The 280473-nt window shown below is 51.0% G+C and overlaps 9 protein-coding genes across 9 annotated transcripts in view; 4 read left to right on the top strand and 5 right to left on the bottom strand.

Annotated features, from left to right (window-relative positions):
- YBX2 (Y-box binding protein 2) overlaps positions 1 to 185 on the top strand; it is a 12010-nt gene extending 11825 nt beyond the window's left edge. The window contains exon 10 of the mRNA XM_060256828.1: positions 71 to 185. The gene's annotated coding sequence lies outside the window, so the exon portion shown is untranslated. The remainder of the gene's footprint in view (positions 1 to 70) is intronic.
- A 6908-nt stretch (positions 186 to 7093) lies between these two features.
- Positions 7094 to 52953, bottom strand: SLC2A4 (solute carrier family 2 member 4). Its single transcript, XM_060256826.1, has 11 exons — positions 52891 to 52953; positions 31049 to 31168; positions 27729 to 27901; positions 23158 to 23282; positions 21817 to 21932; positions 20196 to 20358; positions 15092 to 15279; positions 14885 to 14989; positions 12845 to 12946; positions 9556 to 9759; positions 7094 to 7337 (listed from the first exon to the last, which is right to left on the bottom strand). The coding sequence occupies exons 1-11, from the start codon at positions 52924 to 52926 to the stop codon at positions 7134 to 7136; spliced, it is 1536 nt and encodes a 511-aa protein (XP_060112809.1). The 5' UTR covers positions 52927 to 52953; the 3' UTR covers positions 7094 to 7133.
- A 22995-nt stretch (positions 52954 to 75948) lies between these two features.
- Positions 75949 to 104023, top strand: CLDN7 (claudin 7). Its single transcript, XM_060256647.1, has 4 exons — positions 75949 to 76299; positions 92428 to 92592; positions 96841 to 96925; positions 102536 to 104023. Exons 1-4 carry the CDS (start codon positions 75957 to 75959, stop codon positions 102705 to 102707), a joined length of 765 nt encoding a protein of 254 aa, XP_060112630.1. The 5' UTR covers positions 75949 to 75956; the 3' UTR covers positions 102708 to 104023.
- Positions 104024 to 106258: 2235 nt separating this feature from the next.
- On the top strand, positions 106259 to 148584 carry ACAP1 (ArfGAP with coiled-coil, ankyrin repeat and PH domains 1). The gene is made up of 23 exons (XM_060255936.1): positions 106259 to 106311; positions 112918 to 112975; positions 114817 to 114936; positions 116601 to 116654; positions 119307 to 119365; positions 122018 to 122201; positions 122389 to 122433; positions 123248 to 123343; positions 126296 to 126370; positions 126828 to 126937; positions 127446 to 127497; positions 129370 to 129470; positions 130686 to 130797; positions 133462 to 133673; positions 133801 to 133870; positions 136878 to 136972; positions 137805 to 137974; positions 139256 to 139288; positions 140452 to 140639; positions 140764 to 140873; positions 142995 to 143105; positions 146868 to 146917; positions 147705 to 148584. Exons 1-23 carry the CDS (start codon positions 106259 to 106261, stop codon positions 147809 to 147811), a joined length of 2265 nt encoding a protein of 754 aa, XP_060111919.1. The 3' UTR covers positions 147812 to 148584.
- A 4857-nt stretch (positions 148585 to 153441) lies between these two features.
- Positions 153442 to 162966, top strand: SLC16A11 (solute carrier family 16 member 11). The gene is made up of 4 exons (XM_060256487.1): positions 153442 to 153644; positions 156159 to 156302; positions 160645 to 161379; positions 162743 to 162966. Exons 1-4 carry the CDS (start codon positions 153443 to 153445, stop codon positions 162964 to 162966), a joined length of 1305 nt encoding a protein of 434 aa, XP_060112470.1. The 5' UTR covers position 153442.
- Positions 162967 to 165838: 2872 nt separating this feature from the next.
- LOC132584585 (monocarboxylate transporter 13-like) lies at positions 165839 to 180239 on the bottom strand. The gene is made up of 4 exons (XM_060256488.1): positions 180032 to 180239; positions 174751 to 174894; positions 169119 to 169886; positions 165839 to 166044 (listed from the first exon to the last, which is right to left on the bottom strand). Exons 1-4 carry the CDS (start codon positions 180237 to 180239, stop codon positions 165839 to 165841), a joined length of 1326 nt encoding a protein of 441 aa, XP_060112471.1.
- On the bottom strand, positions 180236 to 201340 carry LOC132584587 (monocarboxylate transporter 13-like). The gene is made up of 6 exons (XM_060256489.1): positions 201312 to 201340; positions 190761 to 190981; positions 189807 to 189950; positions 186528 to 187304; positions 184094 to 184323; positions 180236 to 180433 (listed from the first exon to the last, which is right to left on the bottom strand). The coding sequence occupies exons 1-6, from the start codon at positions 201338 to 201340 to the stop codon at positions 180236 to 180238; spliced, it is 1599 nt and encodes a 532-aa protein (XP_060112472.1).
- Positions 201341 to 202956: 1616 nt separating this feature from the next.
- On the bottom strand, positions 202957 to 218023 carry LOC132584872 (monocarboxylate transporter 13-like). Its single transcript, XM_060256827.1, has 4 exons — positions 217789 to 218023; positions 212836 to 212979; positions 208328 to 209101; positions 202957 to 204977 (listed from the first exon to the last, which is right to left on the bottom strand). The coding sequence occupies exons 1-4, from the start codon at positions 217997 to 217999 to the stop codon at positions 204709 to 204711; spliced, it is 1398 nt and encodes a 465-aa protein (XP_060112810.1). The 5' UTR covers positions 218000 to 218023; the 3' UTR covers positions 202957 to 204708.
- Positions 218024 to 244622: 26599 nt separating this feature from the next.
- BCL6B (BCL6B transcription repressor) lies at positions 244623 to 263518 on the bottom strand. The gene is made up of 8 exons (XM_060256490.1): positions 263361 to 263518; positions 260329 to 260550; positions 256086 to 256421; positions 253513 to 253625; positions 251834 to 252016; positions 250560 to 250690; positions 249611 to 249748; positions 244623 to 244793 (listed from the first exon to the last, which is right to left on the bottom strand). Exons 1-8 carry the CDS (start codon positions 263516 to 263518, stop codon positions 244662 to 244664), a joined length of 1413 nt encoding a protein of 470 aa, XP_060112473.1. The 3' UTR covers positions 244623 to 244661.
- Positions 263519 to 280473: the final 16955 nt, after the last annotated feature.

The following is a 280473-nucleotide window of genomic DNA, read 5'->3' on the forward strand; positions in this document are numbered from 1 at the left end:
CACTTTGTACCCCACAGGTGACTGTGGCTTCCACTGTTGGCATCTGACCACCTTTCTCCCCCCCCCCCAGGTGTCCACAATGTGCCTGCAACCCAAGTTACCTCATCCTGCACTTGAAGAGACCCCAAACTTCACCAGTCCCCCTTTGCTGCTGTTAAAGCCCTGAATGTAAAAAAAAAATTAAACCTAAGGAATGTGAGGGGGAAATTTGACCATAAAGAAAACTTGCTTTCATTTAAAAACCTTCCGAGGGGCTTGTCTTTCCCCTCCCACGGCTTTGCCAGTTTGAGAAGAAACTGGCTGTTGAATCTTCAGTTAACTTTTTCTCCCCCCATTTTTGAAGACCACCCTCTGTGTGAACCATTGTGTGCAGTTTGGGCGTCAGTAAAAAAAATTTGCACAGATTTGAGTCTTGCGTTTTTTTGTAAGGGGTGAAGTGGGATTTCAGTAAGTCATACCTTGGTTTGGGTGCATGTTGAAGAGCTGAAGCAAGTCTTAAAATGTGAGGTTTGTTATGTGCCTTGACATTTTCAGTGAGTTCATCTACCATGACCCCAAGATCTCTCTCTTGGTCAGTCTCTGCCAGTTCACACCCCATCAACTTGTATTTGTAGCTGGGATTCTTGGCCCCAATGTGCATTACTTTGCACTTGGCCACATTGAACCTCATCTGCCACGTTGACGCCCACTCACCCAGCCTCAACAGATCCCTTTGGAGTTCCTCACATTCCTCTCTGGTTCTCACCACCCTGAACAATTTAGTGTCATCTGCAAACTTGGCCACTTCACTGCTTAAGTGACCCCAGTCAGGAAAACAAAGGCAGCCCAATGTCCTGCTCAGTCACACTCTCGAGCCACCATCAAGCAGAGAAGACCAAAGTGATGGAGTAAAACTTTTCCTGTGGGAAGGGACAAATAAGGCCATTCCAAGGGGCCAAGGAGAAAGACAGCTGGTTGAAACCCAAGAGAGGAGGGAGAATGACATCTTCTCGAAACTGAGCGCCATCCTTCTGAACCAACAACAGGCAGCTCCAAATAAGGACTCTTAAGTTAATGGACAATTTCCAAATGATGTAATTTCCAGAGCCTACCCTGAAGTGAACCCATCTGATTAGCGTATGTCCAGGCCCAGGAAAGGAAATGTGTTGACTTTTCTTCACGCCTTACTTGGTATTGGTGCCTGTATAGACGGTGTGTGTGTTTGTCTCTCTTTTTTTGAATCTGGGAAATCTGATCTTCCATACTTGCACCGCACTTAAATTCATTCACATTTGTCAAAGAGGAAGTAAGGGAAGAGGAGGTAGTAGCAGACACCTCATCCCTGAAGGGCAGAAAGTCATGTTTTATGCCTGCCGTGCCTCGCAGGAGATGCTGTGAAGTCTTAAAGCAGCAGTGCGGTGAAAGTGCACTAATGTGTTAATCTGTCAGCAGGTGGAGCTGTAGAGGTTAACTGCTGGTGGCTGTTAACTGAAGGATTAAGTGCTCTGTTTGGAAGTAAGGGAAGCTTCAGGCTGAGATCTGGGACCAGCATGGAACTCTCCATCCTGGTGACTTCAGGGAATGGGGGCTTATAGTTGGAAGAGACCTCCAGGGTCATCTAGTCCAACCCCCTGCACAGTGAGTCCATTCCTGCATGAACAGAAGCTGTGGCGCTGAAGTTTTTTTTTCTGAAAGCTCCTCTGCTGTAGTATTTGGCAACTGTCCTGTACTCTAAGGATTTGAGGGAAGGAGCCTGTCCCTTAGCAAGTGTCAGCAGCACCTTAAGAGACCAGCCAGAGTTTCAGGGTATAAACCAGGGGTGGTCAAACTGTCTTAAAGTAAGAGCCACGTAGAATAAACGTCAGATGTTTGAGAGCCATAAGACATGAATGTCGGTTGTTTGAGAGCTGCAAGACAGGGCAGAGGGAGGCAAATAGATGGGGAAGGCAATAGATGGGGAAGGAGGGAGAGATGGAAAGAAAGCAGCTTTAAATGCACCAGCGGGCTTGGAGAAATTATTTAAAGAGACAAATGCCTTCTCCAAGCCAGCTGACGGGTGAGGTAGTGGGGGCTTCAGGAGCCACATAATATGTGTGAAAGCACCACAGTTTGGCCATCCCTGGTATAAACTATCGAGGGTCAAGGCTTGCTTCCTCTGATAATAACTGGAAAAGCGATCCTCGGTCCTTCTCTCTGTCACAAGATGGGAAGGATGTTGCACAGAAGGAACTCAGGATGCAGGTATGAGGCACATTCTCATCAACTAGATTAGAGCTAGAGGAGAAATGTTTAGGTCTCCTTCCTCTCAGGTGCTCCTGGATTCAATTTTAGCCGTTCCGTTGCAGACTGACATGCTTCCCTCTAAAAACCGGGCCACCCAGCAGTTTGCTTCGAATCTCTCCCGCCGCTGTTGAAACGTTTAGTGGTGTCCTTTTTCTCTGATCTCTTGGGCTTATTTTTTTGTGTCTCCCTCTTTAAGGGCTGATACAGCATGTTTTGGAAACAGTCATAAGTACCCTGTTACTTACATAAGGAACAAGTCTTCCTGCTAGAAATACAAACATAAACATGCCCTGAATCTTAAAACTAGTATCTTCCTCCAATTACAAATGAGGCCGTGTTTCTGCTCAAAGTGGTTCCCAGAATCACAAGACAACAGAGATGAGTTCCCCTGAAGGAAATGGCTCCTTTGGATGATGGACTGTATGGTACTCTACCCTGGTGAGGTCTCCCCACCCCAAATCTTTGGGAATTGCCCAATTAGGAGTTGGCAACTGGGCTGCAGGGAGATTTGGAAAAAACCACTTTGAAAAGCAGCTTCTGCAGGTGTTTCCTGCTGCAGTTCTTCAAAGTTTTGTTGGGGGGGGGAGACATAAGCGCACTCTTGTTCCGTGTTTTTACAGTTCTGCCTAGGGTTGCCAAGTCCAATTCAAGAAATACCTGGGGACTTTGGGGGTGGAGCCAGGAGCAAGGATGTGACAAGCATCATTGAACTCTAAAGGGGAATTCTGGCCGTCACATTTAAAGGGACTGCAGACCTTTTCAATGCCTTCCCTCCATTGGAAATAATGAAGGACAGGGGCACCTTCTTCGGGGGCTCATTGAAATGGACCCCCTGGTCTAATCTTTTTGAAACTTGGCAGGTATTTTGGGGAGAGGCACTGGATGCTATGCTGCAAATGTGGTGCCTCTAAAAACAGCCCCCCACCCAGAATCCTAGATACCTGCAGAACAATTCTCCAGTATACCCTATGGGAATCAGTCTCCATAGGGAATAATGGAGTGCCCAGCAATCATTTCCCTCCCCCCCACACACACTTTCTGATGACCCTGAAGTAGGGGGAGGGCCTCCAAACTGGGGGATCCCCTGCCCCCACCTGGGGATTGGCAACCCTAGTTCTGCCTTTTAAAAAAAATTATTGGAAAGAAATCAATGCCTGAAGCTATCTTGGCAAAAACTACTAAAACTCAGGTAAGTGGTCTAATTGTGAAGTACTAAGGGTGTGTTGCATTAGAATCCAGTGGGGCCAGAACACTAGAAGCCCTCCCACTGTTGCCCTCCCCCCCTCAAGCACCAAGACTACAGAGCATCACTTGCCCTAGAACATAAGAGAAGCCATGATGAACATATGAACACATGAAGCTGCCTTATACTGAATCAGACCCTTGGTCCATCAAAGCCAGTATTGTCTGCTCAGACTGGCAGCGGCTCTCCAGGGTCTCCAGCTGAGGTTTTTCACACCTATTTGCCTGGACCCTTTTTTGGAGATGCCAGGGATTGAACCTCGGACCTTCTGCTTCCCAAGCAGATGCTCTACCACTGAGCCACCGTCCCTTCCCTGGATCAGGCCAGTGGCCCATCCAGTCCAACACTCTGTGTCACACAGTGGCCAAAAAACCCAGGTGCCATCAGGAGGTCCCCCAGTGGGGCCAGGACACTAGAAGCCCTCCCACTGTACCCCCCCCCCCCCAGCACCAAGAATACAGAGCAACACTGCCCCAGACAGAAGAACATAAGAGAAGCCCTGTTGGGTCAGGCCAATGGTCAATCCAGTCCAACACTCTATCACACTGGCCAAAAAAAACAGGTGCCATCAGGAGGTCCCCCAGTGGGGCCAGGACACTAGAAGCCCTCCCACTGTTGCCCTCCCTACCTCAAGCACCAAGACTACAGAACATCACTTGCCCTAGAACATAAGAGAAGCCATGATGGATCAGGCCAGTGGCCCATCCAGTCCAATACTCTGTGTCACACAGTGGCCAAAAAAAACCAGGTGCTATCAGGAGGTCCATCAGTAGGGCCAGGACACTAGAAGCCCTCCCACTGTGCCCCCCCCCCAAGCACCAAGAAGACAGAGCATCACCACCCCAGACAGCCAGTGATAAACCTCTGCTCCAGATGTTCATCCAATCCCCTCTTGAAGCTGGCTATGCTGGCAACTGTAACCACCTCCTGTGGCAGTGAATTCCACGTGTTAATCACCCATTGGGTGAAGAAGTCCTTCCTTTTACCCATTCTAACCCGACTGCTCAGCAATTTCATTGAATGTCCACAAGTTCTCGTATTTAGCCAAGCTGCATGGAAATTGTCCAGCGTCAAACCCTTCTTGCCTGTAACCTTTGAGCCTTGTGACTGACAAGGGTTGCCTGATCCGAGTGGGAGAGAGGCCCTGCTTCTTGCATGGTGCCGTCAAAAGGCCCAGCAAGCGTCTTCCTTGAGCTGAGATGTGGTGGTTCGAACTGATGCTCTGCTAGGGTGAAAACACAAGCCCTGCGGCCTTCCTATGATGTGGACAAGGAGCGCGTTTTCCCTGGACAAAACTCTGTAGCTTCTAGAAGACCAAAGGAATGCCAAGAATAAAATGACTTAAAGCAGGGCTGTCAAACATGCAGTTGGGGGGCTGAATCAGGCCCCCAGAGGGCTACTATCAGGCCCCCAAGCAACTGAATGTCATCTGCTTCCTTCTCCCTCTCTCTTGCTTCCTTCTGCATCACAGCTGGCTTTGCCAGGCTTGCTCAATCGCACAGGAGCAACAGAGCAAAACCTATTTTCTCCTGGAGGGCTCCTATCAGGCCCCCGAGCAACTGGCTGTCATCTGCTTCCTTCTCCCTCTCTCTTGCTTCCTTCTGCATCCCAGCTTGCTTTGCAAGGCTAGCTCAATTACTCAGGAGCTACAGAGCAAAACCTCTATTTTCTCCATTGGCTGAGGCTCCCCCCACCCAGTCCCCTGGGGAAGGAAGGAAAGAGCCAGAGCTTCCTTTGCCCAGTTCCCTGGATCTCGTGGGAGAAATACAAAGAAAGCATCCTTAAGACCAATGAGTGCTAACATTTTAAGCAAGTTTTAAGTTTTTTAAAAATATATATATTTGTGTTTGTTGGTGTTCTTTATAAAATTTATCTCTCTGCTACCTGATCTTGAATAGGTACACACACGGCCCAGCCCCCTCAAGGTCTCATTTACGTCAGGTCCAGCCCTCATAACAAATGAATTCGATACCCCTGATTTAAAGCAACAGTAGGTCCCGAAGAGTTATGAGAATCAGCCAAGGCTGAGGGGTTAGTTTGGGCCCCCTGGAGCTTCTGAAATGCACAAAATGGCAGCCAGATAGGGCTGCTAAGTCCGGGCTGGGAAATTCCTGGACGTTTAGGGGATGGAGTCTGGAGAGGGTAGGGTTTCGGAAAAAGAGCTCTGTCTGGTCTTTGCATCTGTTAAAACATCTTCATTATGTTAAATGGTTACCATATAAACCAAGCTTGTTCCTGAATCCAATAAATACCTTCATTATGTTCAATGATAGTTTACTGCTCAACCTCTGCCTACATGCCAAAAAAAGGTAAAAGTAAAGGTAGTCCCCTGTGCAAGCACTGGTCATTTCCGACTCTGGGGTGACGTCCCATCACGACGTTTTCACGGCAGACTTTTGACGGAGTGGTTAGCCGCTGCCTTCCCCAGTCATCGACACTTTCCCCCCCAGCAAGCTGGGTGCTCGTATTACTGACTTCGGAAGGATGGAAGGCTGAGTCAACCTCGAGCCGGCTACCTGAACCCGACTTCCGCCAGGATCGAACTCAGGTCATGAGCAGAGGGCTCCGACTGCAGTACTGCAGCTTTATCACTCTGCACCACAGGACTGGTAAATTCCATTCTCCGCTCCTCTGTTTTATGCTTCTAAGGAACTTGGGAGGTTGGTCAGGTGACTTGTTGCTAGGTAACCACAGTGTGATTACTACCCTGATGGGGAGGGAGCCACTAGGCCAGGAGTGACCCACAACTAGTAGCAACACCACAATGTTCCGGAAAGTGACCGTTTATTCCTTGTGCGGGAACCACGCCAGGTGTAGCAGAGACCACACGTTCGAAAAACAGCTCGTGATTCTTCAGGCTTCAGAGCTTTGGTGTCATATAACGTTCTCACTGCTCATCCGAATTATTCTTTCCGTGTTTCATTTCTAGAGCAAGAGAGACCAAGCCTCAAACCTGGGAGCTTTGGCACCAAAGACCCATCCTGGGTGCTTTCTCAGCGCTCAGCACATGCTCCAGAGCTCTCTTCTCGATGACTTCCTGCATTCTGAGGCCCACCACTGATTACGAGGCAGAAACGATCGACCCCGGTTGCATAAAAATTAACGTTCACATATAAATAACAAAAGGTCTCCTCATTTTGGCCCTTTCCGCATCCCGTCTTTCTTTGCATCCTTGATCTTTTGCTCCCAAGGCAAACGTCTGTCCCGTTCCCTGATGGGAAAGATGGCGGCCGAAGGCACGCGCGCTCTGTTGAGTCCCCCACAATACTTCCTTTGCAGGAATAAAGTTTGTGTCTCCTTGGAACGCCTCAAAGCCAAAACACTTCTCCACTGCTGAATGGTGGGGAGGGACTGCTATTCCTATGCAAACCCCACCCCCAAAATAATAAACTTGACAGCCCTGTTTTATTAAATTAATTTCTTTAAAAAAAAAAAAAGCAAGAAATTAAAATACATCAAGTCTAAAAAAAATGACCTAAGGAGGAAGAGAGGTTCAACTCTGCCTGTGTGTTAGACTCTTAAGTCTTGGGAGAGCATAAAGTGCTAGACGGCTTCACTCCCACCCACCCCCCCAGGCCCCACTTTCCTCCTGCGTCTTTCGGCAGGCGGCTTCCCCCACTCCGGTGACTCATTCGTGGATCTCGGGGCTTAGTTCATCCAACTCTGTGTACGGCTTGATCTCACGGTCCAGCAAGGACGGGGTGCGTCGGAATGTGGCGGCGATCTGATCGAAGGTTCGCCCACGCGTCTCAGGCACCTTGAGGTAGGTGAAGCCCAAGAATATCAGGAGGAGGACTGCAAAGATGAGGAAGACGTAGGGGCCGCACTTGTCCTGCCGGAAGGAAAGCAAGAGAAGGTGAATCGGGGCCAAGGTGCCAAATCCCCTAGAAGCAGCTCCCTCCGATAGCAGAATTGTTAGCTTTCATTTTTGCCTCACTTTTCTCCCCAGTGGGGAACCAAAACGACTTACATAGTCTTCCTCGCCTCTGTTTTATCTTCATAGCAACCCTGTGAGGTAGGCTACTCTGAGAATCTGTGACTGGCCCAAGGTTACCCGGTGAACTTCCCTGGCACAAATGGGGATTTAAACCTGGGCGTCCCCAGTTTTGTGTGCCACTGAGCCGTGGCCCCTTCTCCAGCAAGGTAGGAAGGAGACACCTGAATCAAGACCAGTGTCAGGGTAAATTTGGAAACATGTTGTTGTTACTGCTGTGTGATGTTGTGCATAAAATAGCCAGGAGATCTGAAGATTGCCTGGCAGCCACAAGTTCTAGCTCTTATGCCAGGGATGAGCTAGACTTTTTTTTAAGGGGCTGAGAGAGCTCTGAGAGAACTGGCTGACCCAGCTAGCTTCATGTGGAGAACTGGGAATTGAACCCAGTTCTCCAGATTAGAGTCTGCCATTCTTAGCCGCTGCACCAAGCTGGCTCTCTTGGAAAGGCATTAATTATGAGCAAAGATTTCTATTTGAACATCTGTTTGCAGACGTTTAGGGAAGTTAAGAATAAACTCGACAATTAAAACTTTCTGGCAGGGTTACCAACCTGCAGGTGAGGTCTGCAGATCAGAGACGGGTTTCCCTGGAGAAAGTGGCTGCTTTGGAGAAAGGACGCCATGGTAGTATACCCTGCTGACAACCTCCCCCTCCCAAGGATCCAAGCTCCCAAATTTCCAGGAATTTCCCAAACTGGAATGGCAACCCTTTTTACTGCTCCTAATGCTATCGATGCAGATAAAGTTCAGACACCCCACTCCCAAACCATGTAGAAGACATTGAAGAAGAAGACATTGGATTTATATCCCGCTCCCCACTCTGAAGAGTCTCAGAGCGGCTCACAATCTCCTTTCCCTTCCTCCCCCACAACAGACACCCTGTGAGGTAGATGAAGATATTGGATTTATATCCCGCCCTCAACTCCAAAGAGTCTCAGAGTGGCCTGCAATCTCCTTTGCCTTTCTCTCCCACAACAAACACCCTGTGAGGTGGGTGGGGCTGAGAGAGCTCTCACAGCAGCTGCCCTTTCAAGGACAACCTCTGCCAGAGCTATGGCTGCCCCAAGGCCATTCCAGCAGGTGCAAGTGGAGGAGTGGGGAATCAAACCCGGTTCTCCCAGATAAGAGTCCGCACACTTAACCACTACACTAAACAGGCACTCTTACAATCACCTTCCCTTCCTCCCCCACAACAGACACCCTGTGAGGTGGGTGGGGCTGAGAGGGCTCTCACAGCAGCTGCCCTTTCAAGGACAACCTCTGTCAGAGCTATGGCTGACCAAAGGCCATGCCAGCAGGTGCAAGTGGAGGAGCAGGGAATCAAACCTGATTCTCCCAGTTAAGAGTCCGTGGACACTTAATCACTACACCAAACTGGCTCTCTAAGAAGAAGACATTGGATTTATATTCCGCCCTCCACTCAAGAGTCTCAGAGTGGCTCACAATCTCCTTTATCTTCCTCCCCCACAACGGACACCCTGTGAGGTGGGTGGGGCTGAGAGGGCTCTCACAGCAGCTGCCCTTTCAAGGACAACCTCTGCCAGAGCTCTGGCTGACCCAAGGCCATGCTAGCAGCTGCAAGTGGAGGAGTGGGGAATCAAACCTGGTTCTCCCAGATAAGAGTCTGTGCATTTAACCACTTAACAAGAGCTATGGCTGACCCAAGGCCATTCCAGCAAGTGCCAGTGGAGGAGTGGGGAATGAAACCCGGTTCTCCCAGATAAAAGTCTGTGCACTTAACCACTTAGCAAGAGCTCTGGCTGACCCAAGGTCATTCCAGCAGCTGCAAGTGGAGGAGTGGGGAATCAAACCCGGTTCTCCCAGATAAGAGTCTGCGCACTTAACCACTACACCAAACTGGCTCTCTAAAGGACAAAAACAACTTGCTTTTTTTTTTTTTAAAGCCCCTTTGAGTGAGTTTCTCCCTCTTCCATGTTGGGTGTTTGTGCACTCCGTTCCAGGAGGCACGCAGGCAGCTCCACTCCAGGGCAGCAATTCACATTCCTGCACGCACATCCCCCGGCCTGCCTGCTCCCGCACCAGCAAGGGATACGTACCGCAATGGAGGGGAAGCTCATGCCGATGATGAAGTTGCAAGTCCAATTGGCGAATCCGGCCACGGCCATGGCGGCCGGGCGGGGCCCCTGGCTGAAGAGCTCGGCCACGATGAACCACGGGATGGGCCCTGGCCCGATCTCAAAGAAGGCCACAAAGCCAAAGACGGACACCATGCTGAGATAGCTGATGGACTCCACTTTCTCCTGTTGGGAGGGAGAGAGGAATGCTGGAGTGAACGATGCAGTAGGAAAAATACAGGCTGGAAGGCCCTGTGGACTCAAACTACACCCTGTAGAGGGCTGCCAGCCTCCAGAGATCAAGATCCCGGGCAAAGGATGCCCAAGGGAATTTGGGCTAAGTTGAACAGCTTTTGCGCTTTTTTTTTTTTTAATTTACATTTTATCTTTTGAGTTTATTGGTTAGAAATTCTTCATGCATTACATCTTGTGCATTACATCCTGATAATTATGTCCTATTTCATAATCCAATTAAAAAGAATCGAACCCCCCCAAACAAAATTATTAAAAACAGAACAATGGTAGTTCTTTCATAAATTCCTACATTACTTAGTATCCTTATACCATCCGTCCATTCATTTGAATTTATTTATCCTCTATAGATCATTTCTTTCAGATGATAACCCATTACTTGCATTGTGTTCCTCATCTTTAACTCTATTTTGTATCCAATCATATAATTTCCACCATCTTTGAGTGGCCAGTTTTTTTGGTTTCTCATTGACTATTGCCGTTAGTATATCTGCTTCTGCAGCTTGAAAAATCTTTTCTATTCATTCTCCCATGTTTGGCATTTTCTCCAGTCTCCAGTATTTTGCATATAACATTCTTGTGGCAGTGAGGACATGTATTACCAAGTGAACATTTTCTTTTGCCACGTCTTTCTTAATCAGACTTAATAAGACAATTTCGGGCTTAAACTGAATTACCGTTTTCAGCATTCCTTGAAGGAGTTCATGGACTTTAACCCAATATTTTTTCGCCCTTCTGCATGTCCACCACATATGGTAGAACGTGAAAGCTTTTGTGCTTGTTTAATGCCACAGTGCAAATGAGCCCAGGGCACCGTGTCTGGGGCAAACGCAGATATTCTATCTGAGGCAGACAGGAGAGGTTGAACAAAGAGAATGGAAAGTGGTAGCTGGGAGAACATTTTGCCCCAGGGGTAGACTTCAGGCCATCAAATTGGGCTGATTTCAAAGTGAACAAGGAGAAACCATCAGTTCCCACACTGGAACTCACTGCCACAGGACAGCGACAGTAATATAGAATTATATTGTAAGTTCCCATTTAGGTTATCGATTTAGCTTGTGTTTCAACCATATAAATTGAAGAATATTAACCACAGTCCACACCAAAGCAATTTAAGTGTCTAGCCATACACGTAACTTCTCCCAATACTTTCTTGCTTCTTCCTTGGATTTTCCCAGCAGGCAATCGTGATAAATCGTCCATCTCTGCTGCTTCCAGTATTTTCCTGATCAGTTCCCGTTTCGTGGGAACCCTGGACTTCCTCGGTGGTCTCCCATCCAAATACTAGCCAGGGCTGACCTTGGTTGGCTTCTGAGGTCAGATGATACTGGGTTAGCCTGGGCCATTTAGGGAGAAATCTAGGGCCTGGGACTCTGTCATTTGGATGAGGTGGGCAGCGTGCATAACACCTTCCCGCTCCTGGCTGACAGAAGCCATTGTGATGTGCATACGGTTGCCAATCCCCAGGTGGGGGCAGGGGAGCTCCCGGTTTGGAGGCCCTCCCCCCGCTTCAGGGTCATCAGAAAGCAGGGGGAGGGGAGGGAAATGTCTGCTGGGTACTCATGATTCCCTAGGGAGACTTATTAATGGAGAATTGATCCATGGGTATCTGGGGCCCTGGGGGCCCTGTATTTTGAGGTAGAGGCACCAAATTTTCAGTATAGTATCCAGTGGCTCTCCCCAAAATACTCCCTAAGTTTCAAAAAGATTGGACCACGGGGTCCAATTCTATGAGCCCCCAAAGAAAGTGCTTCTATCCTTCATGATTTCCTATGGAAGGAAGGCACTGAAAAGGTGCGCGGTCCCTTGAAATGTGATGGCCAAAACTCTCTTTGGAGTTCAATGATGCTTGTCACACCCTTGCTCCTGGCTCCACCCCAATGTCTCCTGGCTCCACCCCCAAAGTCTCCTGGCTCCACCTCCAAAGTCCCCAGATATTTCTTGAATTGGACTTGGCAACCCTAGATGTGCAGAGGTGTGGGGGAAGAGAAGGGGGTGCCTGAAGTCCAAATCATCCCCCGTTTGTCTGACAAAGATCTGACTGCACCATTTCAGATTTGTGGTTTGCTCCCAGAGGGGGGTTTGTGTGTGTGTGTTGCGGTGTGACTCTAGTTCAGGAGTGGCCAAACTTGCTTAATTTAAGAACCACGTAGAACAAATGTCAGAAGTTTGAGACGTGAACGTCACATTTTGAGAGCTGCAAGACAGGAAGGCAGGCCAGCCGGCAAATAGATGGAGGGAGAACTGGAAGGGAGGGGCTGGCCGGCACACAGATGGAGAGAGAAGTGGAAAGAAAGCAACTTTAAATGCATTCTTCAAGCTGCTGACTTAGGGTTGCCAATCCCCAGGTGGGGGCAGGGGATACCCCTGTTTGGAGGCCCTCCCCCTGCTTCAGGGTCGTCGGAAAGCGGGGGGAGGGAAGGGAAATGTCTGCTGGGAACTCTATGATTCCCTATGGAGATTTATTCCCATAGAAAATCATGGAGAATTGATCCGTGGGTATCTGGGGCTCTGGGGGGGCTGTTTTTTGGGGTAGAGGCACCATATTTTCAGTACAGCATCTAGTGCCTCTCCCCAAAATACCCCCCAAGTTTCAAAAAGATTGGACCAGGGGGTCCAATTCTCTGAGCCCCAAAAGAAGGTGCCCCTATCCTTCTTTATTTCCTGTGGAAGGAAGGCATTGCAAAGGTGTGCCGTCCCTTTCAATGTGATGGCCAGAACTCCCTTTGGAGTTCAATTATGCTCGTCACAGCCTTGATCTTGGCTCCACCCCCAAAGTCTCCTGGCTCCACCCCCAAAGTCCCCAGATAGTTCTTGAATTGGACGTGGCAACCCTACACTGACTGGCTCGGCTTGGAGAAGTGATTTAAAGAGAGAAATGCCTTCTCCAAACTGGCCGAGGGGGGTAGTGGAGGCCTCAAGAGCCACACGATATGTGCGAAAGAGCCACAGTTTGGCCACCCCTGCTCTGGTTAATAAACCCTCGTTCTTTGCTTGGGGGGGGGGGGGTGTTACTCACCTGCAAGGCCAAGGCCGCCGTCATCAGGAAAGCGCAGACACACATCCCACCCAAGCCCAGCATGTGAAGGGTGCGTCTCCCAGCCCGCTCCACCAAGAACAGCTGGAGAGGAAGAAAGCGGGAGGAGGAGGAAGGCAATGTTAGAGGAAGGAGAAAACGCAAACGATTGATCTGCCTGGCTCCGTGACGTCTTCTCTTGCTGGAGGCGGCTCTCCAGGGACTGCAGCAGAGAGAACTTTCCCAGCACTCGCTCCTGGAGAGCTGTCAACGAGAGGTGCTCTCTCCCCCACCTGCACTTCCACTTGGTAGGGTTGCCAGCCTCCAGGTGGGACCTGGAGAGCTCCCAGAATTACAACTGATCTCCAGATGAGAGAGATCCGTTCCCCTGAGGGTGGAAGCAGGGGTGCCAACCTTCGGGTGAGGAATTACGCCTCATTTCCAGAATTCCCAGATAAATCCTCTTGGAGAAAACGGCTGCTTTGGAAGGCGGTCTCTGTGGCATTACCTCTCATGTCCTTCCCAGGCTCCACCCCCAAATCTCCAGCTATGTCCCAACTTTGATCTGGCAGTCCTAACTCTAAGGCAAGGGTGGCGAACTTTTTTTCTGCCAAGGGTCATATGGATATTTATAACATCATTTGCGGGCCATAAAAAAATTATCAACTTAAAAAACAGTGCTCGGCCGAGGGAGGATGATTCAGGCCAGCAAAATTAATGCAAATAATTGTTTTTCTATTTGAAGTCATGTGGGGAGAGCCTAATCTGGCGCGCACACACACACACCCGGCTCGCTGCCCTAGGCAAACGCATAGGGATTTTTTGTAGAAAAAGCCCAGCAGGAACTCAGTAGCATATTAGACCACATCCCCTAATATTAGCATATTAAGTCGCACACTTATTAGCATATTAGGCCACACCCTCTGGGGTAATCAAGTGCAAACTAGGGTTCCCAAGTCCAACCCCCAAAATATCTGGGGACTTTGGGGGTGGAGCCAGGAGACTTTGGGGGTGGAGCCAGGAGACAATGGGGTGGAGCTAGGGGGAGGGGGGAAACGGCGAGCCGCCCCTGCGCAGCTGACGCCTCTTCTCTGCTCGCCGTGGTTGCTCCTCCGAGATGGGCTCAGGCTGAGCCCATCTCGGAGGAGCAGCCACGGCGAGCGGAGAAGAGGCCACCGCGCCGCTGCTGCCTCGCCCGCTCCGCCTCTGGGGTGGAAGTAAAGGGGGGGTGGAGGCGGGCCGGGGGCGTGGCGAGCCCCCGAGTCCGGGTCCTAGAAGGGCCCGGATTCGCGGCTCGCCATGCTCCTGGCCTGCCTTGCCCTCCCCTGCGCTGTGTGCCTTTAAGGCTGAGCAGAAAACAGGAAACAGGAAGGGCTTCATGGGAAAGGGTCAGTAACAGTTTCCTCAGAGAACGGCCCCTCCCTTTGTTTCTCTTTCGTTTTCAGAGCAAGTAAAGTTCTGCAGGAACAAGACCCAGTAAGTATTTGTGTGTGAGAGGGGGAGGGGGCAGGGGATTCCCTGCTTTGGAGGCCCTCCCCCCACTTTAGAAATGTCTACTGGGCACTCTGTTATTCCCTATGGAGAACAATTCCCATAGGGAATAATGGGGAATTAATCCGCAGGTATTGGGAGCTCTGGGGCTATTTTTTGAGGTAGAGGCACCAGATTTTTAGTATATTACCTAGTGCCTCTCCCCAAAATACCCTCCAAGTTTCAAAATGATTGGAACAGGGGGTCCAATTCTATGAGCCCCAAAAGATGGTGCCCCTATCCTTCATTATTTTCTAGGGAAGAAAGGCATTTAAAAAGGTGTGCTGTCCCTTTAAACGTGATGGCCAGAACTCCCTTTGGAGTTCAATTATGCTTGTCACACCCTTGTTACTGGCTCCACCCCAAAGTCTCCTGGCTCCGCCCCCAAAGTCTCCTGGTTCCACCCCTGAAGTCTCCTGGCTCCGCCCCCAAAGTCCCCAGATATTTCTTGAATTGGACTTGGCAACCCTAGTTCCCCCGCCCCAGCCATGTGATGGGGCCACTGGCTCTTACCGAAATGACAGTGAAAGCGGTGTTGATCACCCCGGCTCCGATGGTGGCGTAGGCCGCGTTGGTCACCTTCGCCTTTGAGAAGATGTCGGTTGAGTAATAGAATATCTAAACAACGAGAGCAGGACAGAGGCCGTCAGGGCGGGGTCCCCCAGTTGTCACTCCCCCTCCCCATGCCCCGCTCCTTGGCTACCGGCGGCTCCAACTCACAGCGTTGATGCCGGACAGCTGCTGCGAGAGCTGCAGGATAATGGCAATCAGCAGGGGCTGGCGGTACATGCGGGAGCGGAAGAGCTCCAAGATGGAGACCTTGCGCTCCATGTCCATGCGCCGCTTCTCCTCCTTCATCTCGTTCAGCTCGGCGCTCACCTCTTTGCAGCCCGTCAACCGCTTGAGACCTGGGACGGAAGTTTGTTTTTATAATATACGATTGCAGCAGCGAGAGGAATGGGGGTTGAAGATGTCGGAATGAGCAAGGAATGGCGGAACGCACCGCTTTAATGAAAGGAAAGATCGTCATCTATGTTTATTGCTAGTCGGAAGTCCCTAACTGACTTTCTGTATGATAAAGAAAGAAAAAAAAAAAGGGTTTGTAGAATCTTTCGGGCTCAAGTGCCGTGTTCTACTGGAGAAAGTTTTTCTTCCAGACGTTTCGTTCTCAGCTGCGGAGAACATCCTCAGTGGCATTGCAGCCGGAGCAGGCGCTCTGACCTTCTTGGCTGCTGTGCATTGAGTGCACAGCAGCCAAGAAGGTCAGAACGCCTTCAATGCTGCTGACACTTGCTAAGGGACAGGCTCCTTCCCTCAAGTACTCAATGCACAGCAGCCAAGGAGGTCTGAGCGCCTGCTCCGGCTGCAACGCCACTGAGGATGTTCTCCGCAGCTGAGAACGAAACGTCTGGAAGAAAAACTTTCTCCAGTAGAACACGGCACTTGAGCCCGAAAGATTCTACAAACCCTAATGATGATGCCAGCCGTGAAAACCTGAAATCTTTGGGGGGAAAAATGACTTGATGATATGTGGATTTGTAGAGTAAGGATTTGAAACTAAGTTTATACAGTGGCGTAGAGGGTTCAAGCTGCAGTCCTGCAGTCGGAACTCTCTGCTCACGACCTGAGTTCGATCCCCGGTGGAAGCTGGGTTTTCAGGTAGATGGCTCGAGGTTGACTCAGCCTTCCATCCTTCTGAGGTTGGTCAAATGAGGACCCAGCTTGCTGGGGGGAAAGCGTAGATGACTGGGGAAGGCCATGGCAAACTACCCCGTAAAAAGTCTGCCGTGAAAACGTTGTGAAAGCAACGTCACCCCAGAGTCGGAAACGACTGGTGATTGCACAGGGGAACTTTCCTTTCCTTTCCTTTCCTTTCCTTTCCTTTCCTTTCCTTTCCTTTCCTTTCCTTTCCTTTCCTTTCCTTTCCTTTCCTTTCCTTTCCTTTCCTTTATACAGTATAGAACAGGGGTGTCAAACTCATTTGTTATGACGGCCGGATCTGACATAAATGAGATCTTGTTGGGCCGGACCATGTGTGTCATGAAATGTGATGTTAGGTAGCAGAGATATAAACTTTATAAAGGACACAAACACAGTTAAAAGTTTTTTAAAAACTTAAAACATGCTTTAAAACATTAGCACTCTTGTAATATTTTGTTTATTTAACAGTCTCTGATAACTGACACCTCTTGTTCTGAATTATTGCATCAAAAACTGGAGACAGTGTCTGTGCTGTAGCAATCTTGAATATGCTGTTCAGGTGTGTATCTGGAAGTTGCAAACCTACTCTTAATTTGCTTGCAGGTCTGATAGGATCCCTCTGGGGGCATGATCCAGTCCCTGGGTCACATGTTTGACACCCCTGGTATAGAGGATAAAGGTTGGGTGAAAGATTATGGTTAAGTGGAATAAGTTGGACTGTGGTAATAAGTGATTGCATTTTGCTTTGCTGTGAAGATATTTGTTTAGATTTGGTTAAATGGTAAATATATGTTTCTCTACATATTCCTTCCTTTTTAAAAGTTTTTTTAAAAATTCTTTTTAAATGTATATACCTGAAAATTTCAATAAAAATATTAAAACATGAGACCTGGGATGTGGGGCAGGACAGAGAGGAGTTCTTCAGCGTGTGCTGGGGTTGGGGGCTCAGGAAAGGGGGAAATCCTTGGGGTACAAGGAGAGCTGACCCCAAATAAGAGGGCCTGTTTTGCAAACAGATAAATGCTTTGTCCGAGTTGCGGGGTGGTGGGGTGGGGTGGAAATCTCCTGGAATTATATCTGAACTCCAGACTGCAAAGATCAGTTTCCGCTGGCAAAAAAAGAAAAAGTTTGGAGGGTGGACTCTGCCCCGCTGAGGTCCCTCCTCAAACCCCACTCCCCCCAGACTTCAGATCTCTGGGAATTTCCCAAACCCAGAGCCAGCAATCCTAGAGACCACATTCCCTTGTTTCATTAGTCTTTGGGGAGCCTGTTGAACTGGGCAAGCTTGTTCTCCTTTTCAGAAGGAGGGCAGGAAACATCATCGCTGATTGCTTCACGGAGGTGTGTGTTGTCAGAGCTGATTGCTTAATTGGTACCATGCTGGCTAAATGGCCCCTGGTTAGCTGGAGCCCAAAGCTGGCCAGAAGGACAGACTTCTGCTAAAGAATAAAACAAAACAACCCCCGCCCCTCCCCAAAAAATGGGCACCAAAGCAGGGATAGCAGAACTGCAAGGAAAGGACAGGGCTTGGGGTGGTCTTTTGAAAAACATTTTGAAATTCCTCTTTAACACGGAAAAGATTTTCTTGTGACCAGTGTCCCCTCTAAGCTGAGTGTGAGCTGGCTCACAGTTTTTTAGCCTCCTGTTCACACATTTTTGTCTTAGCTCAGGAAGGATGGCCCCAGAGCAAACTAATTTAATCAGTCGCCAAATGGCTCACTCAGGGCTTTTATTGTAGAAAAAGCCCAGCCAGGGACTCATTGACATATTAAGCCACACCCCCTGATGTCACCTATTGTATAGTGGGTTCTACGCATTGAGGAGTCTCAGGATCAGTGATAATACGCTCATCAGGGCTCTTTTACTAGCAGGAGCTCCTCTGCATATTAGGCCACGGCCCCTGATGTAGCCAATCCCCCTGGAACTTACAGTAGGCCCTGGACTAAGAGCCCTCTAAGCTCTTGGAGGATTGGCTACATCAGGGGGGCGTGGCCTAATATGCAGAGGAGCTCCTGCTAGAAAAAGAGCCCTGATTAGGAGAAGCATAGTAGAAAGCTACACTACAAGACTGAGTGCTGGGGCCACAGGGCCAAACTTATATACCAGGGGTGGCCAACAGTAGCTCTCCAGATGTTTTTTGCCTACAACTCCCATCAGCCCCAGCCGGCATGGCCAATGGCTGGGGCTGATGGAAGTTGTAGGCAAAAATCGTCTGGAGAGCTACCGTTGGCCACCCCTGTTATATACACCTCTGGGTTATTGGGTCATTCAAACCGGTGGGAGCTTGTGATTGGTCCAGGGCGGCAGAGGTTTGCATCCTGCAGCCCTTTGTTCCCAAGTGCCCAAGCTCAGTCTGGATGGCTCCAATGAGCCAGGCAGGAACACCCAAAGCCATCCCTTGAGTCCACATACATAACATCACCATTGTTTTGCACAGGGCTTTTTTTGTAGGAAAAAGCCCAGCGGGAGCTTATTTGCATCTTAGGCCACACCCTCTGACACCAGGCCAGCCGGAAGTGCGTTCCTGATTGGAAAAAAAAACCCGCCCTGGGCGCACTCACAACTTTAATGCCAGTAGCTCATGAAGTAGAAGGACAAAGCAGGAGTCACCTTTAAGACCAACCAAGTTTTATTTAGAACGTAAGCTTTCGTGTGCGTCTGATGAAGTGTGCTTAAGAGCACACGAAAGCTTACGTTCTAAATAAAACTTGGTTGGTCTTAAAGGTGCCACTTGACTCCTGCTTTGTTCAGCTAAGAGCCCCGTGGCGCAGAGTGGTAAAGCTGCAGTCCTGCAGTCCTAAGCTCTGCTCACGACCTGAGTTCGATCCCCGGCGGAAGCTGGTTCAGGTAGCCGGCTCGAGGTTGACTCAGCCTTCCATCCTTCCGAGGTCGGTCAAAGGAGTCCCCAGCTTGCTGGGGGAAAGTGTAGAGGACTGGGGAAGGCAGTGGCAAACCACCCCGTAAGAAGTCTGCTGTGAAAACGTTGTGAAAGCAACGTCACCCCAGAGTCGCAAACGACTGGTGCTTGCACAGGGGACCTTTCCTTTCCTTGTCCGACTGCTTCAGACCAACACGGCTGCCCGCTTGGATCTATCTTCATAAAGTAGAATTTTTGCTCGTAACACTCCATAGCTTAGAGGGAGTATTGCTGGTGGTGACCTTTTTGGGCTGAGCTTTAGGAATCAGGGCGAGAGTACTAAAAGAAAAAGAAAGGAACTGGAAAGCAGGTGGAGGACAGAAGGAATCAACTCCGGAGGAAGCAAGCAGGTGTGTGTGTGGAATGGAGACGAGGGGGGCGAAAGGCAGCTGGAACGAAATCCAGGCGTATGGAAGGAATGTGAGGATTGTGGGGAGGGAGGCTATGGGGGGGGAGGTGATAGGTAGGGTTACCAGCTCTAGGTTGGGAAGCTCCTGGAGATATGGAGGCAGAGCCTGGGGAAGGCAACGGTGGAATGGCCCAACGCCACACAGTGCACCCTCCAAAGCAGCCCCCAAGGGAACTGCTTGTGTCGTCTGCAGATCTGTTGTAACTCTAGGACAGGGGTGGCCAACGGTAGCTCTCCAGATGTTTTTCGCCTACAACTCCCATCAGCTGCAGCCATTGGTCACGCTGGCTGGAGCTGATGGGAGTTGTAGGCAAAAAAAACATCTGGAGAGCTACCATTGGCCACCCCTATTCTAGGAGACCTTTAGGCTCCACCTGGAGATTGGCAACCCAAAGTAGTTGACGGATGGGGGAGTAGAGAGAGGGTATTAAGGAGGTGGAGTTGATTTGGGAAGGAAGGCCCTGGGTGGCAGGCAGTGTTGCCTCTAAGCTGAGTTAGTGTGAGGTAGCTCACATATTTTTAGCCTCCCACTCACACGTTTTTGTCTTAGCTCAGGAAAAATGGCCCCAGAGCACACTCATCGGTGCAGCAGCTCACCACTTCGATGGCGGCAGCTCACAAAGTAGAATTTTCACTCACAGGACTCCGCAGCTTAGAGGAACACCATGAGACTTGCTTCCAAGAAGATGGAGGAAGGGACAGAGCCAGGTGAGGGAAATCAAGGCAGGGGCCCTGAGGGTGTGAGGAAGGGACGGCAGGGACACCGGATTGGGGCGGGGCAGTGAGGGCGCACTCACTTTCTTTGGCCTTGGACTCCTTGTTGCGGATGATGTAGAGGTACCGGGGGCTCTCGGGGCAGAAGGGGAAGAGGAGCAGCTGCAGCACGGAGGGGACCACCGTCAGCCCCATCAGGAGGGGCCACAAAGTCTTCGTGCCCAAGATGGTATCCAGGCCAAACACCTGTGGAGAGAGGGAGATGATGGCATGTGATCGAGCCCTAAACGGAGGGTTCCGGGGGCAGAGACCTACCCCCAGTGAAGCCATCCGAATGAAACCACTGCCCACCCTGGAGGTTGTGCAATCCACAAAGAGGATCACGGCAATTGTAGGCAAGAGAAATCCGAAGCACAAGGCTTGTCCGTGAAAGCCAGCCTCCGTACAAACCAACACACTCCCCAAAACTATTCAACAATTACAAAAGCATATATTAGTTCCTGATAGACCATACAATGAGTCCTTCGCAGAACAGGGAACGTGTTCACCAAGAATCAATCCAGTCTTTATAGCAATCAGTGCTCCGTTCATTCCAAGGAATCCTGGTGAAATAGTTGTGGAATTGGTCAATGCCTCCCAATATATGCAGCCAGCAATCCGAAAGGTTGAAAAGAAACAAGGTCGTACTGGAACCCTTGTTTCGCACAGGCTTCTTCGAGCTGCAAAAATCCTAAATGCATGAGAAGATCGTATAAAATGTTAAGCCGTGTACATATAAGCCACAAATCTTAATATGAAACGAAAAAGTTAAAGCATACTTTTTTACAACATTTTCATACCCTGGGCAAAAAACGCCGTTCCATTACCATATTGAAATGCACTTGAATAGTGCTGGAGAAAAACAATTACAAGTAGCATATATATACCAGGTGTACAAACTTAGGAGTTCCTTAAAGATACAATGTAACCAGCTACAGCAGTGTCCCAAATAAAAACTTACAAATCAGCAGAAACAATATAAATACACAGGTCCAGTTGATTACAGGTTAAATAATGATTGGGACTTAACGTGCTTTCTGTAATCAACTGGACCTGTGCATTTATATTGTTTCTGTTACATAACTGTTTTTCTCCAGCACTATTCAAGTGCCTTTCAATATTGTAACGAAACTGCGTTTTTTGCCCAGGGTATGAAAATGTTGTAAAAGGTATGTTTTAACGTTTTCATTTCATATTAAGATTTGTGGCTTATATGTATACTGGTTAATGTTTTATATGATCTTGTCATGCATTTAGGATTTCTGCAGCTCGAAATCGCCTGTGCGAAACAAGGGTTCCAGTACGGCCTTGTTTCTTTTCAACCTTTCGGATGGCTGGCTGCATCTATTGAGAGACATTGACCAATTCCACAACTTTTTCACCAGGATTCCTTGGAATGAACTGAGCAATGATTGCTATAAAGCCTGGATTTGATTCTCGGTGGACACGTTCCCTATTTTGCTAAGGACTAATTGTTTGGTCTGTCACGAACTAATATATGCTTTTGTAATTGTTGAATTGTCCGGGGAGTGTGTTGGTTTGTACAGAGGCTGGTTTTCACAGACAAGCCTTGTGCTTTGGATTTCTTTGCCCTCCTGGAGGTTGGCAACCCCAAGCCCCCCCGCTGGAAGCATGGAATTGTGGGGAGGAGGCCCTGTTCTTTACCTGGGCAATGAGGATTCCTGTGACGATGGCCAATTGATGCAACGTTCCCAGCGCCCCCCGCAGGTTGGTGGGGGAGATTTCTCCCACATACATGGGGACAAGGCCTGAGGCGAAACCTGAGAGGGAAGGAAAGGCGCGGGGGGAGAGAGACGATGAGCAGTCAGTCCAGTCAGTTCTGGCCTTCTCTCGGAGAACTGACCGGCATTTCAGGCCAAGGGCCAACACACTGCCTTGCCTTGGCCTTGGCTTCAACATGGCCAAGGGAGAAGTCCTTCTGGGATGGACAAGAGGTCTTTCAGGGGCTACTAGCTAAGAGAACCTCCACACCCAGGGGCAGCCTACCTCTGAATACCAGGGCCAGAAGGCAACATCAGGGCAGGCCTCAACCTCTCAGCCCTGTCGGCCCTCCAGAGGAACTGGTTGGCTGCTGGGTGAGACAGGAGGCTAGACTAGATAGACCCTCCCTGATGTGACCCAGCAGGGCTCTTCTGAGGTTCTTCTCAGGGGAAAGCCTCAGCCTCTCTGCCCTATTGTTGGCCCTCTAGAGGAACTGGTTGGCCACTGTGTGAGACAGGAGGCTGGACTAGATGGACACTCCCTGGTCTGACCCAGCAGGGCACTTCTGATGTTCTTCTCAGGGGAAGGCCTCGGCCTCTCTGCCCTGTTGTTGGCCCTCCAGAGGAGCTGGTTGGCCACTGTGTGAGACAGGAGGCTGGGCTAGATGGACCCTCCCTGGTCTGACCAGCAGGGCTCTTCTGATGTCCTTCTCAGGGGAAGGCCTCGGCCTCTCTGCCCTGTTGTTGGCCCTCCAGAGGAACTGACTGGCCACTGTGTGAGACAGGAGGCTGGGCTAGATGGACCCTCCCTGGTCTGATCCAGCAGGGCTCTTCTGATGCTCTTCTCAGGGGAAGGCCTTGGCCTCTCTGCCCTGCCTGTTTGGCCCTCCAGAGGTACTGGTTGTCCCCTGTGTGAGACGGGATGTGGCCTAGCAACCACAAAATGGCTGCTGCAGGAGGCACAGCCAGCCCCAAAAAGTCAGGTTATATTTAATTCTAATAGCAACTCTTCAATATTTCAGGCAGGGAGAATCTAACCAGCCAATCAGGAGCCCTGCCAAGCAAAAGCCCCCCTTGGCCACGTTTTCTAAAAGCTCTTGGCAGGCTCCGGAAGATGTCTGGCCAATGCTGGGCCACCCATGGGCACCTTGCTGGGAATCTCCAGTTTAAGCCCTCCATTCCATTGTCCCCCTCCTCTCCCTTCTGCCGTGATGCCTGCAGGCGGGGAAGGCGCCTCCCCCTCCCTCCTTCTCCCCACCCTCAGCATCAGCTGCCCTCCTTTTACCTGAGAAGACCCCGATGAAGAAGCGCCCCAGAATCATCATCTCGTAGGACTTCCCCACCTGCGCCAGGCCCATCAGGGCACCCCCAACAAAGGCCAGGGCGTTATTCACAATCATGGCCCTCTTCCTGAAAGAGGGGAGAAACCACAGGAAGGGCAGTTGAGCTCAGCCAGGAGAGCTTTCTGTTATGTCTTTGAAGTTGGCCTAGCCAAGGTCCAGGTGCCCGGGGGGGTGGGGTGCCTTCAGCAGCCAGCCGTTACTTTGTGCTACAGCAGAACAGAAGCATTCTGGACATCGTCTTTCTTGAATCAACCTCCACCCTGTGCTGAGGCTGCTTCAAACCCAAACAGGGGGAAAGAGAGAGATCCTCATAGTGTGCCTGTCCCCTTAAAGCAGATCTGACATAAGTGAGACCATGCGAGTCATAAAACGTAATGCCACAAGCACAATTGAAGATTTAAAACAAAACAAAACGTAAAATAGGTTTAAAAGATTAGCACTCTTGCAATATTTCGTTACTTTAACAGCCTCTGATAATGCACGCTTCTTGCTCTGAAGCAAAATCTGGTGGCAATGTCTGTGCTGTAGCAATCTTGAGTATGCTGTTCAGGTGTGTGTCATAAGAACATAAGAGAAGCCATGCTGGATCTGGCCAATGGCCCATCCAGTCCAACACTCTGTGTCACATAAGAGAAGCCATGTTGGATCAGGCCAGTGGCCCCTCCAGTCCAACACTCTGTGTCACATAAGAACATAAGAGAAGCCATGTTGGATCAGGCCAGTGGCCCATCCAGTCCAACACTCTGTGTCACATAAGAACAGAAGAGAAGCCATGTTGGATCAGGCCAGTGGCCCATCCAGTCCAACACTCTGTGTCACATAAGAACAGAAGAGAAGCCATGTTGGATCAGGCCAAAGGCCCCTCCAGTCCAACACTCTGTGTCACATAAGAACAGAAGAGAAGCCATGTTGGATCAGGCCAAAGGCCCCTCCAGTCCAACACTCTGTGTCACATAAGAACATAAGAGAAGCCATGTTGGATCAGGCCAGTGGCCCATCCAGTCCAACACTCTGTGTCACATAAGAACATAAGAGAAGCCATGTTGGATCAGGCCAATGGCCCCTCCAGTCCAACACTCTGTGTCACATAAGAACAGAAGAGAAGCCATGTTGGATCAGGCCAGTGGCCCATCCAGTCCAACACTCTGTGTCACACAGTGGCCAATATATGTGTGTGTGTATATATATATATATATATATATATATATACACACACACACACACATATACATATACACTGTGGGTAATAGCCACTGATGGACCTCTGCTCCATATTTTTATCCAATCCCGTGTTAAAGCTGGCTATGCTTGCAGCTGCCACCACCTCCTGTGGCAGTGTCTTGTAAGTTGCAAACCTACTTTTTATTGCAGAAATCTTGTGGTCAATGCTTTGAGCCTGACCCAAGGGAAAACATGGAAGTGTCTGGGCATTGCGAGCTTTTGTACATAAGTTGCTTCGTGTGCTGGTCAGCCAATGGAGAAAACAGAGGCTTTGCTCTGTAGCTCTTGCATTGTTGAGCAAGCCCGGCAAAGCAAGCTGTGAGACAGAAGGAAGCGAGAGAGAGAGAGAGAGAGAAGGAAGCAGATGACAGTGAGTTACTTGCAAGTCTGATAGGAGCCCTCTGGGGCTTGATCTGGCCCTCGGGCTGCATGTTTGACACCCCTGCAGCATTCCAGGAGAAACCATCTTTGATTGGGGATGCACAGCAAGAAGGGAAGAACAAGATTCAAATTCAGGAGCATCGTAGCGACCAAGATTTTTGGGGTATAACCTTTTGAGACTCAAAGGCTGATTACAGACCGGCACTTTGGGTCGACTCAGACGCCTCTGAAGTCGACCCCAAAAAAACCCCCAGATGGCAACATCTGCCGCCCACCCCTGTCCCGTACTCACACCGTCCTCTAGGCCGACCCACCCGTCTGGAAGGTCGGGAAGCACCTGGAGAGTGTCCGGGGAGCTGCGGACGGGATGTGCAAGCTTTCCTGATACTCTCCGGGCACCCACGGCCTGCTCCTTTCCCCGAGCACTGTCCGGAAGTTCCGGGGCACTCTATTTCTGGCTGGCTTTATTTGAAGCCGTCCCAAACCAGCCGTCTGATATCACCCAAAGTGTCCTTCATTAGATAGCTTCCTGGCTCTTGAAAGCTCAGGCATGGAAACATCTGTTGGTCTTGAAGGTGCCCCAGGACTCGAATCCAGCTCTTCCACAGCAGACCGACATGGCTGTCCTCTGAAGCAGGAAGAGTTAAGCACCCCACTCTACCAGCTCTGCCACCCGAGTAGGCCAATGCAAAGGGGGCAGAAGAGTTTTTTAAGTCCCTTCCCAGTCCCTGCAGGGCAACCGAGGAGGTGGGAACTCAACCGGAGCCAGGGCGGTTTTTGAGCAGAAACGCAGTTCCGGCTGACTTGGCACCAGGGGTGTGGCCTAATATGCAAATGCAAATGAATTCCTGCTTGGCTTTTTCTACCTGACAGGAGCTTTTTGTCCCAGCACACGGCTGCCTTCGGGAATGAAGAGAGAGCCACCAGCTGAATTCCTGCCTGCAACTTTTGAAAGGTCCAGGAAAAATATTAACCACTCATTCTGGGTCGATCTGCAGCAGGTGGCTTGAAGCCAGGCCTCAGATTCAGCCGGAGCTCACAGGAGCACAGCTCCTGAAGCTTTCTGAGGGTCCCCCCCTCCTCCTCCCCATCTACTTTCTCTGTTGAATATAGGGTTGCCAAGTCCAATTTAAGAAATATCTGGGGACTTAGGAGGTGGAGCCAGGAGACTTTGGGGGTGGAGCCAGGAGACATCAGGGGTGGAGCCAAGATCAAGGCTGTGACGAGCATAATTGAACTCCAAAGAGAGTTCTGGCCATCACATTTAAAGGGCCATCACCTTTTCAATGCCTTCCTTCCATAGGAAATAATGAAGGATAGGGGCACCTTCTTTTGGGGCTCATAGAATTGGACTCCCTGATCCAATCATTTTGAAACTTGGGGGATATTTTGGGGAGAGGCACTAGATGCTGTACTGAAAATTTGGTGCCTCTACCTCAACAAACAGCCCCCCCAGAGCCCCAGATACCCGCGGATTAATTCTCCATTATTTTCTATGGGAATAAATCTCCATAGGGAATAACAGAGTTCCCAGCAGACATTTCCCTCCCCTCCTCCACTTTCTGATGACCCTGAGGCGGGGGGAGGGCCTCCAAACCGGGGGATAACCTGCCCCCACCTGGGGATTGGCAACCCTAATTGAATAGAAGGTGCAGCTGCATAACATTCCCTGGATTAAGAGAGCGGGCAGGCAAGCAGCCACCAGGGCCTTTGTCACACCTCCAGCAGCTCTCATGAATCCCTGGAGAAGCCCACGCCACCCCTTCACTTCTTATGTGATTTTGGGTGGCGGGCGGTTTGCTGGCCTTTTGACTGGGGGATGCTAAGGAGAGCCCCAGGTGAGCGAGGCCTGCTTGGGCTGGCTGGATCTCTAGGCTTGCCAATCCGCAGGTCCCAGCGGGGGTTCTCCCGCTTTCTCAGGCTCCTTCCCGCCCCCACAGCCATCATGTGACTTTCCACCTCCTGAGTCTTCAGTCTCTATTGGAAAGCTTTCCTCTTTGGATGGCGCGTCTGCGTCTTTAAGGCTGAAGGGGAGCGGCGGGGGGAGGAGGTAGAACAACATGGCTGTGAAAGGAGCTCAGCCCCTGCGTTGGTTGCACAATCCTTGCAGAGGTCGTTTGCATAGCGTGAAGGTCGACTTGAACCTTGGGTTGCCCTGTGTTACTGTGAAAAACTTGGAAGTTCAGCAACTCTTGAGTAGAGGTGCCAATCCCCGGGGGGGGGGCAGGGGAGCCCTGGTGTGGAGGCCCTCGGAGCTTCAAGGTCATCAGAAACGGGGGGGGGGGGCAGGGAGGGAGGGAAATGTCTGCTGGGTCATAGGGTATAATGGAGAATTAATCCCGGGGTATCTGGGGCTGTGGAGGGGCGGTTTTTTGAGGTAGAGGTACCAAATTTTCAGCGTAGCATCTGATGGGTCTCCTCAAAATGCTCTCCAAGTTTCAAAAAGGTGGGACCAGGGGGTTCAATTCTAGGAGCCCCCAAAGAAGGTACCCCTATCCTTCATTATTTCTAATGTAGGGAAGGCATTAAAAAGGTATGTGAGCCCCTTAAATGCGATGGCCAGAACTCCCTTTGGAGTTCAATTGTTCTTGTCACAACTTTGCTTATGGCTCCACCCCCAGTGTCTCCTGGCTCCACCCCAGTGTCTCCTGGCTCCACCCCCAAAGTCCCCAGATATTTCTTGAATTGGACTTGACAACCCTAAGCAGGCCTCACTTGCCTGAGGCTCTCCTTTCTTGCATCAGGTTGCTTTTGGCTCATGGGTGGCCGGCATATGCTAATGAGCTATGCTAATGAGCTCCACCACCTATTTTTCTGCAAAACGACCCATACTTAAGCGATCCATGCCAAAGCACTCTGCACATGTTCAAAGGCACTCTTACGTTTACAAGGCATCACAAGGGGGACTCACCTGCCCAGCCATTCTGAGACGATGCCCACCATGAAAGAGGAGATCATGCCCCCAATGGAGAAGATGGCGACGGACAAGGACCAGAGCGTGGTGAGGGTATTGGAGTCAATGGGCACCGGCTCCTCTTTGCCCTGGCGCTCCATCCAGGTGGCATTGTAGCTTTCTTCAATGATCTGAGAGGAAAAGACAGCAAGAGAACAGACTCAGGGGAAATCAAGCTGAGAAGAACATCAGAAGAGCCCTGCTGGATCAGACCAGGGAGGGTCCACCTAGTCCGGCATCTTCTTTGCCTCTAGAGCGCCGACTGGCGACCGTGACTCCTCCCAGCCAGCCCGGCAAAATATATCTGCACATGCTCAGAGGCACCCTTCTTTCTGCAGTGTCAGCCTGCATCTGCCGAGAACCCCCAAAGTTATGAACAGAAGAGCCCTGCTGGATCAGACCAGGGAGGGTCCATCTAGTCCAGCCTCCTGTCTCACACAGAGGCCAATCAGTTCCTCTGGAGGGCCAGCAACAGGGCAGAGAGGCTGAGGCCTTCCCCTGAGAAGAACCTCAGAGGAGCCCTGCTGGATCAGACCAATGAGGGTCCATCTAGTCCAGCCTCCTGTCTCACACAGTGGCCAGCCAGTTCCTCTGGAGGGCCAACAACAGGGCAGAGAGGCCGAGTCCTTCCCCTGAGAAGAACAACAGAAGAGCCCTGCTGGATCAGACCACCAAGGGTTCATCTAGTCCAGCCTCCTGTCTCACACAATGGCCAACGAGTTCCTCTGGAGGGCCAACAACATGGCAGAGAGGCTGAGACCTTCCCCTGAGAAGAACATCAGAAGAGCCCTGCTGGATCAGACCAGTGAGGGTCCATCTAGTCCAGCCTCCTGTCTCACACAATGGCCAACCAGTTCCTCTGGAGGGCCAACAACATGGCAGAGAGGCTGAGGCCTTCATAAGAATCTCAGAAGAGCCCTGTTGGATCAGACCAGGGAGGGTCCATCTAATCCAGCATCCTGTCTCACACAGGGGCCAACCAGTTCCTCTGGGGGGCCAACAACAGGGCAGAGAGGCCGAAACTTTCCCCTGAGAAGAGCATCAGAAGAGCCCTGCTGGATCAGACCAGTGAGGGTCCATCTAGTCCGGCATCTTCTTTGGTCATCCAGATCCATTTTGTTGTCATAATTAACTATCTACTGAGGGGGCCTCTCTTCCAGGAACTGTCTAATCCCTTTTGAAAGCCCCCTAAATTGGAAGGGATCATGACATCCTGGAACTACGAGTTCCGCAAGTTAGTGATAGTACATTGCGTGCAGTGTTCCCTCTACGCTGTGGAGTCTTGTGAGCAAAAATTTTTACTTTGTGAGCTACTGACATTAAAGTCATGAGCTCCTGGCATTAAAGTTGTGAGTTATTGAATAAATCAGTTCGCTCGAGGTGTAATGCCATTTTTCCTGAGCTGAGACAAAAATGTGTGAGCTGGAGGCTAAAATATTGTGAGCTGGCTCACATTAACTCAGCTGAGAGGGAACACTGATTGTGTTTGTTGTTGTTGTTCAGTCGCACAGTCAAGTCTGACTCTTTGCCGACCCCATGGCCAAAGTCACGCCAGGCCCTCCTGTCTTCCACCATCCTCCGAAGTCTGCTCAAATTCGTGTTTGTTACATCAGTAATGCTGTCCAGCCATCTCATCTTTTGCTGTTCCCTTCTTTTGCCTTCTGTCTTTCCCAGCATCAGGGTCTTCTCCAGGGAGTGCTCCCTTCTCATTGGGTGGCCAAAGTATTTGAGCTTCAGCTTCAGCATCTGACCTTCCAGGGAACAGTCTGGGTTGATTTCCCTTAGGACTGACTGGTTGGATCTCCTTGCAGTCCAAGGGACTCTCAAGAGTCTTCTCCAGGGAGTGCTCCCTTCTCATTGGGTGGCCAAAGTATTTGAGCTTCAGCTTCAGCATCTGACCTTCCAGGGAACAGTCTGGGTTGATTTCCCTTAGGACTGACTGGTTGGATCTCCTTGCAGTCCAAGGGACTCTCAAGAGTCTTCTCCAGGGAGTGCTCCCTTCTCATTGGGTGGCCAAAGTATTTGAGCTTCAGCTTCAGCATCTGACCTTCCAGGGAACAGTCTGGGTTGATTTCCCTTAGGACTGACTGACTGGATCTTCTTGCAGTCCAAGGGACTCTCAAGAGTCTTCTCCAGCACCACAGCTCAAAAGCGTCTATTCTTCTGCGCTCGGCCTTCCTTATGGTCCAGCTCTCACAGCCATACATTTCTACTGGGAATACCATCGCTTTGACTATACGGACTTTTGTTGGCAGGGTGATGTCTCTGCTTTTTATTATACTGCCCAGGTTCGCCATAGTGTGTGGTGCCCCCCAAAAGGTCTTTAAGCAGGGCATGGAGGACAGAGCCCTTCCTCTTTGTTACAGCCCCCACTGCTGGAACTGGCATTCAGAAGTAGTCTTCTTCTGAACGAGAAGGTTCCACTAAACCATCATGGCTGAGAGCCATCAACGGATCTCTCCTCCTATGTGGATTTTTAAGCCTCGAACCATCCAGTCCTAGGGTTGTCAGGTCTGGCTTGGAAAATACTTGGAGACTTTGGGGGTGGAGCAATGAGAGGGTGTGGTTTGGAGAGGGGAGGGGCCTCAGTATGGCACAATGCCAGAGAGTCCCCCCCCTTTAAAGCAGCCATTTTCTCCAGGGGAGCTGATCTCTGCCAGCTGGAGATTAGCGGTAAAAGTGGGAGATTTCCAGGCCTCACTTGGAAGCTAAGCAAGCAATGGAGAGGTGTTTTTTTTCCACTGAAAGGACTTTGCGCTTGTCGCTTTGTTGAGAACTAGAAATGGATGTTAACCGTGGACTGTCCATTAGCCCTTAGATGGCAGATGACTGAAATGTGCAGAATACGCTGGCCATCCCCTCGTCTGATGAAGTGTGCTTAGAGAGCCCACGAAAGCTGACGTTCTGAATAAAACTTGGTCTTAAAGGTGCCGCTTGACTCCTGCCTGGTTCAACTACTTCAGACCAACCCGGCTGCCCGCTTGCATCTATGGACTTAAAATTGTTTTGTGGACTTTAAGCCGCAAAAGTTAAGACTTTTGCAGAAGCAGTTTGGCATCGTCATAATTGTTCTGAGGTTCACACCTATTCCAAGACGTCAGCATGCTGCTTATAAGCCCACAATTTCTGTTTGTTTGCACTTTATAAATTCAGTTATAAATTGGTATAAATGGTACAGGAATTGTAGTGGTGGTTTGTTGCGGATCTCACAGCTGTTTGAACCCACTTGGAGGCTGACAACCCCATGCGTGCTCTCTCCTTGCAGGGCGTCCCCATACCTTTTGAGGTGCATTGATGACGCCGATGTTGTATCCAAACTGCAAGGATCCCAAGACTGCTGTGAACACCGACAAGGTCAAGGTAGGGGTGATCCTACTCCTGGTGTCTTCCAAGCCATCCTGCAAAAGTCCAAGCACACACGTGAGAAGGGGTGCTCTCCCTTACCTCTGGTATCACAAACAAACTCTTTGTGCGCCTGCGTCTCCTTTATTATGAGACAACGTGAAGAACCCAAGACGCTTTGGGGCTGACCGGGAAACATTTACAAAACCTTCTGAGAGATTCAGCACCAAACGGAGACGCGTATATAACAAAACACATTATCTCATTCATTTCCCACTTGCATTTGCAGCTTAGCTCCTCCTGTGTCCGATAGATGGAAACAGCAAGCGGCTACAGGTAGCAGCTAGCTTGCTAAATCGCAGTGTCGAAAGAGGTCATAGATGTGGGTGTTTTGCAACCAGGGACGGCCTTGTGTGGTTTTCCCACTGATGCTGCAGCTGCTGTCAGACCCAACAGCTATGGGGCTTCCATTTCCCTGCCCCAGCTGCCTGTGGTGGCCTTTCAGAATTTTGGGGAAGGGGTCTCTAAAAATCGGCAATGGACGTATCGCAAGGAGGTTGTAACCATCTGCCTCTCCAATGCTGTGAATTCTCCGCTATACTTGGCTTTGTCACTCTAATGCCCTTTTCATTGTGGAGATATAATCAGAGGGATTTGAGACTTCCTGTTTTAAAATGAAAACTGGGAATTTAGAAAACCTAGTAGATTGCTGCAACATTAAAATGCGTCAATCCAGCCATCCAGTGGGTTGGAGAAAGTGGCCCCTGCGGGGGAGTGAGGCAAGGAAAACGGCACTGATGTGGGCAGGACCAGGAAGATCTGGACTCCATCATCCACATGGGTGCCAGCCTGGTTTAGCTGTGATTTTTTTCTCAACATTGCAGCAAAGCGAGTTGGGAAAAAACCACAAGAAAGAGGAGGGAAACCCTGGAGACTCAGAGAAGCACCACAGATAGGGGTGGGAGGAGACCTGCATCTAAGCTGGAACAAACATCCCTGGGGTAAATGACCATGTAGTTAATGTATTTAATTCATTTTAAAACACTTGGGGCACTTTAGCTTGGAGAAACGTTGACTAAGGGGTGACATGATAGAGGGTTACATGCATGGGATAGAGAAGGTAGAGAAAGTCCTTATGAACATATGAAGCTGCCTTATACTGAATCAGACCCTTGGTCCATCAAAGTCAGTCTTGTCTTCTCAGACTGGCAGCGGCTCTCCAGGGTCTCAAGCTGAGGTTTTTCACCCTTTCTCCCTTTCTCACAATACGAGAACTTGTGGACACTCAATGAAATTGCTGAGCAACCGGGTTAGAACAGACAAAAGGAAATACTTCATTTATTTATGTGTGAATATATTTATTTTGTGAATTTATAGTCCGCCCTTTCCCAAGATGGGCTCACCAAAACGATGATTAACATGTGGAATTCAGTGCCACAGGAGGTGATGGGGGCTACATGCATAGACAGCTTCAAGAGGGGATTGGATACACATACGGAGCAGAGGTCCATCAGTGGCTCTTAACCACGGCATATTGTTGGAACTCTCTGTCTGGGGCAAGTGATGCTCTGTATTCTTGGTGCTTGGGAGGGGCAACAGTGGGAGGGCTTCTAGTGTCCTGGCCCCACTGGTAGACCTCCTGATGACACCTGGGGGTTTTTTGGCCACTGTGTGACACAGAGTGTTAGACTGGATGGGCCATTGGCCTGATCCAACATGGCTTCTCTCATGTTCTTATGTCTGGGGCACATGATGCTCTGTATTCTTGGTGCTTTGGGGGGGGGGGCAAAGTGGAAGGGCTTCTAGCCCCGCTTGTGAAACTCCTGATGGCACTTGGGTGGGTTTGTTTGTTTGTTTGTTTTTGGCCCCTGTGACCCAGAGTGTTGGACTGGATGGCCCATTGGCTTGATCCAACATGGCTTCTCTTATGTTCTTATGTCTGGGGCATGTGATGCTCTGTATTCTTGCTGCTTGGGGGGGCAACAGTGAGAGGGCTTCTAGTGTCTTGGCCCCACTGGTGGACCTTCTGATGGCACCTGGGGTTTTTGGCCACTGTGTGACCCAGAGTGTTGGACTAGATGGGCCATTGGCGTGATACAACATGGCTTCTCTTATGTTCTTATGTCTGGGGCACATGATGCTCTGTATTCTTGGTGCTTGGGGGGGGGCAACAGTGGGAGGGCTTCTAGTGTCCTGGCCCCACTGGTGGACCTCCTGATGGCACCTGGGTTTTTTGGCCACTGTGTGACCCAGAGTGTTGGACTGGATGGGCCATTGGCTTGACCCAACAGGGCTTCTCTTATATTCTTACCCTACCTTTCACCCCACTGGGGACCGAAAACAGCTTACATCATTCTCCTCTCTTAGATGTTAACCTCCGTACAACCCTGCAAGGTAGGCAAGGCTAGGAGGGAGAGCACTGACCCAAGGACTCCCACAGAGCTTCCATAGTATGAGTGGGGATTCAAACCTGGGCCTTCCTCCTACCAGCCCAGAACTCTTCACCACTACACCACACAGCAGCAGCTTCGAGCAGGGTGGGTAGGGTAGGTTTGCCAACCTCCAGGTGGTACCTGGAGACTGCTTGCTATTACAGTTGATCTCCAGACAAGCAAGACCTGTTCTCTGGAGAACATGGCTGCTTTTTTGGGAGGGACACATGGATTCCCTCCCGAAGTCCTGTCTTCTCCAGGCTCCACCCTCCAAAAAACCCCCTCCAGTTCTTTCCCAGCCTAGAACTACCCACCTGAGAGTAGGGTACTGCTGAGCCTGTTAGATAGGGTTGCCAAGTCCAATTCAAGAAATACCTGGGGACTTTGGGGGTGGAGCCAGGAGACTTTGGGGGTGGAGCCAAGATCAAGGCTGTGACAAGCGTAATTGAACTCCAAAGGGAGTTCTGGCCATCACATTTAAAGGGATGGCACACCTTTTCAATTCCTTCCTTCCATAGGAAATAATGGATAGGGGCACCTTCTTTTGGGGCTCACAGAATTGGACCCCCTGGTCCAATCTTTTTGAAACTTGGGGGGGTATTTTGGCGAGAGGCACTAGATGCTATACTAAAAATTTGGTGCCTCTACCCCAAAAAACAGCCTCCCCAGAGCCCCAGTTACCGCGGATCAATTCTCCATGATTTTCTATGGGAATAAATCTCCCTAGGGAATAACAGAGTTCCCAGCAGACATTTCCCTCCCCTCCCCCCCGCTTTCTGATGACCCTGAAGCGGGGGGGGGAGGGCCTCCAAACCGGGGGATCCCCTGCCCCCACCTGGGGATTGGCAACCCTACTGTTGGAGCAGGGGACAGGTCTGGTTTGTCCACCTGGGGCTTGTGTGGGAAAACTACCTTGCAGATTTCTTTGTTCCAGAAATTTGCCCCTCCCCCCCCCACACCTGATGTCAAGGTGGCTTTGAACTGCACCCATAAAACAAAACCAAGCCAGGCAATAAAAAGGGGCCAGTAAAAGAAATTGCAGTAAAAGCAGTCCTTGACTGACATTATTAGGAGGGCCGGAGAAAGGATATTTCTATCCCAGCGACCAACATGTCTGCCTTTAAAAATCCTCCCCCCTCCATTACTTGATAGTTCCAGAAGGGAGATCTTGCTGAGGCCAAGTGGGCTGGGGTGGGTGAGGTGGGAGAGGATTAGAACGCTCCTTTACGGGATGCTTTCCGGACCCATTTCTGTCTCAAAAGGCTGCCGACTTCCAGGGCCCTGGAGATCTCCCAGAATTACAACCGATTACAACTAGGGTTGCCAATTCCAATTCACGAAATATCTGGGGCCTTTGGGGGTGGAGCCAGGAGACACTGGGGGCGGGAGCCAGGAACAAGGGTGTGACAAACATAATTGAACTCCAAAGGGAGTTCTGGCCATCGCATTTAAAGGGACCGCACACCTTTTTAAACGCCTTCCTTCCATAGGAAATAATGAAGGATAGGGGCACCTTCTTTGGGGGCTCATAGAATTGGACCCCCTGGTCCAATCTTTTTGAAACTTGGGGGATATTTTGGGGAGAGGCACCGGATGTTATACCGAAAATTTGGTGCCTCTACCTCAAAAAACAGCCCTCTAGAGCCCCAGATCCCTGCGGATCAATTCTCCATTATTTCCTATTGGACTAAGTCTCCATAGGGAATTACAGAGTACCCAGAGACATTTCCCTCCCCACCCCACCCACTTTTTTATGACCCTGAAGCGGGGGGGGGGGGAGGGTCTCCAAAGTGGGGGATCCCCTGTCCCTACCTGGGGATTGGCAACCCTAATTACAACAGACATCAGTGCCCCTGGAGAAAATGATTGCTTTGGAGAATAAACTCTTTGGAGAATAACCCGCCCCCCCCAAAAAAAAAATCTCCAGGAATTTCCCAGCTTGAAGTTGGCAGCCCTTCTTGGCAGAACCATTTTGCCAGTTTTCTCGTCCCAGCTTCCTTTTTTCAGGCTGGCAAGACAAAGGGAAAGGAAAGGAGAAGGGCTGAGGCTAAGCTTAGTTCACAGCAGTGCGTGCGTGCGTGTGTGTGTGTGTGTGTGTGGGGTGAGTGCGTGCATACGGGATGCAAATCACTCACCTTCTGCTCCTTCCCGCCCCCCCCCCCCATGCTGCTTCTACGGTATGGAACATTAGCCAGGCTTCCTCGTGCCGGACTAGCAAGAGGAGTGTCAATATTTAATGGTGCCGTTATGAAAGCCATGGCTGCGTTTCATCCCCCCCTCCCCGCCACCACAACACACCAAACAAGCCGGCTGATTGTAAGCGGGGAGAGATGGCTCAGGAGGGGGTCTGTTTTTTTTCAATGTAGATAGAGCCAGGTGGGCAGCTGGGTTGGTCTGAAGCAGTAGAACGAAGTAGGAGTCAAGTGGCACCTTTAACACCAACAAAGTTTTATTCAGAATGGAAACTTTTGTGTGTGGAGAGCCAGTTTGGTGTAGTGGTGAAGTGTGCGGACTCTTATCTGGAGAACCAGGTTTGATTCCCCATTCGTCCACTTGCACCTGCTGGAATGGCCTTGGGTCAGCCAGAGCACTCTTATCTGGGAGAACCGGGTTTGATTCCCCACTCCTCCACTTGCACCTGTTGGCATGGCCTTGGGTCAGCCAGAGCTCTCTTATCTGGGAGAACTGGGGTGATTCCCCCCTCCTCCACTTGCACCTGCTGGAATGGCCTTGGGTCAGCCAGAGCTCTCTTATCTGGGAGAACCGGGCTTGATTCCCCACTCCTCCACTTGCACCTGCTGGCATGTCCTTGGGTTAGCCATGGCTCTCACAGAGGTCCTTGAAAGACCGGCTTCTGTGAGAGCTCTCTCAGCCCCATCAGAAGAGAGCCAGTTTGGTGTAGTGGTTAAGTGTGCAGACTCTATCTGGGAGATCCGGGTTTGATTCCCCACTCCTCCACTTGCAGCGGCTGGAATGGCCTTTGGTCAGCCATAGCTCTCTTATTTGGGAGAACCGAGTTTGATTCCCCACTTCTCCACTTGCACCTGCTGGAATGGCCTTTGGTCAGCCAGAGCTCTCTTATCTGGGAGAACCGGGTTTGATTCCCCACTTCTCCACTTGCACCTGCTGAATGGCCTTGGGTCAGCCAGAGCTCTCTTATCTGGGAGAACTGAGTTTGATTCGCCCCTCCTCCATTTGCACCGGCTAGAATGGCCTTGGGTCAGCCAGAGCTCTCTTATCTGGGAGAACCAGGTTTGATTCCCCACTCCTCCAATTGCACCTGCTAGGATGACCTTGGGTCAGCCATAGCTCTCTCACAGGTTGTCCTTGAAAGGGCAGCTGCTGGGAGAGCCCTCTCAGCCCCACCCACCTCACAGGGTGTGTGTTGTTGGGGAGGAAGGGAAAGGAAATTGTAGGCTGCTCTGAGACTCTGTCCTTGAAAGGGCAGCTGCTGTGAGAGCCCGCTCAGCCCCACCCACCTCACAGGGTGTCTGTTGTGGGGGAGAAAGGTAAAGGAGATTGTGAGCCGCTCTGAGACTCTTCGGAATGGAGGGCGGGATATAAATCCAATATCTTCATCTACCTCACAGGGTGTCTGTTGTGGGGGAGAAAGGTAAAGGAGATTGTGAGCCGCTCTGAGACTCTTTGGAGTGGAGGGTGGATATAAATCCAATATCATCATCTTCTTCTTCTAAGCACACTTCATCCAACGAGGAATGCGGTACAGTGAGCAGAGCCACATAGAGCTGGTAGGCAGTGGTTTCGAATGCAAAATGGTACAAATTTAAGATCCAGCAACAGAATAACGAAATAAACAAATTGAGCAAACCTTTGATCTGGGTAGCATGAGCGTGAGAAACCAATAAAACAGTAACCTGTCAAACCGTGAGGATGTCTTTCGATCACTCTATGTTATAAGCCTGGGCCAATAAACTTCTGAGAAGGAAATGCCCTTGTTTTGGCCCAGGCTTATAACAATAGAGTGATTAACAGACATCCTCACATTTTGACATGTTACTGTTTTATTGCTTTCTCACGCTCATGCTACCCAGATCAAACATTTGCTCAGTTTGTTCTTTTCGCTATTCTGTCACTGGATCTTAAATCTGTGCTCCGTTGCATTCTAAACCGCAGCCTGCCAGCTCTGTGTAGCTCTGCTCACTGTACCTGTTCCCTCGTCGGATGAAGCGCGCTTAGAGCACACGAAAGCTTCCGTTCTGAATAAGACTTTGTTGGTCTTAAAGGTGCCACTTGCCTCCTCCTTTGTTCTGTTGTATTTCCCCGTTACTTCAGTTCTAGGCCGCCTTTATCGTTTGGGGGCAGGAGGAAGAGACCACCCCTTGTTCTCTGAGTTGCACAAATGTGACACGCCTCTCAGGCTGATAAACCCCGAGGGCCAGGCGACAGTGGGCTGGCTCTGGAGGCCTCTCGGGTGAAGTTCAAGCTCCGTGAAGGCTCCAAAGGCAGCAAGAAGCACTATGACAGGGCGGCAGACTAATAATATAGCGGGTTCAATGCACGGCACAGGCGAGGTGGTAGCGAATCATCAGCTCTTTATCGATTACAGCATCTTGAGGCAGGCACATGAGACTGGCCAACTGGGCCCACAGAGCCAACTAGATACACTCTCGTGTTCCCACGCAAGCGTGTGATTGGACCATTCAAACCAGCAGGAGGCCCGTGATTGGAGCAGGGCAGCAGGGTTTAGGATTCTGCTGCCCATCGTCCCCAAGCGGTGGGAGCACGCTTTCAGTTCTCACTTGAGTCCTCATACATTACACAGACGCTTTCATGGGCTCACGTCTGACCCACTTCTCAGGCAGGCGTTGCCTCAGAAGGGGGGGGGGCCTGGAAGGTGACTTCAAGGTCAAATGTCATCTTAGGCCAGAGAAGAAGCCTGTGAAGCGGCCAGAGGCGGCCACGTGGTCAGCCTCCTGGCCACGCTTGCTGCGCCACGGGCCTCTCGTGAAATTCACTGCTTGCACGGAACGCCAAGATATCCGGCCTGCCGTGAGGCCTCAGCACGCGAGTCCGTGGCAAGCAGTGCAAAGTGGAAGGGAAGCGTGGGGGAGGTCTGGCTCCTCGGGACGTTGGTGCAAAGGGCATTTGGAGGTTGCGGCGGGGCCGCGCACCGATGCGCAAAACGTGCAACCCTTTGGCCTGAATTATTGTGGCACAGTCATGGCTGCGTGCAGGCTCCTTTCCGCACTTATATAACCGCTCAGCGCAGAGTTCAAGCAGTCCGGATTAGCCTGCCCCCCGCCCCAACAGATCTCCCCAAAGTGGCAGCTTCCTCCTGTCCCTGAAATGCTCTGGGCATTATCTTTGACCATCAGTTGCCACATTTCTGTTCGGGGCATCGTTTTTGCCGCTTTCCTGTAAGTCTGCCGGGACTTCCGGTGCAATTTTTGGCATGCCCGGACGGGCACAGTCTTGGCAAGGAATCGGCAGAAATGTGCCATCGCCTGGCTTCTCCTTTCTTGCCTTCCTTAATGGAGGGGGGGGCACCGCTGTCCCAACAGCCAATCCCAGTCCCCCCATGCCACCAGCAGCCTCAAAGGGCGGCCCAGCATCCCTGCACCCTCCTCTCTCTCTCTCCACCCCAGAGCCAGCTGCACCTGGGGGTTCTTCCCCTGAGATCCTTTCCCTCCCCAAAGAGCCTGCAAGGGTCTCTTGGGCCCGCTCCAGGATTAAAACTCAGAGCCAAGGCAGGAGAGGGGTCGGAAATAGCACCTACCTTCCTTCGGCCAGGTACCATCCTGAGCTGGCTAGCAAGGACCGTGGCTGGGAGGAGTGACGCAGGCGGACCGGTCCCTCCCTCTTCCTCTCAGGGCTGGTATTTTGGGCGAGGTCCCGTTTCCTAGGAAGGCCGGGCAGGGAGGGGCAGCCAAGAGGGTGTTCTGCCACAGGAAGGGAGAGCCGCAGCTGTGCTGTCTAGTGGGCCATGCTCAGGGCTGCACCCTCCGGCCATGCAGACATTCAACAGGTGGAGCTCTCTGCCAGCAGGGCCAACCCAGGGTGGGAAAAACCTTCATCTACTGAAGAGGCAGCCGAAGACGGCAGAGCCCTGCTGGAGATGTATTGCGGGGCGGGGGGAAGTGTCTGAGCAGGGGGACTGGGAGGCCTGGGGGTGGGGGTCTGTGGGACCAGGGTCCTTGGAGGATACCTGTGGCTTTTCAGGAAGAGGAGGGAGGGCCCGAAAGAGGGCTACACTAGGGAACAGTGTCAGACAGATTCTCTCTGCTTCAAACGGGCTTGGGAATTGGGGGTGGGGGTGGGAATCTGATATTCTTTGTTTCCAGCAGTGTGGCTGGGTCCCCCCCACCCCACCCCGCCCTGGGAGGGCTGGTTGGCGTGAAAGGCAGCCAGCACAAACGGACCATATTAGGGGATGATTCTGGAGCCAGGAAGTCTCAGGAATGTAAATAGGGAAAGGGTTTGACCTCGCAGGCAGTGTCCCCAGCCCCACACTGGGGGGCAGGAAGGTATGAGGAAGTAGCCCCAGAGAGGGCCCTTTGCCAAAAGGCTGAGGGGGGGGGAGCGGGAGGCAGGCGAAGGGTTGAGAGGGTGACTTTGCAACACAGCTCGCTTTGCAAACGTCATCCCCCACCCCCGCCCCAGGCAGAACACTGCAATGCGGTTGTGGTGTGCCTCTGAGGATGTGCAGATCGTTTTTGCCGTATTATTGGAGGGACCGGAGTGAGAGGCACGGAGCTGAGACCAGAGGATGTGACCTCACCTGAAGTCAGAGCTCCGGCACTGTTATTTCTAGCAGTTCACAAATTCAGGTTTTGGCACCTGCTCCTTCTCTAGAAATCAGATTTCTTTTTGCGGTTAGAGGGAGACACATCTGGGGTGTCTCAAGCGGCAACACATCCCCAGATCAAAAGTCCCCCCCCCCTCCCCATTACTGCCTCCCCAGTTAGCAAACGGTCCGGAAATGAGTTACAGCTACTCTATAAATACGGCCATGAGAGTAACCTAGAAAAGGAAAGGAAACGGTGACGGAGGGTTTCCTAAGAGCCGAGTGATCCAGTTGCTGGGAGGAGCCGAGGGCTGCATCCCTCTGGGGGCAGAAGCAGTGGCTGAAAAGCAGCCAGAGGTAGGAGTGGTATGGTTTACTTTGTTTATGTAAACCCCACTTGTCTCCCTAATGGGGACTCATAGTCTCTCAACGTTGTTTCCCTCTCCTCCATGTTATCATCACAACAACCCTGAATAAGACATAAGAGCATAAGAACATAAGAGAAGCCCTGTTGGATCAGGCCAAAGGCCCCTCCAGTCCAACACTCTGTGTCACATAAGAACATAAGAGAAGCCATGTTGGATCACGCCAGTGGCCCCTCCAGTCCAACACTCTGTGTCACATAAGAACATAAGAGAAGCCATGTTGGATCACGCCAGTGGCCCCTCCAGTCCAACACTCTGTGTCACATAAGAACATAAGAGAAGCCATGTTGGATCAGGCCAGTGGCCCCTCCAGTCCAACACTCTGTGTCACATAAGAACACAAGAGAAGCCATGTCGAATCAGGCCAGTGGCCCCTCCAGTCCAACACTCTGTGTCACATAAGAACATAAGAGAAGCCATGTTGGATCACGCCAGTGGCCCCTCCAGTCCAACACTCTGTGTCACATAAGAACATAAGAGAAGCCATGTTGGATCACGCCAGTGGCCCATCCAGTCCAACACTCTGTGTCACATAAGAACACAAGAGAAGCCATGTCGAATCAGGCCAGTGGCCCCTCCAGTCCAACACTCTGTGTCACATAAGAACATAACAGAAACCATGTCGAATCAGGCCAATGGCCCCTCCAGTCCAACACTCTGTGTCACATAAGAACATAACAGAAACCATGTTGAATCAGGCCAGTGGCCCCTCCAGTCCAACACTCTGTGTCACATAAGAACATAAGAGAAGCCATGTTGGATCACGCCAGTGGCCCCTCCAGTCCAACACTCTGTGTCACATAAGAACATAAGAGAAGCCATGTTGGATCACGCCAGTGGCCCATCCAGTCCAACACTCTGTGTCACATAAGAACACAAGAGAAGCCATGTCGAATCAGGCCAGTGGCCCTCCAGTCCAACACTCTGTGTCACATAAGAACATAACAGAAACCATGTCGAATCAGGCCAATGGCCCCTCCAGTCCAACACTCTGTGTCACATAAGAACATAACAGAAACCATGTTGAATCAGGCCAGTGGCCCCTCCAGTCCAACACTCTGTGTCACATAAGAACATAAGAGAAGCCATGTGGATCAGGCCAAAGGCCCATCCAGCCCAACACTCTGTGTCACATAAGAACATAAGAGAAGCCCTGTTGGATCAGGCCAGTGGCCCCTCCAGTCCAACACTCTGTGTCACATAAGAACATAAGAGAAGCCATGTTGGATCAGGCCAAAGGTCCATCCAGTTCAACACTCTGTGTCACATAAGAACATATGAGAAGCCATATTGGATCAGGTCAAAAGCCCATCCAATCCAGCATTCTGTGTCACATAAGAACATAAGAGAAGCCTTGTTGGATCAGGCCAATGGCCCATCCAGTCCAACACTCTGTGTCACATAAGAACATAAGAGAAGCCTTGTTGGATCAGGTCAAAAGCCCATCCAATCCAGCATTCTGTGTCACATAAGAACATAAGAGAAGCCTTGTTGGATCAGGCCAATGGCCCATCCAGTCCAACACTCTGTGTCACATAAGAACATAAGAGAAGCCATATTGGATCAGGTCAAAAGCCCATCCAATCCAGCATTCTGTGTCACATAAGAACATAAGAGAAGCCTTGTTGGATCAGGTCAAAAGCCCATCCAGTCTAACACTCTGCGTCACATAAGAACATAAGAGAAGCCTTGTTGGATCAGGCCAGTGCCCCTCCAGTCCAACACTCTGTGTCACATAAGAACATAAGAGAAGCCATGTTGGATCAGGCCAAAGGCCCATCCATCCAGCCAACACTCTGTGTCACATAAGAACATAAGAGAAGCCCTGTTGGATCAGGCAGTGGCCCATCCAGTCCAACACTCTGTGTCACATAAGAACATAAGAGAAGCCATGTTGGATCAGGCCAAAGTCCATCCAGTTCAACACTCTGTGTCACATAAGAACATATGAGAAGCCATATTGGATCAGGTCAAAAGCCCATCCAATCCAGCATTCTGTGTCACATAAGAACATAAGAGAAGCCATGTTGGATCAGGCCAATGGCCCATCCAGTCCAACACTCTGTGTCACATAAGAGAAGCCATGTTGGATCAGGCCAATGGCCCCTCCAGTCCAACACTCTGTGCCACACAGTGGCCACTATGTGACACTGTGTGACACACTGTGGCTAATAGCCACTGATGGACCTCTGCTCCATATTTTTATCTAACCCCCTCTTGAAGCTGGCTATGCTTGCAGCCGCCACCACCTCCTGTGGCAGTGAATTCCAGAAGTTAATCACCCTTTGGGTGAAGAAGTACTTCCTTTTATCCGTTTTAACCTGACTGTATTGTGAGAAAGGGAGAAAAGTACCTCTTCCTCTACTTTCTCCATCCCATGCATTATCTTGTAAACCTCTCTCATGTCACCCTGCAGTCGACGTTTCTCCAAGCTAAAGAGCCCCAAGCGTATTAAGACTTTGTTGGTCTTAAAGGTGAAACTGTTGATTCCTACTTTGTTCTACTGCTTCAGACCGACACGGCTGGCTACCTGGATCTACCTGTAAGTAGGTGAGGTAAGAGTGTGTGACTGGCCCAAGATCACCCAGTGAGATTCTGTGGTAGAGCAGGGATTCAAACCTGGAGCATGCTGGCTTCTGACTCTGAATGCATGAATACATGAAGCTGCTGCCTTCTACTGAACCAGACCCTGCAGAGGGTCCATAAGAACATAAGAGAAGCCCTGTTGGATCAGGCCAGTGGCCCATCCAGTCCAACACTCTGAGTCACACAGTGGCAAAAAAACAATAACAACCCAGGCGCCATCAGGAGGTCCATCAGTGGGCCCAGGACACTAGAAGCCCTCCCACTGTTGCCCCCCTCCAGCACCAAGAATACAGAGCATCACTTGCCCCAGACAGAGAGTTAACATAAGAACATGAGAGAAGCCAAGTTGGATTAGGCTAATGGCCCATCCAGTCCAACACTCTGAGTCACACAGTGGCCAAACAAAAAACCAGGAGCTATCAGGAGGTCCACCAGTGGGGCCAGGACACTAGAAGCCCTCCCACTGTTGCCCTCCCCCCCCCAGCACCAAGAATACAGAGCATCACTTGCCCCAGACAGAGAGTTAACATAAGAGCATGAGAGAAGCCATGTTGGATCAGGCTAATGGCCCATCCACTCCAACACTCTGTCACACAGTGGCCAAAAAAAACCCCAGGGGCCATCAGGAGGTCTATCAGTGGGGCCAGGACACTAGAAGCCCTCCCACTGTTGCCCCCCACACAGCACCAAGAATACAGAGCATCACTTGCCCCAGACAGAGAGTTCCATCTATACCATGTGGCTAATAGCCATTGATGGATGTCTGCTCCAGATCTTGATCCAATCCCCTCTTGAAGCTGTCTATGCTTGCAGCTGCCGCCACCTCCTGTGGCAGTGAGTCCCACGTGTTAATCACCCTTTGGGTGAAGAAAGACTTCCTTTTATCTGTTCTAACGCAACTGCTCAGCAGTGTCTGCTCAGACTGGCAGCCGCTCTCCAAGGTTTCTCAGGCAGAGAAACCTCTTTCCTGATTCTTTCAGCTGGAAATGGTGGGGGTTGAATCCGGGACCTTCTGCATGCAAAGCAGAGGCTCTGCCATGGAGCCATGGCCCCTCCCTTTGGGGCAGGCACTGGGGAACGCAGCCCTTCGGTCTCCCCCCCTCCAACCCCTGCTGTTCCCCAGACCAAACTGACTGACCCTCTGCTTCAGTGGGCAGGGGGGAAGAACAGTCTCCCTGCCCCAGCCCCCTATTACTCCCTCAAAAGGCAAAGGGCCTTTCTGTTTTTCCATAATTGCATTTCCTTGCACCGAAAACAGGTTCTGCGGCTCACTTCTGTCTCCACATAATCATTTCTTTATTTTATCAAAACACTTCTATGTTATTTATTTATTTAATTAAAATATTCATAACCTACCTCTGTTCATGGGTCAAGGCAATGAACAATAATAGCTAAAAACACACACACACACATCTGGGACATCTTTCCCCACAAACGGGACATCTTTCCCCTCTTAGCATTTCTACATATCTTTAAATGAACGAACCACCTGACATCCATTATCATCCGGTTATAATCCTTTGCAACAACCCTGTAAGGCATGCCTTGTCTTTCTGTGTTGCCTGAGGGGCTGTGGCTGAGATAAGGGCTTGCCAAAGGCCATGGTAGAGGGGAGTTCTGGACCGCAGACTTCCTAATGGAAAGCACATGTTCTGAGCCACCCTGCTTTATGAAGCTTATCTTTTGAACCCAGAGCTCTGAGTATCATGTCATTCTGCTGAGTTCTCACTAGGGTTGCCAATCCCCAGGTGGGGGCAGGGGATCCCCCGTTTTGGAGAGCCTCCCCCCGCTTTAAGGTCATCAGAAAGCGGGGGGGGGGGGAATGTCTGCTGGACACTCCATTATTCCCTATGGAGACCAATTCCCATACGGTATAATGGAAAATTTATCTGCGGATATCTGGGGCTCGGGGTGGGAGTGGGACTGGTTTTTGAGATAGATGGACCAGATTTGCAGCACAGCATCCAGTGCCTCTCTTCAAAAGGCTCGCCAAGCTTCAAAAAGATTGGGCTGCAGGATCCAATTCTATGAGCCTTCAAAGAAGGTGCCCCTATCCTTCATTATTTCCAGCGGAGGAAGGCATTTAAAAGGTGTGCCATCCCTTTAAATGTGATGGCCAGGACTCCCTTTGGGGTTCAATTATACCTGGCTCCTGGCTCCACCCCCATGTCTCCTGGCTCCACCCCCAAAGTCCCCAGATAGTTCTTGAATTGGACTTGGCAACCCTAGTTCTCACACTCCAGTGGCTCATCAAGGACCACATTTGGTAGGGAATTTGGGGGAGGGCAGTGGAGAATTCTATGTATGTGTGTGAAATGTTAACTCCGCCTCCTAAAAAAAATGTCCAGCTGCCCTTTCTATCCTAACTCTGGGTTTCCTGTTGCTATTGTGCCTCTCTGTGCTATCCCTTCCTCAAGTCTCTGGAGAAGCAAAGGGATTGGCAGAAGTGCCTGAGACAAGACAGGCAAGGTTCCAAGACAGCTGAGATCTCATTCTTGGCTGAGGGGGGGGGAGTGAAGAACTGGGGGGGGCACATTTGCCAGGAAATGGATTGTGGAAGGTCCTCTTACGGGAGGGGGCCAAGGAGAAGCAGAACCGCTTGCCCACGGCTCCAGCCTCGTGCCCTCTCCGATGCCCTTGGCTGCCACCCACCCCTCCCTCCCCACGATGCCAGCCTCTTTGAATGGTCTGAAGTTGTGTAACCAGATCCTGACGCTGCCCAGGGCTTGGAGTGGGAGGGGCTTCTGCTGTTGCCTTGCCAACGGCTCCCCTCTCCAACATCTGTCAGTCAGCGTGTGGTCTGTCACCCAGCACCTGTTCTTCGGGCACAGTGGCGGGTGGTGGGGGGTGGGGGGGCACGAGGAGAGCAAAGTTTTCCAAACCCTTTTTTCAAAGGGCCGGCTGCAACGCTGGGGGAAAGGAATCCTCCCCCACGAGAATGGGGCAATGAAAAAAGCAACCCGATAAGGACAGGCTGAAGGAGTGGAACCTTTGCCCAGAGATCAGCTCTGGCATCAGCAGAGATCCAGACAGGCAGAGGGCATCGGCTGTGAATCTGGAGCTCTGATCTCAGACCCGCTTCCTCATAGAACGATGCGCTGCATGGGAGACCCAAGAGCCCGAATGGGCATCTGACAGCAATGCGGATTCTGTGAATTTAGGGGGGAGGGGTTTGTGAGTTTTCCTGCATTGTGCAGGGGGTTGGACTAGATGACCCTGGAGCTCCCTTCCGACTCTAGGATTCTGTGATACAATGGGTTGAAATTAAATCAGAAGAGCTTCTGGCTCAACATTACAAAGAACTTCCTGACTGTTAGAGCGGTTCCTCAGTGGAACAGGCTTCCTCCTTGGGAGGTGGTTTCCCCTTCCTTGGAGGTTTTTCAACAGAGGCTAGTGGGCCATCTGACAGCAATGAAGCTCCTGTGAATTTAGGGGGAGGGGTTTGTGAGTTTCCTGCATTGTGCAGGGGGTTGGACTAGATGACCCTAGAGGTCCCTTCCAACTCTAGGATTCTATGATACAATGGGTTGAAATTAAATCAAAAGAGTTTCTGGCTCAACATTAGGAAGAACTTCTTGACCGTTAGAGCGGTTCCTCAGTGGAACAGGCTTCCTGCTCGGGAGGTGGTGGGCTCTCCTTCCTTGGAGGTTTTTAAACAGAGGCTAGATGGCCATCTGACAGCAATGAGAATCCTATGAATTTAGGGAGAGGGGTCTGTGAGTTTCCAGCCTTGTGCAGGGGGGTTGGACTAGATGACCCTAGAGATCCCTTCCAACTCTATGATTCTATGAATGCCTGGATTTGCCAGCCCTGTCGATGGGTTGGAGTATTGCAGACAGGTATCTCAAGCAGTGCTGAATTAAACCCTGTGGAGGCCTCTAGGCAGTCAAAATCTTGGGCCCCCCTCACAAATCATCTCCGAGTCAGAGCACGCGCCCTGCTTCCCAGGGCTCCCCCTTCTCAAAAGCCCCTTTGGCAAAGCTGCGGGGGAGAGGCAGAGAGAGGCAGACTTGGAGACGACGCCAGCAGCAGCTGCACCAGGCAAGTCGGGCAAAGAGCGGCTCAGTTGCTGGCTGTGCGTGCAGACTGGGACGGGTGCAAGCAGGGAGAAAACTGGCGGGGGGGGGGAGCTGGCCCGGGCCCCCAAAGGCGAGGGGACCGATAGGCTGGTGCCTTCTCTGCCTATTTGTTAATCCGGCCCTGATCTCATGGAATCCAAACCAGTTCACAGCCTTCTTGGGGACTGGGAAAATTGGAGACCCAGTTTGGTGTAATGGTGAAGTGTGCGGAGTCTGTGGAGCGCCGGCTGGGTACTCCTTTTGCTGACCTCGGAAGGATGGAAGGCTGAGTCAACTTCGGGCCGGCTACCTGAAAGCCCAGCTTCCACTGGGGATCGAACTCGGGTCGTGAGCAGAGTTTAGGACTGCAGCTTTAACCCTCTGCGCCACGGGGCTCTTGTCATCACTAGAACGTGTACTAAATTATATCAGCTCAGCATCTACCTTAAAATGCTTCTAGAATTGTCATACTAAAACCTTACTCCCATATTAGAAAGTTTGTCAGATTTCAGAGTTCAGCAAAATCCTAACAGGGGGGTTGAACAATGGAGCCCAGAAGCAAGTATTGGGGGGGGGGGGCGGTAAGAAAGAAAGAGCAAAATAAAATTTAGGGGTTCCGGAGCTCTGCTCCTGTGAGCTTCTGCCCTACATGAGGACTGCCCAACATACTTGTGGTGTGGACTAGGCAAACACATGGGTGTGCTTCCAGACTGGCACATCCGAAGAAGAAGAAGATGATGATATTGGATTTATATCCCGTCCTATACTCTGAATCTCAGAGTCTCAGAGCAGTCACAATCTCCTTTACCTTCCCCAGTTTGGAGAGCCAGTTTGGTGTAGTGGTTAAGTGTGCAGACTCTTATCTGGGAGAACCGGGTTTGATTCCCCAGTCCCCACTCCTCCACTTGCACCCGCTAGCATGGCCTTGGGTCAGCCATAGCTCTGGCAGAGGTTGTCTTTGAAAGGGCAGCTGCTGTGAGAGCCCTCTCCAGCCCCACCCAACTCACAGGGTGTCTGTTGTGGGAGAGGAAGGGAAAGGAGATTGTGAGCCACTCTGAGACTCTTCGGAGTGGAGGGCGGGATATAAATCCAATATCTTCATCTACCTCACAGGGTGTCTGTTGCGGGGGGAGGAAGGTAAAGGAGATTGTGAGGCACACTGAGACTCTTCGGAGTGGAGGGCGGGATATAAATCCAATATCTTCATCTGGAATTCACTGCCACAGGAGGTGGTGGTGGCTACAAGCATAGCCAGCTTTAAGGGGGGATTGGATAAAAATATGGAGCAGAGGTCCATCAGTGGCTATTAGCCTCTCTCTGTGTGTGTCTGTGTGTGTGTGTATGTATGTATGTATGTATATGCGTGTGTGTGTGCATACACACACACACACATATATATTGGCCACGGTGTGACACAGAGTGTTGGACTGGAGGGGCCATTGTCCTGATCCAACATGGCTTTTCTTATGTTCTAATGTGACACAGAGTGTTGGACTGGATGGGCCACTGGCCTGATCCAACATGGCTTCTCTTATGTTCTTATGTGACACAGAGTGTTGGACTGGATGGGCCACTGGCCTGATCCAACATGGCTTCTCTTATGTGACACAGAGTGTTGGACTGGATGGGCCACTGGCCTGATCCAACATGGCTTCTCTTATGTTCTTATGTGACACAGAGTGTTGGACTGGATGGGCCATTGGCCTGATCCAACATGGCTTCTCTTATGTTCTTATGTGACACAGAGTGTTGGACTGGAGGGGCCATTGGCCTGATCCAACAGGGCTTCTCTTATGTTCTTATGTTCTGAGTTATGGTGAGCTAGCTCAGAATTTTTAAGCTTCCGGCTCACACATTTTTATCTTAGCTCAGGAAGGCTGGCCCCAGAGCGCACTGATTCATGCAGTAGCTCACCACTTGAATGCCAGTCGCTCACAAAGTACAATTTCTGCTCACAAGACTCGGCAGCTGAGAGGGAACTTTGCTCCCAAGATCAATTGAAAGGATAAAAGCAGACTTGGGGGGCGGGGGGCACAATCCTGGAGGACATTGCCCGCCCTCTGCACTGCTTTCCTGATCTCACTCCATCTTTCCCCAGCTCCTCAGAGAGAAACGGGGTGGTAGAAACTGTCGTCAAGACTTACGGTGACCGCAGAGGGTTTTCAAGGCAAGAGACGTTCAGAGGCCGTTGGCCATCGCCTGCCTTGGCATGCGTAGTAACCTTTGACTTCCTTGGGGGTCTCCTACTCAAATACTAACTGCAGCCAACCCTCCTTAGTTTCCAAGGTCTAATGTGACAAGGCTAGCCTAGGACATCCAGTTCAAAGAAATGCACCACGTCAGAAAAACATACAAGCCCCGTAAGCTAACCACATTCCAAAATATTGCTTTGATTGGGTAGACCCCCCTGTCCCTGGCAATGCAATGTCCAGGCCACGAGTTGGGGAAGACCCCCTTTTCTAATTTCAGCTATCTCCTATATCTTCTCCCCCCCACAACAGACACCGTGCGAGGTGGGTGGGGCTGAGAGAGCTCTGACAGCAGCTGCCCTTTCAAGGACAGCTCTGCGAGAGCTCTGGCTGACTCAAGGCCATTCCAGCAGCTGCGAGTGGAGGAGGGGGGATCAAAACTCCCAGAAAAGAGTCCCACACACTTCACCACGACACCAAACTGGCTCTCAAGCGACAGTATTCATGAGATCCACCTTAATTCTGAGTCTTACATAAGAATGTAATTCCTTCGCTGATCACAAGCAGGGCCCTTCCCAAACCCTCAGCGTGAGGCCTTAATTCCCACCCACTTCAAACCTCCACATGATCTGGAAACATTATACGTTGAACACATGAAAGATAAGATTGCTAGCCTCCCTTTGGCTGCTGGTGCTCACACCACTTACGTGCCTCCAGGGAAGCACTCATGTTAACCCAACTTGTGTGCATCGCTCTGGCACACCATGGAAGCAGGGAAAGACCATTTGCACAGGCTCAGAGACCTGCTTGGCTCAGAGAGCCAGTTTGGTGAAGTGGTTAAGTGAGCAGACTCTTATCTGGGAGAACCGGGTTTGATTCCCCGCTCCTCCACTTGCTCCTGCTGGAATGGCCTTGGGTCAGCCATGGCTCTGGCAGAGGTTGTCCTTGAAAGGGCAGCTGCTGTGAGAGCCCTCTCAGCCCCACCCACCTCACAGGGTGTCTGTTGTGGGGGAGGAAGGGAAAGGAGATTGTGAGCCGCTCTGAGACTCCAGGGTGTCTGTTGTGGGGAAGGAAGGTAAAGGAGATTGTGAGCCACTCTGAGACTCTCCGAAGTCGAGGGTGGGATATAAATCCAATATCTTCATCTACCTCACAGGGTGTCTGTTGTGGGGGAGGAAGGGAAAGGAGATTGTGAGCCGCTCTGAGACTCTTCGGAGTGGAGGGTGGGATATAAATCCAATATCTTCATCTACCTCACAGGGTGTCTGTTGTGGGGGAGGAAGGGAAAGGAGACTGTGAGCCGCTCTGAGACTCTTCGGAGTGGAGGGTGGGATATAAATCCAATATCTTCATCTACCTCACAGGGTGTCTGTTGTGGGGGAGGAAGGGAAAGGAGATTGTGAGCCGCTCTGAGACTCTTCGGAGTGGAGGGCGGGATATAAATCCAATATCTTCATCTACCTCACAGGGTGTCTGTTGTGAGGGAGGAAGGGAAAGGAGATTGTGAGCCACTCTGAGACTCTTTGGAGTGGAGGGTGGGATATAAATCCAATATCATCTTCTTCTCTGAGTCTGCATGCACCAACCTGCCAGTATGGGGGGGCGGGGGGAGATCACAACCAACGCTGCTCATGGGGGGAAATAAGAGATCTCATGCACAAAAAAAGCAGGTGCCGAGTAAGGCCTGAAGGTTCAATGGAGCCTCTTTGCGAGAACAGATTGTCACAGCCAAGTGGTGCTCTGGGATGTGCAAATACCGGTTTGGCTAATTTAAAAAGTGCAGTAAAAAGTGTGTGTGTTGCGGGGGGGAGATGCTGAGATGGGTATGTGGGTGCAAAGGTCACTGGGGTCTGCAGCACCGGGGCTGCTGCGAAGGTGCTCAGATCTAAACGCACAGCTGTGAATCCCTCCCATGGCATCGATGTGATACCCCCTCAAATCCATGCATGTTGTTCCTCTTCCCTGTGTCTTCCCTGAGAGCCAGTTTGGTGTAGTGGTGAAGTGTGCGGACTCTTATCTGGGAGAACCGGGTTTGATTCCCCACTCCTCCACTTGCAGCTGCTGGAATGGCCTTGGGCCAGCCATAGCTCTCTCAAGAGTTGTCCTTGAAAGGGCAGGTGCTATAAGAGCCAGTTTGGTGTAGTGGTTAGGTGTGCGGACTCTTATCTGGGAGAACCGGGTTTGATTCCCCACTCCTCCGCTTGCACCTGCTGGCATGGCCTTGGGTTAGCCATAGCTCTGGCAGAGGTTGTCCTTGAAAGGGCAGCTTCTGGGAGAGCTCTCTCAGCCCCCCCCCCCACCTCACAGGGTGTCTGTTGTGGGAGAGGAAGGGAAAGTAGGTTGTGAGCCACTCTGAGACTCTGTCATTGAAAGGGCAGCTGCTGTGAGAGCCCTCTCCAGCCCCACCCAACTCACAGGGTGTCTGTTGTGGGGGAGGAAGGGAAAGGAGATTGTGAGCCGCTCTGAGACTCTTCGGAGTGGAGGGCGGGATATAAATCCAATATCTTCATCTACCTCACAGAGTGTCTGTTGTGGGGGAGGAAGGGAAAGGAGATTGTGAGCCGCTCTGAGACTCCTTGGAGTGGAGGGCGGGATATAAATCCAATATCTTCATCTACCTCACAGGGTGTCTGTTGGGGAGGAAGGGAAAGGAGATTGTGAGCCGCTCTGAGACTCTTCGGAGTGGAGGGCGGGATATAAATCCAATATCATCATCTTCTTCTGTGTCTGATGTGTGTAGAGCAGAGGGGCGGCTGCAGGGGCTGCCAGCAGGGGGAGTGTGTGCAGGTGGCCAGCCTTTGCGGGGGGAGGGGGGTCGTCTCTGTCAACATCTGTCTGCTGGATCATCTGGTGTCCCAGCCACATGACACAATAGCAGGGACACGGTGCACCAAGGGGGTATTAATAGGTGTTTGTGTGACCCGCCACGAAGGCCAAAATTCTCAGTAAGGCCGTCTACGCTGCAGAGCAAAACTTCTACTTTGTGAGCTACCGCTGCCATTCAAGTTGTGAGTTACTGGCATTCAAGTTGTGAGCTCCTGCATCAATGAGTGGGCTCCGGGGCCATCTTTCCTGAGCTAAGGCAAAACAAGGTGTGAGCTGGAGCCTCAAGGCTAAAAATCTGTGAGCTAGCTCATGCTCACTGAGCTTAGAGGGGACACAGGTAAGGACCCGGGGGGGGGGGCGTGTTGAAAGAGCAGGCCTGTTGGCAATGGGGTGTTGTGGGTGGGTGGGCTACCCACCACATCCCCCCCCCCCGTGTGCTGCTGACCCTGATGGCCTTTGGACCCCCAGACCACACCCCCCAAACACACCTTCCTCCCCACCTCTGACCCCAGGTTACCTCCTCTCCGCTGATCGGCTGGAACCCTGATGGCATCTCTGGTGGACGGGTGGCAAGTTCGAATCCTGCCTGTGATGGCAAAGTCCAGGTTGGAGGCACAGGTCCTCTGGCCTTCTTCTAGGGAGTGAGCAGAAATCCCAAACCGTTGCCCAGGAAAGGGGTGAGGAAGAAGAAGACGATGAAGTTGGGGCTCATAAGTTCCTGAGAAGGAGAGGAGTCTCCGGCTGGGAAGGGGGGGAAGTCAGGCTGAAAGGGGGGGAGGGAGGAGGGGGCAGCAGAAGGGCAGAAGGCGAAGAAAGGGGCTCAGAGAGGAGAGGAGGGAGCAAGGGAGGAGGGAAAGAGCAGGGCAGAGGAGAGCAGCAAAGAGGACTCTGGAAAGAAAGGTGGAAAAGGACAAGTAAGAGAAGACAAGGAAGGAAGGAGGAAGGAAGGAAAGACAAAGACAGAAAGACAGACAGAAAGAAAGACAGACAGAAAGAAAGAAAGAAAGAAAGAAAGAAAGAGAGAGAGAGAGACAGAGAAAGAGAGACAGAAAGAAAGAAAGAAAGAAAGAAAGAGAGAGAGACAGAAAGAAAGAAAGAAAGAAAGAGAGACAGAGAAAGAGAGACAGAAAGAAAGAGAAAGAAAGAAAGAAAGAAAGAAAGAAAGAAAGAAAGAAAGAAAGAAAGAAAGAAAGAAAGAAAGAAAGAAAGAAAGAAAGAAAGAAGAGGAAGCTCCAAAGGAGGGCTGGGGGGGAAGGAGTCGCTGGTCTCCAGCAGCCGGCGCCGGTGGGGCAGGCGGGGTGCAGCGAGGGGGCGTCTGGCCGGCGGCGGACGAGGCGAGCCGGTTCTCCCGCTGGACAGAGGCCGAGCCCCGCCCCGCCCGCCGCCCCCCATTGGCTGCCCTTCACCTGCCGACTCCTCCCCCCGAGGCGTGGGTCCTGTGCCCGGCCAGACTCGTCCAAGGGCCCCCCCCCCCGGGGCGGTACCTGCTTCTCCTTACCCTCCCGCCCTCCCCCGGAGCCTCAGCCGCGCTGAGCAGCAGGGGGGTCCCTCCGCTCCAGCCCCCTCTCCCGGCGGGTGTTGGCAACGGGAGCTGGCCTTCCGCGAATGCCTCTGGACGGGGAGGCTCCACTTTGCCCTCTGGGCCAGCCGCCCTCGCCGCACTTCTTCCCCAACGGGCCTCCTCCCGGCCGCGCGCCTTGTGGCAGGGAGTCCCGCGGACCAGTTCTGCATTTTCCTGACCGTTCAGCGATTCCTCAGTGGAACAGGCTTTCTCCTGGGGAGGTGGTGGGCTCTCCTGCCTTGGAGGTTTTTCAACAGAGGCTAGATGGCCATCTGACAGCAATGAAGATCCTGTGAATTTAAGGGGAGAGATTTGTGAGTTTCCTGCATGGTGCAGGGGGTTGGACTAGATGACCCTAGAGGTCCCTTCCAACTCTAGGATTCTATGAACAGGCTTCCTCCTTGGGAGGTGGTGGGCTCTCCTACCTTGGAGGTTTTTAAACAGAGGCTAGATGGCCCTCTGACAGCAATGAGGATCCTGTGAATTTAGGGGGAGGTGTTTGTGAGTTTCCTGCATTGTGCAGGGGGTTGGACTAGATGACCCTGGAGGTCCCTTCCAACTCTAGCATTCTATGAACATGCTTCCTCTTTGGAAGGTGGTGGGCTCTCCATCCTTGGATGTTTTTCAACAGAGGCTAGATGGCCATCTGACATCAATGAAGATCCTGTGAATTTAGGGGGAGGGATTTGTGAGTTTCCTGCATTGTGCAGAGGGTTGGACTAGATGACCCTGGAGGTCCCTTCCAACTCTAGGATTCTATGAACAGGCTTCCTCCTTGGAAGGTGGTGGGCTCTCCTTCCTTGGGTGTTTTTCAACAGAGGCTAGAACACCCTCTGACAGCAGTGAAGATCCTGTGAATTTAGGGGGAGGGGTTTGTGAGTTTCCTGCATTGTGCGGGGGGTTGGACTAGATGACCCTGGAGGTCCCTTCCAACTCTAGGATTCTCTGATTCTATCTCGTGAAGCCTGATCGCTCTTCTACTGGATCCACTGGGTCTGGCTTGAGCGCCCCTGGGGAGGGAGAACAAGCTGTGTCTTGCAACAGCCACGATTGAGGGGGGGGGGGGAATCTCACGCACTTCCTGGGCAGGTGCCTCGTCTTTTTTAGCCCCTCACCCCAAACGCCTGGTTCCTTGCTTTGGATGTCTTCCAAGACAGGTTGGTTGGCAACCAGCTGCTCCCACCGCGTTGGCTGGAGTTTGCACCTGGGCTTCTTCCCCTGTGGATTGCGGGGAACAAAACATAGGAGGGGCGGCGGGGAGGGGTGCAGCCGCCTGGGTCTGAAGAGCAGAGCAAAGTCCGGGTCCAGAGAGGGCTCCTTGAAGACCAGGAATGTTACATTCTGGGATATCGACTTTTGCTAGGATCATCTTGCACGCTTCCTTTAGCCCAGTTTAACCCAGACTTTAAGAAACCAATTAACAGACTGCTTTTATTGCCCTGTAACACCTTCAGTTCTGACACGCAGATGCCATCCAGGCCAAATGTCCTTGCCATTCGTTCATTTCGCTGTTTTGCTGTTGGATTATAACTTTATACCGCTTTGCAAACTGGAGAGCTAGTGTGGTGTAGTGCTGAAGTGTGTGGACTCTTATCTGGGAGCACCGGGTTTGATTCCTCACACCTTCACATACACCTGCTGGAATGGCCTTGGGTCAGCCAGAGCTCTCTAATCTGGGAGAACGGGTTTGATTCCCCCCTCCTCCACTTGCAGCTGCTGGAATGGCCTTGGGTCAGCCAGAGCTCTCTTATCTGGGAGAACCGGGTTTGATTCCCCACTCCTCCACTTGCAGCTGCTGGAATGGCCTTGGGTCAGCCAGAGCTCTCTTATCTGGGAGAACCGGGTTTGATTCCCCACTCCTTCACTTGCACCTGCTGGAATGGCCTTGGGTCAGCCAGAGCTCTCTTATCTGGGAGAACCGGGTTTGATTCCCCCCTCCTCCATTTGCACCTGCTGGAATGGCCTTGGGTCAGCCAGAGCTCTCTTATCTGGGAGAACCGGGTTTGATTCCCCCCTCCTCCACTTGCACCTGCTGGGATGGCCTGGGGTCAGCCAGAGCTCTCTTATCTGGGAGAACCGGGTTTGATTCCCCACTCCTCCACTTGCACCTGCTGGGATGGCCTTGGGTCAGCTAGCGCTCTCTTATTTGGGAGAACCGGGTTTGAGTCCCCACTCCTTCACATACACCTGCTGGAATGGCCTTGGGTCAGCCAGAGCTCTCTTATTTGGGAGAACCGGGTTTGATTCCCCACTCCTCCACTTGCACCTGCTGGAATGGCCTTGGGTCAGCTAGAAATCTCTTATTTGGGAGAACCGGGTTGGATTCCCCACTCCTTCACATACACCTGCTGGAATGGGTTTGGGTCAGCCGGAGCTCTCTCAGAGCTGTCCTTGAAAGGGCAGCTTCTGGGAGAGCTCTCTCAGCCCCACCCGCCTCACAGGGTGTCTGTTGCGGGTAGGGGAAGGGAAAGGAGATTGCAGGCTGCTCTGAGACTCTGTCCTTGAAAGGGCAGCTTCTAGGAGAGCCCTCTCAGCCCCACCCACGTCACAGGGTGTCTGTTGTGGGAGAGGAAGGGAAAGGAGATTGCGAGCCACTCTGATTCAGAGAGAAGGGCGGGGTATAAATCTGCAGTCTTCTTCTTCTTCTTGGGGAGAAAGGCAGGTTATCAATGAAACATATACAAGTGCTGTACTCTGTTGCTGGGATTTTCTTTCCCCTCAGTAACAACCCCCCCCCCCCGGCTCTGGAAGAGGCAGCTGTTCTGAGAGGAAGGAGGATGGGCCATTTAAGACACCCAAGAAAGCTTCTGGTGGGCTCTGGCCCCCGAGGACCATGGGGGGGGGCAGGAGGAAGCAGACCTGAGCCCCCAAAAGTGCCGCTACAACTGGGCGCTCAGCTAATTTCTCAGGCCGGAGGGGGGCCAGGAAGGGTGGGGGGCCTCCCGCCCCGTTGCTTGTTGGGACTCAGGAGTGGTCTGGGAGGGGCAACAGACAAGTAGATGTCATTTTTTTGGGGGGGGGGGTGCCAGGGGTCTGGTTTGAGTCGAAGCAAAGAGGGGGCTCTGGAGGGAGGGGGAGGGATCCTGGTGGCATGGGGGCTGCCTGGCTGCCGACACCATATTTTTAGAACATGATCCTTCACGCGAGCTGTCAAATGTCAGGACTCAGAGGGAGACATTTGGCCTCTCCTGCTCCTGGGGGAGGCATGGTGGGGGGAGGGTCTTGAAAGGGCATCTCCGTCTCTGGGAACAGACTGATCCTTTCTTTGGCACCAGCCCTCCTGAAAGGCCTGCGGTGGAACTGGCCAGTCTGGGCTTGGCAACTAGGACACCCGGGGTCCTCTCCCTGATATCTGGAGATGCAGAATGTTATTATTATTATTATTTTAAATTGAATTTGGTTTTTAAACTGCCCTTCCCTGTGGAACAGGGGTCAGGGGGGCGCACACCGATATAAAACATATACAACACAGATCTAATGAAATCATATATAAAATCCCGGCCATATTACAGCAATAAATAAGCTGTAACCAATAAAATGGTAATAAAGGTACCAAACATATACCACTGCCTGATGTGGGGAAGGGAAGGCAGGAGAAACAGGAGTGCCAGCCGGACGGAAGCCATCGCTGCCAGAAGAAGAAGATTGTGTTGGATTTATATCCCACCCTTCACTCAATCTCGGAGTCTCAGAGTGGCTCACAATCTCCTTTATCTTCCTCCCCCACAACAGACACTCTGTGAGGCGGGTGGGGGCTGAGAGAGCTCTCCCAGAAGCTGCCCTTTCACGGACAGTGTCTCAGAGCAGCCTACAATCTCCTTTATCTTCCTTCTCTGCAACAGACACCCTGTGAGGTGGGTGGGGGCTGAGAGAGCTCTCCCAGAAGCTGCCCTTTCACGGACAGCGTCTCAGAGCAGCCTACAATCTCCTTTATCTTCCTTCTCTGCAACAGACACCCTGTGAGGTGGGTGGGGGCTGAGAGAGCTATCCCAGAAGCTGCCCTTTCAAGGACAACTCCTACAAGAGCTATGGCTGACCCAAGATCATTCCAGCAGCTGCAAGTGAGGATCCAACATTGGCCTGATCCAACATGGCTTATCTTATGTTCTTATGTGACTCAGAGTGTTGGACTGGATGGGCCATTGGCCTGATCCAATATGGCTTCTCTTCTGTTCTTATGTGACACAGAGTGATGGACTGGATGGGCCATTGGCCTGATCCAACATGGCTTCTCTGATGTTCTTATGTAATACAGAGTGTTGGACTGGATGGGCCATTGGCCTGATCCAACATGGCTTCCCTTATGTGACACAGAGTGTTGGACTGGATGGGCCATTGGCCTGATCCAATATGGCTTCTCTTCTGTTCTTATGTGACACAGAGTGATGGACTAGATGGGCCCTTGGCCTGATTCAACATGGCTTCTCTGATGTTCTTATGTGACACAGAGTGATGGACTGGATGGGCCATTGGCCTGATCCAACATGGCTTCTCTTACGTTCTTATGTGACACAGAGTGATGGACTAGATGGGCCATTGGCCTGATCCAACATGGCTTCTCTTCTGTTCTTATGTGACACACAGTGTTGGACTGGATGGGCCATTGGCCTGATCCAACATGGCTTCTCTTATGTTCTTATGTGACTCAGAGTGTTGGACTGGATGGGCCACTGGCCTGATCCAACATGGCTTCTCTTCTGTTCTTATGTGACACACAGTGTTGGACTAGATGGGCCATTGGACTGATCCAACATGGCTTCTCTTATGTTCTTATGTGACTCAGAGTGTTGGACTGGAGGGGCCACTGGCCTGATCCAGCATGGCTTCTCTTCTGTTCTTATGTGACACAGTGTTGGACTGGATGGGCCACTGGCCTGATCCAACATGGCTCCTCTTATGTTCTTATGTGACACAGTGTTGGACTGGATGGGCCACTGGCCTGATCCAACATGGCTCCTCTTATGTTCTTATGTGACACAGAGTGCTGGACTGGATGGGCCATTGGCCTGATCCAACATGGCTTTTCTTATGTTCTTATGTGACACAGTGTTGGACTGGATGGGCCACTGGCCTGATCCAACATGGCTTTTCTTATGTTCTTATGTGACACAGTGTTGGACTGGATGGGCCACTGGCCTGATCCAACATGGCTGCTCTTATGTTCTTATGTGACACAGAGTGCTGGACTGGATGGGCCATTGGCCTGATCCAACATGGCTTTTCTTATGTTCTTATGTGACACAGAGTGCTGGACTGGAGGGGCCACTGGCCTGATCCAACATGGCTCCTCTTATGTTCTTATGTGACACAGAGTGTTGGACTGGATGGGCCTTTGGCCTGATCCAACATGGCTTTTCTTATGTTCTTATGTGACACAGAGTGCTGGACTGGAGGGGCCACTGGCTTGATCCAACATGGCTCCTCTTATGTTCTTATGTGACACAGAGTGTTGGACTGGATGGGCCTTTGGCCTGATCCAACATGGCTTTTCTTATGTTCTTATGTGACACAGAGTGCTGGACTGGAGGGGCCACTGGCTTGATCCAACATGGCTCCTCTTATGTTCTTATGTGACACAGAGTGTTGGACTGGATGGGCCTTTGGCCTGATCCAACATGGCTTCACTTCTGTTCTTATGTTGTTGTGACAGGTAGGGGCCAGTGACTGGGCCTGACACGGTAAAATGCCAGTCTGGCATATTTGTGACCTGGGCCTCTATTGATAAGGAGGCATCCAGAATCACACCCAGACTCTTGACAGGTCATGGTGGTGTCAAGGGTGCCCAGCCAAGACTCCACCCCCTCCCAGCTCTCCTTGCTGTCAGCCCTGGAAATATTAGATGAGAACAGTGCAACTCTGAGCATGTGCAGAATGCTTTCTGCATGGACCTCATCGCGGGTTAGAGGAAAGAGCTTTCTCGCCCTGCATAAAAGTATAGATATCAAGGCAGGGGGGAGCCCCAACACCCTCCCTGCGGGGAAGGCACATCGCAGTGGACTATAGTGGGTCAGGGCAATGGCAGGAGAGGGAGAGGAAGAGCTGGAGATCAGTGGCTGAGGGTCCAGCGTTCAGCACGTATTGTGGGCTGAGGGATACTGTGCCCCCCCCAGCCCACCAGTCAATGCCGAGCAGGCAATTCTGAGAAGAAGAAGAAGAAGAAGAAGAAGAAGAAGAAGAAGAATATGACAACTACAAATTTATACCCTGCCCTTCTCTCTGAATAAGTGTCTCAGAGTGGCTTACAACAGGGGTGGCCAATGGTAGCTCTCCAGATGTTTTTTGCCTACAGCTCCCATCAGTCCCAGCCAGCATGGCCAATGGCTGGGGCTGGTGGGAGTTCTAGGCAAAAAACATCTGGAGAGCTACCATTGGCCACCCCTGGCTTACAGTCTTTATCTTCTTCCCCCACAACAGACACCCTGTGAGGAAGATGAAGATATTGGATTTATATCCCCCCTCCACTCCGGAGAGTCTCAGAGCGGCTCACAATCTCCTTTCCCTTCCTCCCCCACAACAGACACCCTGTGAGGTAGATGAAGATATTGGATTTATATCCCGCCCTCCACTCCGAAGAGTCTCAGAGCGGCTCACAATCTCCTTTATCTTCCTCCCCCATAACAGACACCCTGTGAGGTGGGTGGGGCTGAGAGAGCTCTCCCAGCAGCTGCCCTTTCAAGGACAACTCCTGCGAGAGCGATGGCTAACCCAAGGCCATTCCAGCAGCTGCAAGCGGAGGAGTGGGGAATCAAACCCATTTCTCTCTGGTAAGAGTCCTCTTACTTTTTTTTTTTTTTAGCAGGCACACACAGGAAATCAGTTCCGGCTGGTTTGGTGTCAGGGGGTGTGGCCTAATGTGCAAATGTGTTCCTGTTGGGCCTTTTCTACAAAAAAAGTCCTGTATGAAACAATGGTGACATTAGGGGTGTGGTCTAATATGCAAATAAGTTCCTGCTGGCTCTCACAACCATCTGGGTTGGGGCCAAGGATCATCCCTGGGTTCAGAGGGGAGGGATTGTGGCCCAGGGGCATCAGAGGGCTGTCTTTTTTTTGCAGGAGACCCCTGGACATTCCTCCATGTCCAGATTCAGCCTCTGCATCAGGTGGAGCTGAGCCAGGCAGGCCGAAGGGGGGAAGAGGGCAGGAGCTCTCTCTGCTCATATGACTCTGGCCTTTTCTAAAAGGAGAGCCAGAATTGGCAGCTGGAAAGGAAGAGGCTCATGTTTCATGGTCAGCCCTGAAGACAGAGCAGCTAAGATCAGGAAGAGGGGGTGGGGAGGTGGGGGGCATTTCTAATGCCCTCCAGGAGGAGCACAGGAGTTTTGCAGAATGCGTCACCTTTGGGCAAACATTCAAGGTCATTGCAGTGCAGGTCGTTTCACTCCGTCTGGCCTTCCTCGCCTAGATGGCAGCCTGGCATCGTGGGCACAAGAAGAAAGGGAGCTGCCGGGCAGGGAGTCAGACCGGGTCTTGTGCCAGTGGAGGCTCTTCTCCGTTGGAACTAAGCTGGGTTGCCAACTGCCTGGAGAGGGGAGAAATGTCCTGCTCCTTTAAGAGAGGCTTAATGGGCCACCGTGAACCAGCTGCTATAATTTACCTCCAGGCCAGTCAAAACTTCATCTCCCACAGCTTCAGCCTCTGTTAAAGCAACAGGATGTTTTTCTTTGGGCCTGTTGGCAACCCTGCTTGGCTGGGAGTGCAGGCTTTGGCAGGCAAGCTTCTATGTCCCTTCGAACGGCACAGGAATCAAATGGAGGTGGTGGGTTTTGAAACCGCTGCCTTATGATGGGGGCGGGGGGCTTTGAGGAAGGCACGTGAAGGCAGAGCATGCGTGGGTTGTGGTATACCGTTCCCTCAGGAGGGCACCGTGCCCACATCCTTCTGGCATTGAGGTGGGGGGAGGGGGAAGCACCTGTTCCAAACCTATCAGCACCCAGGGAAAAGGCCTGGCCCACCGCCGCCCACCAAGAGCATGACTTGAGCACATCGAAAGGGTCATTCGGGGACACCAAAAGGCCCCTATTTCGAACGCCACTTCACAGCCACAGAAGGTGCAAAAGCACGATACACCTCCAAAGAAAGTTTCGAGGACTCGTATGAGGCCAAAAGTTAAAACCGGCACTAGTGAAAGACAAAAGTATACGCGTTTATTCCAAAAAAACATATCAAAACCTTCTTGGACTCAAAGCCTCTTCAAATCATCCAAGTGACTAATGCACAAAAAGGAACTATATACGACCTGACGTGTTTTAGCATGCAAAGGCCTTCCCAGAGGTCAAATGTTACAAATGACAATATGCAGCAAAGTCTTCCCAGGGCTTTTTTTGAGCAGGAACACACAGGAATGCAGTTCGGGCTGGCTTGGTGCCAGGGGGCGTGCCCCAAATCCAGTGACCCCTGCTAGTGCAGAACGCTGCAGCCGGGCAGTTAATGGGAGTTCCTCTACGGGAACACATTCAGCCTGTGCTGAAAGAGCTCCACTGGCTTCCAATAGTGTCCCAGATTTGCTTCAAGGTGCTGGTTATGACCTTTAAAGCCCTCTATGGCCAACGTCCTGCATACCTTAAGGACCGGCTTTCGCTGCATATGCCCCAGCGATAGGGTTGCCAAGTCCAATTCATGAAATATCTGTGGACTTTGGGGGTGGAGCCAGGAGACTTTGGGAGCGGAGCCAGGAGCAAGGGTGTGACAAGCATCATTGAACTCCAAAGGGAGCTCTGGCCCTCACATTTCAAGGGACCGCACACCTTTTCAATGCCTTCCCTCCGTTGGAAATAATGAAGGATAGGGGCACCTTCATGACGACAACACCTGCAACAACGGGATCGGCCCATAAAAGCATTACCAACGGTCTCCTTCAGCATGCTATGGTTGTCTTTAGGACCTCTTCGAACGGCTAACCACCATTAGAACTTGATCGCTACCTGAAACCATGCTACGAGCACGCATAGGTGTTTTTAGAAATTGTTTTTATGGTTTGTGTTTTTATTGTTGTTTTGTTTTATTTGGTCACACTAATGTGACTGTGGGACTTTTAATTTGTGAGCCGCCCTGCGCCTGCCTTTGGCGAAGAGGGTGGGATATACCGTAAATCAATCAAACAAACAAACATGCAGATAAATTCCTGCTGTGAAACCACGGTGACATCAGGAGGTATGGCCTAATATGCAAATGAGTTCCTGCTGGGCTTTTTCTACAAACAAAGCCCTGTGTAAGGCAATACATCCTTAATTTAGGGCCCCAAATGGAAAGTTCCAAACTAGAAATGAATGACCCAAATAATTTTGTTTTCTTTTGGAAGCCCACAAATGTCAGCAGCAATTACGTATACTGGGAATAGTAATACTGGCAATACGTACCTTTCAGTTTGGGTCCTAAAAGTACAAGTGAAATTCCCTTATCAGGGCCAGTGTAACATCAATATGTATCAGTCAGCTGATGACCACAGCAGGAGGTGGGGCAAAGCCTTCAGCTCCCAGGGGAGGGGCCGCAGTGGCTCAGTGGCAGAGCCTTTGCCTGGCATGCAGAAGGTCCCAGGTTCAATCCCTGGCATCTCCACCTAGAAGGACAAGGCAGGAGGTGATGGGAAAGACCTCTGCCTCAGACCCTGGAGACTAAAGGAGAAGGGCCGTGGCTCAGTGGCAGAGCTTCTGCCTGGCATTCAGAAGGTCCCAGTTTCAGTCCCTGGCATCTCCCCTTAGAAGGACCAGGTAGGAGGTGATGGGAAAGACCTCTGTCTCAGACCCTGGAGACTAAAGGAGAAGGGCTGTGGCTCAGTGGCAGAGCCTCTGCCTGGTATGCAGAAGGTCCCAGGTTCAATCCCCGGCATCTCCACCTAGAAGGACCAGGCAGGAGGTGATGTGAAAGACCTCTTTGCCTGAGACCCTGGAGAGCTGCTGTCAATCTGAATAGAGAGCCCTGACTTTGATGGACAAAGGGCCTGATTCAGTATGGCAGCTTCAGGTGATGTAAAAGGCCTCTCTCTGAGTCCCTGGAGAGCTGCTGCCAGCGTGACTAGGCAAGACTGCCCTTGACGGACCAAGGCGATTCTGATTCAGCGTGAAAGCAACGTCATGTGTTTAGTTTAGTTTATTCGCAGCCTAAGACAGCATTTAAAACAGTAAAATCGTACAAAATTAAAACTGAATGACCATAAAATCGTACATCAAAAGGCATAAAATAATGTTGTAAAGCTACAACTGTATCAAAACACGGCAGTGACAGCAAACAGCTTCGTGTGTGTTTCATTTCCAGGTGAACTGGGCCCCTTCCCCCATAGACAGAGGCGCCAGCATCCCTCGTTCTCGTGGCCTGTTTGATTGATTTCATTCAGCAATTTCTATCCCACTTTTTGCAGTCTTAGGGAGGCTCACCAGGCAGCCTGTGTTAAAGCATATATTCAAATCACACAAAGTTGAGTTGAAACATTAAAACAAATAAAACCCACACATAGTATCTAAGGCTAAAGCTCAGCGCAGAGTGGGATCAGAAACCAGCAGAGGAAATGCCACACAGGGAAACCAAGAGCAAGAACGGACGTCTGCCACACAGCAAAATCTAAGATAAAAACGATGCAGATGTCAGAAAAACCCAGAATCGAAAACGTAGCAATTAACCTCACAATTAATCTAAGGCAAAATCCCTCTGGAGAATTACTGGTTTAACCCATATTATTGATGCATTTATTTATATATTTCATTTATATCCCCCCCTCCCCCTTACAAGTGGCCCCGTGGCGCAGAGTGGTAAAGCAGCAGTACTGCAGTACTGTGGTCTGAACTCTCTGCTCACGACCTGAGTTCGATTCCGGCGGAAGCTGGATTCAGGTAGCCGGCCCAAGGTTGACTCAGCCTTCCATCCTTCCGAGGTCAGTAAAATGAGTACCCAGCTTGCTGGGGGGGGGGGGGAGTGTAGAGGACTGGGGAAGGCAATGGCAAACCACCCCGTAAAAAGTCTGCCGTGAAAACGTGAAAGCAACTTCACCCCCAGAGTCAGAAACGACTGCTGCTTGCGCAGGGGACCTTTCCTTTCCTTTCCCCTCCTTACAGGGGCCCAAAGTGACTCAGATGGTTCTCCTTTCCTTCCCTTGCAGTAGCAGCCCTGGGTTAGGCGAAGAGTATGTGATTAGACCAAGGTTACCCAGCGACTTTCTGTGTCATGGGTGGGTTTTCAAACCCAGGCCTCCTAGATGCTAGTCCGGAGCTGTCCAAACTTGCTTAATGCAAGAGCCACATCGAATAAACGTCAGATGTTTGAGAGCTGCGAAACAGGAAGGAAGGAAGCAGGGCTGGCCCTAAACCGTCTGGCACCCCAGGGGAGCCTAACTTCTGGTGCCCCCCCCCACACTGATAACATCACCGAGTCACAAGGGGGGCACCCAGTCTGGCGCCGCCAGAGGGCTGGCACTCCGGGCAATTGCTTAGTTTGCCTAGTGGCAGGTACAGTCCAGGAAGGAAGGAGAGAGAAAGGTGGAAAGAAAGCAACATTCCGAACCCGGAAGTTGCAGTTAGTGCAGAATGCCGCCGCCCGGCTGTTATTAGGGCTCCCAAGATGGGAGCACATTTGGCCAGGACTCCGGGATCTGCACTGGCTGCCAATAATATACCGACTCCGGTACAAGAAGAAGAAGAAGAAGATACTGGATTTATATCCCGCCCTCCACTCCGAAGAGTCTCAGAGCGGCTCACAATCTCCTTTCCCTTCCTCCCCCACAACAGACACCCTGTGAGGTGGCTGGGGCTGGAGAGGACTCTCACAGCAGCTGCCCTTTCAAGGACAACCTCTGCCAGAGCTCTGGCTGACCCAAGGCCATGCTAGCAGGTGCAAGTGGAGGAGTGTGGAATCAAACCTGGTTCTCCCAGATAAGAGTCCGCACACTTAACCACTACACCAAACTGGCTCTCCCAGTTTGCACAAGGTGCTGGTTATTACCTTTAAAGCCCTATATGGCCTAGGACCTGCCTAACTTAGGGACCATTTCTCCCCACATGTTCCCCAGAGAGTACTGAGATCAAGCTCTCAAAATCTGCTTGTAATCCCCGGGCCAAAGGAGGCCCGTCGGAAATCCACCAGGGACAGGGCCTTTTCGGTAACAGCTCCTTGCTGGTGGAACCAGCTGCCGGAAGAGGTGAGGGCCCTGCGGGACCTTGGGCAGTTCCGCAGGGCCTGTAAGACAGCCCTCTTCCAGCTGGCCTATAACTAACTGGCATTGGAAACTCTATAGAAGGTTGTAGTGTAGTATTCTGATAGATTGCTTGTTTTACATGTTTTACTATTTTATTGTTTTAAATTGTTGCAAACTGATGTATTTTAAAGCCAAACTTTATGTTAGATTTTATACGTTGTAAGCCGCCCTGAACCGTTTTGGTGGGAAGGGCGGGATATAAACTGAAATAAACTGAAACTGAATGCATTCTCCAAGCTGCTGGCCAATGGGGCTGTGGGGGCTTCGAGAGCCACACAATATGTGTGAAAGAGCCACGTGTGGTTCCTGAGCCACAGTTTGGCCACCCTTGTGTTTGTCCAACTCTTAACCACTGCCCAATGCTAGCTCTCATCCTTCTAAACTGAGATGTTGGGGGAGAGTTTCACAGATACCAAGGACTGCCCAAAAGACAAATCAGAGAGTCTTAAATCAAATCAAACCTGAACTTTCCCTAGAAGCTACAATGAAGAAGAAGAAGAAGAAGAAGAAGATATTGAATTTATATCCCGCCCTCCACTCCGAAGAGTCTCAGAGCGGCTCACAATCTCCTTTACCTTCCTCCCCCACAACAGACACCCTGTGAGGTGGGTGGGGCTGGAGAGGGCTCTCACAGCAGCTGCCCTTTCAAGGACAACGTCTGCCAGAGCTATGGTTGACCCAAGGCCATGCTAGCAGGTGCAAGTGGAGGAATGGGGAATCAAACCCGGTTCTCCCAGATAAGAGTCTGCACACTTAACCACTACACCAAACTGGCTCTCCGACTAACAATGACTAACATGAAGCTAATCTGAGTACTTTGAAGAGCCTCTAGAAAAGACAATCATGTTTGGAAAAAGCTTAAAAGGCAGCCAAAAAAGGGAAAGACCCAAGAGGAGACGGAGAGACTTAATGAAAGATGCCACGGTCGGTCCTCGGTTTGCAAGACCTGCTAAGGAGACACAGCAGCTAGGATCCTTTTGGCGCAGAGATGGAAATCTCAGGAAATTCCCACAAAAATGGATCTAGTGGGAAAAGTTCTGGAAACAGCAGACTGTTGGCTGGGAAATCTAAAGAAGAAGCAAGAAAACTTTGGATGAAATTCTGTGCCTGGTTGAATAACCAAGACTCTTAAGATTCTCTGATGTGAACTTATTTTTTCTTCTCCCCCCCCCCCCCCCGTATTTTATATTTTAAAATTTATCTTTACTAGAATTGTCAAAATTACTAGATAATTTTAACAAAAGGTGTATACTATAAAATCTGAAAATGGATGCTGTGCCGTTGAGACAAAATAATAGGGGACAATCTACGTAAAGAAATTATTGTAGAATTAAGCTTTTAAAAAGTATTCCTTTGCAAAATAATACCAGAATGTATTGTGGTTTTTATTTTCCCCACTCCCCATCACTGTCTTTTCTTGAAACTAATAAAACTTTTTGAAAACCCAAGACCTGTTAAGGAGGGCATTAAATTCAGAGCGTCCCCATAAGTTAGATGCAATTTGATAGCATTCAGTACATACAGGCAAACACACACACACACAGAATATGAATATATTTTTATTTCCCCCTGTTCAGTCCCTTAGGCAGATGAAAGCCATTCTAGCGGTACAGTGTGAAAAGATAATCTAATGCAAAACCCTAAATATTAAATCGGATGGGTAAAGAAAGAGCTCCGCCGGTTTCTCGGGGCTCCTGGCTTGACTGTGGCAACAGCGGCACCTACAGGCTCTTTGTGGAATGGCACACTTGCGACACAATCCGCGGCGAGAATCCAGGCCGGGTTTTTCGAGAGGCGCCTACACCTGTGCGTCAAGAAAGCCCTGAGCACAGGTGAATGGATCAGCAAGGAATCCCGGACTGGATTCCCTCTTTCCGCTTATATTTGGAATGGACCACTGAACTTAATTGCGGTGTTAGTAAGGGCGGGGGGGGATATTTATTCATAACCTAGATTTATTTTTATCATGCCCTTTCTCAAAGGACCTCAGAGCAACAGACAACCCTACCCCCAGTTTTATCTTCCTAACTCTGTGTAGGCAGGAGTCAAGGGCCACCTTTAAGACCGACCAATTTTTATTTAGAACGACAGCTTTCGTGTGCTCTTTTTTTTTTATTTTATTGTTGTTTTAAAAACCCCACATGTGAAACCCCAGTGCATAAAATTACAATAGTTACTCAAGTTAAACATTAATAGATATCAGAAAGAAGAACATCAACCTAACTTTCATATAGTGAATACAAGAAAAGTAAAGCGATACAGTTTACAACGATATCAAATCAAATCAGCTAAACATTCATCATTTGCATAAATGGACTCCAAATCTCATTAAAACGACACATTTGTCTACGACCAGAAAACGATATTTTTTCAAAAGCTGCAAGTTTCAATAAGTCATCTTCCCAAAGAAGAATTGGAATTACATCATTTTGTTTCCAATGTTTAAGAATTTGGCGTTTTGCTATCAACAGAGCCCTTCCTAACCATAATTTTTGCCCCTTCTTTAATTTCCATTCTTTCGGAAAAAAGTTTAGTATTAAGTGACTATCTTGCCATGGTAGTTGACGTTTAATTGTAAGCACACTTCCTCAGAGGCTTTGCTCACTGTGCTCACTGTGCTGGATTCCTCGTCTGATGAAGTGTGCTTAAGAGCACACGAAAGCTGACGTTCTCAATAAAAATGGGTTGCTCTTAAAGGTGCCACTTGACTCCTGCTTTGTTCAACTGCTTCAGACCAACACGGCTGCCCGCTTGGATCTATCTGTGTAGGCAGTTACTATTAGGCACAGTGGGCAGGGTTGCCAACTTCCTGGAGGAAAAAAATGTATACTGTCCCTTTAACAGAGGTTCATGTCAGAGTATTAAAGAGAACTGTTTTAAAATGATGTATAGATGGTATATGACTCCTAAAAAATTGGCAAAGATGAATAACAAGATGCCAGACAGATGTTGGAAATGTAAAAAACATGAAGGTTCTTTCTACCATATGTGGTGGACTTGTGAAAGAGCAAAAAAGTATTGGCAGATGATCCAACAAGAAATTTCTAGGATCTTGGGATATGAATTCAAGAAAGCTGCAGAGACTTTTCTGTTGGGATTACAAATGGAAAAATTTCCAAAAGAAGATAGAACTATAATTTGGTACTTGCTTTCAGCTGCTAGGACACTATATGCGCAGTTATGGAAGCAAGAAAAAATACCAGAAAAATGGGATGGGATTGTAAAAGTTATGACATGGAGTGAGATGGACAAATTAACAAGTACTTTAAGAGACTATGATTTAGAAGATTTTAAAAGGGAGTGGAAAAAATTTAGAAGTTATGTAGAAGACGAGTGGAATGTAAAAGGACATTGGACAATTTTTGATAATGATTAAACTTTAGAAGAAAGAAGAATATTAATTTTAGTTCTTAGGAATTAAGGGTACCTTTTAATGTTAGTATTTTGAGTAAATAACACTGGGGGGGGTCAAGTAAGGGGGGGGAGGGGTGATTAGAAAGAAGCATATGGGATAGATGAAAAGAAGTTAATTAAGAATAGAGGTTCATGGCACGTCATTTACCAGGTGATGCTATTCATCTCCAAGCCAGGTGAAAATCTAGCTCTCCTTTTGGGCACATTTAGCTCCTGTTAAAGGGGCAGGATATTTTTCCCTCCAGGCGTGTTGGCAACCTTAAAAGTGATGGGTGAAGGTCACAAAGTGAGGTCATGGCAGAGTAAAGATCTGAACCCAGGTCCAGCTGGTCCAGCTTAGTGCTTGAGGGGGGCACAGTGGGAAGGGCTTCTAGGCCCACTGGCGGACCTCCTGGCGGCACTTGGGGTTTTTGGCCACTGTGTGACAGAGTGTTGGACTGGATGAGGCATTGACCTGATTCAACATGGCTTCTTTTATGTTCTTATGTCTGGGGCAGCGATGCTGTGTCTTCTTGGTGCTTGGGAGAGGCAACAGTGTGAGGGCTTCTAGTGTCCTGGCCCCACTGGTGGACCTCTTGATGGTGCCTGGGTTTTTTGGCCACTGTGAGACACCGAGTGTTGGACTGGATGAGCCTTTGGCCTGATCCAACATGGCTTCTCTTATGTTCTTATGTGGCACAGAGTGTTGACTGGATGGGGCATTGGCCTGATCCAACATGGCTTCTCTTATGTGGCACAGAGTGTTGGACTGGATGGGGCACTGGCCTGATCCAACATGGCTTCTCTTATGTTCTTACGTGACACAGAGTTTTGGACTGGATGGGCCACTGGCCTGATCCAACATGGCTTCTCTTATGTTCTTATGTGGCACAGAGTGTTGGACTGGATGGGGCATTGGCCTGATCCAACATGGCTTCTCTTATGTGGCACAGAGTGTTGGACTGGATGGGGCATTGGCCTGATCCAACATGGCTTCTCTTATGTTCTTATGTGGCACAGAGTGTTGGACTGGATGGGCCACTGGCCTGATCCAACATGGCTTCTCTTATGTTCTTATGATTGTAGCCTGATGCTGCAACCACCACACTGGGTAACAATCTTAGCAAGGGATAGATTATCGACTGGAGGAACTGATATTTTTCAATATTGGACTCCGTTGTGGTAAAGAAGCCAGGATCAGGCTGGGTTCAACATCTCTTACTCAGTCTTGGAGCTCACAGATCACCACCCGCCCAGCCTCCATCTCTCAGCCTAGCCCCCCTTGCAGGGTTGTTGTGATGATGACATGGAAGAAGGGAAAGCAGCGTATGTTACGCGAAGCTCCCTGGGGAAAGGGTAAGAGGAACACATCATAGACGGAAATGTCTCTCTAAGGCAGTGGTCCCCAACCTTTTTGGCACCAGGGACCGGTTTCGTGCAAGACAATTTTTCCACGAACCGGGGTAAGGGGGTGGCGATGGTTTCAGGATGATACAATTGTGCACTTTATTTCTAATAGTTTGGTGTGGTGGTTAAGTGTGCGAACCCTTATCTGGGAGAACCAGGTTTGATTCCCCACTTGCAGCTGCTGGAATGGCCTTGGGTCAGCCATAGCTCTCACAGGGGTTGTCCTTGAAAGGACCTGCCTCACAGGGTGTCTGTTGTGGGGGAGGAAGGGAAATGAGATTGTAGGCCACTCTGAGACTCTGTCCTTGAAAGGGCAGCTTCTGAGACAGCTCTCTCAGCCCCACCCATCTCACAGGGTGTCTGTTGTGGGGAAGGAAGGCAAAGGAGATTGCAGGCCACTCTGAGTCTCTGTCCTTAAAAGGGCAGCTTCTGGGAGAGCTCTCTCAGCCCCACCCGCCTCACAGGGTGTCTGTTGTGGGGAGGGGGGAAGTAAAAGAGATTGCGAGCCATAGGTTGGAATATAAATCCAATATCATCTTCTTCTACTACTGATTCAGTAGAAGGCAGCTTCATAATGGGGAGGGACAGTGGCTCAGTGGCAGAGCATCTGCTTGGTAAGCAGAAGGTCCCAGGTTCAATCTGCAGCATCTCCAACTAAAAAGGGTCCAGGCAAGGAGGCGTGAAAAACCTCAGCTGGAGACCCTGGAGAAAGAGCAGCTGCCAGTCTGAGTAGACAAGACTGACTTGGATGGACCCAGAGTCTGATTCAGTAGAAGGCAGCTTCAGATGTTGTTGTTCTTCTTCTTCTTCCATTGAGATCCTTTAGCTACCGCCTTCCGCCATTAAAGCCAACCAAGGCAGTCCACTTCCTCCCTCCTCCCCTCCGTCAGTTTCACCGGCTGCACCTTGAGTTCTGATGGCCGGGAGGAAGAGACCGTGTCATGTGGGTGGCGCAGGACAGAAAGTGACGCTCCCAGCACCTCTCGTGATTGGAGGCCTGCCAGAGGGTGGGGCAGGAACGCTTGCCCATATACGGGCACTGCCAGGGCCCTTGTTATGCCTGGCCCAGAGGCAGAGATTTCCTGAAACCCAAATGATCCAGTTGTGGTCATGGCAGGTTTGTGTGTGTGGGTGGGTCAGGCCAAACACTTTCTCTTTGGGACACAAGGCATCCTGGTGTCTGGCAGGCTGCAGGTAATCTGAACTACTAGTTTGCTTTCTTTAGTCCCATTTCTTTCGTATTGGAAATAAGGGGCTGCGGCTCAGAGCTTAGAGCCTCTGCTTGGCATGCAGAAGGTCCCAGGTTTGATCCCCGACATCTCCAGTTAAAAAGGACCAGGCAGGAGGTGATGGGGAAGACCTCAGCCTGAGACCCTGGAGAGCCAGGAGGAGGAGCCATGGCTCAGTGGCAGAGCCTCTGCTTGGCATGCAGAAGGTCCCAGGTTCAATCCCCGACATCTCCAGTTAAAAAGGACCAGGCAGGAGGGGATGGGGAAGACCTCAGCCTGAGACCCTGGAGAGCAGCTGCTAGTCTGAGCGGGCAATATTGACCTTGATGGACCCAAGGGTCCGGGCTCAGTAGATGGCACCTTCCTGTGTATTCATATGAATAGTCAAGGAGAGCAACTCTGAGCATGTGCTGAGTGCCTCGCTCACCACTATTCAGCACTGAAACGCCTGGGTTGACAGAGCTTTCAGGTCAGATTCATCAGGTCTGGATTGAAAAAGTGAGAAATGGGTGTGGCTTGTGAAGAGCTGTGTTCGGATCTTGCCTGCCATGGGGACATGGTATTTTAGGATATATGACTCATGGTCTTGTGTGTAAACAGCACCTACTACCTCACAGGCTTCTCATGAGGGGGTGGGGGAAATGTCTGATACCGTTGAATTTGAAAGTTCCAAAGCAAAACTTCAAAGAAGGTGGCGGCATTGGATTTATCTCCCGCCCTCCTCTCCGAATCTCAGAGTGGCTCACAGTCTCCTTTATCTTCCTCCCTCCAGTCTGATACTGTTGAATTTGAAAGTTCAAAAACAAAACTTCAAAGAAGAAGGTGGTATTGGATTTATCTCCTGCCCTCCACTCCGAATCTCAGAGTGGCTCACAATCTCCTTTCCCTTCCTCCCCCACAACAGACACCCTGTGAGGCGAGTGGGGCTGAGAGAGCTCTCACAGCAGCTGCCCTTTCAAGGACAACCTCTGCCAGAGCTCTGGCTGACCCAAGGCCATTCCAGCAGCTGCAAGTGGAGGAGTGGGGAATCAAACCCGGTTCTCCCAGATAAGAGTCCGGACACTCAACCACTACACCAGACTGGATCACCAAAGGAAGCTGCTGTATGGAAAGGCTCTCTGCACATGCTCAGATACTCTTCCCTGTTACCATCGCTTTATGTATTCCAGTGTTGCAACGTGGTACCAAAGAACAATCCTGAACAGAGTTTAAGATCTAAAAAGCAAGAAGCCAACCAGGCTTCAGGACCACCTTCCTCAAGGAGAGAAGAGCACTCTGCCCATGTTCAGAGACCTCTTTCTCTCTTTTGCTCCGATGTTCCAAAGAGTCACCCACGAGGCGAAGCAAGGCTTCACAAACTTTGAATCTCTATTGCTTAGTTGTATTCCTTTGATCTCCAGTGTTGCAGTGTGAAGGCCCCCCTCCGTCCTCGTGCCACTGGCATGCCCCTTCATGCCCCTGGCTGTGGTCCTCCGGCAGCCATTTATTGGGTCTCGCACCACATAGAATGGCCTTTTGACATCAACCAGAACGCGGGGCCTTTTCCATCGTGGCTCCAGCTCTGTGGAATGGACTCCCTGAAGAGGTGAGAGGGGACCTTGCAAGGCCTGCCTGTTTTCCAGGAGTTTGCAAGGCAGTGATCCTTTGTGGGGAGGAGGGGGAGAGATTTAAGCTTTGCTATTTTATTTTTGGCTTTCTTTATTTGCTTTTTTTTAAAAAAAAATTCTATGACGATGTACAGTCCGCCTTTCTGACTCCAGCTCAAGGCGAATGACGCGAAGTCGATGCAATCGACCAGAAGGGACACTCCATGACCAATGCAACAGGAAACGGGTTTGGAAAACCAACCAGACGTCTAAAAATAGAACATGAATATCAACAGGACACATGAAGACAGCAATCCTACCCAGGTCTACTCAGAATCCTACCCAGGTCTGCCGAATGGGACTTACTCCCAGGAAAGTGTTTTTAGGATTGCACTGGAAGCAACCTAAACATCCCAAAGTGGAATCCTTGGGTGCATTCACGCACACGAAATAACACACTTTGCAACTGGATTTTCACTGGGTAAGAATAGCGAAATCCGCTTGCAACAGTCACCGTGTGAAAGCGCCCCTAGTTTCAGCAAGCGCCACGCAGTATCACAGGCCACAGTCACTAAAGATTTATCCACGTCATTTTGTGAATCACTTAGCCCCGTGCAAGTCTATTGGCTGCCTAGAAGAGGCAGGAGGTGGAGTGTGGGAGGGGCTTCCTGACCTCCTGGGACAGGCCATTTCACAAGGTGGGGGCCACAACAGAGAAGGCAGGCAGGTGGGCAGCTGTTGGTTTTACCCCTTGGCAGAGTGGCCCCTGAAGAAGGCCCCGCTCTGATGAACCAAGCTGTCCGGGGGGAGAGGGGCAGCCCCACGGGTATGAGGGTCCCAGACCACGGGGTGGGGGGCGGTTTGTCCGCCATTTGTATGCCAATGCAGATGTCTTAAATAAATCAGCAACCCAACCTGTGACATTATCTGTCTCGCTACTGCATATTTGTGCACATCTGACTTTTCAATTCACCTGTTGACCGGATGCTTCTTTCTGCTCTCACTGCATTGTTTTTACAGGGCTTTTTTTAAAAAGCGGGAACACACAGGAATGCAGTTCCAGCTGGCTTAGCATCAGGGGGTGTGGCCTAACATGCAAATGAGTTCCTGCTGGGCTTCTCCAGCACAAAGTCCTGTGTGAAACAATGGCACCATTAGGGGTGTGTGGCCTAATATGCAAATGAGTTCCTACTGGGCTTCTCCAACAAAAGGGCCTGTGTAAAGCAATGGTGCCATTAGGGGGTGTGGCCTAATATGAAAATGAGTTCCTGCTGGGCTTCTGATAAAAGGTCTGGTGTGAAACAATGGTGACATTAGGGGGTGTGGCCTAATATGAAAATGAGTTCCTGCTGGGCTCTTCCAAGAAAAAGTCCTGTGTAAAACAATGGTGACATTAGGGGTGTGTGGTCTAATATGCAAATGAGTTCCTGCTGGGCTTCTCCAACAAAAAGCCCAGCGTGAAAAAAATGGCACAATTGAGGGGGGGTCTAATATGCAAATGAGTTCCTGCTGGGCTTCTCCAAAAGGCCCCGCGTGAAACAATGGTGCCATTAGGGGATGTGGCCTAACATGCTGGGCTTCTCCAACAAAAAGTCCTGCGCAAAACAATGGTGATATTAGGGGGTGTGGCCGAATATGCAAATAAGTTTCTGCTGGACTTCTCCAACAAAAGGTCCCGCGTAAGAGAATGGTGGCGTTAGGGGGGGGTGGCCTAATATGCAAATGAGTTCCTGCTGGGCTTTTTCCTACCAAAAAAGCGCCCTTTTTTAATGGGGTGAAGCCGGCCTTTGAGAGCGAGGCCCTGGGGAGAGGAAGTCCGTGGATAAACAGAGGAGTCCATCACTGCCGCTTTTGGGGAGGAGGGAGGAGCAGCCCTGTTGGTCTGAAGCAAGGGAACAAAGGACGCCCCGAAGTCCGACAGAGTCGAATCCCGCGTGCCTACAAAAGCGGGTGCCCAGAATTAAATTTCGTTGGTTCTCGGGGCGCCCCCCGGACTCCCACTTGGGCCTGCTGCGGCCTCTTTTGGATCGCGCAGGGGTCTCTTCTGGGCCAGGCCCGCTTCTTTGCCGGGGCGCAAACCCACCGCGGGGAGAAAGGCCGAAGGGGGCCCGCCCGGGGCCACCCCGCCCAGGCGCTGCAGGAAGGAGCCGGCGCGCCGCAGGGCCCAGCAGGGCGGGAGTTTCTGTTCCGTCGGCCTCCCCTCCCCTCCCCCGGGGGAGGGGGCTGATGTCACGCGCCCGCCTCCCTGCGGCCCAGGCCATAAAGGCAGGTGCGCTCACCTGGCGCGCAGGTAAGAGCCGCTGGGAGGTGAAGGAGACGCCCCGCCCGCCCGCCCGCCCGCCCGCCATGGCCAACTCGGGTCTGCAACTGCTGGGCTTCGCGCTGGGCCTGGTGGGCTGGATCGCCACCCTGGCCGCCACCGTCATGCCCCAGTGGCAGATATCCGCCTACGCCGACGGGAACATCATCACGGCCGTGGCCGTCTACCAGGGCCTCTGGATGACCTGCGCGTGGCAGAGCACCGGGCAGATCCAGTGCAAGGTCTACGACTCCGTCCTCAGCCTCAAGGGTCAGTCGGCGGCGGGGGAGGGGGCGGGGCGGCCGGGCTTGCCAACTCCCGGGCGCTCGGAGGGGGAGGGGCGTGACCCCTCTCCAAAGCGGCCGTTTCCCCCCCGGGGCGAGTGGGAGGGCTGCAATTTGGGGAAGGGGGTGAATTCTCACCTGGAGCGCCCCCTCCGGAGAAGATGAAGGCGGGCGGAGGGTGGGCTGTCGGGGGGGAGCCAAAGGGGGGTCCCAAGTGGGCGGGAAGGGGGCAGCGGGGCTGGGCTGGGTGTGTAAAATTGTCCCCCCCCTCCCCCGAGGCACAAAGCTTGTTGGGGCGTCGAGGAGCTGGGAAGGAACAAGTGGAAACCAGGGCGTTGGAGATATTTGGGAGAGTCTTCCTCCCGCACTTTCTTGAGCAACGTTTAAACGACCCTTTTCGTCTTGGGCAACTCCAGAGGCCGAGGGGAGGGGGAGTCTTTCTGACCCACACCTTCCTTCCAATGGGGGCTTTCTAGCGATTCACGCGTCTTTCGCCAGACCGCCCTGCGATTCCGCATTTGAATGGCCGGGTTGTGGCTTCTGGAGGAGGAGGGGTGGGGGGGATAGAAACCCTCGATGGGTGGGGGGGAGATAGAAACCCTCGACATCGGCCCAGAAGGAGGGAACGCTTCGGTTTTCCCGAGTCTCTCGAACTGGCTTTTGGAGTCGCGCCTTAATCCCGATACAAACCCGGACGGCTGCTTTGCAGATAATCCGGCCGGTCGCCGCGCCTTGTTGGTGTGTAGCAAGAGAACAAAGTCTCGAGTCCAGGGGCGCCTCCAAGACCAACCGAGTTATATTCCGGGCATGCATTCCCGCTCCCGAAAGCTTGGCCCCAGAATGAAACGTGGTTTTTACGCACGGGAACGCGTAACCCCAGAATGAAACTTCGTCGCAGGCGCGCGTCAAGCGTTAACCCCAGATATTCCCGTCGCGTGCGCAGGAAAGGCAACACCCAGTGTGAAAGCTGGTGCGTCTCACAACGGCGTCGCTGGGCTCCGATTCGGCTTTAGACGTCCAGTTAGAAAACGAAAGCCGTTGGCGTCTCTTTCCTCGCGATCCGCGGCTCAGAGCTCAGGGCGTCCAGACGTGCGCCGGGACTTCCGTGTCGTCGAAGCCTCCCTTCTCCAGCGCGCAACGACGGACACGCCAAGTCCCCGCGCACGTCTGGATGAGCGGCCGCCACCTCTTGGGTTCCTTGGAGCGCGCAAAGCAGCCGCTTCCCCGCTCTCCTCGGCGGGGGCGGCTGGCGGCTCGGATACCTGTTGAATCCGCGGGCCTTTCGCTTCGGCTTCAGCGGGCGGGAAGGCCCCCCGGGCGGGCCTCGAACCCGGCTCTGTTTAGACAACGGCCCGTCCCTCCTTGTCCAAACAGACCAGGGAGCGCCGCTTCCCTCCTGGCGCTGCAAAGGCCCGGCTGCTGGATCCTGGCTCCGGCCGTCGATCAACCACTCCCCCCCCCCCTTCCGCCCGGGCCCCAGTGCAGCTCAAAAGCTGCCCGGGCTTGCAAGGGCCCCCTCCTCTTCCTCCTCCCGCAGCAGCCAGGCGCACCGCCCCTCGCCTCCGCCTCCTCCCCAGACCGTTCGCCCCTTCGAAGCTGCAACTGCCTGGGCCGGTTGGGCCACTTGCCGCGGGCTCTGCCGCGCTCCCCTCCCCTCCCACCGCCGAGCCGCACCTGCAGGCGCAGTCTTCCAAAGGCGCCCGGGGAGAGCCTGGCGGGAGGGCCCACGGCCACCATGCGTCCCCCTGCCTTCCCAGTTGGCTGGGGGGAGACCTGGAGATTGATTAGGGGCCTCCCGAAGGCAGAGTTTGGTGGAGTGGTGAAGTGCCTGGACTCTTATCTGGGAGATCCCGTGGATTCCCCCACTCCAACCCCTTGCAGCGGTTGGAATGGCCTTTTATAAAAGAAGCCATGTTGGATCAGGCCAATGGCCTCTCCAGTCCAACACTCTGAGTCACATAAGAACATAAGAGAAGCCCTGTTGGATCAGGCCAGTGGCCCTTCCAGTCCAACACTCTGTGTCACATAAAAACATAAGAGAAGCCCTGTTGGATCAGGCCAATGGCCTCTCCAGTCCAACACTCTGAGTCACATAAGAACATAAGAGAAGCCCTGTTGGATCAGGCCAAAGGCCCATCCAGTCCAACACTCTGAGTCACATAAGAACGTAAGAGAAGCCCTGTTGGATCAGGCCAGTGGCCCTTCCAGTCCAACACTCTGTGTCACATAAAAACATAAGAGAAGCCCTGTTGGATCAGGCCAATGGCCTCTCCAGTCCAACACTCTGAGTCACATAAGAACATAAGAGAAGCCCTGTTGGATCAGGCCAAAGGCCCATCCAGTCCAACACTCTGAGTCACATAAGAACGTAAGAGAAGCCCTGTTGGATCAGGCCAGTGGCCCTTCCAGTCCAACACTCTGTGTCACATAAAAACATAAGAGAAGCCCTGTTGGATCAGGCCAATGGCCTCTCCAGTCCAACACTCTGAGTCACATAAGAACATAAGAGAAGCCCTGTTGGATCAGGCCAAAGGCCCATCCAGTCCAACACTCTGAGTCACATAAGAACGTAAGAGAAGCCCTGTTGGATCAGGCCAGTGGCCCTTCCAGTCCAACACTCTGTGTCACATAAAAACATAAGAGAAGCCCTGTTGGATCAGGCCAATGGCCTCTCCAGTCCAACACTCTGAGTCACATAAGAACATAAGAGAAGCCCTGTTGGATCAGGCCAATGGCCCATCCAGTCCAACACAGTGGCATATATATATGTATATGTATATATATGTATGTATATGTACGTATGTATACACACACACACTGTGGCTAACAGCCACTGATGGACCTCTGCTCCATATTTTTATCCAATCCCTTCTTGAAGCTGGCTATGCTTGTAGCCGCCACCACCTCCTGTGGCAGTGAATTCCACATGTTAATCACCCTTTGGGTGAAGAAGGACTTCCTTTTATCCGTTTTAACCTGACTCCCCAGCAATTTCATTGAATGCCCACAGAGTTCTTGTATTGGGGGAAAGGGAGAAAAGGGCTTCTTTCTCTACTTCCTCCATCCCATGCATCATCTTGGGTCAGCCAGAGCTCTGGCAGAGCTGTTCTTGAAAGGGCAGCTGCTGGGAGAGCTCTCTCAGCCCCACCTGCCTCACAATGACTTGATTCTTCCTGCTTCGAATCCTCTTCTAGCCTCGGGGGCTCCAACCACATCTCTCAACCAAAGGCAAAAGCTCAGGAAAGATATCCATGTGTTTCTGACGCATCACAAAGTTGTGCAAAACCTGCAAGATGTATTTTTTTTCGTGCCTCCCAAGACTGCACACAGAGTTCCCAGTGGACAAATAGGACAGAAAGTCTCCAGTGAGATTTCAAGATGGCGCTAAACTCCAAAAGCCTCTAGGCGGGGCCTAGAGATCTTCTAGAATTATGGCTGATCCCCAGCCTACAAAGACCGGTTTCCCTGAAGGACATGGCCCCTTGGGAGGGAAGAGGAGGCCTTTCCCCTCTCCAAACCCCACCATCAAATCTCCAGGAATTTCTCAACCCAGAGTTGGAAACCCTTAAGTGGACCCTTAGTGGGACCCCGTTGCGGAGGGATTCCACACCACCTTCTCCCTCCCAGGTGGAATCACACCGATGTCTCTCAGCAGCTAATGCTAAACAAGTGTCTCTGAGTTTTCTGGTTTGGTGTTTATAAATATCTAGCATTGCTGAGTAACAGGCAGGAATTTTTGGCCCTTTCACACCCAGCGCAGAGGCACACCCACATGTGTGATCTGGCCTCCTCTCCCAGCTCACCCTAGAATCCTAGAGTTGGAAGGGACCTCCAGGGTCATCTAGTCCACCCATGGCACAGTGCAGGAAACTCACAAACACCTCCCCCTAAATTCAAAGGATCTTCATTGCTGTCAGATGGCCATCTAGCCTCTGTTTCAAAACCTCCAAGGAAGGAGAGCCTGCCACCTCCCAAGGAAACCTGTTCCAATGAGGAACTGCTCTAAAGATCAGGAAGTTCTTCCTAGTGTTTAACCCGAAACTCTTGTGATTTAATCTCAACACGGTGGTTCTGCTTCAACCTTCTGGGTCAACAGAAAACCACTCTGTACAATCCTCTATATGACAACCTTTTAAGGACTTGAAGATGATAATCCTATCATCTCTCAGCCGCCTCCTCTCCAGGCTAAACATGCCCAGCTCCTTCAACCTTTCCTCATAGGACTTGGTCTCCAGACCCCTCACCATCTTCGTCGCCCTCCTCTGGACCTGTTCCAGCTTGTCTAGATCCTTAAAATGTGGTGCCCAAAACTGAACACAAGACTCCTGGTGAGGCCTTACCAGAGCAGAGCAAAGCCCCTTCCCCCTGGCCATGGAGCCCACCCATGAGAATCCTTGCCCACTTTTGAATCCAGACTCAGTTGGAGAAGCCTGGGAAGGTATTCCTGCTCAGGCTGTGCACTGTGCAAACCATTAGCACACCACTGACAACCCTGAGTAGTGAGAGCCTGTGCCCCTTGCATTAGGGAGTAATTCTGGTCACTGCACCTCAAAAAGGATATTCTAGCAATGGGAAAAGTCCAGAAAAGGGCAACTAGAATGATTAAAGCTTTGGAACACTTTCCCTATGAAGAAAGGTTAAAACACTTGGGGCTCTTTAGCTTGGAGAAACATCGACTGCGGGGTGACATGAGAGAGGTTTACAAGATGATGCATGGGATGGAGAAAGCAGAGAAAGAAGTCCTTTTCTCCCTTTCTCACAATACGAGAACTCGTGGGCATTCGATGAAATTGCTGAGCAGTCAGGTTAAAAAGGATAAAAGGAAGTCCTTCTTCACCCAAAGGGTGATTAACATGTGGAATTCACTGTCACAGGAGGTGGCGGCGGCTACAAGCATAGCCAGCTTTAAGAGGGGATTAGATAAAAATATGGAGCAGAGGTCCATCAGTGGCTGTTAGCCACACACACATATATTGGCCACTGTGTGACAGAGTGTTGGACTGGATAGGCCATTGGCCTGATCCAACATGGCTTCTCTTCTGTTCTTATGTGACACAGAGTGTTGGACTGGATGGGCCACTGGCCTGATCCAACATGGCTTCGCTTATGTTCTTATGTGACACAGAGTGTTGGACTGGATGGGCCATTGGTTTGATCCAACATGGCTTCTCTTATGTTCTTATGTGACACAGAGTGTTGGAGTGGATGGGCCACTGGCCTGATCTGACATGGCTTCTCTTATGTTCTTATGTGACACAGTGTTGGACTGGATGGGCCACTGGCCTGATCCAACGTGGCTTCTCTTATGTGACACAGAGTGTTGGACTGGATGGGCCATTGGACTGATCCAACATGGCTTCTCTTATGTTCTTATGTGACACAGTGTTGGACTGGATGGGCCACTGGCCTGATCCAACATGGCTTCTCTTCTGTTCTTCTGTGACACAGAGTGTTGGACTGGATGGGCCATTGGACTGATCCAACATGGCTTCTCTCGTGTTCTTATGTGTAAAAGTGCTTCCTCTGGTGCTTAATGCCCCAGTTGAGATGTTCCAGCCTGGGCCTTGTGCCTCTCTGCTGCCTATACGCTGGAAGTTTGGTTGTGACCTCACCGAGTGAGCCAAGCAGTTCCGCTCGCTTCCGCCCTCTGAGTCAGGGGTGGGTGCTGCCTGCAAGCTTCCTGGAGCTTAGTTTCATCCCAAAGGAAACCTCCTCGGCTTCTGAAGAGCAGGGCCCAGTGAGTAAGCGAGCCTGAACTGCAACACCTCTTCATCTCTTCTCCAAGATGCCACTTCCCTTAACGTCCCTTCTTCGAGCCAAAGAACCCGGGAGTCTCGGGTTGCTAATCCCCAGGTGGGGGCAGGGGATCCCCCAGTTTGGAGGCCCTCCCTCCGCTTCAGAAAGAGGGGGTGGGGAGGGAAATGTCTGCTGGGCACTCCATTATTCCCTGTGGAGACTGATTCTCATAGGGAATAATGAAGAATTGAGCCACTGGTATCTGGGGCTCTGGGGAGGGGGCTCTTTTCTGAGGTAGAGGCACAAAATGTGCAGCATTGCATCCAACACCTCTGCTCAGAAGACCTCCAAGTTTTCAAAGGATTGGACTGAGGCGTCCAATTCTATGAGCTCCCTAAGAAAGTGCTCCTAGCCATTATTTCCAAGGGAGGGAAGGCAAATAAAAGGAACGCAGTCCCTTTAAATGGGGTGGCCAGAACTCCCTTTGGAGTTCAATTGTGCTTGTCACGTTCTTGCTCCTGCCTCCACCCCCAAAGTTTTCTGGCTCCACCCCCAAAGTCTCCAAAGGTGAATTGTGCGGAATCTTATCTGGGAGAACCGGGTTTGATTCCCCACTCCTCCACTTGCACCTGTTGGCATAGCCTTGGGTCAGCCATAGCTCTGGCAGAGGTTGTCCTTGAAAGGGCAGCTTCTGGGAGAGCTCTCTCAGCCACGCCCACCTCACAGGGTGTCTGTTGTGGGGGAGGAAGGGAAAGGAGATTGTGAGCCGTTCTGAGACTCTTTGAGGTGGAAGGCGGGATATAAATCCAATATCTTCATCTACCTCACAGGGTGTCTGTTGTTGGGGAGGAAGGGAAAGGAGATTGTGAGCCGCTCTGAGACTCTTCGGGGTGGAGGGCAGGATATAAATCCAATATCTTCATCTACCTCCCAGGGTGTCTGTTGTGGGGGAGGAAGGGAAAGGAGATTGTGAGCCGCTCTGAGACTCTTCAGAGTGGAGGGCAGGATATAAATCCAATATCTTCAACTACTTTACAGGGTGTCTGTTGTGGGGGAGGAAGGGAAAGGAGATTGTGAGCCGCTCTGAGACTCTCCGGAGTTGAGGGCGGGATATATATCCAATATCTTCAGCTACCTCACAGGGTGTCTGTTGTGGGGGAGGAAGGGAAAGGAGATTGTGAGCTGCTCTGAGACTCTTCGGAGTGGAGGGCGGGATATAAATCCAATATCTTCATCTACCTCACAGGGTGTCTGTTGTGGGGGAGGAAGGGAAAGGAGTTTGTGAGCCGCTCTGAGACTCTTCGGAGTGGAGGGCGGGATATAAATCCAGTATCATCTTCTTCTTCTTCCTGGCTCCATCCCCAGATGTTTATTGAATTGGACTTGGCAATAAAGAGCAGGATTTTGCCTGCCTTCCTAGCCCTGTTTCCCTTTCAATATGAGGCACAGCAGCATCCCACACCAGCCACTGAGAATGCCTCCCCCCCACCTCCCAGCACAGGCATCTGGGGCAAAGGGACGGGGTGTCTCCTCTGGCAGTAGCTTGAAACCCAGGTGTGAGTTGCCTTGTTTTATTTTTCTACGGCTCAAAGTTTGTCACTTGAAAGAGCTGGGTGGGGCCGCTCTCGGCTTTGAAAGAGAGGCCGGGCTGCAGCCAGAACAACCGAAAAAGAACGCAAAACGCCCACTCTGACTTCGGGGTTTACGTGTTTCCAAAAGGGAATGAAAATGTGCCCCCGCCAAATGGAGGGTTCAAGTCTCTCGGAATTGGAGAAGTGGCTGGGGGGGGGGGCGAGGAGGAGGGGGGCCCTCGGATCTCCCAGAGAAGGACGTGAACTAAGGCACGGTGGCAATCAAGGTTGGCTCTTGAGGAACAGAGAAATGTCAAGAGTTGGAGGAGAAACGGGCACACCACGATCCCTGGGTTCTTCAGTAGTGGGGTCCACTGGTTAGCACACAGTTGGTGTAGCGGTTAAGTGCTTGGTGTAGTGGTTCAGTGCACTGACTCTTATCTAGGAGAACCGGGAGTGATTCCCCACTCCTCCACGTGCACCTGCTGGAATGGCCTTGGGTCAGCCAGAGCTCTCACAGAGCTGTCCATGAAAGGGGAGCTGCTGTGAAAGCTCTCTCAGCCCCACCCACCTCACCTCACAGGGTGTCTGTTGTGGGGGGGGAGACGATATAGACGGGGTGGCCAACGGCAGCTCTCCAGATGTTTTTTGCCTGTAACTCCCATCAGCTCCAGCCATTGGCCATGCTGGCTGGGGCTGATGGGAGTTGTAAGCAAAAAAAAAACATCTGGAGAGCTGCCGTTGGCCACCCCTGAGAGATTGTGAGCTACTCTGATGCAGAGAGAAGGGCGGGGCATAAATCTGCGGTCTTCTTCAGAGGGTCTTCCAGGGGGACCACAGCTTGGGGCGGGGGTATTTGTGGAAGGGGGCCAGAGTGGGAGTTTGAGGCAGGGGAAAGCACCTTCCGGTTGGCTCTTGGACCAGAGCTAGCTATGAGCCTCTGCTGCCTCGCTGCCCCAGTTCTGTTTATATAGCTGAGGTGCGGCCCCTGATAATCCTATCGCATTTTTATTCTTTGAGAAAACAAACTTGGTTTGCAGATGGCAGGAGAGCAACCGCAGGGGTCACGGCGCCGGTGGACGGAGCGGGGCCTCTGGGAACAGGCAGAGGAGCCCGGGTGGGTTAGAGCTCTGTTGTCTCCTCTCTTGTGGTCTTCCCTCTAAGCTGAGTTAGCATCAGCCCTCTCACGTTTTTTTCGACTCCGGCTCACCCATTTCTGTCTTAGCTCAGGAAAAATGGCCCCAGAGCAAACTGATTTGGGCAGAGGCTCACAACTTTAGTGCCAGTAGCTCACAAAGCAAAATTTTTGTTCATGAGACTCCGCAGCTTAGAGGGAGTATTGGATGGGAGTGATATTTGTGGTGTTCCTTTCGCACACCGTCCTCTTGGGGTGGGCCAGGATTTTCTCTGAAAGGGGAGGGAGTTTGGGGGCCCTGGATTAGGGCTGCCTGGAGCTTCCCTCTCTGGACAGACAGTGACCCCTTCAAAGACCCCCCCCCAAGAGGAGTTGTTCCTTTGGGGGCGGGCTATCAAGTTGCACCTATAGGGTGGCCAATCTCCTGCTTTGGAGGCCCCCCCTGCTTCAGGATCATCAGAAAGCTGGTGGAGGTGGGAGGAAAAGAATATGGAGCAGAGGTCCATCAGTGGCTATTAGCCACAGTGTGTGTTTGTGTATTTCAGCCACTGTGTGACACAGAGTGTTGGACTGGATGGGCCACTGGCCTGATCCAACAGGACTTCTCTTATGTTCTTATGTGACACAGAGTGTTGGGCTGGAGGGGCCATTGGCCTGATCCAACAGGGCTCCTCTTATGTTCTTATGTGACACAGAGTGTTGGGCTGGAGGGGCCATTGGCCTGATCCAACAGGGCTCCTCTTATGTGACAAAGACTGTTGGGCTGGAGGGGCCATTGGCCTGATCCAACAGGGCTTCTCTTATGTGACACAGAGTGTTGGGCTGGAGGGGCCATTGGCCTGATCCAACAGGGCTTCTCTTATGTGACAAAGACTGTTGGGCTGGAGGGGCCATTGGCCTGATCCAACAGGGCTTCTCTTATGTGACACAGAGTGTTGGGCTGGAGGGGCCATTGGCCTGATCCAACAGGGCTCCTCTTATGTTCTTATGTGACACAGAGTGTTGGACTGGAGGGGCCATTGGCCTGATCCAACAGGGCTCCTCTTATGTCCTTATGTGACACAGAGTGTTGGACTGGAAAGGCCATTGGCCTGATCCAACAGGGCTTCTCTTCTGTTCTTATGTGACCCAGAGTGTTGGACTGGAGGGGCCATTGGCCTGATCCAACAGGGCTCCGCTTATGTTCTTATGTCTCCTGGGCACTCCATTCTTCCCTATGGTAACCGATTCCCATAGGGTATAATGGAGAATTGATCTGTGGGTATCTGGGCCTCTGGGGAGGGGGCTGTTTTCTGAGGTAGAGGCACCAAATTTTCAGCATAGCATCCATTGCCTCTCCCCGAATTTCCCTCCCATGTTTCAAAAGGATTGGACCAGGGAGCAATTCTGTGAGCCCCAAAAGCAGGTGTGCCTATCCTTCCTTATTTCCAATGGAGGGAAGGCATTTCAAAGGTGTGTGGGTCCCCTTAAATGTGATGGCCAGAACTCCCATTGGAGTTCAATCGTGCTTGTCACGCCTTTGCTCTTGGCCCCACCCCCAAAGTCCCCAGGTATTTCTCGAATTGGACTTGGCAACCCTACACGGCTGCCATGGAAATGCCCCAGGAGGTATCAGAAGTGGCTGGCCATGGGCTACCTGTGCACCAGGACAACCCTGGGATTCTTCCGAACGCTGATCAGGCCTGACCTTGCTTGGCTTCCAAAATCTGACAAGATCAGGCTGGCTTGGATCTACCCAGCTTCAGGCTATTGTTTCCGGCCCTCTGCATTTCTCCTCGCTAGCACCCCGCACCCAGCCTCCGCTTCCTGTTCTAGCCACTATGTTCTGCTCCCCCTCCCTCCCTCCTTCCTTGAACTCTGTCCACGCAGTGGTTTCAGCGAAACCGGCTCAACGGCTCTGGCTTTGTTCCGCCACTCTGCTTTCCTTTGGTGGAGGCTGCCTGTTGTGTTTTGGCACACACACACACACACACTTGGGACAGGCACCTGTCCGTGGGGAGGGGTGATGTCACCTGTTTCTGTGGGGAGGGAAGGGGAAGGGTGGGGCGAAGTAGGAATCAGCGCCCAGCAAGTCCCCGGATCTGCCAAGGCTGGCTTTCAAAACTGTGAGGTTCCCCAGGTTTCCACGGCTCTTTCCAGGAAATGCTGCAGTTCCCCACAACACATTTGGGTCAAATTAAAAGTTGCTGATGGAGGTGTGGTGGTGGTGGGGGGTCCCTCTCCTGGGTAGGGTTGCCAATCCCCAGGTGGGGGCAGGAGATCCCCCCCCCCGGTTTAGAGGCCCTCCCCCCACTTCAGGGTCATCAGAAAGTGGGGGCGGAGGGAGAGGGAAATGTCTGCTGGGAACTCTATTATTACCTATGGAGATTTATTTCCATAGAAAATCATAGAGAATTGATCTGCGGGTATCTGGGGCTCTGGGGGGGGCTGTTTTTTGGGGTAGAGGCACCAAATTTTTAGTATAGCATCTAGTGTGTCTCCCCAGAATACCCCCCAAGTTTCAAAAAGATTGGACCAGGGGGTCCAATTCTATGAGCCCAAAAAGAAGATGCCTCTATCCATTATTTCCTATGGAAGGAAAGCATTGAAAAGGTGTGCCGTCCCTTTCAATGTGATGGCCAGAACTCCCTTTGGAGTTCAATGATGCTTGCCACAGCCTTGATCTTGGCTCCACCCCCAAAGTCCCCAGATATTTCTTGAATTGGACTTGGCAACTCTATCCTCCCCCCAGCAGTGGCCGCTGGAGACTTCCCCCCACCTTTGTCTTGCTACGTAAGAGTTAACCTGAGGTGTGGCTTTATGGCTCACCTTGGCAAAGGGCTAACCTTTAGACTTTGCATCCTCTCCTACCTGGCCAGGTAATCCTTGGGCAGGGAGCCCAATGAGAATTATATGGTAGTTTGGGCCCAGTGAAGACTGCAGCTTTGCCTTGGAAACATGAAAAGCGTCACTCCACCCCACCCCAGCTGCTTCTTCACACATGTAAGGTTAGAGTTGCCAAGTTCAATTTAAAAAATATCTGGGGACTTTGGGGGTGGAGCCAGGAGACTTTGGGGGTGGGGCCAGAAGCAAGGTTGTGACAAGCATCGTTGAACTCCAAAGGGGGTTCTGGCCATCGCATTGAAAGGGCCCGCACACTTTTAAAAATGCCTTCCTTCCGTTGGAAATAATGAAGGCAAGGGACGCCTTCTTTTGGGGCTCATAGAATCGAACCCCCTGGTCCAATCCTTTTGAAACTTGGTGGGTATTTTGGGGAGGGACTCTGGATGCTATGCTGAAAATTTGGTGCCTCTACCTCAGAAAACAGCCTCCCCAGAGCCCCAGATACCCGCAGATCAATCCTTCATTATACCCTATGGAAATCGATCTTCATAGGGAATAACGGAGTGCCCGGCAGACATTTCCCACCCTGCTTTCCGAGGACTCTGAAGCGGGCCTCCAAACCGGGAAATCCCCTGTCCCCACATGGGAATTGGCAACCCCTATGTAAGTCTCCGTCTTTTTCCTAAAAGAACCCAGGAGTCCTGTTAACCCCCCCCCCCCCCCATAGTGATTAGTATCTTGCAGTATCTCGTTTTTGGGCAGGAGCTCACAGAAGTAGGGCTCCAGACCCTCGAAATTTTATTGTGCTTTCTTTATTACCCTCCCTCCCCCCAAAAAACCCCACTTGCTTCTGGGCTCCATTGTTTAAACCCTCTGTGAGAATTTTGCTGAACTTTAAGATGTGACAGGCTTTCTAGTACTTTTTCCCACAAAAAAAGGGGGAAAATAACCAAAACATAAAACCCAGACGGGCGGAAATCGTCATCATGACCAGGCCTTTGTTTGCAGAAAAAGCCCAGCAGGAACTCATTTAAATATCAGGCCACACCCCCTGATATTACCATTGTTTCACATAGAGCTCTTTTGTAGAAAAAGCCCAGCTTCTCTCAGAAGCTGCCCTTTTAAGGACAGAGTTTCAGAGCAGCTTACAATCTCCTTTCCCTTCCTCCCACACAACAAACACCCTGTGAGGCAGGTGGGGCTGAGAGAGCTCTCTCGGAAGCTGGCCTTTTAAGGACAGAGGCTCAGAGCGGCCTACAATCTCCTTCCCCTTCCTCCCCCACAACAGACACCCTGTGAGGCGGGTGGGGCTGGAGAGGGCTCTCACAGCAGCTGTCCTTTCAAGGACAGAGTCTCAGAGCGGCTCACAATCTCCTTTCCCTTCCTCCCCCACAACAGACACCCTGTGAGGTGGGTGGGGCTGAGAGAGCTCTCCCAGAAGCTGCCCTTTTATGGACAGAGACTCAGAGTGGCCTGCAATCTCCTTTCCCTTCCTCCCCCACAACACCCTGTGAGGTGGGTGGGGCTAAGAGAGCTCTCCCAGAAGCTGCCCTTTCAAGGACAGAGGCTCAGAGCGGCCTACAATCTCCTTTCCTTTCCTCCCCCACAACAGACACCCTGTGAGGTGGGGTGGGGCTTAGAGGGCTCTCTCAGAAGCTGCCCTTTCAAGGACAGAGGCTCAGAGCGGCCTACAATCTCCTTTCCCTTCCCTTCCCACAACAGACACCCTGTGAGGCAGGTGGGGCTAAGAGAGCTCTTCCAGAAGCTGCCCTTTCAAGGACAGAGGCTCAGAGCGGCCTACAATCTCCTTTCCTTTCCTCCCCCACAACAGACACCCTGTGAGGTGGGGTGGGGCTTAGAGGGCTCTCTCAGAAGCTGCCCTTTCAAGGACAGAGGCTCAGAGCGGCCTACAATCTCCTTTCCCTTCCCTTCCCACAACAGACACCCTGTGAGGCAGGTGGGGCTAAGAGAGCTCTTCCAGAAGCTGCCCTTTCAAGGACAGAGTCTCAGAGCAGCCTACAGAGCAGCAGAGGCTTATTTGCATATTAGGTCACACCCCCTGATGCCAAGCCAGCCGGAATTGGGTTCCTGGGCGTTCCCGCTTAAAAAAAAAAGCCCTGGTCATGACATTGCGGCCACACAGGAGAAAGTATTTTAAAAAGTATTATGGGAGTAAGGCTTTATGATGACAATTATTATTCCAGAAGCATTTTAAGGTAACTGCTGAGCTGATGTAATTTAGTTCACCTTCCGGTGATGTCAGCCGGGTGTGGCAGATGCAAATGAGTTGTGTTAATGAGCTCTGGCATTTTGGGGGGGGGCGTGGCCTGATAGCAGCAGAATGGGATGCTAAGAGTCGCCCCCCGCCCGGGTGCCACTTTATTTGTTTCATTTATACCTCTGTTGGGAACCCCGTGGCGCAGAGTGGTAAAGCTGCAGTACTGCAGTCAGAGCCCTCTGCTCATGACCTGAGTTCGATCCCGGCGGAAGCTGGATTCAGGTAGCCGCCTCCAGGTTGACTCCGCCTTCCATCCTTCAGAGGTCGGTAAAATGAGTCCCCAGCTTGCTGGGGGGAAAGCGTAGATGACTGGGAAAGGCAATGGCAAACCACCCCGTAAAAAGTCTGCTGTGAAAATGTGAAAGTAACATCACCCCACAGTTGGAAACGACTGGTACTTGCACAGGGGACCTTTCCTTTCCTGGGAAACCAAAGCAATTTACATTGTTTTCCTCTCCTCCCTTTTATCTTCACAACAACCCTGTGAGGTGGGTGAGGCTGTAAGGTCACCCCTGCAAGACTCCATGGCAGAGTGGGGATTCGAACCCAGGCCTCCCCAATCCTACTGCTACACCAAGCTGGCTCTTCTCCGGCGGGGACTGAATTCCACCCTATTGACTCTCACCCAGCTGTCTGTCATTCTGCCGTCACCTGTCATTTCCTGCCCTGTGAAAAAGCCCAAACAGACACACCCGACAGTGGTCAGTGACTGGAAGCAGATTGAACCTCCGAGGGAGGGTGTTGATTTGAATTTTTCCCTGGAAAGGGTTGCAGAAACTTTTCTTTGGAATATCTTGGAAAAACAACCCCTGGTTTTAAGATAAGAAGATAAGAAAAGTCATGTTGGATCAGGCCAATGGCCCCTCCAGTCCAACACTCTGTGTCACATAAGAACATAAGAGAAGCCCTGTTGGATCAGGCCAGTGGCCCATCCAGTCCAACACTCTGTGTCACATAAGAACATAACAGAAGCCCTGTTGGATCAGGCCAATGGCCCATCCAGTCCAACACTCTGTGTCACATAAGAACATAAGACAAGCCAGGTTGGATCAGGCCAATGGCCCCTCCAGTCCAACACTCTGTGTCACATAAGAACATAAGAGAAGCCCTGTTGGATCAGGCCAACGGCCCATCCAGTCCAACACTCTGTGTCACAGAAGAACATAAGAGAAGCCATGTTGGATCAGGCCAAAGGCCCATCCAGTCCAACACTCTGTGTCACATAAGAACATAAGAGAAGCCATGCTGGATCAGGCCAAAGGCCCATCCAGTCCAACACTCTGTGTCACATAAGAACATAAGAGAAGCCATGTTGGATCAGGCCAATGGCCCCTCCAGTCCAACACTCTGTGTCACAGAAGAACATAAGAGAAGCCATGTTAGATCAGGCCAGTGGCCCCTCCAGTCCAACACTCTGTGTCACATAAGAACAGAAGAGAAGCCATGTTGGATCAGGCCAATGGCCTGGGTTCGAATCCCCACTCTGCCATGGAGTCTTGCAGGGGTGACCTTGGGCCAGTCCCGTACTCTCAGCCTCACCCACTTCACAGGGTTGTTGTAAAGATAAAAAGGAGGAGAGGAGGACAATGTAAATTACTTTGGGTTCCCGAGAAAGGAAAGGAAAGGTCCCCTGTGCAAGCACCAGTCGTTTCCAACTCTGGAGTGACGTTGCTTTCACAACATTTTCACCACAGACTTTTGACGTGGTGGTGTGACCCAGGCAGCAAGAGAGAGGGAGAAGGAAGCAGTTGACAGACAGTTGCTCGGGGCCTGGATAGGAGTCCTCTGGGGGCCTGATTCGGCCCCCCAGCTGCATGTTTGACACCCCTGCCCTACAGGGTCTCTGTGAGTCTGCTGAGACCGGACAGCCCCTTTGTCCACACCCATCTGCAGTAAAATGGACTTGGAGGGGGCTTCTGAAGCCCAGAGGGGTGAAAGCCAGGACTCCTGGGTTCTTTGGAAGGGGGATGGGCTGGGTTGTGTGTAGGGTTGCCAAGTCCAATTCAAGAAATACCTGGGGACTTTGCGGGTGGAGCCAGGAGACAGGGGATGGAACCAGGAACAAGGGTGTGACAAGCATCACTGAACTCCAAAGGGAGTTCTGGCTATCACATTTAAAGGGACCGCACACCTTTCAAAATGCCTTCCTTCCATAGGAAATAATGAAGGATAGGGGCACCTTCTTTGGGGGCTTTTAGAATCGGACCCCCTGGTCCAATCGTTTTGAAACTTGGAGGGTATTTTGGAGAGAGGCACCAGATGCTACACTGTGAATTTGGAGCCTCTACCTCAAAAGACAGCTCCCCCAGAGCCCCAGATACCCGTGGACCCATTCTCTATTATTTCCTATGGGAATACATCTCCATAGGGAATAATGGAGTGCCCAGCAGACATTCCCCTCCCCTCCCCCCGCTTTCTGATGACCCTGAAGCGGGAGGAGGGCCTGCAAACCGGGGGATCCCCTGCCCCCACCTGGGGATTGGCAACCCTAGTTGTGTGATGTGGGGCATGCCGGGATCTGTGGTGTTCACCGCCTCTGCTTCGTCTGACCCTCCTCCTCTTCTCTTCCAGCTTCCCTGCAAGCCACCCGGGCTCTCATGGTGGTCTCCATCGTCCTCGGGGTGGTCGCCATGGGGGTGGCCACCATGGGCATGAAGTGTACCCGCTGTGGGGGCGAAAACAAAGTCACGAAGGCCCGGATTGCCATGACGGGGGGCATCGTCTTCATCATTGCAGGTGAGGAACGAGAGCTGGCCGGAAGAGGCTGTCTTTGGTTTGGCCTCTGCCTGCGGTCTGGGCAGCCTCTGGCCTCCGTTGGGACCTGGGCTCTCCTGGAGGAAAGGGCATCTTCAGAGGGCTGAGTTGATGGCATACCATAGAGTCTACCAAACAGCGCGTGATGGACAGCTTCTTACGTGTTGCATCCTCTTCCTTCTTTTGCAGTCCTCTTTCTGCATGACAGCGTGTCACGCCAGGCCTCAAAAGAGTTAGATAGATAATATCTATGTTTAAATCATTCACTGCCCTCATCTCTCTCTCTCTCTGGTATAGTGCAGGGGTGGCTAAACATGCTTAACATAAGAGCCACATAGAATAAACATCAGATGTTTGAGAGCTGAAAGACAGGAAAGTGGGCAGGCAGGCAAATAGATAAGAGGAGGGAAAGAAAGCAACTTTACTTTGCACTTGGCCACATTGAACCTCATCTGCCACGTTGACGCCCACTCACCCAGCCTCAACAGATCCCTTTGGAGTGCCTCACAATCCTCTCTGGTTCTCACCACCCTGAACAATTTAGTATCATCTGCAAACTTGGCCACTTCACTGCTTACTCTCAACTCCAAATCATTTATGAACAAGTTATAGAGCATGGGACTCAGGTCGACTCAGCCTTCCATCCTTTTGAGGTCCGGCCAATGAGTCCGCAGCTTGCTGGGGGGAAAGTGTAGATGACTGGGGAAGGCAATGGCAAACCACCCCGTAAAAAGTCTGCCGTGAAACCATTGTGAGAGCTACGTCACCCCAGAGACAAAAACGACTGGTGCTTACACAGGGGACCTTTCCTTTCCCTGGGCATGGAGCAGGGGGGGACTGTGTGGGGTGGGGGGAGAGGAGAAGCAGCTCTGAATTTCCTGGGTTGGACTAGAACCCAGGAGAAATGGAAGCCCTGGAGTAAAATCACAGTTCACTTCCTCGTCTGGCTGGTTTTCAAGCCACACCCTTCTCGGCAGGCCAGCTAGCTGCATAAATGAGTGAATGTTCTTTCACATCTCTGCCGACATCTTCATTGCTCCGAGACACAATTTGCTTCGTCGAGCATTGTTACCTGACGCTTTTAGGTCGGGGTGGAGTCGATTCACCTGGCAGGAAGGACACGGAAGGCCCATTTCTCACAGTTTCCGCAGGGCGGCTTTTGTTTTGTTTCTTGATGGACTCCCTTTATACTCTGCTCTCCTTCCCAGGGGGGACCCAAAGCGCTTTCCATCCTTCTCCTCTCTCGTGTTTTATCCTCACAACCACCCTGCGAGGTAGGGCGTGGATGGGACCAGCCCAAGGTCAACCCAGCAGGCTTTCAGGGCCGAGTAAGGAGGATTCCAGCCCGGCCTCCCACTTCTTAACCTGACACTCTTAACCGCAACACCACACTGGCTTTTGTGGAGGGCAAGCAGGGTGTCCTATTGTTCTGATGGGGTTTCTTAAATAGAAGCGATGGATAAAAATGCCCGGGACGGTTCTCCATCCAAGTCCCCCAAGGGACTGCTGAGGACAGCACAGTGAGGACTGTGGATGTGGAAAGTCGGCATCCCTTCCTGGAGCAGTAGATGAGATGTGGTAGGGTTGCCAACCTTCAGGTGGGGCCTGGAGATCTCCTGCTTTCATAAATGATCTTCAACTGGCAGAGATCAGCTCTCCTGGAGAAAATGGCTGCTCGGAAGGGGGGGACTCTAAGGCAGGGGTGGCCAACGGTAGCTCTCCAGATGTTTTTTGCCTACAACTCCCATCAGCCCCAGCCATTGGCCATGCTGGCTGGGGTTGATGGGAGTTGTAGGCAAAAAACATCTGGAGCGCTACCATTGGCCACCCCTGCTCTAGGGCATTGGACCATGCTGAAGCCCCTCCCATCTCCAAACCCCGCCCTCGCCAAAGTCTCCAGGGATTTCCCAACACAGTCATGGCAGCCTAAGCAGAGACACACCTTTGCTATTGTGTTTTGGCTTTATTGTGTATATGAGGGGGGTTTTTTGGGGGGGAGGTATTTTCCCCTTTCCCCTTCTTTTTCTGGGAAGTTAGTTCACCTTGGGCATCCTGTAAGCTGAGTTCTTTTGAACTCTGTGTGTCTTCTCTGTGTAGGGAGTTTATTATGCCACCTTTGATTTTCATCCTAATGTCTTCTTGTTGTATCTGCCTCTTGAACTTCGCCTGTCTCAGGGGTGGCCAACGGTAGCTCTCCAGATGTTTTTTGCCTACAACTCCCATCAGCCCCAGCCACTGGCCATTGGGCCCTATCTGAATCTGATCCTAGGAGAATGGCATAGATGTGTTGTTATAGGTTTTTGTCTGGGGGTGGGGGGGTGGGATTTAAAGGGTTAAGTATTTTGTGAACGTTTGACTGCACTTGTATATCGTTTTTAAAAGTTTTATTAAAAAAAGAGTATGGTTTTCAGCTCCAGGTTGGGAAATACTGGGAGATATGGGGGGTGGGCCCTGAGAACGGGGGGGATTTGAGGAGAGGAGATGCCAAGAGGCCCCACCTTCCAAACTGACCATTTTCTCCAGGGGGTCTTAGATCCAAGCGGGCAGCCGTGTTGGTCTGAAGCAGTTGAACAAAGCAGGAGTCAAGTTGGACCTTTAAGACCAGTCAAGTTTTATTCAGAACGTAAGCTTTCATGCGCTTTCTAAGCCAGCTTGGTGTAGAGAGACAGCTTGGTGTAGTGGTTAAGTGTGTGGATTCATATTTGGGAGAACCAGGTTTGATTCCCCACTCCTCCACTTGCACCTGCTGGAATGGCCTTGGGCCAACCATAGCTCTCGTAGGAGTTATCCTTGAAAGGGCAGCTGCTGTGAGAGCCCTCTCAGTCCCACCCACCTCACAGGTTGTCTGTTGGAGGGGAAGGTAAGGTAAAGGAGATGGTGACTCTTCTGAGATTCAGAGTACAGAGCGGGATATAAATCCAATATCTTCTTCAGTTTGGTGTAGTGGTTAAGTGTGCGGACTCTTATCTTGGAGAACTGGGCTTGATTCCCCACTCCTCCACTTGCAGCTGCTGGAATGGCCTTGGGTCAGCCATAGCTCTTGTAGGAGTTGTCCTTGAAAGAGCAGCTGCTGTGAGAGCCCTCTCAGCCCCACCCACCTCACAGGGTGTCTGTTGTGGGGGAGGAAGGGAAGGTGATTGTAAGAGAGCCAGTTTGGTGTAGTGGTTAAGTGTGCGGACTCTTATCTGGGAGAACCAGGTTTGATTCCTCACTCCTCCACTTGCAGCAGCTGGAATAGCCTTGGGTCAGCCATAGCTCTCGCAGGAGTTGTCCTTGAAAGGGAAGCTGCCGTGAGAGCCCTCTCAGCCCCGCCCACCTCACAGGGTGTCTGTTGTTGGGGGGAGAAGATATAGGAGATTGTAAGCCGCTCTGAGTCTTTGATTCAGAGAGAAGGGCGGGGTATAAATCTGCAATTCTTCTTCTTCTAAGCACACTTCATCAGATGAGGGGATCAGGTATAGTGGGCACTATATACCTGATCCCCTCATCTGACGAAATGTGCTTAGAGAGCACACGAAAGCTGACGTCCGGAATAAAGCTTGGTTCGTCTTAAAGGTGCAACTTGGCTCCTGCTTTGTCCAGGGGGTCTTCAGTTGTAATAGCAGGAGGTCTTCAGCCTGCCCCTGGTATGTGTCAGCCATCTGGGAGGGGGTGGGGAGATGGTCGTAATTTGGGAAGATTCCAAAGGGGACTCCACGTTCGTTTGTCGCAGCAGAAATATTGAGCTTTTGTAGCGCTTTAAGGACCCTCACGTTTTTGCTGAAAGCTTTTGTGGACCGGAGCTAACAACCTGCCCTGAGCCCACCTTGGCGGGGAGGACGGGATATAAATGGAATAAACTAAAACCAAACAAAAGAATTGTTTGTGGCAGCAACTGTTTGTTAAGGGGAAGGGTCATGAAATGAGAAGTATTCCAGCGCAAGGAGATATTCGGGGATTTTTCTGACGTGGGTTTGTCATCGGCAGGCTGTAGGACGGCCAGTGGAAGCTTGAATAATGTGCGTGCATTCGCCACACTCTTTACATTTGTGTATTGCAAAAGGAAAGCGCTCCCTTTTGCGGATCTGGCCTCTAAATGGAAGATTGATGGGGTTAAGTTCATGGCACCAGCAAAATCACTTCTGACGCTGAGCCCAGAGAGGAAAGGACCCAGAATCTCAGTGGGAAGAAGAAGAGGTGGCCGAAACAGGGGATGGAGCAGACGTTAAACCTCCGCTTCTCTTTTTGCAGGCCTCTGCTCCCTCATTGCGTGCTCATGGTACGGGAACCAGATTGTGACGGACTTCTACAACCCCTTGACGCCTGTCAATACCAAGTGAGTTTCCCAAGAGGTGGGGGAGGTGCCTGGGGAATTTCAGGAATGCCCTTTCTACCCTTGGGGGAGTGCCAAATCTCACTGGTTTGAACAGCCTAATGAATCCCTTTCCTGCAGAGAACCTGAGCACACGACCTCCCTTCTGTCCAAATTCTGACCCTGTTTTCCAGCCAGCCCACCCTCTGGTCCCTTTCTCTGTCTTTGGCGGCTGTCTTCCGCCAATGAACATCACTTGCTCTTCGTTTGCCAACCTCCAGGCGATATCGTAACAAAAGGGGGGGAAAAAACCGTATAGAAGTAAGCTTGCTATTCTATGTTTTGAAACAAACCATTTGGTATCCGTATTATTAACAAAAAAAAACCACTCGATGCCAGATTTTAACAAAAATTGGCAGAATTGCAATAGAACAAGGGTGGCCGACGGTGGCTCTCCAGATTTTTTTTTGCCTACAACTCCCATCAGCCCCAGTCATTGGCCGTGGTGGCTGGAGCTGATGGGAGTTGTAAGCAAAACACATCTGGAGAGCTACCGTTGGCTACCCCTGCAATAGAAGGTTGACATTACAGCCACAGCAGCGGCAACGGATTGCCTAGGTAACTCTCCATTGCATTCGCCTTCTTCAGGCTGAGTTCAACGATTGAATACCCAGTGCTTCCTTCAAATTTGTTCTTACGCACTCTCCAGCTTTTGCAATTGCTGTGCAGATAAGCTGCAGTTGTAGCCTCAGAGATCAACCGTCTTCCATTAGGGCTTAGAGCCTAGCGCAGAGACATTTTGAATCTGACACATGGCAAACCCTAATGGAAGATGGTTGATTTCTGAGGCTCCAACTGCAACTCGGTATTCAATTATTGAACTCCAGGCTTTACCTAGTGTACTGAAGTGTGTGTGTGTGTGGGGGGGGGGGGTCTTCCCACTGGGAAACCCCTTCCCCAGCCATCCCCGCATGGGCCTTTTTGGTGGCAGCCCCACAATTCTGGAACAACTTCCCTGGAGAGGTGTGCCTAGCCCCTTCATTTTCCATCTTCAGGAGGCAGCTGAAGACAGTTTTATTGAGAGCTGTGTTTGGCTAATGTTAGTACTGGCAGTTCTAATTGGAGATTTTAAGTTGCGGTTTTTGTGTGTGTCTGTGTGTCTCACTGTCTGGAGAGACGGTGGCTGAGTGGTAGAGCATCTGCTTGGTAAGCAGAAGGTCCCAGGTTCAATCACTGGCCTCTCCAACTAAAAAGGGTCCAGGCAAATAGGCACGAGAAACCTCAGCTGGAGACCCTGGAGAGCCGCTGCCAGTCTGAGTAGACAAGACTGACTTTGATGGACCAAAGAGGGTCTGATTCAGTATAAGGCAGCTTCATATGTTCATATGTTTTTTTTTTTTTACCATTGTTGTATTTCTGTTGTGAGCCGCCTTGAGTCCTGCAGACTAGAAAGGCAGCCAACAAATGTTTTAAATAGATAATAAGAGTTTTAAGCCTCTGCATTCACGGCCTAACCTACCTCATGGGGTTGTCGTAAGGATAAAATGGAGGTGAGAAGAAAGATCTGTTTTTATGTTAGGTATAGCCTGTCTTTCTCGGAGAGACTTAAGTCAGATTACAAGAGCGAGCCAATACAATCTGTAAAATGGGACACTCGAGAAACAGTGCAACAGAATTAGGACAGTAGAAGACCAACCAGAAATCTAAAAGGGAGCACAGCATGGCATGCAGAGCAGTGCAGAATGAATAGGACAGACCAAAAGTTCCCAATCATTTATCCCAAAAAATTTGTGCACCATTTTGCGCAGTGCAACCCTGTTGCCTAGGCAGAAAAGCCCTCTGGGATCTAAATAATTCGGGGAAGGGCCATGGCTAGGGTTGCCAAGTCCAATTTTAGAACTATCTGGGGACTTTGGGGGTGGAGCCAGGAGACATTGGGGGTGGAGCCAAGATCAAGGCTGTGACAAGCATCATTGAACTCCAAAGGGAGTTCTGGCCATCATATTTAAAGGGACAGCACACCTTTTCAATGCCTTCTTTCCAGGATAGGGGTACCTTCTTTTGGGGCTCATAGAATTGGACCCCCTGGTCCAATCGTTTTGAAACTTGGGGGATATTTTGGGGAGATGCACTAGGTGTCTCTACCTCAAAAAACAGCCCCCCCCCCGAGCCCCAGATACCCGTGGATCAATTCTCCATGATTTTCTATGGGAATAAATCTCCATAGGGAATAACAGAGTTCCCAGCAGACATTTCCCTCCCCTCCCCCCGCTTTCTGGCGACCCTGAAGCGGGGGGAGGGCCTCCAAACCGGGGGATCCCCTGCCCCCACCTGGGGATTGGTAACCCTAGCCGTGGCTCAGGGGCAGAGCATCTGCTCAGCATGCAGAAGGACCCAGGTTCAATCCCCACCATCTCCAGTTGAAAAGGACCAGGCAGTAAGGGATATGAAAGACCTCAGCCTGAGGCCCTGGAAAAAATCGCTGCTGCCAGTCTGAGTAGACAAGACTAACGTTGATGGATCACAAGTCAGATTCATTAAAAGGCAGCTTCACGCGTTTATGCGTCCATTGGATAGAAAGGCCAGGTGTGAAGCAAAGAAAGCAAAAATTGTCACCCTAGGCTTGCTTTTCCTGGATCAGTGGAAGAAGGAGCCCTGCTTGCATTCCCCATTTTGTATTGTATCCTCTTTGGAGACAGAGACCTGTGTAGCTTTTTAAGAAACCGTGGGTGCTAACGGCATAGTTGAAATAATACTTCTTGGGCCCACTAAGCTGCAAAGCAAAAACAATTTCCAAGTAGCTCAGCCCCCGGTAACTTCTTGGCAGTAACAATTTTGTTCCTCCTGTGCTCTTGATTGGCAGTGGGAATCCTTCGCACTTCACATCTCCCTTCCGAACTGAACTCTTCAGGGTTCACCGGCAGGGCAGTTAAAAAACATACTTCAGCTGGGCAGGTTTGGCGTGTTTTGCTTTATGTGACTGATCGAGGTGTTACGCCTGTGCCAATCATTTATCCCAAAAAAATGTGTGCACCATTTTGGGCAGTGCAGCCCTCTGCCTCTTCGATCTCGGCTACTCTTTCATTTTGTAATTTACTGGTATTTTTCTTTTTCTTTTTAAAAAACTGCTTTGATCTTTAGGGCTTTAAGGTTCGCTGCTTTGTACTGTGAATTGGACAAGATTGCTTCATTGTTTAATTTGTCGAGATGGAGGGTTGAGCGCTGGGAAGGAACCTGCCAATTAGGAACGGCACAAGACTTTAGCAACTGCTTTGGATACAGAATGCCAATCTGGGGCTTGACAGGGGAGCGTCCTTGGCGATGGCGCTCTGTTTTCTCAGCAGCCTCCTAGATCTTTTTGTTTCTTTGGAAAAGAGGGTGGATAGGAGAGAAGGACCACCCACGCCCACCCCCGTCACTCCCAAGATCTCAAAATAAAAGGCCGTGGCCAATGCTGCAAGTAAAGCAAAACAAAATAGGTTTTGGAGTGAGGAGGGACCTCTATGGCAGGGGTGGCCAACGGTAGCTCTCCAGATGTTTTTAGCTTACAACTCCCATTAGTCCCAGCCAGCATGGCCAACGGCTGGGGCTGATGGGAGTTGTAGGCAAAAAACACCTGGAGAGCTACCATTGGCCACCCTTGATCTATGGGGTAGAATTGCCATAGAGTCCACCTTCCAGAGTGGCTATTATCTCTGGGAGAATGGATCTCTGATACCTGGAGATCAGGTGTAATCCCAGAAGTAGGGTTGCCAAGTCCAATTCAAGAAATATCTGGAGACTTTAGGGTGGAGCCGGAAGGCATTGCAGGTGGATCCAGGAGCAAGGTTTCGTGAACTCCAAAGGGAGTTCTGGCCATTACATTTAAAGAGACCGCACACCTTTTAAATGCCTTCTCTTCCTTGGAAATAATGAAGGATAGGGGCACCTTCTTTTGGGGCTCATAGAATCGAACCCCCCGGTCCAATCTTTTTGAAACTTAAAGGGTATTTTGGGGAGAGGCGCTGGATGCTATGCTGAAAAATTGGTGCCACTGTCTCAAAAAACAGCCCCTGCAGACCCCCAGGTACCCATGGATCAATTCTCCATTATCCCCTATGGGAATCAATCTCCATAGGGAATAATGGAGTGTCCAGCAGTTACATTTCCTTCCCCCTCCCCGCTGTCTGATGACCTGGAAGCAGGGGGAGGGCCTCCAAACTACCCTGCCCCCACTTGGGTTTTGCCAACCCTACCCAGGAGATCTTAGCACAGAGACATTTTGAATCTGACCAAGGGTAACCCCTAATGGAAGACTGTGGATCTCTGAGGCTCTCCAGGGGTGGCCAACGGTAGCTCTCCAGATGTTTTTTGTCGACAACTCCCACCAGTCCCAGCCATTGACTATGCTGGCTGGGGCTGATGGGAGTAGTAGGCAAAAAAAACATCTGGAGAGCTACCGTTGGCCACCCCTGGGACTCTATACAACAATTGTAAAAGCTGAAGAGTGTCTAAATATAAATTTGAAGGAATTGCTGGGCATGCCATGACTGAATTCAAGGCTTCCCCTAGCGTACTGCAGCCTGCAGAAGGCGAACAGAAACAGATCGTGACCCAGGAGATCCACTGCTGCTGTTGTTCTTGTGACATCAGGCCCTCTATTGTAATTTTGCCCGTGTTGTTAAAATCTGGCACCTAGTGTGCAGTATTTTTTGTCAATAATATTGATAATAAATTGTTTCAAAATACAGACTAGCAAGCCAAGGTTTGTATCAACACAGTTGTTACTTTTATACAGTTTTATTTCCTTTTGCTGCAATGTCACTTTTCTGTATAGCTGTCTCTTTCTGTGTAACCGCTGGGAGCCTTCAGGTTCTCCCCTTCACGAGGGAACCCAGTTTCTTCCTTTGTTGCTGTGCGGAGCCCTTTTCCCACCATCCAAAGAGACTTTGCCAACTTGGAGGCTGCATTCTGTGCCAAATCCGCCTTGATTGAATTGGGTCGCCCCAAAGCAGGTTGCGCAGGAGATTTCTGTATCCATCCAGTTAAGTGTAGCGGTTAAGGGTGTGGAACGGGTTTGATTCCCCACTCCTCCTCTTGCACCTACTGAAGTGGCCTTGAGTCAGCCATAGCTCTGGCAGAGTTGTCCTTGAAAGGGCAGCTGCTGTGAGAGCCCTCTCAGCCCCACCCACCTCACAGGGCGTCTGTTGTGGGGGAGGAAGATAAAGGAGATGGTGAGAGCCAGTTTGGTGTAGTAGTGGTTAAGTGCGGGCTCTTATCTGGGAGAATCGGGTTTGATTCCCCACTCTTCCATTTGCATCTGCTGGAGTGGCCTTGGGTCAGCCATAGCTCTCTTATCTGGGAGAACCGGGTTTGATTCCCCACTCCTCCACTTGCACCTGCTGGAATGGCCTTGGGTCAGCCAGAGCTCTGGCAGAGCTGTCCTTGAAAGGGCAGCTGCTGTGAGAGCCCTCTCAGCCCCACCCACCTCACAGGGTGTCTGTTGTGGAGGAGGGAGATAAAGGAGACGGTGATTTGCAGTGAGACTCTGAGATTTGGAGCGGAGGGCGGGATATAAACCCAATATCACCATCGTCCACCGCACAGAAGCTGCCCTGGCATCTCAGTTTCTCTGTTGTTTTTTTTCTCTTTCAGGTATGAATTTGGCTCTGCCATTTTCATTGGCTGGGCCGGCGCAGCGTTGGTCATCCTTGGAGGCGCCCTCCTTTCTTGCTCCTGTCCCGGGAAAACCGGCTCTGCCTACGGCCGTCAATACCCCCAGGGCAAGGCCATCTCCAAGCCTCCCAGTAGCAAAGAATACGTCTAGTCCTGCTCTGAAGCAGCTGCGTGAGCCAGTCCTGCGGATCACCCCCTGGCCCGCCTAGACCTCCCCTGACCTTCTTCCATGTCCGGGGAGTTCTGGACTCCGCCAGGCCTTGGGCCCCTTCAGAGACGCTTTTAATAGCCTTCGTTTGGCACCCAGTTTTTATCTGACTTTTTTTTTTAAAATCCTTTTTTAAACCTCCTGTAATTTTTTAGAGGATACCAGTGTCATTTCTACCAAGGTGGGGGGGGGGGAGCATCTACAAAGCAAACCGCTGCTCAGCCACGTGTGGGGGTCTGGCTTGATACGGAGGGGCCTTAATTCTATCTTGAGGGGTTTTTTTTCCTGCGCTATAGCGTGTTCTCAGTTTAGGATGCATTCCTGCGCGGAATTGTGTAGCATCGATGTACGATTTGAATCATTTACTCAGGAGTGCGTGGAATCATGGCAGCACAGGATTACAGATCGATTGCTTTTTCCGAGGGTTTTAACGGATGCAAATCTTGAGGGGCGTTAGGTAGATTAGAGCATGTGGCGTCAGCAAGCGGTGGAGCGCCTCTTAACGCCAGCAAACTGAACCCCAAAGCATGGAGACGGATCAAACTTGGAGCGTTTGCAGAGCCTTCCATCACGGGGCATTTATTTGGGGGAAATGCATATTGCAGCCCTACCGTCAAATCCCCAAACCTCCAACTTTTGCAATAGGGCATTAGTTTGGGAGGGGTGGAGGCAGACAGGAATTGGATCTCAACGAAGGAAGGCTGACATTCATTCTGGGGAGAGGGAAATGTGTACCATTGAGGGGAGCAGGAAAGGAGCGTATAAGCGGTTAAATTTTCTGCGGCATGGGATCCCTAGTATGAGCCCCAGTGTTCAGGGATTCCCACTATCAAAAGGGAGAGCTGTGGAGAAGGGGGTGTGCCCCGAGAAGCAGTGACTTACGTAGTTTACAGAGATGCTAGTACGAAATCTTCCTCCAGTTGACCATCTAATTCAAAAAAAGGACTCTTCCTTTTAAGATCTTTGCTTCATCTCTAAATGCTGGCCCTAATATGCGCTGAGACCTTTCTCTATGTCCAGAAATATCAGCCTTCCCGATGTTTTATTTTCATTGCTTAGTGGAGGTAGAAGGGGAAACGTTTCACCCTCGCGAGGCAGGGCTGCCTAGGAGAGACGTGATCCTCAAGCAAAAACGTTTGCCTTATTTTAAAGCGCTGTGACTCATTAGGGCTGTGTGTGTGTGCCCGTGTGTGTTTTTGTGATGCTGGGAACTGATATTTTTTTGTACAGAATAAATAGACCTTTTTTTGGAGAAAGTCGTCCTTGACTGTCGGTGCTCTGCTTTGTGTGTAAATATTGCGTATTTCCTAGCAGTGTGAGGCCAGGAAGGGAAGCAAAAAGCAGTGGGACACAGGCTCAGAGATAGGGTTGCCACCTCCAGGTCGGGGAATTCCTGGAGATTTGAGGGTGGAGTCTGCTGAGGGGGGGGAAACCACAATGCAATACAATGCCTAAGAGTCCACCCTCTGAAGCAGCCATTCCCAGGGTACCTGACCTCATGTCATCTAGGGAGCAGTTGTAATTCTGGGACCGCCCCGACTCTGGCAACCGTAGCAAGCCCCAACTGGGTTTCTGGTAAGGTAGCCAATCCCCAGTTGGTGGTAGGGGATCTTCCAGCTTGGAGGTCCCCCCCCCCTTCAGGGTTATCAGGAAACATCATGCTGGGCACCCCATTATACCCTCTATGGTGACCGTTTCCCCTAGAGTATCATGGAAATTTGATCCATGGGTATCTGGGGCTCCGGGTGAGGGCTGTTTTTGAGGTAGAGGCACCAAATTTTCCGCACAGCATCCAGTGCCTCTCCTCAAATCAGCCTTTAAGTTTCAAAAAGATTGGACCGGGGGGTCCAATTCTATAAGCCCCAAAAGAAGGTGCCCCCATCTCTCATTATTTCCAAATGGAGGGAAGACATTTAAAAGGCATGCGATCCCTCTAAATGATGGCCAGAACTCCCTTCGCGATTCAATTGCGCTTGTCACTGTGTTACTTCTGACTCCAACCCCGAAGTCCCCAGATATTTCTTGAGTCAGACCTGGCAAAATGTATCCAGGCACACACGCACACCCTGAATAACGCGCTTTGCGACTGCGTGTTATTGTGCGAAACGGCAAAACCCAAATGCAATCGGCCACATGGAAGCGAAATGAAACTGCGTTATTTAGCAAGTGTGAAAGTGCCCCCCGGGGTGCAATCTGGAATACTTTGGAACAGATTGCAAAGCTCTGCTCTCGTCTCTCTGGCTATTTTTTACAAACACTTTTTTATTTCATAAGATTTCCCTCTGCGTTGCATTGCTTCATTTCTCCCGTCCTTCCTGCCTGCTGCTCTGTTCTCAGGGCGGAACAAAACTTGGCCATTCCGAAAGGCTACTTCTCCTGAGTGGTTCTCATTAAAATGGCGGCTAGAGACTCTCGCATCGCGCCGCCCTCCAGTGGCCGGTTTCGGCAACGCGGGTCTTTTCCCTGCGGGAACAACAGCGCCACCTGGTGCCCAGTCGACGAAGCGCGGGGTTGTTTCCACGTGTACAGCGTTCCAACGTACCTGGGTGGTGGTGGGGGGAACAATCGATTAACAAAACGTTTCACGTGGAAGGAAGCAAACATTTATTTTGGAGGCCTGCTTCATCTAGTTATAACAAATGTTTGATTTTAATTATATATTGTGAAATGTTAATTTAAAGTGTAATGCTAATTTAAAGTGTAATTTTATACTTTTATGTTAGTTTTATAAATGTTGTAAGCCGCCCTGAGCCACTCGGTGGGAAGGGTGGGATATAAATCCCAGACAAATAAATAAATAAATAAATAAATAAATAAATAAATCTAAATAAGCTCGGCTCCGGCTAGCCAAGTCTCTTCGCTAGAGAAGTCCGCCTGACTCCCGAAAACGCATCTTCGGGGTCGCGCGGCAGCCTCAAACCCACGTGTCAACCCGCAAACGGGGGGAGCGGGCGGCCCTTGCGCGCGCGGCGAGGTTGGCCAGGCCGCCGCAAAAATCCGATCCGCGGTGGCTCAGTCCCCCGCCCGCGAGCCCTTCCCGCGTCGCTGCACGCTGCACGTGTGAACGCGGCTTCCCTGCCCTTCCGAAGCCGCCTCGCCCCTGAACCGGTCTCCGGCCTCCTGCTTCCAACCTCCTCCACCTGCCGGCCGAAATCCCCGCGGGTTTCTCCACCCCCGGTCCGGGAGAGGCGCCCGCGACACTCCTCCTCCAGCCCAGCCCAGCCCAGCTTGGCGCGGGGAGTTCCGCCGGCGCCAGGGCCTCGGTCGGAAGAGGTTGCCGCTGCTGCCCCCTGCCGGACGCCCCGAGGATGGCGCCGCCGACGGCCCCCCTCCTTCGCCGCCGCCTCCTCCTCCCCGGGGCGGAGCGGGACCGGCGGGCGGCTCCAGCGGCGCCTCCTCCAGCTGCTGCTGCTGCCTGGCGCGGGCTCCTCTCCCTCCGCCGCCGCCGCCGCCGCCGGTCTCTGCCCCGCCGCCGCCGCTGCCCCGCCGTCGCCATGACCGTCGAGCTGGACTTCGAGGAGTGCCTCAAGGACTCGCCCCGCTTCAGGTGGGCGGGCAGGCGGCAGTGCCAGGCGGTGCCAAGCGGCTGCTCGCCCGGGCTGGCGCGGCGCTGCTTGGCCGCGTTCACACGTGTCGCTGGCGCGCCCGGAGCTCCCCCTGTTGCAATTCCCCGCGCGCCGGGCGCTTTGGGCTTGGGAAGGCGAGAGGGGGGAAGGGTTGCTGCCCAGGGCGGGGGGGGGGGGGGTTGCCGGCTTTGGACGGGGGGGGGCGGTCCCGGGTCCCAGGCAAAGCCTCGTGGGAGGGGCGTTAGAAATCGCAAAGGGGGGGGGGGAACGCAGGGTCCCACGCTTGGGCTGCTTGCATGGTCGCATGGAGGGGGGGGGGGGAAGGAGCAGGTTGCCTGGTGTGACCCCGCCCCTGCTTTGGGGCTGATAGTCTCTGCCCCGCCCGTTGCCCTCTTCAGCTAGGCTTCCCCTCCCCCCCCTTCAGCCAGGGGTACTTTCTGGTCACTTGGCCAGTCTCCAAGGGAGGGACCCCTGTAAGCTTCATAGCAGCAGCCCAGCACTGATTCCCCCCATTACAGCCAGGGGTGCTTTCTGGTCACTTGGCCAGTCTCCAAGGAAGGGCCCTGTAGAAGCTCCAAAGCAGCAGCCCAGCACTGACCCCCCCACACACATTACAGGCTGGGGTATTTTCTAGTCACTTGGCCAGCCTCCAAGGGAGGGCCCTGTGCAAGTTCCATAGCAGCAGCCCAGCACTGACCCCTCCCCCCCCTACAGCCAGGGCTACTTTCTGGTCATTTGGCCAGTCTCCAAGGGAGGGCCCTGTGCAAGCCCAGTACTGACCCCTCCCCCCACATTACAGCCCAGGGTATTTTCTAGTCACTTGGCCAGTCTCCAAGGGAGGGCCCCGCGCAAGCTCCATAGCAGCAGCCCAGCACTGGTTTCTGGGTCACCTGGCCAAGAAGAGGGTCAGCAGGGAGCCCCTTTGTTCAATCCCTGCCCAGGCTACCTCTTTACACCCGCAGGCCCACCCCCTTCCAGTGTGGTGCGTTCAGTCTGGTGCTGCGTGCACACAACCCTCGTGTTGCTGTTTCACATTGCTGCAGCCTGGAGGACAGGAAGTGGAGAGGCACCAAGAGCCCGGAGATGCTCAGAAAGCAGGCCGGTTTGGGGGAACTCTCTGGGCAGCTTGGCATGCACAAGCAGAGCCGTTGTGTGTTGGACGTCATATTTGAGCTGGTGGTGCTTTTGCCGCGCTCTTCACCTCCCAGGGACGTTGTGGTCGTGGGCTGGCCCCAACCACCTTAGGGCTACCCATGTATCAGTTGGGCTGTGCGATCGTAGTCGTGCTCCCCAAAATGGAAAAGCGTACTGAGTGTGAATCCTGACTTCTGTGCCGGTGTGCCTCTCAGATCACACAGCCCTGCTGCTTTGGGGCATCGGAAATGCCTGGGCCCCTGCGGTCTTTTGGAGAGGAGCGTGAGGGACGCACAGGAGGTGAAAGGGGTGGTTTGAGTCCACCACGCCGGGGTCATGGAATCCGACAATTCGAGTGCGTACCAGTGAAGTGCAAACTCTGAGTCCTATCGGCAACCTGCGCCTGTACCAGCCCTCTCTGTCTGGCAAGCTGACTTGGTCAGCTGACTGGTGGCGAGCTGCAAGTCCCCAAACCTCTGTTTTTTTGAGAGGGAGAGGGGCCACGGGAGCTCAGGGGCAGTGCCTCTGCTTGGCATGCAAAAGGTCCCAGGTTCAGTCCCCGGCATCTGCAGCTAAAAGAACCAGGCAGGAGGTGATGGGAAGGACCATTTTCTGCCTGAGACCCTGGAAGGTCAACGTCACCCTGAGTGGACAAGGCTCACTTTGATGGACCAACGATCTGATTCAGTAGAAGGCCAGTTTGGTGTAGTGGTGAAGTGTGCGGACTCTTATCTGGGAGAGCCGGGTTTCATTCCCCACTCCTCCACTGGCACCTGCTGGAATGGCCTTGGGTCAGCCATAGCTCTGGCAGAGGTTGTCCTTGAAAGGGCAGCTGCTGTGAGAGCCCTCTCAGCCCCACCCACCTCACGGGGTGTCTGTTGTGGGGGAGGAAGGTAAAGGAGATTGAGAGCCGCTCTGAGACTCTTCGGAGTGGAGGGCAGGATATAAATCCAATATCTTCATCTACCTCACAGGGTGTCTGTTGTGGGGGAGGAAGGGAAAGGAGATTGTGAGCTGCTCTGAGACTCTTCAGAGTGGAGGGCGGGATATAACTCCAATATCTTCATCTACCTCACAGGGTGTCTGTTGTGGGGGAGGAAGGGAAAGGAGATTGTGAGCTGCTCTGAGACTCTTCGGAGTGGAGGGCGGGATATAAATCCAATATCTTCATCTACCTCACAGGGTGTCTGTTGTGGGGGAGGAAGGGAAAGGAGATTGTGAGCCCCTCTGAGACTCTTCAGAGTGGAGGGCGGGATATAAATCCAATATCTTCATCTACCTCACAGGGTGTCTGTTGTGGGGGAGGAAGGGAAAGGAGATTGTGAGCCGCTCTGAGACTCTTCGGAGTGGAGGGCGGGATATAAATCCAATATCTTCATCTACCTCACAGGGTGTCTGTTGTGGGGGAGGAAGGCAAAGGAGATTGTGAACCTCTCTGAGACTCTTTGGAGTGGAGGGCGGGATATAAATCCAATATCATCTTCTTCTTCATGTGTTTGCATGAGAATTGTTTGCTGACTGAAACGCCGTCGGGCAGATATGCTTCCAATTATATTTAGCCTCTGGGTTTGAGGTCTAGAGAGAAGTCACACGTATTTTCCACTCTCTGTGCGCTTCGTGCGTGTTACAGATCGTTTCCCAAAGAGTCACTGGTTTCCTCTTGCCACGTTTCTGCGTTGTTTTTTCCTTTTCAGGGGCGAGAGAGCACCGAAGGGGGAGGTTGGACTCTTCCTTTCAGAAAGGAGGCTCCTGCAAAGGGGAGGGTTAATGGCACTGTCTTCTCCCCTGTGGGTGGGAGGGTTCCCCTTCTTGAGTGCCTTGGGGTGCTCAAATCTGGCGTTTAGCTGGCTTCTTCTCTCTTGCCCCTTTTTCTTTCACGTACCTTTCAGTTTGCCCACGGTTCGCACGTCGCGTGAATAACTTCCCTCTGAGTGAGCTAATGCATTGTGGGGAATGTGCTCCTGGCAGCCATCTTGGGCAGCCCAAGAGAAGATGGCTTTGCTTCACGGAGAGGGAAGCTGGACACCTGGCATCTTTTGTGCGTCCCCATAGTCCTCCCTCCTCCAAACCAGGGGTAGTTACCCCTCTTAACGGTCTTCTGTCTCAGTCGCTGAAATCGGGGTGGCGCAATTGGGGAATCAAGGATGACTCCTCTCGGGCGCTCTTCCTGGCTCCTTCTGGTCCTGTGTCATGGGATTGGGGTAAGGGGGGGGGGCACCTGTCTGTTCCTTGCACTTTTACCAGTGCCCCTCCAGGGGTTGTGCACATCACGACAACTGGCTGATGTTGTTGGCGAGCAGAGCAAGCCGAACCGTGGGGAGGTTTCCAGGCAACCGATAGGAAGTGGTTACAGACCCGGGGAGGGCAGGAAACGTGCAAGGTGACCGCAAGAGAACAAGGGAAGAGCGAGGGTTGTTCAAACCCAAAACGTAGCTTGTGGGGCTTTGAGGAGACCCTAAACTGGCCGTTTCTCTCTGCTCGCCTCCACTCCATTCCCACTTAGCAAGAGTCAAGTTGCACGTTTAAGACCAGCAAATCAGCCAGTATCATAATGCCCCTGTATAAATCGATGGTGCGGTCTCATTTGGAGTACTGTGTGCAATTCTGGTCGCCGCACCTCAAAAAGGATATGATAGCATTGGGAAAAGTGCAGAAAAAGGCAACTAGAATGATTAAAGGGTTGGAACACTTTCCCTATGAAGAAAGGTTAAAACGCTTGGGGCTCTTTAGCTTGGAGAAACGTCGACTGCGGGGTGACATGATAGAGGTTTATAAGATTCTGCATGGGATGGAGAAAGTAGAGAAAGAAGTACTTTTCTCCCTTCCTCACAATACAAGAACTCGTGGGCATTCGATGAAATTGCTGAGCAGTCGGGTTAGAACGGATAAAAGGAAGTCCTTCTTCACCCAAAAGGTGATTAACACGTGGAATTCACTGCCACAGGAGGTGATGGCGGCTACAAGCATAGCCAGCTTTAAGAGGGGATTAGATAAAAATACGGAGCAGAGGTCCATCAATGGCTATTAGCCACATCATGGCTATTAACATATTCAAAAAAGGAATACCACCATTCCATAAACTCATTTTTCCTCGTTGAAACTTCTGCAACATATAATTAAGTAGCCAGTTTGTCTAGTGCTGCTATTTCCCATACTTTCCCACACCATTGTTGAGTTGTAGGTACTGAGTTTTGTCTCCAGCACCTTGCTATTACTGTTTTTGCGGCTAGTCTTAATAGTAATGGAAGCAGCCCCGTGGCGCAGAGTGGTAGAGCTGCATTACTGCAGCCTTAAGCTCTGCTCACGACCTGAGTTCGATCCCGGCAGAAGCTGGGTTCAGGTAGCCGGCTCAAGGTTGACTCAGCCTTCCATCCACCCGAGGTCGGTCGAATGAGTCCCCAGCTTGCTGGGGAGAAAGTGTAGATGACTGGGGAAGATGACCCTGTAAAAAGTCCCCTGTAGATGACTGGGGAAGTGTAGATGACCGCGTAAAAAGTCTGCTGTGAAAACATTGTGAAAGCAACGGTCACCCCAGAGTCGGAAACGACTGGGGCTTGCACAGGGGACGACCTTGACCTTTTTATTGATAGTAATGCCAATCCTTTCTTGAGTTACGGAAGCTTTAGATCTGCCCAGTGGTTTAAAAGGATTGATTCGGGAGTATGAGGAAGCAAATAATTTAAGATATTATTTGTCATGTGAATAATAGCTTTCCAAAAGTCTGGATTTTGGGGCAATCCCACCAGCAATGTTTAAATGTGCCCATTCTGACAGAGCCAGAATCATCGAATCACAGAGTCAGAAGGGACCTCCAGGGTCTTTTAGCCCACCCCGCTACACAATGCAGGAAACTCACAATTTTTTTAAATTCACAGGATCTCCATTGCTGTCAGATGGCCATCTAGCCTCTTTGGTGTAGTGCCAGTTTGGTGTAGAGCCAGTTTGGTGTAGTGGTTAAGTGTGTGGACTCTTATCTGGGAGAACCAGGTTTGATTCCCCACTCCTCCACTTGCACCTGTTGGAATGGCCTTGGGTCAGCCACAGCTCTGGCAGAAGTTGTCCTTGAAAGGGCAGCTGCTGGGAGAGCCCTCTCCAGCCCCACCCACCTCACAGGGTGTTTGTTGTGGGGGAGGAAGGTAAAGGAGATTGTGAGCCGCTCTGAGACTCTTCGGAGTGGAGGGCGGGATATAAATCCAATATCTTCTTCTTCTTCTTCTCTGTTTCAAAACCTCCAAGGAAGGAGAGCCCACCACCTCCCGAGGAAGCCTGTTCCACTGAGGAGCTGCTCTATCAGAATCATAAAATCCTAGAGTTGGAAGGGACCTCTAGGGTCATCTAGTCCAACCCCCTGCACAAGGAAGGAAACTCACAAACCCCTCCCCCTAAAGTCACAGGATCCTCATTGCTGTCAGATGGCCCTCTAGCCTCTGTTTCAAAACCTCCAAGGAAGGAGAGCCCACCACCTCCCGAGGAAGCCTGTTCCACTGAGGAGCTGCTCTATCAGAATCATAAAATCCTAGAGTTGGAAGGGACCTCTAGGGTCATCTAGTCCAACCCCCTGCACAAGGAAGGAAACTCACAAACCCCTCCCCCTAAAGTCACAGGATCCTCATTGCTGTCAGATGGCCCTCTAGCCTCTGTTTCAAAACCTCCAAGGAAGGAGAGCCCACCACCTCCCGAGGAGGAAGCCTGTTCCACTGAGGAGCTGCTCTATCAGAATCATAGAATCCTAGAGTTGGAAGGGACCTCTAGGGTCATCTAGTCCAACCCCCTGCACAAGGAAGGAAACTCACAAACCCCTCCCCCTAAATTCACAGGATCTTCAATGCTGTCCGATGGCCATCTAGCCTCTGTTGAAAAACCTCCAAGGAAGGAGAGCCCACCACCTCCCCAGGAGGAAGCCTGTTCCACTGAGGAATCACTCTATCAGAACCATAGAGTTGGAAGGGACCTCTAGGGTCATCTAGTCCAACCCCCCGCACAAGGCAGGAAACACACAAACCCCTCCCCCTAAATTCACAGGATCTTCATCGCTGTCAGATAGCCATCTAGCCTGTTTCAAAACCTCCGAGGAAGGAGGGCCCACCACCTCCCGAGGAAGCCTGTTCCACTGAGGAATCGCTCTAACGGGAGTGCCTTGGAAGTCAAAGAGGTGGCTCCAAGCGCCCCCATTTGGCAGGCGGGAGATTGGCCTCACCTAGAGACCCCGGGGGATTCTCCTGAAGCCTTGCTGCTGTTAATTGTGCGCAGGACATTTTTAAACAATCTTGCAGAAGCGCTAAGGTGCACAAAACAGGCTTGTGAGGTTAGCTGGTGTGAGGTTTACAAGGAGGCAGAGTGTGAGGCCGAGCAGGGGAGCCCGCGGCGGATTAATTGGGTTAATTTGTGGCTTCCGGGTCTCTCTCCCTGTGCTAATGCGTTTCCCCCTCCCTCATCTCTTCCACCACCTTCAGGGCTGCAATAGAGACGGTGGAAACGGAAGTGTCGGCCTTGGAGACCCAGCTGGAGAAGGTGAGGGGACCCCGTTGCCTCTCGGCCAGGCAGAGGCCTTCCGGTCGCTTCTTGGGCCGTGTTCCCTCTAAGCTGCAGAGTCTCGTGAGCAAGAATTCTACTTTCTGAGCTCCTGGTATTCAAGTTGTAGAACAGAGTAGAAGTCAAGGTGCACCTTTAAGACCAGGGGTGGGGAACCTCCGTCCCGAGGGCCGTACACGGCCCTCAAGGTCACTTGGTGTGGCCCTTGGGGATTGCTGAGCTGAACCGAGCCATGTGGCAGCCTCTCTGAGGCCTGGCTGGCCAGCGAGGATCGTGGGGCCCAGCCGTGCTGTGCAGCAGCCTCCCCAGGGCCAGGCAGGGATCACAGGGCCCAGATGTACTGTGCGGCAGCCTCCCTGGGGCCTGGCTGGCCGGCCAGAATTGCTGCAGGCCTGGAAAAGTTACTGCCACAGTTCAGTTTGCACTTGATTACCCCAGAGGGTGTGGCCTAATATGCTAATGAGTGTGTGACCTAATACGCTAATATTAGGGGATGTGGTCTAATATGCTACTGAGTTCCTGCAAGGAATGCTAATATTAGCGTATTTACAAAGGAGTCCTGGACCTATGCATTTGCCTAGGGCAGCGGGCTGCATGTGTGTGTCTCCTCACATGACTTCAAATAGAAAAACAATTATTTGCATTCATTCTGCTGGCCTGAATCATTCTCCCTCGGCGGAGCACTGTTTTTTAAGTGGATCATTTTTAATGGCCCCTGAATGATGTTATAAATATCCATATGGCCCTTGGCAGAAAAATGGTTCCCCACCCCTGTTTAAGACCAACAAAGTTGTATTCAGAACGTAAGCTTTCGTGTGCTCTGGCCACACTTCACCCGGCGAGGAATCCGGTACAGTGAACAGAGCTACATAGCGCTGGTAGGCAGTGGCTTAGAATGCAAAATGGTACAAATTTAAGATCCAGTGGCAGAATAGTAAAACTAACAAACTGAGCAAACTTTTGATCTGGGTAACAGGAGTGCGAGAAACCCATAAAACAGCAACATGTCAAATTGTGAGAATGTGTGTTAAGTCACTCTATTGTATAATTGTTAAGTCACTCTATTGTAAATATTTATTAATATTTATTGATAATCATGGTTTTATCTGTTTTTATCTGTTTAAATGCTGATCCCTTTATATGTTTAAATATTGTAATTTTGTTGGATCTATCACTGGAAGCCGCCCTGAGCCACTTGTGGGAAGGGCGGGATATAAATCCCAAATAAATAAATAATAAATAAATAAATAAATAAATAAGCCCGGGCCAAAAAGAGGGCGTTTCTTTCTCAGAAGTTTTCCTCATCCAGAGTTGTGAGCTCCTGCATAAATTATTGTTGTCTGGGGCCGTTTTTCCTGAGCTTAGAACCAGAGCAGGGGTGGCCAGCGGTAGCTCTCCAGATGTTTTTTGCCTACAACTCCCATTAGCCCCAGCCAGCACATGCTGGCTGGGGCTGATGGGATTTGTAGGCAAAAAAAAACACCTGGAGAGCTACCGTTGGCCACCCCTGAACTAGAGGGTAAAAATCTGTGAGCTACCTCAGACTAACTCAGCCTAGAGGGAACACTGCTCTGGGGTCTGGCTGCCCAGGGCTAACCTGCCTACAGCAGAGAGGCAGGAGTCGCTGAGCAAAATGGCTGCTTCGTCTTGTCCGGAACCTGAGCCAGGTCGCTTTCCTTCAGCAGGCTCAGCCTTGGTTTGCTTAGGGGAGATTCCCGAAAGCTGCAAATTGGGTGCATCGGGAGGCGGGTGGAGCCGGCTGTGGTTGTGGGTCTCTTGAGTCACCTGCCCCCTTTCCTCCCTCCCCGTCCCCCCCCCAGCTGCTGAAGCTCTTCACCACCATGCTGGAGTCTGGGCGGCAATATTGCTCCCACAGCAAGAACTTTGTGGCGGGCGTCCAGGAGCTGTCGCAGAATTCGCAGGGGGACTCCATGATGAGCGTGAGTCTGCCGGGGAGGAGGCCAGACGTGGGCGGGGTGGGGGGAGCAGATGGAGTGTCTGGGCAGGTCAAGTGCATCCCCCCCAGTTTGGCCAGTCCAGTTTGGCACTGGCTGGGGGTGGGTGGGGGGTGTCAAGGGTGGAGGGCAGGAAGCTGAGATGTTTGCCCATCCCATCTGGGCACCTGCAGGCGTTCTTCTGCAACAGCCATGGCCTCTAGGTAAGGGGTGTCGAACTCATTTGTTATGAGGGCCGGATCTGACATAAATGAGACCTTCTTGGGCCAGGCCAGGGAAAGCAACGTCACCCCTGAGTCGGAAACGACTGGTGCTTGCACAGGGGACCTTTCCTTTCCTGGCCATGTCAGGCCCTGGGCCATATGTGTTCCTATTTAAGATTAGGTAGCAGAGATGTAAACTTTTATGAAGGACGCAGACAAACACAGTTAAATATTTTTTTTTTAAAGCCCATAAAACATGCCTAAAACGGTAGCACTCGTTGGTTTTAAAGGTGCTTTCTTTGTATTTCTCCCATGGGATCCAGGGAACTGGGCAAAGGAAGCTCTGGTTCTTTCCTTCTTTCCCAGGGGACTGGTGGAGGTGGAGCCTCAGCCAATAGAAGGAAGAGAGGCTTGGCTCAGTAGCTCTGCTGTGTGATTGAGCGAGCCTGGGAACTGGGCAAAGGAAGCTCTGTTTCTTTCCTTCTTTCACAGGGGACTGGTGGAGGTGGAGCCTCAGCCAATAGAAGGAAGAGAGGCTTGGCTCAGTAGCTCTTCTGTGTGATTGAGCGAGCCTGGGAACTGGGCAAAGGAAGCTCTGGTTCTTTCCTTCCTTCCCAAAGGACTGCTTCAGTGGGGAGGGCGGGATATAAATGCGAAAATAAATAAATAAAAATAAATAAATAGAAGAAAGAGAGGCTTGGCTCAGTAGCTCTGCTGTGTGATTGAGCGAGCCTGGGAACTGGGCAAAGGAAGCTCTGTTTCTTTCCTTCTTTCCCAGGGGACTGGTGGAGGTGGAGCCTCAGCCAATAGAAGGAAGAGAGGCTTGGCTCAGTAGCTCTGCTGTGTGATTGAGCAAGCCTGGGAACTGGGCAAAGGAAGCTCTGGTTCTTTCCTTCCTTCCCAAAGGACTGCTTTGGCGGGGAGGGTGGGATATAAATGCGAAAATAAATAAATAAATAGAAGAGAGGCTTGGCTCAGTAGCTCTGCTGTGTGATTGAGTGAGCCTGGCAAAGCAAGCTCTGCCTCCCCCCCTTCCTCCCCAAGGGAGGAGCCTCAGCCAATGGAGAAAATAGAGGTTTTGCTTTGTAGCTCCTATGCAGTTGAGCAAGCCTGGGAAAGCAAGCTGTGATGCAGAAGGAAGCAAGAGAGAGGGAGAAGGAAACAGAGGACAGCCAGTTGCTCGGGGGCCTGAGAGGAACCTTACGGGAGGCTAATTTGGCCCTCGAGCTGCATGTTTGACACCCCTGCTCTAGAAACTCTCTTTTTAAAAACAAGATCATGTAGTCTGGAAACTTCAGTGTTTTGAACCACTGTCTCTTTTGGGGTGTTTCTTCATTCCTAGCCTTAAGTGCCGAACCTGTTGGATTTGCAGAGGTTGAGGGGGTTCAGGCACCCGGGTCCTTCACAGTGTTCTTTCCCTCTGTCTTTCTGGGCCCTGTTTTCCAGGAGTGCCTCAAAAAGTTTTCGGAGAGCCTCAACCAGATGGTCAGCAGGCACGAGGTGAGAAAGCGACTCCTTTCTTCATGGACCGGCCCGCCTTTCTCTTTCTCCAGAGGATAGATCCAAATAGGCAGGCGTGTTGGTCTGAAGTAGTAGAACAAAATAGGAGTCGATTGCACCTTTAAGACCAACTTAGTTTTATCCAGAACGTCAGCTTTCGTGCGCGTGCACGCTTCTTCCGACGAGGAATGAGGTACAGTAAGCAGAGCCACATAGAGCTGGTGGGGTTTGGAATGCCCAGTGGTACGAAGTTAAAAAACCAAGAGCAGAATAGTAAAATTAACACATTCAGAAAACCTTCGATCTGGGTTTATTTTTTATGTTGCAGGTTAAAAGGTAAATTAGTTGGACAGGAAAGACTTCTGGGAAAGAAATGCCTTCTTTTTGACCCAGGTTTATCAGCAATAGAATAATTAACAGGCCTTCTCACATTCTGACATGTTACATGAGAGCCAGTTTGGTGTAGTGGTTAAGTGTGTGGGCTCTTATTTGGGAGAACCGGGTTTGATTCCCCACTCCTCCACTCGCACCTGCTGGAATGCTTGGGTCAGCCAGAGCTCTGGCAGAGGTTGTCCTTGAAAGAGGGTGTCTGTTGTGGGGGGAGAAGACATAGGAGATTGTAAGCCACTCTGAGTTTCTGTCCTTGAAAGGGCAGCTTCTGGGAGAGCTCTCTCAGCTCCACCCACCTCACAGGGTGTCTGTTGTGGGGGAGGAAGGGAAAGGAGATTGTAGGCTGCTCTGCGACTCTTCAGAATGGAGGGCGGGATATAAATCCAATATCTTCTTCTTCTACTGTTTTATGGTTTCCCACGCTAACGCAACCCAGATCAATGGTTTTCTGAATTTGTTAATTTTACTATTCTGCTCTTGGTTTTAAACTTTGTACCACTTGGCATTCCAAACCCCACCAGCTATATGTGGCTCTGCTTACTGTACCTCCTTCCTCGTCTGGAGAAGTGTGCATGCACACGAAAGCTTGCATTCTGAATAAAACTAAGTTGGTCTTAAAGGTGCAATCGACTCCTATTTTGTTTATCTCCAGAGGATTTCAGGAGCTGCCTGCATAATCTCCTGGGAGGCAAAATTTGGGATTGCTAGTCAGCTGAGGCTGGGGGACACCTGCCATATGAGAAACAGCTGAAGCTTCTTCAGTCTAGAAAGAACGGAGGACTAGGCAATTGGGGGGAGAGAGAGAAACGAGTGAGAATTCTAAGCCCGGAGGGGAAAGGAAACTTTTGTGTGCTCTTTCTCTCTCCTCCCCCCCCCCCGCCTCCCCCTGATGTAAGCTGACAAGCATTCCACGAATTCAAAAGGCTCTAAATTCTGCACAAGCCAAAGGAAACACTTCCACACAACGTGTGACTTAGCCTACGGAACTCCCTGCCACAAGATGCAGTAGTGGCTGGAATAGGAGAAATTGCTGGCAGGGCAGAAGGATCTGCCAGAGGAGGGGAAGGGAAAGGAGATTTGTAAACCTCTCTAAGACTTTAGCGGCCCCGTGGCGCAGAGTGGTAAAGCAGCAGTATTTCAGTACTGTGATCTGAACTCTCTGCTCACGACCTGAGTTCTATCCCAGCGATAGCTGGTTCAGGTAGCCAGCCCGAGGTTGACTCAGCCTTCCATCCTTCCGAGGTCAGTCAATGAGTCCCCAGCTTGCTGGGGGTGGGGTGGGGATGGAAAGCGTAGAGGACTGGGGAAGGCAATAGCAAACCACCCTGTCAAAAGTCTGCTGTGAAAACGTTGTGAAAGCAACATCACCCCAGAGTCAGAAACGACTGGTGCTTGCACAGGGGACCTTTCCCATCCACATCTGTTAAGAGCCCCGTGGCACAGAGTGGTAAAGCTGCAGTACTGCATTCCAAACTCTGCTCATGACCTGAGTTCGATCCCAGCGGAAGCTGGTTCAGGGTGCCGTCAAGGTTGACTCAGCCTTCCATCCTTCTGAGGTCAGTCAAATGAGTCCCCAGCTTGCTGGGGGAGGGGGGGGATGGAAAGCGTAGAGGACTGGGGAAAGCAATGGCAAACCACCCCATCAAAAGTCTGCCGTGAAAACGTTGCGAAAGCAACGTCACCCCAGAGTCGGAAACGACTGGTGCTTGCACAGGGGACCTTTCCTTTCCTAAGACTTCTCTGGGTAGCGAAGGGCGGGTAGGCTATTAAAGATGACCTCCCTGTACAGAGGCGGCTCTACCAAATGCTGGCAAAAACCCTCCCTGGGTTTGTGTGCCACGTCGAAGCCGGCTTTGCCTTCGAACAGCCTGATGCCCGGCCATCTCCCAGCTCCTTGGCTGAGAGCAGGCATGATCCACCAGGGTATTCTCTGGCTCCAGCCCGCTTGCCTTGCATGAGCCTTACGCAAGAGCTGTGATCTCAGCCGGGCTTGTGCCAGAGATTCTCCCCGGGGTGGGGTGGGGGGACTGGGTTTATGGCAGGTCAGGCCTCCCTGCCTCTCCTTTCCCCTCGGGCATCTTTTCTCCTCTTGGGCCCTAGAGCCCCCCCAACCCTTTAGCCTTTCTCCAGGCGCCCCCTCTCCCGCTCCAGCTTTGGAGCTGCTGGACTCTTGTACGATTCCAGACTTTACCCGGTGGGGAAGAGGGGTCTTGGACTCCCCCCTCTCGTGACCCTCTTTGGTGCTTCTCTCTTCTCTTGCAGGAACTCCTGGACACGACGCAACAATCCTTCAAGCAACAGCTGCAGAGTTTGGTGAAAGAGTAAGGCGGTCCGAAAAAGTCTGGCAGAGGAAAAACGATGATTTGGGAAGAGGGGCGGTGGTGGGGATCCGTTCCTGCCAGGAGGCTGCGGGTCATGGAGGGTGGGGGGACTCAGCCGGGGGCTTAAGGGATCTGTTAGAGGCTATAGCAGAGGTGGCCAAAAGTAGCTCTCCGGATGTTTTTGCCTACAACTCCCATCAGCCCCAGCCTTCGACCATGCTGGCTGGGGCTGATGGGAGTTGTAGGCAAAAAAACATCTGGAGAGCTACCGTTGGCCACCCCTGGCGGCTATAGGACAGCGTGTTGAACTCATTTCAACCAGTTCGGTGTAGTGAAGTGTGCGGACTCGTATCTGGGAGAATTGGGTTTGATTCCCCACTCCTCCACTTGCACCTGCTGGAATGGCCTTGGGTCAGCCAGAGCTCTCTTAGGAGTTGTCCTTGAAAGGGCAGCTGCTGTGAGAGTCCTCTCAGCCCCACCCAGCTCACAGGATGTCTGTTGTGGGGGAGGAAGGTAAAGGGGTTTGTGAGCTGCTCTGAGACTCTTTGGAGTGGAGGGCGGGATATAAATCCAATATCTTCATCTACCTCACAGGGTGTCTGTTATGGGGGAGGAAGGGAAAGGAGATTGTGAGCCGCTCTGAGACTCTTCGGAGTGGAGGGCGGGATATAAATCCAATATCTTCATCTACCTCACATGGTGTCTGTTGTGGGGGAGGAAGGGAAAGGAGATTGTAAGCCGCTCTGAGACTCTGTCCTTGAAAGGGCAGCTGCTGGGAGAGCTCTCTCAGCCCCACCCACCTCACAGGGTGTCTGTTGTGGGGGAGGAAGGTAAAGGAGATTGTGAGCTGCTCTAAGACTCTTCGGAGTGGAGGGCGGGATATAAATCCAATATCTTCATCTACCTCACAGGGTGTCTGTTGTGGGGGAGGAAGGGAAAGGAGATTGTGAGCCGCTCTGAGACTCTTCGGAGTGGAGGGCGGGATATAAATCCAATATCTTCATCTACCTCACAGGGTGTCTGTTGTGGGGGAGGAAGGGAAAGGAGATTGTGAGCCGCTCTGAGACTCTTCGGAGTGGAGGGCGGGATATAAATCCAATATCTTCATCTACCTCACAGGGTGTCTGTTGTGGGGGAGGAAGGGAAAGGAGATTGTGAGCCGCTCTGAGACTCTTCGGAGTGGAGGGCGGGATATAAATCCAATATCTTCATCTACCTTACAGGGTGTCTGTTGTGGGGGAGGAAGGGAAAGGAGATTGTGAGCTGCTCTGAGACTCTTCAGAGTGGAGAGTGGGATATAAATCCAATATCATCATCTTCTTCATTTGTTATGAGGGCCAGATCTGACAGAAATGAGAACTTGTTGGGTTGGGCCGAGCAGTGTCTGGCCTGGCCATATGTGTACCTATTTAAGATTAGGTAGCAGAGATATAAAGAACACAGGCAAGCACTTAAAAGCATGCTTAAAACATTAGCACTCATTGGTCTTAAAGGTGCTTTCTTTGTATTTCTCCCGTGGGATCCAGGGAGCTGGGCAGAGGAGGCTCTGGCTCTTTCCTTCCTTCCCCAGGGGACCAGGAGGGGCAGGAGCCTCAGCCAACAGAAGGAAGAGAGGCTTGGCTTAGTAGCTCTGCTGTGCAACTGAGAGAACCTGGCAAAGCAAGCTCTTCCTCCCTTTCCTCGCCAAGGGAGGAGCCTCAGCCAATGGAGAAAATAGAGTCTTTGCTCTGTATCTCCTGTGCAGTTGAGCAAGCCTAGCAAAGCAAACTGTGATGCAGAAGGACGCAAGGGAGAGGGAGAAAGAAGCAGATGACAGCCAGTTGCTCGGGGGCCTGATAGGAGCCCTCCAGGGGCCTGATTTGGCCCCCAAATTGCATGTTTGACATCACTGCTATAGGAGCTGCGGTGGCGGGGTGGGGGGGAAATGAGTTTTTCAGATGTCCCAGTCTGCTGATTAAGTTGGGTTGCCAACTGCTGCTTGGGAAAAACCTGGAGATTTGGGGTTGGAGGATGGGGTGGGGTTTGGGATGGGGAAAGACCTCAGTGGGGAGTCAGTTTGGTGTAGCGGTTAAGTGTGCAGACTGTTATCTGGGAGAGACGGGTTTGATTCCCCACTTCTCCTCCATATGCAGCCGCTGGGTGACCTTGGGTAAGTCACAAGTTCTCTCAAGCCGCTTTGAGACTCCTTTGGGTAGCGAAGGGCGGGGTATAAACCCGATTTCTTCTCCTCCTCCTCCTCCTCCTTCTTTTTCTCCTTCTCCTCCTCCTTCTTCTCCTTCTTCTCCTTCTCTTTCTTCTTCTCCTCCTTCTTCTCCTTCTCCTCCTTCTCCTTCTAATTCTCCTCCTCCTTCTCCTTCTCCTCCTCCTCCTACTTCTTCTTCTTCTTCTCCTCCTTCTCCTCCTCCTTCTCCTCCCTTCTCCAGGGCCATCATTTTCTCTCTGGAGATCAGTTGTAATTCTGGGAGAGCTCCAGCCCCTGCCTGGAGTTTGGCAACCCTTTAAGTGGCGCTTGGGGTAGTGTTGGCGTTGGGAGAGACTGGGGGAGGAAGGCGGCTGACCCAGGGGTAGGGGGCTGGCTACAGTGGCAACCGCTGGGGTTATGGGAGTTGGTGTTCCTTCCCGCTCACCTGGTAACGTTTGTTTGTGTCTTAGAGACATTAAGCAGTTCAAGGAGACCCGTAAGGAATTCGAACGCAGCAGCGAAACCCTCTCCAGCGCCCTCCACCATAACGCTGAGGTGCCCCGGCGACGCCACCATGAAGCCGAAGAGGCCGTGGTTGCTCTGAAGGCTGCCCGCACTGCTTTCCGGGCACGAGCCCTCGACTACGTCCTCCAGGTAGGCTGGGTCTGACTGCCAGCTAAGACTCCTGGGTCCTTTCCCTGCTCTGGGAAGGGGAGCTGGAGGGTCCCATTCTTCTGATCTGGGGGGGAAGACCCCCAAGGCTGGCGGTTGGGGGTCAGGGGGGACGGGAGCAGAATCTACCCAGCATCAAGCGAGTGCTTCTTCTTCTTCTTCTTCCCAGATCAACGTTATCCAGTCCAAGAAGAAATTTGAGATCCTGAAGTTTGTGAGTTGCTTTGCCTTGGCTTGATCTGCATCTGCAATTGTCCACTTAATAGCGTTCCTTTCCTTTCCTTTCCTTTCCTTTCCTTTCCTTTCCTTTCCTTTCCTTTCCTTTCCTTTCCTTTCCTTTCCTTTCCTTTCCTTTCCTTTCCTTTCCTTTCCTTTCCTTTCCTTTCCTTGAATGTTCTATACCAGGGGTGGCCAACAGTAGCTCTCCAGTTGTTTTTTGCCTACAGCTCCCTGGCTGGGGCTGATGGGAGCTGTAGGCAAAAAACATCTGGAGAGCTACCGTTGGCCACCCCTTTTTCTATACCAAACCCCTGTTGACAAGGAGCCTTTTCAAATGAACACATTGTTCAGAAACACTTCCTTGCGTGCATGCCGCTTCTCTTCAGTTGTACACTGAACATTCTTGTCCCGCGTAAACTCTTTAAAAATCTGCACAGCCAGTCGGAAACTTGGCGGGGTGAAAGGCTTACCTGGCTGCATGCATTTTGGCGGGTGCGACGAAAAGTGCTGGTGGGCACCGCAGGTGACAAAACTTGTTTGTTGAATGTCCTATTAATACTTTGACAAATGTTCTGGTTTGAAGGCCTCTGTTGGGTTTCTTAACTTGAGTTTGGAGCCTTCAGCCCTGGATTCTGCCTGCAAACCCAACAGGCTCTGGGAGGTCTTTTGTTCTGCAGCTCCCCTTATCTGGGGTGAGACCACGCTCAGGAAATGTGGTTTCCGGGAAGACTTGAACCCCTGAATCTCTCTCTGGCAACAAAAGTGTCCATTCAGCACTTCCAGGCTGATAGGGCCGTTTGTCTTCCCAGATGTTGACCTCCATGGAAGCCCAGGCCGCGTACCTCGAGCAGGGATTCCTAGCGGCCAAGGAGCTGGTGCAGTATCGGAAGGACTTGGCGGCCCAGGTGAGGAGACCCCCCTACACAGGGTAGAAGATCCTGGGGAGGAGTGGGATGGGCTGGTCTCCTGGCCTCTTGGCAAACCCCAGAAAGAGGGAGGAAGTGAGTAGAGGGGAGAGGAAGAAGAGAGCAGGCCAGGAAAGAGTTGAGCTCGACAAACAGGATGCGGGAGCGGAGCTTGGCTCCTCCACGGCAGCGACTCTCTGGCTATGCAGCCGCAACAGACAGCTTGCTCCCCTGGACGCCGCATCTGGGAACAGGTCTGGGGAAATCACCAGTGGGTGTTGGAGAGGGGGTGCAGAGGGGCTGGGGGGCAGGCTGGAGAGCCAGTTTGGTGTAGTGGTTAAGTGTGCGAAGTCTTATCTGGGAAAACTGGGTTTGATTCCCCACTCCTCCACTTGCACCTGCGGGAATGGCCTTGGGTCAGCCATAGCTCTCTTATCTGGCAGAACCGGGTTTGATTCCCCACTCCTCCACTTGCAGCTGCTGGAGGGGCCTTGGGTCAGCCATAGCTCTGGCAGCGCTTGTCCTTGAAAGGGCAGCTTCTCTGAGAGCCCTCTCCAGTCCCACCCACCTCACAGGGTGTCTGTTGTGGGGGGAGAAGATATAGGAGACTGTAAGCCGCTCTGAGTCTCTGATTCAGAGAAGGGCGGGATATAAATCTGCAGTTGTCTTCTTATCTGGGAGATCCGGGTTTGATTCCCTACTCCTCCACTTGCACCTGCTGGAATGGCCTTGGATCAGCCATAATTCTCACAGAGTTGTCCTTGAAAGGGCAGCTGCTGGGAGAGCCCTCTCAGCCCCACCCACCTCACAGGGTGTCTGTGGAGAGCCAGTTTGGTGTAGTGGTGAAGTGTGCGGACTCTTATCTGGGAGAACCGGGTTTGATTCCCCACTCCTCCACTTGCAGCTGCTGGAATGGCCTTGGGTCAACCATATCTCTGGCAGAGGTTGTCCTTGAAAGGGCAGCTGCTGTTAGTGCCCTCTCAGCCCCACCCACCTCACAGGGTGTTTGTTGTGGGAGGGAGGAAGGGAAAGGAGATTGTAGGCCGCTCTGAGACTCTTCAGAGTGGAGGGCAGGATATAAATCCAATATCTTCTTCTTCATCATCCCTGGATTCAGCTTAAAGGGTGGCCCCAGCTAGTCCACTCTTGCCATATCTTGGAAGCTAAACTGGGGCAGCCCTGATTAGTATTTGGATGGGAGACCTTGCAGCAACTCTGTGAGGCAGGCTAGGCTGTGAATCCGTGACTGACCCAAGGTCACCCAGCTGCCACCCACAGCAGAGTGGGGATTCGAACCTGGGTCTTCCAGATGCTTCCCTCTAACCACTGCAGCCTCACTGGCTCTGGAATAGAAATACTTCCAATAAATAAAACAACGTTTTGCAAGGTAAACACTGCCACAGAAGTTGCTGGTGTTCAGCTGAATTCCATATCCCAGGGGTGGGCAACCGTAGCTCTCCAGATGTTTTTTTGCCTACAACTCCCATCAGCCCAGTGGCTGGGGCTGATGGGAGTTGTAGGCAAAAAAAATCTGGACAGCTACCGTTGGCCACCCCGGCCATATCAGACACCGTTTAAAACTCAACCTTGTGCAAAACTGATGGGCCTTGAACTTGTTTGTTTGAGGTTTTTTAAAGCTCCTTTTTAATTCTGTATTCTCTCCGGTCGCTCAATACACAGACTGATAATTTAAACAAAACTTTTCTTTTGTCGAAGAGGAAAGCTATTCAAAGGTATTGCTCAAAGCCAGATGGGTGTTTAAACTCTTTTGGAGCTGGAATTTCCCAGTGTCTCTTGCTGACGCGGGGCTTGTGGGCCGTCTCTGCAGAAACTGCTGTGTTCAAATCCCACTCCTCTGTTTCCTGTGTCTAGCTGCCATTTCCCTGCAGAGTGAACCCTGACCTTGAGTTTTGGCTTGGGGATGGAGAAGGGAATCGGCCTCCCTGCCAGCCCAGATGTTGAAAGAAACACAGTCAGGCAGATGCTTTTGGGGGGGGGGAGACCCGAGTGAGAGTTTGTGCTGCTTTATTCTGCTTCTGTTCCAAAAATCCAGGCTCATTTGTTATGAGGGCCGGATCTGACATAAATGAGACCTCGTCGGGACTGGCCGTGTGTGTCATAGAATATAATGCTAGGTAGCGGAGATAGAAACTTTATGCAGAGATAGAAACTTGATAAAGACAGACACAATTAAAGATTTTTTTTAAAAAAAACCTTAAAATAAAAGATGCTTAAAACATTAGCACTCGTTGGTCTTAAAGGTGCTTTCTTTGTTTCTCTCCCATGGGATCCAGGGACCTGGGCCAAGGAAGCTCTGGCTCTTTCCTTCCTTCCCTAGGAGACCAGGAGGGAGAGGAGCCTCAGCCAACAGAAGGAAGAGAGGCTTGGCTCAGTAGCTCTGTTGTTTGATTGAAAGAGCCTGGCAAAGCAAGCTCTCCCTCCCTCCCCAAGGGAGGAGCCTCAGCCAGTGGAGAAAATAAGAGGCTTTGCTCTGTAGCTCCTGTACAATTGAGCAAGCCTGGCAAAGCAAGCTGTGATGCAGAAGGAAGCAAGAGGGAGGGAGAAGGAAGCAGACGGCAGCCAGTTGCTCGGGGGCCTGATAGGAGCCCTCCAGGAGAAAATAGGTTTTGCTCTGTAGCTCCTGTGCAATTGAGCAAGCCAGGCAAAGCAAGCTGTGATGCAGAAGGAAGCAAGAGGGAGGGAGAAGGAAGCAGACGGCAGCCAGTTGCTCGGGGGCCTGATAGGAGCCCTCCAGGAGAAAATAGGTTTTGCTCTGTAGCTCCTGTGCGATTGAGCAAGCCAGGCAAAGCAAGCTGTGATGCAGAAGGAAGCAAGAGGGAAGGAGAAAGACGCAGATGACAGGCCTGATAGGAGCCTTCAGGGGGGGGAGGGCCTGATTTGGCCCCCGGGCCGTGGTCTGACACCCCTGCCCTGAGCTTTCCGCTTTTTCAGCTCCACCAGTTGGTTCTGGAGTCGGCCCGAGAAAAGCGGGACATGGAGCAGCGGCACACAGTGATCAAGCAGAAGGTGTGTGGGATTCAAGGGGGCGGAGCTTATGGGCTGGCCAGTTTTGAGGAGGAGGAGCTTGATGCCAGTGGGAGGAGACTTCCAGTTGGGGGTGGAGCTTACGGACTGGCCAGTTCTGAGAAGGAGCTTAGGGCCAGTGGGAGGAGTCTTGGAGCCAGAAAAGGGTTTGGATAACAGTGGGCTGGGTTTAGTAAGTGCGTGCTGGTGGAGGCGGGCCCTGGCTCTTGGTGGGAGGAGCTTGTGGACGCAGAGGTGTGGCTTAGAGCTCCCACAAGACCCAGAAAATTCAGGGAGCAGGGAGGGGCATAACTAGAATGAGAGGAGACAACATGAGGGGGAGGAGTTTAGGCAGGGGCTAGCTACGGTGTGGGCCTTTGGGGAGGGATAGGAACAGGCAGGCCTAATTGTTGGCTTGGGGAAGTTTTCTGTTTTGTAACGAGGGGCCACCCCTCTTCAGGACCTGTTGCAAGATGATGCGGTTCCTGAGCTCCGTACAGAGCCAGGGCTGGTGGTGATGGAGGGGTACCTGTACAAGAGGGCCAGCAACGCCTTCAAGACGTGGAGCAGGTGAGTGACCCGCCCTTCCCTTCCCTTCCCTTCCCTTCCCCTCCCTGCCCCATTCCTTATTTTCTAGCTGAGGGCAGAACTGCTGTTCTGTCTGGCACCCTTGCTCAAAAGACCTGTAAATTCAGAATAACCACCGGAGTGAAACAACGCTTTAGAAAGATAACAAAGTATCTATATTATGACTGAAAGAAGTCAAATTCAAAGAAGTAACATACACGCAGCTACAAAGAGTCCGTCTTGCTTGAGTCTGGGAATTAAACGTGGGATGGTTTGTGGACCGACTCTTTGTAGCTGCTTGTATATTACATGTTGGAATTTGACTTCTTTCTGGCTGGCAAGAGCAGGAAACTGAATCGAGCTGGTCTTTTGAGCAAAATACAACAGCAGCCGGTATACAAATAGTACTGTAAATACAAAGCAACTACCCTGACTAAGTAAACTGAAAGAAGTCAAATTCAAACAAGTATACAAAGAACTCCTCTGTCCCAACGCGTCTTTTCTGTTTCAGGCGCTGGTTTTCCATACAAAGCAACCAGTTGGTGTATCAGAAAAAGGCAAAGGTGAGGGGCTAGGGTGGGGAGGCCAAACATATGACATTTGATAGTGGGAAGGGCTGTGGCTCAGTGGCAGAGCCTCAGCTTGACATGCGGAAGGTCCCAGGTTCAATCCCCAGCAGTTCCAGTTAAAAGGACCAGGCAGGAGGTGATGGGAAAGACCTCTGCCTGAGACCCTGGAGGCTAAAGGAGAAGGGCTGTGGCTCAGTGGCACAGCCTCTGCCTGGTATGCAGAAGGTCCCAGGTTCAATCCCCGGCATCTCCACCTAGAAGGACCAGGCAGGAGGTGATGGGAAAGACCTCAGCCTGAGACCCTGGAGACTAAAGGAGAAGGGCTGCGGCTCAGTGACAGAGCATCTGCCTGGTATGCAGAAGGTCCCAGGTTCAATCCCCAGCATCTCCACCTAGAAGGACCAGGCAGGAGGTGATGGGAAAGACCTCAGCCTGAGACCCTGGAGACTAAAGGAGAAGGGCTGCGGCTCAGTGACAGAGCATCTGCCTGGTATGCAGAAGGTCCCAGGTTCAATCCCCAGCATCTCCACCTAGAAGGACCAGGCAGGAGGTGATGGGAAAGACCTCAGCCTGAGACCCTGGAGACTAAAGGAGAAGGGCTGCGGCTCAGTGACAGAGCATCTGCCTGGTATGCAGAAGGTCCCAGGTTCAATCCCCAGCATCTCCACCTAGAAGGACCAGGCAGGAGGTGATGGGAAAGACCTCAGCCTGAGACCCTGGAGACTAAAGGAGAAGGGCTGCGGCTCAGTGACATAGCATCTGCCTGGTATGCAGAAGGTCCCAGGTTCAATCCCCAGCATCTCCCCTTAGTAGGACCAGGCAGAAGGTGATGGGAAAGACCTCTGTCTCAGACCCTGGAGACTAAAGGAGGAGGGCCGTGGCTCAGTGACAGAGCATCTGCCTGGCATGTAGAAGGTCCCAGGTTCAATCCCCAGCATCTCCCCTTAGAAGGACCAGGCAGGAGGTGACGGGAAAGACCTCTGCCTGAGACCCTGGAGACTAAAGGAGAAGGGCTGCGGCTCAGTGACAGAGCATCTGCCTGGTATGCAGAAGGTCCCAGGTTCAATCCCCAGCACCTGCTGTTAAGGATCAGATCATAGATGATAGGTCTGCCGGAGATCCTGGAGAGCTGCTGCCAGTCTGAGTAGACAAGACTGATCTGTGTGGACCATGGGTCTGATTCGGTTTAAGGCACCTTCATGCATTCATGTTCCTCCACTTGTGGATAACCGCTTGGCTCAGTGTTTCCCCCTTTACCTCCTCCCCAACTGTGTCTCTCCTGCATCTTTTCCAGTAGTGGTTAAGTGTACAGACTCTTATCTGGGAGAACCAGGTTTTGATTCCCCACTCCTCCACTTGCAGCTGCTGGAATGGCCTTGGGTCAGCCGTAGCTCTGGCAGAGGTTGTCCTTGAAAGGGCGGCTTCTGGGAGAGCCCTCTCAGCCTCACCCACCTCACAGGGTGTCTGTTGTGGGGGAGGAAGGGAACGGACATTGTAGGCCGCTCTGAGACTGTCCTTGAAAGGGCAGCTGCTGTGAGAGCTCTCTCAGCCCCACCCACCTCACAGGGTGTCCGTTGCAGGGGAGGAAGATCGTGAGCCGCTCTGGGACTCTGATTCAGAGAGAAGGGTGGGGTATAAATCTACGGTCTTCTTCTTCCCCTTCCCCAAGCAGCCTTCCGGCCTTCTCTCGCTGCCTGGCCCCCTCCCATTGGTGGTGACAGTGAGCTATCCCCTGGCCCAGGTGTGTGAGCCTCCGTGGCTATTCATGTGGGTTGTTCCTGAGGATGCTGCTGCCGTTTGGGGAAGCTGGAGCAGTATTCTGGCCCCAGCCTCTGACCCCCTCTCTTCTCTACCCCCCCCCCCCAGGACACCTTGACGGTGGTGGTGGAGGACCTGCGGCTGTGCACCGTGAAGCCCTGCCCGGACCAGGAGCGCCGCTTCTGCTTCGAAGTGGTTTCGCCCTCCAAGTGAGTTTTCGTCCTGAGCTTGCTGCAGTTAGAGGGTCACATTAGGATCTGGGAGATCCGGGTTCGAATCCCCACTCCTGCTGCCAAAGCCAGTCCTGAACTTTCAGACTAGCCCACCTTGCGGGGTCGTTGTGAGGATAAAATGGAGGATACAAAGACAATTTGGTGTAGTGGTGAAGTGTGCGGACTCTTATCTGGGAGAACCAGGTTTGATTCCCCACTCCTCCACTCGAAGCTGCTGAGATGGCCTTGGGTCAGCCAGAGCTCTTGCTAAGCGGGTAAGTGTGCAGACTCTTATCTGGGAGAACCTGGTTTGATTCCCCACTCCTTCACTTGCAGCTGCTGGAATGGCCTTGGGTCACCCATAGCTCTTGCTAAGCGGTTAAGTGTGCAGACTCTTATCTGGGAGAACCGGGTTTGATTCCCCACTCCTTCACTTGCAGCTGCTAGCATGGCCTTGGGTCAGCCATAGGTCTGGCAGAGGTTGTCCTTGAAAAGGCAGCTGCTGTGAGAGTCCTCTCAGCCCCACCCACCTCACAGGGTGTCTGTTGTGAGGGGAGAAGATATAGGAGATTGTGAGAGCCAGTTTGGTATAGTGGTTAAGTGTGAAGACTCTTATCTGCGAGAACCGGGTTTGATTCCCCACTCCTCCACTTGCAGCTGCTGGAATGGCCTTGGGTCAGCCATAGCTTTCATAGAAGCTGTCCTTGAAAGGGCAGCTGCTGTAAAAACACTCTCAGCCCCACCTGCCTCACAGGGTGTCTGTTGTGGGGGAGGAAGATAAAGGAGATTGTAGGCTGCTCTGAGACTGTCCTTGAAAGGGCAGCTGCTGTAAAAGCCCTCTCCAGCCCCACCCACCTCACAGGGTGTCTGTTGTGGGGGAGGAAGGGAAAGGAGATTGTAGGCCGCTCTGAGACTCTGTCCTTGAAAGGGCAGCTGCTGTAAAAGCACTCTCAGCTCCACCCACCTCACAGGGTGTTTGTTGTGGGGGTGGGGAAGGTAGAGGAGATTGTGACCGCTCTGAGATTCTGTGATTCAGAGTATAGGGCAAGATATAAATCCAAATGTCAGCCGTGTTGGGTCCCCCTTGACTGTCTCAAGGCAGAGGTGGGGGGGATTGGAATCAGGGTCTCCCCAGTCCTAACCTGGCCCCCCCAAGCCTTCACCTGATCTCCCCCCTCTCAAATGATCCTTTGCCCCCTTCCTCTCTGGCAGGAGCTGCCTCCTCCAAGCGGATTCAGAGCGCCACCAGCAGGCTTGGGTGTCGGCTGTCCAAAGCAGCATCGCTTCGGCTTACAGTGAGGAACACCCAGAGCCCCTGGGGCAGGTAGGAGGTGGAGGGTGGGGAGATGGTCCAAAAGATGGTGTGGAGTCTGTGGGTGTTCAGGGTAGATTTGAGTGCTGTGAGTTAAATTTTCTTCCACAGAATCAACCCACATCAAGCTTAAAGTGCGTCAGCAAACATCAGAATTTCGGAAGTGCCCTTCTGGATCAGACCAGTGAAGGTCCATCTAGTTCAGCCCCCTGTCTCAGTTCCTCTGGAGGGCCAACAACAGGGCAGAGAGGCTTAGGCCTTCCCCTGAGAAGAACATCAGAAGAGCCCTGCTGGGTCAGACCAGTGAGGGTCCATCTAGTCCAGCCTCCTGTCTCACACAGTGGCCAACCAGTTCCTCTGCAGGGCCAGCAACAGGGCAGAGAGGCCGAGGCCTTCCCCTGAGAAGAACCTCAGAAGAGCCCTGCAGGGTCAGACCAGTGAGGGTCCATCTAGTCCAGCCTCCTGTCTCAGACAGTGGCCAACCAGTCCCTCTGGAGGGCCAACCACAGGGCAGAGAGGCTGAGGCCTTCCCCTGAGAAGAACCTCAGAAGAGCCCTGCAGGGTCAGACCAGTGAGGGTCCATCTAGTCCAGCCTCCTGTCCCACACAGTGGCCAACCAGTTCCTCTGCAGGGCCAGCAACAGGGCAGAGAGGCCGAGGCCTTCCCCTGAGAAGAACCTCAGAAGAGCCCTGCTGGATCAGACCAGGGAGGGTCCATCTAGTCCAGCCTCCTGTCCCACACAGTGGCCAGCCAGTTCCTCTGGAGGTCCAACAGCAGGGCATAGAGGCCGAGGCCTTCCCTTAATGTTAAGAACATCAGAAGAGCCCTGCTGGATGAGATCAGTGGTCCACGTAATCCAGCCTCCTGTCTCAAAACAGTGGTCAACCATTTCCCCTGAAGGGCCAACACCAGGGCATAGAGGCCAAGGCCTTCCCCTGATGTCGCCTCCTGGCTCTGGGATTCAGAGGTGGACTGCCTCCAAACCAGGGGGTTCTCTTGAGTCCCCATGGCAAATAGCCACTGAGAGATCTCTTATCTATCTAGTGCCAAGGTTGTCATCTGAAGGCCATAAACACTTAAGGAAATCCAAGGAACCTGAAGTTCCTGAGCAAATTGAATAAATGTCAGGGCAAAGAGAGAGGTCTGTTGGTGGGTTGAGTAGAGCCTCCATGGTCAGGAGCAGTGTACCTCTAAATGAATACCTGTTGCAGTGGGAGGCATGACCTCCATGTCCCCACCTGTGGGCCTTCTCAGGCAGCTGGCTGGCTTCTGGGGAATGGGGTGCTGTGGTCCGGGGAGAATGCTGATCTAAGGCCAGCCGGGCTCCTCTTAGAGCTCCCGGAATCCAGAGAGCAGTCGCCTGTCTGATTTGCCTTCCTGGGATCCTAGTGGCTGAGCGGGAATTGAAACCCAGGGTCCACCCAGCCAAGCTTCCATTTCTGAAGCCAGTGGGACAAATTTGCCTGTGCTCTGTTTTCGAAAGTCCTGCCTCTTTCTGGAATTCTTACTCAGATTCTCCCTATTGTTTTTGGGCAAGTGAGGAGAAGGGCCAAGGGGGCTCAGGGCTAGAGCCTCTGCCTGGCACGCAGAAGGCCCCAGGCAGCATCTCCAGCTACAAGGATCAGAGAGTAGATGATGCAGATGGTCTCTCCCTCAGGCCCTGGAGAGCAGCAGCCAGTCTGAGTAGGCAGGGCTGACTGTGAGGGGCTGATTCCGTAGAAGGCAGCTTCGTGTATTCTAGGAAGAGGCCGTGGCTCAGTGGTAGAGCCTCTGCTTGGCATGCAGAAGGTCCCAGGTTCAATCCCTGGCATCTCCAGTTAAAAAATGACCAATCAGGAGGTGAAGAAAGGTTAAAACGCTTGAGGCTCTTTAGCTTGGTGAAACGTCAACTGAGGGGTGACGGGATAGAGGTTTACAAGATTTTGCACAGAATGGAGAAGGTAGAGAAAGAAGTCCTTTTCTCCCTTTCTCACAATACGAGAACTCGTGGGCACTCAATGAAATTGCTGGGTAACGAATCAGACCTTCATGTGACCATTTCTACTTGATCCTTTTAGCTGGAGGTGTCAGGGACAAGACCTTGGGCATGCGAGAAAGATGCTCTACCACTGAGCTAGGGCTCCCACCCCAGGGCTCTCTTAAAGTAGAGTAGGAAGGATAAGTGGCAACATACAACTTCGACAGGAGCCAATTTTTAGAAACTGTGATTGGCTCTTCTTTTGCCTTTACAATTGGTTAATTTATCGCTGCTGGGCTCCAAGACGTGCGCTGCTCAGGTGGCATCCAATTTCACGTTTCCCTGGTCAGTAACAGACCTGGAGAACGGGGAACGCAAAACCAGGTGGGCAGCGTCTGTGCTCATGGAACCTGCTTTCCATTGAGGAAGGCAGGCTGCAAGGAACACAGGCTGCGTTGGGCCAGGTGGTGCTCTAGGTGCTCGCCTACTTGGCCTGCTCCCACACAGCAGTCATGAGTGCAAGGCAGCTTCAGGTGTCCCTTTATGTCTTTTTTTGAAGCTTTCTTCCCATTGCTCAAAAAGGACTCGGAACGTCATTTAAAAAAGCCAATGAAAACAGGGATTCTCAGATGTGGAATCGCACGCCTTCTGTTAGATTTCTGCATTCGCCCGTTTGTTACAGCGGTAGAATGCAGCGAGGTCTCTGCTGTTTCTCCCAGCAGCCCCTGGAACGAGCCGCGTCCCTCTGTGTGGGCAAACTGCAGTCCCCCATGGGCCGGCGGCTGCGGGGGGGCACAGACAAGCACGTGGTGGATCAGGTCCAGCGGCTGGAGGGCAACGCCCAGTGCTGCGATTGCCGGGAGCCTGCGCCCGAATGGGCCAGCATCAACCTGGGAATCACGCTGTGCATTGAGTGCTCGGGCATCCACAGGTGAGCCGGCGTCCGTGTTTGGAGGGAGGGGGGGGCTGAGGTGCAGGATGCACCCTCCACACCCCACAGCTTTCTTGGCCCCTCTCTTTTTCCCTGTGTCCTGTCTCACTCTCTCTCTCCTCCACAGGAGTCTCGGTGTGCATTTCTCCAAAGTGCGGTCACTAACCCTGGACTCTTGGGAACCTGAGCTTGTGAAGGTAACGTGGACAGGCAGAAGTGTGGTGACATTTGGAATACTGTGTACAATTCTGGTCGCCGCACATCAAAAAAAGATATAGCTTTGGAAAGTGTGCAGAAAATGGTATCTAGAATGATTAAAGGGTTGGAACACTCCCTATGAAGAGGTGGTGGCAGGTGCAAGCATAGACAGCTTCAAAAGAGGGTTGGATAAACATATGGAGCAGAGGTCAATCAGTGCCTATTAGCCACAATATATATGTGTGTGTGTGTGTATGTATGTATGTGTGTGTGTATATACACACACACACACATATATTGGCCACTGTGTGACACAGAGTGTTGGACTGGAGGGGCCATTGGCCTGATCCAACATGGCTTCAGTGGCTCTTAGCTACAGCGTATTGTTGGAACTCTCTGTCTGGGGCAAGTGATGCTCTGTATTCTTTGGGGAGGTGCAGTGGGAGGGCTTCTAGTGTCCTGGCCCCACTGGTGGACCTCCTGATGGCACCTGGGTTTTTTGGCCACTGTGTGACATAGAGTGTTGGACTGGATGGGCCATTGGCCTGATCCAACAGGGCTTCTCTTATGTTCTTATGTGACACAGAGTGTTGGACTGGATGGGCCACTGGCTTGATCCAACATGGCTTCATGTTCTTATATGACGCAGAGTGTTGGACTGGATGGGCCTTTGGCCTGATCCAACATGGCTTCTCTTATGTTCTTATGTGACACAGAGTGTTGGACTGGATGGGCCACTGGCTTGATCCAACATGGCTTCATGTTCTTATATGACGCAGAGTGTTGGACTGGATGGGCCACTGGCTTGATCCAACATGGCTTCATGTTCTTATATGACGCAGAGTGTTGGACTGGATGGGCCTTTGGCCTGATCCAACATGGCTTCTCTTATGTTGTTACGTGCTCTCGGCAATAGCATGCATGAAATCGGCAGTCTCCAGCTGAGCCACAGGGAACATGGAATCCTTCTTTGCCTGTCAGCGGCAGAGAAGGATCCTTTCCAGCAGTGGAGGGCACAGATCCTGTATCTTGGGGGCACTGGGGTTCAAGCTGGCACCTTCTGCTCTTTGGTTCAGAGCTATCGCTCGAAGGACGGAACACCTTGTTTGCACTCAAAAGGTTCCATTGTTGATTGTCGTCGATTGTCATCTCCCATTAAAATATTTCAAGTGCTAGGGGCCGAATGAGACCTTTCTGCATCCAGGACCTCCATCCTGCCAGTCAGAGGAAAGCAGTGCAGAGTGTGTACAATTCTGGTCACCACACCTCAAAAAAGATATTATAGCATTGGAAAAAGTGCAGAAAAGAGCAACTAGAATGATTAAAGGGTTGGAACACTTTCCCTATGAAGAAAGGTTAAAACGCTTGGGGCTCTTTAGCTTGGAGAAACGTCGACTGCGGGGTGACATGAGAGAGGTTTACAAGATTATGCATGGGATGGAGAAAGTAGAGAAAGAAGGACTTTTCTCCCTTTCTCACAATACGAGAACTCGTGGGCATTCGATGAAATTGCTGAGCAGTCGGGTTAAAACGGATAAAAGGAAGTCCTTCTTCACCCAAAGGGTGATTAACATGTGGAATTCACTGCCACAGGAGGTGGTGGCGGCTACAAGCATAGAAAGTTTCAAGAGGGGGTTAGATAAAAATATGGAGCAGAGGTCCATCAGTGGCTATTAGCCACAGTGTATATATATTTTGGCTACTGTGTGACAGAGTGTTGGACTGGATGGGCCATTGGCCTGATCCAACCTGGCTTCTCTTATGTTCTTATGAGAGGGCCCAACACTTGTCTTGGTAGAAGGCAGCTTCAGGGCTGTTCTCTTATAGAATCATAAGAGATGGCAGGACCTCCAGGGTCATCTAGTCCAACCCCCTGCATCATGCAGGAAATTTACAAACAACTCCTTCCACTGCACCTCTGGTGATCCCTGCTCCACACCCAGAAGATGGCAAACCCCCCCTCCAGGATCCCTGGCCAAACTGGCCTGGAGAAAAATCACCTCCTGACTCTGAAGTGGTGAGCAGCATTCCCTGGGCATACAAAAAGGGCCACACGCCCCTCTCCCTCCCTGCCTGGAAGGTACCAAGACATTGTCTTGGACGTTTGGGCTGCAGATCCGTTAAATGGGAATTATGTTCTCAGAGCCCTTGTGGTGGAATTATTAGTGCGTCAGACTAGGATCTGGGAGACCCAGGTTCAAATCCACAATAGTGCCAGGGAATCTTGCTGGGTGACCTTGGGCCAGCCACACACACTGTTTTGGGTCTCCACTGGGGGAAAAAAGTGGGAGGGAAATAAAGTAAATAAATCTGTAGAATTAGAATTGTGAGAGTCTAGAGTATTAACTATTATTAACCAGTAGAGTATTAACCAACTATTAACCATATTTGTTCTGAAGAACATGACATTCATTTAATCACCATCTGCTGATTGTCCCCAGCCTGAAGGACGTCCATCTTGCCTCAACTAGAGCCAGAACTTTTTCTGCCCTGGTTCCGGCCTGTTGGAACATGCTTCCATTGGCGATTAAGGCCCTCCCAGATTTACTACCTTTTGGTAGGGCCTGTAAAATGGAGCTGCTCAGCCAGGCCTTCGAATGAGGCAGTGAACGCCCAGAGTACATCAAGTCTGGCGTCCTTACCACAGCATTCCATCGTCTATCGGGCCTATCGGATCATCAGTTCCAGCTGTGTTTGTGGGCCTGATTAGTTGTCTTCCATCTGAAAAGGAGTAGTTTTGTTTTAACTGCTTAGATTACTTTTAATATTTATTGCTTATTGGTTATTGCTTAAGTTTGTTGTAATCTGCCTGGAGCTCGCTTGCGGGATAGGGCGGACTAGAAATTAACAAAAGTAAATAAATATTATTTGTAGTACCGGCTAGAAGGGAGAGGGTAGTGTAAGTCCTCCCACTGGAATTCTGGATTCATGCACATGTGGAAGGGTGGAAGTTTGAGGAGGGTAATGCTGAAACTCACTCCCCCCCGCCCCCTTTCTCCATCGCAGCTGATGTGTGAATTGGGAAATCGCATCATCAACCAGATCTACGAAGCGCGGGTCGAGGAGATGAACATCAAACGCCCCCACTCTGGTGGCTCTCGGTGAGAAGCTCTTTCCCCAAAAGCACCCAAAATCTTTCCGCACTCTCCGGTGAAAGAGGATTTTGTGTACCAGCATAACATGAAAGTGCTTTTTTGTTAGATCAGGGGTGGCCAAACTCTGACTCTTTCACACATACTGTGTTGCTCTTGAAGCCCCCACTGACCTGTCTCTTTAAATCACTTCTCTAAACCAGCCTGCAGCTTGGAGAATGCATTTAAAGTTGAAGTTGCCTTCTTTCCACTCATCTCTTTCCCATCTTCCTTCCTTCCTTCCTTCCTTCCTTCCTTCCTTCCTTCCTTCCTTCCTTCCTTCCTTCCTTCCTTCCTTCCTTCCTTCCTTCCTTCCTTCCTTCCTGTTTTGTGGCTCTCAAACATCTGACGTTTATTCTATATGGCAGGGATGGCCAAAGGTAGCTCTCCAGATGTTTTCTTTGCCTACAACTCCCATCAGCCCCAGCCATTGGCCCCAGCCGTTGGCCACCGCTGCTATATGGCTTCTATGTTAACAAAGTTTGGCCCCCTCTGTGTTAGATGTATGAGGAAAGTGCAGTTTTCATACCTGTCCAGTAGGTGGCGCTGTGCGGCAGTTGCCTGTTCAGTCCTCTAGATGGCCCCTGTGAGACACCCATATCACCTGTGCAGATCTCCTTTTCATTCTAGCTACTAGTGGGGGTGGGTGGGGGGTCTCCGCATGCAGCATTGGGGCTTTCCCCTCTTACCAATGCTGGAATTCAGTCCTATGTGAAATATCAGCAGGGTGCTTCTGAGCTTGTGCAGAATTCACCTTTTTATAAAAACACCTTTGCTTTTGTGCTTCTCCCCCCCTCCCCAGGTCAGAGAAAGAGGCCTGGATCAGGGCCAAATACGTGGAAAAAAAATTCACCACCAAATTCCCCGAGATTCGGGGGCGGCTGAGTCGGGGTGGGGATGGGCGTGGGCCCGAGAAGCCCCCCAAACCATTCTTGAAACCAAAACCTCCACGTCTGGCTCGGGGGAGTACAGGTACAGTGAGATCCTCTCATTTTTTCCCCTCAAGGCAGGGAGGATTTTGAGATGAATTTGTGGGGAGGAAAGGAGAAGGAGGAGGAGAAGAATTTGCTACTGCGCTGATGGCAGCCCCTTGTTCAGATGGGCTGGAAAAATCCATCCATTAACCGGCCTGTTAGCTGTGAAAAACTGCATGGAGCCTCCCTGTTCAGGGACAGTATACCACAGAATACAAAATATTAGGGTGGGGACAGACTGGGCTTTCTGGAGGCGTATGTTTGCTCTGATGAACACAATAACGCACAAAGCCTTGAAGCCTTGAAGCTGCCTGTTCCTGAATCAGACCCTCAAGAGTTTGGTGTAGTGGTGAAGTGTGCGGATTCTTATCTGGGAGAACCGAGTTCGATTCCCCACTCCTCCATATGCAGCTGCTGGAGTGACCTTAGGTCGGTCACCATTCTCACAGCTCTGTTCTCTTAGCTCCGCCTACCTCACAGGGTGTCTGTGGAAGGAAAAGGAGATCGTAAGTCGGTCTGAGACTCCGAGTGAAGGGCGGGGTATAAATCCAATCTCTTCTTTCTTCTTTCTTTCCCATCACCTCCTGCCTGGTCCTTTAACTGGAGATGCTGGGGATTGAACCTGGGACCTTCTGCATACCAGGCAGATGCTCTGCCACTGAGCCACTGCCCTTCTCCTTTAGTCTCCAGGGTCTGAGACAGAGGTCTTTCCCATCACCTCCTGCCTGGTCCTTCTAAGGGGAGATGCTGGGGATTGAACCTGAGACCTTCTACATGCCAGGCAGATGCTCTGCCACTGAGCCATAGCCCTTCTCCTTTAGTCTCCAGGGTCTGAGACAGAGGTCTTTCCCATCACCTCCTGCCTGGTCCTTCTAAGGGGAGATGCCGGGGACTGAACCTGGGACCTTCTGCATGCCAAGCAGAGGCTCTGCCACTGAGCCACAGCCCTTCTCCTTTAGTCTCCTGGGTCTGAGACAGAGGTCTTTCCCATCACCTCCTGCCTGGTCCTTCTAAGGGGAGATGCCGGGGACTGAACCTGGGACCTTCTGCATGCCAAGCAGAGGCTCTGCCACTGAGCCATAGCCCTTCTCCTTTAGTCTCCAGGGTCTGAGGCAGAGGTCTTTCCCATCACCTCCTGCCTGGTCCTTCTAAGGGGAGATGCCGGGGACTGAACCTGGGACCCTCCGCATGCCAAGCAGAGGCTGTACCACTGAGCCATCACAGCTCCTCCCCAGTCCTTTGGGGCTCTCCTTATGTTCTTCTTTGTCCTTTTCTGCAGGGACCAGTCCAGGCAATCTGTCTCCTGCAGCAGGTATGGCATTTTGTAGGGGTGCCTTTCCTCCTTGGGAGCATGTGTGTGATGGAGAGGGTGGATCCTTTGAGCCTCAGTTGCCACATTCGAGGGTGGATTTCATGGTGAGATGGGCTAGCCCCAGATCCCGGTGTGATGGGCCAGCTCCAGAATGTAGATGTATTCTTAGAATCATACAGTTGGAAGGGACCTCCAGGGCCATCTAGTCCAACCCCCTGCACAATGCAGGAAATTCACAAACACCTCCCCCCTCCATACACGTGTCTTGTCCTCCTTCTCATGAACTGCCTAATTTCACAGAATCAGCATTGCTGTCAGATGGCCATCTAGCCTCTGCTTAAAAACCTCCAAGGAAGAAGAGCCCACCACCTCCCGAGGAAGAAGCCTGTTCCACTGAGGAACTGCTCTATCAGAATCATAGAATCCTAGAGTTGGAAGGGACCTCCAGGGTCATCTAGTCCAACCCACTGCACAAGGCAGAAAACTCACAAACGCCTCCCCCTAAATTCACAGGATCTTCATTGCTGTCAGATGACCATTTAGCCTCTGTTTAAAAACCTCCAAGGAAAGAGAGCCCACCACCTCCCGAGGAAGCCTGTTCCACTGAGGAATCGCTCTAACAGACAGGAAATTCTCCCTCCTAGAATCATAGAGTTGGAAGGGACCTCCAGGGTCATATAGTCCAACCCCTTGCAGAGTGCAGGAAACTCACAAACACCTCCCCCTCAGTTCACAGGATCTTCATTGCTGTCAGATGGCCATCGAGCCTCTGTTGAAAAACCTCCAAGGAAGGAGAGCCCACCACCTCCCAAGGAAGCCTGTTCCACTGAGGAACCGCTCTAACGGTCAGGAAGTTCTTCCTAACGTTGAGTCAGAAACTCTTTTGATTTAATTTCAACCCATTGGTTCTGGTCCGACTTTCTGGGGCAACAGAAAACAATTCCGCACCATCCTCTTTATGACAGCCCTTCAAGTACTTGAAGATGGTGATCCTGTCACCTCTCAATTGTCTCCTCACCAGGCTAAACATACCCAGCTTCTTCAGCCTTTCCTCATAGGACTTGGTCTCTTAGCACAAGCAACCTTAGTTATGTAGATGAACATCTTATAGATGTATTCTTGTGGCTTGTGTCTGCCTAGTTTGACTCTTGCTTGTCTTTAAGGGCCACGGGAGAGCGTGGCATCTGGAGAAGACTTGCACAGTTTGCACCCAGGACCCCTGCTGTACCGTGCAGCTGCTTCGCCCCCCAGCTTGCCCACGATGGCAGATGCCCTGGCCCATGGCGCTGACGTCAACTGGGTCAACGTGGCTCACGAGAGCCGCACACCTCTGCTACAGGCCGTGTCGGCGGTAAGCCTGCTGGTCTAACGTGACTGAGGGACAGACCGGGGGCGGGGTGGGATACAGAACATGCTGGCAGCTTCAAACTCTCTCAGACACCCATCTGCCTTTTTGAAACCCTCTGCTCCCCCAGAATTCCCTCTTGGCCTGTGAATTCTTGCTGCAGAATGGAGCCAGCGTCAACCAGGCCGACTGCAGGGGCCGGGGCCCCCTCCACCACGCCACCATCTTGGGCCACACGGGGTACGTCCGTTCTTGGAGCTAGCTCTGTTTTCGCTCTCACTGTCAAGGCAGACCAATGCAAGTGTAAAACTGGTGGCAGAAAAGCCGACTTATGTAGGGTTTTCAAAGCAAGAGACGTTCAGAGGTGGTTTCCCATTGCCTACATCAGTGTACATATGAAGCTGCCTTCTACTGAATCAGACCCCCCCCCGGGTCCATCAAAGTCAGTATTGCCTACTCAGACTGGCAGCGGCTCTCCAGGGTCTCAAGCTGAGGTTTTTCACGCCTACTTGCCTGGACCCTTTTTTAGTTGGAGATGCCGGGGATTGAACCTGGGACCTTCCGCTTACCAAGCAGATGCTCTACCACTGAGCCACAGCCCCTCCCCTGCTCTCCAGGGTCTCCAGCTGAGGTTTTTCATGCCTATTTGCCTGGACCCTTTTAGTTGGAGATATCGGGATTGAACCTGGGACCTTCTGCTTACCAAGCAGATGCTCTACCCCTGAGCCACAGCCCCTCCCCTGCTCTCCAGGGTCTCAAGCTGAGGTTTTTCACACCTACTTGCCTGGACCCTTTTTTAGTTGGAGATGCTGGGGATTGAAACCTGGGACCTTCTGCTTACCAAGCAGATGCTCTACCACTGGAGAGCCACTCAGCCACCATCCCTCCCCTGACCAGCAGTGGCTCTCCAGGGTCTCCAGCTGAGGTTTTTCACACCTATTTGCCTGGACCCTTTTGAGTTGGAGATGCCGAGGATTGAACCTGGGACCTTCTGCTTACCAAGCAGATGCTCTACCACTCAGCCATCGTCCCTCCCCTAATATGAACATACAAAGCTGCCTTCTAGTGAATCAGACCCCACCTTGGTCCATCCAAGTCAGCCTTGTCTACTCAGACTGGCAGCGGCTCTCCAGGGTCTCCAGCGGAGGTTTTTCACACCTATTTGCCTGGACCCTTTTTAGTTGGAGATGCCGGGGATTGAACCTGGGACCTTCTGTTTACCAACAAGGGCTAATCCTGCTTAGCATCCAAAATCTGATGAGATCAGGCTAGCCGGGGCCATCCAGGGCACTTAGAAAACTGGCAGTGTGGAATTAGGGCTCAGTTGTGCTGGGTTCTGGTTTGTTGGCTGGCCTTGTCTTCTTCGTTGGGTCAGCTCATGGGGAGCTAGCTGCCCTTGATGCAGCTGTGCAGAACCTGAGTTGCTCGAGCAAGGCAGAGCTCTTTGCAAGACCAGAGCTTCTGTGCGCTCATCAGCATGGCTGGTGCGAAGCCATCCTGGGGTCCTTCTGGATTTTAGTCAACTGATGGAGGAGGAGTGAAGAGCCAGGGGGATTTCAGTCTTGGAGGTCTGGTGTGACCCAGCTGCTAGTGTGGTTAGTTTAATTCGATCCAGTTTGGTGTAGTGGTTTAGTGTGCGGATCTTATCTTGGAGAACCGGGTTTGATTCCCCATTCCTCCCCTTGCAGCTGCTGGAATGGCCTTGGGTCAGCCGTAGCTATCGCAGGAGTTGTCCTTGAAAGGGCAGCTTCTGTCAGAGCTCTCTCAGCCCCACCCACCTCACAGGGTGTCTGTTGTGCGGGAGGAAGGGAAAGAAGATTGTGAGCTGCTCTGAGACTCTGTCCTTGAAAGGGCAGCTGCTGTGAGAGCCCTCTCAGCCCCACCCACCTCACAGGGTGTCTGTTGTGGGGGAAGGAGATAAAGGAGATTGTAAGCCGCTCTGAGACTCTAATTCAGAGAGAAGGGCGGTGTATAAATCTTCTTCTGTCCTGCACTTCCTCTGAGAACAGGGTTGCTGCTATCAAGGAAAGTCAGGGAAATTGTGGAATACAATTGTAGTGGCCGTCCTGGAGAAATTTCAGATGGCCTCCTGCTTTCTCCATGTTCTCCTCACGGCAATCCTGTGAGGTAGGCAAGGCTGAGTTTTATTGCCCGGCCTGAGAGCGCTTGGGGGGTGGAGCTGTGCCCCAGAAATCTCCCCTCTGCAAGCCCCTCCCCTCACTGCAAGCCCCTCCCCTCAGTGCTGATCCCGCCTCGCAGGGCTGTTGTCCAGAGAAGGAAGGCGTGGCTCTTTCTGGGGGCGGGTTTCTGGGCTTGTATGAAAGCAGCTGCTTAGGGGCCTGTTTCTCTCCCCTCGCCTAGGCTGGCCTGCTTGTTCCTCAAACGTGGCGCCAACATGAGTGCGGTCGATGAGGAAGGGAAGGATCCGCTCTCCATCGCCATCGAGTCGGCCAATGCGGACATCGTGACATTGTAAGAGAGATTCCCCCCTTTTGCCCCATCTTACTATCTACTCCTGATCCCCAAAGGTCCCCACAACTCTGCTGGACACCCCAAAGTCCTGTGTGTGTGTGTGTGTGTGTGGTGGGTCTCACCCTGTCCCCTTTCTCCGAGGGAGAGGGCTTCAGAGAGGATAGCTCTGTTAGTTTCCAGTAAAAGAGCCAGGTGGTGTAGTGGTTAAGTGCAGACTCTTATCTGGGAGAACCGGGTTTGATTCCCCACTCCTTCACTTACAGCTGCTGGAATGGCCTTGGGTCAGCCAGAGCTCTCTTATCTGGGAGAACCGGGTTTGATTCCCCACTCCTCCACTTGCAGCTGCTGGAATGGCCTTGGGTCAGCCAGAGCTCTCTTATCTGGGAGAACCAGGTTTGATTCCCCACTCCTCCACTGGCACCTGCTGGAATGGCCTTGGGTGAGCCATAGCTCTGGCAGAGGTTGTCCTTGAAAGGGCACCTTTTGGCAGAGCTCTCTCAGCCCCACCCACCTTACAGGGTGTCTGTTGTGGGGGAGGAAGGGAAAGGAGGTTGTGAGCCGCTCTGAGACTCTTTGGAGTGGAGGGCAGGATATAAATCCAATATCTTCATCATCCTCTCTGTCTGGGGCATGTGATGCTCTGTATTCTTGGTGCTTGGGAGAGGGGGGAGGAGGGAACAGCGGGAGGGCTTCTAGTGTGCTGGCCCTGCTGGTGGACCTTTTGATGGCACCTTGTTTTTTGGCCACTATGTGACACAGAGTGTTGGACTGGATGGGCCATTGGCCTTATCAAGCATGGCTTCTCTTATGTTTTTATGTGACACAGAGTGATGGACTGGATGGGCCATTGGCCTGATCCAACATGGCTTCTCTTATGTTCTTATGTGACACAGAGTGTTGGACTGGATGGGCCGTTGGCCTGATCCAACAGGGCTTCTCTTATGTTCTTATGTGACCCAGAGTGTTGGACTGGATGGGCCATTGGCCTGATCCAACATGGTTTCTCTTATGTGACACAGACTTGGACTGGATGGGCCACTGGTCTGATCCAACATGCCTTCTCTTATGTTCTTCTGTGACACAGAGTGTTGGACTGGAGAGGCCATTGGCCTGATCCAACAGGGCTTCTCTTCTGTTCTTATGTGACACAGAGTGTTGGCCTGGATGGGCCATTGGCCTGATCCAACAGGGCTTCTCTTATGTTCTTATGTGACACACAGTCTTGGACTGGATGGGCCGTTGGCCTGATCCAACAGGGCTTCTCTTATGTTCTTATGTGACACAGAGTGTTGGACTGGATGGGCCGTTGGCCTGATCCAACATGGCTTCTCTTATGTTCTTATGTGACACAGAGTGTTGGAAAGGAGGGGCCATTGGCCTGATCCAACATGGCTTCTCTTATGTTCTTATGTGACACAGAGTGTTGGAATGGATGGGCCATTGGCCTGATCTAACATGGCTTCTCTTATGTTCTTATGTGACACAGAGTGTTGGACTGGATGGGCCATTGGCCTGATCTAACATGGCTTCTCTTATGTTCTTATGTGACACAGAGTGTTGGACTGGATGGGTCATTGGCCTGATTCAACATGGCTTCTCTTATGTTCTTATGTGACACAGAGTGTTGGACTGGATGGGCCATTGGCCTGATCTAACATGGCTTCTCTTATGTTCTTATGTGACACAGAGTGTTGGACTGGATGGGCCACTGGCCTGATCCAACATGGCTTCTCTTATGTTCTTATGTGACACAGAGTGTTGGACTGGATGGGCCATTGGCCTGATCCAACATGGCTTCTCTTATGTTCAGATTCGAATCCATTGGTGCCTTAGAAAACACCAAGATTTTGGGGATAGGAGCTTTCAAGAGCCAAAGGTCCCTTCCTCAGATGCAACCAGGAACAGAGATCCTAGTGTCCTTACGTCCTGGTCTGAAGTGGGGAGGACTGTGGCCAAGAAGGAACTCAGGAGGCAAAGATAAAAGATGCCATGCAGAACATGGTCAGCTTGAAATTGGAGGAGAGTGCCAGTTTTGTGCGGTGGTGAAGTGTGCAGACTCTTATCCGGGAGAACCGGGTTTAATTCCCCACTCCTCCACTTACAGATGCTAGAATGGCCTTGGGTCAGCCATAGCTCTCCCAGGAGTTGTCCTTGAAAGAGCAGCTTCTGTGAGAGCTCTCTCAGCCCCACCCACCTCACAGGGTGTCTGTTGTGGGGGGAAAAGCCACTTTGAGTCTCTGATTCAGAGAGAAGGGCAGTGTATAAATCTGCAGTCCTCTTCTTCTCTCACGACAGGTGCTCATTTTCTGCTCCTACACACCTAAACAGAACACAGGAATAATTACTCCACATGCAATTAAATATCTTATATAACTGGCAGGGTTTATATCTTAAATGCAATTTAATACAAAACTATTTGAAGTATTCTACTCCTATATCTCCACATATATCTCCAACCGTACTAAGTAATCAGATCATATGTCTCCAGCAGTAACAATGTACTGGTACATTTCTCAATCCACATCTCATTAAACAAATCGACTCTATAAACAAAAGCCTGCTGGAATGGCCTTTGGTCAGCCATATCTCTTACAGCGTTGTCCTTGAAAGGGCAGCTTCTGGGAGAGCTCTCTCAGCCCCACCCACCTCACAGGGTGTCTGTTGTGTATGTGTGTGTGGGGGTGGGGAGATAAAGGAGGTTGTGACTGCTCTGAGACTCAGATTCAGAGTATATGGCGGGATAAAAATCCAATATCTGCCAGATTTTCAAACTGTGGAAGAAATTATCCTACTAATGATATGATATATTTAATTGCACGAGGAGTAATTTTTCCTGTGTTCTGTATAGCTGTGTGTGTTGTTTTTACACAGGAGCCCAGTTTTGCTATCGAGTTTTCTGACCCTAAGCAGTCTTCCCCTTTTCTGTTTGAGCTGTTTGCCCTCTGCACGGTACCCCTCTGCATCCTGAGCTCCTTATGGGCAGCACCCCTCCTGCCTTGAATGGGAGAGAAAGACGCGGGTGGGTCTCCATTCCTGCTCACATCTGACGAAGAGGGCATTGACTCTTGAAAGCTCACATCCCCCCCAAAACCTTTTTGGTCATTAAGGGGCTGCTAGACTCCAGTCTAGGCTGGGGAGCTACTGAGCAGCCTGGGGTCATAAAACAAGAGGGAAGGGGCGAGAAAGGTCATCCAGTCTACCCCAACCTGAGTGCAAGAACTTCTTAAGTGTCAAGACCCTGGCAGTTCAAAGATCACAAACAGTCCACTTCATTAATAGTTGTTTATTGACTCATAGCTAGTGGTAGGCAGGACAGACTTTGCAAAGACTGCCTTGGTGGGCTTTCTGCTTAAACTGTTACAATTTCAAAGAAAAGCAGGAAGCAGCCATCCCCACCCCCCCCCAAGTCGTTCCCAGGCCCCTTTCATAGGTGCTCCTGATCTGGTTTCCCTTAGTAACTCCTCAGACCAGTGTGAAAGAATTTTGATCGCTGTTGCAAGGAGATAGACGCAGCAGAAGCGAGAAGACAAAAGTGAAAGCACTCTAGCAATTCGAAATTAGGAAAAAAATGGCAAGGCCCTTGACAGAGTCCCATGATTTGAACCCTCTTCTGAAAGGGAAGCTGGATGGGCAGGAGGGGTAATGAGAGGCTTTGGGGGAGGGAGAAGAGAAGGGGGTTGGATCGAAGGTGGGAGTTTGGGGTGCTTACCTTTTGTCCCATGGCTGCTGTTTCTTCTCTCCCCCCCATGTCACATCACCCAGACTGCGCTTGGCCAAGATGCGGGAGGTGGAGCTGGCCCAGGGTCAATCTGGTGAGTGCCTCCTTATTTGGGGGAGGGGTGGCATTCGGGGGGGGGGGTGTCGGGGAAGGCGAGAGAGGGACGGTTTCTCAAGGCTCAGCTCTCCCCTGCCCTTGGATCAAAACCTGGTGTCTGTGGTGGGGAGAGGAAGGGAAGAAGATTGTCAGCCACCCTGAGTGAAGGGACGGCGGGGGGCGTATAAGTCCCATCTCTTCTCTTCTTCTTCAACAGCCTGCAGAGGGTGATCATGGGGAGGGGGCTCTGTTAGTGCTCTATGGAGGCTTTTGTCAAGGGGGAGGAGTTGCAGGACTGGGGGAGACGAGCTTGGGGCTCTTTCGCTTGGAGAAATGTCAACTGCGGGGTGACATGACAGAGGTTTACAAGATTATGCATGGGATGGAGAAAGTAGAGAAAGAAGTCTTTTTCTCCCTTTCTCATAATACAAGAACTCGTGGGCATTCCATGAAATTGCTGAGCAGTCGGGTTCAAACGGATAAAAGGAAGTCCTTCACCAAACGGTGATTAACATGTGGAACTCACTTCCACAGGAGGTACTGGCAGCTACAAGCATAGCCAGCTTCAAGAGGGGATTGGATAAAAATATGGAGCAGAGGTCAATCAGTGCCTATTAGCCTCAATATATATATGTGTGTGTGTGTATGTATGTATATACACACACACACATATATTGGCCACTGTGTGACACAGAGTGTTGGACTGGATGGGCCATTGGCCTGATCCAGCATGGCTTCTCTTATGTTCTTATGTTTAATCATCTTCTTTGGTGCTCCTCCTCCAGGCGACGAAACGTACCTCGACATCTTCCACGACTTTTCCCTCATGGCCTCCAACGACCCTGACAAACTCAACCGCCGCAGCCACGACCTTAAGCTCACCACCTTGTGAGGAGAGCCGGCACTCTTCTTCACTGGGCTTCCGGAATTGGAGGGTGTCTGGGAATAGCCAGCGGGGGGGAGGGTGGAACTGTCTTCCAGGATCTGGCTTCCAATATGCACACCGTCCTGGGACCCGGGAGGCTGTTGTGCCAGACTCTTTGAAGGATGACTCGGTCGTTGCCGCCATCTTGGTGACTTTGTGGAACTTGAAGAAGGACCTGGTTGGGCGTGGGACATTAGGGGGCAGATGTCAGCTTTCCAAACACCTGGCTTTGGACTCTGGACCCCCACCTAACCCCGACCCGCTCTGCGCCTATGTTTTATTTATTGCTCTCTGCCTTGTCCTGGCTGTTGATGGATCAATCACTGAATTAATTTCTTGACCGGTGCTGTTTCTGCCCACAATCCTCTGTGGGCTTCCTTCAGTCTTGCATCAACCGGGTGAGGATTGGGTCCCAGAGAAGGCTGGGTAAACGTGGCCCAGCAGGGGCTGGGAAAGATGCCAGGCTGATGTCGCAAAGGGCAGAAACGGGGTTTCTGATCTCGGAGACAATGAAATAAAGAAAGTTTTCCACGCGGTTATTCTTTTAGACTGAAAACCCACTCTGTCCTTCTCAGCCTGGAGGGGCTGGCAGAAAGGAAGCTCAAGAAAATGGCTGCGGAAAGGACAAGAATGAACTCTTTTGAAACGAACTCCTTTCTGCCAGCTGCCTGCTTTTCTGACTGCTGCGGTTACCTCCAGTGTGGAGTTTTCTTTTATTAAAAGCAATTGGCTTGTGTTCAGATGTGGCCCCAGTTCCTCTCCCTACTGCAGAAGCCCCACACCCAGGTGGACGGGGGCTGCTTGCCCAGATTCTTCCCTCATGTTGGGACTCCCGTCCCTTTTCCCCAGGCAGCTTCCAGTGGTAGACAAGGAATGCTTTTCCTAGCCTTACCATTGTGCCATCCCTGTGAGATAGGCGAGACTGATTGGGTGCTGCAAGTCAGTTTGGAGCAGCTGTTCCCTCTAAGCTGCATTAGCGTGAGCTAGCTCACCGTTTTTTAGCCTCCGGCTCACCCGTTTTTGGTCTTAGCTCAGGAAAAACGGCCCCAGAGCAAACTCATTTATGTAGGAGCTCACAGCTTTAATTCCAGTCGTTCCCAAAGCAGAATTTTTGCTCACACAATTCCATACAGGGAACATTGGTTCGGAGTAGCGTTTAGCGTGATGGACCCAGGGTGATGAAGGCTTCCTTTGCTGACCTTTGGGCTAGCGATAAACCTCTTATCCTAGCCTTCCTGGAGAGCCAGTTTGGTGTAGTGGTGAAGTGTGCGGACTCTTATCTGGGAGAACCGGGTTTGATTCCCCCACTCCTCCACTTGCACCTGCTGGAATGGCCTTGGGTCAGCCAGAGCTCTGGCAGAGGTTGTCCTTGAAAGGGCAGCTGCTGTGAGAGCCCTCTCCAGCCCCACCCACCTCACAGGGTGTCTGTTGTGGGGGAGGAAGGGAAGGTGATTGTAAGAGAGCCTGTTTAGTGTAGTGGTTAAGTGTGCGGATTCTTCTCTGGGAGAACCGGGTTTGATTCTCCACTCCTCCACTTGCACCTGCTAGCATGGCCTTGGGTCAGCCATAGCTCTGGTAGAGGTTGTCCTTGAAAGGGCAGCATCTGTGAGAGCCCTCTCCAGCCTCATTCACCTCACAGGGTGTCTGTTGTGGGGGAGGAAGGTAAAGGAGATTGTGAGCCGCTCTTCGGAGTGGAGGGCTGGATATAAATCGAATATCATCTTCTTCTTCTTCCTCATTCACAGGGTTCTTGTGAGGATAAAAATGGAGAGGAGGGGAAAGATTTGCTCCGGGAGGGAAAGGCAAGGGATAAGCGAAGCAAATAAAACAAAAAGAGTCAGTATTTGAATACAGCTCTTCACGGCTCAAGTCTCATCTTTTTCATCGGTCGCACCTGTTCTTGTTACCGTGCTGGTCAGGGGATGTTCTGTGCATGCTCAAGGGACCCGATGTCATCTTATTTCCCAGATGGCAGTGGCTGTTTCCCCCTCCCCTTTTAGCATAGCTCAGATTAAGCTGCGCTTGGCCCAGAAGGAAATAGCACCTTCCCTAGCCACAAGTTCTTACAGCATTGTTACATTTTTTTAAAATGTATTTTAATGGTGAAGCAGTCACTGGGGATCTGACCAGGGCGGGGTTTATTTATCCATCATGCAGTTCTGTGAGTGGCTGAGAGGCACCTGAATTCATACCTGTCACAACAGGTGTCCAAAAAGTTTCCTCCTCCAGGGGACAAAAGGTGGCGGGGCTACAACGGGGCGTGGACCGGCTCGGCTTTCTCTTCTGCCCGTTCACTGCCACCCGAAGTGCTGCTCTGCTCTTTCCGGGGAACGCTGGTGTTGACCCCCTCCCTCCAGTGGCGCCTCCGCAGGAGGCCTGTATCGTTGAAGGGGCAGGTAAAAGGGGTGGGGGGGATGTCTGCAGCAGTTCTGTGTTCTCTGTGCTGGGGCAGAGAATGGTCAGGTGGGTCTGCCCCCCCCCCCCCCGTCTGTGCTGTGATGGGGAAGGCTTTGTTTGATGGTGGGGCAGTATCCATGTGAAGCACACCCCCCCTTGGTGTAATTGTTAAGTGCGCGGACTTTTATCTGGGAGAACCGGGTTGGATTCCCCACTCCTCCGCTTGCACCTGCTGGAATGACCTTGGGTCAGCCATAGCTCTGGCAGAGGTTGTCCATGAAAGGGCAGCTGCTGTGAGAGCTCTCTCAGCCCCACCTACCTCACTGGGTGTCTATTGTGGGCTGGGGGGCGGGGAGAAGATATAGGAGATTTTAAGCCGCTCTGAGTCTCTGATTCAGAGAGAAGGAAAGGAAAGGTCCCCTGTGCAAGCACCAGTCGTTTCCGATTCTGGGGTGACGCTGCTTTCACAACATTTTCATGGCAGACCTTTTTACGAGGTGGTTTGCCACGGCCTTCCCCAGTCATCTAAGCTTTCCCCCCAGCAAGCTGGGTACTCATTTGACCACCTCGGAAGGATGGAAGGCTGAGTCAACCTGGAGCCGGCTACCTGAACCAGCTTCCGCTGGAATCGAACTCGGGTCGTGAGCAGAGGGCTCCGACTGCAGGACTGCAGCTTCAGCACTGCACCACAGGGCTCTTTCAGAGAGAAGGGCAGGGTGTAAACCTGCAGTCTTCTTCTTCTTCTAATCCCATACTGATGGGGGGGTTCCTTTTATCCCCCTTGCCCTAGAGGAGTAGGTGTCTCAGCTTGACGTAAAATGGGGGGGGGGTCCCAGAGGCCTATTTTCTTCTCCTGCTAGAGCCTTTCCCTCCCTTCCTCAGCATCTCTCTGCTCCACCCCCCCCCCCCCCGCAATGGGAGAAACTCCCTCCCTCCCACACCAGCTAGTGAAGCGGCTGTTGCTGATCTCACAGTAGAATTCAGCCCCCAAGGAAACCCATCATTTGCTGCAGTTGAAATGGGGCATGGGAGTCCTGGTTCTCTGCCCCCAAGCCCCCCCTCCCTTTGCCTGCAAGGCTGCTGTTTTCTCAGGGCTCCCCCCTCCGCTTCTCCTCTACCCCCCCCCCCCCACCTGTCAGAAAAATGAGATTTCCCAGGTGGGTTGGGTTGCACGGACCTTCTGCTCCAACCGGTTCTGAATTGTCCCCTTTGACTCGGGATTAAGAAATTAAGTAACGTATGTGCCAAGCGGCATTTCTGGGTGGGGGTTGGGGAAAGAATGTGCCTGGTGGGGGGCAGGAGGTGGCTCTGTAAGGGTTGGGGTTCTGCGGCATAAGTGGGCATAGCCAGTCCCCGCAAGCTTTTTTTTTGTAGCGGGAACTGCTTTGCATATCAGGCCACGCCCCCTGATGTAGCCAATCCTCCTGGAGCTTACAGGAGGCCCGGTTCTAAGAACCCTGGAAGCTCTCGGAAGACTGGCTACATAAGAGGGGGTGTGGCCTAATATGCAAAGGAGTTCCTGCTACACAAAAACGCTGTGCTTAGGGCAACCATGCTTGGGCTTGTGGGTCAGCTGGGGTGGGGAGGGAGACTGCCTGTCCTCCCACTTTCCTCCAGAAGTGGGGGGGTCCATCGTGTTTTAGCCCACTGCATTCCTGCTCTCTTCAGGACAGGCCTGGAGTTATTATTTATTAGAATTGTATTCCACCCTCTCCACAATGGTGAACCCGATGTGGGAAGGCAAGAACTGGTGGGGCTGGGCTTCTGTCTTCGAAAGGTCAGGCTTGACACGGGCCTCTTCCACCCCTCTGTCCCAAGCAAACCACTTCCCCCAGTCCAAAACAGCGCTCACACGTTCCAGGTGTTGGTCCCAAGCTAAACTGTAGATGGCAATGTCATCCAGGAAGGCAATGAGAACCTGTAGATAGATCCAGGAGGGCAGCCGTGTCGGCCTGATGGCAGTAGAACAAAGTCAGAGTGAAAGCTTTATATTACCCTTTATATTATCTTATATGCTTTATATTACCCTCCGTTGTTGTTTCAGCCCAGTTAACACAAACTAACAAACCCCAACCCCAACTTGTGATTTTTTTTAATCTGCTTTTTTTTATTTCCATGACTCTACATACTAACTCACGGCCTGCTTTCTCTAGATTTAAGAACATAAGAACACAAGAGAACCCATGCTGGATCAGGCCAATGGTCCATCCAGTCCAACACTCTGTGTCACATAAGAACATAAGAGAAGCCCTGTTGGATCAGGCCAATGGTCCATCCAGTCCAACACTCTGTGTCACATAAGAACAGAAGAGAAGCCATGTTGGATCAGGCCAATGGCCCATCCAGTCCAGCACTCTGTGTCACATAAGAACATAAGAGAAGCCATGTTGGATCAGGCCAATGGCCCCTCCAGTCCAACACTCTGTGTCACATAAGAACAGAAGAGAAGCCATGTTGGATCAGGCCAATGGCCCATCCAGTCCAACACTCTGTGCCCCATAAGAACATAAGAGAAGCCATGTTGGATCAGGCCAATGGCCCATCCAGTCCAACACTCTGTGCCCCATAAGAACATAAGAGAAGCCATGTTGGATCAGGCCAATGGCCCCTCCAGTCCAACACTCTGTGTCACATAAGAACATAAGAGAAGCCATGTTGGATCAGGTCAGTGGCCCATCCAGTCCAACACTCTGTGTCACAAAGTGGCCAATATATGTGTGTGTGTATATATATTTAGGATTGCTTGCCATTCCATGCTTTTGTGTGATGAAGTGTGCTTCTAGCACAGAAAAGCTGACATTTGGAATAAAACTTTGTCGGTCTTAAATGTGCAGCTGTTTAGCAACCCTTTGGAAGGTTGTGGGCAGCGTTCCCTCTACGCTGAGTTAACGTGAGCTAGCTCACAGTTTTTTTAGCCTCCAGCTCCCACATTTTTGCCTTAGCTCAGGAAAAATGGTCCCAGTGCACAATAATTTATGCAGGAGCTCACAACTGTAATGCCAGTAGCTCACAAAGTAGAATCTTGGCTCACAAGACTGCAACGTAGAGGGAACATTGGTTGTGGGTACATTCTGAAGTCCAAAAGGGAATGGAGGGAACTCGAAAAGTCCCGTGGGGTAAGAAAAGCAGGTTTCGTTCTGGCACCAGCATTCATAGCTCTCACATCTTCTGTGTGCTGCTTGGTCTAGGAGTCGCCTGGTGATGTCATTAATCGTGGAAGAGCCCCCCGACGGGGGCTGGGGCTGGCTGGTGGTCCTGTCTGGCTTCCTAGCAAATTCCCTCACCTACGGGGTCTTGCGGTCCCTCGGCATCCTCTTCGAAGACCTCATGGAAGCCTTTGATGCGAGTGCAGCCCAGATCTCCTGGGTGACGGCCATCGCCTTGGCGACGCAGCAGTTTGCCAGTGAGTGTTGCCATGGGGACTACCAAGATTGCCTGGCCTGGGGCTGCCATTTGTCCAGCTGCTTGAATCTAGTAGACTCCCTCTGTGGATAAAGACAGTTTCACCTTTTGTGTCCTCACTGCTGCTTCTTTTACTCTAGTTCCTCAGAGAGAAAATTTCCAAAGCTTTGTCAGGATCTCTGGCCTGGCTGACCTGCAAGAAGCAGATGTAGAACATGGATTTTCCTCCTCATTTTGTTCTTGGGAGGTGGCGTAGGCTTGAGAGCAAGGGACTGGGCCAAGGTTCACAGCAAAGTGGGGATTTGCCCAGCAGCTCCCATGAAAGGAATGTGGGTGGTGGCCACTGATGGGAAAGACCCAGTGAGCCTGGAGACACCACTAACCATTGCAGACAAGACTGAGCTGCAGGGACCAGGGGTCAGACTCACTTTAAGGCATCTTCCAAAGTTCATCGATACATCTTAATTCTGTACATGGTTCCATGTGTGGACACTTGAATCCAGAGACTGAAGCCGTGAACCGACAAGGCAGATCTTTCTACAAACCTGAGAAAAGTCCCAGGTTTGCAGGAAAATGCTTTAAAAAAACAAATACATATACATACACGCACTAAACACATACACGCACTATAATACAGGCAAAGTCTGTAACTTTTAAGACATAGAATGCCTTTGGTGGCCATCGCTAGGCAACCAGAACAGTACTGTCAGCTTTCAAGCCTTGGTTTCTGTCAGTGAAAGACATGGCCCTTTCCAGGGCTGCTTCAGCTTTTGAGGGAGGGTTTGTTGGGTGGCTTGATACAACTTGACTTGTATGACTAGTTGAGGTCTGGTTGCTTGCTAATGTTCAAGAGCAGCCTCCCTATGAAAGTGCAGCGTACTGCTGTGGAAACTCACCTTAAGGCAGTCACACAGGGTCAGCCTAGTCTGTTTCAGCGGGGTGGCTGTGATGACAAAATGAAGGAGCGGAGAGTGATATCAGTTGCTTTGGATTCCCATTATGGAGTAAGGCAAGGTGTAAATGAAGTACAGAAATCGTAAATATAGCTGACAAATATAGCAGTTGCTATAAAGTAGATTGCTGGTGGATGGGGGAAAAGGAAGGAAGCAGAGAACGAACATAAAAACATAAGAGAAGCCATGTTGGATCAGGCCAATGGCCCATCCAGTCCAAAACTCTGTGTCACATAAGAACATAAGAGAAGCCATGTTGGATCAGGTCAATGGCCCATCCAGTCCAACACTCTGGGTCACATAAGAACATAAGAGAAGCCATGTTGGATCAGGCCAATGGCCCATCCAGTCCAACACTCTGGGTCACATAAGAACATAAGAGAAGCCATGTTGGATCAGGCCAAAGGCCCATCCAGTCCAACGCTCTGTGTCACACAGTGGCCAATATATGTGTGTATGTACATATATACACACACACACTGTATCTAATAGCCACTGATGGACCTCTGCTCCATATTTTTATCTAATTCCCTCTTAAAGCTGGCTATGCTTGTAGCCGCCACCACCTCCTGTGGCAGTGAATTCCACATGTTAAATCACCCTTTGGGTGAAGAAGGACTTTCTTTTATCCGTTTTAACCCGACTGCTCAGCAATTTCATTGAATGCCCACGAGTTCTTGTATTGTGAGAAAGGGAGAAAAGGACTTCTTTCTCTACTTTCTCCATCCCATGCATAATCTTGTAAACCTCTTATCATGTCACCCCGCAGTCCAAGCTAAAGAGCCCCAAGCGTTTTAACCTTTCTTCATAGGGAAAGTGTTCCAACCCTTTAATCATTCTAGTTGCCCTTTTCTGGACTTTTTCCAATGCTATAATATCCTTTTTGAGGTGCGGTGACCAGAATTGCACACAGTATTCTAAATGAGACCGCACCATCAATTTATACAGGGGCATTATGATACTGGCTGATTTGTTTTCAATTCCCTTCTTAATAATTCCCAGCATGGCATTGGCCTTTTTTATTGCAATCGCACACTGTCTCGACATTTTCAGTGAGTTCTCTACCACGACCCCAAGATCTCTCTCTTGGTCAGTCTCTGCCAGTTCACAACCCATCGAAAAGAAGCTCTGGGGGCTGCCAGGAGGAGGGGGGGAACAGGGAGGAGGGGGGAAATGAGAAGTCCCCCAGAAATCGTTGTGAGTCCCCCCACTTGCCTATTAAAATTAGCTTGAAAAGGGTGCTGTCCCTTTTTTCAGCCTGCGAAGCATTTGGCTCTCAAAGGCATCTTTTGCTCAGCATTACCCACCTGTGTCTTCTAGCTCTGAACGGAGCCCACTTTGGCAAACCTGCTGCCTCCCAGTAAGATCTAACCAGTGCCAGCGTGGGACCAAAAGGGGTTACTGGGTGCCTCCTCACTGCATTGACACTCTTCTTGTTTCTGCACCTGGCCTCAAGTAGTCATTTGGGGGAGGGATCTTGGCTGGAGATGTGACCCCCCCCCCCACTCTGCTTGTGTGTGCTGTTAACCCTTCCGCCCGTCTTCTGTCCCCTCCTGTCTCAGGTCCGATTGGCACAGCTGCCAGCAAGCGGTATGGGTCCCGGGCGGTGGTGGTGGCCGGCGGCTGCCTCTCCTCTCTGGGCATTCTCGGGGCCTCCTTTAGCACCAGCCTGCTCCAGTTATACCTCACCTTGGGGTTTCTGACAGGTGAGTTCAGCTGCCAGAACACCTTCCTGTCCAGTACCAATGGAACTGAGCTGTGTTGGACTGTATGTAACAAGGCTTTTTTTTGTAGCAGGGATTCCTTTGCATATGAGGCCACACACCCCTGATGCAGCCAATCCTCTGGAGCTTACAGTAGACCCTGTACTAGGAGCCCTGTAAGCTCTTGGAGGATTGGCTACATCAGGAGGGTGTGGCCTAACAGGCAAAGGAGATCTGGCTACAAAAGGAGAACCCACTCCGTCTTTACAAAGAATGAGCTAGAGCCTTGTGAGGAAGAGGCAGGATTTTTGGGTTCCACTTAAAAGCCATCAGTCTTGAAAAAGGCAAGAAAACGTTTGACGCCAGGTGACGCTGACTGGCTTTGTGCTGATGAACTTTTTCTTTCTCCTACACCTCGCTGACAAATTAGTGGACCGAACGTGCAAGACTGTGAAGTGGGGTGATTTGTTTCTTAAAGTATCTGCGTGCAATCTGGATGGAAGAATTCGTTACAGACGTTTTTCTCATGATTTTGGTTTACGAGTCGACAGCAGACTCTTAACCTTCAAAAAGTGCCTGTGTGCACTTTCGTTTATTTTTCTGCAGACTGTTTGAATTCATTTTAGTGCAGACCGTTTGGGAATATAGAGGCCATGTCTTAAGTGCCTGCGTGCGCTCTTGGGTTTCTTATTGCAGTCTGTTTAAGGCAGACGCTTTGGAATATTAAAGTGCCTTTTGGGCACATTTCTATTGTGCACATTTCTATTGTTCATCTCAGTTTATTTAGGAGCAGAGTCTGCTCAGAAGTAGAGGCCAAAAGGGCTTTCCCTATTACGTATATATATATGTTTTGATAGTATAGTTTCACCCTGACGTTTCTTCTATTATAGCCTTGCATAAACTCAAGGAGCCCCCCTTTTCCCCCTGTAATACTCACAAAAGAAGCCCAGGCAGGCAGTGGTGATGGGAAGCGATGGTCACGAAGAGTTTTCCAGGCAAGAGACGTTTAGAGGCGGTTTCCCATTGCCTGCCTCGGTGTCACAGCCCTGGACTCTCTTGGTGGGCTCCCAGCCAAGGACTGACCCCGCTTAGCTTCTGAGGTCGGACGAGATGGGGCTACGCTGGCCTGCCCAGGTCCAGACTGGCCGGTCAGTGGTGGGAAGGGCCCTCCAGGGGCACCCCCGCCATTGGGTTTAAAGGTAAGAGATGGGCGGCAGTGACTCTGCCTTGGGTTTAAAGGCAAGAGATGGGCGGCAGTGACTCTGCTAGAACTCAGGGCTGAGAGATCTGAAGCCTCGACGTGCCTCATGTCTTCGCTCTGAAAGTTCTTTCCGAAGCCTGCTTCGAACTCTTGAGATGGGAGGAGGAAAGCTTGGAGGAGATTGATCATCAACAGCTGACACTGGAGAGTGATTGTTTGTTCAGCTGAGGAACTGGCTGGCAACTCTTCCAGGTCTGTTAACCCTTCCAGCTCCTCCTCGTCAGGGCTCATGACACCATCCAAGTACAAACCAGGGCCGACTCTGCCCTCCAGGTCAGGACACTGACACAAAAGCTTGTGTGGCTTTTGTGTAATGCGAGGCCTTCCTGCCCAGTGGGCATCTTCTTTGTCTTGGAAGACAAACAGGGCTTCTTTTTTGAGCAGGAATGCACAGGAACGCAGTTCCGGCTAGCTTGGCATAGGGAACTAGCACCTCAATTTTTCACCCAGCTACGCATGTGTGTTCTAACTTCGCACTAGGGATTGTGTCCCCTAAGAAAATCCCTTCTTATATGAGCTTCCTTACAGTCCCCGGATTTAGAGATGTTTTTATGCTAGCTAGGCTGAATGTTTTTCCAGCTGCAGAGCTAAGGGGACGTTTTGCTAAAATTCCATACTCAGACCGAATGCGTGACTGTGCATCAGGTATAATAGAGACACTTGATCACCTTATGTTATTCTGCCATCAGTGGACTGTGGCCGGATCCTTTTGGATTATCCCTATTTTATAAACATCGACTTCCCGTGGAACCTTAGGTGCTGGCAGATGTGGACCCCGAAACTCACTCGGCAGCAAAATATTTGTCAATAGTGCTCTCTCTAAAATCATAGAGTTGGAAGGAACCTCTAGGGTCATCTAGTCCAACCCCCTGCACAATGCAGGAAACTCACAAACCCCTCCCCCTAAATTCACAGGATCTTCATTGCTGTCAGATGGCCATCCAGCCTCTGTTTAACAACCTCCAAGGAAGGAGAGCCCACCACCTCCCCAGGAGGAAGCCTGTTCCACTGAGGAACCGCTCTAATGGTCAGGAAGTTCTTCCTTATGTTGAGCCGGAAACTCTTTTGATTAATTTCAACCCATTGGTTCTGATCCTACCTTCCGGGGCCACAGAAAACAATTCCACACCATCCTCTGTAGGACAGCCCTTCAAGTACTTAAAGATGGTGATCCTATCACCTCTCAGCCGCCTCCTTTCCAGGCTAAACATGCCCAGCTCCTTCATCCTTTCCTCATAGGACTTGGTCTCCAGACCCCTCACCATCTTCGCCGCCCTCCTCTGGACCCGTTCCAGCTTGTCTATATCCTTCTTAAAATGTGGTGCCCAAAACTGAAACCAGACTCCAGGTGAGGTCTTACCAGAGCAGAGTAGAGCGATACCATCACATCACGTGATCTGGACACTAGACTGAAGGCCTTGTTGTGCTGCTAACGTACTAAGACCTTAGCTCTAATTTTATATTGTTATAAAGTTTTATAACATTAAAGAGTTTTATGGAATTTTATATTACTATTAGGTAGTCTTTTGGATTATTTAATTATGTTTTGTGATTACGATTATTGGTTTTCCCTCTTGCTGTTAGTCTCTTTTGGTCTTCAATTATTTGTAATTTGTTTTCTATTTACTGTCTTGTTTTATCTTGAGCTTAAGACCATTGGTCAAAGAAGCTAACAAGTAAAAGAAAAGGAAAGGGCATCGGATGGTGTGGCCTAATATGCAAATGAGTTCCTGCCGGGTCTTTCCTACCAAAAAGGCCCTGACGGCGAATCTACCAAGCCCTGTTGCTCTTTCCTTTGAGTGAGGCCCAGATATCTGCAATGTCATTCCCACCAGCAAAGTAGGAGTCCAGTAGCATCTTTACGACTAACAAAGGTTTATTCAGAATGTAAGCTTTCGTGTGTGCATGCAGACTTCTTCAGACAACGGAACGGGGTGCAGTGAGTTGCTGGGCAGTGGTTAAGAATGCAAAGTGGTACAAAGTTAGAATCCAATGGCAAGAGAGTGAAGTTAGCAAATTGGAAGAGCATTTGGCCTGGATAGCATTTGCGTGGGAAGCCAATAAAACAGCCACATGTCAGAATGGGAGATTGATGGTGAGAATGTCATAAGGCAATAAGTGCTGTCTGTTGTTTGGAGAGCCAGTTTGGTGTAGTGGTGAAGTGTGTGGACTCTTATCTGGGAGAACCGGGTTTGATTCCCCACTCCTCCGCTTGCACCTGCTGGAATGGCCTTGGGTCAGCCATAGCTCCGGCAGAGGTTGTCCTTGAAAGGACAGCTGCTGTGAGAGCTCTCTCCAGCCCCACCCACCTCACAGGGTGTCTGTTGTGGGGGAGGAAGGGAAAGGAGATTGTGAGCCGCTCTGAGACTCTGTCCTTGAAAGGGCAGCTGCTGTGAGACCCCTCTCAGCCTGAGACTCTTTGGAGTGGAGGGTGGGATATAAATCCAATATCTTCATCTACCTCACAGGGTGTCTGTTGTGGGGGAGGAAGGTAAAGGAGATGGTGAGCCGCTCTGAGACTCTTTGGAGTGGAGGGCGGGATATAAATCCAGTATCTTCATCTACCTCACAGGGTGTCTGTTGTGGGGGAGGAAGGTAAAGGAGATGGTGAGCCACTCTGAGACTCTTTGGAGTGGAGGGTGGGATATAAATCCAATATCTTCATCTACCTCACAGGGTGTCTGTTGTGGGGGGGAAGGTAAAGGAGATTGTGAGCTGCTCTGAGACTCTTCGGAGTGGAGGGCGGGATATGAATCCATTATCTTCCTCTACCTCACAGGGTGTCTGTTGTGGGGGAGGAAGGGAAAGGAGATTGTGAGCCGCTCTGAGACTCTTCGGAGTGGAGGGCGGGATATAAATCCAATATCTTCATCTACCTCACAGGGTGTCTGTTGTGGGGGAGGAAGGTCAACGAGATGGTGAGCCGCTCTGAGACTCTTCGGAGTGGAGGGCGGGATATAAATCCAATATCTTCTTCATCTTAATTCCTCTATTGCTTGCAAGTCTGGGTTAAACGGAGAACTTGCCTCTCCCAGACTGAATGTTCTTTCAGTTTGTTAATTGGTGTTCAATGTCTCCTTGCAGGTGTTGGCTGGGCCTTGGCCTTTGCTCCGGTGATGGGCACCCTCGCCCGCTATTTCTCTTCCCGGCGCTCCGTAGCCATGGGCCTGGCTCTGATGGGCAACGGGCTCTCCTCCTTCGCCCTTTCCCCACTCCTGCGGCTCTTGGCCGAGTCCCTGGCCTGGCGAGGGGCCTTGCTGGTGACCTCTGCGCTGGTCCTTCACCTGGTGGTCTGTGGGGCCCTCCTCCGCCCCTTGGTCTTGCGGGGGGACCAGCTGGAGTCGGGGTCCTTGTTTGACTGGGCGCTTTTCACCCAGCGAGGCTTCGGGGCCTTTTCTTTCGGCACTGCCCTGTTGGCAGCCGGATACTTCACCCCTTATGTGCACCTGGAGCCTTATGGGCGGGCGCTGGGCCTAGATCCCTACAAAGCTGCCACCTTGGTGTCTGTCGCTGCTCTGTCAGATGCCCTGGCCCGCCTGCTGGCCGGTTGCTTTGCTGACCGCCGCCTTGTCAGGCCAGCTCACCTTCTGGTGCTGTTGAACTGCCTCACCGGCTGCAGCCTCCTTCTCCTCCCGCTCGCCGCCTCCTTCGTGGACTCCCTCCTCCTGGCTCTGCTGTACGGCATCAGCAGTGGAAGCTTCGCCACCGTGGCCTTCGGGGTCCTGCCGGAAATTGTTGGCGTCGCCCGCGTGGTGAACGCCACGGGGCTGTGTCTGATGGTGATGAGCGTTGGGGGGTTGCTGGGACCCCCGCTGTCTGGTAAGGACCCTCTGCTGACTGCCAGGGAATTATTGGGTGGACCCCGTGGCGCAGAGTGGTAAAGCAGCAGTACTGCAGTACTGTGGTCTGAACTCTCTGCTCACGACCTGAGTTCGATTCTGGCGGAAGCTGGATTCAGGCAGCCGGCCCAAGGTTGACTCAGCCTTCCGTCCTTCCGAGGTCAGTCCAATGAGGACCCATCTGGTGTCTTGGAGAATTCATTTAAAGTTAAAGTTGCTTTCTTTCCACCTCTCTCTTCACAATATCTATTTGCTTCTCCCCTTCCGGGTCTTGTGGCTCTCAAACGTCTGATGTTTATTCTATGTGGCTCTTAACATTAAGCAAGTTTGGCCACCCCTGCTGTAGGGTTTTCAGGGGAAGAGACAGTCAGAGGTGGCTTGTTACTGCCTGCCTCTATTCGATGTCCCTGGACCTCCTTGGTGATCTCGCATTCACATACTAATCAGGGCTGGCCCTTCTTGGCTTCTGAGAGCTGATGTGATCGGGCTTGCCTGGGGAAAAGATATTCAGAGGTGGTTTGCCTAGAACAGGGGTGGGGAACAGTGGCTCTCCAGATGTTTTTTTTGCCTACAACTCCCATCAGCCCCAGACATTGGCCATGCTGGCTGGGGCTGATGGGAGTTGTAGGCAAAAAAAGCATCTGGAGAGCCACTGTTCCCCACCCCTGACCTAGAATCATAGAGTTGGAAGAGACCTCCAGGTGATTTTTGGTAAACTCATAAACAATTCAGTGATGCAGATGATAAACCATCCCATGCACGACATAGCTCCCGTCCAAAGGACCATGCCATTTTTAACTGTAGTCCAACAAATTATAAAAGAACCAATCCCAATTTTGTTTCGGAAGTGTCCTTCTTCAAGGAACCGTCTTTTTGCACTCATAGGTTCAGTAGAGTTGAAGTGCCATAATCCATCTCCTGGCTTTCCAATTTTTTAAAAATTCTTTCCGGAACGCCACTACCAATCCTTCAGCATTTGAGAGCATTTGACGTTCCAGTGGCGTTCCAGAAAGAATTCGGACAGTAGTTGTGTCGTGCACAGGGCGGTTAATTATCTGTATCCCAGAAATGAGTTTACAAAAAATCACTTATCGTGGCTTATACTGGGTATTTTCTACACGGAGTGAGCATGTTGTTTTTCTCCAGCTGTGTTCTATCCCCAGCAATCTGGTAGCCAGAGGTACACTGCCTCTGACCATGGAGGTTCCATTTACCCCTCATGGCTGCTGATAGGCTTTCCCTCTTCTCTGAAGTTGTCCTAGTCCCCTTTTAAAGCCCCCTCCCCCAAACTGGCTGCTCAACCCCCTAAAGTCTCCCCCCCTCCCCCTGTGATTCCTCTCCAGGTTTCCTGCGAGATGTGACCGGCAGCTTCACCGTCTCCTTCCTGGCAGGGGGAGCCTTCGTCCTCTCCGCCAGCCTCGTCTTCCTGGCCCTTCCGTCCTTTTTTGCTGGCTGCAGGGCCTGCGGTGGCGAAGGAGGGATTCCCAGGGTCCGAGGGGAGCCCAACGTCCCACTGGCACCTCCTTCAGCATCTGTTCCCCTGACCAGCAAAAGCTCCGAGATATGAAGTCGTCCTGCGCCCGCCCCAGGATGGGACAGCCGTGAGGGGTTCTTCTGCCAAGGGGCAACTGGACTCTTCAGAGCTCAGGATTTCTACATTACAACTCCCTACCAGTTAGGCTGGAATGGCTGTGACGTCTCTGAAGGAATCCTGGGAACTGCACTGGGGCCACGGCTGAGAAGACTCTGAATACCCTCCACTCCCTCACAGAACTACATTTCCCAGGGTTCCTTGGGAAAAGAACCTGACACTTGAACTGGGTTACGTTTTGTTCAGGAAGTGTGCCCTGTGGGGTGTGGATTCCCATACTTGACCTCTTTCACACTGTGAGAAAGGGTGATGCTGGAAGCCCCCAGTTCAAATCTCATTTCAATCACGGAATTAGGTTAGCCTCGGGTGGCCAGCTTCCAGGCTGAGAAATTCCTTGAGATTTAGCTGCACAGCGTGTTCAGGATTTCTACATTACAACTTCCCATCAGTTAGGCTTGAATGGCTGTGGCTTCTCTGAAGGAATCCTGGGAACTGCACTGGGGCCACAGCTGAGAAGGCTCTGTTTGAATACCCTAAGGTTGCCAATCTCTGGGAGCGCACAGGAGATCTGAGGCGTTTAGGCTCCTAGTATCCCAAATGAAGCCTTGTAAAAAAGTGATGGAAAATTTCTGGAGACTTTGCGGGGGGGGGGGGACAGAACCTGGAGAGGATGAGGTTTGGGGAAGGGAGTGACCTCAGCAGGATCTAATGCCGTAAAGTGCCCCCCCCCTCCAAAGCAACCATTTTCTCCAGGGGAACCGAGTTGTGTCATCTGCAGATCTGTTGTCATTCTGGGAGATCCCCAGGTCTCACCTGGAGGTTGGCAGCCGTAGAGTATTAGCTTGACGCCTTTGCCTGCTTCTTATTCGAGAGTATAGAAAAGCCTAGAGTTCCACAGGACAAAGCGACGTGTAGAACAACACAAAAAACTGTGGAAGATAACGACTAAATCAAGAAAATGACTTCAAAAATATAATTAATTAATTTTTTAAACACTACAGCATCACGTATTGTTGCATATTATCAAGAATTCCTGAATGCAAGGTATAAAGTGGAGAGAATAAATTTTCAAAAGTGCTTGCAGTTAATCATGTCCCTTGCCGACTTAAGACGCTTGGAGACTATTGACCCGACTCCACGGGACAAATAAAGTGCCAGCGTCAACCGCGTTGAGTTCTTGTTTTTCAGAAATTTTTGGGGGATTTTAAGACGTCGTTTTAGACTTTCACCCTTTAAAGAAGTTTGATATCTAGTGGATCGTAATCAGCCTCTAACAGTAAAGGCTGTAATACTGTTTCAAATGTCTTCATCTGAGAGATGTATTCCGCTTATCAGCACCCAGCATACCACATTCCTGTGACTGAAAAACAAGAACTATTTGCATTTGCAACATGGTTGACATTTAAACTTTATTTGTCCCACGGAGTCGGGTCAATAGTCTTCGAGTGTCTTAAGTCGGCAAGGGACATGATTAACTGCAAGCACTTTCGATTCTCTGCACTTTGTACCTTGCATTCAGGAATTCTTGATAATATGCAATAATATGCGATGTTGTAGTGTTTAAAAATTAATTATATTTTTGAAGTAATTGTCATGATTTATTCCAGTTTTTTGTGTTGTTGTGTAAGTCGCTTCTTATTTGGGCCTGATTCTGAGGCACTGGATGCTATGCTGCAAATTTGGTGCCTTTACCTCAGAAAATAACCCCCCCCCCAAGAGCCACAGATACACAGAGATCAATTCTCCATTATGCCCTATGGGAATCGGTCTCCATAGGGAATAATGGAGTGTCCAGCAGACATTTCCCTCCCCTTTCCACTTTCTGGTGACCCTCAAGCGGGGGGAGGGCCTCCAAAACGGGGGATCCCCTGCCCCCACCCAGGGATTAGGGAAATAAACAGAACACTGTGTAACTCACATGCTTTAAATAAATGCTTTACATGCAATAGAGCCAGTTTGGTGTAGTGGTTTAGTGTGCGGATTCTTATCTGGGAGAAGCAGGTTTGATTCCCCACTCCTCCACTTGCACCTGCTGGAATGGCCTTGGGTCAGCCATAGCTCTGGCAGAGGTTGTCTTTGAAAGGGCAGCTGCTGTGAGAACCCTCTCAGCCCCACACACCTCACAGGGTGTCTGTTGTGGGGGAAGAAGATACAGAAGATTGTAAGCTACTCTGAGAGCCAGTTTGGTGTAGTGGTTAAGTGTGCGGACTCTTATCTGGGAAAACTGGGTTTGATTCCCCCACTCCTACACTTGCACCTGCTAGCATGGCCTTGGGTCAGCCAGAGCTCTGGCAGAGGTTGTCCTTGAAAGGGCAGCTTCTGGGAGAGCCTTCAAGCCCCACCCACCTCACAGGGTGTCTGTTGTGGGGGAGGAAGGTAAAGGAGATTGTAGACCTGAGACTCTGTCCTTGAAAGGGCAGCTGCTGTGAGAGCCCTCTCAGCCCCACCCACCTCACAGAGTGTCTGTTGTGGGGGAGGAAGGTAAAGGAGATTGTGAGCCGCTCTGAGACTCTGTCCTTGAAAGGGCAGCTGCTGTGAGAGCCCTCTCAGCCCCACCCACCTCACAGGGTGTCTGTTGTGGGGGAGGAAGGTAAAGGAGATTGTAGGCTGCTCTGAGACTCTTCGGAGTGGAGGGCGGGATATAAATCCAATATCTTCTTTTTCTTCTTAACTGGAGATGCCGGGGATTGAACCTGGGACCTTTGGCACGCCAAGCAGAAGCTCTTCCACTGAGCCACAGCCTCATCTCCCTCCTCCCCCTGCCTCAGTGTATGAATATATGACTTGAAAATGGAAACATGGAAAGGAGCCTCTGCTTAGGTAGGAGGCCTCGCGCCATTTCAAAAGCTCAGCTCCGCCCAGTCCGGAAGCCTCCGTCTTCAGTGGGGGAGGGATCGGGCTCCTCTTTGCATCCTTCAGGTTGTTTGAGGGGCGCTGCAGGGAGGCAAGGGAGGTAGTTGGGCAGGGCCACAAGCACCAAGGCGCCCACCATGAGGATGGAGCCAGCTGCCTGGAATGAAGCCGTGTAGCTGCCGGTCATGTCCCGGATCCAGCCTGCAAGAGAGGAGAAGACAAGGTGAAGCTTGGAGGTGAGCGAGCCCTCCAGTCCCACGGTGAACCTGGGTTAGAAGGGGACTTCGTAGGAAAGGCGGAAGTCATGACCCACCATTCAACTCTTGGGCTTCTGACACAAGTGTCTTTAGGCATGTGCAGAGTGTGTGCCTCTTGCAGGGGTTGTTTTGTAGAAAAAGAGGTGGCGGAGCTCATCCGGGGATTGTTATGCAGCTGCACCTACTATTCAATGGACAAGGAGGTGGAACTCTCAGAAAGGTTCAGGAGCTGTGCTCCTGAGCTCCCATTGAATCTGAGGCCTGGCCTCTTGGCATTTTTGAACGCTCCTTCTCCTTCTGTGAAGTTTGTCTTCAGAGAGTGAAGTTTGTCACGGAGAGCCAGTTTGGTGAAGTGGTTAAGTGTGCGGACTCTTATCTGGGAGAACCGGGTTTGATTCCCCACTCCTCCACTTGCTCCTACTGGAATGGCCTTGGGTCAGCCATAGCTCTGGCAGAGGTTGTCCTTGAAAGGGCAGCTGCTGTGAGAGCCCTCTCCAGCCCCACCCGCCTCACAGGGTGTCTGTTGCGGGGGAGGAAGGGAAAGGAGATTGTGAGCCGCTCTGAGACTCTTCGGAGTGGAGGGCGGGATATAAATCCAGTATCTTCATCTACCTCACAGGGTGTCTGTTGTGGGGGAGGAAGGGAAAGGAGATTGTGAGCCGCTCTGAGACTCTTCGGAGTGGAGGGCGGGATATAAATCCAATATCTTCATCTACCTCACAGGGTGTCTGTTGTGGGGGAGGAAGGGAAAGGAGATTGTGAGCCGCTCTGAGACTCTTCGGAGTGGAGGGCGGGATATAAATCCAATATCTTCTTCCTCTTTCTGGGCATTGAGCAGGGGTCCCTGGGGGAGTTGGGGAGAGGGAGCTGTGAATTACCTGCGTTGTGCAGGGGGTTGGACTAGATAACCCTTGGGGGGTCCCTTCAGCTTATGTTTCTATGTATACGTCAGATCAAGTCACCTGAATGGAACAACCTTTAACGACCGCGCACAGCGTCTACCTGCTCAGCCATTGTAGGTGTTTGCGCCCCCAAGTGTCTGCCCTAGTGTTATAAATTATTTCTATTAGGATTTATCTATGCCCCAGAGTAACCCGTGCCAGATATTCTAGGTGCCAAGTTGTTCTATGGAGCTTGAACTGGGCAGCCTTCGGCCTTTTAGCAGGAGATTGCCGCCCATAACTGGGCTTGTGCCAACTCTACTGGAACAGCCTGCTGAGGTGGATGGGGTTAGCTGCACCTATTTCAGGGAAGGGCAGGCTGCTGGGTCTCTATAGCCCCACCTGACTTCCCGCTCCTTCCCAGACTCTCCCTCTTCCTGCAAGTCAAGATGCTGCTCAGTCCTTTTCATGCAAAGACCCCCAGAAGATCCTGTCTTGGAACCATGAATGGTCTGACTTCTAGCCCACGTGGTTCCTGACATACATGAAGCTGCCGTCTCCTGGGCCACGGAGGTCAGTCTTGCTGTAGTGGTGAAGTGTGCGGACTCTTATCTGGGAGAACCAGGTTCGATTCCCCCCTCCTCCACTTGCACCTGCTGGCATGGCCTTGGGTCAGCCATAGCTCTGGCAGAGGTTGTCCTTGAAAGGGCAGCTGCTGTGAGAGCCCTCTCAGCCCCAATCACCTCACAGGGTGTCTGTTGTGGGGGAGGGAGATAAAGGAGATTGTGAGCCGCTCTGAGCCTCTGTCCTTGAAAGGGCAGCTTCTGGGAGAGCTCTCTCAGCCCCACCCACCTCACAGGGTATCTGTTGTGGAGGAGGAAGGGAAAGGAGATTGTAGGCCGCTCTGAGACTGTGTTCTTGAAAGGGCAGGTTCTGGGAGAGTCCTCTCAGTCCCACCCACCTCACAGGGTGTCTGTTGTGGGGGAGGGAGATAAAGGAGATTGTGAGCCGCTCTGAGCCTCTGTCCTTGAAAGGGCAGCTTCTGGGAGAGTCCTCTCAGCCCCACCCACCTCACAGGGTGTCTGTTGTGGAGGAGGAAGGGAAAGGAGATTGTAGGCCGCTCTGAGACTGTGTCCTTGAAAGGGCAGGTTCTGGGAGAGTCCTCTCAGTCCCACCCACCTCACAGGGTGTCTGTTGTATATAGGAAAGATATAGGAAATTGTAAGCTGCTCTGATTCAGAGAGAAGGGCGGGGTATAAATCTGCTGTCGTCGTCTTCTTGGTAGTCCTGTTTAGAACTTCTCCCTTAGATGCTGCATCATTTCACATCCTAGAATCACAGAGTTTGGAAGGGACCTCTAGAGTCATCTAGTCCAACCTCCTGCACAGTGAAGAAAATGCACAAATCCCTTCCCCCCACAATACCAGTGACCCCTGCTCCGTGCCCAGAAGGTGGCGAAAAAAACAAAACCCAACCTCCAGGATTCCTGTCCAAACCAGCCTGCATAAAATTGCTGCCCGACCCCCAGATGGTGATGGACGTTTCCCTGGTAGGGTTGCCAAGTCCAATTCAAGAAATATCTGGGGACTTTGGGGGTGGAGCCAGGAGACATTGGGGGTGGAGCCAGGAGACATTAGGGGTGGAGCCAAGATCAAGGCTGTGACAGGCATAATTGAACCCCAAAGGGAGTTCTGGCCATCACATTTAAAGGGACGGCACACCTTTTCAATTCCTTCCTTCCATAGGAAATAATGAAGGATAGGGGCACCTTCTTTTTGGGCTCATAGAATTGGGCCCCCTTGTCCAATCTTTTTGAAACTTGGGGGATATTTTGGGGAGAGGCACTAGATGCTCTACTGCAAATATGGTGCCTGAACCCCAAAAAACAGCCCCCCAGAGCCCCAGATACCCGTGGATCAATTCTCCATTATTTTCTATGGGAATAAATCTCCATAGGGAATAATAGAGTTCCCAGAAGACATTTCCCTCCCCTCCCCCTGCTTTCTGATGACCCTGAAGCGGGGGGAGGGCCTCCAAACCCTGCCCCCACCTGGGGATTGGCAACCCTATTCCCTGGGCACGTGAGAAAGGGCCACAAGAACTAATGCCCTGAAGCCACCCTTCCTGCCCTCCTTACCCGACAGTGGAGGCCCAGCCAAAGCGCCAAAGCTTTCCATCAGGTGAATGAGCCCGATCGCTCCCATGATTTGGTCTGGGCCCACAATTTCCATCAGGGTGGAGAACTTTAGCGGGATGATGGCGCTAGCCAGGAACCCGTAGGCGATGCTGATGGCCACCAAGAGGATGTAACTGCGTCCCAGGGGCACCACGAGCAAGGAGACGCCCGTCAGGGAGGTCCAGAGGGTGAGGTGGTGGACGAGACGAAGAGGCCCACAGTTGGCCAGGCAGCCGGCTGTGACGCGTCCTGCAATATCAGCCATGCCCACCGCAGACACCAGGAAGGCTGCTTGGTATTCGTCGAAGCCCGTCTCCCTGGCGTGGGGCACCAAGTGAATAAAAGGCATGAAGTAGCCCGCCGTAATCAGCATCCCAGACCCACAGAAGATCATGAAGGCTCGGTGGCAGAACAGACGTAGGCCAAAGAGGGACGCCAACCTGCCCCAGCGGCTCTCCTCTTCGAGAGCCCCCAAAGTGTCCTTTTGGGCCAAGGGCAAGGGCCGAAGGAGGGCCCCACACACCACCAGGTGGAAGACCATGCCAGACACAATCAGGAGGGCCCCGCGCCAGCCGTAGGTATCCACCAAGAACTGGAAGAGGGGGGAGAAAGCCAAGGTAGAAATGCCAGCGCCGGAAAACACCAAGGCGTTGGCCAGGGCACGCCGCCGCTTGAAATACCGGGCTACCAAGGCCAGGGAGGGGGAGACGATGAGGGCACCACCAAAACCTAAATGACACGGAAGGAAAACGGGGGTTAAAATGTACTTCAGAATCATCCAGGCGACTATGCGTTATCACAATGTTCGGATCCAAGGTTTGCTCCATTTGTTCATTTTACTATTCTGCCATCGAATCTTATATTTGTACCATTTTGCATTCTGAACCCCCGCCTACCGGATAATTTTACTATTCTGTCATTGGATCTTAAATCTGTACCATTTTACATTCTGAGCCACTGCCCACCAGCTACGTGTGGCTCTGCCCGCCGTGCCGGATTCCTCGTCTGATGAAGTGCGCTTAAGAGCACACGAAAGCTTGCGTTCTGAATAAAACAAAGTCGGTCTTAAAGGTGCCACTCGACTCCTACTTTGTTCCAGAAGAAAGTTTGAGTCCAATAGCACGTTTAAGAGCAACAACGTTTTATTCTAGGTGCACGGTGCATGCACACAAAAACATACGCCCAGAATAAAATGTTGTTCCTATAAGGTGCCCCTGCTAGACACACGTGCTTTGTTCTGCTGCTTTTGCCCAAGAGGGCGACCCACCTGGATCTGTCTTCCCAGAAGGCAGTGTCAAGTCAACGGATTCAAGAATGAGTCCAAGTTGATACTAAGGATTCATTTATTGATAACCGGTACTCTGGCGCAAGCCTCTAGCTTGCTAAGAATGAAACCAATACATTGATACATGGGTTTTAAGATACACTTCAAAATAGTGTTGCCAATCCCCAGGTGGGAGCAGGGGATCCCCCGGTTTGGGGACTCTCTCCCCGCTTCAGGGTCCTCAGAAAGCGGGGGGAGGGGAGGGAAATGTCTGCTGGGAACTCTATTATTCCCTATGGAGATTTATTCCCATTGAAAATCATGGAGAATTGATCTGCGGGTATCTGGGGCTCTGGGGGGGCTGTTTTCTGGGGTAGAGGCACCAAATTTTCCATATAGCATCTAGTGCCTCTCCCCAAAATACCCCCCAAGTTTCAAAAATATTGGACCAGGGGATCCAATTCTATGAGCCCCCAAAGAAGGTGCCCCTGTCCTTCATTATTTTTTATGGAAGGAAGGCATTGAAAAGGTGTGCCGTCCCTTTAAATGTGATGGCCAGAACTCCCTTTGGAGTTCAATTATGCTAGTCACAGCATTGATCTTGGCTCCACCCCTAATGTCTCCTGGCTCCACCCCCAAAGTCTCCTGGCTCCACCCCCAAAGACCCCAGATATTTCTTGAATTGGACTTGGCAACCCTACTTCAAAAACATTCATGGGGGGGGGGCGGGTTTACAGGAGGAAACATTCACACATAACTATTAGATACTTTCTCAAGCGATAGCTGGCCAGTGCCCTTGAATTGTTATGCAAGGCTTCCTCCCACCTCAGGCCCTGAGAAGGCGCCGACTAGTTCCTTCACACCAGTTGCAAATCAAAATAAGAAAAGGGGGGAAGGGAAGCAGCTAAGGTAAAACATTAGCAGCAGTGGATCCGTTATGATTTTAACAGGGCCTATTGCTTAGGCCATGATCCCCCATAATCCCCCAGGAGAGCCAGTTTGGTGTAGTGGTTAAGTATGCGGACTCTTATCTGGGAGAACCGGGTTTGATTCCCCACTCCTCCATTTGCACCTGCTAGCATGGCCTTGGGTCAGCCATAGCTCTGGCAGAGGTTGTCCTTGAAAGGGCAGCTGCTGTGAGAGCCCTCTCCAGCCCCACCCACCTCACAGGGTGTCTGTTGTGGGGGAGGAAGGGAAAGGAGATTGTGAGCCGCTCTGAAACTCATTTCTTCTTAAGTCATTATTAGTCGATTTTGACAGGCAGTCAAACAAAGTAGGAGTCAAGTTGCACCTTTAATAAAACTTTGTTGGTCTTAAAGGTGAGACTTGACTCCTGCTTTGTTATAGTCTTGAGGTATGTGACTGGTGGGTTTCCCAACTCTGGGTGAAGCCCAAGGAAAGCAGGGTTAGAGGAGAGGAAGGACCTCAGCAGCGTGCAATGCCATAGAGCAGGGATGGCCAACGGTAGCTCTCCAGATGTTTTTTGCCTACAACTCCCATCAGCCCCAGCCACTGGCCACCAAGGAAACAGCTCTTGGACTTTATAGCTCTGCAGACAAAGAGAACATTGTACAATTTTTTTGTAGAAGGGAATTTTTGAAATACCACTGAATATTGAAAAAGAATCTTATTTATTTTATTTATTTTTTTATATTAGACTTTTATCCCGCTCTCTCCGCAAGCGGACTCAGGGCGGCTTACAACAGTCGTTTACACGATTTAAAGCAATAGGTCAATAAAATCTATAAAACATTAATACAATTAAAATTTAAAAACTATTCCATGGAGCTGTACCGTTACTATGTTGGCGGTTCTGCTTTTCAGACGGTCGGTCATCGGGAACTCTGGCTGATGTCAGGTGGCAGCTCTCTCTTGAGAGCCCCTTGACTGCAAGAAGATCCAATCAGTCAGTCCTAAGGGAAATCAACCCAGACTGTTCCCTGGAAGGTCAGATGCTGAAGCTGAAGCTGAAGCTCAAATAATTTGGCCACCCAATGAGAAGGGAGCACTCACTGGAGAAGACTCTTGAGAGCCCCTTGGACTGCAAGAAGATCCAATCAGTCAGTCCTAAGGAAAATCAACCCTGACTGTTTCCTGGAAAGTCAGATGCTGAAGCTGAAGCTCAAATAATTTGGCCACCCAATGAGAAGGGAGCACTCACTCGAGAAGACTCTTGAGAGTCCCTTGGACTGCAAGAAGATCCAATCAGTCAGTCCTAAGGGAAATCAACCCAGACTGTTCCCTGGAAAGTCAGATGCTGAAGCTGAAGCTCAAATAATTTGGCCACCCAATGAGAAGGGAGCACTCACTGGAGAAGACTCTTGAGAGCCCCTTGGACTGCAAGAAGATCCAATCAGTCAGTCCTAAGGAAAATCAACCCTGACTGTTTCCTGGAAAGTCAGAGGCTGAAGCTGAAGCTCAAATAATTTGGCCACCCAATGAGAAGGGAGCACTCACTGGAGAAGACTCTTGAGAGTCCCTTGGACTGCAAGAAGATCCAATCAGTCAGTCCTAAGGGAAATCAACCCAGACTGTTCCCTGGAAGGTCAGAGGCTGAAGCTGAAGCTCAAAGACTTTGGCCTCCCAATGAGAAGGGAGCACTCACTGGAGAAGACTCTTGAGAGTCCCTTGGACTGCAAGAAGATCCAATCAGTCAGTCCTAAGGGAAATCAACCCAGACTGTTCCCTGGAAGGTCAGAGGCTGAAGCTGAAGCTCAAAGACTTTGGCCTCCCAATGAGAAGGGAGCACTCACTGGAGAAGACTCTTGAGAGTCCCTTGGACTGCAAGAAGATCCAATCAGTCAGTCCTAAGGGAAATCAACCCAGACTGTTCCCTGGAAGGTCAGATGCTGAAGCTGAAGGTCGAATACTTTGGCCACCCAATGAGAAGGGAGCCCTCACTGGAGAAGACTCTTGAGAGTCCCTTAGACTGTAAGAAGATCCAATCAGCCAGTCCTAAGGGAGATCAACCCAGACTGTTCCCTGGAAAGTCAGATGCTGAAGCTGAAGCTCAAATACTTTGGCCACCCAATGAGAAGGGAGCACTCCCTGGAGAAGACCCTGATGCTAGGAAAGACAGAAGGCCAAAGAAGAAGGGGACGGCAAAAGAAAAGATGGCTGGACAGCATTACTGATGTAACAAACACGAATTTGAGCAGACTTTGGAGTACAGTGGAAGACAGGAGGGCCTGGCGTGACTTGGTCCATGGGGTCGCAGAAAGTCGGATTCGACTGTGCGACTGAACAACAAACAAATTGTTTAGTATAATAATTGTTTTGGTATTATAAGCATTAGTAAAAAACTCTCATAGAATGTTCTCTATTTGCCCACCCGGAGACTGGCAGTACTAGTGGGGGGTGAAATTCTTTCCACCCGCTATGCCCAGGGCGGGTTTGAAGCATTTGGTGAGTCCAACGAGGAACATCCATCGTCTTCTGAACCGAAGCTGCTGCCGGCCTGGGCCAAGTCAAAGCAGAATTGCCCCAGGGCAGGCCCGGGAAGGGAAGCCAGTCGCCTTCCATGCTATTGGTCAGCTCAGAGCGAGGACACCAGGCTTCTACTCCTCTTGCTACTGCCCCGTGCGACCACTTGGGGGACTTCTCCAGAAAGGTAGCCCTCGTTTCACGACTCAGGAAGTCAGAGGAGTCCCTGCAGAAGCCTCCAGGGGGTGGCTTTGTGCGGAAACAGGACTCGGCTTATTTATTTATTTATTTATTTGGGATTTATATCCCGCCCTTCCCACAAGTGGCTCAGGGCGGCTTCCAGTGATAGATCCAACAAAATTACAGTATTTAAACATATAAAGGGATCAGCATTTAAAACAGATAAAAACAGATAAAACCATGGTTATCAATAAATATTAATAAATATTTCAACTGTATATAAAAGAAATCCGGCAAGTTACATTAAAATTCTCAAGCTAGGTATAGGCTAGCCGGAAGAGGGTCGTCTTACAGGCCCTGCGGAACTGTACAAGGTCCCGCAGGGCCCTCACCTCTTCCGGCAGCTGATTCCACCATGTAGGGGCCATAACAGAGAAAGCCCTTTCTCTGGTGGATTTCAAACGGGCTTCCTTCGGCCCAGGGATAGTAAGGAGATTTTGTGTTCCCGACCTCAGTACTCTCTGGGGAACGTGCGGGGAAAGACGGTCCTTCAGGTAGACAGGTCCCAAGCCATATAGGGCTTTAAAGGTGATAACCAGCACCTTGTACCGGACTCGGTATATTACTGGAAGCCAGTGCAGGGTCCGAAGACCCGGCTGAATGTATTCCCACTTTGGGAGACCGAATAACAGCCGGGCCGCGGCATTCTGCACCAGCTGCAATTACCTGTGAGGAGGCCAATGAAGAGGTAGAGCTGAACCAGGCTGGTGGCCAAGGAAGCCAGGAAGAGCCCCAGCCCCGACAGGAACCCACCGACGACTCCCACGGCCCGCTCTCCGTACTGCGCCCCGAGGGCACTGGCCAAAGGACCTGTTGGGGGTACCAAAGAGGAGCTGATTAAAACCTCTTTCCCTCCGATGGACCCCGGCTGGGGAGGGAGGAGAATTAGGAGAGGAGGAGAGCCCCTCGAACAGGGGTCCTCGTGGTTGCTTTTAGGAAGCGGCTGGGGGAACAGGTAGGGTTTCCACCATGCAAGGCTTGTGACTGGCGACTGGAAATTTGATTGGCTGGGCAGATTTCTTTTTTTGAAATATTGCTTTGGCAGCAGCCCAAAGATCTTCACTGAAGGACTAAAGGTCAGCTGAAGCAGCCATTGAACATATGAACATATGACTCTGCCTTCTACTGAATCAGACCCCCCTCAGTCCATCAAAGTCAGTATTGTCTACTCAGACTGGCAGCGGCTCTCCCAGGACTCAAGCTGAGGTTTTCCACGCCTATTTGCCTGGGCCCTTTTTAGTTGGAGATGCTGGGGACTGAACCTGGGACCCTTTGCTTCCCAAGCAGATGCTCTACCACTGAGCCACGGCCCCTCCAAACACTCGCCACCCTGTCAGTATTCCAAAGGTGTCTGCAGGCTCAGAAATGTGAGGGGCCCTGTCCTAGAAAGACCCTTCCCCCGCAAAAAAAAAAAAATTGCATTTCAAGCACAGCAAAAAAAATGGCTCAGGAGGCAAACCAAAGGGTAACGTTTCAGGATGTTCCTAGTTATCTGATGCAGTTCGATTCAGAGGTGTTTTAGGAAGTGTTGGTTGTAAAATGTTGAATTTGGCCATTTAGCGTACACTGTTAGATGCATTATATTAATTTGAATGGTATAGGTGGGCCATTGAAGGTAAAAGAAGAGAGCAGAGGCTTTCACCTCTTGGACGCCTGTTCAGAAGAAAAGAGTCAGTTTGGTGTAGTGGTGAAGTGTGTGGACTCTTATCTGGGAGAACTGGGTTTGATTCCCCACTCCTCCACTTGCACCCACTGGAATGGCCTTGGGTCAGCCAGAGCTCTCTTATCTGGGAGAACTGGGTTTGATTCCCCACTCCTCCACTTGCACCCACTGGAATGGCCTTGGGTCAGCCATAGCGCTCTTATCTGGGAGAACCGGGTTTGATTCCCCACTCCTCCACTTGCAGCTGCTGGAATGGCCTTGGGTCAGCCATAGCGCTCTTATCTGGGAGAACCGGGTTTGATTCCCCACTCCTCCACTTGCAGCTGCTGGAATGGCCTTGGGTCAGCCAGAGCTCTCTTATCTGGGAGAACTGGGTTTGATTCCCCACTCCACCACTTGCACCCACTGGAATGGCCTTGGGTCAGCCAGAGCCCTCTTATCTGGGAGAACTGGGTTTGATTTTCCACTCCTCCACTTGCACCCACTGGAATGGCCTTGGGTCAGCCAGAGCCCTCTTATCTGGGAGAACTGGGTTTGATTCCCCACTCCTCCACTTGCACCCACTGGAATGGCCTTGGGTCAGCCAGAGCTCTCTTATCTGGGAGAATTGGGTTTGATTCCCCCACTCCTCCACTTGCACCTGCTGGAATGGCCTTGGGTCAGCCAGAGCTCTCTTATCTGGGAGAACCGGGTTTGACTCCCCACTCCTCCACTTGCACCTGCTGGAATGGCCTTGGGTCAGCCAGAGCTCTGGCAGAGGTTGTCCTTGAAATGGCAGCTGCTGTGAGAGCCCTCTCGGCCCCACCCACCTCACAGGGTGTCTGTTGTGGGGGGAGAAGATAAAGGAGATTGTAAGCCGCTCTGAGTATCTGATTCAGAGAGAAAGGCGGGGTATAAATCTGCAATTCTTCTTCTTCTTCTTATACAAGACCCTCCGCCCCCAGTCTGATTGCTGCTGTTGAGCCCGCCCCCCCCCCAGCTCATTGCTGAAACATGCAAAATAAGAACAAATGAGAGTATGCCTAAGCATGTGCAGAGTGCATTTCAGACACCAATTTAGTAATTCTTCCAGCAACATTAATTTCAGAATTTAGGAGTCTGGATTCGTGTACCAAAAAGGCCGTCGAACAAAGGGAACAAAGGAAGACTTACAATGAGCTATTAACAAAGCTGAATTGCCTTGAAAAGCAACAGAAAGCGGCGAACCCAAATGAGATTAGGACCAAAATTACAGCTATTCAGCATCAGATAAATACCCTCCTGGCAGAGGAAATTGAGAGGAAGTTAAAATGGACAAGACAAAATTATTTTGAAAATGCAAATAAAGTGAGTAGATGGTTGGCGTATAGACTGAGGAAAGAGAAGGAGAAAAAGATTATAAAGATGTTAAGAAATGAGGCGGAGGAGGAGACTTTCCAAAATTCCCAAATGAAATTAATCATTCAAAATTTTTATCGGAACTTGTATAAGAAACAGAAGATTGATCAGCAAAAACAAGAGACTTATGTAAAGGAAGTGGAACTGAAGCAATTAACAAACGAACAACAAGTAAGTTTAGAGAGCCCAATTTCAATGCAGGAAGTAGTTGAAGCTATTAAAACTCAAAAAAGTAACAAGACGCCGGGTACAGACGGACTGCCGATTGAATTCTTCAAAGCTTTCGAAGACGAGCTACTGCTGCCCTTTAAGAGAGTACTAGAAAATGTTTACAACACGGGGGAGATTCCGGAATCGTGGAAAGAGGCCCTAATATCTCTCATACATAAAGAAGATTCTGACCCAGCAGAAATTAAAAATTATAGACCAATCTCTCTATTGAATAGTGATTATAAGATCTATGCAACAATATTAGCAAATAGATTGAAGAAAGTTATTAGAAGCCTAGTTCATGAAGACCAAACAGGTTTTGTCCCGGAACGCTTAATGAACCAGAACGTGAGACTGTTTCTGAACGCAATTGAATATTATAGGGAACATTCAGATAAAGAATTCGCGGCGATTTTGATAGACGCGGAAAAGGCTTTTGACAATGTCAACTGGAACTTTATTAAAGAGACATTGGCAGGAGTTGGATGTGGAGAAAGATATTGCTCAATGGTCGAAGCAATTTACACGAAACAGACAGCCAAAGCTAATTTTAATGGAGTAACGACGGACTCAATAGAAATAGAACAAGGTACAAGACAAGGGTGTCCCTTATCTCCATTACTTTTTATATTGACTTTGGAGCCGCTGATTAAGAAGATAAGAGAAGATTCCCAAATTCAAGGAATTAGAATAAATAATACAGAATTAAAGACGTTGGCATTTGCAGATGATTTGGTATTTATACTAGAACAACCTATGTCATCGATAGAGCGCCTTAAACAAAGACTGAAGGAGTTTGGAGAAGTATCTGGATTTAAATTGAATGCCGCGAAAACTAAGATTCTAATGAAAAATATGGAAAAGGATCAAATTGAAAGATTGGAGCAGCTCTCAGGATTCAAGAATGAAAAAAAGGTTAAATATTTAGGAATCTTCCTGACTAATAATTTAAAGAATCTATATAGGGATAATTACGAAAAAATTCTGAAAGAGATCCGTAGGGATCTAATGAACTGGAAAGATCTACAAATTTCACTTCTTGGTCGAGTCGCTACAATTAAAATGAATATACTTCCGAGAATTTTATTTTTATTTCAAACGATTCCAATTGCATTACCTAAATCCTTTTTCCAACAACTTAATGAGTTGACTAGAATGTTTATTTGGCAGGGTAAGAAGGCCAGAATAAAAATGAAAGTCATGCAAGACACTAAGCTAAGAGGAGGATTTGCTCTCCCGGACTGGAAATTGTATTACAAAGCGTGCTGCATTGCGTGGCTGAGAACTTGGTGTAAATTGGACAATAAAAGGCTATTGTCCATTGAGGGCGATGGCCTGGGAGAAGGTTGGCATAGTTATATGTGGTATAAAACTCCTACTAAAACCGGGCGTTTTCTCAGACATGAAATAAGAAGAGCTTTGTATGCGGTCTGGAGTGAAATAAAAGTACTGTATAAACATACGCCAAAATGGATTTCCCCGATAGAGGCTTCGTCGCATCCTAAACTATACAATTGGGAAAATCAACAGGACTATGCTTATCTGTTAAACGACCACAATGAACTGATTGAAGAAGAAGTTCTAAAGCTATCTTGGTGGCTACAATGTCAAGTGAGATCGAGATTTCGAAAAGATAAAGAAATAGGTTTTGGGAATTCCGACTTTGATCTAGATTTGATTTTGGAGTCTAAACAAAAATTAATTGCCAAGGTATATGATTGGCTGCTCCAAGACAAGATGCAGGATGAAGTGGTGAAAGAAGCTTGGATTAGATGGCTGAAAGACTTTGGTTACAATATAGATCTGGAAGAGTGGGAGAAGCTATGGAAGCAGAATATGAAGTTAATAAAACCAGCAGACCTTAAAGAAAATGTGTATAAAATGGTTTATAGATGGTATCTTACTCCAGACAGATTGGCAAAAATATATCCCTCTTACTCCAATAAATGTTGGAAATGTACCGAAGTCAAAGGTTCTCTGTTCCATATATGGTGGCACTGTAAAAAGGCCAGAAAATATTGGAGACAAGTCAACATCTGGATTCAAAAAATTCTGAAAATACAAGTGAAGCATGTTCCGGAACTGTATCTCATAAACATTTGCAGACAAAATTTACCAGAGACCAAGCTGAAATTAGTGTTGTACATAGTTACAATTGCCAGAATTCTATATGCTAAGTACTGGAAGGAGGACAGAACTCCTAACAGAGAAGAATTCATATCTAAACTTTTTGAAACGGCGGAAGCAGATTTGATGACCACCCGATTAAGAGGTGGTAATGTGCAGAAATGTCGGGAAGAATGGGACCCTGTATATGACTGGGTTAAAAACAGAGGTTATGATATATGATAGGTTAAGATATATGATATATGATATATGATATAAGGCATATAAAAACAGAAGCTATGATATATAAGGAGTATATCAGGATAATGTATGAATGAAGCATTGAACTGTGTAATGTTTTTATGTTTAACCCCCCTATCCCTCTCCAGTGTGGGGTGTAGTTGGTAGGGGATGAAGTGGTAGGGAGTAGTATGTTTATTGTGTTGTGTATTGTGTTGCTTTTTTATGTTATATGTTTCATGTTATTAGTGTGTCAGTGTTTTGTTATGTTTGTATTTGATTCTTAGTAATAAAACTTTAAAAAATTAAAAAAAAAAAAAAAAAAAAAAGGCCGTCGAGTTGAATACTCACTGCTGAACATCAACACGGCCACTGTGACCGAGGAGATCCAGGAGACGGTGGTGGATGGCTCCCCGAAATAAGCCATGAATTCCACAAAGAAGACCCCAAAAGATCGGATCACCCCAAAGATCAGGGCTGACTGCAGGAAAGCTGCCAACGCGATCATCCAGCCCCAGCCTCCATCGGGCGGCTCAGAGGAGGGCACGTGGGGCTTCATGGTGTTTCAGAGAAAGATCCCACTCTGCGTAGTGGGCCACCAACCGTCCTGTGGGGCTGTTCACATATCTGCTCTGCCCCGAACACAGCTGCCTTCTTGTTGTTTCGAGAGAGAGAGAGAGTCGTGTACCTCAGGAGAGGCTGCAGAAACAATAAATCCACCAGTGGCCAGAACTTCCCGCTGTTCTCGCTTCCCTAGAGGGGCGAAAAGAAGAGTAGGCACCCGTACAAGTGTTTGCCGGCCCACTTTTCTAAGGCCTCTTATCATCAAAGCTTGGCGCAAAGTCTACAGGTGTGTCCCGTCATTCAGGTTGAGAGCAGAACCTCCAACGCCATTCCACTTCTGACACCAGGAAACCACTCTGAGTCACCTCTGCTCACCACGGCCTACTCTCTAGGTTTGCCAACTCTGGTTTTGGGACATTCATAGAGATTTGAGGGGGGTGGTGTGGAGCCTGGGGAAGGCAGGTTTTGAGGACCTCAGCGGAATTTAAGGTCATAGAGTCTACCCTCTAGAACAGCCATTTTCTTCAGGGGAACTGGAGACCTGTTATAATTCCAGGAAGTCTGCAGACCCTGCCTAGAGGTCAGGGATATAACTAAGAACACTCTGTGAGAACTTTAACTAATACATACGTTGAAAACAATATTTTTAGCCGCAATATTTTCCACATTAATTTGAAATCATTTTGCAGTCCATTTCCCAAATGCAGTTTTTCTTCGTTTGTCGGATTTCCTGAAGTCCAAAACAAATGTGATTGCAGTTCCCAGACTGGTGTGGTTGCAACTGGGCCGGCACTTCCGTCCTCTTTCAGAAAATCCTTCTTCAGACAGCTCGCCAAGGGATACAATTTCAAAATCTGGCACTGCTCTGCTTATCTCCGAAGATCAAGCACGGCTCCACATTTCGGTCTGTCCTTAGCTTCTCTTGAGAGGGCCGGCGGACGGAAAGTGGACAGAAGCAGCAGCTGAGATATGGAATTCACTGCCACAGGAGGTGGTGGGGCTACAAGCATAGCCAGCTTCAAGAGGGGATTGGATAAAAATATGGAGCAGAGGTCCATCAGTGGCTCTTAGCCACAGTGTATTGTTGGAACTCTCTGTCTGGGGCAAGTGAGGTTCTGTATTCTTGGTGCTTGGGAGGGGCAACAGTGAGAGGGCTTCTAGTGTCCTGGCCCCACTGGTGGACCTCCTGATAGCACCTGGTTTTTTGGCCACTGTGTGACACAGAGTGTTGGACTGGAGGGACCATTGGCCTTATCGAAAACGGCTTCTCTTATGTTCTTATGTCCCTCAAGTGTGGATTGTATTGGTAGCTAGTCCTCAGAATCCAGGATCTTAGAAGAGTCTTCCAACTAAATGGTTCCTTCCAACTCTCTGATTCTAAACCTTTTCATCTTCCCCTTTCTTTCCCATTCTGCTTTGACCAGGTCAACTGGAGAGCCAGTTTGGTATAGTGGTTAAGTGTGCAGACTCTTATGTGGGAGAACTGGGTTTGCTTCCCCACTCCTCCACTTGCAGCTGCTGGCATGGCCTTGGGTCAGCCAGAGCTCTGGCAGAGGTTGTCCTTGAAAGTGAGAGCTGTGAGAGCCCTGCTGTGAGAGCCCTCTCAGCCCCACCCACCTTACAGGGTGTCTGTCGTGGGAGCCCTCTCAGCCCCACCCACCTCACAGGGTGTCTGTTGTGGGGGAGGAAGGGAAAGGAGATTGTGAGCCGCTCTGAGACTCTTCGGAGTGGAGGGTGGGATATAAATCCAATATCTTCATCTACCTCACAGGGTGTCTGTCGTGGGGGAGGAAGGGAAAGGAGATTGTGAGCCACTCTGAGACTCTTCAGAGTGGAAGGCGGGATATAAATCCAATATCTTCTTCTACATGTGAGCGCCTGCAGTCTTCCCGCTGAGCTACTGCGAGATGACAGCTTAGCAAGGGGCTGCAGGTGGCTGTCAGAGCAGTTTTGCACACCAGAATGTGGGCCCAGAGTCATCTCTCCCCCCACCCAGTCTCCGCCCAGGCTGTGCAGATTTGCATCCTCCTCTGAGCAACATTTCTTTCACTCTTTCATGTCTTTTTTTGAAGTGTGATATGCATCGTTTCCCTCTCCCTCTCTTCCACCCTAGAATCTTGCAAGGTAGATGAGAGATAGGGCCCTCAAGTTAGCTTAACAATGGCAGAACTGACAAGTCGGATCCTGTGACCATAAACAACCAATTGCCTTTTTTTAAAACAATCGTTTTGAAAATACTGAAACAGGTTCCACTACTACGCCCAGCAACAAAAGTGTGTGTAATTCAGTACAGCCAGCATAAGCACCTATTGCCCAGTTCCCGTGATGAATAACGTGTGACTTCCACACACACCAGAACCAGAGAAATTCTAGAACTTGTTGTTGTTGTTCCGTCGCACAGTCAAGTCCCACATTCTGGTGTGCAAAACTGTCGAGTCCCACATTCTGGTGTGCAAAACTGTCGAGTCCCACATTCTGGTGTGCAAAACTGTCGAGTCCCACATTCTGGTGTGCAAAACTGCTTTGTAAAAGTTCTAGGGCTCGGCGTGACTCTTTGCGACCCCATAGACAAAGTCATGCCAGGTCCTAGAACTTTTACAAAGGTTGAAATTTAAAGTGTGTGAAAGAACGGGGGATTATCCAGCTATACAAACATTTAGGCTTTTCTTATTTAAAGACAGTGAGTACCTTTCAGCTACAATGTCCCCTACCTCAAACATCTCCCCCCCACACACCGTTAGAAGTGAAATTGAGCAGAAACTTAGTAGAAGCTGAATTTCTCTGCTAAGATGTCTATGAGAGGAAAGGAAGTGTCACAAACAAGGAATGGATTATCCAGCACCTCCCCTGTCAAAATGAGCTCTCCCCCACCATCCCCATTGTGCTGAAGAAAACACCAGTACCACATCAGTTCTGTCACAGGATTAAAGGAAACATCTGCAGAAATTATGGACTCCATTAGCGGGTTCGCAAAACCTTAGGCTGCAAAAGAAGACAAGAGACGGTCAGATTTGGTTTTTAGCTCCTTTTTTGCCTCCTGATCTATGCCACCTTCACCAGGTTGTTTCTGACAACCACGGACAAACCACAAAATGCTTTCTGTCGACTGAGGGAAATGTCGACTGAGGGGTGACTTGATAGAAGTTTACAAGATTATGCACAGGACAGGGAAGGTAGAGAAGTACTTTTCTCCCTTTCTCACAATACACGAACTCGTGGGCAATCAATGAAATTGCGGAGCAGTCGGGTTAGAACGGATAATAGGAAGTCCTTCTTCACCCAAAGGGTGATTAACACATGGAATTCACTGCCACAAGAGGTGGCGGCTACAAGCATAACCAGCTTCAAGAGGGGATTGGATAAACATCTGGAGCAGAGGTCCATCAGTGGCTATTAGCCAAAGTGTATTGTTGGAACTCTCTATCTGGGGCAAGTGATGCTCTGTATTTTTGGTGCTTGGGGGGGGCAACAGTGGGAGGGCTTCTGGTGTCCTGTCCCGACTGATGGACCTCTTGATGGCACCTGGGTTTTTTTGTCCCCTGTGTGATGCAGAGTGTTGGGCTGGATGGGCCATTGGCCTAATCCGACATGGCTTCTCTTCTGTTCTTACGTTTCCCAGAAACCAGGATGGAGAACTTGCTGTCTTCCCTGAACTCTGAGTCAGGTGGGTAGCCATGCAGCAGAACACAGCCTGAGTCCATTCGCACCTTTTAAGACCTACAAAGCTTTATTCTAGGTAGAAGCTTTTGTGTGCTTGCAGCCGTTGTGCCGCTGGGCTCAGAATTTGTTCCCTGAATTGCCTTCGTGAGGCTCCAGAGTGGTCCAGGGGGCAAGAGGCTAATTGGCTACTTCTGCCCCAGGGTGGGCTGACTCGTCTTCACTACCAGCTGCAAAAGTTCTCTGTCTGGTCACGATGTCATGGCCTTGAGGCCTCATTGTCCCATCCTCCTCAGCTTCTGACGACCTGGAGCAGGAGAAATAGTGGGGAAGGGTGGCCAGGATTAAGCTACTGGCCAAGAGGAAGGCTCCAGCCGTGATGAAGGAGACTGAGTAGTTCCCTGTGAGATCCCTCAGCCAGCCTGGAACAGAAAGAGCACTGGTTAGCTTCAAGGATATTGATAGCACCTACATTCACTACCGGCTATTCTTGAAATTGAGAGCTAGTTTGGTGTAGTGGTTAAGTGTGCGGACTCTTATCTGGGAGAACCGGGTTGGATTCCCCCCTCCTCCACTTGCACCTGCTGGAATGGCCTTGGGTCAGCCAGAGCTCTGGCAGAGGTTGTCCTTGAAAGGGCAGCTGCTGTGAGAGCCCTCTCAGCCCCACCCACCTCACAAGGTGTCTGTTGTGTGGGAGGAAGATAAAGGCGATTATGAGCCGTTCTGAGACTCTTGAGTGGAGGGCAGGATATGTCCAATATCATCTTCATCTTATTCTGTCAAGAGAAGAAGAAGACTGCAGATTTATACCCCACCCTTCTCTCTGAATCAGAGACTCAGAGTGGCTTACAATCTCCTATATCTTCTCCCCCCCCCCACAACAGACACCCTGTGAAGTGGGTGGGGCTGAGAGGGCTCTCACAGCAGCTGCCCTTTCAAGGACAACCTCTGCTAGAGCTAATGGCTGACCCAAGGCCATTCCAGCAGCTGCAAGTGGAGGCATGGAGAATCCAACCCGGTTCTCCCAGATAAGAGTCCGCACACTTAATCACTACACAAAACTGGCTCGCTAGAGAGATGAAGAGAGAGATCTTGGGGTCCTGGTAGATAACTCACTGAAAATGTTGAGACAGTGTGCAAATGCAATTAAAAAAAAAAGGCCAACGCCATGCTGGGAATTATTAGAAGGGGAATTGAAAAGAAATCAGCCAATATCATAACGCCCCTGTAAAAATCGATGGTGTGGTCTCATTTGGAGTACTGTGTACAGTTCTGGTCACCGCACCTCAAAAAAGATATTATAGCTTTGGAAAAAGTCCAGTAAAGGGCAACTAGAATGATTAAAGGGTTGGAACACTTTTCCTATGAAGAAAGGTTAAAATGCTTGGGGCTCTTTAGTGTCGAGAAATGTCGACTGAGGAGTGACATGATAGATTTTTACAAGATTATGCACGGGATGGAGAAAGTAGAGAAAGAAGTACTTTTCTCCCTTTCTCACAATACGAGAACTTGTGGCCACTAAATGAAATTGCTGAGCAGATGGGTTAGAATGGATAAAAGGAAGTACTTCTATACTTCTATTCTGTGGCAGTGTAATTCACTGCCACAGAAGGCGGTGGCAGCTACAAGCATAGCCAGCTTCAAGAGGGGATTGGATAAACATATGGAGCACAGGTCCATTAGTGGCTCTTAGCCACAGCCTATTGTTGGAACTCTCTATCCGGGGCAATGATGCTCTGTATTCTTGGTGCTTGGGGGGTCACAGTGGGAGGCCTTCTAGTAGTCCTGGCCCCACTGGTGGACCTCCTGATGGCACTTGGGTTTTTTTTGGCCACTGTGTTAAACAGAGTGTTAGACTGGAGAGGTCGTTGGCCTGATCCAACGTGGCTTCCCTCATGTTCTTAAGTTCCTAATGGCATCCTCTTGAACATGGTGTCTGCCTGAAACGTGGAAGAGTTAAGCGTGACCTTGCTCCCTGGCCTTTTGTGGCTGCCTCTGGTGGCAGCCATTTTGTGGTTAGGCCCACCACTCTGCCTCAGACCTCCCGAGGCAGCTGCAGGTTGGGTATCTCCAATCGAAAGAGGTGCTGTTCCTCAACAAAAGGAAGGTTTTTGTGCTTGTGGTGTCAAATCCCCTCCCCTTACAAGGGCTGTGGTGTTTTGTTAGATTGGAGTCCACGAGCATCTTAGAGACCCCAAAAAAAAAAAAAACAAATTGGGAGAAGAAGGAGGAGAAGAAGTGTAGCTGAATTTATACCCCGTCCTTCACTCATAGTCTCCTTTCCTTTTTTCTCCCTGCAGCAGACACCCTGTGAGGCAGGTGGGGCCGAGAGATCTCTGAGAGAACTGCTCTTGAGAGAACAGCTCCGCTGAGAACTTGTGGCTGACCCAAGGTCACTCCAGCAGGTGCATGTGGAAGAGTGGGGAATCGAACCTCCCTCGCACACAAAAAAATTGTGTTCCTCTCTAAGGAAAATCTGCGTTCCTCTCTAAGACATTGCTGGACTCAAATCTCGCGGTCCCGCTGCAGACAAAACTATCTGCCATTTGTTCTGAGCCAGACTTCCACTCATAACAATGGAACACCGTGGGACGATCTAGCAAGAGAAGTAAACGGGAGCTTTTACCTGACAGTGGGATCCCCAGCAATGCCCCGACACTCTCCAACATGTGCATGAGCCCGATAGCCCCCAGCAGGCGTCCGGTGCCTACAATCTCCACCAGGCTGGTGAACTGGAGAGGAACCAAGGCCCCAGCAAAGAACCCATAGCAGAGGCCCAGAGCCAGGAGCGAGGTGTAACCGGGCCCCAGGGGCAACAGCGCAAGAGACGCCCCAGTTAAGACCGTCCAGAGCGTCAAGTGGTGGAGGAGGCGGCCACAGATCCTGGAATCGGCGAGCCAACCGGCAAAGATTCGGCCGCACAGGTCCGCGACGGCGACCACAGACATAATGAAGGCAGCCTGGTATTCATCACACCCCACCTCTCTTGCGCGGGCCACCAGGTGGGCATAAGGGACGAAGTAGCCTGTGTCTACCAGGACAAAGGCCAAGGTGTAGCTCATGAAGGCTGTGTGGGAGAAGAGCTCCAGACTGAAGAACGTGGCGAGCGTCGCTGGCCGTTTTGCAGCCGTGGCCTGCCCTTTGGGGAGTGGGTCTCCTCCTTCCAAGGCCAAGGGCTGCAGTAGAGCCCCAGATACCACCAGGTTGAGAGACATGGCTGCCACTAACATGAGCGCACCTCGCCAGCCGTACGAGTCCACCAGGTACTGGAAGAGCGGGGAAAAGGCCAGGGAAGAGATGCCGGTGCCTGAAACAGCCAAACCTGTGGCCAGCGTCCGTCGCTTCTCGAAATAACGGGACACGGTGGCCATGGAAGGAGTGAAGACGAGGGCCCAGCCGAACCCTGAGGGGAGGAGAGCAGGGGGTGAGATTTGGAAAAAGAGAGCCATTTTGCTAAAGGCTCTCCATGAAGACAGGAAACTGCCTTAGATGGAATTAGGCCCTCGGTCTATCAAGCCTGTCCGTGGCGCAGAGTGTTAAAGCTGCAGTACTGCAGTCCTAAGCTCTGCTCACGACCTGAGTTCGATCCCCGGTGGAAGCTGGGTTTTCAGGTAGCTGGCTCGAGGTTGACTCGGCCTTCCATCCTTCCGAGGTGGGTCAAATGAGTACCCAGCTTGCGGGGGGCGGGGGGGAAGCGTAGATGACTGGGGAAGGCAAGGGCAAACCACCCCGTAAAAAGTCTGCCGTGAAAACGTTGTGAAAGCAACGCCACCCCAGAGTCGGAAACGACTGGTGCTTGCACAGGGGACTACCTTTACCTTTTAAAGAGCCCCGTGGCTCAGAGTGGTAAAGCTGCAGTACTGCAGTCCAAACTCTCTGCTCGCGACCTGAGTTCGATCCCAGCGGAAGCTGGTTCAGATAGCAGGCTTGAGGTTGACTCAGCCTTCCATCCTTCCGAGGTCAGTCAAATGAGGACCCAGCTTGCTGGGGGGAAAGCGTAGAGGACTAGGGAAGGCAATGGCAAACCACCCCATAAAAAGTCTGCCGTGAAAACGTTGTGAAAGCAACGTCACCCCAGAGTCGAAAACGACTGGTGCTTGCACAGCGGACCTTTCCTTTTCCTATCAAGTTCAGTATTGTCTATCACCCTCCCTCTTGCTTGGTTGTTCAAAATGTGTGTGTGGTGGCGGGGGGGTGTTTAGCTTTGCCAAGAAACTAAGACCGATTCCCCGCTAGCCTTATGCCGCTCTCACGCTCCTCTTCTCTGCGGGTCTTTCGTCGGATTTCACACTGACTGCCCCAGGGCTGCAACTCGATTTGCCTTTTTCGTGCGGCACACAGAAACCAGTTTTTAGAGGACCTTGTTTGCTGCATGAAAGAGGTGGAGTGGCTAGCAGTCCTGGAGCAGATAGCGTGAAATCCGACAGAAGCCCCGTGGAGAAGAGGAGACCGGCGTAAGGCTAGTGGGGAATTGGAGAAGGAGATCTTAAAAACCAATTTAAAGGCGGTGCGGTGAGGAAAAGGCATTCTGCATGTGCTCAGAAATGCCGGAGTCATTATTACTTTTTAGAGTTCTGATGTCAATGAAAATTGGTTATGGAGTTGGAAACGGTTTCATATTTAAGGCCTGCCCTTGTTAGGTGGCTGGAAGGTCTTTTAATACATCTCGGTGCCTTTCTAAGGTCACCTCAGATTGCCAGAGAAGTCACAGATTCAAAAGGTGTTTAGAGAGGCTTGTTAAAAAAACAACCAGCAATTGGTGAACATATAAGAAAACAATGTCTAGAAAGCAATTTCCTGACAATCTCTCTATGATATATGACCTCCTTGTGTCTGGGTTCTACTGGAGCATCAAGAGGAAATTGGATAAACATCCGGAGCAAAGGTCCATCAGGGGCTATTAGCCACAGCGTATTGTTGGAACTCTTTGCCTGGGGCAGTGATGCCCTATATTCTTGGTGCTTGGGAGGGGCAACAGTGGGAGGGCTTCTAGTGTCCTGGCCCCGCTGATGGACCTCCTGAAGGCATGTGGGTATTTTGGCCACCGTGTGATACAGAGTGTTGAACTGGATGGGCCATAGACCTGATGCAGCATGGTTTCTCTTATGTAACACAGAGTGTTGGACTGGATGGGCCATTGGCCTGATCCAACAGGGCTTCTCTTATGTTCTTATGTGACACAGAGTGTTGGACTGGATGGGCCATTGGCCTGATCCAACAGGGCTTCTCTTATGTTCTTATGTGACACAGAGTGTTGGACTGGATGAGCTGTTGGCCTGATCCAACCTTGGTTCTCTTATGTTCTTATGTGACACAGAGTGTTGGACTGGATGGGCCATTGGCCTGATCCAACCTGGCTTCTCTTATGTTCTTATGTGACACAGAGTGTTGGACTGGAGGGGCCATTGGCCTGATCCAACCTGGCTTCTCTTATGTTCTTATGTGACACAGAGTGTTGGACTGGATGAGCTGTTGGCCTGATCCAACCTTGGTTCTCTTATGTTCTTATGTGACCCAGAGTGTTGGACTGGATGGGCCATTGGCCTGATCCAACCTGGCTTCTCTTATGTTCTTATGTGACCCAGAGTGTTGGACTGGATGGGCCATTGACCTGATCCAACCTGGCTTCTCTTATGTTCTTATGTGACACAGAGTGTTGGACTGGATGGGCCATTGGCCTGATCCAACCTGGCTTCTCTCATGTTCTTATGTGACACAGAGTGTTGGACTGGATGGGCCATTGGCCTGATCCAACCTGGCTTCTCTCATGTTCTTATGTGACACAGAGTGTTGGACTGGATTGGCCATTGGCTTGATACAACATGGCTTCTCTTCTGTTCTTATGAGAGCAGAGGCCTTTCTGTGCTCTGTGGACCGCTGCAAGAAGAATGGGCTAGGCAGGTACCTGCAAGCAGACCGATGCTCAGGTAAAGGTGAGTGAGGTGGGTAGAGAAGGAAGCCAGCAGCAGCCCGAGCCCAGAGAGGAACCCACCAGCCATGACCACTGGGCGTGCCCCATAGCGGGCACTGAGAGCACTCCCCACTGGACCTGTAGAGGGCATCAAAGAGGAACTGGTTACTCTGACACGTAAAGGATTCTCCCAATACATTCTTGCTAGAATGAGGGGGGGGGGCAACCTTTTTTGCCTGAGGCTAACTTTGGAATTGTGGTGCAGCGCAGTGGGCACAGCCGTAAATGGCTGCCTCAGCTTCCCTTTAGTTCCACGGTCAGAATCCTTGTGCTGTGGGGACAACTGTTGCCGTAGCAATGTTTGTTTGTTTTTAAATCTTCACAGCCGCTCAAATTTCCAGTGACCAACCAGAAGCCTTGATGGGCAAAAGTCCCGCTTGGCCTCTCCCACTTTTCTGAAACTAGGGGCACCAGGCTTGGGTGGGCGCCATGTTGGGCGTGCCTGTGTTAGAATACCCAAGCGATATGAAGCTGAGCAGAGGATGCTGTACTGAAAATTTGGTGCCTCTACCTCAAACAACAGCTTCCCCAGAGCCCCAAATACCCGCAGATCAATTCTCCATTATTTTCTATGGGAATAAATCTCCACAGGGAATAACAGAGTTCCCTGCAGACATTTCCCTTCCCTCCCCCCGCTTTCTGACGACCCTGAAGCGGGGAAGGGCCTCCAAACCGGGGGATCCCCTGCCCCCACCTGGGGATTGGTAACCCTAGGTGGAAGCTGGGTTCAGGTCACCGGCCAAAGGTTGACTCAGGTTGACCCTAGAGGTCCCTTCCAACTCTAGGATTCTATGATTGGCATGTGTACAGAGCAAGAAGGTGAGAATCTTAGACTGGCCCCCTCACCCTTCAGTAGTACCTGTGGTGGCAGGTAAGCTTTCCCCTTACTTGCAAACTGCAGGACGGCAACCCCCAGGGACACAACCCACGAGACAGTGCTGGAGGGCGCCCTGAAATATTCCACAAACTCCACAAAGAAGACCCCAAAAGAACGGATCACCCCAAAGACGAGGGCTGTCTGCACAAAGCCCGCCAGGACGACCATCCATCCCCAGCCACCGTCTGGGGCCGCCACTACATGCCCGTGGGAGGGCATGGGATTCGTTGACCTTTGAGGGAAAGCAGAAAAACACCCATCAAATTAGATCAGCAGCTCCCAGTGTCAAGCAGGCGGCTTCAATGACGAGTTGAAGTTGATACAAAACTACGTTTATTGATAAACCGATACTTTCAGTGTAACAGGTTCTTGAGAGTGATGCTAAAGATACATTGATACAATACTTTTAATGCTTACTTCAAAAGGATTCCAAAAGGTGGGGGCGAGGGATGCACTCTCACACATAAACTATCATAAATGTCTACATTCTCATAGCGTTATCAGGACTCCGTCCTTGCTTTCCCAGATGTGTCGCACTCCCTAACAGGAATGTATGGGAAGGCCCTGATTACTTCTTCTCAAGTTAGTTTCATTTCTCTCTGCTTCTACTTTGCAAGCGATAAAGCAGGAAGGGGGAGGGGAAAGAATAACAGAGCTATAGACCTTGGTCCTCCAAGATACTTCACAGACCAGTGTTATGGAGGACCCTAAAACAATCAATTATCAATGGAATTTTACCACACTTGACACCCAGTCTTGTTCAAGCCTGTGGGCACCTTTGGAGATGTGAAGTGTCATTTTGTAGAAAAAGAGGTGCCGGAGTTCAAACAGGAGAGCCAGTTTGGTGTAGTGGTTAAGTGTGTGAATTCTTATCTGGGAGAACCGGGTTTGATTCCCCACTCCTCCACTTGCAGCTGCTGGAATGGCCTTGGGTCAGCCAGAGCTCTGGCAGAGGTTGTCCTTGAAAGGGCAGTTGCTGGGAGAGCCCTCTCAGCCCCACCCACCTCACAGGGTGTCTGTTGTGGGGGAGGAAGGGAAAGGAGATTGTGAGCCACTCTGAGACTCTTCGGAGTGGAGGGCGGGATATAAAGCCAATATCTTCTTCTTCTTCATTAGCACAACTCAATAGCATAACTCATTTGCACATGCCACATACACCTCACACCACCGAAAGGTGTACTAAATTACATCAGCTCAGCATCTGCCTTAAAATGTGGGGTATCAATCCAATAAATAAAATCTTATCCTCATCATACTTTTTAAATTACTTTCTCCTCTGTGCCCACAGTGGCACGATGAAGGTTTCCATCTGTCAGCTTGATATGTTTTGGTTATTTCCCCATTTTTTGTGCAGAAAAAAATATTAGAAAGTTTGTCCAATCTTAGAGTTCAGCAAAATTCTCACAGGGGGGTTGAACAAAATTCTCTCGGGGGAGCCCAGAAGCAAGTATTTTTTTTGGTGTGTGGGGGGGTTGGGGTTTAAGAAAGAAAGAGCACAATAAAATTTAGAGGTTCCGGACTGCTGCTCCTGTGAGTTCCTGCTGGAAATGAGGCCTGGTTGCTGCAAGAGGCTGAGCCAGCCACAAAATGGTGGCTCAAGAGGCTGAGCCAGCCACAAAATGGTGGCTACAAGAGGTGGAGCTGCTTGTACAGAGGAAGCCGCAGGGAAGGGGAGAAAAGGGGAAATTTAAAAATCCACAAGAGAGAGAAGCAAACGAACGCTGGTGGCGGCTGCCATGAAAACGTTATTTTGATCCGCGTGGCCAATCTTCCCCAGCAAATCAGAAACCCTGTGTGGCAAAAGCCTCGCCCACTATCTGAAAACACTGACAGGTGCTAGACAAAGTGTTGTCAGCCGCTTCTAAGGCAACCACAAGCCCCTTCTTGGTGGTCCCAGAAGGAGGTGAGGGGAGGAAGAGAATTTCAGTCGGTGAGCGGTGGCGGGTGGACGAGACAGCCTCTGAAGGGTTCTGCCATACAAAAATGATCCAACGTCCTCTAGTCAAGAGACCACTAGGCATCACCCCACCCATCCCAGAGCTTGGGGTAGTGCAGTTTGAGTGCCAGACTAGGCAGAGGTCAGTCCCCCTTGGCTTAGCCCACCTCAAAGGGCCGTTGTGAGGGTAAAATGACCAATGTTTAGACTGCCCAGAATGAAAACTGATCCCCGCGCCACAGAGATGTGTTTCACCTGGAGAAAAATGACTTTTGGGGTGTGGGTTTTATGGCACCCCCCCCCCTCACCAAACCCTGCCACCCCCAAATCTCCAGGGATTTTCCAGCCTGGAGCTGGCAACTCTAAACCATGCCACCCCCACGACCCCACTTAACTGAGACTTGAAACTGGATGGGCAGAGTTCGTCTTCAGGCTGCTGAGAAATCCCAGCGGAGGTTCGGGCTGTGTGTGCCGCACGGGGTGGGAAGGCGCCGGGACAAAGTCTCCCTCCTTACCCTTAGCTCTTCTCACACCCCCGACATGATTGACTTATTTTGAAAGCAACCGCAATGGTTTCCATTGGCAGGGCTTTGTCTCTGGTGGAATGAATGATGTAGGTAGAAGAAGAAGAAGAAATTGGATTTATATCCCGTCCTATACTCTGAGTCTCAGAGTGGTCACAATCTCCTTTACCTTCCCCCCCCTCACCCACAACAGACACCCTGTGAGGCGGGTGGGCCTGAGAGGGCTCTCACAGCAGCTGCCCTTTCCAGGACAACTCCTACGAAAGCTCGGGCTGACCCAAGGCCATTCCAGCAGCTGCAAGTGGAGGAGTGGGGAATCAAACCCGGTTCTCCCAGATAAGAGAGCTCTGGCTGACCCAAGGCCATTCCAGCAGGTGCAAGTGGAGGAGTGGGGAATCAAACCCGGTTCTCCAAGATAAGATTCTGTGCACTTAACCACTACACCGAACTGGCTCTCAATGCGCCCTCAACGGCCTGCTCTCCCCTGCCAAAACAGAACCAAACACCAGAGAAAGGACAAACCAGGAGGCTACACAGCAGAACACTACATCACATTCACACTACGGACTTACAGGACGGCAACTAGATCCTTGAGGAAAAACATACATCTAGAACAAGGATGGTTTTAATTACATAAGGTACCAGCCTGAAACAATGTATTTTTTAAAAATGTAAAGAGCTGCTAATTTGTGTAAAGGCCACACCAATTACGGGATGCCCAATAAAATTGGATCAGGGCAAATGACTTTGTGACCAGTGTATTCAATAATGAAGATATTGCCCCTGTATAAATCAATGGTACGGTCTCATTTGGAATACTGTGTACAATTCTGGTCACCGCACCTCAAAAAGGATATTATAGCATTCGAAAAAGTGCAGAAAAGGGCAACTAGAATGATTCAAGGTTTGGAACACTTTCCCTATGAAGAAAGGTTAAAACGCTTGCGGCTCTTTAGCTTGGAGAAACGTCGACTGCAGGGTGACATGAGAGAGGTTTACAAGATGATGCATGGGATGGAGAAAGTAGAGAAAGAAGTGCTTTTCTCCCTTTCTCACAATGCAAAAACTCGTGGGCATTAATGAAATTGCTGAGCAGTCAGGTCAAAACGGATAAAAGGAAGTACTTCTTCACCCAAAGGGTGATTAACATGTGGAATTCACTGCCACAGGAGGTGGTGGCGGCTACAAGCATAGCCAGCTTCAAGAGGGGATTGGATAAAAATATGGAGCAGAGGTCCATCAGTGGCTATTAGCCACAGTGTATATATATATATATATATATTTGTGTGTGTGTGTATACACACACATATGTTGGCCGCTGTGTGACACAGAATGTCGGACTGGATGGGCCATTGGCCTGATCCAACAGGGCTTCTCTTATGTTCTTATGTGACACAGAGTGTTGGACTGGATGGGCCATTGGCCTGATCCAACAGGGCTTCTCTTATGTTCTTATGTGACACAGAGTGTTGGACTGGATGGGCCATTGGCCTGATCCAACAGGGCTTCTCTTATGTTCTTATGTGACACAGAGTGTTGGACTGGATGGGCCATTGGCCTGATCCAACAGGGCTTCTCTTATGTTCTTATGTGACACAGAGTGTTGGACTGGATGGGCCATTGGCCTGATCCAACAGGGCTTCTCTTATGTTCTTACGTGACACAGAGTGTTGGACTGGAGGGGCCATTGGCCTGATCCAACATGGCTTCTCTTCTGTTCTTATGTGACACAGAGTGTTGGACTGGATGGGCCATTGGCCTGATCCAACAGGGCTTCTCTTATGTTCTTATGTGACACAGAGTGTTGGACTGGAGGGGCCTTTGGCTTGATCCAACATGGCTTCTCTTCTGTTCTTATGTGACACAGAGTGTTGGACTGGATGGGCCATTGGCCTGATCCAACATGGCTTCTCTTATGTTCTTACGTGACACAGAGTGTTGGACTGGAGGGGCCATTGGCCCGATCCAACATGGCTTCTCTTATATTCTTATGTGACACAGTGGAGGAGTGGGGAATCAAACCCAGTTCTCCCAGACAAGAGAGCTCTGGCTGACCCAAGGCCATTCCAGCAGCTGGAAGTGGAGGAATCAAACCCGGTTCTCCCAGATAAGAGTCCACACACTTAACCACTACACCAAACTGGCTCTTGAGGAGGAGAAAGCGAGGGCGTCCCACCTTCCTTGAAGCTGAGGATGGCATAAACACTGCCCCTCCTTCTCCTCCCTTGGTGCTTATGTTGTTATGTGACACAGAGTGTTGGACTGGATGGGCCATTGGCCTGATCCAACATGGCTCCTCTTACGTTCTTAAGATTTTGTATAGTGATTCTGCTTATGTCACAAAGGGCATAAGACCCCATGTCAATCCTGTATTCTTTGGAGAACTCCTAATTTCCTGAGAATTTCGTCTCTAGGGGCCTGTTCTCCCAGGTATATTAATAAATCTTTGAAGTTTCTCTCAACAGGACTTCTCGTGTGTTCCGTAATTGGATCGGGGGACACATCAGGCCACAGGTTATGCGGAACAAGGGCAACTCTCCCGCTGTCCACGTCATCCGGCGCATCGGATAAGACGGGGCGTCATCCATGGATGCTCCTGCCCTCATCCATTAAGACCAACTTCATCAGAGGCCCCCACGGGCAAGTGTGTCCAGCCAAGCAAGACAAGCCAAGCCAGGCCTGCAATGGAGGGCAGAGATCAGCTCCTTCCCTTCCGTCTCCCCCGAGGGCAAGTGCGTCCAGCCGAGCAAGGCTTAGATTCCACATCACTGGCTTACATTCTGAATAAAACTTTGTTGGTCTTCAAGCTGCTACTGGACTCCCACCTCGTTCTATTGAGCAGCGCTGCTGGCAACTGAACCCGGCAGGACGAGTCTGCACAATCTGAGCAGTCGAGCTGAAGAACCCAACTCCTCTGCACTTCCTGCAAGAGGGAAAGCAAGTCAGGACTTTGTGCCTGTGTGTATGTCTAGTGCAGTCATGTCCCAGCTGATTTAGGGCCACTCCAGCCAGGGGTTTTCAAGGCAAAGGAGAGGCAGGGGTGGTGGGCCATCGCTTTCCTCTGCAGAGTCTTCCCTGGTGGCCTCCTATCCAAGTACTGACCCTGCAGAGCTCCTGAGATAGGACCGAGTGCGTCTACACATTCGCGTTGCACTGAGTTCCCTGGAAGGGTAGTCCCAAGAAGGTCGGGGTGCTGACTTCCAGGTGGCACCTGGAATTCTGAGATTACAACTAGGGTTGCCAACCTCCAGCTGAGGCCTGGGAAGCTCCTGGAATTCCGACGAGATGACAGAGATAAACGGAACCTGAAAAAAACGGCTGCTTTAGAGGGTGGACTTTATGGCATTAGAGCCCCCTTAGGAGGCAGCCTCCAGGTGGGACCCCTGGAATGACAGCTCACCTCCAGACGGCACAGATCAATTCCTCTGGAGAAAATCGAGGCTTTGGAGCAGAAGTGGTCATATTGGCTTGGGAATCATGTGTGGCTCTTTCTCACATATGGCTTGGCTCTTGAAGCCCCCACCGCCTCGTTGGTCGGCTTGGAAAAGGCAGTTCTGTCTTTAAATTTAAGCGAGCCAGTGTGGTGTAGTGGTTAAGTGCGTGGACTCTTATCTGGGAGAACCGGGTTTGATTCCCCACTCCTCCGCTTGCACCTGCTGGAATGGTCTTGGGTCAGCCATAGCTCTCTCAGGAGTTGTCCTTGAAAGGGCAGCTGCTGTGAGAGCCCTCTCAGCCCACCCACCTCACAGGGTGTCTGTTGTGGGGGAGGAAGGGAAAGGAGATTGTGAGCCGCTCTGAGACTTTGAGTGGAGGGCAGGATATAAATCCAATGTCGTCGTCTTCTTAAATCACTTCTCCAAGCCAAGCTATTTGGTGGCTTGGAGAATGTATTTAAAGTTGCTCTCTTGCTACCTCTCCCTCCATCTGAGCGCCAATTTTGTTCTAGTGGTTAAGTGCACGGACTCTTACATGGGAGAGCCATGTGTGATTTCCACTCCTCCACATGCAGCTGCTGGAGTGACCTTGAGTCAGTCACAGTTGTCTCAGAGCTCTCTCAGCCCCACCTACCTCACAGGGTGTCTGGTATAGGGAGGGGAAGGGGCAGGAGATTATAAACTGCTCTGAAACTCCTGCAGGTAGCGAAGGGGAAGGTATAAATCCAATCTCTTCTTCATCAGCTATTTGCTCTTTTCCCAACTTTCTTGCCACTGTTCCTTCTTTCCTTGTCTTGCAGCTCTCAAACATCTGACATATATTCTATGTGGCTTTCATATTAAGCAAGGGGTCTTAGTGGATCATACGCTGAACATGAGTCAACAGTGTGATGCGGTGGTTAAGAAGGCAAATGCAATTTTGGGCTGCATCAACAGAAATATGGTGTCCAGATCACGTGATGTGGTGGTATCGCTTTACTCTGCTCTGGTAAGACCTCATCTGGAGTATTGTGTTCAGTTTTGGGTACCACAATTTAAGAAGGATATAGACAAGCTGGAACGGGTCCAGAGGAGGGCGACGAAGATGGTGAGGGGTCTGGAGACCAAGTCCTATGAGGAAATGTTGAAGGAGCTGGGCATGTTTAGCCTGGAAAGGAGGCAGCTGAGAGGTGATAGGATCACCTTCAAGTCCTTGAAGGGCTGTCCTATAGAGGATGGTGTGGAATTGTTTTCTGGGGCCCTGGAAGGTAGGACCAGAACCAATGGGTTGAAATTAAATCAAAAGAGTTTCCGGCTCCACATTAGGAAGAATTTCCTGACCGTTAGAGCGATTCCTCAGCGGAACAGGCTTCCTCCTCGGGAGGTGGTGGGCTCTCCTTCCTTGGAGGTTTTTAAGCAAAGGCTAGAGAGCCACCTGACAGCAATGAGGATCCTGTGAATTTAGGGGGAGGTGCTTGTGAGTTTCCTGCATTGTGCAGGGGGTTGGACTAGATGACCCTAGAGGTCCCTTCCATGATTCTATGAGTTTGCTCACCCCTGCTTTGGAGGGCAGGCATTTTGCCCCTCGGAGGTCCTCCCCAGACTCCACCCCCAAATCTCCAGGAGTCTCCCAACCTATTCTTCATTAGTGGCGGCGGGGGGGGGGGGATCTGGCAACTCCACTCCCCCCCCCCCCCCAGGATCCAGTCCAACATCTCCAGGAATCACCCAACCCAAAGCTGGCAAACGGAATTACTGCTGAACTCAAGGCTACAGAAATCAGTTCCCCTGGAGAAAACAGTTGCTTTGGCACATGGACTCTATGGCAATAAGTGTTGCCAGCCTCCAGGTGGGGCCTGGAGATATCTTGCTTTCACAACGGATCTCCAGCTGGAGAAAACGGCTGTTTTGAGAAGTGGACTCGAGGTCATGGTACCATGCTGAGGCCCCTCCCTTCCCCAAACACCGCCCTCTCCCAGACCCACCCCCAACGTCTCCAGGAATTTCCAGATTCAGAGTTGGCATCTCCACCGGTCACATTGTGCAGGCTAGCAGGCTTAAAGCCTTTGTCGACTGAAAACAGGATTTTATTTTAAGGACCATCTTTAAGGAGTATTTGTGACTTGGCCTCTGGAGTGTGAAACCAATTAAGCCTTTCCCTCCAGACTTTCCCTTCCAGGTTCCAAAGGGCACCTCCGGGAGGCCAGTCAGGGAGCGGGACCAGGCAGGGGGCACCCCGGGTCCTTAGGGGCAAAGTCCACCCCACAGTTTACAGCTTGGCTGTTTAGCAACCGGCCAGACCTTCTACCCGGTCATTTGCATTTTGCAAGCTTCGGGGTACTCTTTGGGGCCAGGAATGGTATTGGAACATCTGTAGCAACACACACACACAGGACACTGCTGTTCTTGTTGTTGTTCAGTCACACAGTCAAGTACGACTCTTTGCGACCCCATGGACAAAGTCACGCCAGGCCCTCCTGTCTTCCACCATCCTCTGAAGTCTGCTTAAATGCGTGTTTGTTACATCAGTAACACTGTCCAGCCATCTCCTCTTTGGCCTTCTGTCTGTCCCAGCATCAGTGCTCCCTTCTCATTGGGTGGCCAAAGTATTTGAGCTTCAGCTTCTGACCTTCCAGGGAACAGTCTGGGTTGATTTCCCTTAAGACTGACTGGTTGGATCTTCTTGCAGTCCAAGGGACTCTCAAGAGTCTTCTCCAGTGAATGCTCCCTTCTCATTGTGTGGCCAAAGTATTTCATCTTCAGCATCTGACCTTCCAGGGAACAGTCTGGGTTGATTTCCCTTAGGGCTGACTGATTGGATCTTCTTGCAGTCCAAGGGACTCTCAAGAGTCTTCTCCATTGAGTGCTCCCTTCTCATTTGGTGGCCAAAGTATTTGAGCTTCAGCTTCAGCATCTGACCTTCCAGGGAACAGTCTGGGTTGATTTCCCTTAGGACTGACTGACTGGATCTTCTTGCAGTCCAAGGGACTCTCAAGAGTCTTCTCCAGCACCACAGCTCAAAAGCATCTATTCTTCTGCGCTTGGCCTTCCTTATGGTCCAGCTCTTACAGTCGTAGATTACTACCGGGAATACCTTCGCTTTTACTATATGGACTTTTGTTCTCCCTCCCCATAAATCCAGAATCCCCTTTAAAGCAGACTACACCATAAGACAGCACAGCAGGGTCTCATGGGAGCCACAGATGAAAGGGCCCTGCTTTTACGGCTTAGTCCAGCTATGTAGGAAAGGGGCAGAGCAAGACGTTAGAAGTGCCCTTGGAAAATAAAGCTGCAAAAACATTTTGTTAAAACCCTGAGCCAAAATATATAGCAACTGTAAACGTTTTATTTTGGCTTCTTTTTTTTTTCTTAGTAGAAAAGAGCCACAGTCCAGGAACGCCTTAAAACTAACGATGTTTTGGCCTCAGGAGAGGAGTTTTTGGGAGTCACTTCTTCAGACGGAGCTAGAAGCAGGACCGGTGGTTGCAGATTTTCCAGGTTGTGTGGCTGTGGTCTTGGCATTGTGAGATCTGACATTTCCCCAGCAGCTCTGACTGGCATCCTCAGAGGTATAACCAAGAAAACTGGAGTGCGGTGGGAGAGCAGTGGCGGAGAGCGGGGAGTCTAATGAGACCCAGTATCCAGCCATAGCTCTTGCAGGAGTTGTCCTTGAAACGGCAGCTGCTGTAAAAGCTCTCTCAGCCTCACCCACCTCACAGGGCGTCTGTTATGGGGGAGGAAGGGAAAGGAGATTGTAGGCGCTCTGAGACTCTGTCCTTGAAAGGGCAGCTTCTGGGAGAGCTCTCTCAGCCCTGCCTCACAGGGTGTCTGTTGTGGGGGAGGAAGGGAAAGGAGATTGTGAGCCGCTCTGAGACTCTTCGGAGTGAAGGGCGGGATATAAATCCAATATCTTCATCTACCTCACAGGGTGTCTGTTGTGGGGGAGGAAGGGAAAGGAGATTATAGGCCGCTCTGAGACTCTGTCCTTGAAAGGGCAGCTTCTGGGAGAGCTCTCTCAGCCCCACCCACCTCACAGGGTGTCTGTTGTGCTTCTGGATTGGGCCGAGTCGAGGAGAGCCAGTTTGGTGTAGTGGTTAAGTGTGTGGACTCTTATCTGGGAAAACCGGGTTTGATTCCCCACTCCTTCACTTGCACCTGCTGGAATAGCCTTGGGTCAGCCATAGCTCTCATAGGAGTTGTCCTTGAAAGGGCAGCTGCTGTGAGAGCCCTCTCCAGCCCCACCCACCTCACAGGGTGTCTGTTGTAAGGGGGAGGAAGGTAAAGAAGATTGTGAGCTGCTCTGAGACTCTTTGGAGTAGAGGGCGGGATATAAATCCAATATCTTCTTCTACCTCACAGGGTGTCTGTTGTGGGGGAGGAAGGGAAAGGAGACTGTGAGCTGCTCTGAGTCTCTTCAGAGTGGAGGCGGGATATAAATCCAATATCTTCTTCTTCTTCTGGAACCCGAATCTCATAGAGGCAGCCCCAGAAGAAGCTTCCCTCCTGAATCGGGTGGTGGTGGGGGGGTCTCCCTGCCCTGGAAGGGAAATGGGAAGGACAAAACGGGAAATCTTCGACAGAAACCTGAGCAAAGGGACCCACAAGCTGGGGGTCAACAGCGGCTGAGCAGAGCTTGATGCTGCCCCCCCCCCCACGTACACACTGGTCCCCGTCTATCAGTCTCCTCACCTCTCCCTCTTTCCATTTGCATCCCACATTCTGGTCCCCCCCCCCCCCACACACACACACTGATCCCTGTCAGTCAGTCTCCTCGCCTCCCCCTCCCCCCACTTGTGTCAAAGGGAAAAAGGTGGCTGGACGGCTCGCCCAAGTCCACCAAAGCCAACTGGCCGGTTCTCCCCAGACTCTGCAACAAGTCCTGCAACAATGCAAGGCAAAGGCCTCTGGCAAAAATCCATTCTTTTGTGTCTGTGTTTGCACCAGAAGTCATGGCGACTTCTGATTGACAAGGAGGAGGAGAAATTGGATTTATATTCCACCCTTCACTCTGAATCTCAGAGTGGCTCACAACCTCCTTTACATTCCTCCCCCACACATGCACACAACAGACACTCTGTGAGGTGGGTGAGAACATAAGAGAAGTCATGTTGGATCAGGCCAATGGCCCCTCCAGTCCAACACTCTGTGTCACAGAAGAACATAAGAGAAGCCATGTTGGATCAGGCTAATGGCCCATCCAGTCCAACACTCTGTGTCACATAAGAACATAAGAGAAGCCCTGTTGGATCAGGCCAGCGGCCCCTCCAGTCCAACACTCTGTGTCACATAAGAACATAAGAGAAGCCCTGTTGGATCAGGCCAGTGGCCCCTCCAGTCCAACACTCTGTGTCACATAAGAACATATGAGAAGCCATGTTGGATCAGGCCAGTGGCCCCTCCAGTCCAATACGCTGTGTCACACAGTGGCCAATATATGTGTGTGTGTGTATATATATATATATGTATATATACATATATATATATATATATACACACAAACACACACACATATATATATATATACACACACTGTGGCTCATAGCCACTGATGGACCTCTGCTCCATATTTTTATCCAAGCCTCTCTTGAAGCTGGCTATGCTTGTAGCCACGACCACCTCCTGTGGCAGTGAATTCCACATGTTAATCACTCTTTGGGTGAAGAAGGACTTCCTTTTATCCGTTTTAACCTGACTGCTCAACAATTTCATTGAATGCGCATGAGTTCTTGTATTGTGAGAAAGGGAGAAAAGGACTTCTTTCTCTACTTTCGCCATCCCATGCATAATCTTGTCAACCTCTCTCATGTCACCCCGCAGTCAACGTTTCTCCAAGCTAAAGAGCCCCAAGCGTTTCAACCTTTCTTCATAGGGAAAGTGTTCCAACCCTTTAATCATTCTAGTTGCCCTTTTCTGGATTTTTTCCAATGCTATAATATCCTTTTTGAGGTGCAGTGACCAGAATTGCACACAGTATTCCAAATGAGACCGCACCATCGATTTATACAGGGGCATTATGATACTGGCTGATTTGTTTTCAATTCCCTTCCTAATAGGGCTGAGAGGTCTTACAGCAGCTGCCCTTTCAAGGACAACTCCTGCGAGAGCTCTGGCTGACTGAAGGCCGTTTCAGCAGCTGCAAGTGGAGGAGTGGGGAATCAAGCCCTGTTTTTCCAGGTAAGTGTCTGTTCACTTGATCTTCCTTTAAAGTTTAACAGAGAGAACTGGGGAACCCAGGCCCCCAAACTTCTCTCAATTTATTTCATAATTTTAAATGTCCACTAAATTAAACCAGGAGTAACAGACAAGTCCAAAGAACTCAAGAGGCTTACAAAAGTTGCTTGGAAACTCATTTTTATCTTAAAGAAACAAAAGATCAAAACCCTTCTGCATTTCACACAATCACATTCATCGCCAACTCCTCCATCGCCAACAAGAGGGCCACATTCATTGCCAACTCCTCCAACATTTGGATTCTAGTAGCAACAAATGCCTGACATTTAAAAAGAAATAAAACCTCTTCCAAGGAAACTAGGGAATGGATGAAAAGCAGGATGTGATTCTTCTTAAGGATGCTGAGAAGAGGGAAGCCTATACTGAAGCAGCCTGCAAGTAACAAAAGAAAGCCAGTTGCAAGAGGTTTTTGCACAGTGGGAAGTCGGAACAGCACACGGATTTTCTTTCCTGCAGATCTGAATGTTCACGAGGCCAGGCTCCTGTAACTCCAGCGCAGCCCTCCTGTGCTCTTGTCTTGAGGATTTTTCAAGCCACACTGAATCGTGAAACGAGGCTTTGTCAGAGCGTTCACACGAACAGCCGGACCCGCAGCTCCTGCTGAGTTTTGCACCTCTTCTGAGGCGGAAAACAAGCTTACCCAAAGAGGCAAGGGGAAAAGGCACAGACTCTGGCCCAGAGAGGAGGACCGCACACAGCCTGCAAGAGAACTTTCCAGCCAGCATCCAGGCAGTTTAATTTCTCGGCTTCTCAGTCTCCCAGATTGCAACACGGGCCAAAGAAACTTTGGCACAGCTCAAGGGCCAGGAAGCGCCATTCAGAGAGGGCCGACATCTGGGACTCATCCAACCCAGTCCTCGAAAAGCAGGTGGAGACCCAGATGTGGGCCTCAGCCTGAAACATCTGCCCACGACGACCAGTGGCCTTGAGTGCGGCACTTCTGCAATGTAAAGGCATAGAGTGGAGAGAGGGCTGAGAAATTCCTCCCTCACAGGAATGGGTTCTAGTGGGATGGCAGTTTGGGTGCTACGAGAAGGGGGGGCTGCTCAGCTCCAGAGCCCTCGGGAGGAGAGGCCCAGTGAGGTGGTCTTGTCCCAAGATAAACCAAGTTCTCACACCTCCTCTCCAAAGACAACCTTTCCAAGACCAGCTGGGGTAGCTCTCTAGAAGCCACGCTGGTCTCTGGGAGAAGGGAACCAGGGCGTGACTCTAATAATTCAGGGATCCGGTCCTGCCCTCGGAGTTCCCCAAATGGATCCTAGCAACCGTTCGGCCAGTCGTCTTTTCACCTGCCCAATCTGTGCAGTGGAGTGGTCAACTCCTGCTCCGCCCAGGGAAAAAAGACCCTGAGGAAGGAGTCACCAGCTTGTTTGCCGCTGTTCCCAAGGCGAGGGACGAGAACAGGGTGGCAAAGCAGGGACACACGGCTGCCAAGTCTGCAGGGCAGCTGGTGCCACTACAGTGGAAGGTACAAGAAGGCAGAAGAGTCTGGCTGAGGAGGAGACCCTCACGGCTGGCCGTGCTTACCGCAGGCATTCGAAGACCGGGGGGGGGGGGGCGCAATTAGGCCTCTAAATGCGCACTTACTTTCTCTCAGCCCTCAACTCCTACGGGGAGAGGCGAATCAAAGGCAACTGTTCACCAAAGGAAGAGGCGTGTGAGTTTGTGGCACCAGCAGCTGCCACGTTGCGGCAAGGAGTCAAGAACTACCGGGTGGTTTCTGTCCATCTGCGTGTGACACCTCTCCGTTTTCTCTGAGAGGACAAACCCTCTGCCTTCCGGGGAGGGGAATGTTGCCTGCCTGCCTCCCGTAATCTTGGCTGCTGTCGTGGCTCCTCTGGGTTTGAACTCTGCCTCAGCTGTTGGGGAGTCTCTTCTCTGTCTTGGGTACCGCCTCATAGGGGGGGCTGTTGTGCAGAGAGGGGGCCCCCACGGGGACAGGGGCTGACTCCAAGGGAGAGCCCAACCCAGCCTCCACCACAGGATCCGCCTCCCGCAGGGCAGGCCGAGGCGTGCAGGTGAAGAAATTGGGCAAAGTGACCAAAACGAGGCTGCCGGCCAAGATGAAGGAACCGGCCGTCAAGAACGAGGCGGTGTAGTCCCCTGTGACATCTCTCAGGAAACCTGAAAGAGAGAGAGGGAGAGAGAAAGAAAGAGTGATTAACACATGGAACTCACTGCCACAGGAAGCGGTGGCAGCTACAAGCACAGACAGCTTCAAGAGAGGAATGGATAAGCATATGGAGTGGAGGTCCATCAGTGGCTATGAGCCACAGCGTATTGTTGGAACTCTGTGTCTGGGGCAGTGATGCTCTGTATTCTTGGTGCTTGTGGGGGGGCACAGTGGGAGGGCTTCTAGTGTCCTGGCCCCACTGATGGACCTCCTGATGGCCACTGGGTTGTTTTGGCCACTGTGTGACACAGAGTGTTGGAATGGATGGGCCACTGGCCTGATCCAACATGGCTTCTCTTCTGTTCTTATGTCTGAGGCAGTGATGCTCTGTGTTCTTCATGCTTGGGAGGGGCACAATGGGAGGGTTTCTGGAGTTCTGGCCCCACTGGTTGGCCTCCTGATGGCACCTGGTTTTGGGGCCACTGTGTGACACAGAGTGTTGGACTGGATGGGCAATTGGCCTGCTCCAACATGGCTTCTGCTATGTTCCTATGTCTGGGACAGTGATGCTCTGTATTCTTGGTGCCTGGGAGGGGCAACAGTGGGAGGGCTTCTAGTGTCCTGGCCCCACTGATGGACCTCCTGATGGCACCTGGGTTTTTTGGCCCCTGTGTGACAGAGTGTTGGCCTGGATGGGCCATTGGCCTGACCCAACATGACTTCTCTTATGTGGGGAAGAACACGCACACCACAAGGCTAGGATTGTCCTACTAATGTGTGAGGCCTGCCTCACAAGACTGTTGTGAGCAGAGCTTTTTTTTGTCAGGAACTCCTCTGCGTATTAGGCCACACACCCCTGATGTAGCCAATCCTCCTGGAGCTTACAGCAGGCCCTGTACGAAGAGCCCTGTAAGCTCTTGGGGGATTGGCTGACATCAGGGGGCGTGGCCTAATACGCAAATGCAGGGCTTCTTTTGTAGCAGGAACTCCTTTGCCTGTTAGGCCACACACCCCTGATGTAGCCAATCCTCCTGGAGCTTACAGCAGGCCCTGTACGAAGAGCCCTGGAAGCTTTTGGGGGATTGGCTACATCTGGGGGCTGGGGGCCTAACAGGCAAAGGAGTTCCTGCTACAAAAAAGGCCCTGGTTGTGAGGATAAAATGGAGGTGCAGGGAATGTATGGAACATGTTCTGTATCCTCACCAGGGAGAAAAGCAGGACAGAAATGAAGGAAGGAAGGAAATGAATAAATAAATGTGCAGCTGATTCTTTTGAGGGCAGGGAAGTAAAATAACATTGGCTGCTGTAGATTTTCTGGGCTGCCTGGAAAATCGACAACAGCCAATGGACTCCAGCCATGAAAGCCTTTGACAACATAAAACCACATTCGCTGGTCAGTAACAGTCCAACAAGCCTTTATCAAGGAGACAGAACCGTTGGTCCCCTCCAGACCTTCACCAAGTTACAACAGTTAAACCGAGGCTGGATCACGCCCGCTCTCTCAAGTGAATCCCTGAATGGGAGAGACGCAAAAAGCAATCAGCTCCTACAGTCTGGAAGAGCTGTTTCAAGGCTTTTTTTTGGGAGGGGGGCACCATTCCCCAATGGTGGAATCAGCTGCCGGAGGAGGTGCGGGCCCTGCGGGACCTCAATCAGTTCCGCAGGGCCTGCAAAACTGCCCTCTTCCAAGAAGCCTTTAAGATGTAACCAGAATAAATATTACGCTGCCGATAAACAGAGACTGTAGCACCACTGTATTGTTTTAACTTTTTAAATTAATTTATATTTGTACTTATATTGTTATTGATTTTATCTGTCATTTGTGATATCATGATTTCGTATCATGCTCTGTAAGCCGCCCTGAGCCTGCCTCGGCAGGGAGGGCAGGGTATAAATAAAAATTTACTTACTTACTTACATGAGAACAGGCTTGCCTGAAGACTCTCTGACCTGAAGGGTTGTCAATTCCAGGTTAGGGAAGCCCTGGAGATGTAGGGGTGAGGTCTGGTGACGATGGAGTTTAGGAAGGGGAGGGACCTCTGTGAGGCACGGAGCAAAAAAGTCCCCCCCCCTCTCCAAATGAGCTATTTTCTTCAGCAGAACTAACTCTCTCACCCGGGCCACCATGTGGATGTAGGGGATGAAATATCCTGCGTTGACTAGGGTGATGGTAAGGACAATGGGGGAGTGCTGCACTTCCAAGGGATTTCCAAACTGTAGCACAGGGGAGTCAAACTCATCTGTTACGAGAGCCGGGTCTGACATAAATGAGAATTGTCAGGCCGGGCCATGTGTGTACCTATTTAAGATTAGGTAGCAGAGATATAAACTTTATAAAGAACACAGACAAACACAATTAAAGATTTTTTAACAACTTAAAACAAAACGTGCTTAAAACATAAGCACTTGTTGGTCTTAAAGGTGCTTCCTTTGTATCTCTCTTTCCTTCCTTCCCTGGAGACCAGGAGGGGAAGGAGCCTTAGCCAATAGAAGGAAGAGAGGCTTGGCTCAGTAGCTCTGCTGTGCAATTGAGAAAGCCTGCCAAAGCAAGCTCTCTCTCCCCCTATTTCCTCCCTGAGGGAGGGGCCTCAGCTAATGGAGAAAATAGAGGCTTGCTCTGTAGCTCCTGTGCGATTGAGCAAGCCTTGCAAAGCAAGCTGTGATGCAGAAGGAAGCAAGAGAGAGGGAGAAGGAAGCAGATGACAATCAGTTGCTTGGGGGCCTGATAGGAGCCCTCCAGGGGCCTGATTCAGCCCCCCGGGCTACATGTTTGACACCACTCTTCTAGCAGGTAGGAAATAGGCAGTTATTCCTCATGGACAGAAAATACATTCTGCACATGCTCCTCTCCAAAGAGCCTTAGCAACTGCTCGTGTCCGGGCAGTGCTAATAACCATTTTGCCTCTGTGGAGAGCCCCAAAGTCTTGACCAATTCCGTAGGGCCTGTAAGACCACTCTTTTTAAAATGGCCTTCGCCTAAATGAAGGTTTAATGTAGACCTGCAGTAGATATAATCTGCTATATCCATCCGCCACACCCACTGAGGAAAGTATCCGAGATGTAGCACCGAAAATGTTAATTTTAATTGCAAATGATGGTTTTAATTGTGTTGGTTTTATTTATGAATTACGTATGTAGTGAACTGTATTAATGTTTTATATTGTAAATTGTAATTTTATATGTTGTAAGCCACTCTGAGCCTGCTTCGGCGGGGAAGGCGGATTACAAATTAAATGTATTATTATTATTATTATCAGCTGGAATCTGTTTTCCACGGACACCCTCCCCCCATCTAGTAGTAAGCAAGCCTATGAGAAGCCAAACGTAATGTCAAACCTTCCATTCTCGGAGTGTTACCTACCTGAAAGGGGTGCCCCCAGCAGCCCCCCAATGCTCTCTATCATCTGCAGCAGTCCCATCGAACTGAAGATGTTCTTGATGCCTACAATCTCAGGAATGATGGAGAAGACCACGGGGGTGAGGGCTCCGGAGAAGAAGCCGTAGCAGAGGCTAATGGCCATGAGGAGTGGATAACTGTGCCCAAACGGGATCAGCACCAAAGATATCCCTGTCAGAGACGTCCAGGTCACCAAGATGTGGATCAGAGGGAAAGCTCGACAGTTGCCCAGCCAACCGGAGAAGAGGCGGCCGCACAGGTCAGCCACAGCAGCTACTGACATCAGAAAAGCGGCCTTATACTCGTCAAAGCCTAATTCTCTCGCCCGGGCCACCATGTGGACGTAGGGGATGAAATATCCTGCGTTGATTAGGGTGATGGCAAGGACAAATCGCATGAAAGGCCAGTGGGACAAAAGGTGGAGGCCAAAAAGCGAAGAGAGCTCCTTCAGACTCATCCCTGCCGAGTCCCCTCGCGTTGGGCCTGCCAGGTCCTCTTTCAGGGTGAGCGGGCGGATGAGGGCGCCACAAACCACCAGGTTGAAGGACATGCCCGCCACAATCATCAGGGCCCCACGCCAGGCGTACAGATCCACCAAGAGCTGGAAGAGGGGGGAGAAGGCAAACGAAGACAGGCCCACGCCGGTTAATGCCAAACCTGTAGCCAGCGTCCGCCGTGCCTTGAAATAACGCGCCATGGAGGCCATGGAGGGGGTAAAGACCAAGGCCCAGCCGAAACCTGCCAAGAGATGAACACCAGAAATGAAAACAGGATAGCCCGTTCCCTCGTTTTGGGTTCCCTGCACTCCATCAAAGTGAAATCCCTACAGGCAACACGTTGGATGTAATTAATAGCCCCATCAAGAAAAATCATGCCCCCTGAGTGAAAGTCAGGACCTAATTCCTTTACCCAGAGTAATCCACCATTTTGTGACAATTATCCTCAGGGACAGTCAGCTGCCGTCTACTCCTAATGTCACTGGGACTTTGACCAAAGCCTGCTATTTTGAAGGAGGCCTCAGAATCGCTCTTTCACCAGCAGCTCCCTTTCTTGACAGAGTGGCAGCCATTTTGAAAGTGATGCTGCTGCTTCATTATAGCAGCCACCTTGAACAAAGCCTGGTACTGTTTTTGACTTTGAATACCAAGCTGCCCCCTCAGTTGGTGACAGCCATTTTATGTGGAGCTCTTTCGTGGATAGCTCAGGCTAGCCCAAGCTTCTCAGATCTCAGTTGCTAATTAATAATAATTATTGTCTGGCACTGTGTGTAGAATAGCCAGGAAGAAGATATTGGATTTATATCCCGCCCTCCACTCCGAAGAGTCTCAGAGCGGCTCACAATCTCCTTTCCCTTCCTCCCCCACAACAAACACCCTGTGAGGTAGATGAAGATATTGGATTTATATCCTGCCCTCCACTCCGAAGAGTCTCAGAGTGGCTCACAATCTCCTTTCCCTTCCTCCCCCACAACAAACACCCTGTGAGGTAGATGAAGATATTGGATTTATATCCTGCCCTCCACTCTGAAGAGTCTCAGAGTGGCTCACAATCTCCTTTCCCTTCCTCCCCCACAACAGACACCCTGTGAGGTAGATGAAGATATTGGATTTATATCCTGCCCTCCACTCTGAAGAGTCTCAGAGTGGCTCACAATCTCCTTTACCTTCCTCCCCCACAACAGACACCCTGTTCTAGTTCTTTTAGTATTATGTACCACTAGGTGGTGAGATAGACTTGTTTTTAAAGGCAAGAGATGTTTCCCAGGTGGTTTGCCATTGCTTGCCTCTACGTCATGCCCCTGGTATTCCTTGCAGGCTGCCCTTCCAAATACTAACCAAGACTGACGCTGCTTAGAACCCCAAGGAAGTCCAGGACTGCAGTGTAGAAGCAGGCCATGGCAAACCACCCCCCTTTGTCTCTTGCCTTGAAAACCCTTCAGGGTTGCCATAAGTTGCCATAAGGATATTATAGCATTGGAAAAAGTCCAGAAAAGGGCAACTAGAATGATTAAAGGTTTGGAACACTTCCCCTATGAAGAAAGGTTAAAACGCTTGGGGCTCTTTAGCTTGGAGAAACGTCGCCTGCGGGATGACATGATAGAGGTTTACAAGATTATGCATGGGATGGAGAAAGTAGAGAAAGAAGTCCTTTTCTCCCTCTCCCACAATACAAGAACTCGTCGGCATTCGATGGAATTGCTGAGCAGTCAGGTTAGAATGGATAAAAGGAAGTCCTTCTTCACCCAAAGGGTGATTAACATGTGGAATTCACTGCCACAGGAGGTGGCGCCAGCTACAAGCATAGCCAGCTTCAAGAGGGGATTGGATAAAAATATGGAACTGAGGTCCGTCAGCGGCTATTAGCCACGGCATTTTATTAGAACTGTCTGGGGCAGTGATGCTCTGTATTCTTGGTGCTTGGGGGGGCGGGCAAAGTGGAAGGGCTTCTAGCCCCACTTGTGAACCTCCTGATGGCACTTGGGGTTTTTTTGGCCACTGTGTGACACAGAGTGTTGGACTGGATGGGCCACTGGCCTGATCCAACATGGCTTCTCTTATGTGACACAGAGTGTTGGACTGGATGGGCCACTGGCCTGATCCAACATGGCTTCTCTTATGTTCTTATGTGACAGGGAGTGTTGGACTGGATGGGCCACTGGCCAGATCCAACAGGGCTTCTCTTATGTTCTTATGTGACACGGAGTGTTGGTTTGGAGGGACCACTGGCCTGATCCAACATGGCTTCTCTTATGTGACACAGAGAGTTGGACTGGATGGGCCACTGGCCTGATCCAACATGGCTTCTCTTATGTTCTTATGTGACACGGAGTGTTGGACTGGATGGGCCACTGGCCTGATCCAACATGGCTTCTCTTATGTTCTTATGTGACATGGAGTGTTGGACTGGAGGGGCCATTGGCCTGATCCAACATGGCTTCTCTTATGTTCTTATGTGACACGGAGTGTTGGACTGCAGGGGCCACTGGCCTGATCCAACATGGCTTCTCTTATGTTCTTATGTGACACGGAGTGTTGGACTGGAGGGGCCATTGGCCTGATCCAACATGGCTTCTCTTATGTTCTTATGTGACACGGAGTGTTGGACTGGATGGGCCACTGGCCTGATCCAACATGGCTTCTCTTATGTTCTTATGTGACACGGAGTGTTGGACTGGATGGGCCACTGGCCTGATCCAACATGGCTTCTCTTATGTTCTTATGTGACACGGAGTGTTGGACTGGATGGGCCTTTGGCCTGATCCAACATGGCTTCTCTTATGTTCTTATGTGACACAGAGTGTTGGACTGGTTGGCCTTTGGCCTGATCCAACAGGGCTTGTCTTATGTGACACAAAGTGTTGGACTGGATGGGCCTTTGGCCTGATCCAACAGGGCTTCTCTTATGTTCTTATGTGACACAGAGTGTTGGACTGGATGGGCCTTTGGCCTGATCCAGCATGACTTCTCTTATGTTCTTATGTGACACAGAGTGTTGGACTGGATGGGCCTTTGTTCTGATCCAACATGGCTTCTCTTATGTTCTTATGTGACACAGAGTGTTGGACTGGAGGGGCCATTGGCCTGATCCAACATGGCTTCTCTAATGTTCTTATGTGACACAGAGTGCTGGACTGGATGGGCCATTGGCCTGATCCAACAGGGCTTCTGTTATGTTCTTATGTGACACAGAGTGTTGGACTGGATGGGCCATTGGCCTGATCCAACAGGGCTTCTCTTATGTTCTTATGTGACACAGAGTGTTGGACTGGAGGGGCCATTGGCCTGATCCAACAGGGCTTCTCTTATGTTCTTAAGTTGGTTGCAACTTAACAGCACTTTCGACCACTGCCTTCTCCAACGCCGCTTCACCCCCACACCTGCTCTCTTTCCATTTCTCCCCTCTTTCCCCAAGAAAGTCAAGCCACCCAATTCCCTCACGTTTTGAACACTCAGAAGCACAATCCATTATTCCAATCAATTGGCAATAAATGAAAGTGGAGTTATTTGCTGTAAAATGTCCCAGTTGCAGAGTCAGGACTCTCAGGGGCACTGAAACTGGGCTAAGTTTTGGTGCCAGGAGATAACGGGATTATTGGTCATGTTTTTGCCCAAGAATTAAGATCGGGGGGGGGGGGGGAGCCCCTCCAAACTGTCCCATCAAAGAAGCCTGTTTGATGGATACAGGTGAGATGGCCTTTTCGGTGGTGGCCCCACAATTTTGGAACAACCTCCTCAGGGAGGTGTGCCTGGCCCTCTTACTTTCCATCTTTAGGCTTTATTTAAGGACTGCATTTTATTAAGCCAGTCCTAAATTGTGACTTTTTAAATTCTGGTTTTATGTTTTTCATGTGATCTCCTCTGTGCATTTTATTAATACCGTAAGCTGCCTGGAGCGTCGGACGGAAGGAAAGGAGGCTAAGAAACCTTTTAAACGATAGCAAAATAACAACAATAATATTGGGGAGAACCTACCGGAGAGAAGCCCGATGCAGAGGTAGAGGTGAACCAGGGTGGTGGCGAAGGATGCCAGGAAAAGCCCCAGGCTGGAAAAGAAGCCGCCGGCCATGACGACGGGACGTGCCCCATAGCGGGTGCTGAGCGCACTGCTCAAAGGACCTGCAAACAATGAGATCACGGTAAGGGAACTTCCGTTCTTTAGGCTGCACCTAATTCCCTTAAATATCGCACACCTGGGAACCACAGTTGGCTGGAGAGGGATGTAGTCCTAAAAAGACTTCAGCAGACTAAGAAGGGCAAAACTCTGCCTAGGGTGGCATCGTGTGGTTCCCAGCTAATCGTGCCCGCTGCCCACTTCCTGCCATCAGCACTATCTAGTTTGTAGTTCCCCCCTCCTTTTCCCTGCCAGCCTCCGCAGACTTTTAGCAACTGGTAGAATCATCCCCTCCCCAAAATGCAACTTGTTTAAAGTATGTCGCAAGCTGGTTTGTATGACAACAACAAATACTGGAACCACAGGAGTAACAAATCCATACTATCAAGTAAACTCACCGTGTTAGCAAATTATTGTCTGTTAAATCGTATACAATTCTTTACAGTTTTGTAACCACCTCAATATTTTACACAACAGGTTTTTGATAACACCAGTGCAGCAGACACTTAACAATGGTTACAAACCATTTTCCAAAAGAGCTATGGCGAGGCTATATGAGCCAAAAGTCTCTCACTTGTGCATAGTGAGAAATTCTCACAATTGTGCATAGTGAAAATTGAGCAGAGCACTTCCTGCATTGAGCAGGGGTTGGACTAGATGACCCTGGAGGTACCTGCCAACTCTGTGATTCTATTCTATGAATTAAGATGAAGCGATTAAGCGTGATTAAAAGAGCTGGTCAGTGCAGCGAGATATGGTGTGGCAAGACAGAGGACGCCAATAAAGACACTGCATACGCAAAGAATCCACATCCTGTGAACATAAGAACATAAGAGAAGCCATGTTGGATCAGGGCAGTGGCCCATCCAGTCCAACACTCTGTGTCACATAGGAACACAAGAGAAGCCCTGTTGGATCAGGCCAATGGCCCATCCAGTCCAACACTCTGTGTCACATAAGAACATAAGAGAAGTCATGTTGGATCAGGCCAATAGTCCCTCCAGTCCAACACACTGAGTCACATAAGAACATAAGAGAAGCCATGTTGGATCAGGCCAGTGGCCCATCCAGTCCAACACTCTGTGTCATATAAGAACATAAGAGAAATCACGTTGGATCAGGCCAATGGCCCCTCCAGTCCAACACTCTGAGTCACATAAGAACATAAGAGAAGCCATGTCGGATCAGGTCAATGGCCCATCTAATCCAACACTCTGTGTCACACAGTGGCCAATAAATATGTGTGTGTGTGTATGTATATACACACACATACACACACACACACACACACATATATATATATACATACTGTGGCTAATAGCCACTGATGGCCCTCTGCTCCATATTTTTATCCAATCCTCTCTTAAAGCTGGCTATGCTTGTAGCTGCCACCACCTCCTGTGGCAGTGAATTCCACATGTTAATCACCCTTTGGGTGAAGAAGTACTTCCTTTTATTCGTTTTAACCCGATTGCTCAGCAATTTCATTGAACGCCCACGAGTTCTTGTATTGTGAGAAAGAGAGAAAAGTACTTCTTTCTCTACTTTCTCCACCCCGTGCATAATCTTGTAAACCTCTATCATGTCACCCATAAGAACATAAGAGAAGCCATGTTGGATCAGGCCAATGTCCCAATTGTGCAGACATTCAATGCAATCAGGGGACAAATACTGAGAGAATTTTTGCAAGCACTGAAACCATATTGAAGTCACATGCTCATATAGCATCATTACGGCTCTTTTGGGAAATTGTCTGTAACCATTGTTAAGTGTCTGTTACGCTGGTGTTATCCGAAAGCTGTTGTGTAAAATATTGAGGTGTTCATAAAACTGGAAAGAATTGTATACTATTTAATAGACATAATAATTTGCTAGCATGGTGAGTTTACTTGATAGTCCCAAGCTGGTTTGTGGCAGCAATAAAAGATGAGAAATCCAACAGAGTCTCAACCACTCCAAACCAAATCGTCAATAAAACTGAAACGGGACAGAAGAAACAGCAGCAAAATAATCAAACACAGAAGTGAAGCTGAGACCAGCCCTGTAAAGTTGGTTCTGTGGACAGCCTGGAGCGGGTGCAGAGGAGAGCGACGAGGATGCTCAGGGGCCTGGAGACCAAGAAGCCCTGGGAGGAAAGGTGGAAGGACTTGGGAAGGTTCGGGCTGGAGAAGAGGAGGTGGAAGGGCAGGACAGGATGGCTCTCTATAAATCAAGGGTGGCCAAAACTTGCTTAACTTAAGAGCCACATAGAATAAATGTCAGATGTTTGAGAGCCAGAAGACACAAACATCAGATGTTGGAAGGAAGGAAGGAAGGAAGGAAGGAAGGAAGGAAGGAAGGAAGGAAGGAAGGAAGGAAGGAAGGAAGGAAGGGAGGGAGGGAGGGAGGGAGGGAGGGAGGGAGGGAGGGAGGGAGGGAGGGAGGGAGGGAGGGAGGAAGGAAGGAAGGAAGGAAGGAAGGAAGGAAGGAAGGAAGGAAGGAAGGAAGGAAGGAAGGAAGGAAGGAAGGAAGGAAGGAAGGAAGGAAGGAAGGAAGGAAGGAAGGAAAGAAAAGATGGGGAGGGAGAAGTAGAAAGAAAGCTACTTTAACTTTAAATGCCACCAGCTGGCTGGCTTGGCGAAGTGATTTAAAGAGGCTTCAAGAGCCACACAATGTGTGTGAAAGAGCCACCTGTGGTTCCCAAACCACAGTTTGGCCACCCCTGCTAGAAGTATTTAAAAGGCTGTCCCTTAGAGGAGGGCAGAGAACCGTTCCCGTTGGCAGCAGAGGAGAGGACTCGTAATAACGGTTTAAATTAAGGGTGGGGAGGTATCAACAGGATATTAGGAAAAAACTTTTTAAAATAAGAGTTGTTCAAGAGTGGAATCGGCTCTCAAGGGAGGTGGTGAGCCCCCCCTCCCTGGCAGCCCTCAAGCAGAGGCTGGACGAAGTCTGGTCAGGGGTGCTCTAGGCTGATCTTGCATTGAGCCGGGGACTGGACTAGATGGCCTCTATTGGCCCCTTTCCGACTCTGTGGCTCTGTGATTCTATTCTATGATTCTCTGCTGTGAAATGTACTCCAAGAAACCAGAACCTATCAAGATGGCCATCCGAGAAACATGGGGCAGACAACCAGAGGCTAGATGGCCATCTGACGGCAATGCTGATCCTGTGAATTTAGGGGGAGGGGTTTGTGAGTTTCCTGCATTGTGCAGGGGGCTGGACTAGATGACCCTGGAGGTTCCTTCCAACTCTAGGATTCTATTAGGAAGAACTTCCTGACCGTTAGAGCGGTTCCTCAGTGGAACAGGCTTCCTCCTCAGGAGGTGGTGGGCTCTCCTTCCTTGGAGGTTTTTCAACAGAGGCTAGATGGCCATCTGACAGCAATGAAGATCCTGTGAATTGAGGGGGAGGTGTTTGTGAGTTTCCTGCATTGTGCAGGGGGTTGGACTAGATGACCCTAGAGGTACCTTCCAATTCTATGATTCTATGATTCCTCAGTGGAACAGGCTTCCTCCTCGGGAGGTGGTGGGCTCTCCTTCCTTGGAGGTTTTTCAACAGAAGCTAGATGGCCATCTGACAGCAATGAAGATCCTGTGAATTGAGGGGGAGGTGTTTGTGAGTTTCCTGCATTGTGCAGGGGGTTGGACTAGATGACCCTAGAGGTTCCTTCCAACTCTAGGATTCTATTAGGAAGAACTTCCTGACCGTTAGAGCGGTTCCTCAGTGGAACAGGCTTCCTCCTCAGGAGGTGGTGGGCTCTCCTTCCTTGGAGGTTTTTCAACAGAAGCTAGATGGCCATCTGACAGCAATGAAGATCCTGTGAATTGAGGGGGAGGGGTTTGTGAGTTCCCTGCATGGTGCAGGGGGTTGGACTAGATGACCCTAGAGGTTCCTTCCAACTCTAGGATTCTATTAGGAAGAACTTCCTGACCGTTAGAGCGGTTCCTCAGTGGAACAGGCTTCCTCCTCAGGAGGTGGTGGGCTCTCCTTCCTTGGAGGTTTTGAAACAGGGGCTAGAGGGCCATCTGACAGCAATGAGGATCCTGTGAATTGAGGGGGAGGTGTCTGTGAGTTTCCTGCATTGTGCAGGGGGCTGGACTAGATGACCCTGGGGGGTCCCTTCCAACTCTATGATTCTATGAGCAAGAAGAACAGCGGGGGAGGGGACAAGAGAGAGGAGCAGCCAGATTTGGGTCCAGTATCACCTTAGAGACCAACAAGATTTCTGGGGTCGTGAGCATTCAAGAGTCAAAACACCTTTCGACAGCTACAAGTAGGAAGAGAGAGAAAAATTCTACTCTCAGTTCCTCTGGCGGTTCCACCAAGTGGATCTTAAAATACCACCCCTGCCAGTTCACCCTACCCACGCACCTATTATTTCCCCCAGCTCCCTCCCATCCTGTTCGGACAGTACTCTCAAAACGCCTGCTTCCCTCTCCCTCCCACCCCCTCCTTCTCACACGATCCCCCTCTCTGGTTTCGTTCCTTCCCCTAGTCTTAAAAAGAAAAAAAACCCCTCCACCTCCACCCAATCATACATTTTCTCCCGCATTAGAAAAGTTGGGAGTATTTATGGATATTCCACGACGTTGCAGCCTACACCAGACAGAATAACGATAAGTAATGCTAGCTCTCCCCAGCAGGGGGCAGAGCGAGAATGAGGCACCACCTGCTGAAATCATTGGACTCTTTGCGCAGGCTTCGGAGGATGGTGGAAGACGGGAAGGCCTGGCGTGACTTCGTCCTTGGGGTTGCAAAGTGTCGGACTCGACTGTGCGACGGAACAACAGCAACCTCCTGAATGAACACAGGGCCCCCTCCCCCGCACTCACTGACAAACTGCTGCACCGCTATCCCGATGGACGTGATCCAGGAGATGCGTCTGGACAGCTCATCGAAGTACTCCACAAACTCCACGAAGAAGACCCCAAAGGAGCGGATCACCCCAAAGACCAGGGCCGACTGGATGAAGGCTGCCAAGACCACCATCCACCCCCAGCCCCCATCGGGGGGCTCCGGGTAGACCACGGCCTGGTACGGCATGGATCCTACAAAGGGGGAGGGGAGAGGGGAAGGACACGGAGAGAAAAACACAACAGAGGGTGAATTTATGAGTCTTGAACAGACCACAAGACTCTTGGCTCTTGTACGGATTTGTTTCGTTTATGCCCTGCCTTTCTCAATAGGGAACAATGTTCCCTCTAAGCCGAGTTCGTGCGAGCTAGCTCACAGTTTTTTTAGACCTCCACAGCTCATCCGTGTTTGTCTCTGCTCAGGAAAAATGGCCCCAGAGCACACGTAATTCATGCAGCGGCTCACAACTTTACTGCCAGTAGCTCACAAAGTGGAATTTTTGCTCACAAGACACCGCAGCTTTAGAGGGAGTATTGACAGGGACCCTAAGTGAGTGACATTGTCCTCCATTTTAACCTCGCAACAACCCTGTGAGGTAAGTGAGTCTGAGAGCATGCTACTGGCCCAAGGTCACCCAACGAGTGAGAATTTGAACCTGGGTCTCTTTGATCACAGTCCAACACTCTAAGCGCCACACCGCATTGGCTCTCATTCAACTGTGTGTGTGGGGGGCGGGTGGGGGGAAGAAACACACTGCTTTACCTCAAGGTTCAGAATCAAGCTGCCGGCTCAGGATTAGGCCTCAGCACCAGCAAATGTGAACACAGAACAGCAGTAATGCTTCAGGTAGTATTACACCAAAGATGATAACAATAATTATCATACGGCAGGATGAGCAATGTAGCCAGGAGATTCTAAGACTGTCCAGCAGCCAGAAGATATTATTTTAGCGTGATGCACCACTAGGGGGCGAGCTAGACTTGTATTTAAGGCAAGAGACATTCAGAAGTGGCTGGCTTGCCATTGCCTCCCTCTGGTATTCCTCGGAGGTCGCCCATCCACCTACTAGCCAAGCAAAAACCCTACTTAGCTTCCGAGATCGGACCGGATTGGGCTAGCCTGGGCTTACCCCCAGGGGGCAGAGTGCAGACAGAACTTTCCCCTCGCTGTCTGGAGTGAAGGTGATAGATTCAGGAACAGGCAACGGAAATTTATGTTTTTCTTGGTGAATGATCAAACTCTGGAGTGCACGGCCAGTGGGAGAGGGGGGAGCCACAAGTATCAACGGCTTTAAGACAACCACCACCAAAGGTTTATGCCCCGCCCTTCTCTCTGAATCAGAGTCTCAGAGCGGCTTACAATCTCCTCTATCTTCTCCCCCCGCAACAGACACCGTGAGGTGGGTGGGGCTGAGAGAGCTCTCCCAGGAGCTGCCCTTTCAAGAACAACTCTGGGAGAGCTATGGCTGACCCAAGGCCATTCCAGCAGCTGCAAGTGGAGGAGTGGGGAATCAAACCCGGTTCTCCCAGATAAGAGTCCGTGCACTTAACCACTACACCAAAGGGTATGAGGCTGATTAGCAGTAGGGAGGTCTATCTGTAGCTACTATTTCTTTGTTCCCTTAATTTATACCCCACCTTTCTCCCAAGATGAGTTCGCCGTGTGAGTCTGTCTGTAGCAGCAGAAAAGAACCAGAGTCTAGCAGCACCTGAAAGACTCACCCAGTTGGTGGAAGGAGAGTCGGGGCTTCTGAAGAAGTGAGTCAGTGATGCACGGAGGTTTGTACCTTGCCAAAAACTGTGTTAGTTTTTAAGCCGCTACTGGACTCCTGCTCTTTTCTATTTCTCCCCAAAGAACCTGACCTCATACTGACCTTCAGGGGAGGGACGGTGTCTGAGTGGTAGAGCATCTGCTTGGTAAGCAGAAGGTCCCAGGTTCAATCCCCGGCATCTCCAACTAAAAAGGGTCCAGGCAAGTAGGCGGGAAAAACCTCAGCTGGAGACCCTGGAGAACCACTGCTGGTCAGGGGAGGGATGGTGGCTCAGTGGCAGAGCATCTGCTTGGTAAGCAGAAGGTCCCAGGTTCAATCCCCGGCATCTCCAACTAAAAAGGGTCCAGGCAAGTAGGCGGGAAAAACCTCAGCTGGAGACCCTGGAGAGCCACTGCTGGTCAGGGGAGGGAGGGTGGCTCAGTGGCAGAGCATCTGCTTGGTAAGCAGAAGGTCCCAGGTTCAATCCCCGGCATCTCCAACTAAAAAGGGTCCAGGCAAGTAGGCGGGAAAGACCTCAGCTGGAGACCCTGGAGAGCCACTGCTGGTCAGGGGAGGGACGGTGGCTCAGTGGCAGAGCATCTGCTTGGTAAGCAGAAGGTCCCAGGTTCAATCCCCGGCATCTCCAACTAAAAAGGGTCCAGGCAAGTAGGCGGGAAAGACCTCAGCTTGTGACCCTGGAGAGTCTGAATAGACAGACCATGCCAGTCAGAGTAGACAAGACTGACTTTGATGGACCAAGGAAGGTCTGATATAAGGCAGCTTCATATGTTCACAAGGAACGAAGGCAACTTTAAGGGAGGGATGATGGCTCAGTGGTAGAGCATCTGCTTGGTAAGCAGAAGGTCCCCAGTTCAATCCCAGGCCTCTCCAACTAAAAAGGGTCCAGGCAAATAGGCATGAAAAATCTCAGCTGGAGACCCTGGAGAGCTGCTGCCAGTCTGAGTAGACAAGACTGTGAGGGGAGGGGCGGTGGCTCAGTGGTAGAGCATCTGCTTGGTAAGCAGAAGGTCCCCAGTTCAATCCCAGGCCTCTCCAACTAAAAAGGGTCCAGGCAAATAGGCATGAAAAATCTCAGCTGGAGACCCTGGAGAGCTGCTGCCAGTCTGAGTAGACAAGACTGTGAGGGGAGGGACGGTGGCTCAGTGGTAGAGCATCTGCTTGGTAAGCAGAAGGTCCCCAGTTCAATCCCAGGCCTCTCCAACTAAAAAGGTTCCAGGCAAACAGGCATGAAAAACCTCAGCTTTATGTGTTCATATGTCCTCTCTTCCCCGCATAACAACCCTGTGAGGTGAGTGAGGCCCAAGGTCACCCAGAGAGCTTCCATAGCAGGGTGGGGATTCGAAAACAGGTCTCCCAGATCCCTGCCTGAGACTCCAGCCACTGCACCACACTCTCCACGGTGGCTAAGAGGCAACATCTTGGAGGTTTTTAAGCAGAAGGCCATCTGACAGCAATGAAGATCCTGTGACTTTAGAGGGAGGTATTTGTGAGTTTCCTGCACTGTGCAAGGGGTTGGACTAGATGACCCTGGAGATCCCTTCCAACTCTAGGATTCTACGATCTGGACCCCGTCTGTCGGCCCTCCAGGGAAACTTGATGGCCACCATATGAACCAGGATGCTGGACTAGGTAAACTGCTGATCTGGTCCAGCATGGCTGCTCTTATATTCTGAACATGTGCAGAGTGTCAGTTTCTGCAGCCAGCATCCTTCTGCCCATGGGCACAGAACACCAGGCTGGGGAAAGCCTGGCACTGGAACGCCAGAGTTTATGGCCTCCCCCAGGAAGAGAAAACCACAGCAGACCACGCAAGATGCCAGCATGGTGGTGGTGGAATGCTCAGAGCGTCAGACTAGAATCTCAGTGGCGCGGGTTCCAAGCTCTACTCCGGCACGGCAGCTTACTGGGTGACCTTGAGCTAGTCACACGCTCTCCGCCTGACCTGCCTCACAGGGTTGTTGCGAGGCTGAAACAGAGGAGAAACGACAGCATGCAGTTCCGGGGACGGAAAGCAAGCCCCCAAATCAACCATGCAATCACCGGGGGCCAACGCAAAAGAGGCCCAGAGCATCCTGCAAGATTCCCAACCCGCCAGGCGGCCTCTCCATCAGCCTGGATACAGGGGAATCAGGCCTAGACCCACCAGCCAAGGGGCAGCCGCAGGATCCGCGCCCCCCACCGCCCCGCCCCACGCCCTGCTGCCTCAAGGGGGCAGCCTCCCTGCTGCAAACCGACAAGCCACGAAGGTACCTGCGGGGGGGGGGGGGGTCCGGCTGAGCGACCCAGACGCTTTCCGCCGGGGAAGGGAGCCGGTGGAGAAAGAAAGGGGGGAGCCGGTCCCTCCCTCCCCGGGGGTCTCCGCTTTGCCCAGCGCTTGCAAGGGCAAAGTCCAACGGGAGAGGAGGAGGATGCATGCATGAATGCACGCGCCACGGCAGCAGCAGCCCCTCCCCCTAGACCAGCCCTCCCCCCTTCCAGAGGGGGGCGACCTTGGACGACCCCTCCTCCCCCCCCCCCCCGGCAGGCACGAAGGCAGGGCTCACCGCTCAGCAGCGCCGCCCCCCGGCGCACGCGGGCACCGCAGACCCGGAACCCAGGGCCCACGAGGCTCCCAAGGGGCGGGGCCTCAGCCGCCGGGAAGCTCCGCCCCCTCCTGGCGCTCTTTCATCAGCTGCCCAAAGCAAAGGGGGTCAGCTTGGCGCAGCCGCACTTGAGGCGCCGGGGAGACGCCGACCCGGCGCGCTTTTGCAGGCGCTTCCCCCGCTTGTGCCGCTTCCGCCCAGGGGGGTTTGCAGCTCCCGGGTTGGGATAATGGAGAGCACGCTTGCCCTTTGGGAAGGATGGAAAGGAGGCCGGCCCTAAGGACAGCGACTGCCTGGAGACTATGCGTGCTTCCCAATACAGAATGCTCCCTTGCCCATAGGGAAGAATGGAGAGCACCCTTGCTAGGGTTGCCAATCCCCAGGTGGGAGCAGGGGATCCCCCGGTTTGGGGATCCTCTCCCCGCTTCAGGGTCCTCAGAAAGCGGGGGGAGGGGAGGGAAATGTCTGCTGGGAACTCTATAATTCCCTATGGAGATTTATTCCCATAGAAAATCATGGAGAATTGATCCGCGGGTATCTGGGGCTCTGCGGGGGCTGTTTTTTGGGGTAGAGGCACCAAATTTTCAGTATAGCATCTAGTGCCTCTCCCCAAAATACCCCCCAAGTTTCAAAAAGATTGGACCAGGGGGTCCAATTCTATGAGCCCCCAAAGAAGGTGCCCCTGTCCTTCATTATTTTTTATGGAAGGAAGGCATTGAAAAGGTGTGCCGTCCCTTTAAATGTGATGGCCAGAACTCCGTTTGGAGTTCAATTATGCTAGTCACAGCATTGATCTTGGCTCCACCCCCAAAGTCTCCTGGCTCCACCCCCAAAGTCTCCTGGCTCCACCCCCAAAGACCCCAGATATTTCTTGAATTGGACTTGGCAACCCTAACCCTTGCCCTTTGGGAAGGATGGAAATGAGGCTGGCCCTAAGGACAGCGCTTGCCCCATAGACCAGGGGTGGCCAATGGTAGCTCTCCAGATGTTTTTGCCTACAACTCCCATCAGCCCCAGCCAGCATGACCGACAGCTGGCCACCCTTGCTATAGACTATACATGCTTCCCAATACAGAATGCACACTTGCCCATAGGGAAGAATGGAGAGCCCGCTTGTCCATAGGGAATAATGGAAATTAGGCTGGCCCTAAGGATAGCGATTGCCCGTAGACCGGGGGTGGCCAACGGTAGCTCTCCAGATGTTTTTTTGCCTACAACTCCCATCAGCCCCAGCCAGCATGGCCAATGGCTGGGGCTGATGGGAGTTGTAGGCAAAAAAACATCTGGAGAGCTACCGCTGGCCACCCTTGCTATAGACTATACATGCTTCCCAATACAGAATGCGCAGTTGCCCATAGGGAATAATGGAGAGCCCGCTTGTCCATAGGGAATAATGGAAATTAGGCTGGCCCTAAGGATAGCGATTGCCCGTAGACTATACATGCTTACCAATAGAGAATACACACTTGCCTATAGGGAACAATGGAGACAACACTTGCCCATAGGGGGAGAGTGGAGACCATGCTGGCCCATAGGGAATAATGGAAATTAGGCTTGCCCTAAGGAGAGCAATGGCCCAGGGACTATACATGCTTGCCAACAGAGAATGCACGCTTGCCCATTGGAGAGAATGGAAATTAGGCTTCCCCTATGGACAGGCACTGCCCATAGACTATGCATACTTGCCAACAGAGAATAAAGGAGACCACGCTTGCCCATAGGTGCAGCCTATGCCGCAATGCCGCATTATTCCTTGAGGAAAGCGATTGCCCCGTGCACTACACACGCTTGCCAATAGACAATGCACGCTTGCACATAGGGAGTAATGGAAATTAGGCTTCACCTAGAGACAGTGATTGCCTATAGACTAAAATAGGAGTTAAATGGCACCTTTAAGACCAACTTAGTTTTATCCAGAACGTCAGCTCCCGGGCACATGCACACTTCTTCCGACGAGGAATGAGGGACAGTAAGCAGAGGCACATAGAGCTGGTGGGGTTCGGGATACCAGGTGGTACAAAGTTAAAAACCAAGATCAGAAAAGTAAAATTAACACATTCAGAAAACCCGATAGAGAAGGCTCTTCTGTGTAATGGGAGGCAGGTACTATCTGTTTTAAACATACCAGAGGCCTGGCAACAAACAGAAATTTCATCTGACTTTAATTTTGCTTTGTTCTGATGAAGAAATTTCAAAACAGGACACAGTACTAGCATTCCTGTCATGTGTGTTGACACCTTTGTCCACATGCCTTGTTCTCTGAAGCTGCAGCTCAAATACTTTGGCCACCCAATGAGAAGGGAGCACTCCGTGGAGAAGATCCTGATGCTGGGAAAGACAGAAGGCCAAAGAGGAAGGTGGGTGGAGCTGAGAGGGCTCTCACAGCAGCTGCCCTTTCAAGGACAACCTCTGCCAGAGCTATGACTGACTCAAGGCCATGCCAGCAGCTGCAAGTGGAGGAGTGGGGAATCAAACCCGGATCTCCCAGATAAGAGTCCGCACACCTCACCACTACACCCACTACTGATCTCTGCCAGCTGGAGATCCCCAGGCTCCACCTGGAGGTTGGCAACGCTAGCCGGGTGGCAGAGTAGCTCCAAGGTCCTACTCTAACCAGGGAGAGCCAAGTTCAAAAAAACCCCTTCTATGCGGTGCAAGCTGGCTGGGTGGCCGGGAGGCTGGGGCAGGGTAATCTCACACGCTCTGGTCTCTCCTACCTTGCAGGGGGGTCGTGAGGCGAGGAGAAGGAGACGCCACTCGGGGAAGAAAGGCCGCGTCGCTCTTCATCCCAGGCGCGCGCCGGCCTCTCAGCCAGGGAACGCCGAGCGCAGCGCTCTGCACACGCTCAGGAGCCCTCTTGCTTTCCGGATCCCTTCTGCGCTCCGTTCGGTCCCAAGAGAGGGCAGTTTTGCACTCCGTCGGCGCCCCTGATCCTCTGAGTAAGGGCGGAGTTGCGGCTGGGTGGTCAGGCGACGGCGGGGCCGGAACCGGCGGCCTCCCCGTCGAACCGCGCTCCCCCTCGGGGGTCCATTGCCGCGGGATGCGGAGGGCTTTGGAATGCAACTCAGCAGCGGCGGGAGATGCGACCCCTCGACGGGCTGCAGGAGCGCGCGGCTGGGCAGCCCCGGGTGGGTCCCCCGGGTTCGCCCCATCCCGCCGCCGGGATCTGGGGGTTGCAGCCCGCGGGCCTCCCGTCAGCGCGCAGCTTGGCGACCCCTGCGGCCCGTCGAGGGGGCCTGCAGCCCCAAGGCTGCAAACGGGCAATGCGCTCCCGCACCTGGAACCGAGTCGCCTGCGCCCGGGGAAATCCGAGGCGGCCGGCGAGAAACCGGCTGTTGGCTGAGCCGTCGACGGGCTGCTTTGCATTTGAGTCCCGAGTCCCCCGGGCCTTTCTTCCCGCCGCGGCGACGGAGAAGCGCCCGATCCTTTTTCGAGCCACGCTGGAGGGAGGACGCAGCCGCCGTGGAGAGACTCGGTCGGTGGGTCCCTTTTGGTTTCCTCCAACGTCCCCTTTCCCCCTTTTCCTTTTAGGGAAATAGTTCTCTCTCTCTCTCTTTCTCTTTCTCTTTGTATCTCTTTCTCCTTTTCCCTTTCTAGCTTTCTCTTTCTCTCTTTCTTTTTATCTCTTTCTCTCTCTCTTTTTCTCTTTTTGTATCTCTCCTTTTCCCTTCTAGCTTTCTCTTTCTCTTTCTCTTTTTATCTCTTTCTCTTTCTCTCTCTTTCTCTTTCTTTTTCTCTTTTTGTATCTCTTTCTCCTTTCCCTTTCTAGCTTTCTCTTTCTCTTTCTCGCTTTCTTTTTATCAACTTCTCTCTCTCTCTTTCTCTTTATTTTTCTCTTTGTATCTCTTTCTCCTTTTCTCTTTCTAGCTTTCTCTTTCTCTCTGTCTTTCTTTTCTCTCTTTCTCTTTCTCTCTCTCTGTCTTTCTTTTTCTCTCTTTCTCTTTCTCTTCCTCTCTCTCTCTCTTTCTCTTTCTCTCTCTCTCTCTCTTTCTCTCTTCTCTCTTTCACTCTCTTTCTCTCTTTCTCTCTTTCTTTCTTTCTTTCTCTCACTCTCTTTCTTTCTTTCTTTCTTTCTTTCTTTCTTTCTTTCTTTCTTTCTTTCTTTCTTTCTTTCTTTCTTTCTTTCTTTCTTTCTTTCTTTCTTTCTTCTTTCTTTCTTTCTTTCTTTCTTTCTTTCTTTCTTTCTTTCTTTCTTTCTCTCTTTCTCTCTCTCTCTGTTTTTCTAAGCAAGCCCAGGGGCTCTTGCTTATTTACTCTGCTAAGGATTTGTTGAAGTGGAAGCAAAAAGCTCTCTGTGTGTGTTTGTTTGCTTTGCGTTTTTTGACCCAAATAGAACCGACAGAGAGGAAGGGAATTTTTCTCTCTGGCGTTGCATTTCCGGGATGCGCAGCCTTTTCCCTTTTGGCTTGAAAGCGGGGACTGTTTGTTCAGAGGTCTTAGCAGGACCAGAGAAGAAGAAGATACTGGATTTATATCCCATCCTCCACTCTGAAGAGTCTCAGAGCGGCTCACAGTCTCCTTTACCTTCCTCCCCCACAACAGACACCCTGTGAGGTGGGTGGGGCTGAGAGGGCTCTCTCAGCAGCTGCCCTTTCAAGGACAGAGCCTCAGAGCTGCTCACAATCTTCTTTACCTCCCCCCCCACAACAGACACCCTGTGAGGTAGATGAAGATATTGGATTTATATCCCGCCCTACACTCCGAAGAGTCTCAGAGCGGCTCACAATCTCCTTTCCCTTCCTCCCCCCCAACAGGCACCCTGTGAGGTAGATGAGGATATTGGATTTATATCCCGCCCTCCACTCCAAAGAGTCTCAGAGCGGCTCACAATCTCCTTTACCTTCCTCCCCCACAACAGACACCCTGTGAGGTAGATGAGGATATTGGATTTATATCCCGCCCTCCACTCCAAAGAGTCTCAGAGAGGCTCACAATCTCCTTTCCCTTCCTCCCCCACAACAGACACCCTGTGAGGTAGATGAAGATATTGGATTTAATATATTTAGTAATTACAGTGTACATATATTGTGCATTTTACTGGCAGTATACAGTAGATACTAAATGTAAATACAGATTGCATTTCCTCCAGGGGAGCTGATCTCTGCCAGCTGGAGATCAGTTGTAAAAGTGGGAGATCCCCAGGTCCAACCTGGAGGCTGGCAACCCTAAATACAATGTAAATGTTATCATAAAATCATAGAGTTGGAAGGGACCTCTAGGGTTATCTAATCCAACCCCCTGCACAATACAGGAAACCCACAAACACCTCCCCCTAAATTCACAGGATCTTCATTGCTGTCAGATGGCCATCTAGCCTCTGTTTAAAAACATCCAAGGAAGGAGAGTCCACTATCTCCCGAGGAAGCCTCGGATTCCACTGAGGAATCGCTCTGACAGTCAGGAAGTTCTTCCTAATGTTGAACCGGAAACTCTTTTGATTTAATTTCAACCCATTGGTTCTGGTCCTATCTTCCAGGGCCACAGAAAACAATTCCACACCATCCTCTATATGACAGCCCTTCAAGTACTTGAAGATGGTGATCATATCACCTCTCAGCCGCTTCTTCTCCAGGCTAAACATGCCCAGCTCCTTCAACCTTTCCTCATAGGACTTGGTCTCCAGACCCCTCACTATCTTCATCGCCCTCCTCTGGACCCGCTCCAGCTTGTCTAGATCCTTCTTGAAATGTGGTGCCCAAAACTGAACACAAGACTCCAGATGAGGTAATAATACTAGAACTTCTATTATACTTTCAAGCTACTAAAAGGTCATTAGCATTTTAACTTATTTATTTATTTACTTCAAATTTCTACCCCGCCTTGTCCCCAAGCGGACTCAAGGCGGCTCACAGTCAGTTCAGACGTTATATTTACAATTAAAACCAATAAAATGCAATTGCGATTAAAACATTCCCTGGTGCTGTACAACTTCAGTATAGGTGGCTCTTCTTGTCTAATGTTTTAGGGGGCCCACTTGCCATCAGGCGAGCTGACACCCTGGCCAGTCCACCACTGGGAATGTGTTTCAATGACATGTAAACCTTTCTAGCTTCCCCAGTTTTCAAAGGCTGCCCTGATATTGCTGGCGGAGGCCTCCTGCCCACTTAATGTGTGCTTCGCAGATGCATTCAGCCCCAGTCTTCCTACAGAACCAGCTGAAAATTTAGAAGTTACCAGCAATGTTCCCTCTAAGCTGCAGAGTCTTGTGAGCAAAAATGCTGCTTCGTGAGCTACTGGCATAACAGTTGTGAGCTACTACAGAAATTATTGTGCTTTGGGGCCATCCTTCCTGAGCTAAGGCAAAAACATAGAATCATAGAGTTGGAAGGGACCTCCAGGGTCATCTAGTCCAACCCCCTGCACAATGCAGGAAACTCACAAATACCTCCCCCTAAATTCACAGGATCTTCATTGCTGTCAGATGGCCATCTAGCCTCTGTTTAGAAACCTCCAAGGAAGGAGAGCCCACCACCTCCCCATGAGGAAGCCTGTGGGAACTTAGAATAATAGAATCATAGAGTTGGAAGGGACCTCCAGGGTCATCTAGTCCAACCCCCTGCACAATGCAGGAAACTCACAAACACCTCCCCCTAAATTCACAGGATCCTCATTGCTGTCAGATGGCCATCTAGCCTCTGTTGAAAAACCTCCAAGGAAGGAGAGCCCACCACCTCCCAAGGAGGAAGCCTGTTCCGCTGAGGAATCGCTCTAACGGTCGGGAAGTTCATGTAAGCTGAAGGCTAAAAATCTGTGAGCTAGCTCATGCTAACTCAGCTTAGAAGGGAACATTGATTACCAGACAAGATGCTAGACAAAATTCTACTTTGTGAGCTACTGGCATTGAAGTTGTGAGCTCCTGCATAAATTAGCATGCTCTGGGGTCATCCTTCCTGAGCTAAGACAAAAACATGTGAGCTGGAGACTAAAAATCTGTGAGCTAGCTCACGCTGACTCAACTTAGAGGGAACACTGGTTACCAGACAAGATGCTGTAGCAAAGGCCTTAATTTTTAAATCGTCTTTTTAAAAGTTTTATTATTATTCATAACAAGAGTTACAATAAATACATGGCACATAAAAAATGATACTTACAGAGGTAGTGTAAGAATTGATAACTTGAAACTTCTCAATCAATCATTTACATAACACAGGAGAGAGATAGACAAGGATATTAAATACAGCTGTAGTTCCAACCAGTGTTCCCTCTAAGCTGAGCTAGTGTGAGCTAGCTCACAGATTTTTAGCCACCAGCTCACACATTTTTGCCAGCTCAGGAAGAATGACCCCAGAGCATACTAATTTATGCATTAGCTCACAGCTTTAATGCCAGTAGCTCACGAAGTAGATTTCTTTGCTCACAAGACTCCGCAGCTTAGAGGGAACGTTGGTTCCAAGATATATCCCTTTGAGCAATGGTATAACAGGATAGGTAAGGTTTAATAATAGAAGTCAGGTTACATTAAGAGAAAGAAAGTAAATCTGGTTAAGTCTGGTCAAAATGTCTTTAAAATAAGTTGCCATTTCTCACTAGGTCTTTTTGATGTGAAATATTCTCATGCCGATGCGAAATATTCTCATTCGTAATTTTGTCATTTTTTAAAAAATTCTGTCTCTGAACAAGAGAGCCCTCTGTTGGTAGGCTGTGAAATTGCAAAGGAGGTGTGCCTGATGCAGAAGGAGCCATATTGTGGCAAGAACAAAGCAAGAGTCAAGTTGCGCCTTTAAGACCAACCAAGTTTTATTCAGAATGTAAGCTTTCGTGCACTAGAAGCACACGGCATCAGACAATAGTATGGAATGGCAAGCAGTCCCAAATATGGAGAAAGTGGGCAGTGAGTTAGTGTTGCTCCAAGTCAGCCATAAAGATGTTAGAAGAAGAAGATGATATTGGATTTATATCCCGCCCTCCACTCCGAAGAGTCTCAGAGCGGCTCACAATCTCCTTTCCCTTCCTCCCCACAACAGACACCCTGCGAGGTAGATGAAGATATTGGATTTATATCCCGCCCTCCACTCCGAAGAGTCTCAGAGCGGCTCACAATCTCCTTTCCCTTCCTCCCCCCCACAACAGACACCCTGTGAGGTAGATGAAGATATTGGATTTATATCCCGCCCTCCACTCCAAAGAGTCTCAGAGCAGCTCACAATCTCCTTTCCCTTCCTCCCCCACAACAGACACCCTGTGAGGTAGATGAAGATATTGGATTTATATCCCGCCCTCCACTCCAAAGAGTCTCAGAGCAGCTCACAATCTCCTTTCCCTTCCTCCCCCACAACAGACACCCTGTGAGGTAGATGAAGATATTGGATTTATATCCCGCCCTCCACTCTGGAGAGTCTCAGAGCGGCTCACAATCTCCTTTCCCTTCCTCCCCCACAACAGACACCCTGTGAGGTGGGTGGGGCTGAGAGAACTCTCCTAGAAGCTGCCCTTTCAAGGACAGAGTCTCAGAGCGGCCTACAATCTCCTTTCCCTTCCTCCCCCATAACAGACACCCTGTGAGGCAGGTGGGGCTGAGTGAGCTCTCACAGCAGCTGCCCTTTCAAGGACAACCTCTGCCAGAGCTATGGCTAACCCAAGGCCATTCCAGCAGGTGCAAGTGGAGGAGTGGGGAATCAAACCCGGTTCTCCCAGATAAGAGTCCACACACTTCACCACTACACCAAACTGGCTCTCCTTAGCATATTGTGGGGCCATGTAGGTGCCCATGGCTGTACCATTGATCTGTAGAAAAGCTTCATTGCCAAATCTGAAGTAGTTATGGGTGAGAACTAAACGGCACAGTTTGGTGGCAAAGTCAGCTGTGTTTTTGTCAGAGATTATATTACTTACAGCTTGTAATCTGATGGGTCATATATCTTCAGATGTATTAAATTGAGACTGTGGGAATCGGAGGAAATGAAATGACGGCCAACAGACCCTTATATTTGCTCTCCAGCTTCCTTAGGTCTCTATGCTTTCTTTGGCAAAATGCCCAATTGTCTATCAGACTTAACCACTCCAAGTCATCGCAGGGCATTTATGTTGGCTAGACTAAATGCGTTTCCCTCCAAAGTTTTACAAGGGAGATATCAGCGAGTCCCTTTAGCCGACAGACTTTCCTCCTGTGGAGCGAATACTCCTGACTCAATCCAGCATATATTGCTTGATAGTTCTTTTTACCATAACCTCCGTAAAGATTAGGGTTTGTAGAATCTTTCGGGCTCAAGTGCCGTGTTCTACTGGAGAAAGTTTTTCTTCCAGACGTTTTGTTCTCAGCTGAGAACGAAACGTCTGGAAGAAAAACTTTCTCCAGTAGAACACGGCACTTGAGCCCGAAAGATTCTACAAACCCTAATGATGTTACCAGCCGTGAAAACCTGAAATCTTTGATGACTCCGTAAAGATTTATTTGGCAAGCTTTCTTTCCCCCCAGATTTGTCTATTCTGCCACCCTGTTATTATTTATTGAGTGATACTGAGGGGGTGGATAGTGAGGCTGTGGCAAAATTTCTGGCTGACATCCTTAAATTTAATTCTGACCATGTTTGAATGCATCTGTAAGCTCGGTTTCATTTTGATTTTATCTCCAGTGTTTACATTTTTATGTTCTGTGTATTTTTATTTGAATCTATTACGCCATTAAAGGTTTGGTATGGTATGGTAAGCTTGTAATCCATCTTGGTATGGGATGTTGGTATACAAAAGTTCCACATCCATGGTGGCTAAGACAGTATTCTCTGGAAGGTTGTTTAAAGATTGCATTTTCCTCAGAAAATCTGTAGTATCACGAACATAACTGGAAGTGCTGGTGGCATAGGGTCTTAGAATAGAGTCCATACGTCCAGATACCCCCTCAGTGATGGTGCCTATCCCTAACACAATGGGATGTCCCGGGTTGCCTGGTTTGTGTATTTTGGGTAGAAGATAAAAACTACCCGGCCGAGGTTCCTTTGATGTGTCTGATAGAACCTGTTCCTGAACGCTCTGTGGTAATTCCTTTGTAATCTTGTTTAGTTCTTTTTTGTATTCCGGTCTGAGTCTAGCGGTTTGTAAAAAATATTTTGAGAGTTGTCTTTGAGCCTCCCGGATGTAGACTGATGTGTTCACGACGACAACTGCTCCACCTTTATTTACCTCTTTATTTGTAATATCCGTATTGTTCCCGAGTCTGTCTATAGCAGGGGTGGCCAAACTGTGGCTCAGGAGACACACCTGGCTCTTTCACACATATCGTGCGGGTCTTGAAACAACCCCCCCCCCCCATTTCTTTCTTCAAATAACTTCTCCAAGCCGAGCCAGTCAGCAGCTTGGCGAATGTATTTAAAGTTGAAGTTGCTTTCTTTCTACCTCTTCCTCCCGTGTGGCTCTCAGACATCTGACATTCATGTCTTGCGGCTCTCAAGCATCTCACATTTATTGCCTCTCTGCCTATATTTTAAGCCTTCTGTCTAAAGGAGAGACTTGGAGTCTAATAAAGCCTATCTGTTATAAAGTGTGTATTAGCCTTCTGATAAACTGCAGGTTGTTTTGGCTTCTGGGTTTTGGTTTTATGTTGCTGAGGGTACAAAATAAATCCCGTAACAGATACTTAATGGGTTTAGGACCTGGACATCAGTCTGCTATTCCAACTTAACTACCCTTCCTTGTTGTTTCAGCCCAGTTAACATAAACTAACAAACACCAGACCCCAACTTGTGACTCTTTTAATCTGCTAAAAACATTTCCACGTCTCTGCATACTAAGTCACTGCTCTCTTTCTCTATATTTAGGACTGCTTGCCATTCCATCCTATTGTCTGATGAAGTGTCTAGCACACAAAAGCTTCCATTCTGAATAAAACTTTGTTGGTCTTAAAGGTCCAATTTGACTCTTGCTTTGTTCTACCGCTTCAGGCCAACACAGCTGCCAACCTGGGTCTAGCTGTAGTTTTCAAGCAGTGTCCCCTCTACGTTGTTTAGTGTGAGCTAGCACACAGATTTTTGTCTTAGCTCAGGAAGGATGACCCCAGAGCACAACAATTTATGCAGTCGCTCCCAAAGTAGAATTTTGGCTCACGAGACTCTGCAGCTTCGAAGGGAACATTGGCTCTAAGATATATCGGTTTGAGCAACGATATAACAGGCTAGGTAAGGTTAAACAACAGAAGTCAGGTTACATTAAGTGACAAAATGAAATCTGGTTAAAGTTTGGTTAAAGTCTGGTGAAAATTTCTTTAATATTGGTTGCCATTTCTCACTTTTTTGATGCGAAATATTCTCATGCTGAAGGGGGCAGCATTTGTAATTTTGTCTTTTTTAAAAAATTCTGTCTCAGAACAAGAGAACCCTGTGTCCGAAGGCTGTGAAACTGCAAAGGAAGGGTGTCTGATGCGGAAGGAACAATATTGTGCCAAGATAAGGCTGTATAGTTTTAAAAGGCCGGATGGTTTTAAAATGAATGAAGGAGAATCAAATTCTGCACACTTGCATAAAGTCGCGGCAACTGTTTCTGAACTGCAATCTTCCGGGGAGACTCCCATCAGATAAAGAGGCCCTTGCAGCCATTTTTAACAGTCTCCCCGGGTTACTGTTAAAAAGAAGAAGAAGATGATATTGGATTTATATCCTGCCCTCCACTCACAATCTCCTTTCCCTTCCTCCCCCACAACAGACACCCTGTGAGGTGGGTGGGGCTGGAGAGGGCTCTCACAGTAGCTGCCCTTTCAAGGACAGAGTCTCAGAGTGGCTCACAATCTCCTTTACTTTCCTCCCCCACAACAGACACCCTGTGAGGTAGATGAAGATATTGGATTTATATCCCGCCCTCCACTCCGAAGAGTCTCAAAGCGGCTTACAATCACCTTTACCTTCCTCCCCCACAACAGACACGCTGTGAGGTGGGTGGGGCTGAGAGGGCTCTCACAGCAGCTGCCCTTTCAAGGACAGAGTCTCAGAGCGGCTCACAACCTCCTTTCCCTTCCTCCCCCACCACAGACACCCTGTAAGCAGGTGGGGCTGAGAGGGCTCTCACAGCAGCTGCTCTTTCAAGGACAACCTCTGCCAGAGCTCTGGCTGACCCAACGCCATGCCAGCAGGTGCAAGTGGAGGAGTGGAGAATCAAACCCGGTTCTCCCAGATAAGAGTCCACACACTTCACCACTACACCAAAAAGCACAACAAAACCTAACTGTTAAATTTGTGATAAACTGCTTAAGGGAAGAAGGGGCCAGAAGGGAAGTTTCAGAAGCAAACAGTAAAATGTCACCTTAAAGAGTGCAACATGAGAAAAGAGAGATTGTTTCTTTTCCGTTTGGGAAACGAGGTGGTGGGGCCCAGCAGTGCAGAATTAAAGAGACACAGAATTACAGGGGGCGCCCTTCCACTGAAACAGTGCCCCCCCTAGTGGCCGTCTGGAGAATAGTGCCAAAAATAAATTTCAGCCGAAAGGAAAGCTGTCTAGTGGCCTTGGGAAAGGAAATGCTAAATATAACAAGGAAACTGGTGAAAGGCACATGTTTGTTATTAGTGACTCAGATCCAAATCTGAAGAATTACTGGCTCATTGACAGCGGAAGCTGCAGCCATGTATCAAACGATGAAGGGTGCTTTTTTGAATTAGACAAGCGAAAGAGACGTAGCCTCTTGCAAGCTAAGGGACAAGCTCTCCGCGTTGAAGGTTGTGGCTCCCTACTGTTAAAGGTTTTGACTGCAGATCAAGAAGATGGGGCAATGTTGTTGAAGCATGGGGAACACTTTCTCTATGAAGAAAGGTTAAAACGTTTGGGGGTCTTTAGCTTGGAGAAACAACTGCGGGGTGACATGAGAGAGGTTTACAAGGTTCTGCATGGGATGGAGAAAGTAGAGAAAGAAGTCCTTTTCTCCCTTTCTCACAATACAAGAACTCGTGGGCATTCGATGAAATTGCTAAGCAGTCAGGTTAAAACGGATAAAAGGAAGTCCTTCTTCACCCAAAGGGTGCTTAACATGTGGAATTCACTGCCACAGGAGGTGGTGGCGGCTACAAGCATAGCCAGCTTTAAGAGGGGATTGGATAAAAATATGGAGCAGAGGTCCATCAGTGGCTATTAGCCACAATGTATGTGTATATATTTTGGCCACTGTGTGATACAGAGTGTTGGACTGGATGGGCCATTGGCCTGATCCAACGTGGCTTCTCTTATGTTCTTATGTGACACAGAGTGTCGAACTGGATGGGCCATTGGCCTGATCCAACATGGCTTTTCTTATCTTCTTATGTGACACAGAGTGTTGGACTGGATGGGCCTTTGGCCTGATCCAGCATGGCTTCTCTTCTGTTCTTATGTGACCCAGAGTGTTGGACTGGATGGGCCTTTGGCCTGATCCAACATGGCTTCTCTTATGTTCTTCTGTGACACAGAGTGTTGGACTGGATGGGCCATTGGCCTGATCCAACATGGCTTTTCTTATCTTCTTATGTGACACAGAGTGTTGGACTGGATGGGCCTTTGGCCTGATCCAACATGGCTTCTCCTATGTGACACAAAGTGTTGGAGTGGATGGGCCATTGGCCTATTCCAACATGGCTTCTCTTATGTTCTTATGTGACACAGAGTGTTGGACTGGAGGGGCCACTGGCCTGATCCAACATGGCTTCTCTTATGTTCTTATGTGACACAGAGTGTTGGACTGGAGGGGCCACTGGCCTGATCCAACATGGCTTCTCTTATGTTCTTATGTGACACAGAGTGTTGGACTGGAGGGGCCATTGGCCTGATCCAACATGGCTTCTCTTATGTTCTTATGTGACACAGAGTGTTGGACTGGAGGGGCCATTGGCCTGATCCAACATGGCTTCTCTTATGTTCTTATGTGTGACACAAAGTGTTGGACTGGATGGGCCATTGGCCTGATCCAACATGGCTTCTCTTATGTTCTTATGTGACACAGAGTGTTGGACTGGATGGGCCATTGGCCTGATCCAACATGACTCTTCTTATGTTCTTATGTGACACAGAGTGTTGGACTGGATGGGCCACTGGCCTGATCCAACATGACTCTTCTTATGTTCTTATGTGACACAGAGTGTTGGACTGGATGGGCCATTGGCCTGATCCAACATGGCTTCTCTTATGTTCTTATGGACAGAATGGAGAAGTAAAGGGCTGAATAGAATTATTTATGGAATGGCATGCTCCATGCTCAGGCAATCTGGACTCCCTGATTCTTTGTGGGGCGAAGCAGTAAACGCTGCTGCCTGTTTGCAAAACAGAGTCCCCACCAAAGCGACAGGGAGGACTCCTTTTGAGATGTGGTTTGGCAAGAGACCAGGTTTAAAGCATTTGAAAGCTTTTGGTTCCAAGGCTTATGCCCATGTCCCTAAGAACAGAAGGGGAAAGGTGGGCCTTGGAGCTGAACTTGGTGTGCTAGTGGGGTATGCACCTGGAAGGAGATATAGAATCGTGGACCCTGACACATGATCGAAGAATGTAAGGGGGTGCATGCAGAAGAGAGCGATGTGTTGCAAACTCCTAAACAAGCAGTGCAAGGCAATCAGGAAACTGCAGAAGTCTCTTTCTGGGACCTGCCCTTATGGCTACCTGCAGGGACCACTGGAGATCGGGCAGGTCCACTTTCACAAAAAAGCTCATATTCAGAAGGGGAAACAGGAGAGCCTAGGGGAAGGGAGACCGAAACTGTGACAGTCTGTAAGAAGCATTGGCATCATTGCTAGGGAAACAAGCTTGGGCGCTTTCTGAATTACTTCTTGAAAGACAAAACTTGGCTGCAAAATGGGCATTCAAGGTGAAATACCACCCCGATGGCAGGGTGGACAAATGCATGCAAAAGCACAGCTTTTTGGAATTGACTATTCTGATCCCTTTGCACCTCTTGTAAGCTATACCTGAACAACTAGGAGATGTGAAGCATTATCTTGGAATACGAACTGAAAGAACAGAAGGTGGGAGTTTTCTTTTAAACCAAAACCACAAAATTAGGGATGTTTTTCATGCCCGTAGATTCAACAGTCAGTACACTGCTTGAACCAACTTACCTAAAGTTGAGAGATGGAGAACTGTTTTAAAAGTGTTCATGAATACAGAGAAGCAACTGACAGACTTCTTTACCTGTGCACAGTATGTAGACTTGATTTCTGTATGTAGATTTCTCTAGCTCTTTGCATCTTGTGCAGAAAGACAAATTCACCAAATCATTATGACTGGAAAGATATAAAGAGACTGGTTCGAAGGAACAGCTGATTTGGGGTAAAGACAAAACTGGTGTTAAGTCAGCCGGGGCTAACTGTTCTTCTATGGAAACAGCTGGATCAACAGGACTAGTCAAAAACAAGCCATATCTGCAGTGGAAGCAAGTTCCTGAAATGAGCTGGAATGGATCATTCAACTACTAAAGGACTTTGGCATAAGTAAACCTAAACTGGTAATTTTGTTTGAAGATAATCAGACCTTCACAACCATATGCAAAGGTGAAAGCAGCAAACGCAGAAGCAGATCCACTGCCATTAAATGTCATTTCATAAAATATTTGCATCAACAAAGGACTGATTGAAACAGAGTACTGTCCTACCCAGGAGACGATCGTAAGGTCTACTCCCCAAGGTCTACTCCCCAAGCCACACAACCAAAGGGAAGTTCAAGTATCTACGTGAGTCGCTGAACCTGACTTCAATGTTCATGCTTGAGAAGGGGTGTTGGGAGTTTTCAAGTTAACAACCCTTTCAGTCATTATCGAGTCAATGTTGCACAATGTATGTGATCTGAAAATGACCGAACTGATCTGTAACTAATTTAGAGTAGAGCTTGCTTTGCCCAGGAAAATTAGTTAAATGAGATGATCTATAGACTGACTGATGGATTGGATGTTTTGCTTTTTATTACCAGTTCCTGTCTTCGTTTGCGGGGATGAGGAAGAAGACTCCATGACTGTTTTCAGCCAGGGTGTCGATCCAGGGACTAGTTAGGTAGACTCGATCTGTGTTCGTCTTTCCTCCAGTGTCTTCCCCTGCCCCATTTCTCATTTTAGTAAAGCAATTTCTCTTTCTAAGCAAACCCGAGGGCTGTTGTTTATTGGCTCTGCTTCTCTTTGTAGAAAGATCCGTGATCGACACAGGGGAAAGCACAGCGGTCTCTTTTGTACCTGTTCCTTCCTGCCACCTCCTGGGACTACAGGCAGCTGGAGCCAGGTCTGTTTGGACTGGAGAAGAGCATGCCGGTTGGAAGCCTCCTTTCTCAGCTGGGGATGCCAGCCTCCAGGTGGGACCTGGGGATCCCTCAGAATTAGACCTCATCTCTGGAATTGCAGAGGTCAGTTCCCCTGGTGGCTTTGGGGGGTGTACTCTCTGGCTTTCCCCCCCCACTGAGGGCCTGGCCCCCCCAGGCTCCACCCCCAGATCTCCAGGAGTTTCAGCCTGGAGCTGGCAACCCGACTCCCCCGTCCCTTTCCAGTGGCCAGGGGAGACCTGGCAACCTGACTCAGCACCTGGCCCTGACCCAAAGAGGACCCCACCCCAATGCCCCCTGCTCTTGGAAACATGTCAGAGGTCAGCGTTGTCCGGCCCAGCCTGGGCGGAACCCCTGGGTAAAAGGCAGACTCAGAACCAAGAAGTCCCCCTCAGCCCCACATTCGTCTGCTAAGGACGAGACGCCCACCAGTGTCTCATAGTGGATGGAGTGGTGGACTAGGATGCTGGGCCATCTGGGTTCGAATCCCCACTCCCCCCACGGAAACTCCCTGGGCTGCTTGCAAACTTTCCGCCTGGCCTGCCTGCCTCCCAGGTGGTTGTTGTGAGGGGAGGGGAGAACTTTTATCAGGGAAGCTGGCTGGCTGACCTTGGGCCCCTCACAAGCTCTTGGCCTGGCCTACCTCACAGGGAGAATGCAGAGGGAAGCTGGATCCCACCTTTCTCCCCCATGGGGGGCCCAAAGTCCCTCCTGTCCTCCTCTCTATTTTCTCATCCCAACAACCCTGTGAGGCAGGCCAGGCTGAAAGTGTGTGACTGGTTCAAGGTCCCCCAGCCAACTTCCATGGTTTCCGCAGATCCTAGACTAACCTTGGGGTGTCAAACATGTGGCCCTGGGGCCAAATCAGGCCCTTGAGGACTCCTCTCAGGCCCCAAGCAACTGGCTGCCATCTGCTTCCTTCTCCCTCTCTCTTGCTTCCTTCTGCATCGCAGCTTGCTTTACAAGGCTTGCATAATCGCACAGGAGCTACAGAGCAAAACCTCTATTTTCTTCATTGGCTGAGACTCCTCCCTTGGGGAGGAGACAAAGCTTGCTTTGCCAGGGCAGGCTCTCAATGACGCAGCAGAGCTACTGAGCCAAGCCTCTCTTCCTTCTATTGGCTGAGGCTCTTCCCCTTCCTCATCCCCTAAGGAAGGAAGGAAAGAGCCAGAGCTTCCTTTGCCCAGTTCCATGGATCCCATGAGAGAGATACAAAGAAAGAACCTTTAAGACCAATGAGTGCTAAAGTTTTAAGCATGCTTTTAAGTTTTTAAAAAATTGTGTTTGTCTGTGTCCTCTGCTACCTAATCTTAGATAGGTACACGCACGGCCCAGCCGTGGTCTTAATTTATGTCAGATTTGACCCTCATAACAAATGAGTTTGACATCCCTGCTTTTAACCCTTTCACCACATTGACTCTCGCTGGGAAGGAGACTGTGGCAGCTCACTGGGGGACCTTGAGCCTCCTCGCACGAACTCTCCCCCTGACCTGCCTCGCAGGGGGGTTGTTGTGGGGAAAGGAAGGGGGGGAGACTAGCGGGAGAGAAATAAATGCAATTCCACTGGCCAGGCCAGGCTGGGCTCTAAACGCTCTTGGAGGAACGTGTGAGTTGCTTTGGTTCCATTTTTTTTAAAAATGTCCTGGGGAAGGGAAAGTTGGGGGCTTACAGTTCCCATCCAGCACAAAAGACTCCCCAACGCGTGCACGCACACACACCCCATAGCAAGGAGGAAAGGCCTCCTTCGGACGAGGGTGACTAGTGGCGGACGGAGCCGGCCAGCCGGATGCAGCTGCCCAGGAAGGCTTTTGTTCAGGCAGGAAGTTGCGCTGGGGGGGGAGCCAGCTTACCCCTCCCTCGGCAGAGAAAGCACAGCAGCCAGTCTGGAACCCCCAAGCAGCACTAGGTAGAAAGTCAGGCCACAGATGGCTAGCTGGGTGTTCAGTCCCAGGCAGCAGTAACACAGGTGTAGCGCCAAAGTTTCCCATCTTTCAGGGCCTCAACTGAAAGGCACCGTTCTCCAGTCAAAGGGAGACTCCAGTGCAAGAGTATTCCGTGGGGAGGGCAGCAGCAGGGTGCAAGGGTTAGAGCAGCCCACAAGAATCAAGGGGGGGGGCACAAGTTGGACTCCAGAAGCCTACTATAGGAGTTCGTTGGGTGACCATGGACGCTCCCTTCCTCCCCTGCCTCACAAGGAGGCGAAATGCTGGACTCGCCTGAGTTTGATGCTGATCTGGGTCTAACTCTGCTTGCTTACAAACGAGGGTTACCAATCCCCAGGCAGGCAGAGAAAATCCAAGCAAACAGCTTCCGTGATGCCAGCCTCCAAACAATTAAGCAATAATCCAAATTGTATCAAAAAGAGCATATATTTATTACAAAAAGATGAAGTGAATCATACTTTCCAGCGGTATAAGGAACGTGACCCCAAGCGGCCAGTTCCTCCTTCTTCAAAAATAAAATGTTAGTGATTTAAAGGAATCTTGGGTCAAAGTATTAATTAACATAAGAACATAAGAGAAGCCATGTTGGATCAGGCCAATGGCCCATCCAATCCAACACTCTGTGTCACATAAGAGGAGTCATGTTGGATCAGGCCAATGGCCCATCCAGTCCAACACTCTGTGTCACAGAAGAACATAAGAGAAGCCATGTTAGATCAGGCCAGTGGCCCATCCAGTCCAACACTCTGTGTCACAGAAGAACATAAGAGAAGCCATGTTAGATCAGGCCAGTGGCCCATCCAGTCCAACACTCTGTGTCACAGAAGAACATAAGAGAAGCCATGTTGGATCAGGCCCAATGGCCCATCCAGTCCAACACTCTGTGTCACACAGTGGCCAAAAAATTATACACACACACACACTGTGGCCAATAGCCACTGATGGACCTCTGCTCCATATTTTTATCTAACCCCCTTCCAACAAGTGGCTCAGGGCGGCTTACAACACAAGAATATAACATAAATAGAAGTTAAAGATAAAACGTTTAGATTTAAGTATTAAACCATTAAAACATTTAAAACATTGGCATTTAAAACATTTAAATGTATTGTGAGAAGGAGAAAAGGACTTCTTTCTCTACTTTCTCCATCCCATGCATAATCTTGTAAACCTCTCTCATGTCACCCCGCAGTCGACGTTTCTCCAAGCTAAAGAGCCCCAAGCGTTTTAACCTTTCTTCATAGGCAAAGTGTTCCAAACCTGTAATCATTCTAGTAATTATTCATTTGAGTCCAATATCTGGAATATATGCAGACAGCAATCCATAAGGCGACGGGACTGTACTTCCGCCCCTGTTTCGCAATAAGGTTCTTCAAGCTGCCGCAAGGATCTGGACCTCAAATGAATAATTAACGCGTTGACCCAAGATTCCTTTAAATTGCTAACATTTTATTGCTGAAGAAGGAGGAACTGGCCGCTTGGGGCCACATTCCTTATACCGCTGGGAAGTATGATTCACTTCATCTTTTTGTAATAAATATATGCTCTTTTTGATACAATTTGGATTATTGCTTAATTGTTCGGCGGCTGGCATCACGGTAGTGGTTTGCTTGGATTTTCTCTGCCTTTTTTTTGCCATGATCTCTATTTTGGTTGAAGAATGGGGGTGGGGGCAGGAGATTCCCTGGTTTGGAGGCCCTCCCTCCACTTCAGGGTCATCAGAAAGTCAGGGGGGGGGCGGAATGTCTGCTAGGCACTCCATTATTCTCTATAGAGACCAATTCCCTAAGGCTATAATGGAGATTTGATCTGTGCGTATCTGGGGCTCTGGGGGGGGGGCTGGGTTTTTTTAGATAAAGGCACCAAATTTGCAGCATAGCATCTGGTGCCTCTCCTCAAAACACCCGCCAAGTTTCAAAAAGATTGGACCAGGGTGTCCAATTCTGTGAGCCCCCAAAAAGGTGCCCCTATCCTTCATTACTTCCAATGGAGGGAAGGTATTTAAAAGGAAGTGTGGTCCTCTTAAATGTGACGGCCAGAACTCCCTTTGGAGTTCAATGATGCTTGTCACCCCTTGCTCCTGGCTCCATCCACAAGGTTCCCAGATATTTCTTGCATTGGACTGGGCAACGCTTATTACAAGCTGTAGAAGAAGAAGAAGATATTGGATTTATATCCCACCCTACACTCCGAAGAGCGGCTCACAATCTCCTTTACCTTCCTCCCCCACAACAGACACCCTGTGAGGTGGTTGGGGCTGAGAGGGATCCTCACAGCAGCTGCCTTTTCAAGGACAACCTCTGCCAGAGCTATGGCTGACCCAAGGCCATTCCAGCAGCTGCAAGTGGAGGAGTGGGGAATCAAACCCGGTTCTCCCAGATAAAAGTCCGCCCACTTAACCACTACACCAGACTGGCTCTCCATACTGTAGATTTCTTAGCTGTCAAATGGGAAGGACAGAGAGGCCTTTGAAAGCGGAGAGCCAGAAGAACAAAGGGAAGGAAAAACGTTACCTACGCAAAGGCTGCTGGAAATAAGAATGAGTTCCCAAACAAGATTAGCTTTATTGAAACAAGGTGAGGATATATAGCTTGGGGACCATACAGATTCCATTACAGGCATCCATGAATAATTAAAAGCTCCAATTGATCCCAATTTCTTCATCTTCCCCTCCCCTCTCCCTTCAGATCAAAAAGGTCCAGCCTCTCTGATCTGTTTCCTGCATTCAAAGCTACAACTTCCTCTTTGTCCCAAGCGCGTGGCGATCAGATATTAGCATCCATTTCCTCCTTTGGCCCAAGTTCCAGACCCTCCCTCTCTGCGTGTGGAGGAATAGGGGGGGGGGGGGCTTGATCCTAGCATGGATTCCCCCATTTCACAGGAATGGGGCTTTTCCAACCAACCGTTTCTGGAGTGCAAGAGGCTGGAGGTTCTGGGCTCCAGAACCCATTAGCTCCTTCACCTCTACCCATGTCTGGACACATTTCTAGAGAGGTCTCTGATCCCTCTTCGTCCCAACATCTCTTCAATGTAAGGATGGATACAAATGAGAAAGCATTAAGTGCAAGGGAAAAAAATGTTTGAAAAGGCGGACAACAGGCAAGGAAAATTCACCCAGTAAAAAAAGGGTGTTAAAAAAAAAAAAAGAAACATGTAAAATATACTGGACATTTTCTTTATACTAATAAATCCCTCAGAATTAGCCTGAAAAGTTCACCCCCCACAGCATCCCGCCAGGCCAAAAAGGGAGGTCTCCCAGCACGGAGACTCAGCTTACCAGAGCCTAGGCAAGTGGTTAGGGTGGCACGGTGAGACGGCACCGATGCCCTCCGGGGGCTTGGTCCGCTCCTGACCATCGGGGTGCAGGAAGACACAGGTGTCACCTCCTGGGCCCACCTGACTCCAGCGGAGTTCGTGCCCAGTCCCTGCAATGGGGCCGCAGGAGTTTGGTGCTAAATCAGCCGGTGGCCTAACCGCCTTGCCAAGTATCAGGCTGCCAGATAGGGCCAGCCCTTTTCCGGAGCTCTGCCCGCAGAGACCTCTGCATCCCTTCTCTACCTGTGGGAGGGGGCTGCGGGTCTCTCTGATAGAACGAGTTGGTTGACAGTAGGAGGGGCTCTTTGTGTTGTTCTGAGGGAAGATGCTCTCTATACACACTCACGTACCCCCCACCCACTAACGGTCTTAGGAGTGAAGCCCAGAATAGAACAGCAATAAAATAACAGCATAGACATTCCAAACCTGTTGAAATGGCTACATCAAGGGTCCCGCTGTGTGCCCCAGGGTGCCATGGTGCCTGCCCCCACACCTTTCCTGGCTCCCGTCAAGTGTTTTTAGAAAGGGGGTGGGGACAAATGGGGCTTTTGACCAGCAAGGCTTCTGGTCAGCCCCTAGAGATAGGATTAGCTGTGCAGATTTTTTTAAAATGTTGCTTCAGCAGCAGCTGCCAACTCAACACAAAGATCTGCACGGTGTGGTTGGAGATCAGCTGTGGCAGCCATTTTGTGGCAGCCATTTTGTAGTGGTAGCCATGTTGCGGCAGCCATTTTGAGGCAGCCATTTTGTGCCAGCCGTTCTGAGGCAGCCATCTTGCGGCTAGGCCCACCGTGTACTGCTTCACAATTCTGACGGTGCCCTCAGGTTCAAAAAAGTTGGGGACGTGACAGGGATATTTTTTTGGCCTGGATGGGGCCTGAAACAAACAAGCCACCCTTACCGTCTTCTGATACTATGACTATTGAACAAGGGAGAGTGGGATACGCATTTTCAAACACTGGAAATCAAAACCTCAGGATGGAATGCTATCCCACCAATAGCTCAACCCTGGAAGCGGATTGGTGGGGAATTGGAAGGTGGGGAGGTGGTGCATTTCCCCCTTAGCAGAGGGTGGCGTACGGCCCGTCGAGCACTTTGTAGCGGATCTTGGTGTTGGTGATGGCGCCGTGCTTTTGTCGCAGGTGAAGCCGCAGCTGGCTCTTGTGGCGGAAGCGCAGGTTACATTTCTCACACTGCCAAGAACAGACAGGGGTCAAACTGGCTCCAAGACTCCGGAGACACAACCTTTGAACAGCTGGTATCCCTCTGAAACCCTCCCTTGGCCATGATTTGTCGTGGATGAACAACGGTGTTGCTCTACCTTTACATTTCTATGGTGAAAACACCAGCTTCATTGGCAATTAGAGGTCAGCTGATGCACTCTGGTACCACTAAGGACTGTCAGGGGGTTGCATCTTCTGGATACAGGGCTTTTTTGTGTAGCAGGCCTCTTCCTGAGAGCCAGTTTGGTGTAGTGGTTAAGTGTGCGGACTCTTGTCTGGGAGAACCAAGTTTGATTCCCCCCTCCTCCACTTGCACCTGCTGGAAGGGCCTTGGGGCAGCCATAGCTCTTGCTAAGTGGTTAAGTGCACAGACTCTTATCTGGGAGAACCGGGTTTGATTCCCCACTCCTCCACTTGCACCTGCTGGAATGGCCTTGGGTCAGCCAGAGCTCTCTTATCTGGGAGAACCGGGTTTGATTCCCCACTCCTCCACTTGCACCTGCTGGAATGGCCTTGGGTCAGCCATAGCTCTTGCTGAGTGGTTAAGTGCACAGACTCTTATCTGGGAGAACCGGGTTTGATTCCCCACTCCTCCACTTGCACCTGCTGGAATGGCCCTGGGTCAGCCATAGCTCTGGCAGAGGTCGTCCTTGAAAGGGCAGCTTCTGGGAGAGCTCTCTCAGCTCCACCCACCTCACATGGTGTCTGTTGTGGGGGAGGAAGGGAAAGGAGATGGTGAGCAGGGTCAGTGCGTGGGAGTAGGCAAAGTAGGCAGTCGCCTAGGGCTGGGTGCCCCCTCCCTGACCTATGATTCTGGCTCCTGAGCGCTGTCCCCTTATCCTCTCCCATCACCAAGCTGCCGTCAACAAAGCCAAGCCACCCCCCTTTCCCCGATGTGTGACTCGGCCTCCCCCCTCATCCTCTCCTGCCACCCTCCTTCCTGGCATGGCCAGCAAACACTTATTCTCACTATTTTTTTTATAACATCACATTTTTTTGGAAAAAATTAAAATTAAACATCAGTAAATTGAAAATGTGAAATGTTTCAAGTTTGGCACGCTTCAATTTCCCTATTTTTTTTTTTAATAATGGGAGGGGGCGCTAATGGGTGATTCGCCTAGGGCAGGGGTGGGGAACCTCCGTCCCGAGGGCCGTATGCGGCCCTCGAGGTCACTTGTGGCCCTCGGGGACTGCTGGACTGAACCGAGCCATGTGGCAGCTTCCCTGGGGCCTGGCTGGCCAGCGAGGATCATGGGGCCCAGCCGCGCTGTGCAGCAGCCTCCCCAGGGCCAGGCAGGGATCACAGGGCCCAGATGTACTGTGCAGCAGCCTCCCTGGGGCCTGGCTGGCCGGCCAGAATTGCTGCAGGGCCTGGAAAAGTTACTGTCACCGTTCAGTTTGCACTTCATTATCCCAGAGGGTGTGGCCTATGCTAATAAGTGTGTGACCTAATATGCTAATATTAGGGGAAATGGTCTAATATGTTGTAAGCCGCCCTGAGCCACCTAGTGGGAAGGGCGGGATATAAATCTTAAAATAAAAAATAAAATAAAATAATATGCTACTGAGTTCCTGCTGGACTTTTTCTACAAAAAAGCCCTGGACCTATGCCTTTGCCTAGGGCGGTGGGTCGTGTGTATGTGTGTGTGTGCGCCACATCAGGCTCGCCTCACATGCCTTCAAATAGAAAAACAATTATTTGCATTAATTTTGCTGGCCTGAATCGTTCTCCCTTGGCAGAGCACTGTTTTTTAAGTTGATAATTTTTTTATGGCCCACGAATGATGTTATAAATATCCATATGGCCCTTGGCAGAAAAAAGATTCCCCACCCCTGCCCTAGGGTGCCAGAAAGCCTAGCACCGGCCCTGATTGTGAGCCGCTCTAAGTCTCTGATTCAGAGAGAAGGGTGGGGTATAAATCTGCAATTCTTCTTCTTTGCATATTAAACCACACACCCCTGATATAGCCAATCCTCCTGGAGCTTACAGTCGGCCCTGTAAGAAGAGCTTGGTAAGCTCTTGGAGGATTGGCTACATCAGAGGTGTGCAGCCTAACATGCAAAGGAGTTCCTGCTATAAAAAAAGCGCTGTCTGGATCCAACTCACCAGGTTTTAGTCCCCTTCTCAGGAAGAGAGCTCAGGTGTCCGGTCTTCCTGCCTTCTCCCCAAACAGGACACTGTGATAATGTAAACCAACAGTCCCTCCCATTTCCTTTGCATTATCGAGAGGTTGTGTTTTCAGTAGTTTTAAAAACACAAGACATGCTATTTCTCATGAAGTTGCCTTCTACTGAATCAGACCTTTGGTCCACCAAGGGCAATCTTGTCTACTCAGACTGGCAGCGGCTCTCCAAGGTCTCAAACAGAGAAAAGTCTTTCACATCTCCTACTTTGCATGTGATAATTTTAGTTGCAGATGCCAGGGATTGGACCTGGGACCTTCTGTGTGCCAAGCAGAGAAGAAGAAGCAGATTTATACCCCACCCTTCTCTCTGAATCAGAGACTCCGAGCGGCTTACAATCTCCTAGATCTTCCCCCCACACACAACAAACACCCTGTGAGGTGGGTGGGGCTGAGAAGGCTCTCACAGCAGCTGCCCTTTCAAGGACAACTCCTACGAGAGCTATGGATGACCCAAGGCCATTCCAGCAGGTGCAAGTGGAGGAGTGGGGAATCAAACCCGGTTCTCTGTGCACTTAACCACTACACCAAGCTGGCTCTCCACTGAGACTCTGCCAGTGAGCCACAGTCTCTTCCCTTTCTAGTTTATTACATCTAAAGAAACATTTTAATTTCCTTTTTTTTCCTCCCAAAACTTCAGATCGATTCATAACATCTTAATTCTAATAAAGAGAGTTATTTTCTTTTCAACAAAACATAGTAAGCCTCTGTAGGGGTTTTTGCCTGGTTTTCTGGTAAGAGCCCAGGAAACAGACCTTACGATTAATTCAGTTGTATTATCGAATTAAGGGTTGCAAACAGTTTTAATCTGATAGGGCTCAATTGTTGAAAAACCAATTCTGAGAGAACCCATTGGTCCAGATTCTCCAGTTGGGTGTAAGAGCATATTGTCTCATTAGAGACAGATAGAAAGAAAATTTCAGGTGAAAACAGAAATTAAAATGTTTCATTGTCTCTCTATCTCATAGGAAAGTGTTTGCTTTCCTCAGAATTTAAGGGCTTATTATATTAACTTCCCATTGTTTTTCTATGTCCCTTTCACAAAATCCTTGTAAGATCATTTGTTAAGACCCTTCAATGGGATGTCATATGTCTGAGTAGTTTGAGCCAGGAAAGAACCCAGCTCTCCCTAGAATAATAGAATCACAGAATCATAGAGTTGGAAGGGACCTCCAGGGTCATCTAGTCCAACCCCCTGCACAAGGCAGGAAACTCACAAACACCTCCCCCCACACACATACACATTCCCAGCGACCCCTGCTCCATGCCCAGAAGATGGCAAAAACCTCTAGGATCTGTGGCCAAACTGGCCTGGAGAAAAATTGTTGCCTGACCCCAAAGTGGTAAACAGCGTTTCCCTGGGTGTATAAGAAAGGGCCACGAGAACTAAGCACTGGGGAGGGACAGTGGCTGAGTGGTAGAGCATCTGCTTGGTAAGCAGAAGGTTCCAGGTTCAATCCCTGGCATCTCCAACCAAAAAGGGTCCAGGCAAGGAGGTGTGAAAAACCTCAGCTGGAGACCCTGGAGAGTCTGAATAGACAGACCCTGCCAGTCAAGAGTAGACAAGACTGACTTTGATGGACCAAGGAGGGTCTGATTCAGTAGAAGGCAGCTTCATAGGTTCATATTAGGGGAGGGGTGGTGGATCAGTGGTAGAGCATCTGCTTGGTAACCAGAAGGTCCCAGGTTCAATCCCTGGCATCTACAACTAAAAAGGGTCCAGGCAAGGAGGCGTCAAAAACCTCAGCTGGAGACCCTGGAGAGCCACTGCCAGTCTGAGTAGACAAGACTGACTTGGATGGACCCAGAGTCTGATTCAGTATAAGGCAGCTTCATATGTTCATTTATGTTCATTTGAACCTGGTTTTAAGGGAGGGATGGTGGCTCAGTGGTAGAGCATCTGCTTGGTAAGCAGAAAGTCCCAGGTTCAATCCCCGGCATCTCCAACTAAAAAGAGTCCAGGCAAGGAGGAGTGAAAACCTTCAGCCTGGAGATTCTGAATAGACAGACCCTGCTAATCAGAGTAGACAAGGCTGACTTGGACCAAAGAGGGTCTGATTCAGTAGAAGGCAGCTTCATAGGTTCATATTAGGGGAGGGAGGGTGGCTCAATGGTAGAGCCTCTGCTGGGTAAGCAGAAGGTCCCAGGTTCAATCCCTGGCATCTCCAACTAAAAAGTCAAAAAGGTGTGAAAAACCTCCACTTGAGACCCTGAAGAGCTCCTCCCAGTCTGAGTAGACAAGACTGACTTGGATGGACCGAGGGGGGGTCTGATTCAGTAGAAGGCCGCTTCATGGGTTCATATGTTCACTGATGCAACCCTTCCTGCTCTCCTGCTCATGAATTCCACCCACCCTTTAAAATTAGGGGAAAAATATTTCCCCCTTTGATGTTTCCCAGCTGTACTTCACCCCCACCCCATCTGCTACCCACAGCCTCCTTCCACACCCCTACAGCCATGGGGAGAATGGAAGCTAACCCTGGGCCTACAGCACTGCTTTCTGGGCCCCTAAGCCCTCTAAGGGGCTGAAGAATTCCAGAAGCCACCTGTGGTCAAGGACTACAACAACCCCCCCCCCCGCCGCCTCTGCTGAGCCCCCTTCACCTGGTAAGGCTTCTCTCCCGTGTGGATGCGGACGTGGCTCTTGAGGGTCTGCAGGTGCCTGAAGCGAGTCCCGCAGGTGTCACAGGGGTAGGGCTTCTCTCCAGTGTGGATCAGGACGTGGGCCCGCAAGTGAGCTACCTGGGAGAGGGGAGCAGCGTATTACAAAAACTGCCATTTTTTAAAAAAATGGCTGTCCTCTGCTCTGGAAAGGAAAGGTTCCCTGTGCAAGCACCAGTCGTTTTCAACTCTGGGGTGACGTTGCTTTCATGTTTTCACGGCAGACTTTTTACGGGGTGGTTTGCCATTGCCTTCCCCAGTCATCTACGCTTTCCCCCCAGCAAGCTGGGGACTCATTTGACCGACCTCGGAAGGATGGAAGGCTGTGTCGACCTGGAGTCGGCTAACTGAACCAGCTTCCGCTGGGATCGAACTCAGGTCGTGAGCAGAGGGCTCCGACTGCAGTACTGCAGCTTTACCACTCTGTGCCACGGGGCTCTATAAACTTCCCCTGTGCAAGCAGCAGTCGTTTCCGACTCTGGGGTGATGTTGCTTTCACAACGTTTTTACGGCAGATTTTTTATGGGGCGGTTTGCCATTGCCTTCCCCAGTCCTCAACGCTTTCCCCCCAGCAAGCTGGGGACTCATTTTACCGACCTCGAAAGGATAGAAGGCTGAGTCAACCTCGAGCCGGCTACCTGAAAACCCAGCTTCTGCCGGGGATCGAACTCAGGTCGCGAGCAGAGCTTAGGACTGCAGTACTGCAGCTTTAACCCTCTGTGCCACAGGGCTCTATTCCTCTGCTCTGAGCCTGCAGCTAAATAAAAGGGATAACTTTAAAAGGTGTGATAGAGAGCGTTGAAGCTGCAACTCCCACTGGAGTGACCTTAGCTGGCCCGTGGAATGGGCAGCCTGCCCCCCCCCCCCCCGCACTTCCCCAGATCCTTCTCACCTGCACAAAGCAAGAGCCGCAGGTTTCACACCTGAAGGGCTTCTCCCCTGAGTGAATGCGCAGGTGTGTCTTGAGATTGGCTGGTCGGTTGAACTGGGCCCCGCAAATCCTGCAGCGATAAGGTTTCTCTCCTAAGGGTGAGAGGCAGCCCATTTACGGCTCCTGAGAGCTGGCTAGAGCGATTCTTGCCTCCCTCTGTTTCAGCACCCCTTTTTTAAAATCCTGTTTTTTAAAATTTAATTTTACAACATATCAATTGATCACACGTGTCAGTCAATAATCCCACAACCCAACAGAACCCCAAACTGAAAATCAATTTTCCTAGGATGAAAGAAGAAGAAATTGGGTTTATATCCTGCCCTACACTCTGAATCTCAGAGCGGTCATAATCTCCTTTACCTCCCCTCCCCACAGCAGACACCTTGTGAGGTAGGTGCGGCTGAGAGAGCTCTCCCAGAAGCTGCCCTTTCAAGGACAGCTCCTACGAAAGCCATGGCTGACCCAAGGCCAATCAAACCTGGTTCTCCCAGATAAGAGTCCACGCACTAAACCACTACACCAAACTGGCTCTTAAATATATTATCAAGTTTTAAGTCTAATACCAGAAACAGCTACTGCAGTCCTTATAACTGTACATCCTGTTTAAAACCAATTTAACACAAACTAGCCTTGCACTTAGCAATGTCACTATACCCCCCCACCCCCAATTCTTCTGCCTGGTCAGCTACCAGAAAAAGCCAGGTGACAGCCAGGACTTAAGAACATTTGGTTCCTTCCTTCCCTCTCTGTCTCTCACGCACAAACTCCTCCTGTTCCTGTGCTTATTTGTACATAAAGCACATTGAGGACACACACGCACACACCTGCCACCCCGGATCTCTTCTCCCAAGGGAAGACCAACGCAGAGAGACCTTGTTCTCTCTGAAAGTTTTAGCTGTGCAGCAATGTGAAACACACGTAACAATCCGTCTGGCGGGGCTGCTTTTTTTGCAAACCCTCCATATCCAGTGCCCAAGCTTCACTCCTGTGAGAGCACCCAAAAGGTGGTGTGAGAAACGCGCTCGGGGGATGTTCCTGGAATGGGGGTTCCTGAGATTCGGGGCCCTCACCGAGAAAGCCTCCCTCTCTGCCTTCTTCGTTGTGAGCTCAGCCCCCAGGAAGACACAACCCTAGCCTCTCCTGAGCCTTAGAGGTGACTCCTTTTACCCTAAGGATAACCAGCTCCCAGACACACAAACCTGGCCTTTTCTCTCTCCCGCGTGAGCAAGCCTCACCTGTATGCAGAGACCGATGGCTTGCCAAGTTCCCTTTGTATCGGAAAGCGGAGTTGCAGAAATGGCACTTGTAAGGCTTTTCCTCCGAGGGGGGTTGTGTCAGGACCCTCTGTCCTTCCTCCTCCTCTTCCTCCTCGTCCGGATACCCTGAAAGACAAGCGTGCCTGTCAGATTGCCTTGAGTCTGGGGGGGAGTGATCAATGCAAAGTCAAAGTGGCATCATGTCTCCCTCCCGGCCCTGACAAACGGAATGTCTCAGAAGTTCTGAGAAGCCTGTCCGAGCAGCAACGTTGACTGAAGGGTGACATGATAAGAGGTTTACAAGATAATGCATGGGATAGAGAAGGTAGAGAAAGAAGTCCTTTTCTCCCTTTCTCACAATACAAGGACTCCTGGGCATTCCATGAAATTGCTGAGCAGTCGGATTAAAACGGATAAAAGGAAGTCCTTCTTCACCCAAAGGGTGATGAACACGTGGAATTCACTGCCCCAGAAGGTGGCGGTGGCTGCAAGCATAGCCTGCTTCAAGGGGGGATTGGATCAACACCTGGAGCAGAGGTCCATCAGTGGCTGTTAGCTGCAGCATATTGTTGGAACTCTCTGCCTCTCATGTTCTTATGTGACATGGCAACATGGCTTCTCTTATGTTCTTATGTGACTCAGAGTGTTGGACTGGATGGGCCACTGGCCTGATCCAACATGGCTTCTCTTATGTTCTTATGTGACACAGAGTGCTGGACTGGAGGGGCCATTGGCCTGATCCAACATGGCTTCTCTTATGTTCTTATGTGACACAGAGTGCTGGACTGGATGGGCCATTGGCCTGATCCAACATGGCTTCTCTTCTGTTCTTATGTGACACAGAGTGCTGGACTGGAGGGGCCATTGGCCTGATCCAACATGGCTTCTCTTATGTTCTTATGTGACACAGAGTGCTGGACTGGATGGGCCATTGGCCTGATCCAACATGGCTTCTCTTATGTTTTTATGTGACACAGAGTGCTGGACTGGATGGGCCACTGGCCTGGTCCAACATGGCTTCTCTTATGTTCTTATGTGACACAGAGTACTGGACTGGAGGGGCCATTGGCCTGATCCAACATGGCTTCTCTTATGTGACACAGTGTGTTGGACTGGATGGGCCACTGGCCTGATCCAAAATGGCTTCTCTTATGACGCATGCACAGACTGACATCCCCGGAGCCTCTGCTATACAGAAAGAACCTGCAGTTACTCATTAAGAAGAAGAAGAAGAAGAAGAAGATATTGGATTTATATCCCGCCCTCCACTCCGAAGAGTCTCAGAGCGGCTTACAATCTCCTTTACCTTCCTCCCCCACAACAGACACCCTGTGAGGTGGGTGGGGCTGGAGAGGGCTCTCACAGCAGCTGCCCTTTCAAGGACAACCTCTGCCAGAGCTATGGCTGACCCAAGGCCATTCCAGCAGGTGCAAGTGGAGGAGTGGGGAATCAAACCCGGTTCTCCCAGATAAGAGTCCGCACACTTAACCACTACACCAAACTGGCTCTCACTACACCAAACTGGCTCTTTAAGAGAGGGAGGCACTCTGCACATGCCCAAAGGTGCTCATTTCCAAGATGCTTCATATGCTTTGGAGCAGAGCGTCTCTCTCAGATACTCCACACTGGATGCACCGTTCCCCCCACTCCCAACTCACCTGCCCCAGAGGGCTCTGCTGGCCGGCCCCTGGAAACCTCTTCTGGAGCCTGGGAGCAAAGCAGGGGGGGTTGCTGGTCACAGGTGGGGCAGCGATGGGTCTGTGCTGGCATTCTGTAGAGGAAGAGGGGGTGAGACCCTGCTGGCTGGAAGTCGACCCCTCTGCCTTAAACCGGCAGGCATGCTGCAGGTGCAGCTCCGTGCCATCAGAGGCCAAGCTGGGGAGGAGAGGGGACCAAGCCCTGGTTCACAGGTGTCAAGACCAGATGCAGGCCCCACCCCAGACTTGAGCTGCCCACCCCACCTCCGGGAGCTGCTGACTCCTAGTCTTCGGGCTGCAGTTCAAGGCAGCCTTACTGGTTAGAACATAGGGCGTTTTCGCACTCACCTTCAGCCGGCGCGACCCCCCTCTTCACCGCGCAGGATCTGCGCGGATTTCGCACTAAATGCTGCGGAGCAGCCAGAAGAGCCGGAAACTCCCGTCGCAAAAGCCGCGCAAACGGAAACTGCTTTTTGGCGGTTTACGTTTGAGTGGCTTTTGCGCCGGGAGCTTCCGGCTGCTCCGTGGCATTTAGTGCGAAATCCGCGCAGATCCTGCGCGGTGAAGAGGGGGGTCACGCCGGCTGAAGGTGAGTGCGAAAACGCCCATAGAGTTGGAAGGGACCTCTAGGGTCATCTAGTCCACCCCACTGCACAACGCAGGAAACTCACAAATACCTAATAAACACAAATACACTCACAAATACCTAAATTCACAGGATTTCCATTGCTGTCAGGTGCCCATCTAGCCTCTGTTGAAAAACCTCAAAGGAAAGAGAGCCCACCACCTCCCAAGGAGGAAGCCTGTTCCACTGAGGAACCGCTCTAACAGTCAGGAAGTTAGAATCTTAGAATCATAGAGTTGGAAGGAACCTCTAGGGTCATCTAGTCCAACCCCCTGCACAATGCAGGAAACTCACAAACCCCTCCCCCAAAATTCACAGGATCTTCATTGCTGTCAGATGGCCATCTAGCCTCTGTTGAAAAACCTCCAAGGAAAGAGAGCCCACCACCTCCTGAGGAAGCCTGTTCCACTGAGGAACCGCTCTCTAACAGTCAGGAAGTTAGAATCCTAGAATCACAGAGTTGGAAGGAACCTCTAGGGTCATCTAGTCCAGCCCCCTGCACAATGCAGGAAACTCACAAACACCTCCCCCTACATTCACAAGATCTTCATTGCTGTCAGATGGCCATCTAGCCTCTGTTTAAAAACCTCAAAGGAAGGAGAGCCCACCACCTCCCGAGGAGGAAGCCTGCTCGATTGAGGAATCGCTCTAATGGTCAGGAAGTTCTTCCTCATGTTGAGCCGGACTCTTTTGATTTAATTTCATCCCATTGGTTCTGGTCCTACCTTCTGAAGCCACAGAAAACAATTCCACCCCATCCTCTATTTGACAGCCCTTCAAGGACTTGAAGATGGTGATCCTATCACCTCTCAGCCGCCTCCTCTCCAGGCTAAACATGCCCAGCTCCTTCAGCCTTTCTTCATAGATCTCCAGACCCCTCAGTATCTTTCTCGCCCTCCTCTGGACCCGTTCCAGCTTCTCTATATCCTTCTTAACTTGTGGTGCTCAAAACTGAACACAAGACTCCAGGTGAGGTCTTACCAGAGCAGAGTAAAGCGATACCATCACTTCACGTGATCTGGACACTAGACTTCTGTTGATACAGCCCAAAATTGTATTTATCTTTTTAGCCACCACATCACACTGTTGATGGGAAAGGGCAGAATATAAGCCAGAATCAACCCGTTGGTTCTGGTCCTACCTTCTAGGGCCACAGAAAACAATTCCACACCATGCTCTATAGGACAGCCCTTCAAGGACTTGAAGATGGTGATCTTATCACCTCTCAGCCACCTCCTCTCCAGGCTAAACATCCCCAGCTCCTTCAACCTTTCCTCATAGGACTTGGTCTCCAGACCCCTAACCATCTACGTCGCCCACCTCTGGACCCGTTCCAGCTTGTCTACATCCTTCTTGAACATATGAACATATGAAGCTGCCTTATACTGAATCAGACCCTGGGTCCATCAAAGTCAGTATTGTCTTCTCAGACTGGCAGCGGCTCTCCAGGGTCTCAAGCTGAGGATTTTCATGCCTACTTGCCTGGACCCTTTTTGGAGATGCCAGGGATTGAACCTGGGACGTTCTGCTTACCAAGCAGATGCTCTACCACTGAGCCACCATCCCACATTCTTAAAATGTGGTGCCCAAAACTGAACAAAATACTGCATGTGAGGTCTTACCAGAGCAGAGTAAAGCGCTACCATCCCTTCACGTGATCTGGACACTAGACTTCTGTTGATACAGCCCAAAATTGCATTGGCCTTTTTAGCCGCCGCATCACACCGTCGACAGGAGCAAGGCTCTAGTGAGGAGCGGCACTCTGCACTTGGCAGGGGCGCTGTTGGTTATGTTTTGCCTCTGGCGCCCCAGGGGGGCTGAGCGGTGGCCTGGCCTCCTCCGGGGCAGCTCCCAGCCCTGCCTTCTGGCTCCCAGTGGGGAGGAGAGATGCGGGGGGGGGGCTTCTCACCTGCCAGGAGCTGGCGCCCTGGGGGAGTCTTGATCCGTCTGCAGGGAGTTCAGCACGATGAAGCGGTACTTCTTCCAGTGGCAGGCTCTGGGGTCTGCGGCGGGCAGGACGCAGCGGCTGGAGCCCTGGGGGGAGTCTGGGCGCCCCGGAGGAGAGTGACCGGCGGCTCCCGGTGACAGCCCCCCAGAGCCCGGCGGCTCCTTGGCCTTGGGGGGGAAGCAGGGGCCCGAGGGCAGCCTCAGGACCTCCCCCACTGTGGTGGAGACCTCGTTGTGGCCCGGGGGGAGGAAGGTGGGTGCTGCCGGGGGGGTCAAGAGGAAGGGCACCCGGTCGTAGCTGCAGGGAAGAGGAGAACAAGAGAGAGGCGTCAGTTCCGATGTACACAGATGAAGCTGCTGGCGTCCCGTTTCCCATAGCCCAGTTCTGACCAGGGTGTGTGTGTGTGGTCCCGGGCACAGAGGGATTCTAGGAGGACTTTGGGACAGGGGGAGCCATCTCTCACTGGATCAAGCCCCACCACTCTTGGTCCAGCAAGGCCACTCTTGTCTAGGCAGACTGGCAGCGGCTCTCCGGGGTCTCCAGGTGGGGGTCTGTCCCCTCCTGAATTGGAGATGCTGCTGGGACCTTCTGAATCCAAGAATCCTAGAGTTGGAAGGGACCCCCCCAGGGTCATCTAGTCCAACCCCCTGTGCAACGCAGGAAATTCACAAACTCCCCCTAAATTAAGGAATGAAACATACATCTGCTCTCTGCCACTGAGCCACCACGCCCCCTTGCTCCGTCACTCGTCTATTTAAACTGACAGCGGCTCTCCGGGGTCCCAGTTCGAGGTCTTCCCCAGCACCTATTGACCGACTGGACCTTTTTAACTGGAGAGGCCTGGGTTCGAACTTGGGGCTTTCTGCATGACCAGCGGATGCTCTTCTTTCCACTGAGCCACCATCATGGCCCCTCGTTAAACTAAGCTGCCTTCTAAGGAGGCAGACCTCCCCCCCACCCCCCTCCCCCCCAGTCCATCCAGGTAAATCTAGCCACTCTCTCCCCAGGCCCCGGGGGCTTGGGCAGGGGTCTCTCTCCCCTTCTGTTTCGCTGGAGATGTCTTGGGGAGGGTGTTAAATCAGGGGTGTACATACTGCCCCCAGTCCCACCGCACCTCATGTTTCCAAGGTGACCCCCTAAAGGAAAGTGGGGGAGGGGGGGCTGAAATTCCAATCTGCTCCAAAGTGTGAGGATTAGGAAGTTTGCAACGCTTCAGTAATTATGGAGTTAACAGTTTGTGTTTGTTAGTCAAGAGAAAACCTGCAAAAGCCTGCAGGTCCACAGGGGTGGCCAACGGTAGCTCTCCAGATGTTTTTTTTGGCTACAACTCCCATCAGCCCCGGCCAGCATGGCTAATGGCTGGGGCTGATGGGCGTTGTAGGCAAAAAATATCTGGAGAGCTACCGTTGGCCATCCCGGAGGTCTTAGTTAAACGGCCTGCAATTAAGTGTTGTGATTGGAAATCAATGCATTGGCTATTCTGCCTTTGATGGCATCTCTTCTGCCATCTTCTTCTTCTGAGAGTCAGTTTGGTGTAGTGGTTAAGTGTGCGGACTCTTATCTGGGAGAACCGGGTTTGATTCCCCACTCCTCCACTTGCACCTGCTGGAATGGCCTTGGGTCAGCCAGAGCTCTCGCAGAGTTGTACTTGAAAGGGCAGCTGCTGTGAGAGCCCTCTCAGCCCCACCCACCTCACAGGGTGTCTGTTGTGGGGGGGGGGGAAGATAAAGGAGATTGTCAGCCGCTCTGAGACTCTTCGGAGTGGAGGGCGGGATATAAATCCAATATCTTCATCTACCTCACAGGGTGTCTGTTGTGGGGGAGGAAGGGAAAGGAGATTGTGAGCTGCTCTGAGACTCTTCGGAGTGGAGGGCGGGATATAAATCCAATATCTTCATCTACCTCACAGGTTGTCTGTTGTGGGGGAGGAAGGGAAAGAAGAAGAAGAAGATATTGGATTTATATCCCTCCCTCCACTCCGAAGAGTCTCAAAGCGGCTCACAATCTCCTTTACCTTTAGATTGTGAGCTGCTCTGAGACTCTTCGGAGTGGAGGGCGGGATATAAATCCAATATCTTCATCTACCTCACAGGGTGTCTGTTGTGGGGGAGGAAGGGAAAGGAGATTGTGAGCCGCTCTGAGACTCTTCGGAGTGGAGGGCGGGATATAAATCCAATATCTTCATCTACCTCACAGGGTGTCTGTTGTGGGGGAGGAAGGGAAAGGAGATTGTGAGCCGCTCTGAGACTCTCCGGAGTGGAGGGCGGGATATAAATCCAATATCTTCATCTACCTCACAGGGTGTCTGTTGTGGGGGAGGAAGGGAAAGGAGATTGTGAGCCGCTCTGAGACTCTTCGGAGTGGAGGGCAGGATATAAATCCAATATCTTCATCTACCTCACAGGGTGTCTGTTGTGGGGGAGGAAGGGAAACATTAGACAATATGTTAAACACGTTAATTACTTTAGTAGCTTGAAAATATAATGGCAGTTCCACTATTACTGTAATGCAACTGAAGTTTACGTTGTATTTAGGGCTGCCAGCTTCCAGGTGGGGCCTGGGGATCTTCCACTTTTCCAACTGATCTCCAGCTGGCAGAGATCAGCTCGCCTGGAGAAAATGTAATCGGTATTTACACTTAATCTCTACTGCACACTGCCAGCAAAATGTACAATATACGTACACTGTAATTACATATATATACACACACACACACATATATACATGATGATGGTGATGAAGATGATATTGGATTTATATCCCACCCTTCACTCAGAGTCTCAGAGCGGCTCACAATCTCCTTTCCCTTCCTCCCCCACAACAGACACCCTGTGAGGTGGGTGGGGCTGGAGAGAGCTCTCAGAGAAGCTGCCTTTTCAAGGACAACTCTGTGAGAGCTATGGCTGACCCAAGGCCATGCTAGCAGCTGCGAGTGGGGCAGTAGGGAATCAAACCCGGTTCTCCCAAATAAGAGTCCGCGCACTTAACCACGACACCAAACTGGCTCCGTACATACATTTATTTCGCACAAAAGTTTTAATTGTGCCTTTTCCCCACTTGTGTATTTTTAAATTTTTAAAATGAATCTCTTCTAAAAATTAAATGATAGCCTTATAGTTGTGGGTGGGCCCCCGATGTCGATATTTTTAGACCTAGTCCGCCGCTGCAAAGAGATTCCTAGTTTTGTTCTCTAGCTGTAAACATGTAGGAAGTTAGTGTCTTGTCCTTTCTCTTCCCAGAAGTTTACCCTTCCCTTATAGTTTTAAGCGAAGCCATCGTATTCTTTTAAACCCACACATGTTCTCTGCATGTTGTTGTTTTTTTGCTGTGCTGCTAGTTTCTAACTCTGCTAAATAATATTTTTCTCTTCAGAATATCCTGCACAAGGACAGGACCTGGGCGTCTCTCTCGCTGGCAAAAGGGTGTGTGTGGGGGGAATGCATGGAAGTAGGCTTGTCAATCCCCAGGTCCCAGCGGGGGTTCTTCCGCTTTCCCAGGCTCCTTCCCGCCCCCAGTCAGCTGGCCAGTGGGGGGAAGCCCCGCCCCCAGAGGACCATGTGCCTTTCCACATCCAGAGGCTTCAGTCTCCAATTGAAAGGCTTCCTCTTGGGATGAGGTGTCTGTGTTACTTTGAAGAAGCTGGCAACAACTTGTGAGTAGAGAGCCCAATCCGTCACTTCAGAGTCACCAGAAATGGGGGGGGGGGGGAGAGGGAAACATCTGCTGAGCACTTCATTATCCCCTATGTGGAGATCGATTCCTGTAGGGTATAACAGGGAATTGATCTGGAGGTTTCGGAGACTCTGCGGGAGCTGTTTTTTGAGGTAGAGGCACCAAATTTTCAGTATAATATCTAGTGCCTCTCCCCAAAGTATCCCCCAAGTTTCAGAAGGATTGGACCAGGGGGTCCAATTCTATGAGCCCCAAAAGAAGTTGCCCCTATCCTTCATTATTTCCTACGGAAGGAAGGCATTTAAAGAGGCGTGCTGTCCCTTTAAATGTGATGGCCAGAACTCCCTTGGAGTTCAATGATGCTTGTCACGCCTTTGTTCCTGGCTTCGCCCCAATGTCTCCTGGCTCCACCCTGAAAGTCTCCTGGCTCCACCCCCAAAGTCTCCTGGCTCCACCCCCAAGGTCCCCAGATATTTCTCGAATTGGACTTGGCAACCCTACATGGAAGAGGCATCGAGACACGGCCGCCTACCTGGCCTGGATGAAACGATGGCAGCTCTCGACCACGTGCTCCATCTGCAGGTAGGAGGCGGCGGCCAGGACGGCGGGCACGGTGCGCGGGGTGAGGAGCAGGCGGGAGGTGTACATGAAGTCGAGGAGGGCCTGGAAGCCGGCGGGCTCGATGGAGCTGGGCAGGCTCAGCACCCGCACCTCGTGGCCCCCCTGGCCCAGGAAGATGGAGTAGAAGAAGCCGCTGCGGAGCCCATGGAAGGCTGAATTAACCATTAGGCCAAGCAGGCACTGGCCAATGAGCCCCCACACTTTTAGGGGCCCCGGGCCGGCTCCCCCTAGGCTTCCCAATCCCCAGGTCCCAGCGGGGGATCCCCCGGTTTTACAGGCTTCCCCCCTCCCCCAGCCAGCTGGCTGGCGGGGGAAGCCTGGCCCCCACAGCCATCATGCACCTCCATGAACGATTCCCATAGGGAATGATGGGGAATTGATCCACGGGTATCGGGGGCTCTGGGGTGGCTGCTTTTTAAGGTAGAGGCGCCAAATTTTCAGTATAGCATCTAGTGCCTCTCCCCAAAATACCTCCCAAGTTTCAGAAGGATTGGACCAGGGGGTCCAATTCTATGAGCCCCAAAAGAAGGTGCCCCTATCCATCATTATTTTCTATGGAAGGAAGGGATTTTAAAAGGTGTGCCGTCCCTTTAAATGTGATGGCCAGAACTCCCTTGGAGTTCAATTATGCTTGTCACACCCTTGCTCCTGGCTTTGCCCCAATGTCTCCTGGCTCCACCCCCAAAGTCTCCTGGCTCCACCCGCAAAGTCCCCAAATATCTCTTGAATTGGACTTGGCAACTCTAGCTCCCCCCCCAATCCAGTTTCCCCCCTGCTTGCAGCCCTCCCAGCCTGCACGTGCAGCCAGCAACTGAGCCGATCTTTGCCCGACTGGCCTGGTGCGGCTGCTGCTGGTGTCATTGCCAAGTTTGCCTCTCTCTGCCCTCTCCCCTGCAGTTTTGGGAAAGGGGCTTTGGGAAAAGGGCCTGCAGGCTGCAGTGGGGACCGTGGGCGGTGGGGCGGGTGCTCCAACTCTGAGGTAATTTGTAAGGGCCCCCCAAAGATTTTGACTGCCTAGGGGCCTCCACAGGATTTAATCCAGCCCTGGAGGGAGAGGGGGGACACGGTTGCCAAACCCACGCGGACCAGATACCAGAGGACCAGGAGAGGAGAGCCCCGTGGTCTGGAGCGCGATGCATCCCCCCCCCCAGCAGCCCCGCCTCCCGGCATGTGTTTATTTCTGTCTCCCATTCGCCTCTCCCCTAGCAGCCTAGAAGAGCCTTTCCCTCTCCTCTGTCCTTTGGCCACAACAACCTTGTGAGGCAGGCCACGCAGAGCGTTTGGGAGGGGCCGAAGGTCACCCAGCGGGCTTCCGCGGCAGAAGTGGGAATTTGAACCCGGCCCGCCTGCCACTCTGCCTGCTCCACCTCATTGCAGGTGGGGGGCAGTTCTCCAGTTCCCCCTTCCCCAAATCTGGGCCCTCCTCCTCCTCTGTGGCCAGGTGTGGTGTGTGTTTCTTTAAGAGGATTGCATGGAACAGGCTCTTCCATACACATTGTATGGCTCTTGAAGCCCCCACCGTCTCATTGGCCTTCTTGGGGAAGGCATTTCTCTCTTTAAATTGCTTCTCCAAGCCAAGCCAGCAGGGGGCTTGGAGAACGCATTTAAAGTTAAAGTTGCTTTCTTTTCACCTTTCCCTCCCTCCCCCTCTTCCTATATTTGCCCGCCCGCCTTCCTGCCTTCATTCATTAGTGGTTTCATGGTGCAGAGTGGTAAAGCAGTAGTACTGCAGTACTGTGATCTGAACTCTCTGCTCACGACCTGAGTTCTATCCCAGCGAAAGCTGGTTCAGGTAGCCAGCCTTCCATCCTTCTGAGGTCGGTCAAATGAGTACCCAGCTTGCTGGTGGGGGGTGGGGGGATGGGGCAGAGTAAAGGACTGGGGAAGGCAATGGCAAACCACCTCGTAAAAAGTCTGCCATGAAAATGTTGTGAAAGCAACATCACCCCAGAGTCAAAAACGACTGGTGCTTGCACAGGGGACTACCTTTACCTTTTTAACTGGGACTTATACTCTGGGCTGACTTCATGGTCAACCCATGAGTCTAACAACTCTTATATCGGAGATCTCTAGAATGGGATTTGGGACTTAGATTCTAAATGGGAAAATGTAGACTAATAGGGATAAGTCACTGTTGGACTCATATTTTTCATTACTGCTTTATTGTATGTTATGCTTGGGCTTGACTGAATTCTAACTGTGTACTTGTTTTCTTAAATGTGCCAAGTTTATCCAACCGTTTGCTTTTCTATCCATATATTTTAAGCCTTCTAAAGGAGTCTTTTTAAGTCTAAAGGAACTGTAGGAGCAACAGTACTAATGCAATCTCTTGTTTTGCCTTTCTAACTATATTTGAAGCCTTCTATGCCAAAGAAAAACGTGGAGTCTGTCTTCATTCCTAAACAGTCCAAGAAAGTTTATCTTAGTCTAAGAAAGTTTATCTACAAGGTCTTATAACTTCTTAGTGAGTATGTATTAGCCTTCTGATAACTGCATGTTGTTTGATAATTGCAGGTTCTGATTTTGGAGTTTTATATTGTCGGAGGTACAATAGAATCCCCCCGACAGAAGGAAAGGTGGAAAGAAATCAAATAGAAGGGGAGGGGAGGGAGAGGTGGAAAGAAAGCAACTTTAACTTTAAATGCATTCTTCAAGTTGCTGGCTGGCTTGGGTTGGAGAAGGGATTCCAACGGAGAAAGGCTTCTCCAAGCAGGCCTGCTAGGCGGTGGGGGCTCCACAATATGTGTGAAAGAGCCACATGTGGATCCCGAGTCACAGTTTGACCACCCCCTCCTCTAGAGGACTTTATCCGATTGCTGAAGCCCCTCCCCTCCCCAAACCCCGCCCTCTCCAGGCAGTTCCCAGCTGGCAGCCGCAGAGACCTCGAGCGGGCGTGCGCCAGCCTCCCGCTGGGCTGGGGGGCCTTCCTATGGGGGAGCTTACCTGCAGGCAGTGAGCACGGCTTTGTGGGCCTGCAGGGGGCGCCCTCCCACCCGCAAGGTGACGTCGGTGAGCAGCTGGCGCCGGCGCAGCTCATTCAGGTTCAGCAGCACGTCGCTGGAGTGACGGGTGAATTCTCGCACATAGCCCGGGTTGGCCATGCTGCCTGCGGGAGAGGAGGGGGGCAGGAGTCAACAGGGCAGGGGAAGAAGAAGAAGACTGCAGATTTATAGCCCACCCTTCTCTCTAAATCAGGGACGCAACTCAGAGCGGCTCACAATCTCTTTTATCTTCTTCCCCCACAACAGACACCCTGTGAGGTGGGTAGGGCTGAGAGGGCTCTCCCAGAAGCTGCCCTTTCAAGGACAGAGTCTCAGAGTGGCCTACAATCTCCTTTCCCTTCCTCCCCCACAACAGACACCCTGTGAGATGGGTGGGGCTGAGAGAGCTCTCCCAGAACCTGCCTTTTCAAGGACAGAGTCCCAGAGCGGCTCACAATCTCCTTTATCTTCTCCCCCCACAACAGACACCCTGTGAGGTGGGTGGGGCTGAGAAGGCTCCCCCAGAAGCTGCCCTTTCAAGGACAGAGTCCCAGAGCGGCTCACAATCTCCTTTAACTTCTCCCCCCACAACAGACACCCTGTGAGGTGGGTGGGGCTGAGAGAGCTCTCCCAGAAGCTGCCCTTTCAAGGACAGAGTCCCAGAGCGGCTCACAATCTCCTTTATCTTCTCCCCCCACAACAGACACCCTGTGAGGTGGGTGGGGCTGAGAGGGCTCTCACAGCAGCTGCCCTTTCAAGGACAACCTCTGCCAGAGCTATGGCTGACCCAAGGCCTTTCCAGCAGGTGCAAGTGGAGGAGTGGGGAATCAAACCCGGTTCTCCCAGAGAAGAGAGCTATGGCTGACCCAAGGCCTTTCCAGCAGGTGCAAGTGGAGGAGTGGGGAATCAAACCCGGATCTCCCAGATAAGAGGGCTCTGGCTGACCCAAGGCCATTCCAGCAGCTGCAAGTGGAGGAGTGGGGAATCAAACCCAGTTCTCCCAGATAAGAGAGCTCTGGCTGACCCAAGGCCATTCCAGCAGCTGCAAGTGGAGGAGTGGGGAATCAAACCCGGTTCTCCCAGATAAGAGAGCTCTGGCTGACCCAAGGCCATTCCAGCAGCTGCAAGTGGAGGAGTGGGGAATCAAACCCGGTTCTCCCAGATAAGGGAGCTCTGGCTGACCCAAGGCCATGCTAGCAGGTGCAAGTGGAGGAGTGGGGAATCAAACCCGGTTCTCCCAGATAAGAGAGCTCTGGCTGACCCAAGGCCATTCCAGCAGGTGCAAGTGGAGGAGTGGGGAATCAAACCCGGTTCTCCCAGATAAGAGAGCTCTGGCTGACCCAAGGCCATTCCAGCAGCTGCAAGTGGAGGAGTGGGGAATCAAACCCAGTTCTCCCAGATAAGAGAGCTCTGGCTGACCCAAGGCCATTCCAGCAGCTGCAAGTGGAGGAGTGGGGAATCAAACCCGGTTCTCCCAGATAAGAGAGCTCTGGCTGACCCAAGGCCATTCCAGCAGCTGCAAGTGGAGGAGTGGGGAATCAAACCCAGTTCTCCCAGATAAGAGAGCTCTGGCTGACCCAAGGCCATTCCAGCAGCTGCAAGTGGAGGAGTGGGGAATCAAACCCGGTTCTCCCAGATAAGAGAGCTCTGGCTGACCCAAGGCCATTCCAGCAGCGGCAAGCGTAGGAGTGGGGAATCAAACCCGGTTCTCCCAGATAAGAGTCTACACGCTTCACCATTACACCAAACTGGCTCTTTTCCCACCTCAGCTTCCTGGGAGTTGTCTTCCAGTGGACCCAGGAATCCTTGGAGTTCAGCTGACCAATGACCGCCCCCCCAGGAATTTCTGGGACCCAGCTGCCCTGGCATGGCTAAGAAGCTCTACTGCCAGCTTGCCCCTGAATGAACCCACCCCCGCCTCCCAGCCGGCCAGTTACATTGCTCTATTCCAGAGGTGGCCAACCGTAGCTCTCCAGATGTTTTTTGCCTACAACTCCCATCAGCCCCAGCCATTGGCCATGCTGGCTGGGGCTGATGGGAGTTGTAGGCAAAAAAAAACCCACCTGGAGAGCTACCATCAGCCACCCCTGCTTCTATCCCATCTGGAGCTCTCTGAGCACCCTTCGGAATCAGACTCTCCGCCCCTGCTGCTTTTAGGAGGTGTAGGGCAGGCTACGGGGCATGTCAAGAAGCACTTCCAAAAGCCCCTCCCTCGGAACGAGCGAGAGGTCAGGATCGGCTGAAGTGTGCGATGCATCCGCACCAAACCTTGTACCCAGCCAGAATTCAACTCTTGTGTTGCACGCGCACGAAAGCTTAAACTTTGTCGGTTTTAAAGGTGCTGCTGGATTTGAACTTTGTTCTAACAAAGTTTGTGTCAGAGTCACTGCTGCAGATACACAACTTTTTGTTATATTGGACTTTTCCGCTGCTACAGAGAGACTGGCAAGGCTACCCGTCTTCATCTCCCTCCTCCAGGTGCAGGATCCTTCCCTATTACTCACTAGAACAGGGGTGGCCAACGGTAGCTCTCCAGATGTTCATAGAATCAGAGAATCCTAGAGTGGGAAGGGACCTCTAGGGTCATCTAGTCCAACCCCCTGCGCAATGCAGGAAACTCACAAACCCCTCCCCCTAAATTCACAGGATCTTCATTGCTGTCAGATGGCCATCTAGCCTCTGTTGAAAAACCTCCAAGGAAGGAGAGCCCACCACCTCCCGAGGAAGCCTGTTCCACTGAGGAACTGCTCTGTCAGAATCATAGAGTTGGAAGGGACCTCTAGGGTCATCTAGTCTAACTCCCTGCACAATGCAGGAAACTCACAAACACTTCCCCCTAAATTCACAGGATCATCATTGCTGTCATATGGCCATCTAGCCTCTGTTTAAAAACCTCCAAGGAAAGAGAGCCCACCACCTCCCAAGGAAGCCAGAAGGAAGGAAGGAATCCTAGAGTTGGAAGGGACCTCTAGGGTCATCTTGTCCAACCCCCTGCACAAAGCAGGAAACTCACAAACACCTCCCCCTAAATTCAGAGGATCCACATTGCTTTCAGATGGCCATCCAGCTTCTGTTTAAAAATCTCCAAGGAAGGGAGAGCCCACCACCTCCCGAGGAGGAAGCCTGCTCCACTGAGGAATCGCTCTAATGGTCAGGAAGTTCTTCCTCATGTTGAGCCGGAAGCTCTTTTGATTTAATTTCAGCCCATTGGTTCCAGTCCTAACTTCTGGGGCCACAGAAAACAATTCCACACCATCCTCTCTAGGACAGCCCTTCAAGGACTTGAAGATGGGGATCCTATCACCTCTCAGCCGCCTCCTCTCCAGGCTAAACATGCCCAGCTCCTGCAACCTTTCTTCATAGGGCTCCAGACCCCTCACTATCTTTCTCGCCCTCCTCTGGACCTGTTCCGGCTTGTCTATATCCTTCTTAAATTGTGGTGCCCGAAACTGAACACAGTACTCCAGGTGAGGTCTTACCACAGCAGAGTAAAGCGATACCATCACCTCACGTGATCTGGACACTAGACTTCTTTTAATACAGCCCAAAATTGCATTTCCCTTTTTAGCCACCGCATCACACTGTTGACAGGAAAGGGCGGAATATAAGCCTACTAAATAAATAAACAATACTAGTTAAATCACAGAATCATAGATTTGGAAGGGACCCCCAGGGTCATCTAGTCCAACCCCCTGCACAATGCAGGAAATTCATAACTGCCTCCCGCTAAATTCACAGGATCCACATTGCTGTCAGATGGCCATCTACCTTCTGTTTAAAAACCTCCAAGGAAGGAGAGCCCACCACCTCCTGAGGAAGCCTGTTCCACTAAGGAACCGATCTAACTGTCAGGAAGTACTGTCTACTTTGGCAGTGGCTCTCCAGGGTCTCAGCAGCCCAGAGTGGTAAAGCCCAGAGTGGTAAAGCAGCAGTACTGAAGTACTGTGGTCTGAACTCTCTGCTCATGACCTGAGTTCTATCCCAGCGGAAGCTGGTTCAGGTGGCCGGCCGAAGGTTGACTCAGCCTTCTGTACTTCCGAGGTCAGTAAAACGAGTCCCCAGCTTGCTGTGGGGAAAGCATAGATGACTGGGGAAGGCAATGGCAAACCACCCCGTAAAAAGTCTACCATGAAAACGTTGTGAAAGCAACGTCACCCCAGAGTCGGAAGTAACTGGTGCTTGCACAGGGGACCTTTCCTTTCCACATCTGTTAAGAGCCCCATGGCACAGAGTGTTAAAGCTGCAGTACTGCAGTCCGAACTCTCTGCTCATGACCTGAGTTCGATCCCAGCGGAAGCTGGTTCAGGTAGCCGGCTCAAGGTTGACTCAGCCTTCCGTCCTTCCGAGGTCAGTAAAATGAGTCCCCAGCTTGCTGGGAGGAAAGCATAGAGGACTGGGGAAGGCAATGGCAAACCACCCCGTCAAAAGTCTGCCGTGAGACATTGTGAAAGCAACGTCACCCCAGAGTCGGAAACGACTGGTGCTTTCCTTTCCTCCAGGGTCTCAAGCAGAGAAAGGTCTTTCACATCTTCTGCTACCTGGTCTTTTTGACTGGAGATGCTAGGGATGGAACCCAAGTTCCTTCTGCATGCCAAGCAGAGACTCCACCACTGAGCCACAGCCCCTCCTAGGGAACCTATAGCAGCCCCATTTCCCACCCCACTTAAAACCTGGCCCCGGACACTCACCCCTGGCCCGCAGGGACTGCCGTGGAGCAAGCTGGTTCCTGCCAGCAGGTGTTGGTGGTGGGCAGGGGGGCAGAGATCCAGCTGGACCCCCCCGGACCCTCCAGGAGTCCCGGCGGCGCTCTGAGAACCAGCCTCAGCGACCACCCGGTCGGGGAGGTGCCTTTATAGCTTCGGTGCAAACCGGAAAGGAAATGAAATGGGTCACCTCCTTCCTTCCCCTGGAACTAGCCTGGTTCAGCTGGACAGGGAAAGAGGGTGGAGTGTGTGTGTGTGTCGGAGGGGTGCATGGGTATTTATAGACCTCTCAGGAAAAGGGATGGTCTGGCCGCTCAGGAAAACTGCCCCCCCGCAATCCTCTCCAGCACCGGGCCTTTTCCCTGCACCCCACACCAGATTAGGGGCACTGGACCCCTCAAGGTGCTTTCTCTAGCAGCTTCCCCTTGACAAAGACCTTAGGGATCTCCCCCCCCCCCCCCCTCTACACGCACCCAGGCTGCCTTTGCTTCAACGGGCTTGAGAAGAAAAAGCCTTGGGCTGCATTGTTTTCTCTGCGACTTCCTTGCATTGTTCCTTCTTCAGCAGACGCTGCGCACAGGGTGGCAAGGAAGCACCTGCTTGCATGAGACCATTTCCTCACTGCCCCGTTCTCTGTCCTCTGGCGCTGGACTGAGGTAGAAGTGCAGGATGGGGGGGCGGTCTTAGTTTCGTCCCCTGGAACCTACTGTGAGTGCCAGGACTTGGGCCGGAAAACATGAAGTCATCCTAAAGATGGAGTGTCTCTGAGCATGTGCCAAAGGCTTGTCCTTCCCTTGAGGAGAGTTTCGGATCCGCCTCCAATTTCATCAAGCCTTTTCCCAACTCTTGGGTCTGCGCTGTTCTCAGGCCTGGGACTTCAAAAGGAAACGTCAAGTTTATACAGGACGTCAGAACATCAGAAGAACCCTGCTGGACCAGTCAGTGAGGGTCCATCTCGTCCAGCCTCCTGTCTCACACAGGGGCCAGCCAGTTCCTCTGGAGGGCCAACAACAGGGCAGAGAGACTGAGGCCTTCCCCTGAGAAGAACCTCAGAAGAGCCCTGCTGGATCAGACCACGGAGGGTCCATCTCGTCCAGCCTCCTGTCTCACACAGTGGCCAGCCAGTTCCTCTGGAGGGCCAACAACAGGGCAGAGAGGCTGAGGCCTTCCCCTGAGAAGAACCTCAGAAGAGCCCTGCTGGGTCAGACAGTGAGGGTCCATCTCGTCCAGCCTCCTGTCTCACACAGTGGCCAACCAGTTCCTCTGGAGGGCCAACAACAGGGCAGAGAGGCCGAGGCCTTCCCCTGAGAAGAACCTCAGAAGAGCCCTGCTGGGTCAGACAGTGAGGGTCCATCTCGTCCAGCCTCCTGTCTCACACAGTGGCCAACCAGTTCCTCTGGAGGGCCAACAACAGGGCAGAGAGGCCAAGGCCTTCCCCTGAGAAGAACCTCAGAAGAGCGCTGCTGGGTCAGACAGTGAGGGTCCATCTCGTCCAGCCTCCTGTCTCACACAGTGGCCAATCAGTTCCTCTGGAGGGCCAACAACAGGGCAGAGAGGCCGAGGCCTTCCCCTGAGAAGAACCTCAGAAGAGCCCTGCTGGGTCAGACAGTGAGGGTCCATCTCGTCCAGCCTCCTGTCTCACACAGTGGCCAACCAGTTCCTCTGGAGGGCCAACAACAGGGCAGAGAGGCCAAGGCCTTCCCCTGAGAAGAACCTCAGAAGAGCCCTGCTGGATCAGACCAGTGAGGGTCCATCCAGTACAGCCTCCTGTCTCACACAGTGGCCAACCAGTTCCTCTGGAAGGCCAACAACAGGGTAGAGCGGCCGAGCCTTCTTAAGAACATCAGAAGATCCCTGCTGGATCAGACCAGTGAGGGTCCACCTAGCCCACCATCCTGCCTCACACAGGGGCCAGCCATTTCCTCTGGAGGGCCAACAACAAGGCAGAGACTTGGAACAGACCAGTGAGGCTGCATCTAGTCCAGCATCCTGTCTCACTAAGGTTGCCAGTCCCCAACTGGGGTCATAGGATCCCCCAGTTTGGAGGGTCATCAGAAAGCAGGGGGGAGGGAGGGAAATATCTGCTGGGCACTCCATTATTCCCCATGGAGACAGATTCCCACAGGATATAATGGAGAATTGACCTGCCGGTATCTGGGGCTCTGGTTGAGGGGGGGGCTTAGGTAGATGCATCAAATTTTCAGCATAGCATCTGGTGCCTCTCCTCAGAACACCCCCCAAGTTTCAAAAAGATTGGGCCAGGAGGTCCAATTCTATGAGCCCCAAAAGAAGGTGTCCCTGTACATTATTTCCAATGGAGGGAAGGCATTTAAAAAAGAGTGCGGTCCCTTTAAATGTGATGGCCAGATCTCCCTTTGCAGTCCGATTATGCTTGTCACAACCTTGCTCCTAGTTCCACCCACAATGTCTCCTGGCTCCACCCCCAAAGCCCCCAGATATTTCTGGAATTAGACCTGGGAACCCTTTGTCGCACACAGGGGCCAATCAGTTCCTCTAGAGTCTAGAGGGCAAAAAGGGCACAGAGGGCATGGCCTTCCCCTGAGGTTGACTGTGTCTGAACATGGAGGTTCTCTTTAGCCACGAATAGACCTCTCCTCCACGACTCTGTCCAATCCCCTTTTAAAACCATCTATGCCTGCAGCCATCTCTACATCCTCCGGCAGCGAATCCCACATTTTGGTCACGTAAAGAAGTGTTCCTTTTTGCCTGTCCCGAATCGACTGCCCTTTCAGCTTCATTGGAAGAGGGAGAGAAAGTTCTCTTTGTCAGCTCTCGACCCTGTGCATAATGTACAGGCCATATTTCCTGCTCAAGGTACATGTGGTGTCCATCAAACTTTTTTTAAAAGCTTTTCTTTTGCTGGAGTATTATTAGGTTGCTTCCCTCCAGAACTCTTGCCTTGCGCGCTGTAAAGGTTTTTTAAAAAAGAAAAATTGGCTTCAATATCCTTGAATTTCTGCCAGCTGCCTGGGTTTCCCAGGTTTTCTTTTGTCGCAATCTTTCCTGAAAGACAGTCCCCAAACTTGGCTTGCAGCAAGCCTGTTGTCCCGGCCATAGCCTGGATTTCATGTTTGGTAGGGTCCCCCAGAAGGATTTGTTTTTTGGGGGGTCCGGGGGCCGCCCGATTTGGTGGCCCTGGGCTCTCAGCGCTGTAAGTTCCACAAGCTAACTGCACCCCCCTTTGCTCTGCACGCTGTGCTAGGCAAAGGGAGAGGCAAAAGCGAAAAGACCAGCAGTGGTGGTGAGCAAAGGGGACAGACTGGGGGCCCTCCAGTAGAGGAAGGGGGGCTGAAAGGATGGGCCTGCCCCCCCCCAGCCCCCTGTAGCTACAGGCTTGCCTGGAGTGGAGTTCAGCCCACATGCAGCACCAAATCGGGCTTCCCCTCTCCCCCACTTCCTGTGGGCCTTTTGCTGGTCTTTGGAACATTGTCACCCAGCAGAAGGTGATTGACTCGCATACGAAAGCACTACTGAGATCGATGGGCTCATTTCTCTTCATTTCCTTGAAAAGCCACCAATGGGAATTATTAGGAAGGGAATTGAAAACAAATCAGCCAGTATCATCATGCCCCTGTATAAATGGATGGTGCGGTCTCATTTGGAATACTGTGTGCAGTTCTGGTCGCCGCACCTCAAAAAGGGTATTATAGCATTGGAGAAAGTGCAGAAAAGGGCAACTAGAATGATTAAAGGTTTGGAACACTTTCCCTATGAAGAAAGGTTAAAACGCTTGGGGCTCTTTAGCTTGGAGAAACGTCGACTGTGGGGTGACATGATAGAGGTTGAGAAGATGATGCATGGGGTGGAGAAAGTAGAGATAGAAGTCCTTTTCTCCCTTTCTCACAATACAAGAACTCGTGGGCATTCAATGAAATGGCTGAGCAGCATCTCGAGGAGCCTGTTCCATGGGATGGGACTTGGAGTAACTATAGCAGGGGTGGCCAAACTGTGGCTCCTTCAGAGATATCGTGTTGCTCTCGAAGCCCCCACCTCCAAGTCAGCTGGCTTGGAGAAGAAGGCATTTGCCTCTTTAAATCACCTCTCAAAGCCAAGCCAGCTGGCAGCCCAGCTCCCACCATCTTCCTCCCTCCCTCCCAGCCACCATCTCCCTTCCTTCCTCCCTCCCTCCGTCCCTCCCTCTTTCCCTCCCACCATCTCCCTTCCTTCCTCCCTCTTTCCCTCCCTCCCACCATCTTCCTCCCTTCCCTCCCACCATCAACTTCCTCCCCCCTCCCACCCACCATCTACCTTCCTTCCTCCATCCCTCCCACCATCTTGCTACCTTCCTTCCTCCCTCCCTCCTTCCCTCCCACAATCTACCTTCCTCCCTCACTTCCTTCCTCCCTCCCACCATCTTCCTTCCTTCCTCCCTCCCTCCTTCCCTTCCACCATCTACCTTCCTACCTCCCTTCCTTCCTCCCTCCCACCATCTTCCTTCCTCCCTCCTTCCCTCACACCATCTACCTTCCTCCCTCCCACCATCTTCCTAACTTCCTTCCTACCTACCTCCTTCCCTCCACCATCTTCTTCCCTCCCTCCCACCCACCATCTTCCTTCCTTCCTCCCTCCCTCCCACAATCTACCTTCCTCCCTCCCTCCCACCATCTTCCTTCCTTCCTTCCTTCCTTCCTTCCTTCCTTCCTTCCTTCCTTCCTTCCTTCCTTCCTTCCTTCCTTCCTTCCTTCCTCCCTCCCTCCCTCCCTCCCTCCCGACATTCATATCTTGCAGCTCTCAAATATCAAATGTTTCTTCTGTGGGGCTCTTTTGTGAAGCCAGCTGCCCTATAGGAAAAGCGACAAGACTTCAGCAGACACCAAGCGGGCGACCTTCGGCGGCCACCAGAGGGCAGGCTGACACCTGTAGCAGGCGGCGCGCGTGTGCGGAAGGCAAGCTATGGGTGCCAGGTCCCCCGGCAGGAGGTGGAGGACTACGGCTGCTGCTCCAGGTTGGGAAACTCCCGGAGATTTGGGGGTGGAGCCTGGGGGGGACGGGGACCTCAGCAGGGGCGATGTCCTAGAGCCCACCGCCCTCCAAAGACTCCATTTCTCCCAGGGGGAAATCCTCTCTGTGGTCTGGGGATGAGCTGGAATTCCGGGGGATCCCCAGGTTCCACCTGGAGATTGGCATCCGTAGATCCTGTACAGCAGGCTGGAATTCGGCAGGTCCTGTTTCACCTTGCTGGGGAAGAAAAGCCGGCAGCCCGGATCAGGGTCATTTCCGGTGCTTTCCAATCCGGCAGGGAATCCCCACCCACAAGAAGTCCGAGTGGGCCCCCAGGATCCCGGCTGGCTGTGATGAGTCTCCCTTGTGCTAAAGAACTTCAAGAAGAGAATGGAGAGAGAAATTGCTGAATTACAAATTATTATGAAACTTGGAACAAACACCTCCCCAGGACTGAACAGGGATATTGGCTTTTTTTTATCTCATTACAGATGCTAAACCCACTCTCAGTGAGTATCGCTATACAGCCACAGTATTCCAATGTGTTTCTCTTTTAGAATTGTGTATCAGTATAATTATTTGTATTGACATACTCAAAATATTGGCTGTATATCTCGTTACATAAGCTTTACCCATTTTCACTATATTTTATTGTATTCCTGTTTCCTGTGGCAAACTAGAATGATGTTTACATGTTAAAAAGTAAATTGGGTGGACAAGAACATCACTATCCAGTGTATTTCTCTTTTAGCTGTACTGACACACTCAAATAGGGACTTTGGTTGCTCATCCCATTACATATATCGAACCCATCTCCCATTGTCATTGATGGACAATCTCACATTTTGACATACTGCTGTTTTGTTGCTTTCGCATGCTCCTGCTACTCAGATCAAAGGTTTGCTCCGTTTGTCAATTTTACTATTTTGTCATTGTACCATTTTACGTTCAAAACCACTGCCTACCAGATAATTTGACTTCACTGTCATTGGTTATTAAATCTGGACTATGTTGCATTCTGGGCCACTGCCTACCAGCTCCATATGGCTCTGCTCAGCTTTGTATGGCTTTGCTCACTGTGCTGGATTCTTTGTCTGAGGAAGTGTGCTTAGAAAGCGCGTGAAAGCTGACGTTCTAAATAAAAATTGGTTGGTCTTAAAGGTGTCCCTTGACTCCTGCTTTGTTCAACTGCTTCAGACCAACACAGCTGCCCGCTTGGATCTAGCCTCTGCCTACCTGCTATGTATGCCTCTGCTCAGCTCTGTACGGCTTTGCTCACTGTGGTGGATTCCTCATCTGATGAAGTGTGCTTAAGAGCACACGAAAAATGACGTTCTCAATAAAAATGGGTTGTCTTAAAGGTGCTCCTTGACTCCTGCTTTGTTCAGCTGCTTCAGACCAACACAGCTGAAGGGGTCTGGGAAACTGGGGCTGAAGCCCCCTCCCCATCTGTCTGGGCTCGAAATACTTCCCCCAAGAAACCGAATGAAAGAAAGAGAAGTTTTTAAAAAGGACATTCGCCGTGAAAGTAAGATTGAGGGGAAGGGACTGAAATGGCAGCGTCTTTGCGTTGCTTTGCCAGGTCGAAACAGGCGGGTTATATTTAGATCCCAGCTTTCCATGTCGTTCCGGCCGGCGGGCGTGGTGGGAGCTCTTCAAAATAGACCCTGGGTCATCCAGAGGGGCGAGTGCAAAGGCAAGGGCCCGATCCCTAGCCGTGTTGGTCTGAAGCAAGAGACCAGGGGGTGGCCAGACTTGCTTAACGTAAGAATAAATGTCAGATGTTGGAGAGCCTCAAGAAGACGTGGACATCAGGTGTTTGAGGGCCACAAGGAAAGAAGGAAGGAAAGTAAATAGATTGGGGAGGGGGGATGGAGAGGTGGAAAGGAAGCAACTTGAACTTTAAACGTGTTCTCCAAGCTGCCAGTTGGAGAAGGAATTTAAAAAGGCAAATGCCTTCTCCGAGCTGGACAATGGAGCGGTGGGGGCTTTGAGAGCCACACAATATGCGTGAAAGAGCCACAGTTTGGCCACCCCTGCCATAGGTGACCAAAGTAGGAGTCAAGTATCACCTTTAAGACCAACCAAGTCTTATTCAGCATGTAAGCTTTCGTGTGTGGATGCACACTTCTTCAGACGAGGCATCAGGTCCAGTGAGCAGAGCGCACATGAACATAATGAACTTGAACATCATTATGTTTGAACAGCATGACTATTAGCCGGTAGGCGGCGGTACAAATTTAAAATCCGATTACAGAACAGCAAAATCGACAACTTGAGCAAACCTTTGATCTGGGTAGCAGGAGCGTGAGAAACGAATAAAGCAGTAACCTGTCCAAATGTGAGAGTAAAGCAGGAGTCAAGGGGCAGCTTTAAGAGCTGGGGTGCCAATCTCGTTTGTTATGAGGGCTGGATCTGACATAAATGAGACCTCGAGGGGCTGGGCCATGTTGTGTTGGGCTGAGCCCTGTAGGCCGGGCCCTGTGTACCTGCTTAAGCCAGTTTGGCGTAGTGGTGAAGTGTGCGGACTCTTACCTGGGAGAACCGGGTTTGATTCCCCACTCCTCCACTTGCACCTGCTAGCATGGCCTTGGGTCAGCCATAGCTCTGGCAGAGGTTGTCCTTGAAAGGGCAGCTGCTGTGAGAGCCCTCTCAGCCCCACCCACCTCACAGGGTGTCTGTCGTGGGGGAGGAATGTAAAGGAGATTGTGAGCCGCTCTGAGACTCTTCGGAGTGGAGGGTGGGATATAAATCCAGTATCTTCATCTACCTCACAGGGTGTCTGTTGTGGGGGAGGAAGGTAAAGGAGATTGTGAGCCGCTCTGAGACTCTTCGGAGTGGAGGGCGGGATATAAATCCAATATCTTCATCTACCTCACAGGGTGTCTGTTGTGGGGGAGGAAGGGAAAGGAGATTGTGAGCTGCTCTGAGACTCTTCAGAATGGAGGGCGGGATATAAATCCAATATCTTCATCTACCTCACAGGGTGTCTGTTGTGGGGGAGGAAGGGAAAGGAGATTGTGAGCCGCTCTGAGACTCTTCAGAATGGAGGGCAGGATATAAATCCAATATCTTCATCTACCTCACAGGGTGTCTGTTGTGGGGGAGGAAGGTAAAGGAGATTGTGAGCCGCTCTGAGACTCTTCGGAGTGGAGGGCGGGATATAAATCCAATATCTTCATCTACCTCACAGGGTGTCTGTTGTGGGGGAGGAAGGGAAAGGAGATTGTGAGCTGCTCTGAGACTCTTCAGAATGGAGGGCGGGATATAAATCCAATATCTTCATCTACCTCACAGGGTGTCTGTTGTGGGGGAGGAAGGGAAAGGAGATTGTGAGCCGCTCTGAGACTCTTCAGAATGGAGGGCGGGATATAAATCCAATATCTTCATCTACCTCACAGGGTGTCTGTTGTGGGGGAGGAAGGGAAAGGAGATTGTGAGCCGCTCTGAGACTCTTCGGAGTGGAGGGCGGGATATAAATCCAATATCTTCATCTACCTCACAGGGTGTCTGTTGTGGGGAGGAAGGGAAAGGAGATTGTGAGCCGCTCTGAGACTCTTCAGAATGGAGGGCGGGATATAAATCCAATATCTTCATCTACCTCACAGGGTGTCTGTTGTGGGGGAGGAAGGGAAAGGAGATTGTGAGCCGCTCTGAGACTCTTCGGAGTGGAGGGCGGGATATAAATCCAATATCTTCATCTACCTCACAGGGTGTCTGTTGTGGGGGAGGAAGGGAAAGGAGATTGTGAGCCGCTCTGAGACTCTTTGGAGTGGGCGTGGGATATAAATCCAATATCTTCATCTACCTCACAGGGTGTCTTTTGTGGGGGGGGTGGGGGTGGGAAGGGAAAGGAGATTGTGAGCCGCTCTGAGACTCTTGAGTGGAGGGCGGGATATAAATCCAGTATCTTCATCTACCTCACAGGGTGTCTGTTGTGGGGGGGGGGGAGGTAAAGGAGATTGTGAGCCGCTCTGAGACTCTTCGGAGTGGAGGGCGGGATATAAATCCAATATCTTCATCAACCTCACAGAGTGTCTGTTGTGGGGGAGGAAGGGAAAGGAGACTGTGAGCCACTCTGAGACTCTTTGGAGTGGAGGGTGGGATATAAATCCAATATCTTCATCTACCTCACAGGGTGTCTGTTGTGGGGGAGGAAGGGAAAGGAGATTGTGAGGTGCTCTGAGACTCTTCAGAATGGAGGGCGGGACATAAATCCAATATCTTCATCTACCTCACAGGGTGTCTGTTGTGGGGGAGGAAGGGAAAGGAGACTGTGAGCCGCTCTGAGACTCTTCGGAGTGGAGGGTGGGATATAAATCCAATATCTTCATCAACCTCACAGAGTGTCTGTTGTGGGGGAGGAAGGGAAAGGAGACTGTGAGCCACTCTGAGACTCTTTGGAGTGGAGGGCGGGATATAAATCCAATATCTTCATCTACCTCACAGGGTGTCTGTTGTGGGGGAGGAAGGGAAAGGAGATTGTGAGCCGCTCTGAGACTCTTCGGAGTGGAGGGCGGGATATAAATCCAATATCTTCATCTACCTCACAGGGTGTCTGTTGTGGGGGAGGAAGGGAAAGGAGATTGTGAGCCGCTCTGAGACTCTTTGGAGTGGAGCGTGGGATATAAATCCAATATCTTCATCTACCTCACAGGGTGTCTGTTGTGGGGGGGGTGGGGGTGGGAAGGGAAAGGAGATTGTGAGCCGCTCTGAGACTCTTGAGTGGAGGGCGGGATATAAATCCAGTATCTTCATCTACCTCACAGGGTGTCTGTTGTGGGGGGGGGGGAGGTAAAGGAGATTGTGAGCCGCTCTGAGACTCTTCGGAGTGGAGGGCGGGATATAAATCCAATATCTTCATCAACCTCACAGAGTGTCTGTTGTGGGGGAGGAAGGGAAAGGAGACTGTGAGCCACTCTGAGACTCTTTGGAGTGGAGGGCGGGATATAAATCCAATATCTTCATCTACCTCACAGGGTGTCTGTTGTGGGGGAGGAAGGGAAAGGAGATTGTGAGGTGCTCTGAGACTCTTCAGAATGGAGGGCGGGACATAAATCCAATATCTTCATCTACCTCACAGGGTGTCTGTTGTGGGGGAGGAAGGTAAAGGAGATTGTGAGCCGCTCTGAGACTCTTTGGAGTGGAGGGCGGGATATAAATCCAATATCTTCATCTACCTCACAGGGTGTCTGTTGTGGGGGAGGAAGGGAAAGTAGATTGTGAGGTGCTCTGAGACTCTTTGGAGTGGAGCGTGGGATATAAATCCAATATCTTCATCTACCTCACAGGGTGTCTTTTGTGGGGGGGGTGGGGGTGGGAAGGGAAAGGAGATTGTGAGCCGCTCTGAGACTCTTGAGTGGAGGGCGGGATATAAATCCAGTATCTTCATCTACCTCACAGGGTGTCTGTTGTGGGGGGGGGGGGAGGTAAAGGAGATTGTGAGCCGCTCTGAGACTCTTCGGAGTGGAGGGCGGGATATAAATCCAGTATCTTCATCTACCTCACAGGGTGTCTGTTGTGGGGGGGGGGGGAGGTAAAGGAGATTGTGAGCCGCTCTGAGACTCTTCGGAGTGGAGGGCGGGATATAAATCCAATATCTTCATCAACCTCACAGAGTGTCTGTTGTGGGGGAGGAAGGGAAAGGAGACTGTGAGCCACTCTGAGACTCTTTGGAGTGGAGGGTGGGATATAAATCCAATATCTTCATCTACCTCACAGGGTGTCTGTTGTGGGGGAGGAAGGGAAAGGAGATTGTGAGGTGCTCTGAGACTCTTCAGAATGGAGGGCGGGACATAAATCCAATATCTTCATCTACCTCACAGGGTGTCTGTTGTGGGGGAGGAAGGGAAAGGAGACTGTGAGCCGCTCTGAGACTCTTCGGAGTGGAGGGTGGGATATAAATCCAATATCTTCATCAACCTCACAGAGTGTCTGTTGTGGGGGAGGAAGGGAAAGGAGACTGTGAGCCACTCTGAGACTCTTTGGAGTGGAGGGCGGGATATAAATCCAATATCTTCATCTACCTCACAGGGTGTCTGTTGTGGGGGAGGAAGGGAAAGGAGATTGTGAGCCGCTCTGAGACTCTTCGGAGTGGAGGGCGGGATATAAATCCAATATCTTCATCTACCTCACAGGGTGTCTGTTGTGGGGGAGGAAGGGAAAGGAGATTGTGAGCCGCTCTGAGACTCTTTGGAGTGGAGCGTGGGATATAAATCCAATATCTTCATCTACCTCACAGGGTGTCTGTTGTGGGGGGGGGTGGGGGTGGGAAGGGAAAGGAGATTGTGAGCCGCTCTGAGACTCTTGAGTGGAGGGCGGGATATAAATCCAGTATCTTCATCTACCTCACAGGGTGTCTGTTGTGGGGGGGGGGAGGTAAAGGAGATTGTGAGCCGCTCTGAGACTCTTCGGAGTGGAGGGCGGGATATAAATCCAATATCTTCATCAACCTCACAGAGTGTCTGTTGTGGGGGAGGAAGGGAAAGGAGACTGTGAGCCACTCTGAGACTCTTTGGAGTGGAGGGCGGGATATAAATCCAATATCTTCATCTACCTCACAGGGTGTCTGTTGTGGGGGAGGAAGGGAAAGGAGATTGTGAGGTGCTCTGTGTCACGGCCCGAGTCTCTGACACGAAGCTGCGGCTGCTATCGTCCTGGCAACGAGCCAGGACCTCTCGCAGACAGCCCAGGCGAAGCACAGGGAGTGGTCGTAAAACAGTCCAGTTGATTGATAACGTAAACAGGCAGGCTGGAGGGTGAGACGGAAGCTTGGTCAGGGAAGCCGAGAGTCAGGAGCCGGGGAGCCGAGCCGAAAGTCAGAAGCCGGGAAACAGAGCCGAGAGTCAGAAGCCGGGAAGCAAAGCCGAGATCAAACGATACCTAAGCCAGTCCGATAAGCAAAGCCAGAGTCCAGAATACCAGTCTATGGGTCAGGCCGGGTCAGGAATGCACAGGTTCTTTCCGAAGCAAGGGGTGCGAGACGCAGACACATCCAAGGGTGTTCGCTTGGTGCCAGCACAGTTTGGCCTGAGGCCAGGATCCCAGATATACTGCTGGCTAATTGGCTCGTTAGAACTCCGGGCTCAGATCTCTTCTAGCCCGCATGCGCGCCTCTCTACGCCTGTTCCTGAATTCCAGGCGTCTCCTCTCGCGCAGGCGGGCCCCAGGTGTTGGTGAGTCTGGGGGAGATGAGCTAGTACCTGGTGTGGCCAGATTGGTTTCAGGTGGCCCCTGCTGCTGGCTGGCTCCTTCAGGACTTACGTCCTCTGTTGCTGAAGGCATCTGCACAGCAGGGGCGGGGTCAGCAGCAGGCACCTGCTCTGAGTCAGCAGGGGCAGGCACGACACTATCCCCCCCCTCAGGCCCCCCCTCATCCAAGCCGCCTGGCTTATCTGGGTAGGCCTCATG

The sequence above is a fragment of the Heteronotia binoei genome, chromosome 15, assembly GCF_032191835.1.
Source record: "Heteronotia binoei isolate CCM8104 ecotype False Entrance Well chromosome 15, APGP_CSIRO_Hbin_v1, whole genome shotgun sequence".
In the NCBI taxonomy this organism is placed as follows: Eukaryota; Metazoa; Chordata; class Lepidosauria; order Squamata; family Gekkonidae; genus Heteronotia; species Heteronotia binoei.

What these genes read in the sequence shown, in the direction of transcription:
- LOC132584872 (XM_060256827.1), bottom strand. Translation starts at nt 217,999, where the DNA reads ATGCCGTACCAGGCCGTGGTCTACCCGGAGCCCCCCGATGGGGGCTGG. An exon ending in AGCGGTGCAGCAGTTTGTCA is followed by an intron (nt 212,980 to 217,788) that starts GTGAGTGCGGGG and finishes CATTGTTTGCAG; the next exon opens with GTCCTTTGAGCAGTGCGCTC. An exon ending in GCTGGGGGCACCCCTTTCAG is followed by an intron (nt 204,978 to 208,327) that starts GTAGGTAACACT and finishes TCTCTCTTTCAG; the next exon opens with GTTTCCTGAGAGATGTCACA.
- SLC2A4 (XM_060256826.1), bottom strand. Translation starts at nt 52,926, where the DNA reads ATGCCATCAGGGTTCCAGCCGATCAGCGGAGAGGAG. An exon ending in GGAGTCCAAGGCCAAAGAAA is followed by an intron (nt 15,280 to 20,195) that starts GTGAGTGCGCCC and finishes CTTCCGTCCCAG; the next exon opens with GTCTCAAGCGGTTGACGGGC. An exon ending in AGCTGTCCGGCATCAACGCT is followed by an intron (nt 14,990 to 15,091) that starts GTGAGTTGGAGC and finishes CTCGTTGTTTAG; the next exon opens with ATATTCTATTACTCAACCGA.
- BCL6B (XM_060256490.1), bottom strand. Translation starts at nt 263,518, where the DNA reads ATGGCCAACCCGGGCTATGTGCGAGAATTCACCCGTCACTCCAGCGAC. An exon ending in GCCGTGCTCACTGCCTGCAG is followed by an intron (nt 260,551 to 263,360) that starts GTAAGCTCCCCC and finishes TGGGCTCCGCAG; the next exon opens with CGGCTTCTTCTACTCCATCT. An exon ending in GCGGCTCTTGCTTTGTGCAG is followed by an intron (nt 249,749 to 250,559) that starts GTGAGAAGGATC and finishes CCCCTCTCCCAG; the next exon opens with GTAGCTCACTTGCGGGCCCA.
- LOC132584585 (XM_060256488.1), bottom strand. Translation starts at nt 180,239, where the DNA reads ATGAAGCCCCACGTGCCCTCCTCTGAGCCGCCCGATGGAGGCTGGGGC. An exon ending in GGCCGTGTTGATGTTCAGCA is followed by an intron (nt 174,895 to 180,031) that starts GTGAGTATTCAA and finishes TACCCCCAACAG; the next exon opens with GTCCTTTGGCCAGTGCCCTC. An exon ending in CTTCATTGGCCTCCTCACAG is followed by an intron (nt 169,887 to 174,750) that starts GTAATTGCAGCT and finishes CGTGTCATTTAG; the next exon opens with GTTTTGGTGGTGCCCTCATC.
- LOC132584587 (XM_060256489.1), bottom strand. Translation starts at nt 201,340, where the DNA reads ATGTGGGATGCAAATGGAAAGAGGGAGAG. An exon ending in TGCCGTCCTGCAGTTTGCAA is followed by an intron (nt 189,951 to 190,760) that starts GTAAGGGGAAAG and finishes TGCCCTCTACAG; the next exon opens with GTCCAGTGGGGAGTGCTCTC. An exon ending in GAGCATCGGTCTGCTTGCAG is followed by an intron (nt 187,305 to 189,806) that starts GTACCTGCCTAG and finishes TCCTCCCCTCAG; the next exon opens with GGTTCGGCTGGGCCCTCGTC.
- CLDN7 (XM_060256647.1), top strand. Translation starts at nt 75,957, where the DNA reads ATGTCACGCGCCCGCCTCCCTGCGGCCCAGGCCATAAAGGCAGGTGCG. An exon ending in CTCCGTCCTCAGCCTCAAGG is followed by an intron (nt 76,300 to 92,427) that starts GTCAGTCGGCGG and finishes CTTCTCTTCCAG; the next exon opens with CTTCCCTGCAAGCCACCCGG. An exon ending in TTGACGCCTGTCAATACCAA is followed by an intron (nt 96,926 to 102,535) that starts GTGAGTTTCCCA and finishes TTTCTCTTTCAG; the next exon opens with GTATGAATTTGGCTCTGCCA.
- SLC16A11 (XM_060256487.1), top strand. Translation starts at nt 153,443, where the DNA reads ATGTCATTAATCGTGGAAGAGCCCCCCGACGGGGGCTGGGGCTGGCTG. An exon ending in CACCTTGGGGTTTCTGACAG is followed by an intron (nt 156,303 to 160,644) that starts GTGAGTTCAGCT and finishes GTCTCCTTGCAG; the next exon opens with GTGTTGGCTGGGCCTTGGCC. An exon ending in GCTGGGACCCCCGCTGTCTG is followed by an intron (nt 161,380 to 162,742) that starts GTAAGGACCCTC and finishes ATTCCTCTCCAG; the next exon opens with GTTTCCTGCGAGATGTGACC.
- ACAP1 (XM_060255936.1), top strand. Translation starts at nt 106,259, where the DNA reads ATGACCGTCGAGCTGGACTTCGAGGAGTGCCTCAAGGACTCGCCCCGC. An exon ending in ACCCAGAGCCCCTGGGGCAG is followed by an intron (nt 130,798 to 133,461) that starts GTAGGAGGTGGA and finishes TGTTTCTCCCAG; the next exon opens with CAGCCCCTGGAACGAGCCGC. An exon ending in TCTGGCTCGGGGGAGTACAG is followed by an intron (nt 137,975 to 139,255) that starts GTACAGTGAGAT and finishes CCTTTTCTGCAG; the next exon opens with GGACCAGTCCAGGCAATCTG.